Source organism: Salvelinus namaycush, chromosome 41 (genome assembly GCF_016432855.1).
Source record: "Salvelinus namaycush isolate Seneca chromosome 41, SaNama_1.0, whole genome shotgun sequence".
Taxonomy (NCBI): domain Eukaryota; kingdom Metazoa; phylum Chordata; class Actinopteri; order Salmoniformes; family Salmonidae; genus Salvelinus; species Salvelinus namaycush.
In genome coordinates, this window is record NC_052347.1 from 205125 (window position 1) to 480921 (window position 275797).

Sequence of the window (275797 nt, forward strand, 5' to 3'; positions counted from 1 at the left end):
TAAGATCAATTGGATAAAACAATTCATAAGAAGACCCACTTCTATGTGGTATTTTATTCCTCATGTTTTCTCTACTTTTTGTGGCCTTAACTTCATGTTGGTTTGCAATTATAATATTGACAAAGTTCCAGTGAAACTCTTCTTTTCATCGGGAGGTTTTCTTGTCATGGTCCTTAATTTATAAGCGTAATTTTTCTCCACACAGATATTATATATGGAATAATCAAGATATATTGTATAAAAATACCTCTTTTGTTTTTAGAATATTGGTTCCAAAATGTTATCCTATTGGTGAGCCAACTTGTAAATGCAGAGGTTTTTTTACTTAGTTATAAGGAATTCTTATCACTTTACAAGATCCCTGTAACACTTAAAGATTTTGCAGTTGTTTTAGATGCCATTCCCTCAGGTTTTGCTTTATTATTCAGGACTTGTCAAGACCTGACCCTCAGAACCTACCTTCCATTAACCTACTGAGTCATCAGTGGGATAGATTTGTTTCTCTTTTGGTCCATTCAACAGAGCGATATGAAATACACTGCTCAAAAAAATAATGGGAACACTTAAACAACACAATGTAACTCCAAGTCAATCACACTTCTGTGAAATCAAACTGTCCACAAGGGGTCTGAGGATCTCATCTCGGTACCTAATGGCAGTCAGGCTACCTCTGGCGAGCACATGGAGGGCTGTGCGGCCCCACAAAGAAATGCCACCCCACACCATGACTGACCCACCGCCAAACCGGTCATGCTGGAGGATGTTGCAGGCAGCAGAACGTTCTCCACGGCGTCTCCAGACTCTGTCACGTCTGTCACATGTGCTCAGTGTGAACCTGCTTTCATCAGTGAAGAGCACAGGGCGCCAGTGGCGAATTTGCCAATCTTGGTGTTCTCTGGCAAATGCCAAACGTCCTGCACGGTGTTGGGCTGTAAGCACAACCCCCACCTGTGGACGTCGGGCCCTCATACCACCCTCATGGAGTCTGTTTCTGACCGTTTGAGCAGACACATGCACATTTGTGGCCTGCTGGAGGTCATTTTGCAGGGCTCTGGCAGCGGTCCTGCTGCTGGGTTGTTGCCCTCCTACGGCCTCCTCCACGTCTCCTGATGTACTGGCCTGTCTCCTGGTAGCGCCTCCATGCTCTGGACACTACGCTGACAGACACAGCAAACCTTCTTGCCACAGCTCGCATTGATGTGCCATCCTGGATGAGCTGCACTACCTGAGCCACTTGTGTGGGTTGTAGACTCCGTCTCATGCTACCACTAGAGTGAAAGCACCGCCAGCATTCAAAAGTGACCAAAACATCAGCCAGGAAGCATAGGAACTGAGAAGTGGTCTGTGGTCACCACCTGCAGAACCACTCCTTTATTGGTGGTGTCTTGCTAATTGCCTATAATTTCCACCTTTTGTCTATTCCATTTTCACAACAGCATGTGAAATGTATTGTCAGTCAGTGTTGCTTCCTAAGTGGACAGTTTGATTTCACAGAAGTGTGATTGACTTGGAGTTACATTGTGTTGTTTAAGTGTTCCCTTTATTTTTTGAGCAGTGTACTTGTGTTCCCGCATGTACTATCTGTATTGATTTGTTGTTTTAATAAAAAAAGATATATATATATATATATTTTAAAAAGACTGGATGAATATAACATTTCAAAGATGCAGAAATCGCTCTGCCATTTCCTGGTTGCAAAACTTATAAAAGTTCGCCTAATTTCAGTTTGTGACAAAACAAGCAGTGTATAGAATCACTGTACCATCTAAACCTCTGTGAAATATATTTTCAATAACTAACATTTATTGTATAGGTTTTTGAAGCCGGTGTACAAAATCGAAAGTAAATGACGCAAACATGAACCTTAATGGGAAGCATAGAAATAGCGCACATAGAACAGATCTGGCGGTTTTTAGACTTGCTTTCAACGAGTGACAGATCTATAACTCACATTTCAATGTACATTTGGTCAGGCGCCCAAAAACGTACTTATTGCAGCTTTAATAACTCTGGCTGTAGGTGATGTCTTATTAGGAATTTGACTTGTGTATGGAAATTGTCTTTCTGGGCCGGGCGTCAGTTAATCTGCAGTACCGAAGCAAAACTGTAGGAGCAGTCAACCGTGCTTCTACACCGGAACCCTGGCCTCTTGGGGTGAAAAGGTACATTTACCTGTTGGAAGTGTTCCAAATATAAGTTACATTTGGGGTTATAGTGGAGGGAAACGTTGGATAAACTTTGTTCTAAAACAGCGATAAGCAACCAAATGTTTTATTATGGGCCTACACATGATTATTATTGGTTGTGTAACGACCCTGGGTTTATAAGCGCGGAAATCGACTCTGCCGCTTGAGCATGCTTTTGCGGCACAGTCGATAGCGCGCCGGACCTCGGGCTAGGAGGTCGAGGGTTCGAGACCTGCTCCATGCTGTTTCATTACATTGGTGTCGGAAGTGATCGGACCTCGCATCCACGACAGTGCGTGTGCTTGGCCGGTGAGCGCGTTCCTGTAAGACGTAAAGTCGCAAGCTAGCGCGAGGACGCGCTCTTTGAAAGGAGGGAGTAGTGTAACGACCCTGTGTTTATAAGCGCGGAAATCGACTCTGCCGCTCGAGCATGCTTTTGCGGCACAGTCGATAGCGCGCCGGACCTCGGGCTAGGAGGTCGAGGGTTCGAGACCTGCTCCCTGCTGTTTCATTACAGTTGTATAATGTGGGTTTCGCTAATTCAATTAAACTCACGTCAGGTCCACCGCTGATCAAATTGTGTGTAGTCAGATATGACTACACACAATATGACGTTTAATCCCTGTATTTATTCAGGAAAAGTCAGCACTTGTTTTGTCATGCCAGTTAAAACAACTAAAACAAAGATGAAACTTCTACTTTGACTAGGCTCATACCGTCAACCTTTCCGATTTTGTTCTAGTTCTACTGTACCTTCAGTCTTTTTTTACTGTACTTTGTACCTTTGTTTACACCTGATTTAACAATGTCACGTAGACCTTTTTTTGTTTGTTCAAGAAAATGTAAATTTGAACTATGAGGTTTGGTGTCTTGCACAATGCTCTAAATTTAATTTGAAAAACTGGATAGCTGTCAAATTGTTATTTTACAACAGTGCGCAGCGCGATCAGATAGTTGTTTGCTTATTAGCACACAAGATATTATAGTACAGTTCAGCAACTTAGTGTCAGAGCACTTCGTATTATTCTGTATGTAAATCTGAGTACTCCATTTTTAGTATGTTACATTTCTTATGGTATGAATTAATTTGTGGATGCCCATCACCCATTTCGTACGATTAGTTACAAATTACAATTCATATATGTTATGAATTTGGTAACGTACAATATGTTACGAATTTGCAAAACTCATGTTACAAATTCTAGGTAGGTGACTAGGTGGCTAACATTGGCTAGCTCGCTATTGTTAGCTAGGCTAGGGGTTAGGGTTATGGATAAGTTTTGGAGTTAGGGTAAATGTTAGGGTTAGAGGAAGGGTTAGCTAAAAGAGTTAAGGTTAGGGGGAGGGTTAGCTAACATAAGGTTACGGTTAGGTGAAGGGTTAGCTCTGTATAGGGGTTTTCAGTGGTTAGCTTTGCCCATGGCTGGGTCCGTGTGAACTACAATTACGACGCTATGTTTTAACGTTTAGAAACTTCCATAATCATCGCTTTCGAAATGGTTTTCAAAATATGTGGCCCTTAACTTTCAAATCAGCGTGAATTAATCTTTTAAATAAAAAAGATGCCTGTTACTGTAGAAGATTTGCACAGATCCATACAACGTGTGGTAATTTCCATGTAAAATATATATTTTTTTTTATTAAGGCATGTATACATTTTTCAACCATATTCCATTCAAAAATAAATAAAATAAGCAAAGGCTTTGATTTATTGTCAGATGGAAAAGGGGTCTTAGAAAACATTTACCAGAAAAAGTCTTAAAAGTTATTAGAAAGTTAACACATATTTAGTTCAGGATATTTTTTCTGCCTCCTGTAAGTTTTTGAAATACCATTAACAAAAACCCACATCTTTAAGACATTTTCTATGTTCTTTACCTCATGAGGGAGGATAATGAAAGTTCACAGAAGTAACAAGTAAAGGTAGACCTATCAATTAGTGTTACGGCTATCGTCATATTCTTCCTCGGACGAGGAGAGGCGAGACGGATCGGACCAATACGCAGAGTGGTTAGTGTTCATAATGATTTATTAAAACGAAACTGAATACTGAATTACAAAACAAATAAACGAAGTGCATAAACCGATACAGTACCGTGTGGTGCAACAAACACAGACACGGAAACAAACACCCCACAAACACACGTGAAACCCAGGCTGCCTAAGTATGATTCTCAATCAGGGACAACGATTGACAGCTGTCTCTGATTGAGAATCATACCCGGCCGAACACAAACGTCCCAACAGAAAATCAAACATAGACAAACCCACCCAACTCACGCCCTGACCAAATAAATAAATACAAGAAAAAGGAAAACAGGTCAGGAACGTGACAATTAGTTATAGTGTTTTTACAGATATTAATTATGTTCATTAATTATTACCAAATCGGTAATAGAAGTTCTGCAATTGAATTGGCAATAATATGAAATCATAGTAGTCACAAACCACAGTTGGGTAACTTGCTACTGTCCTCCTTTCCACTGGCATACTCTTATGTTCAGCTGATAACTGTTTTCTTTCTGTTGTCTTGTGGACAAAGCAAGAGTGAAAAGTCTGGACAAGCCCTTCCATCTCCCCACCCGCCTCTTTCGCTCTCGCTCGCTCTCTCCAATGGCAAAGGTGCATAAAGATGGCGGCCCCCATGTACTTACCAGAAACACCTAATTTGCTAAGTTCGCAGTATTGTACAATGCTCTCCATTACTAATTTTCTGTATCGGCATTAGCACAGTATACATGATTCCAATTCTAGCTGCAAGTAGATTGTGCTGATTTTATAGGCACATTTAAACCATGTCGCACGCTGAAGTTTAAAAACTCTGGGGATAGTGCTCAAACAATGCCTTCATATCTGAATTCCTCCATCGTTATGCACCTTCACCATTGTCACCTCTCTCTGCTCTTTCTGACACCTAGCCACGAGCCCGTTCTCTTTCCATTTACTGTAAACACCATCCTCACCCACTGATCACTGACCGACACTGGAAGTCCGGTTACTACATGATTCCATATGTATTATTTCATAGTTTTGATGTCTTCACTATTATTCTACAATGTAGAAAATAGTAAAAATAAAGAAAAACCCTTGAATGAGTCCAAACTTTTGACTGGTACTGTGCATACCTTTTGAAGTGTATGCAAATAGATTATACAAGTCGTTAGGCATTTTCAACACATTTTTCTTAAAAAGGCTAGAAGAGAAGTAGTCCATTTCTTCTCAACCATGAAAGACTATCATGCATGTTGTTGATGTTAGTTCTGTGTGTGCAGTTAAAGGCAAGGCGAGCTGCTTTATGTTATACGTTATTGTGTTATACGTTTATTTTTATTATGATTATGTAGCTGCACAGCAAGATGACCAACCGGCGTGTGGTGCTGCTGATCGTGTGTATCTGGGCAGGGGCTATCATCATGGGGCTGGTCCCCTCCATAGGGTGGAACTGTGAGTGCCAGTGTCAACGATTGTGTGCAGAGATGTAGCGGAGTCAGGTGCAGGACACAGGTTTTGAGCAACACAACGGAGTTTACTCAAAAATCAAGCAAAATTCCAAATAGGAATAATAAAAACACACTAGCACATACAACAACCACTAACGACACAAACAATCACGGACAGAACAGAAATGTATGTCAGTGGGTTAAATAGGGAACATGATAGGGGAATTGAAACCAGGTGTGTGTAATACAGACAAAACAAAACGAAACTGAAACATGGATCGGTGGTGACTAGAAAGCCGGTGACGTCGACCGCCGAACACCACCCGAACAAGGAGAAGGGCCGACTTCGGCGGAAGTCGTGACAGCCAGCTTAGCAACTGCTCAATCATCGCCCCGCTCTACAGCCACAGGTAATCAGCTAGGTCTAGGATTAGGTCCCCCTTGTCCATATAATGTTATTTATTAGGCAAAGCTGATCCTAAGTCAGCAGTCCTACTCTGAGATGCTTGATACATATGACCCCTGGTCAAGAGTGAGCAGGCAAATGGACTGGAGGGTTGTTGGCGTCCAAGTATCCTAGTTGCCATCTCTTGCCGTTGTGCCCTAGCCTAGATCAAGGCACTTATCTTGCCTAAATCTGCTCCAAGGGCGCTTCTGCACTGTGGCTGGCTGACCTTGGCTTTTAACGTGTCTGTGTCTCAGGATGTTGAGTTAAAATAAAAAGACAAATGATCATAATCTACAAAGAAAAAGGGCAAAATATTTTTTGCTCCAGGTATATGATCTTCTGGGCGTCTCTCAACCTGCTCACCTTTTCTGTCATGGTGGCTGTGTACGCATGCATCTATGTCTACGTGAGACGTCAGGGTAAACGGATGTCTCAGCACACCTCCCACCATCTGAGGCACAATGAGACTGTCGTCAATCTCATGAAGACTATCTCTATTGTACTGGGTGAGGGAGTGTGATCTGGAACTGGCCTGGAAGGTACACTTCCAAGAGGATGTGATGCTAATGAAACGAATACTGTTTAACACTCGTGCCATTTTATTTGACTGTTTCTATTCTCAAAAAATGTCCATTCCATGCACAAACCTACTTACAACTTACTCATTGCTGAAAGGTACCTAACCTTTTTCCAGAACTTTCCAATTCTCTAAAACAAACATACTATTTTAATGTAAGGTAGTGGTGAACATAATCGTTTGTTTTAGTTGACAAGTGAATGGCATGGTTATGGCATATCCTTTCATGTTTTCCTCCTTGGCTTCTCTCCTCTCCCTAGGAGTGTTTGTCATATGTTGGATGCCGGGCCTGATGACTCTGTTGCTAGATGGGATCATGGGTAAAGACAGCCATGCCGTGACCTATGAGAAGTACTGTCTGACCCTGGCTGAGTGTAACTCCCTGGTTAACCCTATTATCTACTCCTTCCTGGACGAGGAAATGAGAAGGACCTTTAAGTGTATCCTGTGCTGCCTGTGTAGGAGGAGCTCTGACCACCAGGGGGAGCAGTCACCTGTGGAGTTCAACACACTGCAACCAGAGGTAGGTTACCACAGAAAGATTAAGGGTCAGCTCTTTCAACCAAAACAATCCTGTATTTCCCAGCATCCTATCTCCCTACCTCCTTCTCAACTGTATTGAAGTAGTAGGTCCAAGGTACCTCTCTATGGACCTTCTTGTCTAATGGGTTTTGAGAACGAGGTGAAAGGGTGCAAGAATCAAGTAAAGATTGAGATAGAACCCCATTACGATGCTATGGGCTCTAACTTTTTACACAGTGTATGGGTTCTAATCATGCTTTTCAATTATGCTTTTTGTTGTGTTCTCCGACATCTAAAAATGTGTTATTCTTGCTTTTACTTCGCAATGGTTTAACATGACACGTTTTCTCTAATGTTTCTGTCCTTCAGTGTGTTTTAACCTAGATTTTAATTTCTTACAATGATTCAAAAGCTGGAGCTTTATTTTTGCAACAACAAAAAAACAATTGACGAGGGGTGACCAAGAATGTTTTTCTTTACCTGTTATGGGATTTTTATGAATAAATGACTAAAATATGTATACATTTGACTTAGAATTATAACTAAACAGAATACTACTATGTTACTGTATGGATGAATAAACCTATGAATCATAATGCTGAATATAATGTGTTCCTTGTTAGAAAGAATGGAGTTATCTTCAGACAGGCTGGAATGATGTGTTCTTACAGGAAATTCTGTCTCTACCCAGGGAGGGGTGAGACCTTGGGCTGGTTGCAGATTGTTTAACAGGTGGCAGACAAAATAAGAACGCTAACTGTACTGCCATTGTATCCGAGAGGAGGAAGGACATTTTAAAACCTACGACGTCAGTTTTATTATATAACCTGATGTAAATTGTACTATGATCAGTACTCTTGAGAATAAACACTATTGATTGATTGATTTTGAGACTGGTTTCTGTCCATTTTATGTTAATAAGTATCTTACAAATTCTTATGTATGGGCAGAGTGTTTTAATTGAATTGGTTGATAACATATAGGAATTAAATTCCTTTAACATTACCCCAAGCTGCTCTGGCTTGAACTTTGACTGACACTTATTCCAACTCCTTATTCCAATGGATTATTCGATGCTTGTAATCGCTCTCTCTGCTTGGTCCTCTTCTGTGACTTTATTTCCACAATCAACATTTGAATACCTTTCCTTTTCCTGAGGGAGAACAAACTTTAGACTGAGAGGCTACATACAGCAACACCATTGTGTAATATTTTCTCCAGAATGCGTTGGTTTGGGTTGTATAAGGGGCTCTGTTGTGGCAAAATAGATTTGTCTGCCATCATTACATGATTTCTGAAAGATGAGAGCTTTGTATTCCAAATGTTCGTTTTTTTTGGTATAGACTACCAATAATTTTAATATAAAGACGAAATGGTAACGCTATAGACTTTAACCGAGCACTTTCTGCTGTCACAGCGTGCCACTAACTTTGTGAACAATTACTATTTATGATATTGAGCAATATTGTGTGTCTGCCTCTACACAGAGATACAGTGCCTTCAGAAAGTATCAACAACAAAAATATGTACAGTATATATTTGATATATAAATTATTCATAGCCCTTGACTTATTACACATTTTGTTGTTAAAGTCTGAATTCAAAATGTATTAAATGTTTTTTCTCACCCATCTACACAGAATACCCCATAATGACAAAGTGAAAACATTTTTGTAGAAATGTATTGAAAATTAAAAACATAAATATTTTATTTACCAGTCAAAAGTTTGGACACACCTAGTCATTCCAGGGTTTTTCTTTATTTTTACTATTTTCTACATTGTAGAATAATAGTGAAGACATCAAAACTATGAAATAACTTGGGGTGAAACGGTTCACAAAACTCACGGTACGATACGTTAGTGGTGTCATGGTTTCGATACATCAACAAAATAAATGCCTGAGAAATATGTCATTTGTATTTAGATTTTCCATTTATCATAATAGTAAACATGGGCAGCTTGAATTCCCAGGAGCATATGGAAACAAAGGGACAACAAAAAACAGCAGTGCCTTCCTTATAACATTAAATAAGTCATTTCAAACAGAACTTCAACAAGAGTGCATAGTCCAGCAGCATATATCAGAATTAAGTCACATAGCAGTGCCTTAAACAAATAGGACCACTTGAGACTGGTTACTTGAAGAAAATAAAAACGTTTTTATCAGATTTTCAAGTTTTTCTTTCAGAAGATTAGTCTATTCACATGATCTGCAGTGAGCACAGATCGGCTTGCTGTGACAATGTCAGCCGCTGTGGAGAATACCCTCTTGCTAGGGACAGAGGTCCCAGGCACAGCCAGGTAGCGCCTTGCTAACATGGCAACATGATGGTTTATTAACTCTTTGGTCTTCCACCATGTAAGTGGATCAGCATCCAGGGGATACAGTCCACTTCCCTGTATGAAGTCACATCCTCCTCTATGACCTTGACCTTTGACTTGGTTCCCTGCTTCTGGGTCGTGAACAACTCCCCAAAAAGCTCAGCCATGGCAGACTTCTTTTCTGGAGGAGAACCCCTGTCGTCTGCCGTCTCTGGAGAGGGGTTGGCTCCTGTGGTATCTGTGGCTTGACCCTGCAGAATTAAATTAGATGAAAATTACTATCGCTGAAGTGGCTTTAAAAATATGATTTGTTGTTAGAAATATATATCAGACAGTATTATGACAATTACAATTATTACTTTATAATTCATTGTTAAATCACTAATTAATAAATGTCACATTTAACTAAATAAATACAATACCTGTTGTATATTGGTCACAATCTCTGTTGTGAGTTCATTGTAGACTCTCAGACGAGCAGCAGCATCCAGGTGCAGCAGGGACTTGAACCAGGGGTCCAAAGAGGTGCTCTTGTGTAAGAAGTCTTGGACACCAGGGTCAGCATATCTAGGCTCAGGGTTAACTCTGATAGCAGTCTTGACATCCCTTACTGCAGATTCATCTTCATCAGATGCCACCATTGATTTCAGGATCATTGTTTTCATAGGCAGGACCATGGAAACTGATGGAATGTTCGAAGTGCATTTCAGTGTTGTGACTGTTTTGAGAGGTTTGCACACTTTGATAACTTCCTCTGCTAGTTAAGACTGTCAAAGTCACAATATCTTTGACATTCTTCCTCACAGCTTGATCAGTCAGTGTAGAATACACCTCAACTTTCTGCTCAAGGTATCTCTCAACCATGTCATGGCTTAAATTCCATCTAGTAAGGACATCTTGGATTAGTTTGTGGTTTGGCAGCTCCAGCATCTCCTGTTTTGTCTTGAAAACATGTGCAGCAGTTGTGCTTTTATGAAAGAAGGATACCACCTTCCTGATCTTTGCTAGGAGGCGAGAGATTGGATTCAATGGCGTTGCTTTTTGAGATGCTAGATTAATAACGTGAGCAAAGCATCCTATCTGTGGCCCCAATCCAGCTAGTGCAACTGCATTTACAATATTTCTAGCGTTGTCAGTGGTCACAGGAATCGTTACGTTATCCCTCTCCAACTTCCACACTGCAACTACTTCCCTTAGCTCTTCCCCCAAGTTTACATTGGTGTGACCACTCTCAAGGGGACGTGTTAGAAGGACCTGACTTTTTATCTCCCACTCTGCCGTAAGGTAGCTCTAGACGTCCAACTGTCTGTTAGAGCAACAGACCGCATTTCTGAAAACTCGCTCTTAAATTGTTATTTTGTTTTTTTGTTGTATAAGGCAGGTATTAATGTCTGGGCAAAATGTGTACGGGAAGGAATAGTGAAGCGCGGCTCGACCACTTCAAACATGTTTCTGAACCCTGCATGCTTTTTATGAGTTTTGATGACTGCACAATTTGGCGGGTTATTGTGCAGATTATTGAATATTGTGCTTTTGCAGTAAAGCTTTTTGAAATCTGACACAGCGGTTGCATTAAGAACAAGTGTATCTTTAATTATATGTAAAACATGTATCTTTCATCAAAGTTTATGAGTATTTATCGTATTTGACGTGGCTCTCTGCAATTTCTCCGGATATTTTGGAGGCATTTCTGAACATGGCGCCAATGTAAACTGAGGTTTTTGGATATAAATATGAACTTAATCGAACAAAACATATGTATTGTGTAACATGAAGTCCTATGAGTGTCACCTGATGAAGATCATCAAAGGTTAGTGATTAATTTTATCTCTATTTCTGCTTTTTGTGACTCCTCTCTTTGGCTGGAAAAATAGCTGTGTTTTTCTGTGATTTTGCGGTGACCTAACATAATTGTTTGTAGTGCTTTCGCTGTAAAGCCTATTTGAAATCTGACACTTTGGTGGGATTATCAACAAGATTACCTTTAAAATGGTATAAGATACATGTATGTTTGAGGAATTTTAATTATGAGATTTCTGTTTGAATTTGGCGCCCTGCACTTTCACTGGCTGTTGTCATATCATCCCGTTAGCGGGATTGCAGCCATTAATGCAATATTTTTTTTTACGATAATATATACATTTATTTTTTTCCCCCTAGCTGTAATATATGATTAATATATTGTTCGGTTCGCAGTGCGTACCGAACCTGTGCACGGTGGACCCTGTACCGAACGGTTCAATACAAATACACGCACCGTTTCACCCCTAGAAATAACACATATGGAATCATGTAGTAACCAAAAAAGTGTTAAACAAAATATATTTTATATGAGATTCTTCAAAGTAGCCACCCTATGCCTTGATGACATCTTTGCACACTCTTGGTATTCTCTCAACCAGCTTCATGAGGTAGTCACCTGGAATGCATTTCAATTAACAGGTGTGCCTTGTTAAGTTAATTTGTGGATTTTCTTTCCTTGTTTAATGCGTTTGAGCCAATCAGTTGTGTTGTGACAAGGTAGGTATGCAGAAGATAGCCCTATTTGGTAAAAGACCAAGTCCATATTATGGCAAGAACAGCTCAAATATGCAAAGAGAAATGACAGTCCATCATTACTTTAAGACATGAAGGTCAGTCAATTCGGAAAATGTCAAGAACTTTCAAAGTTTCTTCAAGTGCAGTAGCAAAAACCATCAAGCGCTATAATGAAACTGGCTCTGAGGACCGCCACAGGAAAAAAAGACCCAGTGTTATCTCTGCTGCAGAGGATAAGTTTATTAGAGTTAACTGTACATCAGATTGCAACCGAAATAAATGCTTCACAGAGTTCAAGCAACAGACACATCTCAACATAAACTGTTCATAGGAGACTGCGTGAATCAGGACTACATGGTTGAATTGCTGCAAAGAAACCACTACTAAAGGACACCAATAAGAAGAAGAGACTTACTTGGGCCAAGAAACACGAGCAATGGACATTAGACGGGTGGAAATCTGTCCTGAGTCCAAATTTGAGATTTTTGGTTCCAATCGCCATGTCTTTGTGAGACGCAGAGTAGGTGAACGGATGATCTCCACATGTGTGGTTCCCACTGTGAAGCATGGAGGAGGTGGTGTGATGGTGTGGGGGTGCTTTGCTGGTGACACTGATTTATTTAGAATTCAAGGCACACTTAACCAGCATGGTTACCACAGCATTCTGCAGCAATACGCCATTCCATCTGTTTTGTGCTTAGTGGAACTATCATTTGTTTTTCAAAAGGACAATGACCCAGATCACACCTCCAGGCTGTGTAAGGGCTATTTGACCAAGAAGGAGAGTGATGGTGCTGCATCAGATGACCTGGCCTCCACAATCACCCGACCTCAACCTAATTGAGAAGGTTTGGGATGAGTTGAACCGCAGAGTGAAGGAATAGCAGCCAACAAGTGCTCAGCACGTATGGGAACTCCTTCAAGACCGTTGGAAAAGCATTCCTCATGAAGTTAGTTGAGAGAATGCTAAGAGTGTGCAAAGCAAGGGTGGCTACTTTGAAGAATCGGAAATATAAAATATATTTATTTGTTTAACACGTTTTTGGTTACTACATGATTCCATGTGTTATTTCATAGTTTTGATGTTTAAACGATTATTCTACAATGTAGAAAATAGTTTAAATCATTTTTTTTTTTTACTTGACTGAGTAGGTGTGTCAACTTTTGACTGGTACTGTAAGTATTCACGTCCCTTTGGCATGACAAATTGAGCTCAGGTGCATCCAATTTCCTTTGGTCCTCCTTGAGGTGCCACTACAACTTGATTGGAGTCCACCTATCGCCAATTCAATTGTTTAAACATGATTTAGAAAGAAACACACCTGTCTGTCTACAGTGCATTTGGAAAGTGTTAAGACCCCTTGACTTTTTCCACATTTTGTTTCTTTATAGCCTTATTCTAAAATGGATTAAATAGTTTCCCCCCCTCAATCTACACACAATACCCCATAATGACAAAGCAAAAACTCCAGAGTGCTGAATATTAATGTAAATGTAATCAGTTTTTTATTTGTAATAAATTTGCAAACATTTCTAAACTTTTTTGCTTTTTCATTATGGAGTATTGTGTGTAGATATTTGTTTTTTTTATTGAATCCATTTTAGAATAAGGCTGTAACGTAACAAAATGTGGAAAAAGTCAAGGGGTCTGAATACTTTCCAAATGCACTGAATGAGGTCCCACAGCTGACAGTGCATTTCAGAGCAGAAACTATACCATGATGTCCAAGGAACTCCATAGATCTCAAAGATATATTCCTCATCACATCCCAATTCTATCTGGGGAAGGGTATTAAACAAGTTTTAGTGTTGAAAGTTTCCAAGAGCACAGTGGTCTCCATCATTTGGGAAATGAAAAAAATATGGAACTACCCAGACTCTGCCTGGTCATCTGAGCAACCAGGCAAGTACAACCTTGGTTAGGGAGGTGACCATCAACCCAATGACCACTCTCTACAGCACTTCACCTATCTGGGATTTTTGGGAGAGTGGCCAGATGGAAGCCACTCCTGAGAACAAGGCACATAACAGCAAGCCTGGAGTTTGCACAAAAGGCACATGAATTACTGAGATGATGAGACAAATTGAACTCATTGGCCTGAATGCAAAGCGCATCACCCGTCTAACACCATCCCTACCGTGAAGCATGTTGGTGGCAGCATCATGCGATAGGGATGCTTTGCAGCTGTAGGGACTGGAAGACTGGTAAGACTGGAGGGTACAATGGAGCCAAATACAGGCAAATGCTTGATGAGAACCTGCTTCAGAAGTGCAAACGACCTTAGACTAGGTTGAAGATTTACATTCTTACAGGACTATGAACCCAAACATACAGCCAAAGCAACACTGGAATGGCTTCAGAACAAGAATGTGAAAGTCCTTTAAAAAACATTTTTTTCACTAGGCAAGTCAGTTAAGAACAAAGTCATATTTACAATGACGGCCTAGGAACAGTGGGTTAACTGCCTTGTTCAGGGGCAGAACGACACGTTTGTTAACTTGGCTTTCAAAGACCTTAGAAAGGCAGGGTAGGATAGATATAGGTCTGTAGCAGTTTGGGCCTAGAGTGTCTCCCCCTTTGAAGAGGGGGATGACTGTGGCAGCTTTCCAATCTTTGTGGATCTCAGATGATACGAAAGAGAGCTTGGGGTTGATTTTAGAAAGAGGGTCCAGATTTTCTAGCTAGGCTGATTTGTAGGGGTCCAGATTTTGCAGCTCTTTCAGAACATCAGCTATCTGGATTTGGGTGAAGGAGAAATGTGGGAAGCTTGGGCAAGTTGCTGTGGGGGGTGCAGGGCTGTTAACCGGGGTAGGGGTAGCCAGGTGGAAAGCATGGCCAGCCTTAGAGAAATGCTTATTGAAATTCTCAATTATCGTGGATTTATTGGTGGTGACAGTGTTTCCTAGCCTCAGTGCAGTGGGCAGCTGGGAGGAGGTGCTCTTATTCTCCATGGACTTTACAGTGTCCCAGAAATTTTTGGAGTTTGTGCTACAGGATGCAAATTTCTGTTTTGAAAAAGCTAGCTTTTGCTTTCCTAACTGCCTGTGTATATTGGATCCTAACTTCCCTGAAAAGTTGCATATCGCGGGGGTTATTCGATGCTAATGCAGTACGCCACAGGATGTTTTTGTGCTGGTTAAGGGCAGTCAGGTCTGGAGTGAACCAAGGGCTATATCTGTTCCTGGTTCTACATTTTTATTTAAAATGGTGAGGAAGGCACTTTTAAAGAATAACCAGGCATCCTTTACTGACGGAATGAGGTCAATATCCTTGCAGGATACCCGGGCCAGGTCGATTAGAAAGGCCTGCTCGCTGAAGTGTTTTAGGGAGCGTTTGATAGTGATGAGGGGTGGTCGTTTGACCGCAGACTCATTACGGACGCAGGCAATGAGGCAGTGATCGCTGAGATCCTGGTTGAAGACAGCAGAGGTGTATTTTGGAGGGCAGCTTGGTTAGGATGATATCTATGAGGGTGCCCGTGTTTACGGATTTGGGGTTGTACCTGGTAGGTTCATTGATAATTTGTGTGAGATTGAGGGCATCAAGCAAATATTGTACGATGGCCTAGGTGTTAAGCATGTCCCAGTTTAGGTCGCCTAACAGCACAAGCTCTGAAGATAAATGGGGGGCAATCAATTCACATATGGTGTACATGGGCACAGCTGGGGGCAGAAGGTGGTCTATAGCAAGCGGCAAAGGTGAGAGACTTGTTTCTGGAAAGGTTGATTTTTAAAAGTAGAAGCTCATTGTTTGGGCACAGACCTGGATAGTAAAGACAGAACTCTGCAGGCTATCTCTGCAGTAGATTGCAACTCCGCCCCCTTTGGCAGTTCTATCTTGTCGAAAAATGTTAGTTAGAGATGGAGATTTCAGGGTTTTTGGTGGTCTTCCTAAGCCAGGATTCAGACACGGCTAGGTCATCCGGGTTGGCAGAGTGTGCTAAAGCAGTGAATAAAACAAACTTTGGGAGGAGGCTTCTAATGTTAACATACATGAAACCAAGGCTTTTACGGTTACAGAAGTCAACAAATGAGAGCGCCTGGGGAATGGGAGTGGAGCTAGGCATTGCTGGGCCTGGATTAACCTCTACATCACCAGAGGAACAGAGGAGGAGTAGGATAAGGGTACGGGCTATAAGAACTGGTCTAGTACGTTCGGAACAGAGAGTTAAAGGAGCAGGTTTCTGGGCACGGTAGAATAGATTCAAGGCATAATGTACGATAGGATGTGAATACAGTGACGATGAGAGATATTGTCTCTAGAAACATCATTTAAACCAGGTGAGGTCACCGCATGTGTGGGAGGTGGAACTAAAGGGTTAACTAAGGCATATTGAGCAGGGCTAGAGGCTCTACAGTGAAATAAGACAATCACTAACCAAAACAGCAATGGACAAGGCATATTGACATTAGGGAGAGGCATGCGTAGCCGAGTGATCATAGGGGTCCAGTGAGTAGCTAGGCGAGCTGGAGTCACGGCAATTCAGACAGCTAGCGGGCCGGGGATAGCAAGCTAGCAGAGGGGCCTTAGAGGTACGTCGCGACGGAAGAAGTCTGTTGTCGCCCCCTCGTGCAGTTACGTCGCCAGACAAGTTGTGATGGATCAGCAGGGCTCCGTGTAGTAAAAAGGGTCCAGGCCAATTTGCAAAATAGGTATAGTGACCTAAGAAATTGGCCGATGGGCCTCTTCAGCTAACAGTCCGAAATGCTCTAGCCAGCTAGCGAGCCGCAGCTAGCAGGCTAGCAGATGGGCATTCAGGGGACGTCGCGACGGAGGAGCCTGTTGAAAAACCTCTTTGGGCAGATTACGTCGGTAGTCTAGTCCTGATAGAACAGCGGTGCTCTGAATCGGCAGTAAAAGGGGTCCAGGCCAATTGGCAAAATAGGTATTGTAGCCCAAGGAGTGGCTGATGGACATCTTCAGCTAGCCGGGAGATGGGCCTAGCATAGGCTAGCTCCAGGCTAATTGGTGCTTTCTTCAGGACAGAGGCATTAGCCAGGAGTGGCCACTCGGATAGCAGCTAGCTAGCTGGTTACTGGCCTAACGCTCTAACCAATAGGCTACCTGCCGCCTTTAGTGGCCCCGACTTGAAAACCATTAAATCTGTGCAAAGACTTGAAAATTGCTGTTCAGGGGGCCTCCCGGGTGGCGCGCACTAGCGACTCCTGTGGCGGGCCGGGCGCAGTGCACGCTGACCAGGTCACCAGGTGAACGGTGTTTCCTCCGACACATTGGTGCGGCTGGCTTCCGGGTTGGATGTGCGTTGTGTCAAGAAGCAGTGCGGCTAGGTTGGGTTTCGGAGGACGCATGGCTCTCGACCTTCGCCTCTCCCGAGTCCGTACGCGATGAGACAAGACTAACTACTACCAATTGGATACCACTAAATCGGGGAGAATTTTTATTTATTTATTTGCGTTTCATCGTCGCTCCACATCTACACTGAAGAAAAATATAAACCCACCATGTAAAGTGTTGGTCCAGTGTTTCATGAGCTGAAATAAAAGATCCCAGAAATGTTCCATACTCATAAAAAGCTTATTTCTTTCAAATGTTGTGCACACATTTGTTAACATCCCTGTTAGTGAGCATTTCTCTTTGCCAAGATAATCCCATCCACGTGGCATGTCAAGAAGCTGATTAAACAGCATGATCATGACACAGGTGCATCTTGTGCTGGGGACAATAAAAGGCCACTAAAATGTGCAATTTTGTCACACAACACAATGCCACAGATGTCTAATATTTTGAGGGAGCGTGCAATTGGCATGACTGCAGGAACGTCCACCAGAGCTGTTACCAGATAATTGAATGTTCATTTCTCTACCATGTCGTTTTAAGGATTTGGCAGACCGCGTGTGTGGTTTGCTGATGTCAAAGCTGTAAACAGTGCCCCATTGGTGGCGGTGGGGTTATGGTATGGGCAGGCAGGCAGGCCTAAGCTACGGACAACAAACACAATCGTATTTTATCGATGGCAATTTGAATGCACTGAGATAACATGAGATCCTGAGGCCCATTGTCGTGCCATTCATCCACTGTCATCAGCTCATGTTTCAGCATGATAAAGCACGGCCCCATGTCGCAAGGATCTGTACACAATTCCTGGAAGCTAAAAATGTCCCAGTTCTTCCATGGCCTGCATACTCAACAGACATGTCACCATAGAGCATGTTTGGGATGCTCTGGATCAACGTGTTTGACAGCATGTTCCAGTTCCCACAATATCCAGCAACTTCACACACCATTGAAGAGAAGTGGGACAACATTCCGCAGGCCACAATCAACAGCACGATCAACTCTATGTGAAGGAGATGTCGCGCTGCATAAGACAAATGGTGATCACACCAGATACTGACTGGTTTTCTGTGACCAAGAGATGAATATCTGTATTTCCTGTCATATGAAATCCATAGATTACAGCCTAATTTATTTATTTGGACTGATTTCGTTATATGAACTGTAACTCAGTAAAATCGTTGAAATTGTTGCATGTTGCATCTATAATTTTGTTCAAGAGCTTGAGAGAACCTGCAAGGAAGAATGAGAGAAAACCCCCAAATCCAGATGTGCAAAGCTGATAGACATACCCAAGTCGACTCAAAGCTGCAATTGCCGCCAAAGGTACTTCTACAAAGTATTGACTTGGGGGTGTGAATACTTATGTAAATGTGACTTCACTTTCAAAATAAAAATTCCAACCAGAGTTAAGCGCACGTAAATGGAACGTTATGCACTTTTCTCTCGTATTCTGACCTTGAATTTAAGCATGAGAATGGCGTGCTATTCGTTTTGGGTGGAGATCAAATAAATTGTGTGGCAGAGGTGCGTCTACAGATACGCCATATGCTGACCTTGACTTAATTCCACCACCTTTACTCATTTGGAAACTATGAATAAAGTTGAGTGAACCTACCGGTTTAAAGTAGAGAAAGCATCTACTTAATTTTTTCCCGATAGAAATAACACCATTATCCATGCACTGTAATTTATAACTTGGTGAGAGCTAGGTAAATTAGTATTATGCAGAATTTAAATTATGGCCTTTTAACTTGCAGGGATGGGTACTATCGAAAGTCTTGATTATAGACTTCCCAACTTTCGCTTTCCTATTTTTATATTGTTAAATATTAACCACTATCAGTAGGCCTAATAACACATTCAACTGCCAATTTACTGTTAGTTCCCTTCAGGTGGTCTAGATTACATTATCATTCCATTTAATTACAATGTTTCGATGTACACTAATCTTCCAACATTACCATAGGTTATAAACAACTTGTGTCAATTTTCAGAATGATTCAAACCACTTTTCTTGTGTGTGTAATGGCTCTCCAAACCTGTTTTTATGATTCTTGAATGATTTCCTTACCCTAAGTAATCTACAAGATCAGAGTATTTTGAAATTGACCAATTGGTGCGCAAACAAAGAAAAGTTTGTTGTACAACTGAAATGTGTCTTCTGCATTTAACCCAACCCCTCAGAGAGGTGCAGGGGGCTGCCTTAAATCGGACAAAATTCTAACTAGATTGGTACACCATGTTTAAGATAAATATATTGAAAACTCAGAAATGTTGGCCAGCAAGTGGGAGGGTTTTCAGCGGTTGAATTATTTATTCAGTGTGCGCAAGGGAACCGCACCTGCAAAGCCCATTACGCACCTTCATAAGGTATGTCTGAATACGAACAACTGAGAAGTGTATAGGAAAGGCGTGTGTAAGAAAGGCCTAATTTCCTAAATCGTAATCGGGCCATTTGTCATTATGGGTTAGTGTGTACTGTAGATGAGTGAAACAAAAAAAAAAGATTGAATTCAGGCTGTAACAACAAAATGTGAAGTCAGTCAAGGGGTATGAATACTTTCTGAACGCATAGGGTACTATACGATTGATGATATTGTGTGTCTGCTCCCACAGGTGGATAATGGTTGTGAAGTAAATCAGAGAAAGCCAACTTTACTGCCCTCCAGCTGATAAAGACAGAGTGGTGACAAGCCTCTTCACCCTGAAGAATCAGGAGTCCTATAGACTTTATGGACATGAGATCAACAGCCACTCATGAATTTACGGCTCTATTCAATGTCGCTAAAGCGTTAGACTGCACAATAGAAATTTAAAAGGTAATTTACGATTGACATACACGCAGCATTTACTGAGAATACAGGAACATTGCCTTTAAATTTATATCACACTGTTACGCTGAACTTCTACGATACAGATTGAATAAAGTCCTTAGTGGGGTTGAAACAGGAGGACAATGGACAAGCAATGGAAAATATGGTTATTTATGACACCATACTTTCATGTGTACATTTTGGGATGCTTCTTTGTACGCGTACAGTACGTTTTGTTTATCTAGATGTGTTACATTAACACTGGGATACTCAGAAACATCCAAACTGTCTAGGGAAAGACTACCTCCATGTGCCACAGTTCAATTCTGTGATACATTATAAAAAGAGCCATGAGATGCTTTAAAAATACTAGCATGGGGATATAGGGAAGCCTGGAATTTAAACTGAATATCACTGTTTCACCATTTACTTAAAAGGAAACTATAGTGAAACTGCGTGATATTCGATCACGCATGCATACATTTAGCGTACGGCTGGTCCCGTGAATCGAACCCACAATCCTGGCATTGCAAGTGCCATGCTCTACCTTTACCAATTTAGCTAGAGGACCACTTATCAGGTTCAAATCAAGTCCTCCTGCAGGCGTTTACAGGCTATTATAAACTGGGTGGTTCAAGCCCTGAATGCTGATTGGCTGACAGCCGTAGTATATCAGACCGTATACCACAGGTATGACAAAACATTTATTTTTACTTCTCTAATTACGTTGGTAAACAGTTTATAATAGCAATAAGGCACCTCGGGGGTTTGTGATGTGGCCAATGTACCACACATAAGGGCTGTGTCCAGGATTAATTATACTTTGTGCTTAATTTGAGTGTCGAATACACATTGCCAGAATACTGTGATTAGGTAAAATACCATTAAACGGTGTCCTTATTTTATTTGTTTAAAATGTCACAAGAGCATAGATGTAGTGATAAAAATAAAACTCAACCAACCCCAAATAATGAAAAGCACAAATATTTTATTTGTTTTTTTCTTCTAATAAGGAGCACTACAACTTGTCATTCTTAATACTCGTTCTAGAACAATTCTAAAGTTGAGGTATAAAAGGAGTTCATACAGACTCACAGGTCTTGAAACAGTGGGGTTTTATATACAAGAGAAACTGAGAGACAGAGGTAGAGAGAGACGAGGTGGTATTTAAAATACAGTGGGACGAAGAGGGAGAAATATACAAAGATACTAATAAAACAAATGACACATTACATTAAAACTTTTATCGTTTGATTTGGTACTGTGGAATTCTACGGCCCCAGGTAGAATCAAAGAATTAGAATGGTAGAATATTCTGTGGTAGAATCCTACAGTAGGTTGACTCAGTATTTGCTCAACCTGTGTAGCTCTATTTTTGCATTGAACTGTACCGTTACTACAAAATACTGGGAGAACTCAAATTCACCAATGATAGGTAACCATATCAAATTGGGTCAATCCTGACTGAATGGCTGAAATTAAATGTATAAGGGAAATCGAGGGATTTCTAAAATGTGTGTGAAGGACGTTTTTTCTCAAGTTCCAATTGGAATTTACACAGCACCAAACTACAAAACCCATAACCCCCACACTGCAACCAACTAACAAATTAAAATATGCAAATAATCATAAAAAATAAAATAACTTGACCCCAACCTCAGGAGAACATTAATGACCAAACAACCAGGCAATTCACCCAAAAGGAAAAGCAAAAATAAAGCATTGGGTTTATAAAAAGAGAAAAACAAACATTCCACAATCTGTACAGTGACATCCATTTATGACTGGTAGAAAAAGACAGGAAGAGAGGACTAATTTGGTGTAGTAGTGGTAGCATTATTTGTGAGATATAATAAGCCATATGAAATGTTTATAATATGACAGTAAACAAGGACACTAATTTGGGTAATACAATATAAGAGCTCTCTGTAACGATGTCTGTATTTAACAAAACCCCAATTTTACATTTAAAATGTCTGTATATATGTTTAATATATAGAGTTTCTCCTTTCTTTATCAAAATGCCCAGTACTCTTAACAGTTGATGTATGATTGTAAAAAAATAAATTTAAAAAAAGCTGAATAAAAACTACAAAAGGAAATGATAGATAAACTCTGATTTGACTCTAAAGACTACCTTGTTTATCATAAAACCAGTGCTGCCTTTTTGGTAAAAGTTATTAAGAACAGTAAAGCCCTTGCTGATTGGCCATATCATAGGGCTAACCAATAGGACCCATTTTTACCAGCGGATTCTGAGATGGAGTCAAGGGAGAAAACATGCCTTCCCATGGAACAGGTGCTCTCTACGGCAACGATGCTCTGTCTCCACAGCAACGATACAATCAATTCTTTAGCACTGGTGTGACGGACATAACAGCCCCCCCCATATAACCCCAAACTTAAACGCCATTAGGCCTGACAAAACCATTAAAAAAAAAATACAAATACAATTCCCTCTACCAAAACGGGAGACTTTTTATTCACCAACTTTTTGGTGTGAAATATAATCATCATAATTACATTATTGATAACTGGTATTTTTGGTACGATGCAAAGTTGTAGTGTGGCCTGTGAGCTAAACAGATTATTATGAGTAGATGCTAGTTTAAGCCCTGTCTGGACTGGGGACTTCCACCAGAGCTGTTCAGTAGGGCACAACGTAGCAAAACGGTTTGCAACCAAAAAAACGTGTCCCTATTGGCTAAGTTCAGGCAGTAGCATCTCCCCATATCACTTGGTTTTAAAAGGTTTTCGCCCTACTGAACAATACCCTGCTAGTGGGGAGGCCACAGTTGTTAAATACACCAAAGAACTGATAAAAAAAAGATGTAAAGGCTGAATCTACACTAGATGTACTCCATAACCGCTTTGTGACTTCACGCACTTCGGTGCACGTTGCACACCCCAGGAAAGTTCTGATCCAGAGACCGTTTGGTGGAGTATAAACCCAGGGTCCTATTCATTAGTGTACACCGTAAGCTAAATGTAGCAACGGCAAACGAAAACAAGCAATTCTTGTTGGACAAATTCAGGTAAGTCCCTCCCTGTTTCAGCCAGTTTTGTTCCTAATGAATACAGCCCACACTTACCCCATAAGGCTGGGCCGTATTTATTAAGCCCTCCCGACTGAGACATCTGAGAACTCTGTACATACAGCATAACGCATCTACTCCTTTTTGGTCTGTGTCTTTAAGAAAACAAACGTGAAGAAGCTAAATAACTTGAATATTTAAATGAGAACCATCACTGAACACCTAAAAAAGCCTACATGCATTGGAAGACTGTCACAAATATTTTAAAACATTTTCATGTCACATTTACCCCCCCCCCCCCCCAATGACATAGCTATCTCTGCCCCAAAACATATTTCATTCCATCCATTCCACCATCCCAACAAACTTTGTTTATTTGGTGGCTGGTGCATTTCTTTGTGAAACAGCGTTAGGAGAAAAAAAAAGGGCTACAATCAACTAAAAGTAGTTGACAGACAGAGGAAAGTAACGTCTACAAAGAGTCTACAGCTTTTGATGACTAAGCGAAGGGGGAAGCAATAGAAACGACCTCTGGAGGACTAAAGAGGATCGTTCATTTCCCCACTCCATCTTCAGTCCTGTCCTCAAGCCTACTGTATGCTCAACTCCCCAGAACTACTGTCACCAGGTAGAAGCACCTGGAAAAAGGTGCAAAAGTTTGTGCTTGACAGATCTGTGTCCATGTTCCATATGAGGGGTTGTAAAAAGGTGGGTGGTGTGTGCATATCTGACCTATAAAGCACTCACTTAAAAATCGTCCCCCCAAACTGAAAGCATCAGCAATACTAAAAGATCGAAGGTGTCTTTGTGTTACTAGTTGGTTCTCAGAGGAACAGAAGGAGGGTGACAACTATCAGGTTGGGGGAAGGAGAGAGGACATCACTTTGGTACAAGCAAGGTGAGCAGAGCTCGTCTTGTGATCCGTATCGCCACAGCGCCTGGCGTTAGAGTGTGTGACCACTATCACATGCATGAACACCAGAACCTCACAAGGGATAGGTAATGGACAGGCTGTGAACACTGTGTGGAGTTGACATGAACATATACACAGGTAATATACAGACATCAGTGATCATCACCTGCCCTACACAGCCAGGTTGGTTGGGTTAGTAGTTACCCAAAGGTCCTGGAAGCGGCGAGGGGTTATGATGTCATGATCAGGCGCCAGTCTGTCTTCATATCGAATTTTAGGAGAGGAGACTAAGGAGCCTCCAGAATTTCTGTAGGATGGAAGGAAGGTAAATGTCTTCTGTTCACTTGTCCATCTTAACGGTCCACAGAAGTGTGTACAGTGCCTGGCATGAGTTGCCCAGTCCGGACCGGTAGTGGAGAGGCGGGCAGGAAGGAGGATGGGGGGGGCGGGCGGTGGTAAGTGGGTAGTGGTCAGAGCAGACACCAAAAGAAAGCTGTCTCTGGGGTGGAAGAAAAGGTGTGTGTGTCTCAGTTGGAGGTGTCAGAGTGAACGCTGCCAGGGGGGCCTGGTGGAGAGGTGACGGAGGAGGGTTGGGTGTTGTCCTGCCAGCTGTTGCTAGGCTAGAAGTAAAGAACCAGGAGAAAAAAAAACAAAGGCAGTTTTGTTAAACTTTTTAATATAGGTGTGTTGTGACCCTAGTAAAATCCAACAAATACTTTGTTGATAGGCATGCATTTCTTTCGGTCTAAATAAAAGGGATACAAAAAGAAAGACAATAAGGGAGGTTTGACTCACGTCGAGGCGGTGTGGGGCGTAGAGGGAGCTAGTGGTCAGCTCCTCATAGCCTGCCGTCAGGTGTGTAGCACGGTGCAGGGTACCCACCTGGAGGGAGATGAGACAGGCGCCATCAGGCGAGATTCATGCACACACACACTTTCCTTGTGGGGAATTTTAGGTCCCCACAAGCGTAGAAGAACCCTCCCACACAAGACATGGGTTCAAAAATAATTTGTTTCCTTTCAAATACTTTGAGCTTGTTTGATTGAGCCTGCCTGTTTGGAGTGCCACATGGGCTTGGTTCCGTTGTGCCACGCAAGCTCAATCAAAGTGTTTGGAAGATAACATACCATTTGAACCCAGGTCTGGCACGCACACAAACGTACTTGCGCATCAATCAGGGGATAGTGTCACACAAACACAGGTGGTCATGAAAGGAACTTTAAAGCTTCCACAAACCTCTGCTGTATCTGTCAACGCAAAAGCAGCATGGCTCTTGGTTTGGACTTCTGGTTCCCTACTAGCTAACCTCTACTCACTTGTCTGTACAACCCTCACTTTGAGTTCATACACTCTCTGCAGTCACAGTTCTAACGTTAAAAGCCAATATCTTGTTCCTGCATTAATTCATTCCAAGATTGATCAGATGAAATTATTTCCATCTAAACTATCACACAATTTGTTGTATTCTCAGTCATCACTGATGGAATGCAGAAAATGCTGCCTACCGTCCGGTTAGCCAGGGAGAATCTCAAATTGCATGTGTCCTCTCTCCTCGCCTCCTTATCAAAACCTCTCTCTGGGATGAGAAAGCCAGCAGTCTCTCCCCTCTGACACTCTCCTCCAATGTGTTCTGAGAAGGATGCGAGGGGAGCGGACTCGACGACTCAAGGAAATGCAACTGAGGATTTTCCCTCAGCCTCTCTGACACTGATCGTCAGGCTGTTTACAGCAGAAATATGTGGCTCCTCTTCAACAACAGTGCACTTCCACAGGTTTACAAACAGCACAGTGACGAGGTGGAGGGTAACAACAATAGCAGAGTAATGAGGGAGTAGAGGGGGCCTTAGGCTTCCGTGGTGACAGGATGGAGAGAGATAGCCATGGGCTGCATGCGTCCAAAACGGCACCATCTCACTCAAAAGTCGTGCACTACATAGGGAATGCCATTTGGAGAAGCAAATGTGGACATAGAGCGATGAAATGGATGGATAAATAACTGGGGGAGAACAGTAAGGTAGGCACACCAAAGGCTTAACTGAAAAAAGGTTATGTGGAGGGGGCTGGAGAGAGAGGGGAGGAGGGTCAAAATGCACCACGAGGTGTGTTTCTCTACTAAGTGGAACAGGGACAGGTGCCACAGGGGGTCTTGGGTTGGGTGTTTAGGAATCAGGGGTGATGCTAGGGCAGGGGTGAGGAGAGGGAGGTTGGGGTCATCATAGCTAGTAGGTGCTAGGAGGAGCTGGTGTCCAGGAATTTTTGGGTCACTGGTTTTGGGGTGGCAAAGTCCTTGAAACCTCCCCAAAATGCCCTGTTTTTTCAGAAATCTTGTTTGAACAAATTCCAGGATTGCCTTCACTATTCACTCCTGATTCCAGAAATCCTCCAACCATGATTTCATGAAAACCAGGACATTTTGGGAACGTTACAGGAATTGTGCAACCCTATAGGGACTGGGTTGGAGGGGGTTGTGGTTGGGGCATTGAGGCAGGCTTTCCTAGAGGTCCTCAGTGCCTACCTGGGGCTGCAGAGAGGGGGCGATGTTGAGGACGGCCTCCCCAGCCCCGTTGACGTTCGAGGGGTGCAGGCCAAGGTAGGCAGCAGCTGCAGCGTCGCCTGCATGAGACAAGCTGTATGACCCCGACGACCCTGCAGGCAACACACGCTGTGTCAGCCAATCAGGCATCTCAGTGTGGCTCTGTCAGTCAGACACCTCTGTGCAGCCGTGTCAGCCAAATCAGGCACCGGAGTGTGCCAGGGGTCAGAGATCACAGTTCAACCAGGAAGTTAAAGGACACTGGCTTTTGAAAAGAGACAGTCATACCCATGCTCACAAACCGTTTGCTAGTGTTGAAAACATGAGGATCGTGGACCACAGTCAGAGTATTTAGAATGGGTTGAGCAGTGAATTAGTCCCTCGTGACACAGCCTTCTGGGTGCCAAGATGATCCAACACATGTACAGATGGATCCTCAATTTCCACCTTCCTCACATTGTTGTGAATGAAGTATGAGACGAGCGCAGGAGAATATGAAAATGGCCAAACTATAGGCCAACTGCAACTTTCTTGTTTGAAACGGACCAAAATCAAGACGACACAAATATGTCTTACTACATGAAAAAAACGCAGGTCAACGTTTTAGTTACACTGTAACAAGCGAGCATCATAAAGTGGAAGTCAGACATTTTTAGTTGGTAAGTCTTGAGTCCTAATACTCGACAGTCCACCAGCGAGCTGTAATCTTACTGCAGGAGATGCAGGAGGCAGACCATAGAAATAGAATCCAGATAATATAATAGATTCTATTTCCATGAGGCAGGCACACAGCACAGCTCACAATGACTGAATGGTACATCACCTACCTGCTCCTGTCTGCTTCCTGAGCAAATAGGGGTAGCTGGTACATGTGGGCGCGTGTGTGTGCTTACGTGTGTGTATACTGTACACTAGTGTGTGTGTATACTGTACACTAGTGTGTGTGTGTATACTGTACACTAATGTAAAGGTGTGCTGGCCGCTACATAAAGACAGTTTGCAGTAGTAGTAGGCTAAATAAATGATGACATCGAAAGAGGAAGTGGTGAAATTGAACAGAAACCATTCAGAAAAAAAAGAAGAAAATACATTGGTTAATGATTGGAATTGGATTTATGATCAGATGGGGGATGACGGTCATTTCCTACTATGAGTTATTGCTTAGGGCAAGATATAGAGTCAAGATATCTTTATACCTGAAAATGACCACTTTCTACAACAATAAAGCAACTTTTAACGAGGAGATTATCAATCTGGTTCAAAGTAAGATAGTCTAAATAATCTCTCCTCTATAGAAAACCTGTGAGTGCAATAACATCACAGCAAGGCATCAGACACCAAACAAGCAGAAGAACAGTAGAAAAGTCTGATGGAGAGCCAGACAGAGCGAGCCAGACAGAAAGAGTCCTCGTTCCATGTATGTGGTTCTATACTTCGGCCAGTGTGTGTGGTCTACACTTCTGCCAGTGTGTATAAACTACAGTGTGTGTGTGTAATAGCATGAACATCAGCTGATTGGTGTGAGGAGGCAGGGTGATTGAGATATGGATGGAGGGGTGGGGGTCAGGGGTGGTTGGAAGGGGCACACGGTACCTGAGTTGGGCGTCGCCGGAGAGTTAGCCTGGCTAGCCTGCGCCGACACGCTGGCAGCATCCACCGCTGTTTTAACTGCGTAGAGGTTCGCTTCCTCCTGGAACTTACCAATGTTCTTCTTGTACCGTATTCTCTTGTTGCCGAACCAATTAGAAACCTGAGGGGGAAAACGGATAGACCAGTGTATTAGTCGGTGTTTCCCTTAGATTTCTTTCCAAGTTTGTATTCATCAGTGCACGCCGTAGCAAATGGTTTCCCGACGGAAAACAAGCGTTCTTACTGGAAAACGTCAGGTAGTCCATCCCCGTTTCAGTACATTTTCAGTCACCTGACACTTTCAATTGAAACCAAACAAAGCCAAATTATTTTAGGCAGGGGAACCGGCCCCCCACCTATACATTAGAATGGGAAAAGCTGGTTTCAGTACTGATAAGTCCACTGGCAGCAGAAGCGTGTGGTGCGGTACAGTGGTGCGGTACCTGTGAGACTGTGATGGCACACTTCTTGGCCAGCTCTTCTTTGGCCTCCTCACTGGGGTAGGGATTGGACAGGTGGGAGTAGAAGTACTCGTTCAGCACCTCTGTAGCCTGCTTGTTGAAGTTACGCCTCTTACGCCTGACAGACATTGATACAACACACACAAAGTCAGACAATATTCATCATCTCGGAACAATTTTTAAAACGCGCTGCAGATTACAAATGAAATGAATGCTAAACTCTTGAAAAGCACACACGGACCTGGCGTCGAGGAATCTGGAGCGTAGAATCATGACGGCCTCGCAGGTGCTCTGTTTGAGCTGCATCTGGATGGAGCTGAACTTGCGGTGGATGATGGCCACCATGCGCTCGATCTCCTTGGGAGAGATGGGCCGCGTGCGACTCTGCTCCCTCAGCAGGTTCATCACATGGTTGGTGAACTCACTGCATGCCTGGGGTGTAGGGCGGAGGAAGAGAAGGAGGAGGAGGAGGAGGGAGAGATGGGACTTTCAAATAAAATTTGAAACTTAAATTCAGTTATACAAAATAATACAAATTCTCAGGAACACACTAATCTTTGAAGGAGAGAGAAATGTGTGTGTGCTGTTCCTATTTCACCAGCTTAGATTGGGAAATCTGTGTAAATGTGTCTCTCCTACCTGTTCATATTTCTCCAGCTCAGAGTGGTAGATCTGTCTGATCTGTGCCAGCTTGGCTCTGTAGTCTGAGTGTTCGATGCCGCCGTCGGCACCGGGCGACCCTCCTGCTGCTGCAGCGGCCGCAGCTGCTGCAGCCGAGCCCCCGCCCTTCTCCGGGCCAGACACGCCCTCGGCCAGCAGCATGTTGTCCAGACGCATGATCTGAGGGTCTGGGGGGTCCTCATCCTGAATGCCTCGGATACTCAGCACTTGAGGCGAAAAAAAAAGAGAAATTCAATATATCAAATCATTCAAGGCATTATGGGATAAGGGAACACCATGTCTCAACTGCAACGTCAGACTCATTCAGATTCAGCCCCTTATCCTACCCTAGACACTTAACGTGAAGTAGATCTGAGGAAGTTGGACAGGTATAGGCAATATGGTAGTAAAACTCAGAGAATTTGAATGTACTGAAAAAAGTTTCCAAATAGGCAAAACTGTATTTTCTCTACTGGAGAGGATTATTATTCAGGGTTCCAGCAGGTGCAAAGGGAAGGGAGGACAGCAGGACACTTTATCAATGCTAAAACCTCAAGGAGATGTGCCGAGTTGTCAAAAACAACCCTGCCAACTCTCGTCACTTGGCTATTGGTCCCAAATGGCACCCTAAAAATAGTGCACTATAAAAGGGGATATTGTCCTAAATTAGCAGTACCCTATTCTAACACCAGGTGGCAGTGTGGCGCCTCAGTCAGTGGCAGGCTGCCAGTACAGAGCAGAGAGGCAGGCAGGCAGCAGCAATGTGAGACATGGGCGGAGTAATGGGAGTGCATGTGCTGTCACTACAAGCTCGGCTGGCCATAAGTACAGCTTTCAGCCGCTCCGCTATTCCACTGTATTAAACCCAGGACCTCTGTCAGCCCCCAGCCATGCACTCATCTCTCTCTCTCCCTCTCTTACAGATACACACACAAGGAGGCACACAGTACACACTCAGACGCAAAACACAGGTGCAAAAACACACGCGCACACACTGCTCTCAATGCACACAGACTCCTATACAAAGACACACTTCTAACTCACAGCCTTTGTTTTAACACCATCATGCCATACTGTACATTGTCCTTTCAAACAACTATGGTAGATGTGCAACCTACCCAGGCTAGCACAGTACATCTTGGCTTGGTTTGGCTCAGTAGAGTGAAGGGGGTATAGGGGGCCTGTAGCGCTCCTGTATTAAAGCCAAGACCAGTTGCTCTCTGAGCCTGTTCTGTCCAACTTACTGCTCTGCTGCTAACAGTGCAGGAATATATACTGAACAAAAATATGTAAAGTGTTGACCTCATGTTTCATGAGCTGAAATTTGAGAGAAATAAGCTTTTTGTGCATATGGAACATTCCTGGATCTTTTGTGTGCACAAATGTCTTTACATCCCTGTTTGTGAGCATTCCTCCTTTGTCAAGATAAACCTGACAGGTGTGGCATATCAAGAAGTTGATTAAAGAACATGGTCAGTACACAGGTGCACCTTGTGCTGGGGACAATACAAGGCCACTAAAAATGTGCAGTTGTGTCACATAACACAGATGTCTCAAATTGAGGGAGCATGCTGACTGCAAGAATGTCCACCAGAGTTGCTGCCAGAAAACGTAATGTTCATTTCTCTACTATAAGCCGCCTCCGTTGTTTTAGAAAATTTGGCAGTACGCCCAACCGGCCTCACAACCGCAGACCACGTGAAACAACGCTAGCCCAGGGTCTCCACACGAGTCTTCTTCACCTGCAGGATCATCTGAGACCAGCCACCCGGACACCCTCTGCCCCCCCAGGCCCATCCATGTGAAATTCATAGATTACGGCCTAATGAATTCATTTCAATTGACTGATTTCCTTATATGAACTGTAAGTCCGTAAAATCGTTGAAATTGTTGCATGTAATATTCCTATTTTTGTTCAGTATATAATGTGTGTGTATGTCGAAGGGGTTGGGTAAAGCTAGAGACACATTTCCCTCTTGCATGGATTAATAAAGTATATTTGTTAAAGCCATTACTAGCAGCTGTAAATTCCCTGTTCTGTACAGCTTACAGTTCTGGAACAGAGGAAAAACAGGACAATTCTATTTCTACCAGCTTTGTTCTCTCTGGGTTACCACAGCCATGGGAGAGAGTTATGCTGAACAGTAAATGCATCTGGGATATGTCCTGCAGTTCAATGTTAATGATAGGCCTATCCATTGATTCTTGAAAATTACACACAACAAAGTGGCAGGGTTGCTGTTGGACTACAACACAAACTCTGGATTGTGGCTTTAACATGTAGTTACTGGACACTTGAGATATAAGGATGTTTGCACAATAAAGTCAGTATCCCTTCTTTTAGTGTACTACTTTAAAGTGCATCCTAACAATTCTGCCCACTCTCTCACCCATCAGTCTCCACATCCCCTAAACAATGCTCTCCTCTTAACTTCTATCCAACTTTCTCTCCTTTTCTATAAACTTTTTTCCTCCCCTGCCGTTGCCCTCTTTCGTTCCCTGTTTTCTCCATCTAGATCCGCTTTCTCTGTTCTCTCCGAGACACATTCCTTCTCTCTGTTGCTCCCCCTCTCATGGCTCAGGAATGTAGCAGACCCAGCAGACTGAACGAACGACCCCGATTGGCCCATCCCTCTCGCCCTCCTTTTCTCTCCCTCTCCACTAACAAAGCTGTACTTTAGTACTTATAGGCTAGTTAGAGAGAAAGTGCTTTTACGATGTGTATGCAAAACATGCACCTACTAGCTACGTTGTCTAAAGTTTGGGGAAGGGCTTGTGAGTAGATTGCTTTAATAGTGTTAGAGGATTAGCCTATCCTGCTATCCTGTGTATGTTGTGCATCTGAGCTCTCCAGTAAGTTTGTAGCTTCCAGAGTGTTTGTGTAGAAGTCAGTGTGAGCTGTCCGGTCCCAGACACGGTTCCAGACTAACCATTTCCCGATCCAGCAGAGGCAGCAGAGAGTGCAATACACTAGAAGCTCAGAATATTCAGACAATGGCTCGAAAAACTTGAAATATTTGTTACCTACCAAATACTTTAGCTGCGCATGACTGAGCTTGTGTAGACCAACAACGCCAATGGAATAGTCCCAAAAGGTACAAACCCCACCCATCTAGCACTCCAGGCAAAACACACTTAATCAAATAATTTTCTTTTGGTCAGTTAGTGTTATACATGGATGCAGTGGTCATAGAAGGAGTCTCTGCTGAGATACCCCCCCCAGTTCGGCATTATTATAGCCCCCAGCTGTAGCCCCTAATGACCTCAGATTCCGCTAATTACTACAATTATTAAGCTGTGATTTCTGACAATCACACACACACATCTATTAGGGCCGACGCACTCAGTAATGAGCAGTCGTAATGCATTTCCCAATAAAGCAATAAGGAGCTGGTGTTTGCAGCCACAATACAATTCTATAGTTAAAACCACACAATAGCACCCTAGGGTTAGGCAGATTGTGTGGCATTGAGAGACTGGCAGGGAGAAGAGAAGAGGCACAAGGCGAGAAATAGAGGAGAGCTACAGCCATACTATGAAATATTCAGGCTCTCCAGCTGGGGTTTCCACTGCATACATAATCCTGAAGCTCATTTCTGCCTCACAGCCAATATCGCTACGCTGTGTAGTAGACACATCTGGTTTCTGCACACAGGCTAGAACGCAAACTGTGCGTAGTAGGCCTAGTAGGTAGCGCAGGTAGGTAGGTACACACCCACTCGCTAGGCCCCTCAAACTCAACTCTGGACTTCAAAGCCAGTTCCACTGCATTTTTTACATGGTTTTTATTGTTATTATTATTTTATTTATTCAGGGAGTGATTTAGACCCGGGACACCAGGTGTGTAATTAATGATCAGGTAGAACAAAAAAGCAGCAGGCTCCGGACCTCGTTGGGTCAGAGTTGAGAAGCCCTGGCTCTCGGCCTACATGTGTGGCAGGGTGAGGTTGAAGGCCACCCTAACAGAGCAGCAGTGTCTTCAGTACATTAGGGGGAGAGGCATGTACCCCGAACACATTCAGGCCATCATCCATCCCTCAGCTCATGGCACACACACACTTTCTACCCCACGTCTGTCTTCTCCTGCTCTGTCCTGCATCCCCTTTTCACTCTGACCCCCCCCCACACACACACACACTCTTGTATCCCCCTTTCTCTCCCGACGCCTCCCTCCCTCTGTTCTCCATTTCAGTCGAGTTCTCCATGTGAGCTGCAATCCCTCATGCTGTCAGCCCCCACCTCTCCTCCTCCCTCCCGCAGTCCCCTCCTCTCCCTGTAGACAGACAGGATTAGCATTTTAATTGCATCAGCTCCCTTGGGTATTCTCAGCCTTTCACTGAGGGAGAAAACCAGGGAGAGAGGGAGGGGTAGAGGGAAAAAATAAAAAAAGGTAAGGATAGGGTAGCCTAGAAGGAGAACCAAGCAGAATTGGAAAAACAAGGGAGTCACAGGAGGAGACATAAAAGCAGAGAAAGGCAGAAAAAAAAAAAATGGCAAGAGGGAACAGCAGAATGATAATAATGGAAATGCTCCTACTACTATTCCATAACTGGCCATAAATAAATCCAGAAGAAAAGAATGGTTGAACAGAAAGAAGGTTAAAAGCTACATATAACCTTCACAAAAGAAAAAAATACATACGAGTCAAGGCTTGACATTCAGGCGAATTCGCTGCCAGTACCAAGTGAAAGTCACCCCCCCCCCCAAAAAAATGACTGTCTTAATGCCAATTCACAGAGAAGAGAAGGATGTGCAGTAAACTTTGTGAAATAAATTCACTATGAGCAAAGTTCCGTCTATGACGAGGTCGAAAATATGATAGAAAAATATCACATATATAAAACAAAATATCAAATATTTTCAACTTAGGTCTATGACACCCATAGAATTCTATAATGAGTACTCTGTCATTTGAAATTTGATGATGAAAGCAACCTAGTGAGCATTCTGTGGCATCAGGAAGGAAGGAGTGTAAAGTGACTCTGGGCCCCGGGAAGCAATTGAAGACTGTTACTGAACCCACAGGTTGAATTAGGATCCCTATGCTACAGCGGGAGTCATCCGAGTGCAGTCTGGAGTACTAGTCCTATTCCAGGGGTATCCTCTCCCATTTTCCCCTCCTCCTCCCTCTAACACAAATAATAACATAGCCCTGGTGTAACAGATGAGGTGAACCACGCTCAGATAACTAACCTTGCCTGAGACCTGAAGACTTCAAGGCTTTAGCTCAACAGGCTAACACAGTCTTGAGACCCTGGTTTGAAACCCAGTCGGTCACGTGCACTGGCAAATATACTGTACAAAAGGTGAGGCTAGCGGTTCATAAGTAAGTAGGGAGCTGAGGGCATCTAACATCTTTAGGTACACAAGGTGTCAATTTGGACTACATTCTCGGGCTCCCGAGTGGCGCAGCGGTCTAAGTGCTGGAGGCGCCAGTACAGACACCCTGGTTCGAATCTGTATCACAACCCGGCCGTGATTGCGAGTCCCATAGGGCGGCGCAGAATTGGCCCAGCGACTTCTGGGTTTGGCCGGAGTAGGTCGTCATTGTATATAAGAATGTGTTCTTAACTGACTTGCCTAGTTGAATAAAGATTAAATAAAACATTTAAATTATTCATTCCACTAAACGTTTTAGTTTTGAGGGGCAGTAGTGTGGAAGGATGTGTCAGGTCCTGCTTTAAGCAGCGTCTGTGGTTGCGTTGGTCCTCTTTACTGAACCCCTGTGGCACACACCCAGGTACACACATGAACACACACACACACACAAAAACAAACAAACGGTCAGTGTACTTCCTGAGTAAGGGAGTGGTGAGCAGTCAATGTCAACACAGTGTGATGAGGGGTGTGAATGGAAGATGTCCCACCCTGGGCAAACACACACACCGAACACCATTAAGCATTAAATCAACCCTTCATTAACTAGAGATGACAACTATGGAGACCAGAGCAAAATCAGGGACAAAAGGCTTCAATCAGATCTAGGCCTATATGGCTCAACACACACCATGTTCTCAGGTGCTCTATATGAGCCTATAGCATCCAACACATTCTCCATAATAAGCATCCACTAGACGAGTGGATGGTAGAGGAGCAGCAGGCATGAGATGAAGAGAGGGGTGAGCAGCAGGAGGGTATTTAGGATTATTATTTTTTTTTACCTTTATTTAACTAGGCAAGTCAGTGAAGAACAAATTCTTATTTACAATGACGGCCTACATCGGACGACGCTGGGCCAATTGTGCGCCGCCCTATGAGACTCCCAATCACGGCCGGTTGTGATACAGCCTGGAATCGAACCAGGGTCTGTAGTGACGCCTCTAACACTGAGATGCAGTGCCTTAGACCGCTGCGCCACTCGGGAGCCCTCAAAGAGTTTAGGCAGAGGGTAGATGTATCCCTTAAAGTGGCCGTTGTCCCTCTATTCCTCCTTAACTTTCCCAGTCTTCATTCCCTCTCCTAGTGTTGTCATGACACCAGAATTTTGACGATACCACACCCCCAAAAAAGCTTATTAGCCAAAATCACAGAATGGCACTTGATAAAGACAGAAACTTGGCTACTGCTCTGTTCAATCGTTGGGCATCATTTGAGTTAAATCTCATTACATTTTAAAAGTTGATGTCAATTTCAAACACAGCCAAGTACGTATTCATGAATCCATTATACAAATCATACAACTACTTTGACTAAGTTTTTATAAATCTAACTATATAAATGGTAACAATTTATTTGAATAGTAAATCTATTGATACACTGGGTAAATCAAGATGTAGGCTAGGAGGCCTATTCACAATACAGGTGAATGCATTGAGTTATTGAGCTTGTTTTACCTGATTTCATGTGGCTGTAGATGAAACAAATCGGTTTCCCTTCCATTTGGGACTTATTTTATTGTACTGATCAACAACATTTGCATAGACGTAGCAATCTCTTCTTTTATAAAAGTTTGTGCTGTCTCTTTAAACCCAGTAATGATGTCATTCATGACGAGGCACACGCCCACTCGTCAGTTGAGGTCTTGAAAAAAGAGACATGACAGGCGATGGGGGAAAGTAGTGTTGGACATGGAGAGACGATTAAGTGAATTAGTTTTTGGTGACAAATGCTTGTATTTTAGCACAAAAAGTAATAGGGTAGTGAATTGATGTTAGCTTCAGCAGTAAGCTAGAAAGGAAAGTTAGCCTACAAAGCTGGAAGCTACCGGTATCTTCTTGCATTGGAATGTGTTCTAGCCTATATGGACAGTTTTGCAAACAGTAATTAACAGTTAAGACATTTCTACATGCTGTGTCGCATTATTCAAGTGTGTTAACTTCTGTGCAGCATGAGTGGGGCGCTAACATGATGCACTCCAGACTCCAGCGAATGAGTAAGTGGAGCAGACAAGAAGCAGGAATGATGCGCTCGAGCTATAAGGAGACATCGGTCGCGCTGATAAGAGACTTGATCCTCTCAATCAGTATACAACGTGAGACACGTAGAAGTACCGAAAGTAACAAATTCTAGTACCGAACCGTTTTTCATGTTCTAGTATCAAAAAGGTATGACGAATTCAGTATACCGTACAACACTACAGCTCTCCCTTTCCCCCTCCGTCTCTATCCTTCCTTCTTCATGTCTTCCATCCTTCTCCCTCAAATAAAATGTTATGCCACATGAGCCTAACAGGTGTTACCGTGAAATGCTTACTTACAGGCCCTTAAAAATATATATATAATAACTGCGTTGTTGGTTAAGTAAGTAAAATATTTTAATATCATACAATAAAACAAGGCTATATAAAAGGAGTGTGGGGGGTGGGGTACAAGTTAGTCGAGGTGATATGTACATGTAGGCACCTCATCTTCCCTCTCTCCTGTCTCATCAGCCCAGCTGCCTGCTTTCCCGTGCTCGTTAAGAGTCGCCTCTGAAGGAGCTGCTAAAGACGTTGAAAAATGAACTCTCATTTGAGAGGTTGTTAATTTGCACCGTTATGCAAATGAGGTGCCAATTAAGCAATAGATCAGAGGAGCAGCGGCCATTTATAACAAACCAACGAGTACCATGACAGTTAGATGTTACCGGAGAGAGAGCTGGAGAGAGAGCTGGAGAGAGAGCTGGAGAGAGAGCTGGAGAGAGAGCTGGAGAGAGAGCTGGAGAGAGAGCTGGAGAGAGAGCTGGAGAGAGAGCTGGAGAAGCTAAGCCTGCATGGTGGTTGTCTGATTACACTAGCACTCACTCTAATCAAACACAGATTCAGTGGTTATATTAAAATAGTATTATAGCACAGATCTAGGGAACTGGTAAGTAGGTACTACAATGTACTCTAATTAGTTAAGCTACAAACATAGCCTGCTTGAAACAAATTATACAGCCTGTAGAGCAGGGTTCCCCAAGTGGTTTTATTTGGCCCTCCAAGTTGTGTGAGCAAAGAATTATTTGATGAATTGTTGGACAGAAGACTGTAAAACACCAGGAAATCAGCTCCAAGTGATTTTAATTTAGGAAATCTGTTCCAAAAGTACTCCCATGCATAAGAAAGAGACACGTGATTGTATACAAAATGTAAGCAAGGTTTGAAATTGTGTTTAGTCCAATTATATCGGTTTGGGCTTCTTGCGATGAATTTGCGGTCCACAAATAATTTGTAATTATGTTCCGGCCTCCCGACCATCCACCCGTGGCTGAATCTAGTTGATGATCCCTGCTGCCGAGCGAGTTTTGTTTATGTCTATTATTGTATGAGTGGTGTGTTTACACCTTTGTGGGAGACTGCCAGATTAGAGTAGATTAACCAACAGGCTGTATCCAATGCCTAAATCCAAGGTGTCACCAATCTAAACTCCCTCTCCGGAGAACAACACAGCAGCTCCACAGGTTAACCAGGAGAAGTCCTTAATACTGCAAATAACCCACTACCTAATCCTGGGCAGTCTCACACACACACAAGGAAGGTGCAAGCCACAACATATGCCAGTGTGTGGTCTATTAAAACAAGTTGCTATGAGTTAGAGAGAATTCTATCCAAGTGAGTGAAGGTCTTTTTCCTTTTTTTTTATGTCTAACGGGGCCTCAGATAAAAAGTAATGCATTTTAAAAGGCATGGGGTGTCATTTGAGACAGTCATGGTGTGCGTGTGTAAAATATACAAAAACATACTCTATGGGACTCCGGTTGGCGTGGAGGAGTCCTACAAGCGCTTAGTCTGGACCCTGATCTGTTTGTGTGTCATCTTGCCAGCTCTTATGATCATTGTCTGCAAGACAGCACCAACATATCTGGAACCAGGCTAGAAGGCTCCCTCCCATCAATTGTAATTAATCCTTCAATTAGTGGGGATTAGGGCACTGGGAGCTCTGACACTCCAACTGCCCGCCACTGCCACCATTAATGCAATCCAACAGAGGCCACATTTACATGTCTTTAATTAAGAGGACTGACAGTGACTGCCTTTACAACAAGCTTCCCACAGAGGGAGAGGAGAAACAAGCTGAGGGGTATTGGAGCACTGGATCACAGGCATGGCTCCCCATGTAGGATAGATCTGACCTCATACACTTTCATCCCTTGCATCTATGAATTTGAGAGTAGGTAGGCCTACATTTCTCCAGCGGTATCACTCAGCTTTATAGCAAACCAAGTGACGAGGCTGTCTCGTTTTAAATTGAGGACTTTTAAAGCATGAAACACAGAGAATCTCACTGCCAATAGGTACTCTTTTGTTTTTGCTAGAACAATAGCGGTATCTGCTGCATGCTGAACCAGTAGCGACAAACCTACTGATTCTACTTGCAGAAGCATAATGCTCAGCAGTGGCCAACAAGTTAACTTTGGGCCAATCCAAAAGCACAACCCCCCCCCCCCCCCCCCCCCAAAAAGTGGACATTTTCTCCATACATCCACAGACGTGCCAGTCACACTTCACATGCAATTAGGCTATGGGATGGTAGCTAGCTAAGTGCACATATGCAATGCACACAACACTAAATACTTCCTCCAAACTAGCTAACCAATGTAGCTAGTATTGACATAATTAAATGACAATGGATTAGCTAGTTTCCGTGTAACAGCTGCCTGTGTTAGCTGCCGAGTTAGTGCAGTATCCTTAGCTAGCTAGCTATCGAATATGCTAACTTTAGCTAGCTAGCTAAACATTTGGCTATGGGCTGGCACTGGCAGTATGGGATTATGGAGAGTGAATGTAATTGTTTCACCTTGCTCAGAGCCAGTCCTGACCTCTCTGGGGCCCTAAGCAAAATTCTGCTATGGGGTCCTCCTACCTGACCCGTGAGCCATGTAAACCATTTGCCATTGCCACAGTCACACCCCAGTGCTCCCACTACAATCCTCCCTCAAAAAAAGTTTGCTCCATCTGTCAGTCTAAGAATAAGTAGACCTATGCAGAACAGAACTGAATATTTTCTATAGAATCTTAAGATAATATTCACAAGAAATTGTAGAAAATATAAGATGTAAAAATATAACACTGAGCTTTGGCTCTGCTGCCTGGTAATTAGTCCAGTCCTCACAATATTATACAATTAGCTTTGGCTATACAATGTATATAGGCTATGGCTGCAGCTATAAGTCTTAAAATAGTCAAATAAAACCTATACAGCTATGTGATTAACTTAGGTTCCCTCTACAACCTAGGCATTTTCAGCATCAGCTGATGTAATAAGGGCTTTATAAATACATTTGATTGATAGACTGGTGCCCATGCTGATCAATCTGGACTGTCTGGAAGAAATTGAGAAAGTATGTCAGTTAAGCAGTCATTTACACAAACGCACTTCTTCCATAGTAACATTTTAAGATCGTAAGTGTGTAAACATTTGAATTAAAATCATACCATCAAAATATTCCTCTTCTGCACTTTCTTGAGGCAAAATCATCAATGTCGTCATCATAGGACAGGTTTCCCTATGTCATGATTTATACTCATGATGGCCAGACCACTCAAACGTTCCTGTGACATGGAAGACCTCCGGTAGATTTTGATGAGCTCACTGCCGATGCTACTGTTACTGGTAGGATGACTGCAACTCTTAGGGCTATCCAAAAGGTTAGGATAGAATTCCTCCAGGTTTTTCCCCACAGAGAAAGGAAAGCAGCACAAAAGGCAGTCATCTTATCTGAATCTTGTGTGCCAGATCCATTCCACTGATGTCACAGTCATCTCTGAATGCTAGAGTTTTAAATTTCCATGCAGAGAGCCTTTAAAGATTCACTGGACATCTGAGAGGCAGTGCTGAAGTTCAGCAACACTCCATATTTGGTTGAGTGTTTCAAATCTCTCATCCATGGATGTGACAGGAGAGTCGACTACAATGTTGACTTGAAGGTTTTTCAGTGCATCAGTCACTGGTTCATCAGGAGCCTCATAGCTGAAATGCCCCTTGCTGTTTCTCAGTCTCTTCTCTTTCAGAACAGCCTCCACATTCATTTCTTCACAAATGCTTTTTGTTGTCTGGGCCTCAGAGAATCCAGTTTCCCAGTATGTAGTGAGGGAGGCCTTTGCATTTGTGATGAAATTCACTGCGATATCAAACTGCATTTAGGCGGATTGGAGGAGCCTGTTCACCTTGTTTGTCATTGTCAGTATCTCACATCATACGACACAGGAAATCAAGAAGCAGTAGGACCCAACTTCCTCTGCAAGTGCTTGTGCCTCCACTTTGGCCACAGGATCGTTGATCGTCTGTCTGGCTTCCAGTAATGCCTCCCGAACCTCAGAAGCCTGATACCTGAATGCATGAACACTTTGGAGCCTACTCTCCCATCTTGTGTCACTCCATGTCTTCACAGTTGTGTTCACTTTTCTTGAAAACACTCCATCTTTGTGCACCATCTGAAAAGGTGAAGATTTTTTGGGCCATTTTGCAAATGCCCAAAAAACCTGTATGTGCTCCACATGGGACAAACACAGCTCTGGGAATTTTTTTTGAGTAGTCTGGCTTGTACTCCTTGGTGCTTGCCCTTCATGTTGGCTCCATTATCATAAGCTTGCCCTCTGCAGTCTTCAAATGGAATCTTCAGCTTGGTTCAGCTTATCTAAGATGACAGTGGACAGATTCAAGCCTGTTGTAACCTCAACATTCGCAAAGCTGAGGAAGTGCTCCTTGATCTCTGGCTTTCCCTTTAAAGCCACGCTTCTCAGAATAATGGACATTTGCTCCTGTGACTAATATCAGGTGTACAGTCCAAGATAAATGGCAAAGTACTTTGAGTCTCTTACTTGAGTCACTATTGCTTCCAGAATCTTGTCACTCAGAATCTGTATCAGCTCATTCTGTGTGCTTTTCAAGGTAATGAGCATGTGTCTCTCAATCTTTAATTTTGCTAAGATGTTCCATAATGGAGTCAAATTTTGCCAGTAATTCAACCTCTTTTAGGAAGTTACCATTATCTGGTTGAAAGAGTTTGATGAACCCCTGATTGCTAGATTTCTTTCAGCAAGAGACTGGGTGATTCTTATTAAAACGTGTAAGGACATCTCGCTTTCTTTCAGCCTCCAAAATTGTATCTGGTCAAGAGTCTGTCCCCAACTTAAGCGCAGATCAATTGACCAGTCATTCACGCATTCCTTTATTATTTTGTAGTCTTTTGTAGAAAAGAGCTTACAACAAAAAAAACAATACACAGCGTTGTTTTTGATTGAGTATGAAAGCCAGCACCTGGTAATATTTTCCCCATTTGACAGCAGTCTCTGTAATAAGCCTGAATGGAAACCTCTTCTAGACTTGTCTTTAGGGTAAGAAAAATCCAGTCCTGGTTTAAATGGACCTCTGCGCACTAACTCAGTCCTTATAAAGTCTGTTAAGACTGGGGGCCAATCTGCTGGGTCATTTGGTGGAGCAGCAACTGTTCTATTTGGGTCGGCGCTGCTTGTATCTGATGCTGGCTAGTACATGCTGACGCTGCCAGCACCGGGTCTGTGTTGGTACATGCTGACGCTGCCAGCACCGGGTCTGTGTTGGTACATGCTGACGCTGGCTGTACCGGGTCTGTGTTGGTACATGCTGAAGCTGGCTGTACCGGGTCTGTGTTGGTACTGGCTGAAGCTGGCTGTACTGGGTCTGTGTTGGTACTGGCTGAGGATCCAGCATCTCCTCTACTGACAAACTTAAGCACAGCACCTGTAAATTATAGATAATACTATTATTAATTTTAAAAATCGGCTGCATCAGGCCCATTCAACCTGGATCCCCCAGATTTCCTTTTATACATTTAAAAATATAAATTCCATTTATACTATGGCTTGGCTGAATACTTGGTTATTATTTACTGAGAGATGTGCATCCATATTGCTCAGTATGCCCAGCTAATCAACAATTCAATAAATAAATCAATAATATTAAGATTTCCATCTTGCATTAGTCCAGAGTTGTAACTAAACCTTGACTGCGAGACTAGATAATAATGGTCTTGCGTGGGTTTGTCAAGTGCTATAGGCTATGGCACTGCAGTAACCATTTTTTGGGGGGGGATGTGTGGACTTTTTCACACATTGCACGTTTTCATTGCTTGCTAGTAAATGAATAAAAGTAGTCTTTAAAAAGAAGGTTGGATGTGTCTGACTATTCATTAATTCAACAGCAGTTGACGTTGTTCTGGCTCTGAGGCCTATAATGTGTTAAAGGGACAACGCACTAATCCTCTCCGACCTGGTATAATTTAATAGTCTTTACTTAATTTAGACTGATCAACGCTGATCAGGCCAGGTCCTGGCCGATATGCGGCCCTAGGCGACACCCCCCAAAAAAGGTTGACTTGCCAGGTGAAAGCTATGATCCCTGATGTCACTTTTTAAATCTACTTCAGAGTAGATGAAGGAGAGGAGACAGGTAAATGGATTTTTAAGCCTCAAGACAATTGAGACAGATTGTGTGTCAGAGGGTGAATGGGCAACAAAAAATGTAAAGCTTCAATTACACAGACAGCGTCATTGCATTTTGGTACACCACAATTACATTCATTTCCAATGAAACGCTGTGTTTACTTTGAAGAGTTGCGTTGCAGAGGCAGTTGCAGTGCGTTCTGTGTGGTGCATACGTTGGATTGCATTTATCGAACGTATGCGTCAAACTGTATGCGTAGACGGCTTGACAGAAATGGTAGCAGAAGGTGAATGTTGAACTTGTGTTGCATACATATCCAGATGATGCTGCATACTATTTTGTGCAATGACGCTGTCGGTGTGCTCAAAGCGTAAGTGCCTTTGAACTGGGTATGGTAGTAGGTGCCAGGCGCACCAGTTTGGGTCAAGAACTGTAACGCTGCTGGGTTTTTCATGCTCAACAGTTTCCTGTGTGTATCAAGAATGGTCCACCACCCAAAGGACATCCAGCCAACTTGACAACTACAGGAAGCATTGGAGTCAACATGGGCCAGCATCCCTGTGGAACGCTACTGACACCTTGTAGATGTAGAGTCCATGCCCCGACGAATTGAGGCTGTACTGAGAGCTAAAGTGGGGGTTGCAACTCAATATTAAGGAGGTGTGCCTAACGTTTGGTACACTCAGTGTATATAAAAACACAGGAAATCCCGTTTTTGACTGCACTTTAACGAACGACAGCAGTAGGGTCCAATCCAAAGCCTTCACAAATCTGTTTCCCGTTTGATTTAATAGGCTGACTGTCTATGAAGCAGCTCCATGCTCATTGTAAAGCAACTGCAGTGACAAGTTGACTATATCCCAAATAGCGCCCCATTACCTATATAGTGCACTATTTTTGACCAGGGCCCATTTTGGAGACAGCCATTGTCTTTTGAGTCACAAGAGCATCGAGACGAGAGCCTTTAATTCCTGGAAGAATAAAACAAGGGGGTTCGGTAACCATGCCACAGACCAGTCAGCCCACCTACCATTAGGCCCAACCAAGCCTGGGGTTGATCTTCCCTCCCCAGTCAGGGGGCTTGTATTGGGGGCCGGGGGGGATATTGGGTGTCTGTCAGGTCCAGGGGTCTGTGTGATATTAGCCGTCTGCCAATCTGGCGTGGGGGAATGGACACAGTAATTACTACTGCTCTTACTGCCTCATCAATCTCTATATCGCTCCTTCTCTCCCCCACCCCTCTCCCCTTTTCATTCCGTGAAAGAACAAACAGATTGAGTGACAGAGACAAACAGAATGAAATCTAGTGTGTGTGTGAGCGACTATATACCAGCGTGAACGTAAATGCATCAATGCAATAAAATAAAAATGTCCTTAGTCAGTAGAGAGTATGAACAGTCAAGGAGCTGTGTATACGAGTATCTGACTGGGTTATCGCCATTTGTCTATGTAGTTGGTAGCATTGTCACTAGGGATGCACTATATATCAGTATCAGACGATATTAGCCAAAAATGCGGTATCGGCCGAAGTCTAGTTCAACTTCTTTGTGATAGGGGGCAGCATTTTCACTTTTGGATGAATTGCGTGCCCATAGTGAACTGCCTCCTACTCTGTCCCAGATGCTAATATATGCATATTATTATTACTGTTGGATATAAAACACTGAAGTTTCTAAAACTGTTTGAATGATGTCTGTGAGTATAACAGAACTCATATGGCAGGCAAAAACCTGAGAAAAATCCAAACAGGAAGTGAGAATTCTGAGGCTGGTCGATTTTCAACTCATCGCCTATTCAAATCCCAGTAAGATATGGATCCGTTTGCACTTCTTACGCCTTCCACTAGACGTCAACAGTCTGTAGAACGTTGAATGAAGCCTCTACTGTGATGTGGGGCCGGATGGGAGGTGTTTCAGTCAGTGGTCTGGCAGAGTGCCAGTTCTTGGTCACGCGGATTCCAAATGATATCGCCTTGCGTTCCATTATTTCTGTAGACACAAAGGAATTCTCCGGTTGGAACGTTATTTAATATTTATGACAACAACATCCTGAAGATTGATTCTCTACTTAGTTTGACAAGTTTATTCGACCTGTAATATAACTTCTTGAAGTTTTCATCCGACGTTCGCCTGGATCTGCGCGAGCGTTTGGACATGTGTACTAAACATGCTAGCAAAAGTAGCTACTTGGACATAAGTAAATGGACATTATTGAACAAAACGATTTGTGGAACCAGGATTCCTGGGAGTGCATTCTGATGAAGATCAAAGGTAAGGGAATATTTATGATGTAATTTCTTATTTCTGTTGACTCCAACATGGCGGAGAAATGTTGTTATATCTGAGCGCCGTCTCAGATTATTGCATGGTGTGCTTTTTCCATAAAGTTTTTTTTTTATTATTATTTTTTTTATAAATGTTTTAAAAAATTTTTGTCTGACACAGCTGTTGCATTTAGAACAAGTGTATCTTTAATTCTATGTAAAACATGTATCTTTCGTCAAAGTTTATGATGAGTATCTGTTATTTGACGTGGCTCTCTGCAATTCTTCTGGATATTTTGGAGGCATTTCTGAACATGGCGCCAATGTAAACCGAGATTTGTGGATATAAATATGAACTTTACCGAACAAAACATACATGTATTGTGTAACATGAAGTCCTATGAGTGTCATCTGATGAAGATCAAAGGTTAGTGATTAATTGTATCTCTTTCTGCTTTTTGTGACTCCTATCTTTGGCTGGGAAAATGGCTGTGTTTTTCTTTGGCTATGTACTGAGCTAAGCGTCACTGTTATAAGCTTCAAGACATACATACTATGGAACGCCGTTTGGGTCTTTGCATGTCAAAAAAGATACAGTAGCACTGTCAAAGCTGTACAAAAGAGTCTGCAAACAAACAAACACCGGCGACGAACGACGCGTTTACAGTAACGAGTTGGTAATAAATCATCATATGTTCGACCGCAACTTCTGGGGTAACTAGCTATCACCAATACAACCAGCCTGAAAACAATAACCAGTAGAAACTGCAGTCATTTTCATTATTCTTAGCAATGATTTAGGAATCCTTGTGAGTAAGTATTAGCTAGCTTGCCACTTGTTGTTCGCCTATTGAAATTGAACTTCACATGAAAATAAATAGCTAGCCAGCTACTTAACCCTGTTGGCCCAAAGCTAACGTTATAAGCAGCCAGCTAGCTTCATGTGGCTAGTGAGGCTCGACCGGACTTGGTTGTGTTGTGAAGCTAGCCACAATAAGAATTAGGCACAATAGTGGAATTTACGGTTTGCTTTTAAAATAAAAGTAATTGAAAGTGATGCAAATGAAAACAAATAGTAGAATGCCATACTTTTATTTTGAAGGCTAACCGCAAAGTCCGCTTGTGGCTAGCTTCACATAGATGGGTCCAACCACCATTAATCAAATATAAAACGGTCCTATAAATTAGGGTTATTTTAGCTAACTATAGCTACTGAAACAGATTGTTGTTTTACCATGTTTTTGGGGAAGAACATTGTTTGCATCCATGAGCTAGCTAGTGTTTTTTTATGACCAGCACTGAAGGTGCACGAGACAACTTGACCAGCATCATAGCATACGTCTCTATGAACCAGTGACAAAGTGTGTGATTGTGTAATAACTATGTAAAAAATGTATGAACGAGTTAACTTCTTTGGGATAGGGGGTGGTATTTTGACGTCCGGATGAAAAGCGTGTCCAAAGTAAACTGCCTGCTACTCAGGCCCAGAAGCTAGGATATGCATATAATTGGTAGATTTAGATAGAAAACACTAAAGTTTCTAAAACTGTTAAAATAATGTCTGAGTATAACAGAACTGAAATGGCAGGCGAAACCCAGAGGACAAACCATAAAAATAAAAATATTCAGCATACCACTGATTTCAATGGCTGGCACTTTTATAATAGGGCGAAATCATCCCCGATAGCAGTTCCTAGGGCTTCCACTAGATGTCAGTCTTTAGAGTTTCAGGCTGTTTTTTTTTTTTTTTTTTAATTAGGGAGAAGTTAGTTTTTCTAAGTGGCTCCCATTTTGGCTGTAGTGTTTCCAAGCGCATGGCCGAGAGCGCGTTCTTTTTGTTTATCTCCGGTAAAGAAAATAACGATTCTCCATCTTAAATATTGTTTATTTGCGTATTAGGGTACCTAATGTTATATTATAAATGTTGATTAAACTTATCCAAACAAGTTTAATTGGTAATGTTTGCGATTCATTTTGGAGGAGGGAAAACGAGTGGATTATTGACTGAAGCGTGCCAGCTAAACTGAGTTATGGATATAAAGAAGAACATTATCGAACAAAAGGACCATTTGTAATGTAACTGGGACCTTTTGGAGTGCCAACAGAAGAAGATCTTCAAAAAGGTAAGGCATATATTATATTGCTATTTCTGACTTTCGTGTCGCAACTCCCTGGTTGAAAATGATTTGTTATGCATGTGTGTGCTGGGCGCTGTCCTCAGATAATCGCACGGTTTGCTTTCGCCGTAAAGCCTTTTTGAAATCTGGCACCTTGGCTGGATTAACAACAAGTTACGCTTTATGTTGATGTATGCACTTGTGATTTCATGAAAGTTTAAATTACTATAAATATTCATTTGAATTTGGCGCTCTGCCATTTCACCGGACGTTAGCCAGGTGGGACGCTACCGTCCCACCTATCCCAAAGTTAAATTATTGTGACGTGCAGTCATAGTCAGGCCCTGATTGGTCAACAAGTTTATGACACATCAAATAGTGTTATCAACTGCTATTTGCTTACTTTTTGACGCGAAGACCCAAACGGCGTTCCATAGCAAAGACCCAAACGGCGTTCCATAGAAATCCTGGTTAAGAATGAAACGACTGAACAAATGAACAGAAATAAATAGGTTTTGATTATGTTTTACTGGTGATGGGGACATAGGTAAATGCCAACAAAATAATTTTTTGGTCAGTGTGGTGTGTAACATTTAATTAACTAGGCAAGTCAGTTAACAAATTCTTATTTACAATGACGGCCTACCACGGCAAAACCCGGACGACGCTGGGCCAATTGTGCGCCGCCCTATAGGACTCCCAATCACGGCAGTGTGATATACAGCCTGGATTCGAACCAGGGACTGTAGTGACGCCTCTTGCACTGAGATGCTGTGCCTTAAAAACACACATGGACGCAGCGGTCTAACTATTTAACTGTACGAGAATGCTTAAAAAGCCGCTAAAATTTGAAATATCGGCATTATTTTTTTTGGCAAAGAAAATATTGGATATCGTATCGGCCAAAAATGTAATATCGGTGCATCACTAATTGTCACGATAGCAGAATGTTGACTTCGATACCAGGTTTAATATCACGATACTCAATACCGAAAGGATACCATGGCAAAAAGAATGTGTATTAGCTTAAGTCACAGAATAACCACTGGGCTTTATTTTTCAAAACATTGAACAATATGTTGATAACTGGTAAAACAACAAATAGAATATCTTCTATATTACATTTATTTCAAAAAAAAAAAAAAAACGAGCATATTAAATAAACAGAAGAATATATTTAAATGTTCCTTCTGCAGAACCATACAAATAATTGTATTACATCTAAAACTGTTTTAACATTTTAATTTGATACATACATCGGGGTTAATTTGCTCATCTATGGCCATACTATTAGGTAAAATTACATTAGACCTGATTCATTACAGCTTATTATTGTATTAAATTAATAGTTTAGTTCCAAAACATAAAAACACTTTAGCTCGTTTCTTAAGCTTCTATATTGCAATAGTCTACACACCATAGAAATACAATGGATTTTACACAGCATGCTACGATTTCCAGAGCGCATTTCAACTCCCATGGATGCTGGCTGGCTAGTGGCTACTGCAAGCAAGCCCAGACAAAACGCAAAGTAGTCTTAATATATTGCTATTATAGCTAAGTTATGAGTGCATTTCACATTACTTTTGGGTTGTAATCATAGTATAATGCTCACATGAATGTCATGCTGAATACACTGTATGTTCATGTCACCAACTAGGTTTCCATCCAATTGGCAACAGATTTATGACAATATTCTAGAATCAGCATAAAGAAAATATGCATATTTTCCCACCAGCGGTGTTTCCACCAAACAGACTTGTGGATAAAAATCTGTGCTTGATGACATGCACACAAAAGGTATTATTTCGCTCGAGTTTTCATTTACCGAATAAAAAGCTAACATTCAATGTGTTTCCATTGCATTTCCAACTCCACCAATAGTTTTGTTACAAAAACTGTTGCGTTAAATAGCCCATTCTGGTCTGGGCACGTGTGCTCTAGCCAACAGCTTGCAGATACTGCGCAGGTAGGCTAGTCTACATGATGAGATTATTATGGATAAGAGCGAGAACGTTTATTATTTGACAAAACGGCAGTCAAACATTACATTTACATTTAAGTCATTTAGCAGACGCTCTTATCCAGAGCGACTTACAAGTACATACATTCATACTTTTTTTTGTACTGGCCCCCCGTGGGAAACGAACCCACAACCCTGGCGTTGCAAGCGCCATGCTCTACCAACTGAGCTACACGGGACTCATCAAATCATTATGTCACCAGAATAAGAGCCTGGATATTTATTGGAAAGGGCATCAAGATCACTGTGTACTTTCACCACTGAAGTTCATCTTGTAGCCTAATAAACTGCATGTTTCCCCAAGTCGACGTGGGAGGACAACACACCATATCACGTGATTCCAAGTTTACTTCGATATGGTTATTAGATCAATATTGGTGCATAAAAGGAGTTTCCACCACCCGCTCTCGCATAATTAATTGTACAGACAATTGTACAGCCCACCATGTCAAACAAACATGATCTGTTGACATTTATAAAAATTTACCGAAACTTCCTGTTACCATTAGAGCTGTTGATTCATTTTTTACGTTATGACCTTACTCGCATAAAAACTGTGGATGGAAACGTGGTCACTCACTCAAACCTTATTCAAATGTTGTTGCTCGTAGAATAACGTTACAATGCAAATGTCATGTGTAAAATTGTTTGTCGTTTTGCAACAAAACCTCCCTTGTCCTGTACTGCTTTGTAACTCCTTTCACATAGTTGTATTGATGGTCTGGCCCTCATCTGCTCTGAAAGCAAAGTATTCCCATAGTTCGCTTCTGGAGCTAGTTTTGTCAAGTTGCGGGCGTGGAGGTACAATGTTTGTTATAAGAAGCCATGCCGTCAGTATTTTCTCTCTCCTCTCGCTTCTCAAAAGTGGCTTGCGCTGTGTCAACTGCATGCGCAAGTGCAAGTAGCCTGGCTAGTTTACTACAGCCCCCTTGAGAAGAGTCGGGAAAATTACTAGACAGTCTCGATCCTCTCATTCCGTATATGACATGAGACACATTTGACAGAAGAACCAAAAGTACCAAATTCTAGTACCAAACCATATTTCATGTTCTAGTATAGAAAAAGTACAGAAGTTTCAGTATACCGTGCAGCACTAGTAGTTAGCCTGCTTAGGTTCAAGTTGTAAAGGGCTTCATTTACAAACCAAGTTGAGAACAATTCTGTTCTAAATTCAGTTAACCACCTTCAACCCAGTTGTCCTAATGTGTTGTAAATGGTATGTGTTTCTCTTTTGTCCCAAGTGGCATTCTGTACAAGGCCTTTATGAATTTCCCTTCACCCAAACCTTGGGCTCGGCCTGCTCTTCAGCCAACAGACGCCTAAAGCTTCAACCTCGTAAAAAACACATTCAAAGTCTGAGGTTTCTCCAACAACTCATTAAGTTTTACAGCTAGGTTCAAATTAAGCTCTTTGAAAAATAATAATAATAATAATAATTAAAAAAGGGCTTAATTAGTCCTGTGATTAACTGGACGGCAGGGCTGATGGCTCTAGTCTGGTCGGTACTAAAGCAGAGCCAAGACCAATGCTATAGGTCTACAGCTCTGCGTGTATGAAATTGTACACATTTTGACCTAGTGCACTACTTTTGACCAGGGCAGGTCAAAAGGGTGCCTTTTCGGACACAGCCATAGACGAGTGTTTCAACCTTTTTTGTACTTGACAGGGTAAGATAGGTGTTTTGCTACTTGGAGAACATTTTACAATAAATCTAGGCCTAAATTCTGAAAGCCGTCTAAATAAGTGTCAGAACTAATCTCAAGCAGCAATCAGCATCATCCCAGATAACAGTAGCAGTCCACAGACTGGAGGTTGACAAACACTGATCTAGAACAGTCAAGGATGTCTGCGGTTAGAGACATTCAATATTTAACTGTGTTGTCCTTTATGGTTCAGTTGGTAGGTCATGGCGCTTGCAATGCCAGGATTGTGGATTCAATTCCAGAGCCACCCATACGTAAAACGTTTGCACACATTAAGTCGCTTTATATAAAAATCAGCTGCTAAACGGCATACATTATATTATCGATTTTCATTGCCTAGTTTTTTCATAGATTTTCATTGCCTAGTTCTAGACAACAACTAGGCTCACTTCAGGAAAGAATTACAGCTTATTGCCTTTCTTTTCAATAAACAACGAATAAAAGAAAAACAGCTTCATCTGGAGGCTGAAAAACAACATGGCTGTTGCTTTTAAGTGGGTTGAAGTCGATTTCAAAAACCCTGGCTTGCACCTCGGCATAAATATTTCAATAAATAGGCGTGCTTGAGGTAGTCATGTTCCGCCATTCGTTTTTACGGCTTAGATCTTGAAAACATTCTACAACACTGGTTCAGTCAGACCTCTATGCTGGCTCATTCAGTAGAGCATGGCGCATGCAACTCCAAGGGACGTGGGTTTGTTTCCAGCTGACCCATACGTAAAAATTTACACATGCATGTATGTCGCTTTGGATGAAAGCCTCTGCTAAAATGGCAAATTATTAACCAGGAAAAACAGTGCAGAGAGGATGGAGGAATTAAAATGTGTAGTGTCATGTCGAGAGAGAACTTAGCTGCAGAAAAAGGCAGGAGAACACACAAGCAAACTAGGATTAAAAAGTAATAGCAGTGGCCTTTGACAAAACTTTCCCCATTGCACCAGCAGCCATTTTCACTGCCAATGCCCAAGAGAGAGAGAAGGAACAGTACAAGCCGTCAACCCAGAATGGAAGCAAAGGAATTGTCTCTTCAACTTTGATCAATTCCTGTCTCACTCTCCCTTCCCATGGCTTTTAATTTGTTTCAGAGTGAATCTTCAAAAGATTTTAACAAAATGAAATGGTCACACGTATGAAGGTAATGTTTAATGTGCGAGAAAGAGAAGAGGCAGGAAGAGAAAAATAAAAAAAGAGCAAGAGACTGATGGATAAGTGAAGGGGGAGAGGGGGGAGGGGGGGTCCTGGTATTTTGAGCAGAACATTTCCTTAACAATGAAAACAATCTACCCAACTGCAGCACTCAGAGGAATTCACCTCCCCTCCCCCATTATTACCATATCAAAGCCCTGGGTTCAGAGCAAGTCTTCTCTTTCAAGAATGGGAGTGAGGCGAAGCGAGAGAAGGAGGGGTAGAGGACAAGACCGAAGCAGCAGGAGTAGACCAGAGCACTGACTTAGCTTTTATCCCTGCTGTTCAGTGTGTGTGTGTGTGTGTGTGTGTGTGTGTGTGTGTGTGTGTGTGTGTGTGTGTGTGTGTGAAGACTGCAGAAAATCTAGTAGAGATACTAGAGGACTACTGATTGGGGCCTTCCATAGGCTGCAGGAGAGAGAGGCCTACGCCTTCACTATATTGAAACAAACAGTAAAAAAATATGCTAAGGAAAAAGAAACAGGTCAGAAATCAGCTCAATGTAATTTAGGCTTTGGTGGTATACCGTATACCGGGGTATTTGGAAATAGGGCTTACACTGCTTCAAAAGCCTTCTTTAAAAACTTTAGGGATAGCCCCCTTTTTTTTCCCTCTTCAATTTTTGCCTAAATGACGTACCCAAATCTAACTGCCTGTAGCTCAGGCCATAAAGCAAGGATATGCATATTCTTGGTACCATTTGAAAGGAAACACTTTGAAGTTGGTGGAAATGTGAATTGAATGTAGGAGAATATAACACAATAGAGCTGGTAGAAGAAAATACAAAAAAAACAACCGGTCTTTTTCTACCACCATCTTTGAAATGCAAGAGAAAGGTCATGATTCTAGCCATCACTCTGGTTGTAATGTCGATCGTTTCCACAAGATGGCAGCAGTGTATGTGCAAAGTTTCAGATAGATAACTTGAAGTATGAGTGAACTACAAGACTTTTATTGTAAAGTCCCCAGGTACATTTGGGCAAATCGTGAAGGAGACATTCGCATTCATATTCCATTTTTCTGCAAGAATATCATCAAATCTGTATACTTGGACTTTGATTTAGCTTTCCAAGTATTAGTAGCCATATTATAAGTTGAACATTTGCAAAACAACCAGTTTTCAAAACTCTGAATATCCTTATAATTTTTGTCCAAAATTAAAAGGCATGCTGTCGTACAAGGTTAGTAGTTGCATTTTATGACATATACATGGTTTCCTGTAAAGCTCAGCTCATTGGCTATCTAGCTAGCTTTGTTTGACCCCGATTGGTGCTCATTTGACAAAGATAGTCGTTCAAGTGATGGCCGCCCGCGTCATCGGCGTGCCATGAAGGCGTCACTCTCTGACCAAATATGATGTCCTATAGGATATACTACACCCCTAATGAAATAGTGAAGTCTTGTTACCTTCTAGGATCTCTGAGGAATAGATACGAACGTGATTTGACTTGTTGAAACAACGTTTAGGGTGAGATTTTCAGATTCCTTTCTTTGCAAATTGAACGAGTGGAAATACAAAATCAATCGTGCATGCTATATGGACCTTTTTAGGATATGAAAAAGGATTTTATCTAACAAAACGACACTATGTTCATGTTATGGGACCCTTTGGATGATAAATTAGAGACAGATTTCAGAATGTAAGTACACATTTCACCTTCATTAGGTGAATTTATCAAACCTATAGTGGTGGGGAAAAAAGTGTTTTGTTGTTAGCTCTCCTCAAACAATAGCATGGCATTTTTTAGCAATAATACCTACTGTAAATTGGACAGTGCAGTTATATTAACAAGAATTTAAGCTTTCAGCCGATATAAGACACTTATATGTACCGACATTTGTTGTTTCTCTAAAATCTGCGATCTTGACATAACGAGCTGCATGATTTACAACTGCCTTGTTGACGGAATGCCGATCCTTAAGTTAACCAGTTTCCTCTCCTTCATCTACCCTGATTGAAGGCTGAACAGCCTGATGATATTTTTTAATACCGTCAAAACTATTTACTTGACTTTTTTTCCCTAGCTACTCTAAGTAAATAACTGCAGTCAACTTGTGCTATACATTAGGAGATAAAGATTGTGTTCTTCATTACATACATTTTTCATTTTGTAACTTACTGGTAGTACCCAGTACAGCCCGCCCGCTCATAAAGTGGCCGCCAATGGTGGCAGATTGACGAGGGAGACATTTTCCGAGTTAAACTGACCAAGACGCACCTCCAACAACACATAAAACCTCACATAATTCTGCCCCAAAACAATCTCTCAACCAGCGGCATAAGGGCTTCTTAGGCGAGCGTTGCTGATACACAGGGGTGCAAAATATTTTGCTTGTCCATTCCCAGCGCACCTCTCCAGGGTGCTGTTGGAGAGACATCACTGCGCCGCTCCACCAACATTCCGTAAAACCCCAAAAATCTAAGGGCCTACTGAGTAGTGCAGCGGCCTACTGAGTAGTGCAGCGGTCTAAGGAACTGCATTGCAGTGCTTGAGGCGTCACTACAGATCTGGGTTCAATCCCGGGCTGTGTCGCAGCAGGCCGTGACCAGGAGACCCATTAGGCGGTGCACAATTGGCCCCGCGTCATCCGGTTAGGGGAGGATTTGGCCGGCTGGGAAGTCTGTCCCATCGCGCTCTAGCGACTCCTTGTGGCGGCCGGGCGCGTGCACGTCGACTTCGGTCAACAGCTGTACGGCGTTTGACTAATTACCAATTAAATATCACGAAATTTGGGAGAAAGTGGGGTAAGTTGATTAGCCATTTTTCCAGCCAAAGAGAGGAGTAACAAAAAGCAGAAATATAGATAAAATGAATCACTAACCTTTGATCTTCATCAGATGACACTCATAGGACTTCATGTTACACAATACATGCATGTTTTGTTCGGTAAAGTTCATATTTATATCCAAAAATCTGAGTTTACATCGGCGCCTTACGTTCAGAAGTTCCAAAACATCCTTTGATTTTGCAGAGAGCCACATCAATTTACAGGAATACTCATAATAAACATTGCTAAAAGATACAACTGCTATGCATGGAATTTTAGATGCACTTCTCCTTAATGCAACCGCGGTGTCAGATTTCAAAAAAGCTTTACGGAAAAAGCAAAAACTATGCAATAATCTGAGGTCGGCTCTCAGAGCCCAATCAAGACAATTATAGCCGCCATATTATGCAGTCAACAAAAGTCATAAAAGCATTATAAATCTTCACTTACCTTTGTTGATCTTCGTCGGAATGCACTCCCAGGACTCCCACAAGAAATGTTAATTTTGTTCGGTAATGTTCATCATTTATGTCCAAATAGTTACTTTTGTTAGCGCGTTTGGTAAACAAATCCAAAGTCACAAAGCGCGTTCACTAAAAGCAGACGAAATGTCAAAAAGTTCCTTAACAGTCAGTAGAAACATGTCAAACGATGTATTGAATCAATCTTTTTGATGTTAACATAATTCTTCAATAATGTTCCAACCGGAGAATTCAAATGGAACGGGAGCAAACTCATGTGAACGCACATGGTCAGCTCGTGGCTGCTGGCAGACCTCTGACTCATTCCTCTCTGCTTCGGCCCCAATTCACAGTAGAGGCATCAGACAAGGTTCTAAAGAGTGTTGACATCTAGTGGAAGCCTTAGGAAGTGCAACATTACCAATATCCCACTGTATCTTCAATAGGAGCAGAGTTGAAAATCGACCAACCTCAAATTTCCCACTTCCTGGTTGGATTTTTTCTCAGGTTTTTGCCTGCCATATGAGTTCTGTTATACTCACAGACATCATTCAAACAGTTTTAGACACTTCAGAGTGTTTTCTATCCAAATCTACTAATAATATGCATATTCTAGCATTTATGGCTTTGTAGCAGGCCGTTTACTCTGGGCATGCTTTTCAGAAAATACTGCCCACTACCCCAAAGAAGTTAAACAGCATAATTACAGGTGCAACCTTGTGCTGGGGACAATAAAAGGCCACTCTAAAATGTGCCCTTGTTGTCACTAGAGGTCAACTGATTAAAATCGGCATGGCCGATTAATTAGGGCCGATTTCAAGTTTTCATAACAATCGGTAATCTGCATTTTTGGATGCCGATTATGGCCGATTACATTGCACTCCACGAGGAGACTTCGTGGCAGGCTGACCACCTGTTACGGGAGTGCAGCAAGGAGTCAAGGTAAGTTGCTAGCTAGCATTAAACTTATAAAAAACAATTAACTACACATGGTTGATGATATTACTAGGTTAACTAGCTTGTCCTGCGTTGCAAAGCAATGCCTGTTAATTTATCATCGAATCACAGCCTACTTCGCCAAACGGGTGATGATTTAACATGCGCATTCGTGAAAAAAAAGCACTGTAGTTACACCAATGTCCCTAACCATAAACATCAATGCCTTAAAATCAATACACAAGTATATATATTTTTTTACTTCTTACGGATCATTTATCTTGGCCAGGTCGCAGTTGTAAATGAGAACTTCTCAACTTGCCTACCTGGTTAAACAAAGGTAAAATAAAAATAAAAAATTGGGACGCAACCGTCCCACCTGGCCAACATCCGGTGAAATTGCAGAGCCAAATTCAAATTACAGAAATCGTAATATTAAACATTCATGAAAATACAAGTGTCATACATCATTTAAAAGCTTAACTTCTTGTTAATCCAGCTGTGTTGACAAATTTCAAAAAGGCTTTACGGCGAAAGCACACCATGCGATTATCTGAGGACAGCGCCCCGCACACAAAAGCATTACATAAGTTTTCCAACCAAGCAGATGTGTCACGAAAGTCAGAAATAGCAATAAAATAAAATCACTTACCTTTGAAGATCTTCATCTGGTTGCAATCACAAGGGTCCCAGCTACATAACAAATTGTCCTTTTGTTCGATAAAGCCCTTCTTTATGTCCAAATAAAGTCCGTTTCAATGGTGCACTTGACTCCGTAATCCACCGGTTTCCCTCGTTCAAAATGCATTCAAATGAATCCCGTAAGTTACCAATAAACTTCTTCTAAACAAGTCAAACAACGTTCCTAATCAATCCTTAGGTACCCTATTATGTAAATAAACTATAAAATTTAAGACGGAGAATACCGGAGACCATTACCGGAGTTAAATAACGAAGTACGCGCACTTACCGGAACGCGCTACAAACATTACAGCAAAATGGGAGCTACTTAGAAAACTACAAATTCTAGCTCATTTTTCAAAAAACAAGCCTGAAACTCTTTGTAAAGACTGTTGACATCTAGTGGAAGCCCTAGGAACTGCAATCTGGGAGGACTTCCTTCTATATTCCCATTCCCAGCCATTGTAATCAGAGGTGACCTGAAAAAAAGACTGGATGGATTGTCTTTGGGGTTTTGCCTGCCATATCAGTTCTGTTATAAAATCAGACATTATTTTAACAGTTTTGGAAACTTGTGTTTTCTATCCAATACTACCAATTATATGCATATCCTAGGTTCTGGGCCTGAGTAACAGGCAGATTACTTTGGGCACCTCATTCATCCAAACTTCCGAATACTGCCACCTAGCCCGAAGAAGTTAACCTCTTGACGCTAGGGGTCAGATATTTTTTTTAAATAAATAACATTCAAGGTAAACGGACTATTTCTCAGGTCCATATCATAGAATATGCATATAATTTACATATTAGGATAGAAAACACTCCAAAGTTTCCAAAACTGTCAAAATATTGTCTGAGTATAACAAAACTGATTCTGCAGGCGAAAACCTGAGAAAATCTAACCCGAAAGTGATATTTTTAAATATTGTGTTTCCTGGCCCGTCTTTCTTCCATTTAAAGGGGCATCAACCAGATTCCTTTTCCAATGGCTTCCTCAGGCTGTGACCAGGCTTTAGACATAGTTTCAGGCTTTTATTTTGAAAAATGAGCAAGATTTTTCAAAACTAGTCAGGAGTCCTCTGATTAGTTCCTCCTCTCTTATTGAATAGGTTACGGTCGGATGAAATATTATCGATTATGATTGTTAAAAACAACCTGAGGATTGATTATAAAAAACATTTGACATGTTTCTACGAACATTACGGATACTTTTTGGAATTTGTCAAAACGGAACGAGGCTGTGGTTTTCTGAACATAACGCGCAACCCAAATGACGTTTTTTTGTTATAAAAGTAATATTTATCGAACAAAAATAACATTTGTTGTGTAACTGGGAGACTCGTGAGTGCAAACATCCGAAGATAAGGTAAGCGATTCATTTTATTGCTTTTCTGACTTTCGTGACCAAGCTAACCAAGCTAATAAGGCTAACTGTTCTAGCATTGATTGATACACTCACAAAAGGTTGGATTGCTTTCACTGCAAAGCATATTTTCAAAATCTCACACGATAGGTGGATTAACAACAAGCTAAGCTGTGTTTTGGTATATTTCACTTGTGATTGCATGATTATAAATATTGTTAGTAATATTTTGCGCCCTGCAATTCAGCGGTTGTTTAGGAAAATGATCCCGCTAAAGGGATCCGTAGCGCAGAGAAGTTAATTCTGTGAATAACACTTGCATCTTTTATCGATGTTTATCACGAGTATTTCTGGGATTTCTGTGACTATCTGCAAAAACACCGGATGTTTTGGAATCAAAACATTACTGCACGTAACGCGCCAATGTAAACAGATTTTTTTATATAAATATGCACATTATCGAACAAAACATACATGTATTGTGTAACATGATGTCCTATGAGTGTCATCTGATGATCAAAGGTTAGTGATTAATTTTATCTATATTTCTGCTTTTTGTGACTCCCACCTTTGTCTGGAAAAATGGCTGTGTGTCTTTTTGACTTGGCTCTGAACTAACATAATCATATGTTGTGCTGTCGCTGTAAAGCCTTTTGGAATCAGACACGATGGGTAGATTAACCTCTCTGGGGTAGGTGGGACGCAATCGTATATAGCCAATAGCCAGGGAAAATACAGAGCGCCATATTCAAATAAAATGATATAAAAATCTAACTTTCATTAAATCACACATGTAAGATACCAAATTAAAGCTACACTCGTTGTGAATCCAGCCAACATGTCAGATTTCGGCGAAAGCATAAGATTCTATTATCTGATGATAGCACAACAGCAAACAAAAAGAGTAGCATATTGCAACACTGCAGGCACGACACAAAAAATGCAGAAATAAAAATATAATTCATGCCTTACCTTTGACAAACTTCTTTTGTTGGCACTCCAATATGTCCCATAAACATCACAAATGGTCCTTTTGTTCGATTAATTCCGTCGATATATATCCAAAATGTCAATTTATTTGGCGCGTTTCATCCAGAAAAACACAGCTTCCAACTTGCGCAACGTCACTACAAAATATATCAAAAGTTACATGTAAACTTTACCAAAACATTTCAAACTACTTTTGTAATACAACGTTAGGTATTTTTAAACGTTAATAATCGATCAAATTGAAGACAGGATGATCTGTGTTCAATACAAAAAGAAAACAAACTGACGCAACTTTTCTGGTAATGTGCCTCTCTCAAACAATTTACTTCAAGTTACCCTCATTTAAGATGGCTGTACTTCTTCATTACAACAAAGGAAAAACCTCAACCAATTTCCAAAGACTGGTGACATCCAGTGGAAGCGGTAGGAACTGCAAACAAGTCCCTTAGAAATCTGGTGTCCCAATGAAAGCTCATTGAAAAGACAGTGACCTAAAAAAAATTAGAATTCGGAATAGTTTGTCCTCTGGGTTTTGCCTGCTACATAAGTTCTGTTATACTCACAGACATGATTCAAACCGTTTTAGAAACGTCAGAGTGTTTTCTATCCAAATATACTAATAATATGCATATCTTATATTCTGGGGATGAGTAGCAGGCAGTTGAATTTGGACATGCTATTTTTCCAAAAGTGAAAATGCTGCCCCCTACCCCGAAGAAGTTAACAAGAAGTTTCTTTAATTTGCTGTATTGGACTTGTTAATGTGTGAAAGTTACATATTTAAAATAAAAAAATAAAAAATGAATTGCCTTTGCGCGTTGCCTTTTCAGCGGAATGTTGTCGAGGGGTTCCGCTAGAAAGGTTAAAAGAAATTCATGTTAGCAGGCAATATTAAATAGGGATTTAATTCTCTTGCGTTCTATGCAAGCAGAGTCAGGGTATATGCAGCAGTTGGGCCGCCTGGCTCGTTGCGAACGTTGTGACCATTTCTTCCTAACAAAGACCGTAATTAATTTGCCAGAATTTTACATAAAATTGAAGGTTGTGCAATGTAACAGCAATATTTAGACTTATGGATGACACCCGTTTGATAAAATACAGAACGGTTCCATATTTCACTGAAAGAATAAACGTTTTGTTTTCGAAATGATAGTTTACGGATTTGACCATATTAATGACCCAAGGCTCGTATTTCTGTGTGTTTATTATAATTAAGTCTGATTTGATATTTGATAGAGCAGTCTGAGCGGTGGTAAGCAGCAGCAGGCTCGTAAGCATTCATTCAAACAGCACTTTCCTGCGTTCGCCAGCAGCTCTTAGCAATGCCTGAATACAGCGATGTTTATGACTTCAAGCCCATCGACTCCCGAGATTAGGCTGGCAATGCTATAGTGCCTATAAGACCATCCAATAGTCAAAGGTATATGAAATACAAAATGGTATAGAGCAAAATAGTCTATGATACATATAAACTACAACCTAAAACTTCTTACCTGGGAATATTGAACCACAAGCTTTCATATGTTCTCATGTACTGAGCAAGGAACTTATACGTTAGCTTTTTTTACATGGCACATATTGCACTTTTACTTTCTTCTCCAACACTGTTTTTGCATTATTTAAACCAAATTGAACATGTTTGATAATTTATTTGAGAGTAAATTTATTTTGATTTATGTATTAGTTAAAATAAGTGTTCATTCAGTATTGTTGTAATTATTATTATTATTATTAATATATATATTACACTGGCTTATTAACCTGTTATGGCTGCAAGGGGCAGTATTGAGTAGCCAGTTAAATCGTGCCCATTTCAAACGGCCTCGTACTCAATTCTTGCTCGTACAATATGCATATTATTATTACTATTGGATAGAAAACACTCTCTAGTTTCTAAAACCGTTTGAATTATTTCTCTGAGTGAAACAGAAGTCATTCTGCAGCACACTTCCTGACCAGGAAGTGGAATGTCAGAAATCGATGCTCTGTTCAACTTCCTGCCTATACATGGGCCTGATACGTAAGAGTCTACATACACTTCATACACCTTCCCCTGGTTGTCAAGAGGCGGTGAGAGAAAAAATTGTGTTTATCTTGGTCTGAGGTGGAATTAAAGCTCTTTGTTTGACGTGACCGTCCACTTCCTGTTTCTGGAGCGCGCGAAAGAGGACATGGATTTGCCTTCTGTTTTGCTCTCGTTATGGACGACTAACATCTCCGTCTTAGATTTTATTTGATACATGTCACCATATCATCGTAAAGTATGTTTTTTCAATATAGTTTAATCAGATTATTTAAATTTTTTCGGGAGTTTTGCCGTGTTCCGTTCTCTGACTTTGTTGACGTTGGAGAGATCCGTAGCACTTGGCAAGTGCCCATGCTAAATGAAGAGGGAAATTTGCCGTTCCAGATCCAAACAACGACTGTTCTGGACAAAGGACACCTTGTCCAACATTCTGACGGAAGATCACCAAAAGTAAGAAACATTTTATGATGCTATTTCTAATATCTGTCGTGCATGTGAACTGGTCGTCGGCGCCCAAGTGTTTCTGGCTATTGTGGCTATGCTAATATAACGCTACATTTTGTTTTCGCTGTAAAACATTTAATAAATCGGAAATATTGTCTGGAATCACAAGATGCCTGTCTTTCAATTGCTGTACACTATGTATTTTTCAGAAATGTTTTATGATGAGTAATTAGGTATTTGACGTTGGTGTCTGTAAATATTATGGCTGCTTTCGGTGCAATTTCTGATTGTAGCTGAAATGTAAACTATGGTTTATACATGAAATATGCAAATTTTTCTAACAAAACATATGCTATACAATAAATATGTTATCAGACTGTCATCTGATGAAGTTGTTTCTTGGTTAGTGGCTATTTATCTTTATTTGGTCGAATTTGTGATAGCTACTGATGGAGTAAAAAAACTGATGGAGTAAGAAAAGTGGTGTCTTTTGCTAACGTGGTTAGCTAATAGATTTACATATTTTGTCTTCCCTGTAAAACATTTTAAAAATCGGACATGTTGGCTTGATTCACAAGATGTGTACCTTTCATATGCTGTATTGGACTTGTTAATGTGTGAAAGTTAAATATTTAAAAAAATATATATATTTTGAATTTCGCGCCCTGCACTTGAGCTGGATGTTGTCATAAGTGTACCGGTGTCGGGCTGCACCCCAAACAAGTTAAAATTGGTATCGGCGTTGAAAAATCATAAAATCGGTCGACCTCTAGTCATCACGCAACGCCACAGATGAGGCCGCGTGCAATTGGCATGCTGACTGCAGGAATGTCCACCAGAGGTGTTGCCAGAGAATTTAGTGTTAATTTTTCTATCATAAGCCACCTCTTTCATTTTAGAGAATTTGGCAGTACGTCCAACCGGTCTCATAAGAGCAGACCACGTGTAAGCACACCAGCCAAAGACCTCCACATCTGGCTTCTTCACCTGAGGGATAGTCTAAGATGAGCCATCCAGACAGCTGATGAAACTGCGGGTTTGCACAACAAACTGTCAGAAATTGTCTCAGAGAAGCTCAATGCGTGCGTGTCGTCCACGCCAGGGTCTTGACCTGACTGCAGTTCTGCGTTGTAACCGACTTCAGTGGGCAAATGCTCACCGGCACACTGGATAAGTGTGCTCTTCAGGGATGAAGCCTGGTTGCAACTGTACCGGGCAGATGGCAGACAGCGCATAAGGCGTCGTGTGGGCGAGCGGTTTGCTGATGTCATAGTTGTGAACAGAGTGCCCCATGGTGGCGTTGGGGCTATGGTATGGGCAGGCGTAAGCTACGGACAATGAACAACTATATTTTATCGATGGCAATTTGAATGCACAAAAGATACTGTGACGAGATCCTAAGGCCAATTATTGTGCCATTCCTCCACCGCCACCTCATATTTTAGCATGATAATGCACTGCCCCATGTCGCAAGGATCTGTACACAATTCCTGGAAGCTAAAAATGTTCCAGTTCTTCCATTGCCTGCATACTCATCAGGCATGTCACCCATTGAGCATGTGGGATGCTCTGGATCGATGTGCGCGACAACACATTCCAGTTCCCGCCAATATACAGCAACTTCCCACAACCATTGAAGAGTGGGACAACATTCCACAATCAACAGCCTGATTAACTCTATTAGAAGGAGATGTGTTGCGCTGCATGAGGCAAATGGGTCACACCAGATACTGACTGGTTTTCTGATCCACACCCCTACTTTAAAAAAAAAGGTATCTGTGACCAATAGATGCTTATCTGTATTCCCAGTCATGGGAAATCAATGGATTAGGGCCAAATGAATTAATTTAATATTGACTGTTTTCCTTAAAATGAACTGTAACTCAGTAAAATCTTTGAAATTGTTGCATGTTGCGTTTATATATTTTGTTTAGTGTATTTCATGTAATAACCATGGCAAAGCTAAAGGTGACATTCAAACCAACTGATTTAACCTATAACCATTGGTGCTCTATGCCTCCATTCCATCCAGCCACACATTTTTCAGGCCTCTCTCCACCAGAAAGCTCATGTGGAAAATCAAAGGCATTAGGGTAAACAAGGCCGCTGGTTGCCTGGGCAAAAGGCTATCCTACCCCTTCCAGCCTACCCTTTCCTCATAGGACCAGAGTAGAGAGCAATAATGCACTACTGACAGGTTGCCATAACAGGCAGCAGTGCAGCAGCACTTTCAAACTGTATTACAAAAGAAGAGCGATAAAGGGGAGAGGAGAGAGGGCAAGAGTAGAGGAGGATGGGGAAGTAATTAAGGCAGGAAAAAGAGAGAATCCATGAAAAGGAGAGGTAAGACTGGAGAAAGAAGGAGGGCAGGTAGCTCTAAAGCCCAGCCTCTCTCCTCCCACGCTAGCCACCATAACCATCAATCTGCCATCCATCCATCCCTCCACTCCTGAGCCGGCCTCCTCCTTTGAACCATGCCAGAGAGAGCTAGCTGACTAGAATAGCTAATAAGATAGGAACTAAGAACTTTTTAAATGAGAGCCATGGCTGGTCTGGAAAAGCTGCACTACATGACCAAAAGTATGTGGACACCTGCTCGTCAAACATCTCATTCCAAAATCATGGGCATTAATATGGAGTTGGTCCCCTCCTTTGCTGCTTTAACAGCGTCTACTCTTCTGGGAAGGTATTCCACTAGATGTTTGAACATTCCTGCGGGGACTTGCTTCCATTCAGCCACAAGAGCAATAGGGAGGTCGGGCACTGATGTTGGGCGATTAGGCCTGGCTCGCAGTCAGAGTTCCAATTCATCTCAAAAGGTGTTCGATCGGGTTGAGGTCAGGGCTCTGTGCAAGCCAGTCAAGTTCTTCCACGCCGAACAAACCATTTCTGTATGGACCTCGCTTTGTGCACGGGGGCATTGTTATACTAAAACAGGAAAGGTCCTTCCCTGAACTGTTGCCATAAAGTTGGAAGCACAGAATCGTCAAAAATGTAATTGTATGCTGTAGCGTTAAGATTTCCCTTCACTGGAACTAAGGGGCCTAACCCGAACCCCCCCCCCAAAAAGCCCCAGACCATTATTTCTCCACCAAATTTTATCGTTGGCACTATGCATTGGGTAGTTAGCGTTTTTCTGGCATCTGCCAAACCCAGATTTGTCTGTCAGACTGCCAGATTGTGAAGCGAAATTCATCAATACATAGAACGCGTCTCCACTGCTCCAGAGTCCAATGGCAGTTACACCACTCCAGCCAACTCTTGGCATTGCGCATGGTGATCTTAGGCTTGTGTGCGACTGCTCGGACATGAAAACCCATTTCATGAACCTCCCAATGAACCGTTATTGTACTGACGTTGCTTCCAGAGGCAGTTTGGATCTCGCTAGTGAATGTTGCAACCAAGGACAAATTATTTTTACACACTATGCGCTTCAGTGGTCCCGTTCTGTGAGATTTGTGAGGCCTACCCCTCCGCGACTGAGCAGTTGTTGCTCCTAGACATTTCCACTTCACAATAACAGCACTTACAGTTGACCGGGACAGAAATTTGACGAACTGACTTGTTGGAAAGGTGGCATCCTATGACGGTGCCATGTTGAAAGTCACTAAGATCTTCAGAAAGGCCATTCTACTGACAAAGTGTGTCTATGGAGATTGCATGGCTGTGTGCTCAACTGTATACATGTGGCTGAAATAGCCGAATCCACTAATTCAAAGGGATTTCCACATACTTTTGTATATATAGCGTACTGTCGCAGATTCTTTCCCTGCCCTTTGAAATTGCTCACAGACACAGAAAATGTAGTTCAAATTGATGATATTAGCTCGATTGCTTCCAGCAGGTTAAGATCAGCTCAGCATAACAAAAACAACCACCTACTTTCCTTTCAAACCTTAGTTACCAAATCAACCAATATCCAGTCAATAGTGTTATCTGAGGTATCAACAGGTAATGAACCCGGTGCCAAGGTTGCCATTAACAAACCAATAGAAGCACCCATAAGGCCTATATGTCTGAAACAACCTGAAAATATTGGTGCAGAGTACTGGTCCGCAACCCAAATGGCACCTTCTTCCCTATATAGAGCACTTCTTTTGACCAGGGCCTATAGGACCCAGTGAACAAGTGCTCGTTCAAGTTCTGCACTTCCCTTCCTCGATTTAAAAAGGAAAGCACTGGTATAAGAGATATTGTGGAAACTCCCCAGCTCATGCTTACACCAATCCAATGCTTTGAAATGTGTGGGGAGGAATAAGGTAACTGACAATAAAATGTAATCTTTTCACAGAAATGTGGGTTTGCGTTATAAAACAATTCCTATTGAGTGCACATTTCAGTAGAAAGGTAGCGAACTGAGATTCAGGCAGACTGGGATGAGAGCTGAGAACAAAAAGTGGAGACTCACCGGTCTTCTCTTTGATCTCACAGAGAACGCTGAAGAGGGCAGGCTTCATTCTGTGACAGTTCAGGGCGTGTTTCCTGCCAGCAAGAAAGGAGAGAGAGAGGGAGAAGAAAGAGCGAGGAAGAGAGGGAGTTGGAGGTAAGATTAGAATATATGCCTGCTTGTCCTAGTCATTTCGTAGCATATGCCGCACTATGGAAAAGCGAGCTAAATTAGATTCGATGAGGTTCGTCCATCCAGCATTGATCTAATAGTGCAAGGTTCTGTATTAATGGATTTATAAAAGCTAATTTAAAAAAAAAAGTAGTTGTATTATCACACACTCAGTTTCACATTGAGCTTAATATCTTGGTCCCCCATAGCACCGTTAACAAGTTACCTCCAAAGCCATGTTACTTTTGTACACACAGCAATTTCGGGGTGAAAGCATACTCTGCTGAACACCCACTCAGCAACACTTGACTTTTAATTATATTATAAACTCTCAATTAGAAAATTAAATTATGCAAACACAAACTAATGGGCCAGGCGCCATCACTGGTAGCCCAGGGCCTTATTACTAACGAACACGCAGGGCATGCGCCCTGGGGCCCCGACCTCCATGGGTACCGAACCAAATTATTAATATTTCCGGCGGCAGGCCCCCAAACAAAACTTAGTTAGGTACCCAATACTGCTCAGATAGCATATGAACACGGCATAAGCCATGGCAAAATGTGTAGAATAGCAGGAAATTTGCTTTAAAACTGCTAAATTCTCTCTCAACCTCATGGCAAAATGTGTAGGATTGCAGGATTACCACTGGTAGTCATTGCAAAGATTGCCAGCTGCATGCGACTCTCAGGAATTTAAATGGCAGCTCGTGAAAATTCCATTTTAGTAGGGGGTCCTTGCCCACGGGCTCATAATATTTAGGAGGACTTGACATTAAAGTTTGAAAATCCCTGACACAACACACACACAGAAACATGACTCACATATTCCTCATTGCTCTGATCTGTGCAGCTTCAGTGAAGAGCTTAATATTGAGCCCTTCCAGAGTGTCATGATAACTCCCTAGAGCTGTGATCCTCAACTGAAGGGAACCTTTATGAATTTTTTTGCATCTATGCCTATTTATAAACCACAAAAGATCTCATTCAAACTCATGAAATACATTGGGGAATCGTGTGCTGAAACACGCAACAGCTAAAACATACAGTCATGGATTTGATGGATAAAATAAATTGACCAAACAATACAGGTAAAAATAATACTACCCAAAAGGGGAGCTTGACAAAGGTAAAAAGGTGTTCAACTGATAAGCTGTTTTGAAACATTCCCGACACAGGCATCAGAGAGAAAAGGAAACAACCATGATACAACATATGAATGAGTAGGCAACGCCTAACCTCAACACCAACTCCAGTTGTGTCCATGTAGGAGGCCTAACCTCGGCTACACCATATTGGGAAATGCGTGAGTATTTATATGCTGAGAAGAAGTGTATATTGATGTGTCTGCCGATAACGAGGATATCGCTCGTTACATTACTTGTTCGAGCGAGTGCATAATTGTGTCCACCTGTGTATCAGTCTTAATTATATATTTTTATTTAACCTTTAAAATTACACATGTTTGTCTCACTGAGCAACATTTTTTATTTTGCAAGTGAGAGGAGTTCAGGCAAAAAAATTTTTTTTAAATCACTGCTGGATTTGAGTGGGAGAGGGGCCATGGAGGGAGATGGGGGTCAGGGGGGGTATGAGCAGGAGCAGGTGTGGTACTCGTGCTCTCATGGGGCATGCGGTCGGTCCTGTGGGTCCTGTACACTACTGACCTGTGCTGGAAGTTGAGTGGCAGGCCACCCCCTGCCGTGCCCCCCCCAGCTCCCCCTCCCTCTGCGGGGTCATCTGATCCGCCCCAGTGCGCCGGCGACTCCTCTGGCCAGCATCTGGATATGGGGTAACAGGGTGAGAGGGTGAGGGGTGGGCAGGACAGGTTGGGTGGTAGTGCACTAGTAAGGCACTGTTGTTGTCGTCGACGTCTCCTCATTTGTTACCTCCGACGCCACCCCAGATAGTAAAACAGCCATCCTACCACACTGGGTCAGACCCGGTACATAGTGCACTAGCAGGGCACTGTGCTGTCCAGCCATCTCATCTGTTCTCTCCTGCTATCCAGCCCAGACAGTTATCCCCCCAAGTCAGTATAAGGGCTATGTATGTACGCATGCATGCAAGGGGCCCCACAGGTGACATGCATGGCCTACGCAGGCTACATTTGATGGCGTGTTCCTGTGTGTGCAGAGATATGCCAATAAAAGTGGAAGTCCCCTCTTTAACCCTCTCGTTTAAAGTTTGAGTGCAAATTCAAAGGCTAAATTCAAAGGCTAAAATGTAAATCCTAGAATTGAATAAGCCTTTATCAGACCATCTAAATCATGGACTAGGGCTAATCCATGATGGGCTATATCATGTCCAAGTCGAAAATCAATAGTCCATTGACTTTCTCCATCTTGCTGCTGTATTGAAATATGTAATTGACTTTCATCCCTGGCAAGTTTTCAAATGTATACTGTGTATATGTATTTTGTTAAACTTTCAAATAAATCAATCTAGCCTACCTCTGCTGAGAGAAACTACTAGTGAGTAATTTCACTGATCTAGAGCATCTCAGGTCTTCAGACCTGCATATACAACTAATTAGGGTTGTCACGATACTCAGAGGTATCGTGGCAAAATAACAAAACATGAAGCGGACTACATTTTCTAAAGAAAAGTCCTAATGCTGAAAACAAACAGCCTTACGTTGTCACCCAGAATCACGTTTATTTCCCAAGCTATAGCACACAATATTTTACATGCAGTAGATTTTTTTTTAAAGGACCCAAGAGTTCAGTCTGCTTTGTGTTTCCTTTTTGCCAAGGAAAATCTGGTATCGTTGCGTCGCGCTACTGGTATCGTGACAACCCTACACCTCAGAATAGGCTTTAGCTGCTGCTTAAGAGTTTCTGACTCCATCCTCAGATGAGAAGGCCAGACACATGTAAACAACAGGAGGAGTGGTGGTAGAACTCCTTTAGAAGTGCCAGAGACACATGCTCGGTCTATCCTGGGGCAAACATTAAGCGCCTTCTTGACAGACTCATTGAATCCCTTCTCAGAAAAATGTTGCCTACGTTTAATTGTTCCAAAAATGCTATCCAAGTTAGAGTAGTGGTGGTGCGGTGCAACTCTTTAATTAGTATCAGAGATGCCCTGATATGGATTGGCATGCTGTAGTCTGGTAGGGGGTGGGAATCATAAGTATCCTCGATGGACTAATCCAATCCCAGACTCAAAAAATATATGCTAGGCCTACCTAATCATGCGCTGAAAAATGCTAGGCAAGTAAAATATATATATATTTTTAAAGAATGAACTAACTGCTCAACTCTGAACATCTCTCAGACACGGAGTATAAATCTATAGCACAGCCATCTAAAAACTCAACCACATCATAGACATTGTAAATGAGAACTTGTTCTCAACTTGCCTACCTGGTTAAATAAAAGGTGAAATAAATTTTTAAAAACATTGAGAGAAAGAAAAAGAGGTCTTGAACATTGTAAACAAACATTATTTTGGACCCCCCCCCCAAAAAAATTGAACACGTATTCCAGTTAGTAACGTCTTTAAAGTTACGTCTTCAAAGTTATACCCTTAACAGTAAAGGCAATATCCTTGAGTTCATCAGAATCATCATAAGCTGTGAGTGTAGCGTCCAGCACCCCCCCCCCCATCTCATTAATAGAAACTAGATTTTCGGACAGCTGCACTCCCGTACACGTTTCAGGAGAATTGATTGCACCCCGTGCAAAATGAAAAGGATGCACACCACCAGGACAGGAGGGAGTGAATTAATTAAGAGAACCAGGTGGTCAAATGTGGGGTGGAAAATCACTAGCAAATCACATCACACACACTGGTCTCGTATTGGGGCAGCCGCATCTTTTGTTCACAATTCAGACCCCCCCCCCCGACTTCAGCTGACCTACAGCTCCTCAAAGCCACATGGCATGGGAGTATGGGCAATTTGCTTATTGTCATGCACACACACCAAGAGTAATGATATGCAAACATATATTATGCATGCATTAACATGTGAATATGAAAAACCTAAAATATTAATGATTGCTCTGTCAAAACAAGTGACTGATTAACATGTCCTATAACTACATCATGCTATTATATTTCCATAGCCATGTTGACGTGTCATATCAGATCTGGCGATGCAAATAACTTTTACAAGGCCACACAAGTGAAGTCCCTCCAACATTTTAACTAACGACCATTTGAATTTCAAAAGATCATCACCGACAGCGACGGCTCAATTAAAGGCGGCCTGATTATCTATGCTAATGACAATGTATGAGATTAATCAAGTGTATTTACGTGTCCAAACTTGCACCCTATATAGTGCACTTGTAAAAAAAATAATTGTGCACTATACAGGGAATACGGTGCCATTTGGGACACATCTTTAATGGTCCTTGCTATCTAGGTTCTTTGGGACATACTTACCCCCATGGAAGTTAAAATTTACAATGGCTAAGGTAAGAGTTAAGGTTCGGTAAGGGTTATGGGATCCCGGATAGCACTAACACACCATTTATCTAGCAGGGCTAACAATTTGGCAGGCCTGTGATGGGAACAAATGGTTTGATTGAGCTTGCATGTGTTCAGTGACGTAGACATAAAAATAATAATTACCAAAAAAAAATTAAAAAAAATAAATGAATGCTAATGTAATTGAAAGAGTAAAAGTGACATTACAAAGTTCATCCACTTTTTACTAAAAAAGACGGTGGTCTGACACAATGTGCCGAGATTAAATACTAACCCTTAGCAAAGTTAAACATGTGTCTTTAAAAGTGTAAACTGCAAATGTATTTATATTACATGAACTACTGTCACATGGCATGGTCATTTGACGACAGCCAAAAACTTGTTTAAACTTAACGTTGGGGAAAACTTCAGCTTTCATGTAGTTGTGCCCACTCTTCAAGAGATCGAGGTGAACCGACTAGGTATCATAGATCTGAATGTTACATTTTATATAACCCGGGTAACACTGTTTGCCCTGGCTTTCCAACAAACTAGGAGCAAAATCAGATGTGCTATTTGCATAGTTGAAGTCGGAAGTTTACATACACTTATGTTGGAGTCATTAAAACTCGTTTTTCAAACACTCCACAAATTTCTTGTTAACAAACTACAGTTTTGGCAAGTCGGTCAGAAAATCTACTGTGTGCATGACAAGTAATTTTTACAACAATTGTTTACATGACAATTCCAGTGAGTCAGAAGTTCACATACACTAAGTTGACTATGCCTTTAACCAGCTTGGAAAATTCCAGAAAATTATGCCATGGCTTTAGAAGCTTCTGATAGGCTAATTGACATCATTTGAGTCAATTGGAGGTGTACCTGTGGATGTATTTCAAGGCCTACCTTCAAACTCAGTGCCTCTTTCCTTGACATCATGGGAAAATCAAAAGAAATCAGCCAAGACCTCAGAAGAAAAAAAAAATTGTACCACGTTCATCTGTACAACAATAGAACGCAAGTATAAACACCATGGGACCACACAGCCGTCATACCGCTCAGAAAGGAGACGTGTTTTGGCTCCTAGAGATGATTGGTGCGAAAAGTGAAAATCAATCCCAGAACAACAACAAAGGACCTTGTGAAGATGCTGGAGGAAACAGGTACAAAAGTATCTATATCCACAGTAAAACAAGTCCTATATCGACATAACCTGAAAGGCCGCTCAGCAAGGAAGAAGCCACTGCTCCAAAACCGCCATAAAAAAGCCAGACTACGGTTTGCAACTGCACATGTGGACAAAGATCGTACTTTTTGGAGAAATGTCCTCTGGTCTGATGAAACAAAAATGGAACTGTTTGGCCATAATGACCATTGTTATGTTTGGAGGAAAAAGGGGGAGGCTTGCAAGCCAAAGAACACCATCCGAATTGTGAAGCACGGGGGTGGCAGCATCATGTTGTGGGGGTGTTTTGCTGCAGGAGGGACTATATTATATTGAAGCAACATCTCAAGACATCAGTCAGGAAGTTAAAGCTTGGTCGCAAATGGGTCTTCCAAATGGACAATGACCCCAAACATACTTCCAAAGTTGTGGCAAAATGACTTAAGGCCAACAAAGTCAAGGTATTGGAGTAGCCATCAAAGCCATGACTTCAATCCTATAGAAAATGTGTGGGCAGAACTGAAAAAGTGTGTGCGAGCAAGGAGGCCTAAAACCTGACTTAGTTACACAATCTCTGTCAGGAGAAATGGGCCAAAATTCCTCCAACTTATTGTGAGAAGCTCGTGGAAGGCTACCCGAAACATTTGACCCAAGTTAAACAATTTAAAGGCAATGCTACCAAATACTAATTGAGTGAAGGTAAACTTCTGAGCCACTGGGAATGTGAAGAAATAAAAGCTGAAATAAATCTCTACTATTATTCTGACATTTCACATTCTTAAATTAAAGTGGTGATCCTAATTGACCTAAAACAGGGATTATTTACTAGGATTAAATGTCAGGAATTGTGAAAAACTGGGTTTAAATGTATTTGGCTAAGGCATATGTAAACTTCCGACTTCAACTGTAACTGTACATCAAAACATGAAATCAGGCAAAGATGCCACGATGTGTGAAAACCACAATGCAATGAGATGTTCAAATCTTGAGCAGTAAAATAGGAGCCTAAAGTTAACTCTTTATAGTCCAAAAATCTTGGCTCTGCCAGCCAAAACAGCCAAATACTCCATCTAAACGTGAATATTCACAATTGCGGTACGGTTCTAGAAACAAAGCCGTCTTTCATATCACATCAAAACATTTTCACAAATGCTAAATTTACACTTACTGTACACTGCTTTAACAGGTTGTAACAGTTGCAGCCGAAAGTATTTTTCAGTGACAACGTTTGTGTGGCGTCAGTCTTCTGTTTACACACAGGTGTTTGGAGACGCTGATAGCCAATTAGCACAGGTAGTCAACTGTCTTCCGTAAAAACAAGTGCTTTAACTTGGAAATGTGGGAACCCTAAAGTACAGCAACAAAAAAAACGTGAGTGGTAATTTAACCTTTTGTTTTTTGAAAATGATTTCTTGCTGCTATAAAAGATACAATCATTATGTTTCCAAAACTGTACCACAAGCTATGCATGTTACCATTAAACATATGCGTGGGGCTCTTAACACAACTCCCCTGGCCAGAAGATACTATTGGCACTAGGTGTTAAAGGTGGTTAGCATCTATGAATGGGATAAGCCAGGGGTGTCAAACTAATTTTGTCCCAGGGCCGCATTCTGTCTTCAACGAGGTCCAGAGAGCTGCACTGAAAATGTGTTATATTTCCTTGCCTTCAAAATCGGCAAAAAAATCCATAATTTTTGGGATTTGATGCTCCCTGACTGTTTAGCTTTCATTTGTGATTTTTTGTGTGAGCTCGACAGTCAAGAAACTGTATGAATGTAGCTCCATTATCATTTATACAGTTAAGATTTTGTTTTAGTAATTTAAAGTATTTTGACTGTTTTCCTCCACACAAATAAAAATGATTTTACTCAAACCACCTGCATGATTGGACCCCTCGCGGGCCGGATATGGCACCTGGGCCGTATGTTTGGCACCAATGGGCTAGGCTATATACATATTCTGTGTGTATGTGTGAGGAGCCTGCTTCCTTTATTCGTGTAGCCCACCATTAAATTATTAGTCAGATAATGGAATCTTCTGTTGTTGACAAATCACAAGTGACTGAATAAAGCAGCGTCCATCACATCAAATATTCATAATTGTACTGTACCAGGCAACAAGAGAGTAACAGAACACAAGACGAAAGCATTAACAAAAACATATCGTCTCATCTTCGCTCCATATTTCCCTCGCAGCACCTTTCTTACCTGGCCTGCGCCTCGTCCAGGCTTTCGTCTGTGATGGCCATAATCTGTTGTAGAATATCCCCAATGTCTTGTTGAGGTTGACCGAGCTGTTTCCTAACCGAGTCTTGGTCGCCAACGTCGCCTTGTGATAACCCGCCGAGTCCGGCGAGACCCGCCAGCATTCGCGTCTGATCATCCATAGCTACTTTAAAAAAACCTAGGTCCTTTCCTCACAATCGAATTCACACAATTAGCCAGATAGCTAGCTAACAATGAAACCCCCAGCGCAAATCATACGCCACTGGCTGATAGTAATTAATTACAGCCAGCTAACGTTAGTTAACCTATAAAAAAAATTATTCCAAAGCAGTTCCACATGCATAAACGATTTGTGCTGCTCGCCGATGTTAATAACCACGGCAAGCTACTATAGCGAATAAATGCTGCTAGCTAAGCAACTGACAAGCTAACTGTGTAGCCCTAAGAAACATACAGAAAAAAAGCAACGGACACATGCACTAAGTAGGGAGCTGGCAGACAGCGCCTCACGCTAAAACAAGAAAATCGTTCTGTCCGGCGAATAAAATATGCATTCAAAATAATGCAAAAATAAAGACAAAACAAAATGTGGCAACACCTTGCTAGCTAGATACATACATCAATAATCACACTCGCGGTGGTTCAAAGGGGCTAATCAAAACAGAGTATTGTTTTCGCAGACTGGAAAAAGCTGCGCGAGGACCAGTGTGCGTCGTTCACATAACACCAGCTCGCGCTAGCTGGTGTAGCCAATTACCAAATTAGCTGGCTAAGTAGCCAGTTAGCTAGATACTTCAAGTGCAGAAAACAAACTCGTATGGCATCGGTAAAGAAAATAACTGAATGACTATAATTTCATAACACTAGCTATGCAAATGACAGGCAACATGTGGGTTAATTTAGATAACTATGCTGGCGCAAGTAAATAACGCTAGCTAAATTAATAAAATAAAAAAAGTGGCTAACGATGTTATCGAGGACCACAATGCTAAAGCTCAAAACATAGCTAGCTAATTGATGTGATAAAATAGAATCACATCATCAGCATCGCAACTGATTGATCAATTCCAAACAAAATGTAGCAAGTGGGCAATGCTAGTTAATAAGGCAACGACGCTGGCATACTAAATAGTTAGCTAACAAGATGATCACCCGTGTATTTTCACGGGTCCTCCGCTGGGACAGTCACTCTCTTCCCACATAAAAATCACGTTTGAGGAAAAAAATGTTTGCTGAAAGTTATAATGGCATTTTCCACCGGCCAGCCACGGCAAATTGAATTCCATTACACTCTCGGCTGCAGTAGAGTGTGTGTGTTTTCTCTGATCCTTTTATTTTTGCAGGACAAAGGTTGGCGTTTCCTCCCTTCTGCTCACGAAGCCACAACAAACTGACCATACAATATCGTGCATTCAATTCATAATGCTACTGCGTCATCGCCCCTAGGCTGTCAGATCGTATTGATGAGATATTTACCTTCCATTTTATTGAGATATTTTCCTGTTTCATATAAACTAATCCAGGGCCACATGAAAAACTTCAGTCGGCTTTTTTAGACTTTTGTTTTGAACCACTTCCCTGACATGCAGATGACCCATGTCATCTGTATGACCATGAACAGTGTTAGCCCACTGAGCTAAGGCTGGCAATTAAGCATTCAGGTTACAGGCATGGTTCCTATTTATGCAAAAAGATTTCACGGAAGCACTTCTGCTACAATAGTATACTGCCAAGAGGTCTTGACCTCAGTGGCACAGGTGGTACACTACATTCGCAGGGGGCAGATCAAGGGGTTGAGTTTAAATAAGGGGGTACTTATTGGACTTGGCTAAGTGTCAGTCTGACACAATTGTAATTAGTAGTGTAAGCTTTCTTTTCTGTCAAGATCACCTCAACCCTGAACTGTCAATCGATTGAATTACCACCACGCTCAACCCATTGACCAAATCAATGACTGAATCATACAGTAACTGGGACCAATATTGAAGCATCTCATAATTAATCTACAAAAAATGTTTCAAATTGGAACAAATCACACCATCAAATAGGCCACTATTAAACAGGATGTGTTCAGAAACATCCAATGAATGAAACTTCCTATGTCTTTTTAGTGTGAGAAATATGGACAGCACAGATTGAATACAAGTGTCTTCATTTTTTTTTCCGCAAACGTGGACAATTTTGCTGTCATTTATCACTCAGATGAGAGAGCAGCTCCACTAGATGAATTGGGAGACTGAACAGACATGGAGGAGAGAAGGCTGACTGCTGTGCTGGAATGATGGGTGTGCACACCACGAAAGGGAGTGCACAGGACAAAACTGTCTGTGGATTATGCTGACGCTCGGCACATCCCTCTTCTACAGTCTATGCCTAATCAATCTGAAGTTAGAGAAGGGAGAGGGGTTAGATTTTATAAAGACCTGGCCTAACAGGAAGAAAATAATTTTTACAGCACCAACAGGCATTTACACATCAGAAGTAGGCCCAGGCCTGTTATGGGTCACAAGAAACCATCACGTTTAACCCTGTTTATTTGAATACATTTTTGGTCCATTTGCAAACTCTATATTGTAAGAGTAATGTTAAGCAGTGACGTCAACAAATCTAAATAAACTATACATGATCAATAACTAATAAGCTAATCCATATTTTGTATCTAGTTCTGTATTTTCCTATTTATATCCTGTTTGTTCTGTGAATGTTGTTTTCTTCAGTGCCTGAATATGTGACTTGACTTCTTTCAATTTGTAAGCAGGAGAAGCCCTCTCTCTTTCTCATCCCACAAGCATCCAGCCTTATTTTAATCTAAATAAGAATCAATCTCTTGCCGTGCACCACCCTCCCTCCGTGATTCCCCAGCGCTCACGGTCACAACCTCACTTTTCTCCCACTCCTCCTCTGTCCTTTCTCTCATTCTTACCATGCACCCCCACCCCCCAATGCAAGATCAGCCCACAGAAAATGCATATGTTTGTAATACAGCAATAAATAAGATGAAATATCATGGTGATTTAAGTCAGTAGGTGCAGGGCACCTTTCCTATTTGGTGGTCAGAACTTGAGCCTATCTGATTCCTTTTACACAATTTCTTAAAAAACAGACATCACACTGTTCATGCAAGTGTAACCCTATTGACTGTTAAACTTCTCTAAGGAAATATTCCTCATCGGGGCCACATTGTTGTTCATCATGTTTTTCCTGGTAAGAGGAAGGCTCAAGGCTCAACCTTATAACATGAAAGATGGTGAGAGAAAACTTAAGATGTGATAGTGAGAGTGAATGAGATTGAAAAAGGAAGAAAGGGGGGTTATGAAACACTAGGCATAATGTCAGGCCTTCGTTCTGCGCCAGTGACCCGGTGAAAGGAGAGGGAGGGAGTCAAGATGAGGTGGGGGAGGGGCTTCCTTCCTGATGGACAGGAGAAGGGACAGAGGAAGACATAGCAGTGCTGGAGGAGAGAAAAGAGGACTGGACCTCTGGACAAAACAGAAAAGATTGAGGGATAAGAAAGGGACAAGGAGTAAAGTATTATACATATGATTACAAGGGTGTGTTGAGAGAACTAACAAGTTGTGTGTACAGAGAATTCTTCCCCTTGTTACACTGAAACCAAGAGAAGTTTCAAAGGAGTTGGGATGGAATAATGTTTCACATTTCCTTGTTTATGAAGGGTTAAAAACAAATACAGGATTGGACCTGGTTTTAAAACAACTGATTCAATGGTCAGAAAATACAAGACAAATTCAGATAATTACTGTTTAATAATAATATATATTTTTTGAAATCATACATTTTTTTTACAAGAAAAACAGACACGAATCTACAGGAAAATAAAGGAAAGCAAGTATCTTACAAATTAACCCCAAAATGCATCCACTGCAAGTGAATATTTTCTACATCTTTTACTGTAGGCAAATATTCATTAGCTATTTAAATAAAGGGTGAGATTGCCCTCTGGTGGCCAACAGCATACGTTTTGTAGGGAGACTGGCCTCCGTCCCAAATGGCACCCTATAACCTATACAGAGTAATAGTTTTGACCAGGACTCATAGCACGCTGGTCAAAAGTAGTGCACTATATAAGGAATGGGGTGCCATTTGGGAGGACCCAAATAGTATAGTGGTGGAATAGAATTAGAATAGATAGAAAGTTATAGCCGAAATAATCCACATTCATCCCATGAAGAAAGATACCATAGACTTATTTACAAACACAACCAAACAAGGCACCACAGAGAACAGCTAAGTTAGGGAGCCATGGGTACAGAGTTAAGACATGACATAAATACCGGAAATACAGAAAAAGCCAGACTGATCTTTCTCATAGGTCATTCATTGAGTGAACCTGGACGAGACCAAAGGTCACAATAGAGTATGTGCTATTAAAGGTGTGCTTTGTCCTGCTTGTACAAAGCAAGAATTCAGTTTGCTTAGTTCTCTTTTTTTGCCATGAAAAATCTAGTTTGGTTGTACCATGATACTGTATTGTGATAACCCTGAAACAGAGGTACTAGAATGATACGGTGGATGATGTGTTGGTTGATACAGAGGATATGGGTCCTGCCAGTAGATCCCTGACTGGGTCAGAGGAGAGATCCTGGAATCCCACATCAGCCGCTGATGGGAACGGATGTACACACTTAATACATGATCACAACAAATACATTTAATAAACACAACAAAGAGAATATACTCACTAGGCGGCAGGTAGCCTAGTGGTTAGAGCGTTGGACTAGTAACAGGAAGGTTGCTAGATCGAATCCCCAAGCTGACAAGGTAAAAACATCTGTTGTTCTGCCCCTGAACAAGGCAGTTAACCTACTGTTCCCCGGTAGACCATCACTGAAAATAAAAATTTGTTCTTAACTGACTAGCCTAGTTAAATAAAAACAGAAATCAACTCAAAACAATTCATGGGGCAGCGCAGTTAAAAATGTGATTTTCCAATTTTTTTATTCTTCCACACAGAGGTCGAAATAACACTGAAATTGTTAAAATTATGACAATGCCCTTTTTGTAAGAGCTGTTTGATTTAAAAAAATGCCTGGAATTTCAGCCCGTTCAGGTGGGATGGAACTTTTGGCCACATCATGACTTCACAAGGTGATCTGCTTAGAATAGACCAATGACTGTTCATCTGGGTAAGGGGGTAGGCTCTAGACCATCCTATCAGGGATGTGTATGCAAATATCTTCAAATTTGCTTCCTAACACCCACAAGATCAGAATGAACATTTCAACAGCCAAAGGAGGCTCAGGGAATAAAATGATCCAAATATATTAGTTATTTTTTATTAAATAAACAGTGATATATTAGACATGATGATTTAAAAATCAAAATAAAGACTGCACGAGGTCTTTAATAAGTCAAGAAGTGTTCAGCAGGGAGAAAACGTTTTGAAACAGAATGAAAGGGGAAGGTACTACCTAAATTGAAACAGATTTGAATTTTCTGTTGCAAAGGTTCTGCCCTACTGAACACGACCCTGAGAACCACTACACCCATCCATCCAGACATGCCCTTACCCAATCTGCTGCTTGTCTCCTTCACCAGTAGCTGAGACTGTTCCTGTATGGACAGCAGCTCCCTGACCATCTTACACTGGGTGTCCATCTATGGAGGAACATAGATGTTTTTTTAAATTACGTGTATAGCTAGCAAACCACGTTTTAAGAGGGTGATATAAGCTTTTCACAACTTGAACAGTAATAAACACCGGCCTTCGATATGCACCCATCGACAACAAAAGCCAGGGCAGCACCGTAGTTGAGGCAAATAAACGCTCGGGCTAGGCAATATGGCCAAAATATGTCAAAATACTTTATTGTATATATAAAAAAAAATGTATACAATTTCTAAATATGCTTTATGAGTAGTGCATGACTCTAGCGTGGCAACAGGTTGTGGTCCATCTTGGTTTAGTTGTAAAAATCTTTGGTATCAGGCTGTATTGCCAGCTAAGTAGCAATTAGCGGCTAACACAATTTGTTTGAGGCATAAATCTCTAAAAAAAGACAAACTGTTTGCAGACACTAAGATACAAACTAATAATGTAATTGTAGAATGTTTGTGGATTTACATAAAGCAAAGTGGAAAGCAGCATCGTTGTCAACAATATCTTGTTGCATCTGCAGCGTTGACCATGCAGACTGTCACTGCGAGTGAACGGCTAGTATTTTAACTTGTGACTCGTGGTAGAACAAAAACAGGTCTCCTTGAGTGACAATTGGCTGGGTGTGTGTGGAAGGAGAGAGAAGACTCAAATAGCAAACGGAGTAAACTATAAAAACTGACATTACACACGGAGGAGTGGAGTAACATTTAAACAAATCAAACATTAAAAATACTGGTATACAAAGATAAACTAAAGACCCAAACTCGTCTGACGTTTTATGTTAGATTCATTAACACACACAAGGGTGTGATAAAAATGGAGAAAAAATAATTGCTCTACCCTGAAGGCAAGTGTGGACACTGTTCAGACACATTAGCAGTCATTGGAGCTATAATGTGTGCACTGCAGCTACCATCTTTTATTTTCTGAGCATGGGACATGGAACACTGAGGGTGAAATCTAACTTCCACTTCAGTCAAATGTATAATTATTCGTAGTCTATCATTGTAGTCCTTCAACTTTAAGCATCAGCTGTCAGAGCAGCTTACCGATCATTGCACCTGTACACAGCCCATCTGTAAATAGCCCAACCAACTACCTCATCCCAATATAATTGCTTTGCTCCTTTGCACCCCATTATCTCTACTTGCACATTCATCTTCTGCACATCTATCACTCTGGTGTTTAATTGCTAAATTGTAATTATTTCGCCACTATGGCATATTTATTGCCTTACCTCCCTAATCTTACTACATTTGCAAACACTGTATATAGACTTTTCTATTGTGTTATTGACTGTACGTTTGTTTATCCCATGTGTAACTCTGTGTTGTTTGTGTCGCACTGGTTTGCTTTATCTTGGCCAGGTCGCAGTTGTAAATGAGAACTTGTTCTCATCTGGTCTACCTGTTTAAATAAAGTTGAAATAAAAAATGACATCAATGCATGACTAAGTGAAAATCTGACTTAAATGCAAGTTAAGATTTGCCCAATAGAACATTTAAATAAATAAAAAACTCCAAAAGGCTTTTTTCCTGGACACAAAGCCAAATACTGGACAACAAAACTATTGCGACAGAGATTCTCCATTGAGCTTGCTTTTAGTCTAGGACTAATCTGTGTCCAAGAAACCATCCCCAAGTGGTATAATACTAGTTTGTCCGTATTACCACCATGTCCATAGTGGACAGTACAGGCTGCTGTCTGCAGAGCAGGCTGTGGTAATCAGGTTTGTTCTGGATGAGCTGGCTCTGTGAGGACTGGGCCAGGCAGCTAGAGTCTAACGTCACCCCCTTCTCCTTGCACTGCTCCACTTGCCTGCAAAGGGAAAGAAGATGAGATATACCGACACATTTACACTAGGCAAAAACCATGGTCCTAAAATGGGCTGTAGCCAACTCTTGTATCGTTATCATGCCATTCTGAACAATGAACAATCATTGGGGGAAGATCAGCTTTAATATTACAGATAGATGGTAGCTTCCATCAATGTAATTGTCTGCATAACTTCCGATCCTCCATCCATATCTATTTTATATATATATATACACACAACCAGCCAAAAAGTTACCTACACATTCAAGGGTTTTCAATTTTTTACTATTTTCTACAAGACATCAAAACTATGAAATAACACATATGAAATCAAAATATATTTATATTCTTCAAAGTAGCCACCCTTTGCATTGACAGCTTTGCACTCTTGGCATTCTCTCAACCAGCTTCACCTGTAATGCTTTTCCAACAGTCTTGAAGGACTTTCCACACATGCTGAGCACTTGTTGGCTACTTATCCTTCACCCTGCGGTCTACTCATCCCAAATCATCTCAATTCTGTTAAGGTCGAGTGATTGTGGAGGCCATGTCATCTGATGCAGCACTCCATCACTCTCCTTCTTGGTCAAATAGCCCTTACCCAGCCTGGAGGTGTGCTGGGTCATTTTGTCCTGTTGAAAAACAAATGATAGTCCCACTAAGCACAAACCAGATGGGATGGCGTATTGCTGCAGAATGCTGTGGTAGCCATGCTGGTTAAGTGTGCCTTGAATTCTAAATAAAATCACTGACAGTGTCACCAACAAAGCACCCCCACACCACCTCCATGCTTCACGGTGGGAACCACACATGCAGAGATCATCCGTTCACCTACTCCGCGTCTCACAAAGACACGGCAGTTGGAAACAAAAATCTCAAATTTGGACAGCTTTCCACCTGTCTAATGTCCATTGCGCGTGTTTCTTGGTCCAATCAAGTCTCTTCTTCTTATTGGTGTCCTTTAGTAGTGGTTTCTTTGCAGCAATTCGACCATGAAGGCCTGATTCACGCAGTCTCCTCTGAACAGTTGATGTTGAGATGTGTCTGTTACTTGAACTCTGCAAAGCATTTATTTGGGCTGCAATTTCTGAGGCTGGTAACTCTAATGAACTTATCCTCTGCAGCAGAGGTAACTCTGGGTCTTCCTTTCCTGTAGCGGTCCTCATGAGAGCCAGCTTCATCATAGCGTTTGATGGTTTTTGCGACTGTACTTGAAGAAACTTGCAAACTTATTGAATTTTTCCCGGATTGACTGACTTTCATGTCTTAAAGTAATGGACTGTCGTTTCTCTTTGCTTATTTGAGCTGTTCTTGCCATAATATGGACATGGTCTTTTACCAAATAGGGCCATCTTCTGTATACCACCCTACCTTGTCACAACACAACTGATAATGCTCAAATGCATTAAGGAAAGAAATAACACAAATGAACATTTAACAAGGCACACCTGTTAATTGAAATGCATTCCAGGTTGAGAGAATGCCAAGAGTTTGCAAAGCTGTCATCAAGGCAAAGGGTGGTTACTTTGAAGAATCTCAAATATACTTAACAAACACTTTTTTGGTTACTAAATGATTACATATGTGTTATTTCATAGTTTTTAATTGGGATGCACAATATAAAAATCGGTGAACATAGCGGAATCGGAATCGATGTGTAGTTTAACGCCGATGTGCAAAACCAATGTCAAATCTGACGTGCATACCTATATAATGTAGGTACATGACATAATGACTGCACATAAAATGTAACGCTACACATGCAACACAGCATTCCTAACCTAGCCCACAATGTCTGTTGTGTGGATCGAGCAGTCAACAAGTCGAGCAGTCATTTGAAAGAGTAAGAACATTTCAGCGAGACAACTCAAAGGCGAAACCCATTAACACCAAGATAATGAAATTCATTGCCCATGACAAGAAAACGTTCCCTGTCGTGGGTGATGTTGGCTTTCATGACTGGTCGAGCACAGGTACACACTAACGTTACCAAGTGCGAAATGTTTCAGATGTCGCCCTACCGGAGTTACACAGTAATAGCGTGTCACTGCTATTAGCTTCACGACATAGTATGGAACGCCGTTTGGGTCTTTGCGTGTCAAAAAAGATACACATCAAATAACACTATTTGACGTGTTAAATAAGATTTTAATTTGACATGTCAAATAACACAGTTCTATTATATAATTTTGTGTGTTCTGAATTTGCACGTGCAAGCCAAGCGCCACCACTACTATCAGTAGCATTGTCAAAGCTGTACAAAAAAAAGTCTGCAAATAGGCCACGAACGATGTGTTCACAATACTTTATAACGTACGCGGTATTATTTGTTCGGCTAGCTTCATCTGGCTAGTGAGGCTGACCGGACCGGGTTATGTGGAATTTGTGGACTGCCTTCAAAATAAAAGTACATATTTGAAAGTGATGCAGAAGGTTACGATTGGTGGAATCATGCCATATTTAGACTAATGTTAAACAAGGTTGTGAAGCAATGAAATGGGGTATCAGTCTAATCGGTGACACCCACAGAACACAACTGTGAAGAGTTTACGCAAATATTAGCGTTGTAGGTCTTATCACGGGACTGTGACTGCGTGATATCACCTCCCCAGTCAACCTATTGTGTGTATTGACATTCCTATTGCACTGTACAGCTTTACCTAAGGATTGGGGATCAATGAAATGGGGTATCAGTCTACGCAATAACCAAGTTATTTTCCCCCAACATCTTCCTCAGAGTTATCAGACTCCAAAACATCCATGCAGTATTGTTTTTCCTCGGGAATAGTGTTCAATACACATAGGTTGACAATAAATGTCCCGCAATAAGAGCTACGACGCTAATGTTCTCTGGGTGTCACTGAGTAGACCGATAACCCGTCATTGATCCACAATCCATAGGTAAGGCTGTACAGTGAAATAAGTATGCCCCCAATGGAATTCTGAAGTATAATACATCCAGTGTGATTTCAACAGATGTCAAATTAACAAAATTATCTTTTGTTGATTTTATAGGAAACATTCCAACCTCGTTTAGCATGATGCATTCAATTATGGCATAATTATACCATTTGTATTAATTTGCATCACTGTCAATGACATACTTTTATTTTGAAGACTAACCGCAAAGTCCACTATTGTGGCAAATCCTTATTGTGGCTAGGTGGGTGCGACCACCATTAATCAAATAAGAACTGTCTTATGAATTAGGGTTATTTTAGATGACACCTCGCTATTTAAACAAATGTCGTTTGGTATGTTTTTGGGGAAGAACATTGTTTGCATCCATGAGCATGAGCTAGCTTTTTTTAATGACCAGCACCGTAGGTGCGCGAGACAACTTTACCAGCATCATAACATACGTATCGATGAATCGTTGTGATGTGTGAAATACCAGTGAGTGTAATCAATGTGTAATAACTACGTAAAAAAAATAAAAAATGAAATCGTTAAATTATTATGTGACGTGCAGTCATATTCAGGGCGTGATTGGTCAACAGGCTGATTTGACACGTCAAATAGTGTTAGTGGATTTTTTTTGACACGCAGAGACCCAAATGGCGTTCATTAGAAATCCTGATTGAGAATGAAACGACTGAACAAATGAAGAATGAAACAGCACAGCAAGTAAGTGGAAGAAATAGGTTTTGATTATGTTTTACTGGTAATGGGGACATACGTAAATGCCAACAAAATAACTTTTTGGTCAGTGTGGTGTCTGTAACCTTTTTATTTAAATAGGCAAGTCAGTTAAGAACAAATTCTTATTTATAATGACGGCCTACCCAGGCCAAACCCGGACAACGCTGGGCCAATTGTGCGCTGCCCTACGGGATTCCCAATCACGGCCGGATGTGATAGAGCCTGTATTCGAACCAGGGACTATAGTGATACCTCTTGCATTGAGATTAGAAGTCGACCAATTATGATTTTTCAACGCCGATACCGATTATTGGAGGACCAAAAAAAGCCGATACCGATTAAATCGGACGATTTATATTATATCTGTAATAATGACAATTACAACAATACTGAATGAACACTTATTTTAACTTAATATAATACATATATAAAAATCTATTTAGTCTCAAATAAATAATGAAACATGTTCAATTTGTTTAAATAATGCAAAAACAGTGTTGGAGAAGAAAGTAAAAGTGCAATATGTGCCATGTAAAAAAAGCTAACATTTAAATTCTTTGCTCAGAACATGAGAACATATGAAAGCTGGTGGTTCCTTTTAACATGAGTCTTCAATATTCCCATTTAAGTTTAGGTTGTAGTTATAGGACCATTTCTCTCTGTACCACTTGTATTTCATATACCTTTGACTATTGGATGTCCCTATAGGCACTATAGTATTGCCAGCCTAATCTCGGGAGTTGATAGGCTTGAAGTCATAAACATCGCTGTATTCAAGCATTGCGAAGGCTGCTGGCAAACGCAGGAAAGTGCTGTTTGAATGAACGCTTACGAGCCTGCTGCTGCCTACCACCACTCAGACTGCCCTATCAAATCATACTTAATTATAATATAACACACAAACGACCATTTCGAAAACAAAATGTTTATTCTTTCAGTGAAATACGGAACCGTTCTGTATTTTAATCTAACGGGTAGCATCCATAAAGTCTAAATATTGCTGTTACATTGCACAACCTTCAATGTTATATCATAATTATGTAAAATTCTGGCAAATTAATTACGGTCTTTGTTAGGAAGAAATGGTCTTCACACAGTTCGCAACGAGCCAGGTGGCCCAACTGCTGCATATACCCTGACTCTGCTTGCACAGAACGCAAGAGAAGTGACACAATTTCCCTAGTTAATATTGCCTGCTAACATTAATTTCTTTTAACTAAATATGCAGGTTTAAAAAATATATACTTGTGTATTGATTTTAATAAAGGCATTGATGTTTATGGTTATGTACATTGGTGCAACGACAGTGCTTTTTTCACGAATGCGCTTGTTAAATCACCCGTTTGGCGAAGTAGGCTGTGATTCGCTGATAAATTAACAGGCACCGCATTGATGATTTGCAACGCAGGACAAGCTAGTTAACCTAGTAATATCATCAACCATGTGTAGTTAACTAGTGATTATGTGAAGATTGTTTTTTAAGTTTAATGCTAGCTAGCAACTTACCTTGGCTCCTTGCTGCACTCGCGTAACAGGTGGTCAGCCTGCCACGCAGTCTCCTCGTGGAGTGCAATGTAATCGTCGTCCAAAAATGCCGATTACCGATTGTTATGAAAACTTGAAAATCGGCCCTAATTAAATCGGCCATGCCGATTAATCGTCCGACCTCTAATTGAGATGCAGTGCCTTAGACCACTGCGTCCATGTGTGTTAACTATTTAACACTGTACTAGAATGCTTAAAAGGCCGCATAAAAATAAAATAAAAATCGATTGGTTTTTTTTGGCAAGGAAAATATTGGATATCAGTATAGGCCAAAAATGTCATATCGGTGCATCACTAGTTGATGTCTTCACTATTATTCTACAATGTAGAAAATTGTTTTAAAAAAACAAAGAAACCGTGGAATGGAGTTGTGTCCAAACGTATGACTGGTACTGTATGCATGTATACACACACACAACATTTTAAAAATAGATTTTCCTTTATTATTTTCCACTAACCCTCCCTTAATTGGAGTAAACTAATGAACAGCACTTAGGCTTCTACTTCCAGCTTATACACACTTCACGGACACAATCTATTTTACAATAGTTACATTTTGTTCGTTTTTAGTCCCGGCCTTCCTCTACCCTCAACCTCTCCCAACTTCTATTTGCCATATATTTTTAACTGTGTTGTTTCACAAAAGTTCTGAAACTACCTATATACACTACCGTTCAAAAGTTTGGTGTCACTTAAACATTTACATGAAAACATACATGAAATTAATTGCAAAATGAATAGGAACAATACTCAAGACTTTGACAAGGTTATAAATAAATTATTTTTAATTGAAATAGTGTCCTTCAAACTCTGCTTTCGTCAAAGAACTATCCATTTACAGCAATTACAACCTTGGCATTCCAGTTATCAATTTGTTGAGGTAAACTGAAGAGATTTTACCCCATGCTTCCTGAAGCACCTCCCACAAGTTGGATTGGCTTGATGGGCACTTCTTACGTACCATACAGTCAAGCTGCTCCCACAACAGCTATATAGGGTTGAGATCTGGTGACAGTGCTAGCCACTCCATTATAGACAGAATACCAGCTTACTGCTTCTTTCCTAAATAGTTCTTGCATAGTTTGGAGCTGTGCTTTGGGTCATTGTCCTGTTGAAGGAGGACATTTGCTCCAATTATGCACCGTCCACAGGGTATGGCATGGCCTTGCAAAATGGAGTGATAGCCTTCCTTCTTCAAGATCCCTTTTACCCTGTACAAATTTCCCATTTTCCCACCACCAAAGCACCCCCAGACCATCACATTGCCTCCACCATGCTTGACAGATGGCGTCAAGCACTCCTCCAGCAGCTTAAATTTTTTCTGCATCTCACGAATGTTCTTTGTGATCCAAACACTTCAAACTTAGATCCGTCTGTCCATAACACTTTTTCCCAATCTTCCTCTGTCCAGTGTGTGTTCTTTTGTCCATCTTTTCTTTTTATTGGCCAGTCAGTTAGGGGTTTTTCTTTGCAACTCTGCCTAGAAGGCCAGCATCCCGGAGTCGCCTCTTCACTGTTGACGTTGAGACTGGTGTTTTGCGGGTACTATTTAATGAAGCTGCCAGTTAAAGACTTGAGGCGTCACTAATGTACTTGTCCTCAAGCTCAGTTGTGCCCCGGGGCCTCCCACTCTTTCTATTCGGGTTAGAGTCCGTTTGCGCTGTTCTGTGAAGGGAGTAGTTACAGCATTGTACGGGATCTTCAGTTTCTTGGCAATTTCTCACATGGAATAGCCATTTCTCAGGAACAAGAATAGACTGACGAGTTTCAGAAGAAAGTTCTTTGTTTTTGGCCATTTTGAGCCTGTAATCGAACCCACAAATTCTGATGCTCCAGATACTCAAACTCAGATACTAAAGGCCAGTTTTATTGCTTCTTTAATTGGGACAAGTTTTCAGCTGTGCTAACAATTGCAAAACGGTTAATGATCAATTAGCCTTTTAAAATGATAAACTTGGATTAGCTAACACAACGTGCCATTGGAACACAGGAGTGATGGTTGCTGATAACGGGCCTCTGTACGCCTCTGTAGATGTAACAGTATAACTTTAGTCCGTCCCCTCGCCCCGACGCGAACTAGGGACCCTCTGCACACATCAACAAGTCACCCACGAAGCATCGTTACCCATCGCTCCACAAAAGCCGCGGCTCTTGCAGAGCAAGGGGAGCCACTACTTCAAGGTCTCAGAGCAAGTGACGTCACCGATTGAAAGGCTATTAGCGCGCACCACCGCTAACTAGCTAGCCATTTCACATCCGTTACACTGATACTCCATTCAAAATCAGCCGTTTCCAGCAACAACAGTCATTGACAACATTAACAATGTTTAGACTGCATTTCTGAACAATTTGACGTTATTTTAAATGGATAAAAAAAAGGTGCTTTTCTTTCAAAAACAAGGACATTTAAGTGACCCCAAACTTTTGAACGGTAGTGTACATTTTACAGACAGTATATTTTAAATGTGTTATTAGTCCCACCCGTCTCCCATATTTTATATTTTCCCCCACTGTCCTGTGATGCTTCAAAAAAGTTCTGAACTATTCTATTATCAGTTTCTACAGATTGTAAATTAAAGATAATACATTTAGAAAAAAAATGTGTTTATTATATTATTGATCAACTGACTAAGACTTCAAAATCACCCAGGATCTGCAGCGTTAGCTCCAGGTAAATGTTGAAATTCTTCTGCCATTCCTGGACTGTGACCAAAAACAAGCTACATATGGACAGTACAAAAATAAATGATCTACTAACGGTCTCTTTGCAGCAAAATCGGCAAAGCTGGGAAGGTTGTATGCCCCATACACAGTTGAAGTCGGAAGTTCACATACACCTTAGCCAAATACATTTGGAATCAGTTTCACAATTCCTGACATTTAATCCGAGGAAAAATTCCCTGTTTTAGGTCAGTTTGGATCACCACTTTATTTGAAGAATGTGAAATGTCAGAATAACAGTAGAGAGAACGATTTGTTTCATCACAGTCCCAGTGGGTCAGAAGTTTACATACACTCAATTAGTATTTGGTAGCATTGCCTTTAAATTGTTTAACCTGTCTAGCCCCAGCGTTCCGCTAGCGGAACTCCTCCCACATTCCACTGAAAAGGCAGAGCGCGAAATTCAAAAAATATTTTTTAGAAATATTTAACTTTCACACATTAACAAGTCCAATACAGCAAATGAAAGATACACATCTTGTGAATCCAGTCAACATGTCCGATTTTTTAAATGTTTTACAGCGAAAATACCACATATATTTATGTTAGCTCACCACCAAATACAAAAAAGGACAGACATTTTTCACAGCACAGGTAGCATGCACAAAGCCAACCTAACTAACCAAGAACCAACCAAACTAACCAAGAAACAACTTCATCAGATGACAGTCTTATAACATGTTACACAATAAATCTATGTTTTGTTCGAAAAATGTGCATATTTGAGGTATAAATCAGTTTTACATTGCAGCTACCATCACAGCTACCGTCAAAAATAGCACCGAAGCAGCCAGAGTAATTATAGAGACCAACGTGGAATACCTAAATACTCATCATAAAACATTTCTGAAAAATGCATCGTGTACAGAAATGAAAGACAAGCATCTTGTGAATCCAGCCAATATTTCAGATTTTTTAAGTGTTTTACGGCGAAAACACAATATAGCATTATATTAGCTTACTACAATAGCCTACACACAACCGCATTCATTCATCAAGGCACGTTAGCGATAGCAATAGGCACGTTAGCGTTAGCGAATAAACCAGCAAAATATATCAATTTTCACTAACCTTCCTCAGATGACAGTCCTATAACATCAGGTTATACATACACTTATGTTTTGTTCGAAAATGTGCATATTTAGAGCTGAAATCAGTGGTTATCCATTATGCTAATGTAGCTTCTTTTTCCCAGAATGTGCGGATATTTCTATTAGACTCACCTATTCTGACCAAATAGCTATTCATAAACATTACAAAAAAATACATGTTGTATAGGAAATGATAGTAACACTAGTTCTTAATGCAATCGCAGTGTTAGAATTCTAAAAATATCTTCATTACGACATCCACCTTACGTTATAGCGAGAGAGTGCCCAAAATCTGGGCGCAAAACTACTAGTATACAGTTCGACAGATATATGAAATAGCATCACAAAATGGGTCCTACTTTTGGTGATCTTCCATCAGAATGTTGGACAAGGGGTCCTTTGTCCAGAACAGTCGTTGTTTGGATTTAGAACATCGTTTTCCCCTCCTGATTTAGCAAGCACACTAACCAAGTGGCTCGAAGCTCTCCTTTCTGAACAAAGGCACACAACGCAACACGCCTAACGTCCCGAATAAATTTCAAAAATCTAATAAAACTATATTGAAAAAACATACTTTACGATGATATGGTCACATGTATCAAATAAAATCAAAGCCGGAGATAGTAATCGCCTATAACGACAGCTATTCTGATGGCAAATCCAGGACCAACTTCGCGCCTTCCTGAAAACATAAAATGGGTGACACGTCATTCCAAGAGGACGTATTCCATCTCAGACCAAGATAATCACTCCATTTCTTCTCTCACTGCATCTTGACATCCTGGGGAAGGTGTATGACGTGCATGTATACTCATACGTGTCATGCCCATTTATAGGCAGGCCCTTGAACAGAGCATAATTTTCAGACTTTCCACTTCCTGGTCAGAAAGTGTGCTGCCAAATGAGTTCTGTTTTACTCACAGACAAAATTCAAACGGTTTTAGAAACTAGAGAGTGTTTTCTATCCAATAGTAATAATAATATGCATATTGTACGAGCAAGAATAGAGTACGAGGCCGTTTAAATTGGGCACGTTTTTCCCCCAAAGTGTAAATTACGCCCTCTATCCTCATCAGGTTAACTTGGGTCAAACGTTCCGGGTAGCCTTCCACAAGCTTCCCACAATAAGTTGGGTGAATTTTGGCCCATTCCTCCTGACAGAGCTGGTGTAACGGAGTCAGGTTTGTAGGCCTCCTTGCTCGCACACACCTTTTCAGTTCTGCCCACATATTTTCTATAGGATTGAGGTCAGGGCTTTGTGATTGTCACTCCAATACCTTGACTTTGTTGTCCTTAAGCCATTTTGCCACAACTTTGGAAGTATGCTTGGGGTCATTGTCCATTTGGAAGACCATTTGCAACCAAGCTTCAACTTCCTGACTGATGTCTTGAGATGTTGCTTCAATATATCCACAATTTCCTGCCTCATGATGCCATCTATGTTGTGAAGTGCACCAGTCCCTCCTGCAGCAAAGCATCTCCACAACATGATGCTGCCACCCCGTGCTTCACAGTTGGGATGGTGTTCTTCGGTTTGCAAGACTCCCCCCTTTTCCTCCAAACATGATGACGGTCATTATGGCCAGTTTTATTTCTGTTTCATCAGACCAGAGGACATTTCTCAAAAAAAGTACGATCTTTGTCCCCATGAGCAGTTGCAAACCGTAGTCTGGATTTTCTATGGCTGTTTTGGAGCAGTCGCTTCTTCCTTGCTGAGCGGCCTTTCAGGTTATGTCGATATAGGACTCGTTTTACTCTGGATATAGATACTTTTGTACCCGTTTCCACCAGCATCTTCACAAGGTCCTTTGCGGATGTTCTGGGATTGATTTGCACTTCTCGCACCAAAGTACGTTCATCTCTAGGAGACAGAACACGTCTCCTTCCTGAGGGTTATGACGGATGCGTGGTCCCATGGTGTTTATACTTGCATTACTATTGTTTGTACAGATGAACGTGTGACCTTCAGGCGTTTGGAAATTGCTCCCAAGGATGAACCAGACTTGAGGAGGTCTACAATTGTTTTTCTGAGGTCTTGGCGGATTTCTTTTGATTTTCCCATGATGTCAAGCAAAGAGGCACTGAGTTTGAAGGTAGGCCTTGAAATGCATCCACAGGTACACCTCCAATTGACTCAAATGATGTCAATTAGCCTATCAGAAGCTTCTAAAGCCATGGCATTTTATGGAATTTTCCAAGCTGTTTAAACGGCACAGTCAACCTAGTGTATGTAAACTTCTGACCCACTAGAATTGTAATACAGTGAGTTATATAAGTGAAATAATCTGTCTGTAAACAATTGTTGGGAAAAGTACTTGTGTCATGCACACAGTAGATGTCCTAACCGACTTGCCAAATCTATAGTTTGTTAACAAGAAATTTGTGGAGTGGTTGAAAAACGAGTTTTAATGACGCCAACCTAAGTGTATGTAAACTTCCGACTTCAACTGTATGTATGTATAACATTCTATTGGTTGTAAGAATTTTGTGTAAAATTTTAATTGAAAAATTCTAAGTTGTGTATCAGTTTTTAAACCTTGTGCCATGGAACCGATACATCGAAAATCTCTTCCCAAGTATTTAGCAACAGCTGTGAATTTTGGGGTCCTTAACTGAAACGGGTATATTTTTTTATTTATCACAACGTTCTTTAATGCAGGGCCGACAGACTAGTTCTATACTTATTCCCCCTTCCACTTGCCTCTTCCATTTTTGCAGAAATGCTGCAATTAGTTAGTTGTAATTTTGGGTAGAACAGACATTTCCATATATTTTTGTTAGCTGTATGTGTGACAACTCCACCAGTCCTATTTATTCTATAATCTTTGTAAATTTAATTTAAAACATTGAACCACAATATTTGTTGTATGATTTTGTCTTTTCTGGTGGATTTAACTGAAATTGCAACCAAATTTCGATGGCTTGTTTTAAAAATACAGATATTTTGGAGATTTCGTTTTTCACATAACCGAAATTGAGAGGTTGTAATCTGAATAAAGGGAAAAAGGCCATTCTTGAACATGGGGTGAGACTTTCTTACTAATTTGCTAGAGAACCATTTCAGACTTATGTATAACGTTTTAATTTTGTCTGGCTTGCCATTCCAAATAAAATGTAATATTTTTTGCCCATATAATTTAACAAAAAGCAGGTCGCTAGGTGTAGGCAAGACCATAAGCAAATAGGTAAACTGGGATATGACTGAAGAGTTAATCTGAGTGATTTTTCCAGAAATAGCCAGGTGTTATCCTTTCCATGGTAGCAAGATATTATCTATATTTTTGCTAACTTTCTATTAAAAAGCTATTGAGTGAGATCATTTTCTTTCTTTCAGGACATGTATACCGAGTATGTCCACATCCCTGTCAGACCATTTTATTGGTAAACTACACAGTAATGTAAAAGTTTCATTTTTTTGTGTGATCAATACGTAATATAGTACACTTATCATAATTTGGTTTTAATCCAGATATATACTTTTTCTTAACCTATATCCTCTATGAGGCTGTGGAGGGATCCAAATTGTGGATTTAAAAGGAAACATGACCTTTGTTTTCAAGCCCTGGATTACTAACCCCTTAATATTATTGTTGGATCTAAATTTTAACAGCTAACATTTCAATGGCAATAATAAATAGAAATGTTGATAGTGGACAACCTTGTTATACTCCTCTTGACAGTTTAAAACTTCCTGAGAAGTAGCCATTATTTATGATTTTACACATAGGGTTACTGTACATAACTTTAACCCATTTTATAAAAGAGATTCTCCAAAATTGAAATATTCCAGGCATTTATATATAAACTCCAGTCATACTTTATCAACGCCTTTTCAAAGTCAGCTATGAATACCAGGCCTGGTTATTGATAGCTGACTTTGGCTAATGCCCAAATTGGACTGAAGCACCAGGCACATGAGAAGAAAAATCACTTTGACAACCTGAAACTTGGAGCATGGTGAGTGCAGAACAAGAGTGAACAAGTGCATGTAATTTGTATGCGTGTGTGTGTGAGAATGTACTCACCTGGCCAATTCTTCAGCTTTACTCCGGTGCTTGTCTAACAGGGACTTCCAAGATGCACTCTCAGCCTGCAGCCTGGAATCACACAGATGGAATAAAAACAGACAATATTTATTCATTACAGGCACGCACACACACAGTGACGAGGAAGTCAGTTACCTGTGTATAGCCTTCCTGGTCTGCTCCATGGTGTTCTGCATTGCAGTGTCACTAGCGAGAAAGAGACAGTCAAAAGGGAGCCATAACAGATGACTGAATGAATACAGAAAGGGCTGAACTAGAAATAAAGGACAATACAGAAGAATGACAGCCCTTTTTCTCTTGGGCTGTGCCGATACCAGTATCGCAATATTTTTTCCATGCCAAAAACACAAAGCCTTCCTTTAAAAACCTGCTGTATGTAAAATATTGTGTTCTATAGCTTGGGGGGGGACGACGACTCTGGATGACATGACGCTGCTTGTTTCCAACATTAGGGTTGTTTTCCTAAAGAAGTTAAATCTGTTTCGTGTTTTGTTTCCTTGCCACGATACTGACTAGTATCGCGATACTCGGATCATCCTGGCCCCATGTCTCATGTTAAAGGATTAGAAAAAAAAAAAATCAGTGCTGGAATAATAAGCGTAAAATAGAATGCTCAGGAAAAAGGTAAGTATGTGGGCTAGGGGGCAGTATTTTCGTTTTTGGCAAAAAAAACGTACCCATTTGAAACTGCCTATTTCTCAGCCCCCGAAACTAGAATACGCATATAATGTCAGATTAGGATAGAACACACTCTAAAGTTTCCAAAACTGTCAAGATTTTGTCTGTGAGTTTAACAGAACTGATATTGCAGGCTAAAACCTGAGGAAAATCCAATCAGGAAGTGCCTCTGTTTTTGAAACCTCTCTGTTCTTATGCATCTCTATTACCCATTTAAAGGGATATCAACCAGATTTTTCTATGGCTTCCCTAAGGTGTCAACAGCCTTTAGACTTAGTTTCAGGCTTTTATTTCGAAAAATGAGCGAGAACGACCACATTGCGTAAGTAGATAGGTGGGGGCTCTCAGAGTGAGTTGTGCGCAACAGAGAAAGGCAGCCATTGTTACTCCCGGTCCTAGTGAAAAACCAACACTCCTGGTTGATATATTATCGAATAGATATTTGAAAAACAACCTGAGGATTGATTATAAAAAACGTTTGACATGTTTCTGTGGACATTATAGATATTATCTGAAATTTTTGTCTGCGTTGTCGTGAACGCTTTTTCCTGTGGATTTCTCAGCATAACGCGCGAAACGAACAGAGGTATTTGGATATAAAAATATCTTTATAGAACAAAAGGAACATTTGTTGTCTAACTGGGAGTCTCGTGAGTGAAAACATCCGAAGATCATCAAAGGTAAACGATTAATTTGATTGCTTTTCTGATTTGTGACCAAGTTACCCGATGCTAAGTGTACTTAATGTTTTGTCGAGCGATCGATAAACTTACACAAACGCTTGTATTGCTTTCGCTGTAAAGCATAATTTCCAAATCTGAGACTACAGGTGGATTAACAAAAGGCTAAACTGTGTTTTGCAATATTGCACTTGTGATTTCATGAATATGAATATTTTCTAGTAATATTATTTGACTGTGGCGCTATGCTATGCTATGCAGCGTTGCTGATGACAATTATCCCGGATCCGGGATGGGTTGTTCAGAAAGGTTAAGGACGTTAAGTCAGTGAACAAAATGAGGTTGAGGGCTGTGACTAGACAGCATTACCTGGCTGTGCTAGTGGGAGGTTGCTGACACTGCAGCTCACTGCGTAGATCTTTGGCCAGGCAACACCACCCCTTCTGTACAGCCTCCACTGAAACAGGGAAGAAAATGGTAGTAACGAATTATGTTAACATTATTAGACAAAGTGAATTCGGAAAGTATTCAGACCTTAACTTTATCAACATTTTCTTCTGTTACAGCCTTATTTGAAAATTAGATAAATTGTCCCCCCCCAATCAATCACACAAACAGAGCAAAAACACATTTGTAGAATTGTTTGCAATTTTTTAAAATCACATTAATATAAGTATTCAGACCCTTTGCTCAGTACTTTGTTGAAGCACCTTTGGCAGCGATTAGAGCCTAGAGTCTTCTTGGGTATGACGCTACAAGCTTGGCAGACCTGTATTTGGGGAGTTTCTCCCATTCTTCTCCACAGATCCTCTCAAGCTCCGTCAGGCTGGATGGTGAGTGTCGCTGCACAGCTATTTTCAGGTCTCTCTAGAGATGTGCTATTGGGTTCAAGTCTGGGCCACTCAAGGACATTCAGAGATTTGCCCAAAAGCCAGTGTCTTGGCTGTGTCCTTAGGGTCCTGTGGGAAGGTGAACCTTCACCCCAGTCGGAGGTCCTGAGCACTCTGGAGCAGGTTTTCATCAAGGATCTCTCTGTACTTTGCTCCATTCATTATCCCCTCGATCCTGACTAGTCTCCCAGTCCTTGCGGCTGAAAAACATCCCCACAGCATGATGCTGCCACCACGCTTCATAGGGATGGTGCCAGGTGGAATCCAGAAGTTAACACTTCGCATTCAGGCCAAATAGTTCAGTCTTGGTTTCATCGGACCAGAGAATCTTGTTTCTCATGCGCTGAGAGTCCTTAGGTGCCTTTTGGCAAACTCCAAGCGGGCTGTCATGGACCTTTTACTGATGAGTGGCTTCCGTCTGGCCACTCTACCATAAAGGCCTGATTGGTGGAGTGCTGCAGAGATGGTTGTCCTTCTGGAAGGTTCTCCCATCTCCACAAAGGAACTCTGGAGCTCTGTCAGTGACCATCGGGTTCTTGGTCACCTCCCTGACTAAGGCCCAATCTCCCCCAATTGCTCAGTTTGGCCGGCCGGCCAGCTCTAGGAAGAGTCCTGGTGGTTCCAAACTTCTTCCATTTATGGAGGCCACTGTTTTTGGGGACCTTCAATGTTGCAGACAATTTTTGGCACCCTTCCCCAGATCTTTGCCTCGACACAATCCTGTCTCAGAGCTCTACGGACAACTCCTTCAACCTCATGGCTTGGTTTTTGATCTGACATACACTGTCAACTGTGGGATCTTATATAAACAGGTGTGTGCCTTTCCAAATCATTTCCAATCAATTGAATTTACGACAGGTGGACTCCAATAAAGTTAAAAATTTTAAGGATGATCAATGGAAACAGGATGCACCTAAGCTCAATTTTGAGTCTCATAGCAAAGGGTCTGAATACTTATGTAAATAAGCGATATGTTTTTTTTTATAAATTTGCTAAAAACCTGGTTTCACTTTGTCATTATGGGGTATTGTGTGTAGACTGATGATTTAAAAAAATATTTAATACATTTTAGAATAAGGTTGTAACGTAACAAAATGTGGAAAAATGGAAGGGTCTGAATACTTTCCGAATGGACTGTATGCCTACTGCAAGGCACACAACTTTTAAGCTCCATTCAAAATACTGCACCGAACCAGTAGGGGGCAGAAGTAAACATTGGATGGTTTTTTTGCTGGATGTCACAATCCAAAACCACTACTTATTTGATAGACGTACAAGGATCCTACCAACCTTGTGTCTGAAGTGACTTTAAACTGCCGTTGGGTGTCGTGCTCAGTGAGTCTTGTAACTTCTTGACTGCCAGCTGGAGACAAAGAGGAGAGAGATGGGACACAAACTCAGATAAATTGTCAGCCAGGATCACATAGACATTGAAATAACCTCCAGGTTGAAGTTAGCCTGACTTTCAAAACACACACAGACACTAGCGAATTGCAATCACTTAAACATACCCTCATAGAAGCCTCCATCAGTTTCTCTAGCCTCTCCTCCTCTGGTAGGGATTGGCTGATTGACCTGCATATAGCTGGATAAGAGGCATTTAGACAGAAGCTTAGCATTTACAGGTTACAAGAGAGCATTTTGTAAATCACTTCGCCCCAATTGTGCCTCCTTCCCATACTGCCATTCATTGTTTTTAAGGGTTAACCTGGGATAGGTGGTTGACTCTAGCCATAGCTTGGAAAGAGTATATGTTTTACGGCTCTAGAAGACGTAAACAATACTCTCTATCCTACCAGACGCTCTGGCTAGTGTCACTCATCCCAGACACCACAACCAATGTTGTCGATATTGAAAAATACGGGTTTCGGGTCTCACTCTGGGAGGTGTTGGGGAGGGAAGGGAGAGAGCGTCGGTCCCTGGCCGACCTCCTCCAGGATTTCCTTTGCGTGCTGCTGGGGCTCAACGATCGACCCTCTGTTACAACACCCTCCTCAGGATCCCTTCCATGCCCCTCTTCTCCAGAACACGGCTTCATCTGTATGTCTGTTGTTTGTGACATCTGGATGTTGGTGGTGGTGGAGGCAGGAGTGTGTCTGCAGGGAGATTTGGGGTGAGGAGCTGCTGGGCTTGGACTCCCAGGGCAAACTCTTTTGAGTCCCTGCTGAGGCTTTTCTTCATCGTGGACCTTGATCAACAGACAAAGTGGGCTTTTAGATCATTCGTATGTTATCGTCAGTGCTATGCTAATTTCATCAGCTAGCTACCATTTTAGTAAGGTTATATTATGTATATTGGCTCTTATGTGCAACCAAAACCATATAGACCACAACACAATCAGCTGTTGATTGTCTTACCTTCTGGTGTTCAGCAGAGCTGTCGCAGCTGCTGATGACATCAATGAAAAAGAGAGGAAGATTAACATAACCACATGAGCATAGTTTATGTTGAAATGGCTAGTTAGCTGTCTATAGACGTGGCTCCCACTAGGACTACTTTAAAATAGGGGTTGTTGCCGGTGTTAGCTAGTAGCTAACGTTACCCGGGCAGTGAGGTCGGAAGTTAACGTTAGCAAGCTCCTCCTTTGATGTAAAACACAATACGACCCTCTGAGATAGCGCGCTAATTCCACCCAATTCTTCACAGCAAAGTGAATTTCAGGAAAACTTTCAGTATCATTATTAACTAAAAAAAATACAAACCTTTCTGATTGCTTTCCAGAATTAATATCCGCCATACTTATTTTTAAAAATCTACCCGCGCACAAACAAAATCGTCCCCTCCCATTTACAGATATGCATGTCGGGAAATGTAGTGTTGAACGACGTGGCCCACAAGGAGCACCTTTGCACTACTTAGGCTCTAGCTACCATATCTCTGCATGAACCGTCCCTTAATTAAGCAGTTTTTTGGGGGGGACGAGTTGCGTTCTACTCCTCTCAAGATAACAACCAAAGTGTTACCATAATTCAGCTTTTTAAACAACCCATAGTTTTTAGCACGGTTTGGCACCAAATGGAATCTGAGGTAGCCCCCTGTTATTATACTGAACAAAAAATATAAAGGCAACAAGATTTTACTAAGTTACGGTTCATATAAGGAAATCATTCAATTGAAATAAATTCATTAGGCACTAATTTATGGATTTCACATGATTGGGAATACAGATATGCATCTGTTGTTCACAAAACATGTTTTAAAGTAACATGGCACCAACAGACATGGAAGCTCTACTTCTAGCTCCTAAGCAACTTTGCAGACAAGCATTTCGCTACACCCGCAATAACATCTGCTAAATATGTGTATGCGACCAATAAAATGTGATTTGATACCTTTAAAATAAGATTGCCTCAGAATGGGCTTCAGGATCTCGTCACGGTATCTCTGTGCATTACAATTTCCAAAAATAAAATGCAACTGTGTTCATTGTCCATAGCTTATGCCTGTCCATACCATAACCCGACCGCCAACATGGGGCACTCTGTTCACAACGGTGACATCAGCAATCTGCTCGCCCACACGACGCCATACGTGGTCTGCGAGGCCAGTTGGACGTACTGCTAAATTCTCTAAAACGACGTTGGAGGCGGCTTATGGTGGAGAAATGAACATTCAATTATTTGGCAACAGCTCTGGTGGACATTCCTAGTCACCATGACAATTGCATACTCCCTCAAAACATGAGACATCTGTGGTATTGTGTTGTGTGACAAAACTGCACATTTTAGAGTGGCCTTGTATTGTTCCCAGCACAAGGTGCACCTGTGTAATGATCATACTGTTTAATGAGGTTCTTGCTATGCCACACCCGTCAGGTGGATGGATAATTTTGGCAAAGGAGAAATGCTCACTAACAGGGATGATTATCAAATGTGTGCACAACATTTTAGAGAAATAAGCTTTTTGTGCAACATTTCAGGGATCTTTTATTTCAGCTCATGAAACCAACACTTTACGATTATATTTTTGGTCTATGGGTGGCCCGTACCACAGTCATCATGACATCATCCCACCTCTGTTGTCAGTGTAGTAATCTCATCACCAAAATCAACTGCTAGATTTTAATCTGTCACAATAGATTGCCAGTGTAGCAAGCAAGAGCACACCAGACATTTTTACATTTTAGTCATTTAGCAGACGCTCTTATCCAGAGCGACTTACAGTAAGTAGTGAGTGCATACATTTTTCATACTGGTCCCTCACAGGAATCGAACCCACAAACCTGGCATTGCAAGTGCCATGCTCTATCAAGCGAGCCACACGGGACTTTTGGTCCTCTCAAACATAAAGCAAAAGGATCTGAAGGCTTTTCTTGTGGCCTCTCAACTTGACTTCCAGTTAAAATGTATGCAGCTCACTCATCACTTAAAAAATATATGTCCAACCCCTATGTAGGTATAGTAGGCAGTGCACTGCATAGGTAAATGGAACATGACAAAGTAGCACTTGACAAAAAAAGCACCACTTGTATTTTTTGGTATTTTATAAGTCTGTAAGTTTTATCTTTTTACAAAATGAAGAAGAAAAAACAAAATGGAAAAAAATCAAACACTTCGCAATTCTCTTGGAGAACGCCCTGTTGTGTGTGTGTGTGCGCGTTTCACATGGGCCGGCACACAATCTCAAACGCCACACAATACTGCTGTCTTCTTGGCCTTCAGTGATAGAGGGAGGGATGGAGAGGGGGAACGGGAAGGCAAGAGGAGGAGTCTAACTAGACCTGGGTATCCAATAGTATTTATTTTCTTTCAAAAACTTTAGCTGCACTTGTTTTAGCTTGCCTGGCGCAACGGAACAGTCCCAAAAGTGCAAACCCTGCTTATCTGGAGCTCTTGGCAGGATCAACCAAAACGCTCAAAGTATTCGAAAGAAAGCAAATACCATTTGAGCCCAAGATTTTCTCTAGCATAAAATAAATATAATTTTAAATACATTAGTGAAGAGGAGGAACAGAGGGACAAAGCAGGACAGTAGAGAGATGGGGTAACATTTAGGGGTGTGGTGCAGCAGTACTGCCTGACACGCCTAGTCCATCTCCTCAGCTGTCTTGTGCGTCACATCAGCCTTCAATCTTTTCCTCCCTCCACAAGTCTCCTCAATCCTCTCCCTTTACAGTTTGGTTGCTGAGGACAGTGGGTTGCTCAAGGCAGCTGTTGGCATTGCGATTCAGGAAGGCAGCCTCAGGGTTCCTTTGCCCAGCAGGAACTGCAGAATGCGGTCGACCAGCAGGGCAGCGACAAAGTCAACCACCAGGACGCGGGCAATGACTAGCTTGAACTGCAGGGGAGAAAACACATAGATTATAATAATTTATGCATCCTTTAGCGCCTGTATCCCAGACAGATTAAGCCTAGTCCTGGACTAAAAAGCAGTTAAACAGAGAACTTCCAAACATATTACTATAAACTTAGTTAATTCATTATAAAAAAGGTTCATACATGCTTATAAAGCAATACATCAAAGCAATCACACAAAATGTGTGTGAAAGTACAAATGTTGGATCTTAACTTCACCCGTTTCATTGCAGGAGGAAAATAATCAAGCAGGAGTTGAATGTTTGAAGAAATATTTAGAATCACAGCCAGGGGGCAGCTGGAAGCGGTGTTTATGTACAATGCAATAGCGTACCTACAATGTACCTTAGCCTGCAGGTCCACTGTGTGCCAGTTCAAATAGCCTATGCAGGCTCTATGCAGGCTACAGCGCATCTCGTGTGAATTCTTATGTGGATTATAAAACATTTACATATTTGTAGGGGGTATATTTATTTTTCCTTAGGGAAAATCCTTTTTTTTAGCAATTGTTTTATTATATGTTCAAGGCAAGCAATAGGCAGAATCAATTATTGGTGGCCTCAGTGCCTGTGTGGTCCAGCGTCTACAGCCGCTGACCCCGGGACATATATGCCTGTCCATCCCACTGCCTCCTCAATAAAAACAAAACAATTACGAAAGGAGTGGGATTGCCCCACTCTTTAAAAAATACCTTTAAGAAATAAAAAAATCTGACAAATAACAATTAGATTGTGAGCGCACATCCAACATAAAACATAATTATAAATAATACAAGGTATGCTAAATTGATTAAAAGAAAATGCACAGACCTAGCAAGCAACAATAGACTGTGAAACAAACAGTAGCCTATTATCGGTTTTCACACCTTTCATTATGTGACAATGGATAGGCTAATGGTTAGCCTACAGAATATGAACAAATACAGCTCCACTGGTCTGAAAAACTCGACTGCTCCCGCAAGGAGAAAGAGAACTGCTGCTTTTCAGTTAACATAACTACTATAAATCACGATGCTCATTTGAATTTCTTAATGAGCAGGACATTTTTGTGATCAAATTAAGATCCGACATCTGTATAATATATGCTGACCTCTGTTGGTATATCCACAAGAGCAAACTGCTCGTTGAATTCAGGCGAGGATCCTGAAAGAAGGCCCACGATTGCCAGACCTGAAAGGGCGATACTCCATAGCAGCGGTCTGTTCTCACTCAGAGACTCCATGAAAGGATGGCCCTAGAAAAACACACAGTATTAGTGGAATACATGTGTTATTCAATGATGGCTAGGATAAGTACTGCATAGTCTATCCATTGTATAGAAAATGGGCCACATTTTTTATTAGGTATCCCTTATGTAGGCTTAATGAAGCCTTCATAAGCCCTATATAGAATCCTCAAATATTTTATATGCAAAGAAAGGCCTTAAAAGGGATCATGAAGGCTACATTAAACCTAAGACATGGAGGAGGAAGAGCAGTACCTTGTAGTTAATGGCAAAGGTAGCCATCTGCATGGCCATAGACATTATGTACACTGTGCTGTTGATGAGACTGGGCTCAAACTCTTTGTACAGGTCCGCAAACCGCTCCGCCCTAAAAGATAAAGGACAACGGACAGAGGATTATGAGAGGGGATACTTGGACTGGTTGGAAACAAGACAATGTCAATAATTGTAAGGTGAACATGTACGGTTAGTACAGTGTGGGCGCAAATAACAGTATCAACAAGTCTGTAGGTATCTATAGTGTGTGTGTGTGTGATAGAGAATGTGTGTTTGCGCGCTTGCATGTGTGTATGCATGTATGTGTACCTTGGAGGACTTCTGGTCTGCGCTCCTTTGTACAGGTATACCAGACTACAGAAGTGAACAGCAAACTGCAGCAGTACTGTCAGAACAGTGTACAGGTTGAAGATGTTAGGTAAGGGCCGCTCTTTAGACAGAGTCTTCAGGGGCTGGACAGAACAAGAGAAAATAGGATGAAAACTTAAAAGGGCGCTTTTTCACATCTCCCCTGTATGATCCATTTCCTGGAGCGTTTGGTGCCCTGAGCCGCACTATAAAGCATGTGTGAAACACAAATTAATCCTGGCTAAAACGAATCCTGGACCTGCGTTTGTAGCGGGTCCAAGATGCAGGACCAGAGTATCAGGAGTCGCATGGAACTTTTTTGTAAACAAGCTAGCTCGCTAACGTCATGTAGAATGTGTGTCTTGCTAATCGCACCCTGAAATTGTTATTTTCAGGTCTTGTGAAAGCAAAACTTATTTTGTAGAATTCTCACACTCTCCAGGAAAACGGACCAGGGCACCGAATTTAATGTGAAAACCCCCTAAGTTGAGTTAAAGGCTTAACTTGAAACTACACTTGTTAGCACTAGGGCTACATAATATGGTTTCCTACCAATCACAACTACAGTACAAGCATTACATGGATGTCACAGGTTCTTTCTCAATACTCTTTCCTCGATTCCTTATGTCCTTTCCTCCTAAAAAATGTCTGTCGGGAACTGATGAAAGGATTCAAGGAAAATAAACGCTTCCCTCTGACGTTTTGAGGAGGCAGGGAAGGAGGCAGGGAGGAGAGGACACAAGAAACTGAAGGAGGAAAAACTATCAAGAGAAAGCACTAGTGTTTTTCCCTCCATGTGACCTTTCACCTTTGACCTGGAGATGAAGAGAAAGCAGCCGGCCAATAGCAGGCCCTGTAGGGTGGCCTGGAAGTCACTGAACTTGACCCCCTCCAGGTAGAGGACAGACTGGCTGTAGGCAAGCACCAGCGCGTTCAGCGCCAGGATCTTAAACATCTGTAGTGTGGTCACCAGCGTACAGCGGCCCTGCTTTATCACGTGGCAGACTAGGCAGGAGGAGATGATAAAGAGGGAGAGGGAGACAGTGTGTGAGTGAGAGAGACAGTGAGTGAGTGAGTGAGTGAGTGAGTGAGTGAGTGAGTGAGTGAGTGAGTGAGTGAGTGAGTGAGTGAGTGAGTGAGTGAGTGAGTGAGTGAGTGAGTGAGTGAGAGAGTGTTTGTATACAGTGTGGGTGTAAACAAAACACACATTTTTTTTTTTTTAAGTACTGATTATGTGTGTATGTTCCTCACTGCACTGTATGGAGGACAATTTGGAGGTGAAGGGGGCAGCAATGGAGGCATCTCCCAGTTTCACTACTTGTATCTGATCTTCTTCCAGCTCCTTTAAGACTTGACTAATCCTCTCCTACAACAGAATAAACACCAAATGGTTAACAACACACACAATCACCTCTCCCTCCCTCCTTCCCTACCCCAACACACACCACCTTCTGTGCGGCTAGCTGCTCCTCTCTCTGGGCCATGACCCTTTGCCTGGCTGCCCTGGAGGTCAGTTTGACCCCTGAGCTGGTGACCGGAGGTAGGGAGGGTCTGGAGTCGGCTGCTGGAGTCTCCTTCTCTCTGCCCCTCTTCCTCCTCTCAGGCATACGCTCTGGAGCGTTGGCCAACAGAGCCACACCTGATGGGGGGAAAGGAAGGAGAGAGGGTGGGGGGAGGGAGGGAGAGGGTGGAGAGAGAGAGAGAGAGAGAGAGAGAGAGAATGGTTACAAAATGACTCACATATAGCGACATTGTTTATAATAATAAGAGGATGGCATAAATTTCCCTACTGAGACAATAAAGGTTGAATTGAAGGTATCATGGTCTAAGACAGGTGTGTCGTCCGTTAACGTTGCTGAATATTGTGCACAGCTTTGAGTGACATGTCGAATGACCTCACCGATATGAGAGTGTTTGAGTGCTCCGACGTCATTGGTCCCGTCTCCACACATCAATGTTGTATAGCCCAATCCTTTAAGACTAGTGATTACAAACTCCTGTAACACAATAACAATACACACAGTTAGCACAAAACTAGCCTCAAAATGTACCGCCAGTTCTTGAGTGTGTTGGTTGTACACCGTGTACAAAACCCCCATTCTTGATACACACAGGAAACTGTTGAGCATGAAAAACCACAAACCAGTGCATCTGGCACCTACTAACATACCCCGTTCAAAGGCACTTAAATATTGTGTCATGCCCGTTCACCCTCTGAATGGCACACATACACAATCCATGTCTCAATTGTCTCAAGGCTGAAAAATCCTTATTTAACCTGTCTCCTCCCCTTCATCGACACTCCCCAATAAGGGATCATAGCTTTCAGCTGGATTCACCTTGTCAGTCTGTCATGAAAAGAGCATGCGTTCATAATGTTTTGTACACTCAAGAATATATGTAGTCTATTTTTTATTATCTAATAAATTCATTACATCAACAAAAATTGAGTAAAATAACAACAATTGGAATTGAAAGGTAATCAAATCGAACAAAGCTTTTTTGACACAAAAATAGAATTCAGTGGTAGTGTCCAAAATTGAACCCTATACTGTATAGTGCACTACTTTTGACTAGAGCCCTATGAGCATAGCTAATGTCTATATGGAGGCAAGAAGACTGACCTTCTGTTTAGGGCTGACCCGTGCGAACACCCGGACATGCGGCAGGAGGGCATGGAGCAACCGGGTGTCACTGGTCAGTCTGGTTAGCCCCTCCCCCGTCACACACAGATCATACTGATCGACCAACGAGGGGACGGATGGCGGGGGCAGCGGAACACACACACTGCCGTCTATAGACTCCCACTGCCACTCACCTGGAAGGAACAACGGCACAAGTTACCGTATTATAGTGCATTCTTAAAAAAGCGACACACTACACCTGGGTTAAAAACATACATATTATGTCAAATAGTCTCAAGTACTTAAGGTGCGCTTGATTTGGTTTGCATATTATTCCATTCTACTGGGGCGAAGTAGATCAAGTGCAGCTCAAGTATAATATATATGCATTTGACCCAGGTCTACAACACATGCACTGTCCACTATAGATCCCCTCATTACAACAATCATATGGTTATATCATCAGTGCATTAGTCTGTAGATTAGTCCAACCATGTTCGTGGAGAGCTACCGTCCTGTCTGTTTTCTGTCCAACCCCAGTTGTAACTAACCTGATTCAGCTTATCAACCCGCTATTAGAATCAGGTGCACTAGATTAGGGTTGGAGTGAAAACCGACAGGACGGTTTTCAGATCAAGCATAAATTGGCTCTTAGTGTGCCCTACCCTGGTTGGGTCTGGCCTGCAGTATTAGTGTGTGTTCCTTCTGGATGAAGTTGAGCTCTCTGGCCACATGGCACGCTGTTAGAGGGTTGTCGCCTGTTATCATCACCACCTGAGGGAGAGACGGAGGAGAGGAGGGTTATGTGTATGTGTGGTGTGTAGTGTGTGTGCGCGTGACTGAGTGACTGCGTGCATGGATGTGCCTGATATTATTGTAATAATTGTAATCTGTGTGAATGTGTGTGAGCGTGCGTGTGTATTTTGAGACAGCCTTCTCACATGATGCGATGCCTCCTGGATCTCTTTAATGACAGCCTTGCTGTCGGTCTTCAGGGGACACGAGACGACCATGAAGCCGGCAAACTGCAGGTCACACTCCAGAGCATCACGAGTCACCTCCCGCACCTGTACAGACAGCCACAAAGCACCCAGTCACACAAACAACCAACCCCTGCTGTAAAAGAGAGACACCCTCAACTAACCGCTTGGCTGAGTTTCACGAAAGCCTTGTAGCTAACATGGTACTTTATTTATCTCGAAGACCCAGAACTACCCCACCCTCTCTCTCAGCTGAGCAGCTGGGTTGAGAGTATTGAAATAGCGTGCTATGTTAACTATGAGGCTTTTGGGAAACTCATCCCCTCACACAGAGCAGGACAGGACCGATAGGTGAGTTAGACGGGACAAGTAGGTGAGATAGGTGAGTTAGAGAGGACAGGGCAAGACGGGTGAGTTAGACAGGACAGGGCAGTTTATTAGGTACACTCATCTAGTACCGAGTCAGACCCCCATTCGCATCCAGAACACCCCAAATTCTTCGGGGAATGGACATGTTGCTCAATTAGTATCAAGGGACCTAACGTGTGCCAGCAAAACATTCCCCACACCATTACACCACGCCACCAGCCTGTACCGTTGACACTAGGCAGAATGGGGCCATAGATTCATGCTGCTTACACCAAATCCTGACTCTGTCATCAGAATGACACAACAGGAACCGGGATTCGTCAGACCAGGCAATGTTTTTCCACTCCTCAATTGTCCAGTGTTGGTGATTGCGTACCCACTGGACCTGCTTCCTCTTGTTTTTAGCTGATAGAAGTGGTCATCTGGGTGGTCATCTGCTGCAAAAGCCCATCCGTGACAAGGATTAACGAGTTGTGCGTTCTGAGATGCCGTTCTACACACTACTGTTGCACTGCGCCGTTATTTGCCTGTTTGTGGCCCGCCTGATAGCTGGCACGATTATTGCCTTTCTCCTTCGACCTCTCATCAACGAGCTCTTTTCGACCACAGGACTGCCGCTAACTGGATGTTTGTTTGTCGCACCATTCTCGGTAAACCATATACACTGTCGTGGATGAAAAGGCCAGGAGGGCGGTCGTGTCTGAGATAATGGATCCAGCGCACTTGGCACCGCCGATCAGACCACGCTTAAAGTCGTTTAGGTCACTCGTTTTGCCCATTCTAACGTTCAATCGAACAGTAACTAAATGCCTCGAAGCCCGTCTACCTGCTTTATATAGCGATCTATTTCCGTGAACATATTACTAACAACAACAAAATGTAACAATTTTTGACCAAGGGATCCGTGGAATAAGTCTCTGCCACATGACAAAATGTGTAGAATTGCAGGAAATTTACTTGAAAACGAACGTTTTCTCTCCGATGCTAAGAGGCAGGTCTTCCAGGGCCCAAGATTTGGTTCGTCCAGCCATGCACTACCGAAGTCATAGTAAAACTCATTGTATGCTCTTTTTTATCTCACGTGAGTTGTGTTCTGATTATGAGGGGGTCTCTGATGAATTTGCTATCACAAAAGGGGTCCCCGGCCGCAAAAAGTTTGAGAAGCCCTGAGTTAGATAGGACAGGACAGGTAGAGTTACCTGTTGGTGGCTGAGGTGTCCGATCTCTCTGTATCCCAAGGCCAGAACCCTGGCCCCTTCTCGGGACATCTCCCTGTGCACCTGGTCATAGCTGGCTGGGCACTCTGAGAACTACAGAAACAAACAAATGGTTAGAACAATGATAATGACACAAAGAAAGTGTAATAAGCAGGTTGTAACTGCAGCAATGACGTATCTACTCAACACTGAGATGATGTACTTGTATGTGAAGTGTAGTACAGTAGATATGTATTATATTGACCATAAAGATACAGTTGAAGTCAGGAAATGTACATACACTTAGGTTGGAGTCATTAAAACTCATTTTTCAACCACTCCACAAATTCCTTGTTAACAAACTATAGTTTTGGAAAGTCGGTTGGGACATCCACTGTGTGCATGACACAAGTACTTTGTCCAACAATTGTTTACAGACAGATTATTTAACTTATAATTCACTGTATCACAATTCCAGTGGGTCAGAAGTTTACATACACTAAGTTGACTGTTCCTTTAAACAGCTTGGAAAATTCCAGAAAATTATGTCATGGCTTTAGAAGCTTCTGATAGGCTAATTGACATCATTTGAGTCAACTGGAGGTGTACCTGTGGATGTATTTCAAGGCCTACCTTCAAACTCAGTGCCTCTTTGCTTGACATCATGGGAAAATCTAAAGATTTTCAGCCAAGACCTCAGAAAAAAATTGTAGACCTCCACAAGTCTGGTTCATCCTTGGGAGCAATTTCCAAATGCCTGAAGGTACCACGTTCATTTGTACAAACAATAGTACGCAAATATAAACACCATGGGACCACGCAGCCGTCATACCGCTCAGGAAGGAGACGGGTTCTGTCTCCAAGAGATGAACGTACTTTGGTGCAAAAAGTACAAATCAATCGCAGAACAACAGCAAAGGACCTTGTGAAGATGCTGGAGGAAACAGGTACAAAAGTATATATATCCACAGTAAAACAAGTCCTATATCGACATAACCTGAAAGGCCATTCAGCAAGGAAGAAGACACTGCTCCAAAACCGCCATAAAAAAGCAACTGCACATGGGGACAAAGAAATGTCCTCTGGTCTAATGAAACAAAAATGGAACTGTTTGGCCATAATGATCATCTTTATGTTTGGAGGAAAAATGGGGAGACATTCAAGCCGAAGAACACCATCCCAACCGTGAAGCACAGGGGTGGCAGCATCATGTTGTGGGGATGCTTTGCTGCAGGAGGGACTGGTGCATTTCACAAAATAGATGGCATCATGAAGCAGGAAAATTATGTGGATATATTGAAGCAACATCTCATGACATCAGTCAGGAAGTTAAAGCTTGGTCACAAATGGGTCTTCCAAATGGACAATGACTCCAAGCATACTTCTAAAGTTGTGGCAAAATGGCTTAAGGACAACAAAGTCAAGGTATTGGAGTGGCATTCACAAAGCCCTGACCTCAATCCTATAGAACATTTGTGGGCAGAACTAAAAAAGCGTGTGCAAGCAAGGATGCCTACAAACCTGACTCAGTTACACCAGCTCTGTCAGGAGGAATGGGCCAAAATTCTCCCAACTTATTGTGGGAAGCTTGTGGAAGGCTACCCAAAACATTTGACCCAAGTTAAACAATGTAAAGGCAATGCTACTAAATACTAATTGATTGTATGTGAACTTCTGACCCACTGGGAATGTGATGAAATAAACCATTCTCTCTACTATTACTCTACTATTATTCTGATGATCCTAACTGACCTAAGACAGGGAATTTTTACTAGCATTAAATGTCAGGAATTGTGAAAGACTGAGTTTAAATGAATTTGGGTAAGGTGTATGTAAACTTCTGACTTCAACTGTATATTCAATTATACATTAAATGTTAGTATTCTATTTAAAACAATGATTTTTACCATGTCCCTGAGTGTCTCTGGAGCTCCTTTGACAGTGGAGACATAGCAGAGGTCAGTGGAGCCCAGTTTCTCATAGGAGGCGAGTACGGACATCCTCTTCAGAGCACTGGCAAAGTGGAACCGCTGGTGGATCTTCAGGCCTGGGGTCTTTATACCGCGAGCAAACACCTTTTCATCTACACCACAGAGAGAGGGACAGAAGGGTAGATATGATGCAAACATATGGAGACACACACAGACACTTTCACTTCTGGTATACGAAGAGGAGTAAAAATCCTGAGGTACACACACGCGTGCACACACACACACACACACACACACACACACACACACACACACACACACACACTACCTTTAGTGAGGGTCCAGTCAGCAGCAGTGAGCATGGCCTTCTCCAGAGGGTCGCCTACCAGCTGTCCGTCGTCAAGAGTAACTAGTGAGTGACAAGTAGCAACCACCCGATGCGTTTCCACTGGGATCTCTGACACAGGCATCACTTCTTTCCCTTCTCTGGAGGAGTTTAGAAAAGGTTTACAAACAAATGTAAAAACGTACTTCATATTCTTCCAAAGGTTTTAATACGATTAAATAATGCTAAAAACGTGTCAGTTGCTCTTTAAATGTCACTCCTCAATATGACAATACTCACAGTATGACACCAGCGCATAAGGGCATAGGTATACACTTTACTTAACCCAGACCGTTACAATGCATTATGATGCCATTATGAAGCCTTTAAAACGTCTTAATATCATCAGGTCCAGTCAGTCTTTGGAATAATTTGCAACAAAGAAATGTATCATACTGAAAAATCTAAAAAAGAGAGTGTACCGGAGCCCTGCGACCCCCCGCACAACCAGATGGTCGCTGGTCAAGGTGCCCGTCTTGTCAAAGCAGCACACCTCCACCTTGCCTGCAAACGGGATCCTGAAGGGCTCAGTGCAGAACACATCTATGAAAGGGAGAAGAAAGACAGGGGTGAGTCAAATAGCAGAACAGCGAGGTGGACTGGCATCATTAAGTACAACAAACATTACTATGCCAGTTTCAGAACCACTTTCACAACACATACATCCACACACCACCCCGCCCGCCACACACACACTGTTGACTCACAGAGCTTGGCCAGAGCGATGAGGGATGTGTTGACCGCCAGAGACAATTCTATAGGGAGCTCAGGTGGAACCACGGAGGTCAGGATGAGAGTACACTCCAGGAACAACTTATACCGGTTCCTGCTAGGGTCCTTAGTTCCTGCAGGGGAGAGCACACAGAGACAGTTACACAACTATACTCAGCAAAAAAAAGAAACGTCCTCTCAATGTCAACTGCGTTTATTTTCAGCAAACTTAACATGTGTAAATATTGTATGAACATAAGATTCAACAACTGAGACATAAACTGAACAAGTTCCACAGACATGTGACTAACAGAAATGGAATAATGTGTCCCTAAACAAAGGGGGGTTAAAAAACAAAAGCAACAGTCAGTATCTGTGGCCACCAGCTGCATTAAGTACTGCAGTGCATCTCCTCCTCATGGACTGCCCCAGATTTACCAGTTCTTGCTGTGAGATGTTACCCCACTCTTCCACCAAGGCACCTGCAAGCTCTCGGACATTTCTGGGGGGAATGGCCCTAGCCCTCACCCTCCGATCCAACAGGTCCCAGACGTGCTCAATGGGATTGAGATCAGGGCTCTACGCTGGCCATGGCAGAACACTGACATTCCTGTCTTGCAGGAAATCACGCACAGAATGAGCAGTATGGCATTGTCATGCTGGAGGGTCATGTCAGGATGAGCCTGCAGGAAGGGTACCACATGAGGGAGGAGGATGTCTTCCCTGTAACGCACAGCGTTGAGATTGCCTGCAATGACAACAAGCTCAGTACGATAATACTAAGACACAACGTCCCAGACCCATGACGGACCCTCCATCTCCAAATCGATCCCGCTCCAGAGTACAGGCCTCGATGTAACACTCATTCCTTCGACGATAAATGCGAATGCGACCATCACCCATGATGAGACAAAACAGCGACTCGTCAGTGAAGAGCACTTTTTGCCAGTCCTGTCTGGTCCAGTGACGGTGGGTTTGTGCCCATAGGCGACGTTGTTGCCGGTGATGTCTGGTGAGGACCTGCCTTACAACAGGCCTACAAGCCCGCAGTCCAGCCTCTCTCAGCCTATTGTGGACAGTCTGAGCACTGATGGAAGGATTGTGCGTTCCTGGTGTAACTCGGGCAGTTGTTGTTGACATCCTGTACCTGTCCCGCAGGTGTGATGTTCGGATGTACCGATCCTGTGCAGGTGTTGTTACACGTGGTCTGCCACTGCGAGGACGATCAGCTGTCCGTCCTGTCTCCCTGTAGCGCTGTCTTAGGCGTCTCACAGTACGGACATAGCAATTTATTGCCCTGGCCACATCTGCAGTCCTCATGCCTCCTTGCAGCATGCCTAAGACACGTTCACGCAGATGAGCAGGGACCCTGGGTATCTTTCTTTTGGTGTTTTTCAGAGTCAGTAGAAATGCCTCTTTAGTGTCCTAAGTTTTCATAACTGTGACCTTAATTGCCTACCGTCTGTAAACTGTTAGTGTTTTAACGACTGTTCCACAGGTGCATGTTCATTAATTGTTTATGGTTCATTGAACAAGCATGGGAAACAGTTGTTTAAACCCTTTACAATGAAGATCTGTGAAGAGAAAGCTATGCAGTATGTTTGCACACATGCCTGTAAGTTGCTTTGGATAAAAGCATCTGCTAAATGGCATATATTGTTATTATTAATAATAATAAAAAATACAGTTATACTGCATGTAGTCAGGAAAAACCTGCTGCTCTCTCCTGACCTCAGGGCCTATTTCAAAAACTTGTTTCATAACATTTTATAAAGGAGGAATTTGTGTTTAATAAGTCATGTTTTTTTAGAATGAATAGGGCCCTTCGGCAAGACTGTCAATGTTCAGTAAAAATGTTTAGTGAGTAAAATAATATCTCCTTAAATTGTCTCTTGGCTAATAAACTACCGCCAAGATATAAACAAACTGTATAATGGAGAAATGCTCTAAGTAGGACCACCTGTGATTCTGCCTCTGCATTGCTTGTTCCATGGGGTTTTAGAATGGGTATCTGTGAAGAACCTTTTGACAACTGCTGACGTAAAAAGAGCTTTATAAAACACATTTGATTGATTGATTGCGTTGTTCACTGCATCCCTCACCTTCCACCCACACATAGCCAGCAGCAGCGATGGCGAACACCAGGAGGAAGAGGATGAAGATGAATGTTTCCAAGTTGTTGGCTGTCACCCTCTTCACTCCAAACAAGATGGTCCTCAGCAGTTTACCCTGTAGACAGGCGTGGTTAACAACACCAGGGTTGTATTCATTACTGAACACCAGAGCAAAAACATTTTGCAACAGAAAATGAAAACAAGCGGTTCTTATTGGACAAGTTCGGTAGTCAAGGGCAGCAGCCCCTCACCTGAGAGGTATAGAATCCGGTTCTCAACACATAAGCCACACAGCCATTGTCCACAGCTACAGAAAAATAAAAAATAAGAAAAACAAACTATTATGATTTGATCTTAGTGAGACAAGATAGATACAAGGGCAGATTCAATCTATTCTGAGGCTGAGGGAGATGACAGTTGAAACATAATTGATCTAAAATATAGATTTGTTTTTATATTGATAAGTGATAACAAAATATAGATTTAAAGTGCTTTATATTTATAATTGTTAATCTCAAAGTGCAAATAATGCAGGACATTTCTGCCTTATAAGTGAATAATATACTGCACAGTAGGTAGGAACTGACGTTTGAGTCCTACAGTGGCACGGAGCGGGGGGCTGTGCTGCACCACCTTAGTCCCACCCGAGATAATGTGGAGGCGGGCATCACCCTGAAGGTCCAATACCCTCTTTGTATCCAGATCCTCCACCGGCTCCTAAACACACAACATGGTAGAACTTCAAATTAAAAACTACTTTTAAGGATTAATGGAGCCTATGATTTATAAGCATATGATTTTGCTAAATCATTTGTGGAGCATCTTTGATATTCTATGCTTATGAACTCTTTATGAATGATCTATAGTAACATTCCCATTGTTTTGACAATCTACAGTGATCATCCTTGAGAAGTTTCTACTTGATTGGAGTCCACCAAATTCAATTGATTGGACATGATTTGGAAAGGCACACACCTGTCTATACAAGGTCCCACAACTGACGGTGCATGTCAGAGCAAAAACCAAGCCATGAGGTCGAAGCAATTGTTCGTAGAGCTCTGAGACAGGATTGTGTCGAGGCACAGATCTGGGGAAGGGTACCAAAACATTTCTGCAGCATTGAAGGTCCCCAAGAACACAGTGGCCTCCATCATTCTTAAATAGAAGAAGTTTGGAACCACCAGGACTCTTCCAAGAGCTGACAGGCCAGCCAAACTGAGCAATAGGGGGAGAAGGGCGTTAGTCAGGGAGGTGACCAAGAACCGGATGGTCACTGACAGAGCTCTAAAGTTCCTCTGTGTAGATGGGAGAACCTTCCAGAAGGACAATCATCTCTGCAGCACTCCATCAATCAGGCCTTTATGGTAGAGTGGCCAAACAGAAGCCACTCCTCAGTAAAAGGCACAGGACAGCACGCTTGGAGTATGCTAAAAGACACCTTAAGACTCTCAGACAATGAGAAACAAGATTCTCTGGTCTGATGAAACCAAGATTGAACTCTTCGGCCTGAATGCCAAATGTCACGTCTGGAGGAAACCATGCACCATCCCTACGGTGAAGCATGGTGGTGGCAGCATCATGCTGTGGGGATGTTTTTCAGCAGCAGGGACTGGGAGACTAGTCAGGATCGAGGCAAAGATGAACAGTGCAAAGTACAGAGAGGTCCTTGACGAAGAGCGCTCTGGAGCGCTCAAGACCTCAGACTGGGGCGAAGGTTCACCATCCAACAGGACAACGACCCTAAGCACACTGCCAAGACAATTCAGGAGTGGCTTCGGGACAAGTCTCTGAATGTCGTTGAGTGGCCCAGCAAGAGCCCGGACTTGAACCCAATCGAACATCTCTGGAGAGACCTGAAAATAGCTGTGCAGCAACGCTGCCTATTCAACCTGACAGAGCTTGAGCGGATCAGTAAAGAAGAATGGGAAAAACTCCCCAAATACTGGTGTGCCAAGCTTGTAGCATCATACCCAAGAAGACTTGATGCTGAAATCGCTGCCAAAGGTGCTTCAAAGTACTGAGTAAAGGGTCTGAATACTTATGTAAATGTGATATTTCAGTTTTTGTATTTTTTTATAAATTTGCTAAAATTTCTAAAAGCCTGTTTTTGCATTGTCATTATGGGGTATTGTGTGTAGATTGATGAGGAAAAAACAATTTACATCAATTTTAGAATAAGGCTGTGTAACGCAACAAAATGTGGAAAAAGTCTGAATACTTTCCGACGGCACTGTATATTGTCCAGATAGACTATATTGTTTTACATGGTTGTTATCTAGTCTAGTATAGGACAGGCTTCCCATCTGTCTGACCTTCATCTGAGGAACTGACTCTCCCGTCAGCATGGCCTCGTCCACGATGCAGCGCCCTCTCAGCAGCAGCACGTCACATGGAACCAAGTTCTCCTGGGGAGAGCGGCCTGGGGGGGAAGAGAAAGACAGATATATACTGTGTCAAACCAACGTGAGAATACTGTTCATTGACTACAGCTCAGCATTCAGCACCATAGTATCCTCAAAGCTCATCACTAAGCTAAGGTCCCTGGGACTGAACACCTCCCTCTGCAACTGGATCCTGGACTTCCTGACGGGCCCCCGCCAGGTGGTGAGGGTAGGCGACAACACATCCGCCATGCTGACCCTCAACATAGGGGCCCCTCAGGGGTGCATGCTTTTACCCCTCATGTACTGACTGTTCACACATTAAGTTTTCCAGACGACACGACGGTGGTATGCCTGATCACAGACGACGATGAGACAGCCTATAGAGAGGAGGTCAGAGACCTGGCAGTGTGGTGCCAGGACAACAACCTCTCCCTCAAAGTCAGTAAGACAAAGGAGCTGAACGTGGACTACAGGAAACGGAGGACCAAGCACACACCCGTTCACATCGACAGGGCTGTAGTAGAGCGGGTCGAGAGTTCCTCGGTGTCCACATCACTAAGGATCTATCATGGTCCAAACACACCAACACAGTCGTGAAGAGGGCACAACAACGTCTCCTCCCCCTCAGGAGCTGAAAAGATTTGGCATGGGCCATCAGATCCTCAAAGAGTTATACAGCTAAACCATCGAGAGCATCTTGACTGGCTGCATCACTGCTTGGTATGGCAACTGCTTGGCATCAGACCGCAAGGCGCTAGAGGTAGTGCGTATGCCCCATTACATCACTGGGGCCGGGCTCCCTGCCATCCAAGACCTCTTTACCAGGCTGTGCCAGAGGAAGGCCCAAAACTGTCATAGAATCAAGCCATAGACTGTACGGTAGTAGAAAGAACAGTCTATAACCAACAGGGTCCTGAAAAGCTTGTACTTACTCTCAAACCATAAGACTTCTAAAAAAGACTGTTAAATAGCTAATCAAAATGGCTAGCCGGACTACCTAAATTGACCCTTTTTTACACTGACTATGCACATACACTGGACTCTACCCACACACTCACACATACTTACACCAACACAACATATGCCCAAACACACATTACACACACTTTCAAACTCACCACATACACTACCGGTCAAACGTTTTAGAACACTTACTCATTCAAGGGTTTTTCTTTATTTTGACTATTTTCTACATTGTAGAATAATAGTGAAGACGTCAAAACTATGAAATAACACATATGGAATCATGTAGTAACCAAAAAAGTGTTATATAAAATATATTTGATTTGTTTTTGAGATTCTTCAAATAGCCACCCTTTGCATTGATCACAGCTTTGCACACTCTTGGTATTCTCTCAACCAGCTTCACCTGGAATGCTTTTCTAACAGTCTTGGAGTTCCCACATATGCTGAGCACTTGTTGGCTGCTTTTTCTATTATCTATCTTGTTGCCTAGTCACTTTACCCCTACTTACAATGCATTCGGAAGGTATTCAGACCCCTTACCCTTTTCCACATTTTGTTACGTTAGACTTCTTCTAAATGTACTAAATAAATAAATATCCTCATCAATACCACTGACGAGTTCTGACTATAAACCTGAAATATTGTTAATTATCAGGTATCCTATTGAAATATTGAGCACCATAGTCTAGTTTCCACACCAGAAGTGAATGGTTATCTGTAAGCTTGGAATGTATTGAGTAAAGGAAGGGCAATCACGTGGCAGGCACTTATAAGGATGGAGAGATGTGGTTTAGTGGAAGGGGGCAGAGGTCAGATCAGGTCACATTAAGGGAGAAGGAACAGTTTATGGCCCGCATCACTTACTTTCCTGCCTAGCAATAACGATGTCATATTTCGAGAAAAGGACGACGTCACCCGAATTGGGGTATTAATACTACCACTGGTGGAACCATGTCTTTGTCTTATGCAGTTGAATGAACTTGGTTTAAGCTTTACTAATCATCCGTGAGTTGTACTAGGTTTACTACAGAAATAGCTTATTTACAATAGTATTCAGACCCTTTGCTATGAGACTCGAAATTGAGTTCAGGTCTGAATACTTTCCAAATGCACTGTATATGTACAGTACATGGCTACCTCAATTACCTAGTACCCCTGCACATCGACTGGATACTGATACTCCCTGTATATATACACATTTTATTTTCTACTCCCTATATATAGCCCTGTTATTTTTACTCGTTATTCGCTGTGTATTTCTTCCTCTTGTCACAATTTATATTTTACCATTTTGTATCTTATCTTTAACTCTGCATTGTTGGGGCCTCCCGAGTGGCGCAGTTGGCTAAGGCAATGCATCGCAGTGCTTGAGACGTCACTACAGACCCGGGTTCGATCACAGGCTTTGTCACAGCCGGCCGTGACCGGGAGACCCATGAGCTGGCACACAATTGGCCCAGGTCCGAGTTAGGGGGGAGTTTGGCCGGCCGGGATTTCCTTGTCCCATTGCGCAATAGAGACTCCTTGTGGTGGGCCGGGCACCTGCAAGCTGACTTCGGTCGCCAGCTGGATGGTGTTTCCTCCGACACATTGGTGCGGCTGGCTTCCGGGTTAAGCGAGCAGTGTGTCAAGAAGCAGTGCGGCTTGGCAGGGTCGTGTTTTTGGAGGACGCATGGCTCTCGATCTTCGCCTCTCCCGAGTCCGTAGGGCAGTTGCAGCGATGGGACAAGACTGTAACTACCAATCGGACATCACAAAATTGGGGACAAAAAGGGCTAAAAAAAAATATATATGTATAAAAATAATAAAAAAATATACACTACTGTTCAAAAGTTTGGGGTCACTTAGAAATGTCCTTGTTTTTAAAGAAAATCACATTTTTTGTCCATTAAAATAACACCAAATTGATCAGAAATACAGTGTAGACATTGTTAATGTTGTAAATGACTATTGTAGCTGGAAACGGCAGATTTTTTATGGAATATCTACATAGGCGTACAGAGACCATTATCAGCAACTGTCACTCCTGTGGTCCAATGGCACGTTGTGTTAGCTAATCCAAGTTTAATTTTAAAAGGCTAATTGATCATTAGAAAACCGTTCTGCAATTATGTTAGCACACTGAAAACTGTTGTTCTGATTAAAGAAGCAATAAAACTGGCCTTCTTTAGACTAGTTGAGTATCTGGAGCATCAGCATTTGTGGGTTCGTTTACAGGCTCAAAATGTCCAGAAACAAAGACCTTTATTCTGAAACTCGTCAGTCTGTTCTTGTTCTGAGAAATGAAGGCTATTCCAGAGGAGATACGGAACTAAATTGTCCTGGTGTGAGCGTCCTGGGGGGGGAAGACAAAGTCATACTCACACTGTGTCAAACTGGCTGGGGCTCGATCTCAATTAGTCTCTCCATGATTCCTCGCATCTCATCTCCTCACCTCCTTTTCAACAGTATTCGAGGACAAAGTCCAAGGTCCCTCCCCTTTTTCTCCAATGCATTTTTTAAAGGAGGCGAGGACATAAGATGTGTGAAATTAAGGAAAGATGATTTGAGATAGAGTCCGGTTCTAGTTTGAGAAAATACTCTGGAAGGGGAAGGGTTAACAGACTTTAAAAAAAAACATACACACACATATATACAGTATATACATATACTTAACCTTTAACTAGGCAAGTCAGTTAAGAACAAATTCTTATTTACAATGACGGCCTACCAAAAGGCCTCCTGCGGGGATGGGGGCTGGGAGTAAAAATAAAAATAAATTAAATACAGGACAAAACACACATCATGACAAGAGAGACAACCCTACATAAAGAGAGACCTAAGACAACAACATAGCATGGCAGCAGCACATGACAACACAACATGTTAGTAACACAAAATGACAACAACATGGTAGCAGCACAACATGGCAGCAGCACAAAACATGGTACAAACATTATTGGGCACAGACAACAGCACAAAGGGCGAGAAGGTAGAGACAACAATACATCACCCAAAGCAGCCGCAACTGTAATTAAGAGTGTCCATGATTGAGTCTTTGAATGAAGAGATGAAACTGTCCAGTTTGAGTGTTTGTTGCAGCTCATTCCAAATGCTAGCTGCAGCGAACTGAAAAGACGAGCGACCCAGGGATGTGTGTGCTTTGGGGACCTTTAACAGAATGTGACTGGCAGAATGGGTGTTGTATGTGGAGGATGAGGGCTGCAGTAGATATCTCAGATAGGAGGGAGTGAGGCCTAAGAGGATTTTATAAATAAGCCTCTACCAGTGGGTCTTGCGACAGGTATACAGAGATGCCCAGTTTACAGAGGAGTATAGAGCGCAGTGATGTGTCCTATAAGGAGCATTGGTAGCAAATCTGGTGGCTGAATGGTAAAGAACATCTAGCCGCTCGAGAGCAACCTTACCTGCCGATCTATAAATTACGTCTCCGTAATCTAGCATGGGTAGGACGGTCATCTGAATCAGGGTTAGTTTGGCAGCTGGGGTGAAAGAGGAGCGATTACGATAGAGGAAACCAAGTCTAGATTTAACTTTAGCCTGCAGCTTTGATATGAGCTGAGAGAAGAACAGTGTACCGTCTAGCCATACTCCCAAGTACTTGTATTAGGTGAATACCTCAAGCTCTAAACCCTCAGACGTAGTAATCACACCTGTAGAGAGAGGGGCATTCTTCTTACCAAACCATATGACCATTGTTTTGGAGGTGTTCAGAACAAGGTTAAGGGGAGAGAAAGTTTGATGTGGAGCGTTTAACACAAAATCCGGGGAGGGGCCAGCTGAATAGAAGACTGTATCATCTGCATATAAATGGATAAATCAAATCAAGTGTATTTTATATAGCCCTTCGTACATCAGCTAATATCTCGAAGTGCTGTACAGAAACCCAGCCTAAAACCCCAAACAGCAAGCAATGCAGGTGTAGAAGCACATAAGAGAACTTCCTACTGCCTGAGCTATTTTGTTGATGTAAATTGAGAAGAGCGTGGGGCCTAGAATCGAGCCTTGGGGTACATCCTTGGTGACAGGCAGTGGCTGAGACTGCAGATGTTCTGACATTGTACACTGCACTCTTTGAGCGAGGTAGTTAGCAAACCAGGCCAAAGACCACGCAGAGTAGGGCTGGGCAATATAGAGTTTTTTCGATATATTCGAGTTTATGTTTTAGCGGATATGGAAAATGCCTGTATCCAAGAATCAAGGTTCTGTTATAATGTTGTAATGTTTTACAAATGCAGCATCTCACTGTCTCTTCTCTGTCAGCCCAATGGCGAATTGCGTGACAACACGTGCACAGAGGATATCCATCAATCACAACCCAAGACAGCCTTTCACAAATTGCAACCACGCCGAAGAAGTGTAGCGGCGGTAAGCGTTCCACCAAAATGTAAAGTGAGGAAGTGAGCTTAGCCTCTCATGAGGATGAAATCGTCCCCAAAAAGGGCAGCAATGTTTTTTCAGTAATATAGAAGTGGTTCGGGTTCAAGAGGTCTGATGTTGAGCAAAACGAATGTCCTGTGCAAAATGTGTCGAAAGACAATTGCTACGAAAAGCAGCAGCACAACCAACCCCTTCCATCACCTGCAACTGAATCACCTCGGTGGAATGGAAGGAATGCGTGACTACGCAATACCGATTCCAGTCGCCCAATTCCCAAAACGTCTGCTAAAAGACAAACTACCATAGCCGCATCCTTTTCAAACGTAATCACGTATGACCAGAAAAGTTTGAGGTGGAAGGAGATCACGGATGCAGTGACGTATTAAATAGCGAAAGATATGGTTCCAATCTTTACAGTAGAAAAGCCAGGCTTTAAAAAGCTACTAGGTACAGTTGGCCACAAATATCTTCTGCCAAGACGCAAGTATTTCACGGAAGAAGCCCTGCCGCGACTATACACTGCTACCCGCGAAAGAGTCGCAGAGAAGCTGGCTAGAGTTTCTTATTTTTCCACCACAGCCGATCTATGATCAGACAGAACGCCAGAGCCAAAGCTAAGTTTGACAGTCCACTACATAAATGAAGACTGGAAATTGCACAATGTCTGCCTCCAGACGTCTTACTTCCCCGATGATCATACGGGTGAAGTCTCAAAGACTCTCTGGAAGATGAGCGAAGACCGGCACGTGTGCATGACAACTGACAGCCGGAGCAACATGATAAAAGCATTGCGATTGAGCAACTGGACCCGCCTGCAGTGCTTTGGGCACAGGCTTCACCTCGCCATCGGTAAGTGTGACATTGGATAATTAAAGTGCATTCAAAAAAGTTATGTTCAGGCCAGCTGTAGGCTAATGTGTTAGTAGTTGTGTCATTCTGCCAATCGAATAGGAGATAACCACAGGTTGTTTTAATTATAACAAATTAACTAAATTAATACATTTCAATCAAAATGATTATATAAATTACATATTCAAACAGCTAGTGGTCAAACATTCCTAAACAATAGAATAGAAGTGTGGGTGTGTGTTGTTCATTTGTGTTGTTCATTTGTTTTGCACAAATAGGCCTTGAGGCCTTGTATATTTTTTTATTTTAATAAAGAAAATTCAGTTAAGAATTATGTCTTGGCCTTTTTAAATTTGTTTAGAGAAAAACAAGAAATCGAGATATATATCGTATATCATCCACACCTCTAAAAAAATTTAGATATTACTTTAAGCCATATCACCCATCCCTACCTCAGAGACACAAATACTCCTTAGCTGGCCCACAAGAATGGAATGGTATACCGTATCAAAAGCTTTGGCCAAGTCAATAAAAAAAGCAGCACAACATTGCTTAGAATCAAGGGCAATGGTGACATCATTGAGGACCTTTAAGGTTGCAGTGACACATCTATAACCTGAGCAGAAACCAGATTGCATACCTGAGAGAATACTATAGAAATCAAGAAAGCCAGTCAGTTGATTATCGACGAGTTTTTCCAACACTTTTGATAAACAGGGCAAAATAGAAATAGGCCTATAACAATTAGGATCAGCTTGATCTCCCCCTTTAAATAAAGGACGAATCGTGGCTGCCTTCCAAGCAATGGAACCTTACCTATTGAGACGATGTCCCCGGGGACTAGTTCATCACTGGACACAGGCCTCCACTTCCTGTTGCGATAAACCTGTTGGGAAACATGGGCACAAACGTGTAAATATCAGGGGCCTGTTCAGTAGGGAGAAAATGTTTTGACACAGAGTAAAACAGGGAGGTACTAGCTACACTTGTTCAATAATAAGAACACACAAATACGTTCGTTTCCGTTCCAAAACATTTTACACGGTGTGCCCTACTGAACACGACACGGACAGATCTATATAAATCCAGATCAAATCGATAATTTGGTTAATGCAGCATTTCCCAAACTAGGGGTCGCAAAACTCCTACATGGGTGGCAGGTAGCCTGGCGGGTAGGAGCGTTGGGCCAATAACCGAAAGGCTGAAACTGAAAGGTTGCTGGATCGAATCCCAGAGCTGACAAGGTAAAAATCTGTCGTTCTACACCTGATCAAGGCAGTTAACCCACTGTTCCCCGACCGCCAATGACGTGGATGTCGATTTAGGCAGCCCCCCACACCTCTCTGATTCAGAGGGGTTGGGTTAAATACATTAGACACATTTCAGTTGAATGCATTCAGTTGTACAACTGACTAGGTATCCCCCTTTCCCCCAATTGTGGCTCTAACTTGTGAACGATATGAGCTATACACTATTATGACCCTATTCCTGCAAGCTAAGACTCTCAGGAACAAGTATGTGTCTTCTGTTTCCCTCTACCACGCACAAAAGCATGACTCGTTAGAACCGAGTGGACAGAACCAGCCACCAAATCAGACTGGGGGGGATATTCTGGGGGAAAAGATTATCATAATTGAAAGCAATGATGGTGTTCTTTTCTACACAGAAGATCATACACAATTATTGGCTGATGATTCTCTGATGCATTTCAATCACTTCAAACCATACTCCTCTCAGATTGAAGTACTGCCAGACTGATTTGCCATAGACCCAAATAAAAATAGTAAACATTGGCTGTTGATTACATCATTACATCACGCAAAAAAAGTTTACCAAAATGGGGTCTCAGCCCAAAAAAGCTTAGGAAGCCCTGGGTTAATGAGTCTGATGCTAGTATATAATGGAAGTCAGGGCCTTCGTTTTACAACTCAAGAATAACAAGGCTCTGGTGAGAACTTGTTGATCTGCACTTGAGCAAGAAGAACAGGCACCTGTGCATGTATCATATCATCAAATATCAAACGACATGATCATTTACGATAAAGATACAGTTGTTCACCTGGATCATGTAGGGTTTGTTCCCCATGCGTCGTATCTCAGACATGTTCCTCATTTGCTGTTGTACCAGAGAGGCTTCGAAGGCTACCAGCATGAAGAGAGTGAACACGCTGTAGTACCAGTACTCATCCAGACACCACAGACCAACACAGAACACCTGAGGAGAGAGAGAGCATCCATCTGTACACTTGTTGAGCGGTACTGCGCTGGCCTGGTTGACGCATCGGCATCCACCATAGTTGCTAGAACTGTACTGGAAAGGACCATGTGAAAAGAAAATATCTGAGCTCGTGCAGTACGGTTCAGGTTAGCACGATAGTACTGAAAGGGTATTATTATTGAGTCAATACTATCCCATATGCCCTTAAAGAGATCAATATAGAAAGTGAAAGAGAATTGAGAGTGATTTTACTACGTGTCATATTACTAGACAAAACAACAAACAAATATGCAAGCACGCGCACACACACACCTGGAAGACGAAGAAGGGAGCGGTGGCTCTCTCCCTGAAGAGTTCCAGGAAGTCCGGCACCACCATCTCAGCGCGGTTGGTCCCATAGCGCTTCTCGGCGGAATGCAGGTCTGTCTCCTCCTGGTAGCCTCGCCAGGCCTGGAAGAAGCCCATTGGCTGTCTGATGGGGAACGACACGGGGAGGAAACACTTCCTCTCCTTGCTGTCGAAGATGTAGCAGATCTTCTGGAACTCAAAGGAAAGGATTCCCTCACCGTTCTCATCCTGAGGAGAGAGCAGGAGAGAGAGATAGAGAAAGAGAGCAAGCGTGTACATGAGTTAAAACACACACACACAAAAATGTGCCATCCAAAAAGCAGTATAACTGACTAGCATAGAGATGTTAAGAGGACCATTCTGACGCCATGCATTGCCCACAAGTTTCAACCAGTGGACCTGGGTCATGTTCAGCACAGCACACCGTAGCAAAACGTTTTGCAACAGTTACAAACGTTGCATCCCCATTGAACACAACCATGGGTTAAGTAAACAGGGTGTAGGCCAGGGGAACAAGGCAAACTCACCCTGTCTCTCTGCAGTTGTACCAGCTCAGCAGAACCATTGTTGGGGGTGGGTATAACCTTAGCCAGGGTGGCCTTGTGTGGGTCTGGCTCCTGTTTATACACATCGATTCACAGCATGTGAGCAATTCACATACTCTGACAGACACAGCCTTATAATCAGGTCAAAACTTTCTGGACAAGGGCACTCTATTACTCTATTACACATAATTTCAAAATGTCCTTGTGTAGAGCATAAAATAATGCTAACTAGAGTGATCACCAGTTACGTTGGGCAGTGTTAGTTCAATCTCCAACACCTAATTCCAAAACAACTGCAGATGATCCATCCACTTTACCTTGGAGCAGGTGAGCCAACAGTGCGCGTGCACGGACCAATAACCGGAGAGCGCTGTGAGGACGTGCGCGATCCCGATGGCGGCGAGAGCTAGTAGGCCTGCTTCTGGGTACTCGGAAGTACCGTACACTCCGAGCCACACGTACAACCAGCCAGGGTACAGTACGGCTAAAAAAGGTAGAACCGTGCCGTGGAATAGCCGGGGCCTGCGCCGATACAGCGACACTGAGCTAACGTTCTCGTCGTCAGTCTCGGCGCTGTCATGCTGGCTGTTCATTGAGGGGGCCTTTTGCTGGTTCCCCGGCCCCTGATTCCCGTCCTCCGCAACCATATTCCTGTTTCTTAGTCGCGTTCGTTTTTGTCCCTCTCTCTCCGGGCCCCCTCTACCCTCCACCTCCCCCCTAGCTATTAGTGTCGGTGGTAAGGCAGTTTCACACAATCCAGTTGTTTTAGTCCGGTGTCAGGTCCGGTTTTCTGAATCGGCTCGTTCTCACACAGCTGCTTCCGTGTACGCAACCACGTAAGGAAACGTGTCCTTTTTGCTGTCGTGTGGTTACTTCCTGCCGATTTGAACACATTTGTTTGACATCAAATATCCTCAATCAAGTGCATATTAGAAGGAGCATTTTAAAAGCAGGGATTAACAAAATAAAGGTTAAAATATCACAGGACAATCGGTTGTTTCTCCTTTAAGAAATCGACGGTTTTGGACTCGAGCAGGAAATGTCAAATCTGTGATTGACAACAACCCAGGACCAATGGTATAGAACAATGGCAGTATGCAACGTGTTTCGACCAGTGGAAATAGAGAAGGGTGTATGCGGTAGACATGTGTATGGCTGTGAACACATATTTTATAACCTTGATTCTGTCTTTACTTTCTTTCTAAACAAGCCTTCAAATTACCTCCACCACAAACATGTAAGTGTCTTCAACGTTATGCATTTAATTAAATTTCATAGCTATCTATTTGAGTAAATAATCTACGTTGTAAACTGTACTCATTTACACCAATAAAATACAGTTGTGACTTGACCAGTATCTATGCGTTAGAGACATCTAACGTCCAGGTAGCTCAGATTCAAACTACAATTCAAGCGTTATAATATCAAAATACGTTCGTTGATGACCAAATATGGAGTTTCGCTGAGAAAATCTTAATTTACTACCATTACGGCCGGTATGTACTTCCCAAAAATGTCTAAATAAAAATTAACAAGCAACCTAAAAATAGCTCTTCTGCATGGTCATGGCTAGAATGGATCCATCCAGTTTTTGTCAAATTATCGTCAAATCTGACTTTTCGTAACAGGTTAGGAAAGAGGATCCAATTGAAGATTGCAAGAGAATATTTATTATTGCTCCTATCTGTCACACGCACTTGTGTTAGCTCTTTTAAAAGCTTTAAAACTGGTAACAAAGATGTTCAAAGTAGTCGCAACTAAAGAATAAATCAACAGACCACGTCAGCTACAATTATAACATTCTCAATAATGTTATAATTTTTTTGTTGTTGCTATGACTGTCATATGTTGATTTTTATCTACCTTTGTTGAATGCACTAAGTCGCTCTGTATAATAGCATCTGCTGAATGACCAAATTGTAAATGTAAAAACAAACACTTGCAAAGCATGCTGGGTATTAATTTAATGAGCTCCGCCCCCAAACAAGTACATATTTGGTCGGACCAGAACCAAATCTGAACCAATCATAGAAGTCTATGCTACGTTTCACAAGTTTGAACATCACAGTACGGTGGAGTACAGTATGGCACGGTACAGGCCAGTAGAGTTTTATTCAATATAGTACAGTAGAGCAGGGGTTTTCAAACTGGGGTTTGCGGAGGTGCTGCAGGGGGTCCGCATTAAAACAAAATGGGGAGGGCATTTTTTTCATGCGAAATAATTATTTTATGAGTATCGCTAGCTGCAACAGAATACCATCGTGGATACCATTTTTATGTCTCTGCGTCCAATGTGAAGGAAGTTAGAGGTCACGAGCCAATGCTAACTAGCTTTAGCGCAATGACTGGAAGTCTACAGGAATTGTTAGCATGCTAGCTGTTTTTGATCACATGACTGGGGAAGTAGATAAGTGGCTTCATTGCCAAAATGTCGAACTATCCCTTTAATATGGAGGAAAATACACTGCTCAAAAAAATAAAGGGAACACTTAAACAACACAATGTAACTCCAAGTCAATCACACTTCTGTGAAATCAAACTGTCCACTTAGGAAGCAACACTGATTGACAATAAATTTCACATGCTGTTGTGCAAATGGAATAGACAAAAGGTGGAAATTATAGGCAATTAGCAAGACACCCCCAATAAAGGAGTGGTTCTGCAGGTGGTGACCACAGACCACTTCTCAGTTCCTATGCTTCCTGGCTGATGTTTTGGTCACTTTTGAATGCTGGCGGTGCTTTCACTCTAGTGGTAGCATGAGACGGAGTCTACAACCCACACAAGTGGCTCAGGTAGTGCAGCTCATCCAGGATGGCACATCAATGCGAGCTGTGGCAAGAAGGTTTGCTGTGTCTGTCAGCGTAGTGTCCAGAGCATGGAGGCGCTACCAGGAGACAGGCCAGTACATCAGGAGACGTGGAGGAGGCCGTAGGAGGGCAACAACCCAGCAGCAGGACCGCTACCTCCGCCTTTGTGCAAGGAGGAGCACTGCCAGAGCCCTGCAATGTAAAAGCCTCTGGATGTAAAAGTGTTTTCAGTGTCAACTTAAATGACCAAACCAAGATAGAAAGCATGCAGAAAAAATATTGAACTATATATATATATATATATATATATATATATATATATATATATATATAAAATTGTTTTATATAATACCATCTTTGAAAACCAACAATCAAATAAAAGCTAGACAATCAGGAGGAATCCAAAAAAAACCAGGCATTCCCGGCACATGCCCATAGATTTTTTTATAATGTTTAAGCAGAGGGCTCCCGAGTGGCACTGTGGTCTAAGACACTGGGTTTGGCCAGGGTAGGCCGTCATTGTAAATAAGAATTTGTTCTTAACTGACTTGCCTAGTTAAATAAAGGTTAATAGAAAAAAAGAAAAGAGGAACACAGCATTAGCCATGGCATATAATTGCAGAAAATTAGCTTTACAACAGCAACATTTTCTCTTCACCGCCAAGATACCTTTCTAGCTAATAGACTATGTTAGAGTTTACACCTTCTCTTCCAATGAACTGTGGGGAGGTCAAAATAATGAAACTGCCTACCAAATCTATTAATTTTAAAATGTTGGTTACTTCTACTTGCCATTATCATTCACATTATAAAAAGACAAGACCCTGAATACGTTTTCTTTGCTAACATGATGGGGTTCTGACAGGGTGACCTGTCGTTTTTGCTTGCCCCTGTACATCGATACGGTCTGCATCTGGGTCTTTTCTGAAATGTAATAGTCTATAATTGGTTCAGATTTGGTCCATGATTGGGCCAAATATAGGCCGGTCTGGACCAGCCTTGGTTTCAACGTCCACAGACGTCCAGACCGGCCTATATTTGGCCCAATCATGGACCAAATCTGAACCAAACATAGGCATCTAAAACAAGGCCGGTCCGGACAATAAACAAAGGCTTAGTGGGCAATTTTGTTTTTCATTCCTTCCACAATTGTCATTGTTACAGAAGGGGACACACAGTCCATGATTGGACTTCACTGTAATTGTCTAAGCATATCACACAAACTGTTCTGCATGTCTGTGTCATCCTTCAGGCAGGTTGCCATGGATATCACCACCAAGTATTGCCATAAGGAGATGGAGAGCTATGGGCAGTGTGTGGCCGCTCACCCATCAACATGGCAACAGCACTGTCAAGACCTAAAGATGAAGGTGGCACAGTGTACCTCTTCACAGTAAGGAATAAGCCGTTGTCCCTGACTATCAGTTGCGCATGTATAACTGTCTTAACTAAATAGGTTATGGATTTTAGACTAACTTTCAACTCCTTGTACTCTGTGTCATTGTTTTGCATGTTAAGGAGTAGAATGATAGCAGCAACAGACTGGTAGTACCCAGGCTATAACTGACTGGCCGTGATGGTCATATGTAAACCCGATACAGAGCAGAGTGGGCCCCCTCTCTGAGTCTGGTTCCTCTCTAGGTTTACTCCTATTTTGACAGTTGGAAACGGGGGGAAAACAGGCAAGTAGGAGAACAGTAAGAAGGTGGACGTGAACCCTCGTCTCCAGTGGGGAACAGTGTATGTGACTAGCCAGGAGCGCTAACGCTAGACCACAGGCTTTGCACAGGTCCTCCTTCTAGGCCTAGGCCCTATTCCTTCCACTGTGCTGCTGCTTGTTCTTTGAGGGCCTAGGTTGGGTTACTGTAAAGAACTGTTGATGTGAAAATAATTCAGATGCAAGAAGTCAAACCATAAAGTACTGTACAGTGCCGATGTGAAGTGTAGGATTGTGTTTAAGTTTTCTTCAAGATCTTATTGATCAATGTTTCTGCAGCCCTGTGATCCAGAAGATCCGGACAGACTGTTCAAAAGAGTTCGCAGAGTTTGAACGCTGCTTACTAGAGAACCAGAACTCACCTACCTCCTGTTCAGCACACGTAGCACGCTTCCTCGGCTGTGCAGAGACAGTGGACCTTGCCGGAGTGGGTGAGTGTTCACTGATTGTAGATCAGTCTACGGCTCGTTCACAGCCCTCACTTGTCTTGTGATTGTACTAACTTTTGACTGATGCCCCTTGGCCTTGAGAGAGTGCTTTACATCAGTGTCTTTCATATTCGATCTTCAAGTACCCCCAAAAGTAAACATTAAAGAACTATCTTACTACGTGGTATAAACTGGGTCTTTCTGTCCTTTGTATTCATACCTGTCCAGTGTCCGTACGCCACAATGTATTTGTTAATCTCGGTTAACCCAAAACAAACATCTTGCGTCATTTTGTCATTTGTTTAGGTATTCTGTTTCTGAGAGATTACCTTTTTGAATACTTGGTGTAGTAGTTAAAGTGAATATGTCTTCTCTTTCAGCAGTGAACCCGGTTCCTCAGCCCTCTTAGGACCCAGCATGGACCATCATCCATCCCTCTCAGGGAAGATATCTCCTTCCTGCAATACTGACGCTGGACTGCTCTATCAATCATGGATAAATCAATGCCCATGTCATATTGATAACATAACATCCTGAATTTGTACATGAAGGGGAATCTTGTCCATGGCTACTTTAGGATTTGTCAAGAGAACTCGGAATATTAGACATTTACTGGGACTGATTTCTGCCTGAGACTGTCAAGATACATATTTATAGTAGTAACCTCGGGTAGTAACCTCGGGTAGTAACCTCGGGTAGCAGCATAAATGGTTATTTTTCTCTCCAATTTATATTGAGAATGAATGTGTGTAACGGGGTTAGCTTTGCAACCTCACTCCGCAGCATATCTGTGCACAACTGCGTGTTATCCAAGTATCCCTGGTTTGCGGTGTAGTGGTCTCTTGTCAATTTTATTTTGGGTGAAGTTTATCATTAAACTCCTATATTTCAGTCCTATTACTCATCCAGTTTGGATACATACTCTGATGTTAATGGTGCTACTCAAGGGTGCCGCTCCCACGCTCCTTTTCTTCAGGTTGGAATGAGTCATGGTAGAATATTCAACCGTGGAATGTATGATATCTCTCCCACACTACTCTCCTTGGCTACTCACTTGTTGAGGGAAAGGTGGCTGGAAAGTTTGAATTTGAAGGAGCTAAGGAAAGGTTGAAGGAAGGAGTAGGGGGGATGAAACAAGAGGCTTTCCACTGGCGGAGGGAACAGAGCCCAGGAAAATGGAGAAGGTGGAGGCTGTGGAGTTATAATCTGTGTGACCATAGAGAGACAGACGAGAGGGAGGATGTTGAGTTATGTGCCCTTTGACTACTAACCGGAACAGGCCACCTTTTCTGCTTCTGAGGTAGACGCAATCAAGTGGAGAGATTCTTCCTTAGAATTGTCAGTCTTCAAAAAGGTCAAAACTTTGACACAAACAACATGCAGAGGCTCTTTTCTACCATTACATTATAGCTCCCTATCATACCACTGAGTGACAAAACATTAAGAACACCTTCCTAATATTGAGTTGCACCTCCCCCTTTTGCCCTCAGAACAGCCTCAATTCGTCGGGGCATGGACTCTACAAGGTGTCGAAAGCGTTCCACAGAGATGCTGGCTCATGTTGACTCCAATGCTTCCCACAGTTGTCAAGTTGGCTGGATGTCCTTTGGGTGGTGGACCATTGTTGATACACATGGGAAACTTGAGCATGAAAAACCCAGCAGTTCTTGACACAAACCAGTGCATCTGGCACCTACTACCATACCCCGTTCAAAGGCATTTAAACCTTTTGTCTTGCCCATTCACCCTCTGAATGGCACACCTACACAATCCTTGTCTCAAGGCTTAAAAATCCTTCTTTAACCTGTCTCCTCCCCTTCATTTTAACAAGTGACATCAATAAGGGATCATAGTTCAACTGGATTCACCTCTTCAGTCTGTGTCATGGAAAGAGCCGGTGTTCATAATGTTTTGTACACTCAGTGTAGCAGAAGAAGCCTTGCATCATCAGCATCACACACATACTCAGAATAATGTAGGCATATTTAGTCTGACTCTGAATTGACAGGTTATATTGAAGAAATGCGACGTTACACTCAAAAAGCACATACACTGGAATTGGTCACAGAACAAAAACTTGGAACAATTTCTTTCAGACAATCTAAGAACAAGAATTTCTCATACTTTCCAGAGAAATGTATCCCACAATAAATTATATCCACGTAAATACTATACTGTAAAAAATATATATCATCAGTCAATTATGAGAAATCATATAGTAAGTGGACTCCACAAGATGGTCCCAGTGTGGGTATAAGCTATAGGAAAATACTGTCATTAGTGCTATGTTCATAGTAATACTTATTTACATTTTGAAAGTGTGGCACACAGCTCATGCTACAGCATAAATACTTAACCATAAGAGTACAAAATATTGAACAACGTCTATTGTAAGGTGTGTTTTAGATCAAAGATAAATAATTACAGTGATTATACCTATAGTAGTACTGTATTATTCATTGTAACAACAATAATATTAACACAATTATTTTACATTGGAACACATACTTGTTTATCGTAGCTAGGGCCAGTAGTATTCCTGACCACGTGACCTGACCAGGAAAGACTCCTGGTCCTAATCATACTGAAGTGTTACACACCAATTAGTATTCAACTTCTACATTTCAGTTAGGGCCTAGAGTTTTTCCAGCCCAGGACAAACTCCTGCACCTTTATTAGTGAATACTTCACAGTATCAAAGAAATAATTACACGAAAGCTAGCTCTGGTCCAGGGTGTTACGTATGGCTTGCTGATGCTGAGCATTCCCAAGCAAGCCCCACATAAACCCCTGAACCAGAGCTACATGAAAGTGTTACACTTTCCTTTACACAACCCTGTTTCCTTTATACGGTTCTCTGAATGACCCTGTTAGCCTACTCTATAGTGGTGTTTCTCAATCCTGGTCCTGGGGACCCAAAGGGGTGCACATTTTTGTTTTTTCCTTTCGCACCTGACAACGCACCATCTTGACCACACAGCAGCGCAGAGCTTTCAAGGCCTCCTTCGAGGTGTCCTCCAAACCATGCAGAAAGGTAAGCAGACCAGGCATAACATTGCTAATTTTTTCTTTCGCTCTCTTTTCAATGTGCACCCCTTTGGGTCCCCAGGACCAAGATTGAGAAGCACTGCTCTATAGGACCCTGTTAGCCTACTCTATAGGACCCTGATTGTATCTATGGTCTAAATATCTCCTTTCACTATGTTGACTAATGTGAACTAATCAGGGGTTAGAGTGATTTGTAAATCATTTCCTGTATAACATTGCTAAAAATTCTAACACACTAACCTGAGAGCAAACTCTAGACCTAAGTTACCTAACCCACATATTTCACTCATTCACATACAAATCGAGCATGCCACTCTGTATCCTTCAACTCATCTCAACCTATAATGAAATCTATCCCTCCAATGTTCCTCCAGATCCACCTGTACCTTTATTCCAGTCATTCATTTAGGCTTAACTTCCATTCACTTTCTGATTTGGCTGAATTGACCCCATCCGTGCTATGAACCAGTGGCCATCTCCAATACAACGGTTTTTGGGTTGAATCATGTTCTGGTGGCAGCTCTGCCCCTAGCCTGCTGTAACCTCTATGGTATGTGTCTTCACTCTGCTCCTAAACCCTGCTGCCAAGAAGACTCCCTAACCATGTGGACACCATAAGCAGGTCAGATCATGAGCTAAATGAATGAAACACTCCCCATTCATTTGCAACCTAATAAGTAACATAGGTTTCTGACTCACAAACACACAGACCTGGATTCAAATAGTATTTCTTTTCTTTGAAATACTTTAACTGCTCTTGATTTAAGCTTTCCTGGGCAATCCTCCCCTCCCCTTATATGAAACAAATGAGAGAGTATCAGATAAAGTATGTTGTCATAGGATTTCACATCTGTCTGCTACAGGTAGGACGTTGGGATCAAGCAAAAGAGTGGCCGTGTCCGAATACCCATACTTGCGTCCTAAATAGTAGGCCGTTTGAGTATGTGAAAAAAAGTTTTATAGTATGTGAAATCTTGAAGAGCTAGTATACTTTAAATGCCCAGATGTCATACTCATTTTGGCTTTCAATCTAGTAGAATTCGCTAGGCACTATTGAGGAAGATAATCGTCTTTTCACACACACGTGTTCGACAACAACTGATAATCAGATTAGGGGACAAAAGCGATTGCGCATTCGATGATGCCTTCTCAGTATGGATGAGTAGCATTTTGATATTTGTTGCTTATGTTTGTACTAAACAGAATGTTCTAAATAGTATGTAATATGATTAGTACACAGTATGCAGTTTAAGTAAGTAACGGGCAAGCCAGATTTCGAACAGGCCCTAAGTCATAGTTGAGACCTTAAATGGCTACCTGGGTCGTGTTTGGTATGGAAAAACGTGTTCTTAGTGGATAAGTCAAGGTATTACATTCCTGTTTCACTCCTAAGGTTTCCTCCCTACTGAACATGACCCAGGTGTTTCCTATTATGCTTTTACTTGGTAATGTACAATAAACCTGGTCAGACATGGATATGGACCCAGCTCAAGCATGGTTGATGTGATGACCTTGTGGGCCTAGTAGGATAACCGGCCATTAGCTGCTTCTCTGAGTGGTGATTGGTGGAGTGAGTCAGGGGTCAAGGGTAAGGGGTCAGGATGTGAAGTAGGAGTTCTGCATGGAGTAGAGGCGGTCGATGGGGTTTCCCACCCGCCCCGCCAGGAGCCCACCGTCCGCCACTGCCAGGAGACAGTCGCCGAGGTGACTGAGGCTCCCGTCGCTGTCCAGATCGTGGAACACAGTCTCTGAATCTAAAGGGAGAAATAGAGTTAGTATGTCTGTCTGTTTGGTCCGTCTGTCCATCTCTCTCTCTTTTTATATTTCTCTCTTTTTATATTTCTCTCCCTCTCTCTCACCGTAGGAGTGAAGATGTTCAGAGCCCAGCTGAGGGGGTGTGAGTCCATGGCGGAACGGCTCTCCTCCGTAGATGTTGGGGTCCAGAGCCAGTAGCTGCTGTCGTGGCAACGAAGGGTACGACAACAGACCGTCCAATCCGTGACCACTAGAACCGTCTGGGAAGAGAGAGACAGAACATGAATCAATCCCTGCATCTCTTCCTCTCGTCCTGCCCCTTTATCTCCAGAGACATGGACTTTGGCTACTTTGGCAAGCCACTCTTTTAATTGTTACTTTTGTAGCGAAAGACTAATCTTCCTGTGCATGAATGAACAAAAATGGTAAAATTAAGCACTTCTATATCTACCATTCCGCAAGTTAAGTGCCAGTTAGCGACAAGGCTTTTGAGAAACCCCTGCTCTGTTCTCCTCTCTCTTACCCTCACTGTCATCGTTGCTCTGTCTTCCCCCCCTGCTCGGCCCTCTCCTGGACCCTCCCAGCTGCTCCTGCTCCTGCTGCTGCTGCTGTTGCTGCTGCCTGCGAGCTATCTTCTTCATCTGCAACGCACAGGACCAACACACACTGGCACACTGATAATGGACCCAATGGCGCTATTGCTCTGTCGTTCGTTAAAAGGATAGTTCACCAAAATTGCATTGTTATTTGGGTGAACTATCCTTTTAACTGTGCTTTAGCCTTTAAAATAAATGTTAGCATGCGGTTTCAGAGCAATTGCGCTATTAGATTCATGATTAGTGTTATTGGTTATATTAGTGTCATGGGCGGGGGGGGAGTGGGGATTCAGGACAGGTCAAATATCTCACCTTTGCTCTCTGGTTTTGGAACCACACCTGCACGACTCGAACCGTCAACCCGGTCTCAGCTGCCAGTGTCTCTCTCACCTGAAGATAAGAGAAATTAAGCGAGGACACTAAATGGGACAGTGTGTGTATATGTCTGTGTGTGAAAGAAAAAAAGAGAGAAGGAACAAAATAAATAAACCGTGTTACGTCTGGTCTGCTTACCTTTCTGCAAGGTTTGGAGGACACCTCGAAGGAGGCCTTGAAAGCTCTGCGCTGCTGTGTGGTCAAGATGGTGCGTGGTCGCTTTGACCGTTTGTGGTCCTTCCCTTCGCCGCCCTTCCCCCCTACAGAACCGCCCCCACCATCCTCATCCTCACTCTTCACTGAGGGGTGTGGAGAGAGACAATAGGATCTTCAATTGACAGACAAACTGGTATCAAATGGTGCCTAGTAGTGAATCCCAATGAAAAAACAAGTCATTAGGTTATCTCCTGCACTTTCTGTACCATAACAAAGTGCCATCCAGTGATTTTATTGGTTGGTTGATTTGTTGGTTGCCCTGTCTTTTCCTGTTACCTGACTCAGTGGGTGTGGGGCTGATGGCAGCCAGCATCTCTCTCTCCTTCTCGTAGTCTCCCCTGCAGAGCAACTGTCCCTCCTTCAGGACAAACTCGTCTCCGCGCTGCAGCCGGCGCTCACACTCACAGCAGCTGAAACAGCCCAGGTGGTACACCTGCCCCAGCACACGCATGATCAGCTCTGAGCGCCCAATCACCTGCAGGCACGCACTGCACTTCCTGACAAACAGCCTATAGGGACAGAGGGGAGAAAGGGTGCGTTCCAGTGTGTAATAGATAAGTTGTCTTTATTGCAGTCGGGTGTGTTCCAGGTTGTCTTTTTTGCAGTCCTGAAGAAGTTTAACGTCTCTAGAATCACAGTAGGAATATGATCAAGTAATATTCTGAGATGTGCAGAAGACACCGTCTTGACCACACAGCAGCACAGAGCTTTTAAGGCCTCATTTGAGGTGTCCTTCCAAACCGTCTTTTTTTGTAGTTGGACTGCAGATGATCAGGTCTCACATCGCTTGCAGGAGTTGTTGTAATTTCTCACTAACATGATATTAGCAGTCCTCTGAGATGTGCCGAGTGACTGAATTAAAGACAACATGGAACGCACCCAAAGGCAGGGACAGATTGCCTGAAAGATTAGACCTCATTTGCACCTGTGAAGATTCTCAATCAAACCTGTGTACGGTATCTAATTAAAATGTCACATCAGCATTTCCCATAACTTAAAGCTTGAACATGTAACATAGCTAACATCTGTTTACTGCAATAACAGTACGTGGTAATACTTTAGAATGTCGTTCTTCACTGATGACACTTGGGGGCAGTAGTCAACTGATGTGTAGGGAGCCTGCACTGAAGTGTTGGTGGATTCTAGTTTTTTTACAAATTCTTTACATCAATCTATTGAACGAGCTGGTACAGCCCATCATTACCTACTATTCACAATTAGAAGGATTTGGAAGAGAACATGTGAAACATGTATCGTGCTCGGACAGCTTTTTTTTAACAGTTCACACACTCATTCACGGGGCTTCGTTGTCTACTTTCCTTTTGTCCATTCACCACTACTCTCGTGTGTCCCACCCCTTTCATTTTCTCCCACTCTTCATTCTCTTCTCATCAACATATCAATTCAATTTAAAGGCCCCAAAACTCCTGCTTTTAAATTCCTCTTGAATCCCAGTTGTTTTATCCCTCTATCCCCCCCTTCTTCTATCGCTCTCCAGTATTTTCTGACAGGATTCCCAATTCTCCCCCCTCCCTCCATTCTCCTTCGCTCCCTCCCTCCACAGTTCAGTGAAACTAATAAAGACAGGATTAATTAGATTGTTGTTTAAACAGTGCGATGCCCAGACAGACGCTGTAAACTCATAACCAGGGATTGGCCATAGCATGGGGTTAATCTCTCTCTCTCTCCTCTCTCTTTTACACACCAAAACACACACGCACGCACGCACACACACACACACACTCTTTCCTCTTTCTTTATCGGTCTCTCTAGCCTAACCCACAAACTCTCACATATATTTACAGGAAACCAAGGTTACTCATCAATATACGGTGAGTACTTCCATATACATTTCTACAATATTTATATGCATATTTAAAACACACACCTGCACACGCCTAATCATATGATGAGATATTAACACAGGAAATCCTGGGTCATTAAACAAGACTGCAAACAATAGGTCTGCTGTGCAGAGACTTAGCTCATAGAAAGAGAGAGACCATAGAGAGAAAAATATGTCTGTTGAGGAAGGGATGACTGGATGAGATGAGAAAGTGACAGGATGACTAGGGACAGAGAGATAGAGGGAGGAAGTTAGAGGGAAGGAGGGAAAGAAGGAGAGAAGTGTTAAGGCTCCCTGACTGGGTGAGAGGAAGGTGTTAGTACCCCAAATCTGAAGGGCGGAGAGGGGAAGAGGTGAGAAGAGGAAAGGAGGAGAGGAGAGTGAGCCAGGTCGGCACATTAGAGCTCCTAATCTGTGATCTTGTCCTGTCCGAACCACAGCTGCCACGGATAATCTCTCTCAATCCATCTGTCTGCCAAACTAGCTAACACTCCCGAAAATTACCCCAATCACAGCCCACCGCTGTCACACATACTTACTTAACCAAACACACTCACTTGCCAAACACACTTACACACACACACGCATACTCACACACACACACAGACGCACACGCCGATCGAGGAGTACCACTTCAACACTAATCCAGGCAACACCACCACCACGACTATCAATTCACCGAGCTGTCTGTCTACAACACACAGAAAGTTCTCTCAAGTGCCTCCTCTTAATTGCCTCATTGCCTACAGCAATTGTAAGTAAAATATCTCATCCAATAGCCCCAAAAATAGCAAACCAGAATTTTTCATTTTATAAGGGGAAATCTGCAATTTTTTTTACTTTAACATTCACAACATATACACATTAATTATTGAAGAATATAACTTATGCCTCATGAGCTTAGTTCAATTCTCATCCTTACGCAAAATATAAGATTGTTTTACTGCTTTGTTTGTAAACAAAGTAATTGTAAACAGACACTGGATAGCCTCAAAATATTGGTTAAAACTATACATTTGATCTCATGGATGGTCAGTCCTTGCATCAATAGCTCTGTATACATTTGAGAGTAGTTACATTTCTCCATCCCTCAGCTATTTACAAAATCAATGGCAGGGTGCCGGCTTTGTTATTTGAACTGCAGATTTCCCCTTTAAATCCCAGTTGGTTTTTTAATCCCATTTTATACTGCCAGAATTTACTCAACATAAAGGCGACATGGGACAACGGTCACCAGACCACAATTCCTCTGCAGTGTTTAAGTCCTGATTTTAGGTTATTAATCCCATTTCATAGTGCCACATATTGTAGAATTTAATAAACTTGGAAACTGAGGGCAATGGTCACTGAGGGAGGTCTCTAAGTAGATCAGTCTAATCCCCCTAATAGAAGTGTAATTCACAATAGACCCACCCACCTCTGTCCCGAATGGCACCATATTCCCTTTATAGTGCACTACTTTTGACCAAGGCCCAAAGGGGTCTGGTCAAAAGTAGTGCACTATATAAGGGATATGGTGCCATTTGGGACACATCCCCAATAACCCAGGGAGAGGAGAAATGGCTCATGGCTGCTATCAAGATGAATGGTCCCACTTTAGACGAAACATAACGAAGCCTTCATAAACCCTTTATAAAGCCTATATAGGTGTCTCCGAAATGATCACAAGCATTCGTAAGCAAACTGAGTTACATTTTACCCTGCTTGGCACTTTGACCTCCCCAATTCACGGCACCAATGAGATTGACTGGGTTCGAACCCCAGTGGGTTACGACTGTTAATCCACTGAGCTAAAGCAGAGACATTAGCTTGGGGAGCGAATGCAAGTCCTCAGATCTCAGCAAAGACTATGTTATGCATGTGTTAGTTGTATGTTGATGTGTATGTGGAGCTGCTTGCTCCTATGTGTGTAAGCATGCATGTTCGGTATGTGTCCATCCATGTGAATGGATTAGTGAAAATGTGTATTGGGTTTTGTATTGTCAGCTATCAGTGAATGTTTGTTTTAGCATATTGGAAATGTAAACTTGGGTGAGGTTGTGGGTATGGTATCTTTACAGTGAATCTGGATGTTACAATCTTAGTATAGCTTTAGTATAATTTTGGTGTGTGTGTGATTGTGTACGTGCGCATGCATGTGTGTGTGCACGTTCAAGTGTGTGTGAGCGGATATTGCACCGTGAAGCAGGATGGCTCAGAGCCAGGGTTCAGTAATCACATCATCTCCTTTTATTAAATCTCCCTGCACTGCTTCTGTGTTATTAAAATTTCCCAGCATTCCCCACGATAACGCTCCCACCGCCGCCACCACACACACACACACACACACACACACACACGCTTGTGACTCACACACACACTAAGATGCACGCATACAAAAACAGACACATACACAAAGAAAATGCTGGGTTGTTTGGTTGACCCAACTGCTGTGTTGCAGGCGTTTGGTCACTTGGTTGGGTTGTTTTCTTTAAAAACTGCTGGGTCTTTGGTGCTGGGTTATTGATCCAGCAGGTCAGATCATTAGACTGGAGGCCTAGTTTAGTAGGGTTGTTGCTTTCAGATAGTCATTTTTAGCCACCCATGAGAGTAAACGTCATTCCTGTTCATCTGTATAGTTATCACGTGTTTAGATCCATGAAGCTTACAGAAGTGTATGAGTTCCCCTAAAAGCTTAAGATAAATCCCACTGTTGCGATACAATAAGGTGGTATACCTTATTATATTTAAGCAATAAGGCCCGAGGTGGTGTGAGGTAAATGGCCAATATAACACAGCTAAGGGTTGTTCTTACACACGACGCAACGCAGAATGCCTGGACACAGCTCTTAGCCATGGTACAAAAGTGTGTGGACACCCCTTCAAATTAGTTTGGCTATTTCAGCCACACGCGTTGCTGACAGGTGTATAAAATCGAGCACACACGCCATGCAATCTCCATAGACAAACATTGGCAATAGAATGGCCTTACTGAAGAGCTCAGTGACTTTTAACATGGCCCCATCATAGGATGCCACCTTTCCAACAACTCAGTTCATCGAATTTCTGCCCTGCTAGAGCTGCCCCGGTCAACTGTAAGTGCTGTTATTGGAAAGTGTAAACGTGTAGGAGCAACAATGGCTCAGCCGCGACGTGGTAAGCCACACAAGCTCACAGAACGGACCGCCAAGTGCTGAAGCACATAGCGTGCAAAAATTGTCTATCCTCATTTGCAACACTCACTACCGAGTTCCAAACGGCCTCTGGAAGCAACGTCAGCACAAGAACTGTTCATCGGGAGCTTTATGAAATGGGTTTCCATGGCTGAGCAGCCTCACACAAGCCTAAGATCACCATGCGCAATGTCAAGAGTCGGCTGGAGTGGTGTAAAGCTTGCCGCTATTGGACTCAGGAGCAGTGGAAATGCATTCTCTGGAGTGATGAATCACACTTCACCATCTGGCAGTCCGACGAACAAATCTGGGTTTGGCCAGGAGAATGCTACCTGCCCGAATGCATAGTGCCAAGTGTAAAGTTTGGTGGAGGAGGAATAATGGTTTGAGGATGTTTTTCATGGTTCGTGCTAGGCCCCTTAGTTCCAGTGGAGGGAAATCGTAATGCTACAGCATACAATGACATTCTAGACAATTCTGTGCTTCCAACTTTGTGATAACAGTTTGGGGAAGGCCCTTTCCTGTTTCAGCATGACAATGCCCCCGTGCACAAAGCGAGGTCCATACAGAAATGGTTTATCAAGATCGGTGTGGAAGAACTTGATTAGCCTGCACAGAGCCCTGACCTCAACCCCATCTAATACCTTTGGGATGAATTGGAACGCCGACTGCGAGCCAGGCCTAATCGCCCAACATCAGTGCCCGACCTCACTAATGCTCTTGTGGCTGAATGGAACCAAGTCTCTGCAGCAGTGATCCAACATCTAGTGGAAAGCCTTCCCGAAGAGTGGAGGCTGTTATAGCAGCAAAGGAGGGGACCAACTCCATATTAATGCCCATGATTTTGGAATGAGCTTCTCGACGAGCAGGTGTCCACATACCTTTGGTCATATAGTGTATATTGGCCATATATCACAAACCCCCGAGCAGTGGTGGAAAAAGTACCCAATTATCATACTTGAGTAAAAGTAGAGATACCTTAATATAAAGTTACCCAAGTAAAAGTCACCCAGTAAAAGTATTTGGTTCTAAATATACTTAAGTATCAAAAGTACATGTTATTGCTAAAATATACTTAAGTATCAAAAGTAAAAAGTAAAAGTATAAATAATTTCAAATTCCTTATATTAAGCAAAGCAGATGGCACCATTTTCATGTTTTTAAAATTTACAGATAGTCAGGGGTACACTCCAATACTCAGACATAATTTAAAAACAATGCATTTATATTTAGTGAGTCTGCCAGATCAGAGGCAGTAGGGATGACCACGTGTTCTTTTGATAAGTGCGTGAATTGGACCATTTACCTGTCCTGCTAGGCATTCATCATGTAACAAGTACTTTTGGGTGTCAGGGAAAATGTATGGAGTACAAAGTACATACTTTTTTAAAGGAATGTAGTGAAGTAAAAGTTGTCAAAAATATAAATAGCAAAGTAAAGATACCCCAAAAAACTACTTAAGTAGTACTTTAAAGTACTTTTACTTAAGTACTTTACACCACTGCCCCCGAGGTACCTTAATGCTATTATAACCTGGTGACCAACGTACCTAGAGCAGTAAAAATAACTTCTGTCATACCCGTCGTACACAGTCTTTTATAAACTGGGTGGTTTGAGCCCTGGATGCTGATTGGCTGACAGCCCTTAGCCGTGGTATATTGGTCATATACCACACCGCCTTGGGCCTTATTTCTTAAACATACCACGGCTGTCAGCCAATCAGCACTCAGGGCTCAAACCACCCAGTTTATAATACAGCATGTAATAAATGATCTTCACATTATAGAAGAATGTGTCAAATGCAAAAACAAAATAACAGGTGGCCAATAAAATCTAGCTGAAAATAATTTAAGGATTACATTAAAACAGACCTAGCTGCTAGGTCAACTCAGCATGAGAGTAAAAACTACCCAATTGATGGTTAAATTAACCCATGTTTGGGTAGTCCCAACAACTCAACTTGTTGAGTTATTCACACAACCCAACTGTCTGGGTCAAAATAACCCAGCGTGTGTTCTGTCCAATATTTAGCTAGCGTTGGGTTACCAAATAATCCAAATTGGGTTGTTTTTAACACAGCATTCTTTTGAGTGTATGGGTCACAGACACGGTACATCACAGAACAGTGATATACAAACAGAAACAACTTGCAATCACACACACATATGCAGATGGAAGGCATTTCCTTCAAAGCCTATATGTACTTATAGACAACGTGCATCAGACAGTCTTATTTGATTTCCAAACATTTTGAGGTATACAGTATGAATGACTCTCTGATTAGTATAAAATACAATATCAAGGTCTATTACTAATGACTAGCAGACCAGTCTCTCCATAGACTCCTAGCTTTTCTCAGTGCAACTATTTACACTGTTCCTAATAATACTTTAGATATTCCATACTCTGATCTCGACTGAAAGACTACCCTTTAATGACAGTTCAGATATGGCATAACATGACCAAATGTAATATACCTGCAAAGAGTAACGTCTGAAAACTGCAGAACACTGTGCTTGATGCTTGGGAGAGTGTGAGAGGAATGTGATATGTGTGAGGACATGGATGAGTCTCTGTGTGTGTGTGTGTGTGTGTGTGTGTGTGTGTGTGTGTGTGTGTGTGTGTGTGTGTGTGTGTGTGTGTGTGTGTGTGTGTGTGTGTGTGTGTGTGTGTGTGTGTGTGTGGTGTGTGTGTGGTGTGTGTGTGTTTAGATAAAAGCTAATCCCCAGGCCACCAGAACGCAATATCCTGTCTGGCGGTTTCTCATTTCCTGTCTCTCTCTGGTGGAGCGGGATGCAAGGGGGAGGGTGGAGGAAGACTGGGGAGGGGACTCGTTGCCCCAGAAACAGGAGATACAGCCCCCCGATTTGAGAATGTTGACACCGCTCTCTCTCTCTGCCTCTGTCTCTCTCCCTCCCTCTCTCTTTATCTCCCTCCCTCTCTCAGGTCCACCCCCCATCTTTTCTTTTCTTTTTTTTTTCTCTCGCTCTTCTTCTTTTATTATCTCAGATTTAATAACGGCGAGGCGAGCAGCTTGTTCTTCCATGAAACATTTATTAGCTGTCTGTAATGAAATTGTTGTGGGGGAGGCCAGATGATGGGGACTCATCGGGCATTATGCAAAAACTGTGGCAATATTACTGGGGGGTGACACAGACACACCTCAGCTCACACCTCACCTTCCTCCTCTTCTGTCTTCTCCTCCCTGGCTTTCTTCTTCTCCTAAATCTCTCTCTTTTGCTTTTATCCCATTCTCACTCCCCATCTGCAATGTATCTTCTCTATCAACTTTCTCCAACTTCTTCTCGTTTTCAGTCACATCTCTGTTGTCTTTATGTCCTTTCACTCTGTATTGCTTTGGCACAACGTATGCCTTCATATCACTGTAAGGTTCTGATTCTCCATCTATATTCTCTTCCTACCTCTTCTCTCTTTCACACCTGTTTCATCACCTGTTGACCTGAGCTGCGAGGTGACGTAAGAACCCCTACTGTGTGTCTGGTGGAAGAGAAGGAGTGTGTCTGAAATAGCACAATTTTACTATATAGAGGCACTACTTTTGACCAGACTGGTAACCTATTCCCTATATGGTGCACTATAGTGAAATACTTTAATACCATTTAGTGTCATTTCAGATGGAGACAAGACATTGTGTTAAAATCCACAGTACTACTCCTCAGTCTGGATATGGAGTACTAAAATTGGCTGTGTCTGTCTGTCTGTCTGTCTGCCTGCCCATACCCCCTGTGGACGACCGTGTATGAGCCAAGACCAACAACATATCCCTAACGCACTCCTACACTCCCCCAGACTGAACTTTTGTGAGTGCAAACACATGGGATGAATTCCTAACAATTCTACAAAAAAGTGAGTATTCTTCAGAATGGATATCATTGGCTGCAATAGGCTATGCTTCAGTTCTGACTGTGTACTCCATTGTACAGTAGGCTTGCTGCAGTTATGTTGATCAATCAGCTTTGTGGGTTTTGGCATATATGTTTTAGCGGTATATGTTTTAGCAGTATATGTTTTAGCAGTATGGGGTAGAATGTCTTGATTTAACCCATTGTGCATACTAACTAATTATCCATCTCCTAGCACAGTTATACTGTATATTACAGTATATACAGAATATAACTATATACTGGTACTGTGCATATATAGTTATTCTCTTAGGCTTGCCATCACTGGAGTGGCTGAGTACATTTGGTAATTAGCGCTGTGCCCAATCAACCCCCTCCCTCCATCACACCCTCCCTCTCCTCCCGTCCTGAGACACAAAGAGGCGCTGAGCGGAGAGACGATTAAGAGAAAACGAGGGATAAACAGAGAGATAAACTGATTGGTGTCATCACTGCTATCAATCTCAACGAGAGGGAAATGAGGTTTGGAATCGAGAAACATTATTACAAACCAGACAGTGATGAACGAGGTAATGGAGAGAGGAGGAGCGAGAGAGGGAGGCGGGAGGAGGATAAGGGGGATGGGTGGGAGAGATACTGTATCTGTGTGGAAGACATGATTTCTCTGTTCTCAATCTCAGCATAGGACAACAGTGATTCCACATATAACCATGTAAGATGATAAGGTGGGCTTCTGGCCTGGCAGTTTGAGAGATTGCTTGGTCAGTGAACGTTGGTCTTGGCTGTGACTCTTGGGGTCTCCGCTCCCGTGTGACTGTGGGAGTCTCCCCTCTCCCCTGCTCCAGACAGGGTCTCCATGTCTCCCACCCCACATAGTGATCTATTAGAGCCAGCATTGAGGGGCCAGAGGGTTGTGTCTAGCAGTTACCTGCGCTACCACCTTGCGTGCAGATGCCCGAGTGAGTGTGGAATCGAATCCCAGTCCCGCCGTACTTTCCACACAAACCTCTAACTTTCGTTTCCTGTCTCTCTCCACTGTCTCTACTACTAAAAACGTCAATGGTGTTTTTACCAACAATACCACCACCTATCATGATACAGTGATATCCACGTTGTATTCTACATGTTGATATCCAACCCATATGTGTGTGCAGTAGGAGCAGGCTGTGTTGCCTGGTGAGCGGGGGGTGTAGGTAGGCCTCAGAGCCCCCCACTTTAGACTGATATTGAACCTGGGCTCCAGGCTCCTCCAGGCTCTAGTCACCCGCCGGGCCCCAGGGGCGCAGGGCCTTTATTGGTCTGAGACCTGGGTCAGCCCGGAGACTCTGCTCTCTGTTGCTCTGTGAGTGGAAATTGTGTGTAATAAAAACACACACACAACTCTCGCCTAAGAAAAAGGACTAATATGAAAATATTTGAAAATAATGGCTAGACGGAGATACTGTAGCGGGAGGAGGCAAACAGCAGGGCTCAGCAGAGTGGAACCATGCTCCTCACGTAATGAGTAACCCTAACCCTAGCTTCAACCACTACCCTTACCTCTAGCTTCAACCCCTACCCTTACCTCTAGCTTCAACCCCTACCCTTACCTCTAGCTTCAACCACTACCCTTACCTCTAGCTTCAACCACTACCCTTACCTCTAGCTTCAACCACTACCCTTACCTCTAGCTTCAACCACTACCCTTACCTCTAGCTTCAACCACTACCCTTACCTCTAGCTTCAACCACTACCCTTACCTCTAGCTTCAACCACTACCCTTACCTCTAGCTTCAACCACTACCCTTACCTCTAGCTTCAACCACTACCCTTACCTCTAGCTTCAAGCCCTACCCTTACCTCTAGCTTCAACCCCTACCCTTACCTCTAGCTTCAACCCCTACCCTTACCTCTAGCTTCAACCCCTACCCTTACCTCTAGCTTCAACCACTACCCTTACCTCTAGCTTCAAGCCCTACCCTTACCTCTAGCTTCAACCCCTACCCTTACCTCTAGCTTCAACCCCTACCCTTACCTCTAGCTTCAAGTCCACATCCCGGTTCAACAATAACCCTGTTGTTGAACTAGAACTAACACAGGAGATCTGGGTTCAGGAGACCCAGTCAGTCATTACAAGGTCACTATGAGAGTGCTATGGGAATGATACAGTAAGTACTTGATTCAATCAGATCCGCTTTAGCCCGCGATAACCGACAACTGCGTAGCAGTATTACTGTTTTATTTAGGCGATGTCGGAGGTGGAACTGCGTTGGAATTGTCAAATCGGCAAGCGGCTCCCCATGTTATACCTATCGCGGACATTGCCATTGGATGCACCCAGTCGCATTTGTATAAACTGATTGAATCTACACCTAAGCACACACACAACTCCAGACCGCAAAGGGTTACAGCAAAACAAAAAACCTCCCTCCAATATTAAGCTTTCCACTATTTCTAGTAAATTCTTATACACACAGACACTCACTCACTTCAAATTATCATACAGTGTGTGTGTGTGTGTGTGTGTGTGTGTGGTGCTGATGGAATGACTGCAGGGAACACAAGGAGACATTGTTACGGATCTTCTGAAGGTCATAAGTAAAGACGTGTGCCAAGTCTCTCACAGAGACAGACATACACTGTACACACACTATATAGAAAGAGAGACTCATCATATGTACACTATATAGAGAGAGAGATTCAACATGTACAGTTGAAGTCGGAAGTTTACATACACTTAGGTTGGAGTCATTAAAACTCGTTTTTCAACCACTCCACAAATTTTTTGTTAACAAACTATAGTTTTGGCAAGTCAGTGAGGACATCTAATTTGTGCATGACAAGTAATTTTTACAACAATTGTTTACAGACAGATTATTTCACTTATAATTCACTGTATTACAATTCCAGTGGGTTAGAAGTTTACATACACTAAATTGACTGTGCCTTTAAACAGCTTGGAAAATTCCAGAAAATTATGCCATGGCTTTAGAAGCTTCTGATAGGCTAATTGACATCATTTGAGTCAATTGGAGGTGTACCTGTGGATGCATTTCAAGGCCTACCTTCAAACTCAGTGCCTCTTTGCTTGACATCATGGGAAAATCAAAAGAAATCGGCCAAGACCTCAGAAAAACAATTGTAGACCTCCACAAGTCTGGTTCATCCTTGGGAACAATTTCCAAATGCCTGAAGGTCACACGTTCATCTGTACAAAAAATAATACGCAAATATAAACACCATGGGATCACACAGCCGTCATACCGCTCAGAAAGGAGACGTGTTCTGTCTCCTAGAAATGAACGTACTTTGGTGCGAAAAGTGCAAATCAATCCCAGAACAACAGCAAAGGACCTTGTGAAGATGCTGGAGGAAACAGGTACAAAAGTATCTATATCCACAGTAAAACAAGTCCTATATCGACATAACCTAAAAGGCCGCTCAGCAAGGAAGAAGCCACTGCTCCAAAACCGCCATAAAAAAGCCAGACTATGGTTTGCAACTGCAGATGAGGACAAAGATCGTACTTTTTGGAGAAATGTCCTCTGGTCTGATGAAACAAAAATGGAACTGTTTGGCCATAATGACCATCGTTATGTTTGGAGGAAAAATGGGGAGGCTTGCTAGCCGAAGAACACCATCCCAACCGTGATGCACGGGAGTGGCAGCATCATGTTGTGGGGGTGCTTTGCTGCAGGAGGGCCTGGTGCACTTCACAAAATAGATGGCATCATGAGGCAGGAAAATTATGTGGATGTATTGAAGCAACATCTCAAGACATCAGTCAGGAAGTTAAAGCTTGGTCGCAAATGGGTCTTCCAAATGGACAATGACCCCAAGCATACTTCCAAAGTTGTGGCAAAATGGCTTAAGGACAACAAAGTCAAGGTATTGGAGTGGCCATCACAAAGCCCTGACCTCAATCCTATAGAAAATTTGTGGGCAGAACTGAAAAAGCGTTTGCGAGCAAGGAGGCCTACAAACCTGACTCAGTTACACCAGCTCTGTCAGGAGGAATGGGCCAAAATTCACCCAACTTATTGTAGGAAGCTTGTGGAAGGCTACCCGAAACGTTTGACCCAAGTTAAACAATTTAAAGGCAATGTTACCAAATACTAATGGAGTGTATGTAAACTTCTGACCCACTGGGAATGTGATGAAAGAAATAAAAGCTGAAATAAATCATTCTCTCTACTATTATTCTGACATTTCACAGTCTTAAAATAAAGTGGTGATCTAACTGACCTAAGACAGGGAATTTTTACTAGGATTAAATGTCAGGAATTGGGAAAAACAGAGTTTATTTGGCTAAGGTGTATGTAAACTTCCAACTTCAAATGTACACACTATATAGAGAGAGACTCAACACATATACACACACACAAATCTATCTCTATATGAGAGACTCAAGATGGGGCACTCATTCTATAGCCTACTTACAACATGGGAGCAAGTCTACTCTGTATAGGTTAAGTCTTTGATCTAGGTTAGGCAATACAACATGGTCACTCATTCTATACTTTCAATAATTATATGGATGTACCAATATCGAATGCGATAAGCAAGATTTTCTTAAACACCTGAACTCATGGGTAACACCTAAACTGTATGTGTCAAAGTATTCTCACCCCTTGACATTTTGTTGTGTTACAGTCTGAATTTAAAATGGATTAAATTGAGATTTTATGTCCCTGGCCTACACACAATACTCCATAATGTCAAGGGGAATTATGTTTTTATACATTTGTACAAATTAATAAAAAATGAAAAGCTGAAATGTCTTTAGTCTAAGTATTCAACCCCTTTGTTATGACAAGCCTAAATAAGTTCAGGAGTAAAAATGTGCTGAACAAGTCACATAATAAGTTGCATGGACTCACTCTGTGTGCAATAATAGTATTTAACATGATTTTTGGATGTCTACCTCATCTCTGTACCACACACACAATTATCTGTAAAGTCCCTCAGCCAAGCAATGAATTTCAAACACTTCCGCATCAAATGATTCAACCACAAAGACCAGTGAGGTTTTCCAATGCCTCGCAAAGAAGGGCACCTATTGGTAGGTTTTTTTTTTTTTAAAGCAGACATTGAATATCCCTTTGAGCATGGTGAAGTTATTAACTACACTTTGAATAGTATACACCCAGTCACTACAAAGATACAGCGTCCTTCATAACTCAGTTGCCGGAGAGAAAGGAAACCGCTCAGGGATTTCACCATGAGGCTAATGGTAACTTTAAAACAGATACAGAGTATAATGGCTGTGGGATGGATGGCAAAAACTGTGGGATAGGGCAAAAACTGAGGACGGATCAACAATGTTGTAGTTACTCCACAATTCTAACCTAATTGACAGAGTCAAAAGAAGGAAGCTTGTACAGAATAAAAATATTCTAAAACATGCATCCTGTTTACAACAAGGTACTAAAGTAATACTACAAAAAATGTGGCAAAGAAATGTACTTCATGTCCTGAATACAAAGCGTTATGTTTGTGGAAAATACAACACAACACATCACTGAGTACCACTCTTCACGTTTTCAAGCATGGTGATGGCTGCATCATGTTATGGTATGCTCGTCATCGGCAAGGATTAGGGAGTTTTTTAGGATAAAAAGAAACGGAATAGAGCTAAGCAGAAGCAAAATCTTAGAGGAAAACCTGGTTCAGTCTGCTTTCTAACAGACACCAGGATATAAATGCACCTTTCAACACGGCAATAACCTAAAACACAATGCCAAATATACACTGGAGTTGCTTACCAAGACGACATTGAATGTTCCTGAGTGGCATAGTTACAATTTTTACTTAAAATTGGCTTGAAAATCTATGGCAACACTTGGCTGTCTAGCAATGATCAACAAACAATTTGACAGAGCTTGAAGAATTTCAAAAATTCTATATTGTACAATACAGGTGTGCAAAGAGACTTACCCAGAAAGACTCATTGCTGTAATCGCTGCCAAAGGTGATTCTAACATGTATTGACTCAGGGGGTTGAATACTTATGTAATCAAGATATATTAGTGTTTTTTTCATGAATGTTTTACAAATATTATAATTGTTCTTCCACTTTGACATTAGAGTATTTTGTGTAGATCGTTGACAATTAAATCAATTTTAATCCCACCTTGTAACACAACAAAATGTGGGGAAAGTAATGGAGTATGATTACTTATTGAAGGCACTGTAGTATCAGACACTTTTAGAGGGACTGAGACAGTGAACTCATTAACTCAATACCATTTCATATCTGTCGCACTCCAATTCCCCCTACTAACACCTCACCCAAATTACCCCGTAACGAAACACAGTCATCTTAGTTGTCTATTATTAACATGCTAAGAATTTCCAAAGAAGCAGTAACTGAAAACTTCTCTACTACTCTCTCTACTCTATATCCCCCTTCACCTATTTATCTGTCTCTCTCTCTCTCCCTCCTCTCTCCTTTCCTCCCTCTCTCATCCAGATGTATGCTACAGTGGGAGAGTCTGTGCGCCTGGACGTCGTCTGACACTTTTCACAACAATGATAACGACCTGCAGGCTACGTCCTTCAGCCATCCATCCCTGGGGATCTCACACACACCACCAACAAACAAACACACAAGTCGAATGCACACACGACCACACACATGCATACACACACGTTGAACGCATGCATGCACGCGCACACACACCCACACATAGACCGACCAACAGAACCCCAGACTGATAGAAACTCCACACCAAGTCACATTTATCAGAGAGGAAAGTGGAGCTAGCTTACTGCCTCACTAATAGCAATCAAGCGTGTCATGTATATACCCACCAAACATTCAGGGACTAGTGTCTGCAGGTTTTTGTTTTTTCCTTTCAATTTAGACCTAGACAACCAGGTGAGGGGAGTTCTTTACTAATGTGACCTTAATTCATCAATCAAGTTCAAGGGAGGAGCGGAAACTCGCAGACACTCGGCCCTCCATGGAATGAGTTTGACACGTTTTCCATATGTTCTGTCATATATTCCATAAATACCAGTTCCTATAAGCCCCTGAGCCATTTCACAAGTTTGTTCTATCCCGAAACCAGCACACCTGATTCAGGAGGGGCACAAGGACTAGGTGACAAAACAGATTGATTAAGACAACGCAAACTCTAACGTTTGTGTGTCTTTTGGGATTTTAGTAGTATTGACGTTCTCTTACTTTTCGTAGTCATGCTTGCAGTAGAGCAGACGGTCTCTGCAGTAGCATGTCCCATTAAGCGCGCTCAGACACACCGCACACTTGACGCAGGTCTCGTGCCACGAGCGCTCGTTGACACGCAGTAGGAAGCGATCCGCAATGGGCGACTCACACCCCGCGCACACCTCGCCCCCTCCGCCCATATGTTCTGAACCTGAGGGGAGAGGAGGGCAAAGGGGATACCTAGTCAGTTGCACAACTGAATGCATTCAACCGAAATATGTCTTCCGCATTGAACCCAAACCATCTGAATCAGAGAGATGCGGGGGCTGCCTTAATCGAAGTCCACGTCATCGGAGCTTATAGTGTGTGTGTGTGTGGTCAAATCTGTAAATGTCAAGCAGAACTTTATTTTTTTGGTTAATTCGATATTACTTCCCAGCAAGGTCCAGAATTATTTTATGACAAAAATAGTAATACAAATGTATCGCATATCAAATGTATTACATATTTATCATATATTTCTCACATTTATAACATATAAAGTTCAGAATTTAAAACGTTCTGTCACTATAACCTTTGAAATGTCAATGGATATTCATTTCATTATTGGACTATAATGTTAAAATCATTATGTGCCAGTCAGGCCCAAGATGTCAGTCCCATTTCACTCCTCACCGAATGGCGTGGAGGCTGGAGGCTGCTGAAGACATGATTGGGTCTCCTCTGTTTTCATCCCGTCCCTCCTTCCTTCGTCGTGTTCGCTGGACGAGAAGGAGAAGAGAGAAAAGGGACAGTTACCCTCTAAATACAAGCCTATAGTCAACAAGTGTGTAGAAAGAAAAAATTGAGGAGAGATTGTCGTCGCCGAAAAGTGAGAAAGAGGATATACTGCAAGGGGGAAATAAAACGCATCAAAAGTCAATGAAAGACACGTAGGCTAAGGCCTAAACATGACCGTGGATATTATATTTCGGTGTCCTCTTGAAAACGTATTTAATATCCAATGTATGAATTCATTACATAAACAGTCGACCTGCAATGTGCACATATTGCAAAAGAAATAACATCGTATAGAACTATTGCCGTGGATTGGATAAATGCATAGGATATAAAATAAATGTGCTAGGCTTAATAGGCTACTCAATTCGGTCTACTCAACAGAGTTTTAAACACCTGACACACTGAGATTTAACGTTGGAGCCGAAGGTGGTGTGTGGTCCTATTCATGTTTATTTATTTGCATATATGATACCCGATGTCAGATTGGGGGTCGAACCGGATATCTGGTTTTGCCCTAATATTGACCAAAAACAGGTCGGGTTTAAACCCCGTGACCTGCTGACGCCACACCGCTACACAAACCCATAAACGGCCCAAATCCATCCCAGTCCGTTGTTGGAGAGGGAAAATGCAATACCTGATATTTCAAATAAATAAAGATAATTTTGTCGAATAGGATTCATAGAAATGTATGAAATCAAAATTCCAAATAAAGCATGGGGATTCATTAATATACTTTGAATAATAATACCAATATGAATAATAATACGCTAATAACTGTTAATAGAATAATAATAATATGATAATACATTTACTAACGGTGTTAATGGTGTGGTAGGCTATAGAATTACTCCATCCCGATACTTAGTAATGGACTTCTCAGACCTATTCCATGAACACAAACGTAATCTACATAAATCGTGACATTTCAATAATGCACTATATTCAATAGGCCTATTGCAACATAGCGTGGACATGTTTATCTATTAATCGACAATATTCTAAATCAAAGTGACATTAAGTTTGGTTTTTATGAATATTTATAATTAAGAACGCCTAAATCTAATTCCAGCCGATACCCTACATTTCGAAAGGAACTAATTGTTCTGAATGACCGATTTAATTTAAATACATTATTTATTTTTTAAATTGATCTAGGCTTGAAATGATACATTCTCAATTATTGGGTTAAAAGATAACAATTCTTCATCGAATATGAAGCTTACATGTTTATGAATTGAACTGATAAAGACTTTCAAGACACATTTGCTCTCATTGGAGGAATGAGGGTGTCACGGCTTCGAATAAAAATAAAAGGAATAATAAAAAAATGAAACCTGAAAAATCATCAAGAAATGTGAATCATAATTGATTTAGGCTAATATGAATACATAGGCTAAAATTTAATTTACACCGTCATTACAAATCGAAATAATTATTAGGCCTCGTATAAAATAGCCTACTAAATCAAATAATTTAGGCCTATTAACGTGCATAGACTACAGAACTGTATCCACTAACTTCAAAAATATGTATTTCAATTGATTATTATTCCAAATGATCGCAACAGTGATTCCAACATAGGTTATAACATAATATTAGAAAACCACATAAACCAATAAAATCACTTGAAAAACAAATATGGAATATTTTTGTTTTCGACAAAACTGCTATAATGGACACTATATGTCATAGAATTTGAGCCTTGTTGTTGCCTTGCTTGCCAAAGCGCGCGCGTCTCTATTCGCCTATTTCTGAGAGCTCATAACTAATTGCAATTGCATGTCTATTATTCATAACTGTGTAAGGGTCATGCAGACTAATACCGTGGACCAGAACGGTATATCCTTAAACTACTATCATATAAGCTTTATGTTATACCAATACTATATTGGACAAAACTGAAGGGGCACCTGGTTTAGTCTCACCCCCCCCCCCCCCACCACCCCCTCTAAATAAAAAGCATAGGCCTATATAAATCTTTAGGCCCTGTGTGGTGATAGGGCTATCAAAGCTTTACACATTGGTTAACATTGAGAAACTTTATAGGTGAAGAACAATATGTTCTGTGAACACCAACGTCTGGGGAATGTGCTCGGAAGTTGTAGGTTAAGGTTAGGGTCAGGTAAGGGTTATGGTTAAGGTTAGGGTGAGGGTAGGGTTTAAGATGAGGGTTTAGGGTAGAGATGTTGTATGTACTTGTAAGTCGCTCTGGATAAGAGCGTCTGCTAAATGACTTAAATGTAAATGTAAATGATGTCCCATGGATCCCAGATAGCACTAACAATGAAAGATCGCCTATATGCACCGTATTTGCTGGTAATGCCGTCAATTTTCTTGGAGCTATGTTATTACTGCATCATTATCACACGTTCACAATAAGGCTAATCAACATTTGATATCATATTTTCCCTTACATTTCCCCCATTATATTCACATAACTAGGCTACCACTGCCCTTTTCAATTTGCGTCACCCTGTTGCCTATATTATCCACAACATGATATAAACTGTTCGACAAAATATTTTTGTTTGGGATAAATAGGCTATTTCTTTATGGGCTAATACCACCCCATATTTCTACAACTCATTGGAAAGACATGCATACATAGACCTTTCAGACCAAATAAAATCTAACTTTACAAGTGAACACCTTACCGTGAAATGCTTACTTACAAGCCCTTAACCAACAGTGCAGGTTAGTTGAGTTAATTTGTACATGTAGGTAGGGGTGAAGTGACTATGCATAGATAATAAACAGCGAGTAGCAGCAGTGTACAAACAAATGGAGGGGGGGTCAATGTAATAGTCCGGTGGCCATTTGATTAATTGTTCAGCAGTCTTATGGCTTGGGGGTAGAAGCTGTTAAGGAGCCTTTAGGTCCTAGACTTGGCGCTCCGGTACCGCTTGCCGTGCGGTAGCAGCGAAAACAGTCTATGACTATTGGCTACAGCCGAGGTTGTGGCTATTATCAAATGATATACTCTGTAACAAACTCGATGAGGAGCGAGACACCATCATCATCAATATCATACAGGTAGACATGAGATAGGCCAGTGCTTTTCATACCCATCAACGGGGACCCCCAGACGTTCCACAACGTCTGGAGGTCAGGTGAATCAGGTGTGCTAGCTCTTGCATAGTTGACATTTTGGAACGGGCTGGGGTCTCGGGGTTCCTGATGAGAGCTCTGAATACCCCTGAGATAGGCTATAATATTTTCAAAAAGATCGATAAGGACTAAAGGTTTACTATGGACCGCAAGCCTAAAATAAGACAGAACATGTATCGCGACAACCTTATTATTCAACAAAATATTGAAGTCAAATATGACAAACTATTTGGGTATTTAAAAGTATGCTATGTTAAAGTTGATAGGCCTACAAATATGAATTTAAGTAGGCTAGTCAAATAGCAGATTAGGCTACAGGCAATATGCAACACATAACCTACACTTGGATAAAAGTCAAACCTTTGTAGGAATTCCCATCAGCCTCTGAAATAATAACATCGAGAAACCGATGTAGGATCACTCCTATTTCCAAGGAAGAATAAGACACGTAAAGGGTTTGGCCTGGTTAAATGTGCTGAAAACTGGAACACTTTATATTTGCAACATATCTGCGAATTGAGGTTGGCAACGCACCGACAACCTGTCGACGCGTTCTGGATGTTGGCGGCAGACGCACATACCTTGAGGTGAAACACACTCCTTCCGAAACCTCTATCGGTAGCATTAAAATAGCATAAGACTAGTCGGTCCGTGAATGTGCACGCGTCGTATAGTCCTATTTCAAACTCCAGAAGGCGAATAGCAGCAAAATAGCATGTTATGTTTCAGGCAAACTATTCTATTGTGCTCTCTTTTCTCCCCGTCGCTCTAAAGCTGACTGTGCGCCCGGAGTTCGGTGGGCATAAAACGACTGAGAGGAGGAGGAGCAGGAGAAACGGCGACGGTTCTTAAGGTGAGGGGGGTGTCTTGACGTAGTGATAACGTGCTGTAATGGTAAAATGGATAATATGGAATCACCATCGGGTGATCAATGTTGTTCTTTTTGGATAATTGGATTGTTTTAACAAAACCACAAAGCATTAGCATTGACATTAACATTACTTTCAATAAAATTCAGTGTAGAAAAAATCATCCATTGACCATCAATGCGTAGTTTATAGATACTCTTTTGAAATAGTGCTGCTGCATTATAGGAGCAATTACAGTGAATTACTTTTATGAGATTTTGTTATTTCAAAACGTATTTTATGCTTGGCTATACCCATATTCTCAACTGTTGAGATGACATCGAAATATTTTGATAGTTAGGCCTATTGAGGTTAAAAAGGCCTATAAAGGTTAAATGTTTTTTGCCCTAGCACTACACAGCTAATTCAAATACTCAACTAATCTTCAAACTTTTTTTAAGGCAAAAAACAAAACGTGCACCCCTTGGGGTCCCGAGGACCGAGTTTGGGAAACGCTGGACTAGGCCCTATACATGGTGTGACCAACCTACATGTGTAAAGAGAAAGGGTTTGATGAGTTATGTGTGGATGAGACAAAACATACACCAAGCTAAACATTTATAAACAAATGTTTTCCTACGTGCTAGAAACAATAAGTATAAGGTTTATCGTTTGGCCCCTTTTGTAAAAAAAAAACTATTAAAAAAATGATTGCACTTTTCATGCAGTGAATTCTACTGCCACCGTGTGGCAAGAGAGGTGGAGGCGCGTTGCTTATAGCCATCCTACTGTTCTTACATGATGATAAAGTGAATCACCCCAGGAATTCTATGGAATGCTTTTGTACAAAGTCCATACAAGAATTAATCTGACTGGAATTCATATCAAATGGATCCAAATGTGGAAATAGTTGTTATTAGTTAATACGGAATATATTATAAAAGGGAAGCTCAATGTAAGTACATCTTTATATTTGTTTATTAATGGAAATATTACAGCATTCCAATGAGCTGCCTATAAAACATAGAAAAATCCCACATCTATCAACCGTTTGTGTACAGTAGAAGCCTGGCATTCACGTTTTTAAGGGAATAACAAACAGTGCACGAAACACATGTCAGAGCTGGAGGGGGATCAACTTTTTTCAGAATTCATCAAGAGGATGAAGTTATAGACAGAGATTTATTGTCCAGCCCTATGACCGTAAGAGGACAGACTATCTAGCCTATGTATTTGTGTGTGCTATGCTGCATAGAGCATACTTCTCCCCACAACTCTCACACTCTATTGAAATATTTTCCTTAGCAGTCCCGAGTTACAGTTACTAATATTTCAGAGCAGTCCAGATTATCTTTACAAAAAAAAAATGCACATATTTGTCTCGTCCAAGTTTTACTGAAGAGAGAGAGACTGTCAACAACCCCCCCCCCCTAAAAACCTTGAGAGAGTAGTCTGTCTGCAGTCTGTAACTATGCCAGGGTTGGACTCCAGAAAGAGAGAGAGTGCTTCCTCATTATCGGGATGAATGTGTCCCAAATGGAACCCTATTCCGAATCCTTACATAGGGCGCTGGTCAACAGTAATGTACTATTGGGAATAGAGTGCCATTTGGGGCGGAGACACATGGACTTCTCTTTAAAGGGGTTATTACAGTGATTCTCCTGCTATATTTAGGTTCTGGAGTCACTTCTTCACCAGAGCTGGCTGTTGGTTGCCGGCCCAATCCTGGCTTGTTAGAGATACAGTGTGTATTCATATGTGCACACCATAGCAAATCGTTTCACAATGAAAACAAGTTTCGGTATCACTTTGTAATAACTCCATGTAATAAAGCATTTATAATGGATCAGTAAAAAGTTTATTCATCACTTATTCATCATTACTCATTCATAAAATGTTTAATATAAAGTCAGCAAAAAAAGAAACGGCCCCTTTTCAGTACCTTGTCTTTCAAAGGTAATTCAAAAAAGTCCAAATAACTTCACAGATCTTCATTGTAAAGGGTTTAAACAACTGTTTCCCATGCTTGTTCAATGAAGCATAAACAATTAATGAACATGCACCTGTGGAACAGTCGTTAAGACACTAACAGCTTACAGACGGTAGGCAATTAAGGTCACAGTTATGAAAACTTAGGACACTAAAGAGGCCTTTCTACAGACTCTGAAAAACACCAAAAGAATAAAGACAGCGCTACAGGGAGACAGGACGGACAGCTGATCGTCCTCGCAGTGGCATACCACGTGTAACAACACCTGCACAGGATCAGTACATCCGAACATCACACCTGCGGGACAGGTACAGGATGGCAACAACAACTGCCCGAGTTACACCAGGGACGCACAATCTCTCCATTAGTGCTCAGACTATCTGCAAAAGGCTGAGAGAGGATGGACTGAGGGCTTGTAGGCCTGTTGTAAGGTAGGTCCTCACCAGACATCACCGGCAAAAACATCGCCTATGTGCACAAACCCACCGTCGCTGGACCAGACAGGACTGGCAAAAAGTGCTCTTCACTGACGAGTCGCGGTTTTGTCTCACCAGGGGTGATGGTCGGATTCGCGTTTATCGTTGAAGGAATGAGCGTTACACCGAAGCCTGTACTCTGGAGCTGGATCGATTTGGAGGTGGAGGGTCCGTCATGGTCTGGGGCGGTGTGTCACAGTATCATCGGACTGAGCTTGTTGTCATTGCAGGCAATCTCAACGCTGTGCGTTACAGGAAAGACATCCTCCTCCCTCATGTGGTACCCTTCCTGCAGGCTCATCCTGACATGACCCTCCAGCATGACAATGCCACCAGCCATACTGCTCGTTCTGTGCGTGATTTCCTACAAGACAGGAATGTCAGTGTTCTTCGCTGGTCAGTGCCATGGCCAGCGAAGAGCCCGGATATCAATCCCATTGAGCACGTCTGGGACCTGTTTGATCGGAGGGTGAGGGCTAGGGCCATTCCCCCCAGAAATGTCCGGGAACTTGCAGGTGGCTTGGTGGAAGAGTGGGGTAACATCTCACAGCAAGAACTGGCAAATCTGGTACAGTCTATGAGGAGATGCACTGCAGTATTTAATGCAGCTGGTGGCCACACCAGATACTGACTGTTGCTTTTGATTTTGACCCCCCCCCCCCTTTGTTCAGGGACACATTATTCAATTTCTGTTAGTCACATATCTGTGGAACTTGTTCAGTTTATGTCTCAGTTGTTGAATCTTGTTATGTTCATACAAATATTTACACATGTTAAGTTTGCTGAAAATGAACACAGTTGACAGTGAGAGGACGTTTCTTTTTTTGCTGAGTTTAGGTCTGTTTAAACCATTTTCTAATCATTAGTTAAGTATTTTTGCAAGGCCTGATCTAAAGTGTGGGCTATTTATACTTTAAAAATGCTTTGAGTGACCAGTGTAATTTCTCACAAAAAGATGGACATGTCATTCATTGGTAGACATTCTAGAAGTACCTCCTACGCCTGAAGGTTTCAAAATGCCCACTAGAACATACCAACAGTTAAACAATAAGCACACAATTCAGACGATGTTAAAATATCTTGAACATTTTATTCCAAAACAGTCACACTGTTGTAATAGTGTGATGTGTGACTTCAGACTCACTCTATGCTGAGTCATTTTTTTTTGAATTGTCTGAAAATGCTAACATTAGCGTTTCTTGACAGTGACATTTCTACCAAAACCAAAGTGTGGATTGCAGTCACTCGTTAGACTGCGTGCGAGGTAGGGAAACAAATATCTGAATTCATAACTTCGCTGAATTATCCCATTATGTTTAAAGAGTTACTACCTTTAAAGGCCCAGTAAAAGTGCCGCCAAACAAAGCCGTGTGAAAATAGTCTGTGGTTAAAAAAACTGAAGCACTGGAAGCATTTTAAAGTTATACATGTAACATTTATATCTGCAAATCATACATGGAACATATCTATCTCAATCACATAGGCCTATCGGTAGTAATGGAGGAATAGAGAGAACCACCGAGGTTGACAACATTAGCAAAACATTCACATTACAATAGAGGACTGCATTCCCGTGGGAGACAGGGTGGAGTGAGCTGCTTCACATAAGCCTAAAAGAACATTGCGGGACTGCAGTTGGGTTTGGGATCAGTTCTTGCAGTAGCAGGTGGGAGTCGGAGAGAAAGCCAGCAGTGAAAAGGTGCGGGTGAGGGCGGGAGCGGGTGCAGGCAGGAGCGGGATGAATAAATCAGTCTGGTGCAGACCTCTACATTACAACTTTTCCTCATGTCCTTGCAACAGTTGTTTTACAACAGTTTTCATGAATAAAATGTTTGATATATTTCCTTAAAGGCCCAGCGCAGTCAAACACTAGATTTTCCTGTGTTTTATATATATTTCCACAATATGAGGTTGGAATAATACTGTGAAATTGTGGAAATTATGATAATGCCCTTTTAGTGTAAGACCTTCTACTTTTTTGGTGTGATGAAGTTTTGGCCTGCCTGGCGGTAAATTAGTTAATAGACCATTAAGAAAGAGTTCCAAACCTCTCTGTCAATAACAGCTACTGTAGTTTTTTAGGTTTCCCCTCCCACCCAGACCACTCCCAGACAGTCCTAGCAAAATTCTTTCTTGAGAAATTTCTCTTTGCTAAAAAGCTATTTTTTGTTTCTTTTTGACCATTTTAAGGTTACCCAGAAATGATTTGATATTGAGATAAAAACGTCTGCATTGGACCTTTAAACATCCTGTGTTGTGTCCTTGTTCTTTTACCATTGATACTGTATATTCTAGGCTATTTTCAGACCTTAAGGAGCATCAGGTACAGCTGGACTGTCTACCAATGGCATGTCCATTTTTTTGTGAAAAATTACACTGGTCACTCAAAACATTTATAAAGTACCTATAAAGTGTAAATAGCACACACTTTAGATGAGGCCACGCAAAAATACTAACTAATGATTATTAAATGGTTTAAATTACCTATATTAAACATCTTATGAATGGAGTAATGATTAATAAATGATGAATAAACTATTTAGTAATCCATTACAAATTCTTTATTACGTGGAGTTATTATAAAGTCCTACAAGAGTTTCTATTGGACATACTCAGGTAGGTCCCTGCCCGCTTGGTTCAGTTAGGTTTCTGTTGAAGACAGTGTGCATGACTGGAATTTTCACGGAAGTCCTTCTGTTGATTATCATTACAGTACATGTTGATGCAAATTATACATACAGTATAGGCCTTAATCATGCAAAGTCAAGATTTGTCCCTGTATATAGACAGTGCGTATGGACAGTGTGCGAGTAGGCCCTTTGATGAGCGTTTCATTTATGTGTATGTGCATCACTGTGATGAGTTACAGTACCAGTCAAAAGTTTGGACACACCTACTCATTCAAGTTTTTTTTTTTTTTTTTTTTTTTTACTATTTTCTACATTGTAGAATAATAGTGTAGTCATCAAAGCTATGAAATGACACATATGGAATCATGTAGTAACCAAAAAAGTGTTAAACAAATCTAAATATATTTTATATCTTCAAAGTATCCACCCTTTGCCTTGATGACAGCTTTGCACACTCTTGGTATTCTCTCAACCAGCTTCATGAGGGATACTTTTCCAACAGTCGAAGGAGTTCCCACATATGCTGAGCACTTGTTGTCTGCTTTCCTTCACTCTATGATCCAACTCAACCCAACCCCCCCCCAAAAAATGATAGTACCACTAAGCGCGAACCAGATGGGATGGCGTATCGCTGCAGAATGCTGCTTGTGTGTGTTTAAAAAAAAAAGTGTGCCTTGAATTCCGCGTCCGGGAGACCCATGGGGCGGCGCACAATTGGCCCAGCCTCGTCCGGCTTAGGGGAGGGTTTGGCCGGCAGGGATGTCCTTGTCCCATCATGCAGTAGCGACTCCTGCGGTGGGCACGCTGACACGGTCGCCAGGTGCACAGTGTTTCCTCCGACACATTGGTGCGGCTAGCTTCCGGGTTAAGTGAGCATTGTGTCAAGAAGCAGTGTGGCTTGGTTGAGTTGTGTTTCGGAGGACGCACGGCTCTCGACCGTCGCCTCTCCCGAGTCCGTACGGGAGTTGCAGCGATGAGACAAGACTGTAACTACCAATTGGATACCACAAAATTAGGGAGAAAACGGGGTAAAAAAAAGTGTGCCTTGATTTTTAAATAAATCACTGACAGTGTCACCAGCAAAGCACCATCACACCTCCTCCTCCATGCTTCATGGTGGGAACCACACATGCAGAGATCATCCGTTCACCTACTCTGCTTCTTACAAAGACACGGCGGTTGGAACAAAATAATCAAAAATTTGGACTCATCAGACCAAAGGACAGATTTCCACTGGTCTAATGTCCATTACTCGTGTTTCTTGGCCCAAGCAAGTCTCTTCTTATTATTGGTGTCCTTTAGTAGTGGTTTCTTTGCAGCGATTCAACCATGAAGGCCTGATTCACACAGTCTCCTCTGAACAGTTGATGTTGAGATGTGTCTGTTACTTGAACTCTGTGAAGCATTTATTTGTGCTGCAGACGGAGGTGCAGTTAACTCTAATGAATTTATCCTCTGCAGCAGAGGTAACTCTGGGTCTTCCTTTCCTGTGTCGGTCCACATGGTTTATGTGACTGCACATGAAGAAACTTAAAAAATTCTTGACATTTTCCGGGTTGACTGACCTTCATGTCTTAAAGTAATGATGGACTGTTGTTTCTTTTTGCTTATTTGAGCTGTTTTTGCCATAATATGGACTTTGTCTTTTACCAAATAGGGCTATCTTCTGTATACCACCACTACCTTGTCACAACACGATTGGCTCAAACAAATTAAGAAGGAAAGAAATTCCACAAATTAACTTTTAACAAGGCACACCTGTTAATTGAAATGCATTCCAGGTCACTACCTCATGAAGCTGGTTGGGAGAATGCCAAGCGTGTGCAAAGCTGTCATCAAGGCAAAGGGTGGCTACTTTGAAAAATATCAAATATATTTTGTTCAACACATTTTTGGTTACTACATGGTTCCATATGTGTTATTTCATAGTTTTGATGTCTTCACTATTACTCTACAATGTTGAAAATAGTAAAAATAAAGAAAAACCCTTGAGTAGGTGTGTCCAAACTTTTGACTGGTACTGTATGTTAGTATGTTCTGTATTTATGAGTATTCTGGAATAATCATGAGCGGATGTAATTGTTCACTGTATTTGTAAAAAACATTTGAAGTTACATAGTACAATTCATCCCATCTATGGGTTTAACCATAGAAATAGAATCCTGCCAGTCACAAAATGTTGATTTGAATGAGGAATGTCCATTCTCGAATGTGATTCCAATTCTATGGTTTAAAGTTTCATCCTTCCTCAGACAAAGTGTTGCTGCAGTCCTGAGTGGCTGCATCTGAGCTTCAGTCCTGACAGGATCCTCTGGGCCGGGCCACTCAGACCCTCCTCTCTGCCCTGTCTCCGCCTCTCACCCACCCACCCCTGACTGTTATTGGACTGGTTCACGTTCAGCTGAGACAATGTGGCTAACCGACTTCTAAGCCACGCCTCCTGAGCACCGGTGCTCGGTGTCGGATTGGCTCCTGCCGCTACTGCTGTTTCAGCTATTGAGGGGTCTACTACCACTGTCCCCGCCCGCAGCCTGCCCTGTGGAACCTCATATGGGCGTGTCTTCTCTCTTTCTGTCTGGTTCTCTGGTGAGTGGCCTCCAGCCTGGCTGAGCAGGTGGTAGGCGGTGGTCTCGGGGGGGAGCTCCAATCGAAGGCTTCTCCTTCTCTGGTTACCAGGGTCAGGGGAGGGGCTACGACTGCTGTCTTCGCTCCTCGACTGGTTTCTCCTCCTCTCCTCCTCTTCATCCTCCTCTTCTTCATCCTCCTCTTCCCCGAGCTGCCCGGCCCTGGTAGTGCCCGCGGAGCGGCGGAGACCCGGGGTGGGCTGGCGCTGGTATTTGACAGGCTGCCTACTGAAGTGGCTCTGTGGCTGGGTCCCCACAGAGGGAGAGTCCCCTGGCTCTGGACCCCCCACCAGATCACCCAGAGCAGCAGCCTCTGCTGATGCCCCCCTCACAGCCACGACTGGGGAAGCAAAGGGGAGGAGAGAGGGGAGGAGAGGCGACAATAAGACAAACCAGAGAAACACAGATTAACCACTGTATTTCACTTTTAGCTTGGCAAAGTAAATACTCTGTCTCTTTCTATCATAACATGTGTGAGTTTAGCCTTGCTTTTGAGAGGCTGTTGAATTTTGGCAAAAGAAAGTAGAAAATGCCTACAGTCAAGTCAGCAGAGGGCGCTATAACATGACATAAACAGTGAGCAGCGAGCAGACAAAATATCTGATGGTAGCAGAGAAAGGTTATGTAAAGAAATGACAGATCAGATAAGAACAGCAAAGTCCTCTAGCCCACTTGTTTACCAACAAAACCCATTAATCCAATCATTCCTCTGATACTAAAGTACATCCCGCCTACCTGCTCTCTCATTGGCTTCAGGGCTGAGCTGGTCCACTGCCTCATTGGACGACGACTTGTCAGATATATAACCCTCACTCAAGTCTCTCTTGATTGTGCGAGTCTGTTGAAATGACAGAAACTCTAAGTTTTGGGGAATAGACACCAGATATTTGGGGTAGGAAGTGTGGGAATGGAATGCTGTAGCGAGATACATACTATAGCTCTAGGTCTAGAAAGTGACCCCCTGTGGATTAAAGAGATATTGGCAGGTAAATTGTGGATGTTGAGTAGCCTATACATTAAAAAGGGATTTTTATTCTTATTGGATAAAATCAAGTAAAAAATTCCTTGTGTTCCTAAACAACTCCAAAGTCACATGTAGAGGGCAGGGCACTAACCTTCTCTTCCACCCCCACACCCCCCAGTATTTACCAGTGGTCAGTGTTGTGTATTTAGTGGCCAAGAACACCAATGCTAGGGCTGTGTCTCAATAGCTTTAACTTGCTTCCTCTCCTCATGTCCTTTCCTACCCATGAAACCTACAGTTTCCACAGTACCCAGTCCTTTGGCCTATCAGTGGTAATGAAGCAGAGGAGAAAGGAAACAAAGTAATTGTACAATAGAGGAGGAAGAACAGGAAGAATTTGACAATCATTTGGCTATATTTCACAGAGGATGCCATTGAGCAGTATTGAAACCCAGCCAGGGTAGATCTGGTCAGGAAAGGGTCAGATCAGAGTCCAGTCAGAGGTAGCATACATACACACACATCCCAATGTTGCACTATGTTAAGCCTCACAAAAAAAGCATGTAATCCCTTCTGGGTTGGCAACAGCAGAGTCACAGCATGGCGAGCCAGGAGCATTAAAGGGGCAATCTGGGATTGGTACATCTGTTTTGGGACTTTTAATTTGAATAAATGATATAGCCATTGACTCTTGAAGAATATTAGTTATAAATGCCTTATTAGTTACATTTCTTCAGCCCCATCCCTCAGCTGTTTACCAAAAAAAGTGACTGGAGTGACCTCTTTCTTGTTGTTTGAATCACAGATTACCCCTTTGAGACAACAACAGGTAACAGAAGCAACAGGAAGGAAAGCAGCTCAAGGCAGCAGGCTGAGGCTGAACTCCATGAACCCTGGCTGTGAGGCAGACTTGGGTTCAAATACTATTTGAAATCTGTCAAATACTTTGAGTAGTTGCTCTAGCCTTCCTGGGTGGGCAGATGGGCTGTGGCTATTATATTGGTACTATTGCGGCAGGCAAGCTCAATGAAGCCTGGCGAAAGTATTTGAAATCATTTCTAATAGTATCTGAACCCAGGTCTGACTGTAGGGCATCATGAGCCGTCCCAATGTTACTTAGACTTCGAGGACCAATCACTGGCTGACAAACCTACAGCTGCCAGACGTGTGATCAAGAGGCCTCAGATTCAAAATTAAGTGTTTGATTGAGGTTAACATTGCCCTCCTATTCAAACCCTTGAAAAACATTGGAGAAAATCTGTATTTAAATGAACTTCAGTATAGTATATGAAAAGTATTTGAAAAGTATATATTTGTCTATCAGCCCAGGGTTAACCCATCTGTTAACCAGACCTGGGTTCAAATGTTATGGTTGAATTCAAATACTTAAGCTGCACTTGATTGAGCTTGTCTGACACAATGTAATCCACCCTCAGTGTGTCCCTTACCTCTAGAGAGCGGGGGCGTTCTCTGGACGAGGCTCCTCCAGCGGGGGGGTCCTGAGAGCCAGGGTCAGCCCCTGCAACAGTCTTCGGGGCCCCTCCTGAACACGTCGCCCGGGAAGGGGTGTCAGGGAGGGGGGTGGTGGGGACGGGAGGTGGAGCGTCGAAGATGTGTTGGTGGTGTGTGATGAGGAACTCCACCAGTAGGGCCTGGTAGGTAGTCTCCAGTAGGGCCACCATGGACACGTCTACAGACACCAGCGGGCGCAGCAAGGTCGGACCAAATACGATGCCCAGGTTACTGGGAGACATCTTGTTCTCCTCGTAATTCTCTGATACTCTGTGGAGAGGGAGAGAGAGAGAATGTGAAATGAGTGAAGAAAAGAGAGGATAGAGTATGGTCCAAAAAAAAACATCTGGAGGAGGGCCCAGCACCCCTCTTATGACCATGTGACCGACCGTTCTGCTGCACAGCCACAATAATCTGTTTTCCCAGTGAGCTGAAGCCGAGGAATTACTTTGGGGAGCTAATACAAGTCTATGAGCATGGTTCACTGAGCCATCTCGACAACAACCAGGTTTGCTAATTGTGTAGGTGACGCATCATGTGCTGCAGTGTGTAGTAGTATCTGTGTAGGTTGACGCATCATGTGCTGCAGTGTGTAGTAGTATCTGTGTAGGTGACGCATCATGTGCTGCAGTGCGTAGTAGTATCTGTGTAGGTTGACGCATCATGTGCTGCATTGTGCAGTAGTATCTGTGTAGGTGACGCATCATGTGCTGCAGTGTGTAGTAGTATCTGTGTAGGTTGACGCATCATGTGCTGCAGTGTGTAGTAGTATCTGTGTAGGTGACGCATCATGTGCTGCAGTGTGTAGTAGTATCTGTGTAGGTGACGCATCATGTGCTGCAGTGTGTAGTAGTATCTGTGTAGGTGACGCATCATGTGCTGCAGTGTGTAGTAGTATCTGTGTAGGTGACACATCATGTGCTGCAGTGTGTAGTAGTATCTGTGTAGGTGACGCATCATGTGCTGCAGTGTGTAGTAGTATCTGTGTAGGTGACCACATCATGTGCTGCAGTGTGTAGTAGTATCTGTGTAGGTGACCACATCATGTGCTGCAGTGTGTAGTAGTATCTGTGTAGGTGACGCATCATGTGCTGCAGTGTGTAGTAGTATCTGTGTAGGTGACGCATCATGTGCTGCAGTGCGTAGTAGTATCTGTGTAGGTTGACGCATCATGTGCTGCAGTGCGTAGTAGTATCTGTGTAGGTGACACATCATGTGCTGCAGTGCGTAGTAGTATCTGTGTAGGTTGACGCATCATGTGCTGCAGTGTGTAGTAGTATCTGTGTAGGTGACCACATCATGTGCTGCAGTGTGTAGTAGTATGTGTGTAGGTGACGCATCATGTGCTGCAGTGCGTAGTAGTATCTGTGTAGGTGACACATCATGTGCTGCAGTGTGTAGTAGTATCTGTGTAGGTGACCACATCATGTGCTGCAGTGTGTAGTAGTATCTGTGTAGGTTGACGCATCATGTGCTGCAGTGCGTAGTAGTATGTGTGTAGGTGACGCATCATGTGCTGCAGTGTGTAGTAGTATGTGTGTAGGTGACGCATCATGTGCTGCAGTGTGTAGTAGTATCTGTGTAGGTGACACATCATGTGCTGCAGTGCGTAGTAGTATCTGTGTAGGTGACGCATCATGTGCTGCAGTGCGTAGTAGTATCTGTGTAGGTGACGCATCATGTGCTGCAGTGCGTAGTAGTATCTGTGTAGATGACACATCATGTGCTGCAGTGTGTAGTAGTATCTGTGTAGGTGACGCATCATGTGCTGCAGTGCGTAGTAGTATCTGTGTAGGTGACACATCATGTGCTGCAGTGTGTAGTAGTATCTGTGTAGGTGACACATCATGTGCTGCAGTGCGTAGTAGTATCTGTGTAGGTTGACGCATCATGTGCTGCAGTGTGTAGTAGTATCTGTGTAGGTTGACGCATCATGTGCTGCAGTGTGTAGTAGTATCTGTGTAGGTGACCACATCATGTGCTGCAGTGTGTAGTAGTATCTGTGTAGGTTGACGCATCATGTGCTGCAGTGTGTAGTAGTATCTGTGTAGGTGACCACATCATGTGCTGCAGTGTGTAGTAGTATCTGTGTAGGTTGACGCATCATGTGCTGCAGTGCGTAGTAGTATCTGTGTAGGTGACGCATCATGTGCTGCAGTGTGTAGTAGTATCTGTGTAGGTGACCACATCATGTGCTGCAGTGTGTAGTAGTATCTGTGTAGGTTGACGCATCATGTGCTGCAGTGCGTAGTAGTATCTGTGTAGGTGACCACATCATGTGCTGCAGTGTGTAGTAGTATCTGTGTAGGTGACCACATCATGTGCTGCAGTGTGTAGTAGTATCTGTGTAGGTGACACATCATGTGCTGCAGTGTGTAGTAGTATCTGTGTAGGTGACGCATCATGTGCTGCAGTGCGTAGTAGTATCTGTGTAGGTGACACATCATGTGCTGCAGTGTGTAGTAGTATCTGTGTAGGTGACGCATCATGTGCTGCAGTGTGTAGTAGTATCTGTGTAGGTGACCACATCATGTGCTGCAGTGTGTAGTAGTATGTGTGTAGGTGACACATGTGCTGCAGTGTGTAGTAGTATCTGTGTAGGTGACGCATCATGTGCTGCAGTGCGTAGTAGTATCTGTGTAGGTTGACGCATCATGTGCTGCAGTGCGTAGTAGTATCTGTGTAGGTGACACATCATGTGCTGCAGTGTGTAGTAGTATGTGTGTAGGTTGACGCATCATGTGCTGCAGTGCGTAGTAGTATCTGTGTAGGTGACGCATCATGTGCTGCAGTGCGTAGTAGTATCTGTGTAGATGACACATCATGTGCTGCAGTGTGTAGTAGTATCTGTGTAGGTGACGCATCATGTGCTGCAGTGCGTAGTAGTATCTGTGTAGGTGACACATCATGTGCTGCAGTGTGTAGTAGTATCTGTGTAGGTGACCACATCATGTGCTGCAGTGCGTAGTAGTGTCTGTGTAGGTGACACATCATGTGCTGCAGTGCGTAGTAGTATCTGTGTAGGTTGACGCATCATGTGCTGCAGTGCGTAGTAGTATCTGTGTAGGTTGACGCATCATGTGCTGCAGTGTGTAGTAGTATCTGTGTAGGTTGACGCATCATGTGCTGCAGTGCGTAGTAGTATCTGTGTAGGTGACGCATCATGTGCTGCAGTGCGTAGTAGTATCTGTGTAGGTTGACGCATCATGTGCTGCAGTGCGTAGTAGTATCTGTGTAGGTGACGCACCAGGTGCTGCAGTGTGTAGTGGTATCTGTGTAGGTGACCGCATCATGTGCTGCAGTGTGTAGTAGTATCTGTGTAGGTGACACATCATGTGCTGCAGTGTGTAGTAGTATCTGTGTAGGTGACACATCATGTGCTGCAGTGTGTAGTTGACGCATCATCTGCTGCAGTGTGTAGGTGACGTGAAGGTGACGCATCATATGCTGCACTGTGTAGTAGTGTAGTACCTGTGAAGGTGACGCACCATATGCTGCACTGTGTAGTAGTGTAGTACCTGTGAAGGTGACGCATCATATGCTGCACTGTGTAGTAGTGTAGTACCTGTGAAGGTGACGCATCATATGCTGCACTGTGTAGTAGTGTAGTACCTGTGGAGGTGACACATCATATGCTGCACTGTGTAGTAGTGTAGTACCTGTGAAGGTGACGCACCATATGCTGCACTGTGTAGTAGTGTAGTACCTGTGAAGGTGACGCATCATATGCTGCACTGTGTAGTAGTGTAGTACCTGTGAAGGTGACGCATCATATGCTGCAGTGTGTAGTAGTGTAGTACCTGTGGAGGTGACGCATCATATGCTGCACTGTGTAGTAGTGTAGTACCTGTGAAGGTGACGCACCATATGCTGCACTGTGTAGTAGTGTAGTACCTGTGAAGGTGACGCATCATATGCTGTAGTGTGTAGTAGCGGTATGGGGGCAGTCTCCCCAGCAGGTCTCTCAGGCTATATGTGAGGTCCTCCACTATCTCAGCTGTCGCCTCCCTCCCACTGAGACGCTGGATCTCCTTGCCCACCGAGATGAAGTCATTGTACAGGTCAAAGGTCAACAGCGGCTCTGGAAGCTGAGGATGAAGATGGTTTCATTTCTAATAAATAATAACAATAGATTGTTATTAACACATAATAATAATAAATACTTATTAGCTTCGATGCATCGACTGACAAGTGTACCACATGATGTTCACTAAAAGGGAAATCCTGAGTTAAGATATGTCCATATTACTCATATGTTGGCATAATCATGAAGGGGAGCTTTGTGTGAGAGTTTAAATAACAGTGTATGTCCATTCGACTCTTAATTGTCTTTATTAACTGTGTCGTTGGCTCTACAGTATATTGTCTGTATTAACTGTATCATTGGCTCTACAGTATACTGTCTGTATTAACTATATTGTTGGCTCTACAGTATATTGTCTGTATTAACTATATTGTTGGCTCTACAGTATACTGTCTGTATTAACTATATTGTTGGCTCTACAGTATACTGTCTGTATTAACTATATTGTTGGCTCTACAGTATACTGTCTGTATTAACTATATTGTTGGCTCTACAGTATATTGTCTGTATTAACTATATTGTTGGCTCTACAGTATACTGTCTCTATTAACTATATTGTTGGCTCTACAGTATACTGTCTGTATTAACTAATTAACTATATTGTTGGCTCTACAGTATACTGTCTGTATTAACTATATTGTTGGCTCTACAGTATATTGTCTGTATTAACTATATTGTTGGCTCTACAGTATACTGTCTGTATTAACTATATTGTTGGCTCTACAGTATACTGTCTGTATTAACTAATTAACTATATTGTTGGCTCTACAGTATACTGTCTGTATTAACTATATTGTTGGCTCTACAGCATACTGTCTGTATTAACTATATTGTCTGTATTAACTTTATCATTGGCTCTACAGTATACTGTCTGTAACTATATTGTTGGCTCTACAGTATACTGTCTGTATTAACTATATTGTTGGCTCTACAGTATATTGTCTGTATTAACTGTATCATTGGCTCTACAGTATACTGTCTGTATTAACTATATTGTTGGCTCTACAGTATACTGTCTATATTAACTATATTGTTGGCCCTACAGTATATTGTCTGTATTAACTGTATCGTTGGCTCTACAGTATATTGTCTGTAATATCAGTGTTCTTTGTTGTCTGTGAAGTACCTCCTTGAAGAAGTGTTTGAGGACTGAGGTGACGTCATGAGGTGAAAGGTCAGAGAGGTCGACCTGGTCCTTCTGGGTCTCGAAGACCTGACACAGCTTCTGGATGCGAGGCTTCGACCCACTGATACGATACACCCCCTGGGTGGGAGGGATGGATGGAGGGGGGAGGGAGGGAAAGAGAAAACAAGAAGGATTGAGATAAGGGCACTGTACTGTCGCCTCTGCAAAACAGTTTTACTGTTTGCTTCAGTACTTACTCTAAGCCATATTACATCCAGGTTAATACAGTACCTGTAGAGTGAGGGCCCTGCTCTCTATCTCGGCCGTGCAGCGCTGGACCACAAAGGGCACCTCGTCAGGCCGGTCCCGGGGCAACAGGGAGAAACCCACCCCAAACAGAACGCCCTTCCTGTTCTCACACTCATGCTGTAACACCTCCAGACACTTCCTATGAACCGCCACGCCACACTACAGAGACGGCAGGCGGGACAGAGGACATGGATTAGCAAACCACAGGGTGAGCTCAAATCACACCCTATATACCTGGTTCAACCTGAGCCATACTGTGCTGGTGCCACTATGGAGGATAGCGAACCAAACCAGCCCAGTACAGCTCAGTTCAGCTTGGCATCGGTCAGGCTCTATGGTGTGACTGTGAATCAGGCAATAATGTTATACTTTAGTCATTAAAGAGGCTGCCACATAAATGTCTGTCAGTTGTTCCTCTCTCCTTCTATTCCTCCTCTTTCTCACCTCCTCACACTCGATGCCGTTGACAACGATGTAATTGTCACACTGTTTGCACTTCACCATCTTGCTCTTCATCTTCCTGAGTCGGTGTGTCAGTGCGGCTCGGGACGTAGTCCGTACCTTCCCCGCCGTACCGTTCCCCTCTGGAGTGGAGTCCACACAATCTACGAGGAACCACAGGACAGGACTCAGTCATACTCAGTCACGGTGGGAAACACTACCCACCAAATTTACCCCTAGTTTCAAACAAACCCTACTCCCTAGCAACTCCTGTAGACCTGAGAGGATTGGACAAGTGGAAGAATATGGAAACATTTCCACCTAGCCAATCAGTAGACAAGAAGCAATTGTCACAATGATTATATCTATTTAATCTCTCTCAGATCTACAGGAGTGGCTAGGGTGTAGGGGTTAGGGCAGCGTTCCCCAAACTCGGTCCTGGGGACCCCAAGGTGTGTACGTTTCTTTTTGTCCTAGCACTACACAGCTGATTAAAATAATCAAAGCTTGATGATGAGTTGGTTGGTTATCTGAATCAGCTGTGTAGTTCTAGGGCAAAAACCAAAATATGCACCCCTTCGGGGTGCCGAGGACCGAGTTTGGGGAACACTGGGTTAAGGGTAGATTCGGGATTCAGCAGGAGAATTTACGTATAGAGAGCCATTAGTTGGTGTCTGTTGTGTGAGCTAGGTGATGACGGTGACGTTCACCTCCTTCCAGGACGGTGCCTATGTCCCTCTCATCCAGGTCGTCTGATGACATTGTCCCTGTGGAGGGGGCTTTAGGAAGCCTCCTGTTGCCATGGGCTACAGGGTTCAGGGTTCAATGTGGGTAAGACACACAAAGAAGGAGGAGAGACCAGACAAACAGGACAAGGTGAGTTTCCCGTAAGCTTCCTAACAAACACATTATTTCTCTCCACTACCAATTATGACATCGATGTTTGATGATTGGTCAATCTTCTGAGCATGATTAAATGAAATGTGTCAAATGAAGCACACAGGCTTACCTGGGCTGGACAGAGACTCCAGACTGCCTCCAATGCTCTCACTGTCACTGTAGCCCTTACGATTAACCAGACTTTCTTCAGGCAGGGAGAAGGAGTCCTGTAGAGAGCTGGGGTTGCTGGTCTTACGACGGCCACTTGGTGGTGCCACACACAGATTCGGACACACGCATGCACGCACGCACACACACACACACACACACACGCAGGCAAGCACACACACACGCAGGCAAGCACACACACACGCAGGCAAGCACACACACACACACACACACACACACACACACACACACACACACACACACACACACACACACACACACACACACACACACACACACACACACACACACACACACACACACACACACAATTAACATTTACAAATAAAATCTTGACAGCAACTCTAAATATAAGACAATAGGCACTAATGGGACAAACAGCATCATCCATTAGAGCCGTAGCCTATCAAGAACAGGACAAATCATCCATCCGTCCGTACCTCTTGTTCTGAGGGACAAACTCCTGGAAGGTGAAGGTTTGTAGGGGCTGTTCTTGGCTTCTCTTCCTAAAGATATACAGCAGGTAGGGCTCCCCGGGTTCACACGGCCTGCAGGTCAACTCCAGGTTGTGGTAGCCCAGGGGAACCGGCTCCGTCTGCTGACGCTGGAAGTAGAACATGTTCACTGTGGCCTAGGGGTGGTAGAGGTACATGATAAAATGAATTATTAGAAAATGATTCATCCCATTGAGCTCAAGATACCTCTGTAGCTCAGTTGGTAGAGCATGGCAACGCCAGCATATTCGGTTAAATTCCAGTACCACCTGTATGTAAAATGTATGCACGCATGACTAAGTTGCTTTGGATAAAATGATCTGCTATATGGGATTTATTATATTAATTAGAAAAGGAGACGTGGACCATATTTGAATATGTTTTTTGTTGTTGTATGGGCGATTGTTTAAATCAAAAGCATTGACAGTCTTAAAAGACTAATTGAAACGGCTGCTGACTGCTTGCCTTGAGTCTATTTACTCTTATGCCCACCCTTATGCTATCACTATCCCTATTATGCACTCCACTTGTTGCATCCAGCACAGGGAATATCTCTATCTCCAATAGGCTTTGACACCCACCTCCTTGAGCACAGTGTCCCCCTGGCAGATGAGTTTACGGGTGTGAACTATGATTTTCTCCTTCAAGCTCTCCAGCTTGTCCTGGTGGTCCTGGGCCTCACACACACACTGTCTGTACTGCATCTCTGCCTCCATCACCTGGTTGTAGGGGTGGGGGGGGGTGAATGAGAGAGGGAGAGAGAGAAAGAGGGAGATAGGCACAGTGAGTCACATGATGACAAAAAATATAACAATCCTAATTTTCCACAAAATAAAAATGTAAACCTAAAAAGTGGGATATGTTTCCGTGAACCCCATATGGCGGTTGGACCCGCTGTACCACACCTTTGATTGTGCGTCATCACGTGACTTCCTCCTCTTGTCCAGGGTCTTGTGTCCCGCTGTGAGCTCGTCCCCGGCCTTGGCCGTCACAGCCTTGGTCTTCTCCAGGTCCTCGCTGCGCTGCAGGTACTGCTGACGAGCCTTTTTCAGAGCCGCCACCGCCTCATTCTGACCAGTGAGAGAAGCTGTTACCACATTGTTCTGACCAATTAGAGAAGCGGTTACCGCATTGTTCTGACCAATGGGAGAAGCTGTTACCACATTGTTCTGACCAATGAGAGACGTTGTTAGTTAACGCAATGTTCTGATCAATGGGAGAAGCTGTTAAAACACACACGCACGTGAGTGCACATACACAGTAGCGTCTAAAAAAAAACAGCACGTACCATCCTCCTCTGTTCTCTGGACCACTGCTCCTTGAACTCCCTGCGCCACTTATCAATCTCATTCTTCTTGCATGCCAGGGCCTTCAGGATTAAGATGTAGGATTAACCACATCATACTAAAAACTTTACATATTATTCCACATTTTCTTGCATACAGGAATGTTTGACACATTGAATAGGCTTGCTAATTGTGTCTGTCTGTCAGTGTACCTGGCAGCAGTTCTCCTGCCGGTCGGTCGGTCGGTCGGTCAGTCGGTCGGTCGGTTGGTCGGTCTCTGTCTGTCTGTCTGTCGGTCTGTCTGTCGGTCTGTCGGTCTGTCTGTCGGTCGGTCGGTCGTACCTGGTAGCAGCGTTGCTGCAGCAGTTCTGATGTCTGTTTAGTAGACTGGCTGGTCTTCACATCGTGCTCCAGGGCCATGGTGTAGATGTACTGCAGAGGCATCATGTCCTGTAACAACAGCACAGCAAGAACCAGGTCATAGATATAATTTCAAAACGTTATTTATAGATATATTTCAGTTATATTAGAGATATTAGATATACAGTATTTCAGAGAATATGTAGAGAGAGTGGGGAAATTAAGGAAATAATATGTTTCTATGCAATACTGTACATGTGCCTTCAGAAAGTATTCATACCCCTTGACCTATTCAACATTTTGTTGTGTTGCCTGAAAACAAGTTTGTAGATTTTTTTGATTTTTGGGGGAAAATGAAATACAGAAATATCTCATTTACATAAGTATTCACACCCCTGAGTCAATACTTTGTAGAAGCACCTTACAGCTGTGAGTCTTTCTGGGATCTTTCCACACCTGTATTATTATTTTTTTAATTCTTCAAGCTCTGTCAAATTGGTTGTTGATCATTGCTAGACAACCATTTTCAGGTCTTGCTATAGATTTTCAAGTAGATTTAAGTCAAAACTGTTATTCGGCCACTCAGGAACATTTACTGTCTTCTTGGAAAGCAACTCCAGTGTAGATTTGGCCTTGTGTTTTAGATTATTATCCTGCTGAAAGGTAAATTCATCTTCCAGTGTCTGGTGGAAAGCAGACTGAACCAGGTTTTCCTCTAGGATTTTGCCTGTGCTTAGCTCCATTCTGTTTCTATTTTATCCTGGAAAACTCCCCAGTCCTGAACGATTATAAGCATACCCATAAAATGATGCAGCTTCCACTTTGCTCGAAAATATGGAGAGTTGTACTCAGTAATGTGTTGTATTGGATTTGCCCCAAACATAACAATTTGTATTCATGTACAAAAAGTGAATTGCTTTGCCACATTTTTTGCAGTATTACTTTAGTGCCTAGTTGCATACAGGATGCATGTCTTGTAATATTTGTATTCTGTACAAGCTTCCTTCTTGTCACTCTGTCAATTAGGTTAGAATTGTTGAGTAACTACAATGATGTTGATCCATCCTCAGTTTTCTCCTATCACAGCCATTACACTCTAACTGTTTTAATGGTGAAATCCCTGAGTGGTTTCCTTCCTCTCCGGCAACTTTATCTTTGTAGTACACCATCCAAAGTGTAATTAATGACTTCACCATGCTCAAAGGGATATTCAATGTCTGTTTGTTTTTTTACCCATCTACCAATAGGTGCCCTTCTTTGCGAGGCATTGGAAAACCTCCCTGGTCTTTCTGGTTGAATCTTGGTTGAAATTCACTGCTCGAATGAGGGACCTTACAGATAATTGTGTGGGGTACAGAGATGAGGTAGTCATTCAAAAATCATGTTAAACACTATTGTTGCACACAGAGTGAGTCTATGCAACTTATTATGTGACTTGTTGAGCACATTTTTACTCCTGAACTTATTTACGCTTTACTCAAAACATTCCAGCTTTTCATTTTAAATAAATTATTTCTAAAAACATAATTCCACTTTGACATTATGGGATATTGTGTGTAGGCCAGAGACATTTAATCAATTTTAAATTCAGGCTGTAACACAACAAAATGTGCAAAAAGTCAAGGCACTGCAAAACATTTTATATTGGTAATTTAGCAGATGCTTTTATGCACAGCGACTTTCAGTGCATTCCAGTAAGGTAGCTAATAATAAGCCTAAAAAGTAATCTGATATGGACTTAATACGTTTCTATGCAATATTGTACACATCATCACATGTACAACCTATACAGCCCCATACACACGAGAGACAACAAAAGCATCCATACCTGCTGAGCCACACAGGACTTAGCCGTTTCTGCTGCCTTTATGATGTTCTTGGCAAACTCTTGCTCTGCAAACAGACCAGAATAAATCAGTATGATGGATTATGTGATTGATTTTAGTAAAAAGGATGTATTAGCATTACAATATTGTCAGGCAGTCTTATCAAAAGCTTTTATCCAGCCAAATATCAGTATGACTTTTGGAGCTGTTGCATGTTCAATTTAGGTCTTTCAATGGTGATATAACAACCAATATGTAACATATCAGATCCCATATCAGGCCATCAGACCTCATAGAGGGGAGAGGTCAGTTCAGATTGTTAGCTTACATCACCAAATATCAAAATCAATGCTCTGCTTTGGCTGCCTAAGTGCTGCCCTACTTCAAGTACACTAATCTGCTGATCCATACTGATGCTGTGGTGTCAGCGTTGCAACCATTCAACCAGTGGAGACTGGTGGAAGGAGCTATAGGAGGATTAGCTCATTGTAATGGCTGGAATGGAATAAATGGAACTGTCACGGCCGTTAAAAGAAGAGGACCAAGGTACAGCGTGGTCAGCGTACATTTTCCTTTTATTGATAAAAATGACGCCGAACAAAACAATAAACACTACAAAAACAAACCGTAAAGCTAAAGGCTATGTGCCCTAAACAAAGTCAACTTCCCACAAAGACAGGTGGAAAAAAGGGCTATCTAAGTATGGTTCTCAATCAGAGACAAAGATAGACAGCTGTCCCTGATTGAGAACCCTACCCGGCCAAAACATAGAAATACAAATAATAGAATATAGAATACTCACCCCAACTCACACCCTGACCAAACCAAAATAGAGACATAAACAGGATCTCTAAGGTCAGGGTGTGACAGGAACAGAATCAAACATGTGGTTTCTATAGGTTTGGTGTGTGATACCTGCCCATTTATCCCATTCCAGCCCAATGAGCCCGTCCTCCTATAGCTCCTTCCACCAGCCTACACTGCATTCAACTGTCCACAGTGGCTCAGAGCTCTGACCACTGGCTCAGACCTTTCCCTCTATGTTGACCACTACCCCTACATTGTCACTCTGACCTCTCTCCATTTCCTATAAACAGCTCTCCAAACACAGGTCTGCTTGGCAGCGCCTTGGTGAGCTGATCCCTTTGCCCTCCTACAGTACAGAACAGTGCAGTAACGGTATAGCAGAGTACATTACAGTACAGAAGGCTGCAGAACAGTAGGCTGTCCATCCTCCTGCTGTGGCCTGGTTAATCTGCCCCGTAGTCTCTGTGGGGTTCCCCTGAGGGGAGTGGCTGGCCCACTCCATGTTATCCTCATTGGCTACCGACCCTACAGATCTACTTTGTTGTTGTTGTTGTTGTTATCATCTCAGGGTGGGTTATACCGCTCCGTAATACCCTAACAGTGTTTCTCAGGGTAGGTTATACCGCTCCGTAATACCCTAACAGTGTTTCTCAGGGTAGGTTATACCGTTCCGTAATACCCTAACAGTGTTTCTCAGGGTAGGTTATACCGCTCCGTAATACCCTAACAGTGTTTCTCAGGGTAGGTTATACCGCTCCGTAATACCCTAACAGTGTTTCTCAGGGTGGGTTATACCGCTCCGTAATACCCTAACAGTGTTTCTCAGGGTAGGTTATACCGCTCCGTAATACCCTAACAGTGTTTCTCAGGGTGGGTTATATCGCTCCGTAATACCCTAACAGTGTTTCTCAGGGTAGGTTATACCGCTCCGTAATTCCCTAACAGTGTTTCTCAGGATGGGTTATATCGCTCCGTAATACCCTAACAGTGTTTCTCAGGGTGGGTTATATCGCTCCGTAATTCCCTAACAGTGTTTCTCAGGGTGGGTTATATCGCTCCGTAATACCCTAACAGTGTTTCTCAGGGTAGGTTATATCGCTCCGTAATACCCTAACAGTGTTTCTCAGGGTGGGTTATATCGCTCCGTAATACCCTAACAGTGTTTCTCAGCGTGGGTTATATCGCTCCGTAATACCCTAACAGTGTTTCTCAGGGTAGGTTATACCGCTCCGTAATACCCTAACAGTGTTTCTCAGTGTAGGTTATACCGCTCCGTAATTCCCTAACAGTGTTTCTCAGGGTGGGTTATATCGCTCCGTAATACCCTAACAGTGTTTCTCAGGGTAGGTTATACCGCTCCGTAATACCCTAACAGTGTTTCTCAGGGTGGGTTATATCGCTCCGTAATACCCTAACAGTGTTTCTCAGTGTAGGTTATACCGCTCCGTAATTCCCTAACAGTGTTTCTCAGGGTGGGTTATATCGCTCCGTAATACCCTAACAGTGTTTCTCAGGGTAGGTTATACCGCTCCGTAATACCCTAACAGTGTTTCTCAGGGTGGGTTATATCGCTCCGTAATACCCTAACAGTGTTTCTCAGTGTAGGTTATATCGCTCCGTAATACCCTAACAGTGTTTCTCAGGGTAGTTTATACCGCTCCGTAATACCCTAAAAGTGTTTCTCAGGGTAGGTTATACCGCTCCGTAATTCCCTAACAGTGTATCTCAGGGTAGGTTATATCGCTCCGTAATACCCTAACAGTGTTTCTCAGGGCGGGTTATACCGCTCCGTAATACCCTAACAGTGTTTCTCTGGCTAGGTTAAACCGCTCCGTAATACCCTAACAGTGTTGCTCAGGGTGGGTTATATCGCTCCGTAATACCCTAACAGTGTTTCTCAGGGTAGGTTATACCGCTCCGTAATTCCCTAACAGTGTTTCTCAGGGTAGGTTATATCGCTCCGTAATACCCTAACAGTGTTTCTCATGGTGGGTTATATCGCTCCGTAATACTCTAACAGTGTTTCTCAGTGCGGGTTATATCGCTCCGTAATAACCTAACAGTGTTTCTCAGGGTAGGTTATACCGCTCCGTAATACCCTAACAGTGTTTCTCAGGGCAGGTTATATCGCTCCGTAATACCCTAACAGTGTTTCTCAGGGTAGGTTATATCGCTCCGTAATACCCTAACAGTGTTTCTCAGGGTGGGTTATATCGCTCCGTAATACCCTAACAGTGTTTCTCAGGGTGGGTTATATCGCTCCGTAATACCCTAACAGTGTTTCTCAGGGTAGGTTATATCGCTCCGTAATACCCTAACAGTGTTTCTCAGGGTAGGTTATATCGCTCCGTAATTCCCTAACAGTGTTTCTCAGGGTGGGTTATATCGCTCCGTAATACCCTAACAGTGTTTCTCAGGGTAGGTTATACCGCTCCGTAATACCCTAAAAGTGTTTCTCAGGGTAGATTATACCGCTCCGTAATTCCCTAACAGTGTTTCTCAGGGTGGGTTATATCGCTCCGTAATACCCTAACAGTGTTTCTCAGGGTAGGTTATATCGCTCCGTAATACCCTAACAGTGTTTCTCAGGATAGGTTATACCGCTCCGTAATTCCCTAACAGTGTATCTCAGGGTAGGTTATACCGCTCCGTAATACCCTAAAAGTGTTTCTCAGGGTAGGTTATACCGCTCCGTAATTCCCTAACAGTGTTTCTCAGGGTGGGTTATATCGCGCCGTAATACCCTAACAGTGTTTCTCAGGGTAGGTTATACCGCTCCGTAATACCCTAACAGTGTTTCTCAGGGTGGGTTATATCGCTCCGTAATACCCTAACAGTGTTTCTCAGTGTAGGTTATATCGCTCCGTAATACCCTAACAGTGTTTCTCAGGGTAGGTTATACCGCTCCGTAATACCCTAAAAGTGTTTCTCAGGGTAGGTTATACCGCTCCGTAATTCCCTAACAGTGTTTCTCAGGTTGGGTTATATCGCTCCGTAATACCCTAACAGTGTTTCTCAGTGTAGGTTATATCGCTCCGTAATACCCTAACAGTGTTTCTCAGGGTAGGTTATACCGCTCCGTAATACCCTAACAGTGTTTCTCAGGGTAGGTTATACCGCTCCGTAATTCCCTAACAGTGTATCTCAGGGTAGGTTATATCGCTCCGTAATACCCTAACAGTGTTTCTCAGGGTGGGTTATATCGCTCCGTAATACCCTAACAGTGTTTCTCAGGGTGGGTTATATCGCGCCGTAATACCCTAACAGTGTTTCTCAGGGTAGGTTATACCGATCCGTAATACCCTAACAGTGTTTCTCAGGGTAGGTTATACCGCTCCGTAATTCCCTAACAGTGTTGCTCAGGGTAGGTTATATCGCTCCGTAATACCCTAACAGTGTTTCTCAGGGTAGGTTATACCGCTCCGTAATACCCTAACAGTGTTTCTCAGGGTGGGTTATATCGCTCCGTAATACCCTAACAGTGTTTCTCAGGGTAGGTTATACCGCTCCGTAATACCCTAACAGTGTTTCTCAGGGTAGGTTATACCGCTCCGTAATACCCTAACAGTGTATCTTAACCTAAGGGATCATGGAACCAGTCCGTGATATCTTACTGTCCCTGAAATGGTTTACTGACAATTATTTTCTCTGATATCTTTTCAACCAGTTTTGCTCACCCAGAATGTAAACGGTCCCTATAACAGTCCTTGTAATACCTAAGTTCTACCACCAGTGGGTACTGTGGAGGATACTGTTCATCCTTTCACACAGGGTTCAACCACAAGGTCTATTATCCTATTACAGGTGAGGAATAAACACACATTGTCTAATGGCAGGGTAGGCCTACTTTAGACTTGGCTGTCTTTTCCAGGAATAGAGTGACTGACTCCTAGTCTTTCTTAGGAGAAGAGCTTTGGTTGCTGTAGTTACTGCAGTTCCATACCAGAAAAACAACTTTTTACAGAGGGGTAAGAGAGCCTTTCGTGTTGTCATTAAATTATTCTTGTTTATCTTATGTCTTGAGAAGGCTACCTGTCTATGAATGCCAGAAAGATGGTATATACTTCACATTTGGTATGTGAACTATTTCATTTGTGGTCCAGTGTGGCTCAGTTGGTAGAGCATGGCGCTTGCAACACCAGGGTTGTGGGTTCATTCCCCACGGGGGGACCAGGATGAATATGTATGAACTTTCCAATTTGTAAGTCGCTCTGGATAAGAGCGTCTGCTAAATGACTTAAATGTACATGTAAAGCACATAGTTAACATACAAGACCATATTCACAAATATATGTGTTTGTGAATATGTTATACTTGTGTAGTTGAATGAGTCTGTACCGCATTGCAGTGACACACTATGGGCCATGCCCTCATTTGAGATAGGTGCACTTAGCTTTAATTAAATAATGTGTTTGTGTCAATGTAAGATTTGCAAATATGAATGAGAGACAGACTGACTAGCAGGCAGACAGACACAGAAACACCCACACCCATGTCTCTACTCACCCAGACTGATTCTCTTTTCCATCCAGGCCAGCAGGTCCTTGGCGTAGCGGCACCACATCTTGGCATACTGCAGGGCCAGCTCCACGCCTCCCTCACAGCGACACAGGGCCAGGTCTGCTTCCTGGGCTGAGAGTGAGTACATCAGCATCACTGCATATCTTCTCTACCTCACCCTGATAGCCCAGTCAGGAGGTTTTTAACCCCAAAACACACACAACTGGGCAGTCTGGACCCCCACAGGGCATCCAAGACCCCTCTCCCCCCTGATTCCCAAGGAAAAAGCTGGGCTCACAGGTATGCTTTGTGTTCCATACTACCAATAATGTGTAATCCAAATAATTTGTCATCCAAGAAACGACCACAAAGGAATAAAAGAGAACAGACAAAAAAGGGTCTCTCAGTCAGAAGTGAAGAAAGGAAAAGAGAGAGAAAAGGATTGCCTGAGAGTCCCAAACAGGCTTTTTAGGTATAGCTCCTCTCCCCGCTCTACCTCTCTCCTCTCCCTGGCTCCTCCCCCCCTCCTCCCTCCAGCACCTGTTCTACCGCTCCCCTCCTCAGTCAGAGAGAGAGAGAGAGAGCAACAATCCTGCAACGCATGTCACGTGCTTCCTTCCTTCCTTCCTCCCTCACTCACTCTCCTTTTTAATCTCTCTTTCCCCCGGTCTCTGTCCTCTTTTTCCCCTCACTCGTTCTCTTGCAACGTCCCTATCAGCACCGCTGTCCTTTCACTTCTTTGACCTGTCCACAGTCGACCTGCATGCAAAGATTTAGATCATTGGATCTAGCAATACTGCAGTCTTCTTACAAGTCTAATTCCTGTTTCAATTCTTCTTCTCCAACACAGATGTATAGTCCTACACTCCAATTCTGAGCTCAAGTCCTCTCTGTGTGTTGTCACAGACGTCCCTCTCAGTTCAAAAAGTGAGAGCAGAGAAAATATGTTCCTACAGAGCATAGAACAGGCTTCTCTCTTGAAACAAGTAAGCTGGGCTCACAGGTATGCTTTGTGTTCCATACTACCAATAATGTGTAATCCAAATAATTTGTCATCCAAGAAACGACCACAAAGGAATAAAAGAGAACAGACAAAAAAGGGTCTCTCCTATTTCTCAAATACGTGAGTTCACCAGAAACATAGCTCTGTTTCCACAACAGGTTTGTGGTTTAGCCAAACAAACTCCATGGAAAAGAGAGACTGAAAACGATTGGTCATCAGGGCTAGTCCTCAGAGTCCTCAAGGTCCAAGTGCTGCTGTTGTCCACAGGGTCTCTGTCTCAGCACAAGTGGTCACTACTACACCAACACCGGTGGAGGTCTGGTCATCTCAAAGCATGCATAGCAAGAGGTCATCACGTGGGAAATCTAAATGTCCCAAGGAAATTCTCCTGTCCAGTCTAGATTAGCCCTGGAAGCAGCTGAACAGACAGTACTTTAGCAGTCAGAAGTGAAGAAAGGAAAAGAGAGAGAAAAGGATTGCCTGAGAGTCCCAAACAGGCTTTTTAGGTATACCTCCTCTCCCCGCTCTACCTCTCTCCTCTCCCTGGCTCCTCCCCCCCTCCTCCCTCCAGCACCTGTTCTACCGCTCCCCTCCTCAGTCAGAGAGAGAGAGAGAGAGAAAATGTGACGGTCTGAGAAGATTACCGTGGCAACTCCTTGGTGCCAGAGTGCTGTAATCGACGTGACAACATCAGAGCGGGTGTGTTGTGGTTGTTATGGAAGTCAGGGTGTTGGTGTGACTGACAGCAGTCTGAAGTCAGTCAGCTGCTCTCTCTCTCTCTCTCTCTCTCTCTCTCTCTCTCTCTCTCTGTTGTCTTCTTCTCTGACTCACAGTGACAGCGGATGGCGATGTGCAACAATCCTGCAACGCATGTCACGTGCTTCCTTCCTTCCTTCCTCCCTCACTCACTCTCCTTTTTAATCTCTCTTTCCCCCGGTCTCTGTCCTCTTTTTCCCCTCACTCGTTCTCTTGCAACGTCCCTATCAGCACCGCTGTCCTTTCACTTCTTTGACCTGTCCACAGTCGACCTGCATGCAAAGATTTAGATCATTGGATCTAGCAATACTGCAGTCTTCTTACAAGTCTAATTCCTGTTTCAATTCTTCTTCTCCAACACAGATGTATAGTCCTACACTCCAATTCTGAGCTCAAGTCCTCTCTGTGTGTTGTCACAGACGTCCCTCTCAGTTCAAAAAGTGAGAGCAGAGAAAATATGTTCCTACAGAGCATAGAACAGGCTTCTCTCTTGAAACAAGTAACTCCATGTCTGAGAAAAATCCACAAAAACGGTTATGACTTTCTGTCTGAGTGTTGTTATGCGTTGACCTCTCTCTCGCTCTCTCTCTTGCTCCCCGTCTCGCTCTCTTGTGGGCACACCTTCATACTTCGGCAAAGAGTGTCCCTGTGCCACCTGTGTGTGTGTGTGTGTGTGTGTGTGTGTGTGTGTGTGTGTGTGTGTGTGTGTGTGTGTGTGTGTGCGCGCGTCCACCTTCCCTCCGCTCTCCCGTTGCTGGCTTCTAGGACTATGGATTATCCAGAGAGGGCAGGTCCAGATTGTGGAGTGACAGGCTTTAGATCACAACCAGGTTTAACCTCCTGGTGTGTGTGTGTGTGTGTGTGCGCGACTGACAGACCCTGTCAGGAGGACTATGAGGGTGGATGGGGTGAGGAACTGGTTAGAGCTCAGTACAAACTGTTTATTGGTGCTCCTTCTTACAGCGTTTTTTCTGTACATGATCTCTCCCCCATCTCTCTCTTTCTCACCCTCTCCCAATCTCTCTCTCTCCCTTTCTGTCTCTCTGTCTCAGTTGAGAGAACGTCACAGCTGTAGGTTTGTGGAGTTACAGTGTATCAGGAATATTGATATGACTGTCAGAATGTCAACTTGTGTTACACAAGTGCCAAAACTAGTTAGTTATTTGCCCTTGACACCCATTAACACAGATAAACAACACAGTTGACACGCGCACATATACAGTGCAAGGATCAATCAATGTCAACCCGACGGGACTGACAACAGGCATTACAGAAAGCATGCCACGGCATGGACCACTCAACTCATCAGCCCTACCACCCTACCCCCACCGCTCGCTCCTATCCGCAGCCCCACCCCTCGCCCCTCCATTTGGCTTATTACAGATAATCTCCAAACTGGTGGGGGGTAGCTGGGAGAATTTGGGATTGGGAAGAGTGGATTGGGTTAGGGCAGAAAACTACATTAGATGTAACTGAATGAAGAGAGAGGAGGAGGGCACTCAGAGGGAAGGTATAGCTATATGCTTTGTAACATGATAAATAAGAGGTGCTCCGGGGTGAAGTTTCTCCAAGCTGCAGATCTAGGATCAGCTTCCCCTCCCCCAATCCTAGCCGTAATCATTTGTGGGGAAAATGTCAAACTGATCAAAATATAGTATTTGATAGTTTCAAATACATGCAACTTTAAAGTTACCTATTACGATTTGACATCTTTTGGACATCAGAGCAACCTTTAGGGAATCTTATTTGAGTCAGAAAAGGATGTTCATAAACTCAGCAAAAAAATAAACTTCACCTCACTGTCAACATGCGTTTATTTTCAGAAAACGTAACATTTGTAAATATGTGAATGAACAAGATTCAACAACTGAGACATAAACTGAACAAGTTCCACAGACGAATGTTCCATGTGACGAACAGAAATTGAATAATGTGTTCCTGAACAAAGGGGGGGGGGTCAAAATCAGAAGTAACAGTCAGTATCTGGTGTGGCAACCAGCTGCATTAAGTATGGCAGTGCATCTCCTCCTCGTGGACTGCACCAGATTTGCCAGTTCTTGCTGTGAGATGTTACCCCACTCTTCCACCAAGGCACCTGCAAGTTCCCGGACATTTCTGGGGGGAATGGCCCTAGCCCTCACCCTCCGAGCCAACAGGTCCCAGATGTGCTCAATGGGATTGAGATCCGGGCTCTTCGCTGGCCATGGCAGAACACTGACACTCCTGTCTTGCAGGAAATCACACACAGAACGAGCAGTATGGCTGGTGGCATTGTCATGTTGGAGGGTCATGTCAGTATGAGCCTGCAGTACCACATGAGGGAGGAGGGCGTCTTCCCTGTAACACACAGCGTTGAGATTGCCTGCAATGACAACAATCTCAGTCCGATGATGCTGTGACACACCGCCTCAGACCATGATGGACCCTCCACCTCCAAGTCGATCCCGCTCCAGAGTACAGGCCTTGGTGTAATGCTCATTCCATCGACGATAAACGCGAATCCGACCATCACCCCTGGTGAGACAAAACCGCGACTCGTCAGTGAAGAGCACTTTTTGCCATTCCTGTCTGGTCTAGCGACAGTGGGTTTGTGCCCATAGGCGACGTTGTTGCCGGTGATGTCTGGCGAGAACCTGCCTTACAACAGGCCTACAAGCCCTCAGTCCAGCCTTTCTCAGCCTATTGCGGACAGTCTGAGCACTGATGGAGGGCTTGTGCGTTCCTGGTGTAACTCGGGGAGTTGTTGTTGCCATCCTGTACCTGTCCCGCAGGTGTGATGTTCGGATGTACCGATCCTGTGCAGGTGTTACACGTGGTCTGCCACTGCGAGGACGATCAGCTGTCCGTCCTGTCTCCCTGTAGCGCTGTCTTAGGCGTCTCACAGTGTGGACATCGCAATTTATTGCCCTGGCCACATCTGCAGTCCTCATGCCTCCTTGCAGCATCCCTAAGGCATGTTCACGCAGTTGAGCAGGGACCTGGGCATCTTTCTTTTGGTGTTTTTCAGAGTCAGTAGAAAGGCCTCTTTAGTGTCCTAAGTTTTCATAACTGTGACCTTAATTGCCTACCGTCTGTAAGCTGTTAGTGTCTTAACGACCGTTCAACAGGTGCATGTTCATTAATTGTTCATGGTTCATTGAAAAAGCATGGGAAACATGTTTAAACCCTTTACCATGAAGATCTGTGAAGTTATTCGGATTTTTACGAATTATCTTTGAAAGACAGGGTACTGAAAAAGGGACGTTTCTTTTTTTGCGGAGTTTACAAAACCTTGTAGAGAGCATACCCAGCTGACAATCTCTTAGAAAAAACTATAAACTATTACTATAAAAATTATTTATTATTAAAATATCGAAAGTGTATGGGCTAGAAAATGATGAAGTTTCAGGCCATGTGGCGGAAAGTGATGCGAGCGCTGGAGATTGGGGTGTGTGCTAGTGGGTCTGGGTAGGTGTGATGTAGTTGGTGTTTGTATGAGGTTGCCGTTTGTATATGTATATTTTGTATTGTTTATAAAAGATCAAATAAAATCTTACAAAAAATAAAAAAAGATCAGCATCTAGGGGCAACTTCACCCTACACCAAGAAGAGGTGCCTGTCTGGTACACTGGAGTAGGTGACGTGAGGCCTTCCGTGTCGTGCAGCACAGTGACTAGGCACGGCTCCAGGATGTTTCCATTCTAGTCTTATTTAAACACTGCTCTACGTGGTCCTGTAATCCTTAATCTCCATTGGGCGACGTATGTCTGTGCCCATGGAATTGGGGTTTAATGGGGTCAAAGGACATCCCTACATACATACACAGTTCCTGGAGAAACAAGTGGGCTGTGTTCAGTAGAGGGAAAAAGTTTCAAAGCGTTGTGAATTAAAAAAAACTGTTTTTCAGTTTCCATTGCAAAATGTTTTGCTACGTTGTGTCCTACTGAACACAACCCTGGTCTAACATGTCCCCCTCTCATCCCTATTTCCCCATTATCTCACTAGTCTTCCTTTCTGTCTCCTTTGTAGTTTTTTTGTCTCTCAGGCTGAACAATGCTCTTTTCAATCCTCACTCTGTGCTCACTCTTCCCTTCTGTCTGTTTCTCTCTTTCCCCTCCCATCCCTTTACGGAAAAACCACATGATTTCACATGTGGAAAATCACATGATGTTTGCACATGTAAAATTACATTTCACATGTGAAATGTCACATGTAAAACCATGTGGCTTTGGAACACTTCACGTGATGATATTTCACATGATCACATAACCTTTCACATGTGGATTAACATTTCCACATGATGCCCTGCAGACAAAAATGAATTGTTAGGATGTCGCCGGAACATCACCAAATAGCTGCAGTGTTTTCATCTTACACACTTTGACATACATGATTACATTGTGTATGTTTATTTATACAGTAATAATTATTCAACATGTCCTCATGTGGGATTTGAACTCACAACCTCTTGGTTCACAGCATTCCAATCTTCCTGCTACGCCACCACACCTGTGTCATTGACAGGTTTCACCTGTATTCTTATACTTTGGATTTCAAAGTAAATCTCAGCTTTGTATAATACACGCAATAAAAACGAATATATTTATCATAGTGATTCAGTAGTAACATTAAAACAGAATAATACGCTTCACCAACATTAGACAACTATACAGAAAACCCTCAAATTGCAGAATTAAGTAAATTAAATCAATGATGAGAGAACAGTCAGATTAACTGATATAACAAAAGCAGTGCAGATGGCACTCTCTTGTTAAATGCAGAGACGTATTATAGGTAATTCATGTGTAGGGAACTTCTGAGCGCAGCAGAAAGTGCAGCAGAAAGCGGACTTCAAACCCCAGGTGGTGTCATATTGAGAAGTCAGAACTAAGTGACATTGCTTCTCCTAATATTTATATATTTCTTAATTCCATTCTTTGACTTTAAGATTTGTGTGTATTGTTGTGAATTGTTAGATACAACTGCAGTGTTGGCGCTAGGAACACACGCATTTAGTTACACCCGCAATAACATCTGCTAAATATGTGTACGTGACCAATAAAATTTGATTTGATGTCAAATGTAATCATATTATCGTCGATTTTTTTTTAACTATACTATTTTAGCTGATCAGCGTATCAGTTAACTTAAAACCCCTATACCATTTCATTACTTCCCTTAACTGTTTTCACATGTTGAGCTGAAATTTTCATGTGTGAAAACAAAAAAGACACATACGAGGTCAGTTGTTCACACGTGAAACTATATGTTCACACGTGTTCACCACCTTTTCATGAGGAAGAAAACATGTTCTCACCTCACATGTGGAATTTGCAGTTTCACATGAGTGAAAATCAAACGTGCACTTTCACGTGAAAAACTTGTTGTCACGTGTATTTTCATGGTATCACATGTTGAAATTTTGCATCCCCATGTTGTCACATTTACTCCACGAGATCACGTTCTCACTTGTGCTTAAATGTTTTGATGTGTAGTTACATGTTATCACATGTTTCTTTAACATGTTATCATGTTAACTTCACATAAGATCACGTGAAATTAATGTCGTTTTTCCATAAGGGATCTCTCCCCCTCTCTTTTTCCCATCCCTCTCTACCTCCCCTATCCCTCCCTTTTTCCCTCACTCCCACATTTCTCCCTTCCTCTATCTCCTTCTCTCTCATCCCTTCCTTCCCCACTTCCTCCCTCCCTCCCTCTCCTGTTTGATGGATAGGGGTAAACTAGAGAGCATCTGTCCGCAGCTCTAATCCTCTCTCTCCCCCCACCCTCTCCAGTCTTCTCCTAATCTCGTTAACACAGAGGCAATTAGCGCCACCGGCTAATTACACCTCAACAAGAGAGGTTGAATAGGTGGAGATTAACCACCGTGACTGGCTGTCACCCCACTAGTCCCGCCCACACCACTCATCACATCCCACCTGGATTGGCTGTCTATTAGTGTCAGTCACCGGGCAGTGTTTCCAGAAGAGAATGGCTTGGACTCTTGCATCCCTTTCACATAAAGACCAAAACTCCACTAATTTACCATGCCTGCATTTTTATACCAGCTTTTTTGTATATCTGAAAAGCATAGGGGGTAGAAAAACATGGAAAAATAAAAGCCACCTAAAGACCTAGTCATGATTCCTGCATTTTCACAGACCCTGTAACCAAAATACAGGCATCGGGTCTGTGTGAATGGTTCTCTGATTATTTGCAGGTAAATTCATTAACACTTCCATTGTTTAACACATCCCTAATTTGAAATGCAAACTGCCCCCATGGTTTAACAACACACCTCAACCCCCCGAATTTGTCAGTTACCCACTGATATGTATAAAATGGGTATACCTGCAAACAAGTGGTAAATAAGGGTCTGTTTGAAATAAACATTGCCTAAATGTTTTTCTATCGTTATTGAGGGAAGTAATTACCTCGATAAATACTGATATTGATTTATCGGCCAGCCCTACTCTTAGCCCACTGAGCTATAGCCTAAGTAAGTTTTAGCTGTGGGAGCTAATGCAAGTCTTCATGTCTCTGGCAAGGTTACTCAAACCACATCCGTTACTCACACCAGGGTTGGGGTCAATTCGAGTCAGTCAAATCCAACTGATTAGATTTTTTGTTGTTGTTGAAAAACACATGCATACAACACACCACGTTCTGTATAAGCACTTAGTGACATCTGCTGATGTAAAAAAAAAGGCTTTATAAATGAATTTGATTTCATTACAAACATACCTGATAGACCTCCATCTTTGTCATCGTCATCTGGGGGGTAGACATCCTCACACTGCAGGGCAGAATACAGACCATTACACAGAGAAATGGATTTGGAGACAAGACGATACACACTGTACTTCATATCAGTAGAATATGAGCAGAACCTAAGTTCAAATGATTCCCCTGTTGGCTAGTACAAACGGTACCAAAAGTATCAACACAATGGAGCACCAGGCTAGAATTTTTTTTTGATTGATTGACAGAGAGAACATAGTAAAGATTGATTGATTGTTTGTTTTTAGGCTGGGTATCTGTAAAGCACTTTGTGACAACTCTGCTGGTGTAAAAATGGCTTTCCAAAATAATTTTGATTAGTTGCTTGATTGACTGATAGTACTGCTCCCCTACCGTCACATGATCCAGCTCAGTGTTGTCTGTGGTTTCCGTAGAGACGGTCTCAGCAATCGACTGGGAGTCAGGGTCTGGAAACATCTCCTCTACAGTGCTGATGGATCAGAGGGCCGATACATGTTATAATGGCCTTATGAAGCCTTCGTAAACCCTTCATAATGCCTAGATGCTTCACTCATTATTTATGTGCAAATTCATACTATACTTAACAAAAATATAAATGCAACATGCCACAATTTCAACGATTTTACTGAGTTGCAGTTCATATAAGGAACTCAGTCAATTGAAGTAAATTCATTAGGCCCTAATCTATGGATTTCACATGACTGGGCAGGGGTGCAGCCATGAGTGGGCCTGGGAGGGCATCGGCCCACCCATTTGGGAGCTAGGCCTGACCACTGGGGAGCCAGGCCCAGCCATCAGAATTCGTTTTTCCCCACAAAATGGCTTTATTACAGACAGGTATTACTTTCAGATCCTGCATCTGGTGCATTGCCAAATGCTAGGGTTTTTATTTATTGTTACTATTTTCTACATTGTAGAATAATAGTGAAGACATCAAAACTATGAAGTAACGCATATGGAATCATGTAGTAACCAAAGAAAGTGTTATATCTGGAGTATTTCTCCTGTCTTATCCGGTGTCCTGTGTGAATGTAAGTATGCTCTCTCTAATTCTTTCTTTCTTTCTCTCTATGGAACCCTGACCTGTTCACCGGACGTGCTACCTGTCCCAGACCTGCTGTTTTCAACTCTCTAGAGACAGCAGGAGCGGTAGAGATACTCTCAATGATCAGCTATGAAAAGCCAACTGACATTTACTCCTGAGGTGCTGACCTGTTGCACCCTCGACAACTACTGTGATTATTATTATTTGACCATGCTGGTCATTTATGAACATTTGAACATCTTGGCCATGTTCTGTTATAATCTCCACTTGGCACAGCCAGAAGAGGACTGGCCACCCCTCATCCCTGGTTCCTCTCTAGGTTTCTTCCTAGGTTTTGGCCTTTCTAGGGAGTTTTTCCTAGCCACCGTGCTTCTACACCTGCATTGCTTGCTGTTTGGGGTTTTAGGCTGGGTTTCTGTACAGTACTTTGAGATATCAGCTGATGTAAGAAGGGCTATATAAATACATTTGATATGATTGGATTTGAACAAATCAAAATATATTTTATATTTGATATTGTTCAAAGTAGCCACCCTTTGCATTGATGACAGCTTTGCACACTCTTGTCATTCTCTCAACCAGCTTCACCTGGAATGCTTTTCCAACAGTCTTGAAGGAGTTTCCACATATGCTGAGCACTTGTTGGCTGCTTTTCCTTCCCTCCGCGGTCCAACTCATCCCAAACCATCTCAATTGGGTTGAGGTCGGGTGATTGTGGAGGCCAGGTCATCTGATGCAGCACTCCATCACTCTCCTTCTTGGTCAAATAGACCTTACACAGCCTGGATGTGTGTTGGGTCATTGTCTTGTTGAAAAACAAATGATAGTCCCACTACGCACAAACCAGATGGGATGGTGTATCACTGCAGAATGCTGTGGTAGCCATGCTGGTTAAGTGTGCCTTGAATTCTAAATAAATCACTGTCAGTGTCACCAGCAAAGAACCCCCACACCTCCATGCTTCATGGTGGGAACCACACTTGCGGAGATCATCTGTTCACCTACTCTGTCTCAAAAAGTCACGGCTTTTGGAACCAAAACTCTCAAATCTGGACTCATCAGACCAAAGGACAGTTTTCCACCGGTCTAATGTCCATTGTTCGTGTTTCTTGGCCCAAGCAAGTCTCTTCTTCTTATTGGTGTCCTTTAGTCGTGGTTACTTTTACAGAAATTCGACCATGAAGACCTGATTCACTCAGTCTCCTCTGAATAGTTGATGTTAAGATGTGTCTGTTACTTGATCTCTGTGAAGCATTTATATGGGCTGCAATTTCTGAGGCCGGTAACTCTAATGAACTTATCCTCTGCAGCAGAGGTAACTCTGGGTCTTCCTTTCCTGTGGCGGTCCTCATGAGAGCCAGTTTCATCATAGCGCTTGATGGTTTTTGCGACTGCACTTGAAGAAACATTCAATGTTCTTAAAATGTTCCGCATTGACTGACCTTCATGTCTTAAAGTAATGATGGACTGTCATTTCTCTTTGCTTATTTGAGCTGTTCTTGCCATAATATGGACTTCGTATTTTACCAAATAGGGCTATCTTCTGTATACCACCCCTACCTTGTCACAACACAACTGATTCACAACTGGCTCAAACGCATTAAGGAAAGAAATTCCACAAATTAACTTTTAACAAGAGTGTGCAAAGCTATCTTCAAGGCAAAGGGTGGCTATTTTGAAGAATCTAAAATCTAAAATATATTTTGATTTGTTTAACACTTTTTGGTTACTACATCATTCCATGTGTTATTTCATAGTTTTGATGTCTTCACTATTATTCTACAATTTAGAAAATAGTAAAAAATAAAATAAAATAAAAACTTGAATGAGTAGGTGGGTCCAAACTTTTGACTGGTACTGCATGTACACAGATGTAAGCGGAAGAATATACTTGGTTTACAATCTCACGTAGGTGTACACTTCCTCTCTGGCAACTAGTAGCAGACAACCCACCCCCAACAATGAAAAAATATGTACTTTTCTTGCACTAACAGTCACACTTGTCTTTTCTTACTAGCACTGACTTGGCTGATAATTGCTGAATTGAGGAAAGGTTTTACTTACTATGACTGTGATAGTGCATTCATCTTTAAGTAGCTAGGTGAGACTAACTGTAAGTCACTCTGCATGAGAGAGTCTGCTAAATAACTCAAATGTAAAACATGTCAAGGTGTTCTGAATGATGGACTGATTATAATGTGGAGGGCGATAATGGTAATACATGTACATGATGAGTGAATCTAAAAGTCAGACTTACGAGTTGACCAAAGAGAGTTCAAAATTATCGAAGTCCCGGAAGATCTCGCTGTAGCGCTTCGTCTTTGATTTGTTGGGGACCTTCATATCTGGGGTAAAAGATGGATGACAAACATGTGAGCAAGAGAGGCCAAATGATCACTCTTTCTTTTTCATAAAATAAATATTACACACAAAACACACAAGTTGAAATTGCTTTTTGCAGCTCCCAAAAAGTGATCTGTAAAAAAAAAAAACGTGCAAAATATCTTCTATTTTTAGAATAACAAATAAAGGGGTAAACCAACAGCCAACACCCAGTCGTAAAACAATGTGCGAGGAAATAAAGACGTTTGTGGATTTGAAGGCTGCTGCTGGTGGTGGTGGTGGTGGTGGTGGTTGAGGCCTCAGATGTGTGATTGTATGTTTGTGTATAAGGCATTTGTTGTAACACTGTTGTCTTTCAATTCTCCAGCCTCTGGTGAAAAACATATATCACTGTTGGTCACCCATTAAAACACACTGAGTACTGCTGAGATGGCTCAGAATGGTTGTAAAAACCTTTGTGTGAATGACAGATAAGCATATTTACTTTTTATATAACATCTAATATGGGAAGGACTGCAACTAAACTGAGAAAAAGAGAAATGCAACTCCAACAAAGGGGTTCTATTCATTTCCTAGCCTGGTTAGGCCAGACTGAATGCTGTGCTCAGTACTGAGTGCAGCATTCAGTCTGGTTTAACCAGGCTTTGCATTTACAGTACACGACTAGGCTGGGGAAAATACAGGTTGATGACACCCAAAACAGAATGATGGTACATTAACCCTGAGTGAACTACAACCTAATGCTGTAGTCTCTCTCAACATACTTTTGTGGGCTAGCATCGTGTGCTGAGACTGCATATGAGGCTAAAAACCTATAGGAATCTGTTACAGTTGAAGCTGACTGTGTTTCACTTTAAGGGCAGTTAATATGCAAAAATACTCTACTCCCAGTGTTAACAGATGAAAAAAATATACATCTCTCCTCCCTCTCTTTCGCTCTCTGTCTCCATTTAGGTCAACCACATCCTGCTTGTCATGTGTGTTATGTTTTGCTCAGAAGACACAAAGTCCTTGTTTTTCACCTTAGCAGAGTTCTGTTCATATGGCAGTCGAAGACAGGAACGAGATAGTAGAACTGTACACAACCAAGCTCTGCCGAAGTTCAGCTCTATAGCGCAAATTACATTTTAAAAGCAATGTTCCTGCGTTTCCACGGAGACTGCATTCACAGTAAACGCTGCATATGTCAGCTCAATCAGAAATGAACTTCAAATGTTAAGCGAGCTATAGTGCTGTACTTTGTGATATGGATTGAATCAAGCCCTTAGTCTAACAGAAAGCAGGGCCCTATAGCCTACTGTGCGTGTCAGAGTTCTAGAGGGAGCTCGAGAGTGGGTTCAAATAGTATTTGTTTTCCTTCTAACCATTTTCTCTTACATCATGAGGACTGATGTCCCTGATTTGATGGTTTCAAGAGCTTAATAAAAAAAAAAGAGGATGAGTTCAGGAGGTTCACTGATCCTGCACTGACTGGGAGGATGTAGCATGCAACCACACACGCACGCTCACACGTTTGTTTTATTATCCTTGTGGGGACCAAACAATTGATTCCCATTCAAAATCCTATTTTCCCTAACCCCTAACCTAACCCTAACCCCCTATCTCTAACTTCTAACCCTAAACCTAACCCCTAAGCCTAAAATAGCATTTTTCCTTGTGAGGACCGGCAAAACTTGTTCGAAGTATCCTTGTGAGAACTTCTGGTCCCCACAAGGACAGTATAACCAAAAACACACACACATACACACAGCTTCCCTGAAACATTTTCTCACCTCCTTTTCTACCTAAATGGATGGTTTCCCAGACCCAGATGGAGAATATTCTCCATTGAGCATGCTTTAGTCCAGGAGTAGGCTTAATCTGAGCACTGGAAACTGGCCCAAATGATAACAATCTTCTGTTTCCTCTTGTTGTTACTCACCTGGGGTTTTGGAGTGCTCCTTCTCTTTAACTTGGGGTTCTTCTTCGCTCTCCATCTCTATTTGAGACTAAATATCACAAGTACACCTAGCCCCAAACCAGCATCTACCACAGCAACCCCATCAATCTTCCCCGCTCCACCAGCAACGTTCCATCAACCTTCTATCAATCAATCTATCAATTCCGTCAACGTTAGCAATGCCTACTCGTACACAAGACAAACAGCAGCTACAGAGCAGGAAATTAACTCGATTTCCTCTAGTTGCACTCAAATCACACTAACGTTTGACTAGAACACTGCTGCTGTCTGGTAAAGTGCTTGGGTTTGACCCTTCTCTTCAAGCTCTCTCAGAGTTATCTTCCTCCAGTGCAGAGAGAGGTTGGCCAATACGGTTTCACCATCATGATAAGAGGAAGTGTGATTCTGTACAATCTAGGTCACACCTACGTTGTCACACTGAACGTAGCTAGATATGTGTGAGAGTGTGCGGGAGGAAAAAGAGAGAGTAAAAGTGATTCTGCGTTTGCAGAAAGTGTTAGTGCACTTGCTATACTGTTTGTGTTGTGCAGATGTTCAGAGATCAAACTTTTGACTTCTAAAATGATCTCTCTCATGGGTGTTGAAAGCTGAATGATATTATGCACATCTCTGCAATTCAAACTCAACAGCAACCTCTTGAGATTGCAATCTCATAGTCCTCACCAGTGTCGTAGTAGGCAGTAAACATTTTGAAACTGAGTGAAATGGGAATACTAATTGTACCTTTACTAACTGTAACTATATACAATAACAACATAGGTTTCCTTTTTCTGTTGCAAATGTTTTGCTACAGTGTGACCTTACACAACCCATGATATTGAGGTAAAAATGTCCAGGAGATGGATTCTAGGGTGCTGAGACTGACTGACCTGTGATGGAGCGACACAGTATGGTGGGCGTGGCTGACTGGAGGTTGACCCATGGATGGGTAGCATTCCGCCAGGGGCTGGAGAGACTGCTGTAGGGCCTGGAGCCCCATGGACACATTCAGCTGGTTAGGACCACCCATCTCTGGGAGAGAAGGTGGGAGGGAAAGAGAGAAAGATAAAATATTTAGATTGAGAGATTACGCACTGTAAAAAAAAGAAAAAAGAAAAGTTGTCTGTGTGTGTGTGTGTGTGTAGTAATTTGTAAACTAAAACACTATATACGTTTCTATAGTCAATTGGCACAGTGGTGACCCGTCATTCAGGGCAGGTGGGGCAGAGCAGCAATTGCAGCCTCGAGTCTTCTTGGGTATGACTCTACAAGCCTGGCACACCTGTATTTGGGGAGTTTCTCCCATTCTTCTCTGCAGATCCTCTCAAGTGCTGTCAGGTTGGATGGGGAGCGTCGCTGCACAGCTATTTTCAGGACTCTCCAGAGATGTTCGATCAGGTTCAAGTCCGGGCTCTGGCTGGGCCAATCAAGGACATTCAGAGACTTGTTCAGAAGCCACTCCTGTGTTGTCTCGGCTGTGTGCTTAGGGTTGTTGTCTTGTTGAAAGGTGAACCTTCGCCCTAGGCTGAGGTCCTGAGTGCTCTGGAGCAGGTTGTCATCAAGGATCTCCCTGTACTTTGCTCCATTCATCTCTGCCTCGATCGTGACTAGTCTCCCAGTCCCTGCCGCTGAAAAACACCATGTACCTCTCTCTAATGTATATGGCTCTATCAGGATTCGCTTTTGACCATTTGACATCTTTTATTTACTGTTGTTTAGGCTGGTTGAATGAGTTGCCTATGAAAGCTACATCTGCAAGAAAACAGGCGGCTGCACCAGTGACTGTAAGTTATGTGATTTCCTCATATGAAATTAAAAGTATGTTTGTAGCCTACGCAGTTACAAAATGGCTGTTGAAACTGTGGCACATATTTCTCTGTAACATTAAATACATGTAGGAAAGATGGGCAGACTCTCGTACTGTAGGTCTAGGCTACCTACAAACTATTTTAAGGTTAGGTCGACGTCAGACATTCAATAGTCAGAGTAGGTTTGAGCTATGATCACTTATCATGCTGACAAACCTGATGGTCTCTGTCAACTGATCTGAACAGGTTTAGGCTGGTCATCTATGATATGTAGGCTATAGCCGAGGTATAGACCTTGATCTGCATATCACTAACAAACTGCTATTATACATTATAACCTAGCCTACTTTACATAATATAACATCTACATATCACTAACAACCCACTATTATACATTATAACCTAGTCTACTTTACATAATATAACATCTACATATCACTAACAAACTGTTATTATACATTATAACCTAGTCTACTTTACATAATATAACATCTACATATCACTAACAACCCACTACTATACATTATAACCTAGTCTGCTTTACATAATATAACACCTACATATCACTAACAACCCACTACTATACATTATAACCTAGTTTGCTTTACATAATATAACACCTACATATCACTAACAACCCACTACTATACATTATAACCTAGCCTACATTACATAATATAACATCTACATATCACTAACAAACCACTACTATACCTAGTCTACTTTACATAATATAACATCTACATATCACTAACAACTCACTATTATACATTATAACCTAGCCTACTTTACATAATATAACATCTCTTACTTGTTGCAAATAAACTTTCTGAATGGATCAATGATTTCCCCCTCAGATCATTCATGCCCGTTTTAGCCCTTCTGTCTGTATTCTCAGATACATTTAGAAAATAACAGATCGAAAGACAATAATTAGCCTGCTTTTAATTAATACAAATAATTGTGAGACATGGCCATGTGTTGCTGTACTGTTTATAACTACCTTAACAAACAGTGACTTATTATTATTATTAATATTTTGACAGATACCATGGAGATGTCATTTCACAACTACATATTCATGTGATTGCATTAAATCACCTGACTGTTTCGATATGTCTGTTAGTAAATGTTTCATAAGAGATAATTAATAAATGATAACAATTGACATTAAAGAATTACTGTGTTAACCACAACCAACATGTTGGATCTCTGTTTAGGGGTCAGTGCTCTAAAATGAGTCTCTCTGGGGAGATAGAGGAGGGACCTGCCTCTAAAATGAGTCTCTCTGGGGAAAGAGAGGAAGGGGGACCTGCCTCTAAAAGGCGTCTCTCTGGGCAACATGACACCAAAGCTAAGAGGTGAGATGACAATTTTATTATTTTATTTTTGAAATAATTATTAAGAGTTTATTTCCAAAATGCATCACATTTGTTTTTTTAATCAGAAATGGTTGCTTATGGTTACCTTCAATATTACTGTTCTCAGATTTACAGTTAATCGATTTTAGATGGGTATATCTTTATTAAATTACTATTATTATTATTAAAGCATGTCCTCTTTTTCAAGATGTGGCCGATTTAAACAGCCAGTATACATTTTCTAATTAAGATTATTTTTATTTTTCACAATTTGTTTTTTCTGAATTTTTCTGAATTTTTCTGGGTAATTTGATATGCATCGAAATCTTCATTCGTAGGCATCGAATTGAGCGAATGCTGCACAGGTTCACTGAGTTACAAACCAAGTGGACAGGTCTAGCTCATTGATTTGTAGATCTGACACAGCTGCTACCTCAGATTATGAGCCTAGCAGGTGTCGTGAATAAGTTATGTAGTACCCACAGAAGGCCACAGGGAGGAGCAAGAGAGCTATAAACCCATACTAAACCTAACAATCAATCAAATGTATTTATAAAGCCCTTTTTACATCAGCAGAAGTCACAAAGTGCAATACAGAAACTCAAACCCTACCTTTTACCTATTTTAGCCCTAACCCTAATTCTAGGGTAGGGTAGGGTAGCCTAGAACACTTTTAGAAACTATTTTAGTAATCATATTATGTTAGTAAATACAATTATAGTACTAAATAGCATTTTGATTATTTTGTTAATCAAAACCTGTCTAAGCATTTTGCTTTTATTGTTTTGTTATTTTATTATATGTATTATTGCAAGGCGGAACACTTGATAAACAAGACACATTAGTTTTATTTTTCAAATGTGGTTTGAACTGGGTGACCTGGTAACCTCTATGTGAAAGTCCAGCAATTGGCGTGGGATAGATGTGGCAGGTTTGAGACTGATCTAAGGAATTATCAAGAAAATACACTTTATTCTCAGCTGCCTCACCAATGTCTGTACATGAATTAATTACTTTTAATTGCTAAATATGTCCAATAGATGGCAGCATAAGACCATGAAGCATCAGTTATAGGCTACAAGCAGCAATATGACTGACGTAAAATAGCATGCAACCAAAGACTATATGTCCCATGATTTTCTAAAATGGTCACTCATTACTTTAGTCAGCTATATATCTCGTATTGGGGCTGTGTTGCTTTTGGGAGAGCAAAAAATAGTGACTATAGCAGGTATTGAACCCCGGGTAAATTATCACTAGTCAGAACCTCAACCTTAGTATACATGCATTATAAAAAATGATGTTAATATCTGATATTGCGAGTAAACAACCTTGGAATAGAAAAGACAAGAGTGCGTCTTCCAGCCCACCAATAAATTACATCATGCAAGCCTCGCTGTTAGCAAATTTACCTCAACATGCCCCTCGAGAAGGCAGAGTGACGACACAAGCTTTTTAGCTGAGATGACTACTAGCGGCTCGATGCTGGTTGATGTATTTGACAATGAATCTATTGGGAAAATATGTTTTTCTCAAACAGAGGTGACTGAATTTATGTTCAGGTTTATTGATAATCGTTCTGTCTTACTATCCAGGTCTGTACCCAAACAATTTGAGCTTCTACTTCTGAAAATTAACCTGTCCAGAAACAAGTCTCTCACCGTTGCCGCTTGCTATAGACCACCCTCTGCCCCCAGCTGTGCCCTCAACACCATATGTGATTTGATTGCCCCCCATCTATCTTCTGAGCTCGTGCTGCTAGGTGAGCTAAACTGGGACACCCCGGCCAACCTACAATCTAAGCTTGATGCACCCAATCTCACACAATTTATCAATGAACCTACCAGATATAACCCCAAATCCGTAGACACGGGCACCCTCATAGATATCATCCTAACTAACTCACCCTCCAAATACACCTCTGCTGTTTTCAACCAAGATCTCAGCGATCCCTGCCTTATTGCCTGCATCCGTAATGGGTCTGCGAGCAAACGACCACCCCTTATCACTGTCAAACGCTCCCTAAAACGCTTCTGCGAGCAGGCCTTTCTAATCGACCTGGCCGGGGTATCCTGGAATGACATTGACCTCATCCCGACAGTAGAGGATGCCTGGTTATTCTTTAAAAGTGCATTCCTCACCATCTTAAATAGGCATGCCCCATTCAAAAAATGTAGAGCCAGGAATAGCTATAGCCCTTGGTTCACTCCAGACCTGTCTGCCCTTGACCAGCACAAAAACATCCTGTGGCGTTCTGTATTAGCATCGAATAGCCCCCGTGATATGCAACTTTTCAGGGAAGTTAGGAACCAATATACACAGTCAGTTAGGAAAGCTAAGGATAGCTTTTTCAAACAGAAATTTGCATCCTGCAGTACTAACTCAAAAAAGTTCTGGGACACTGTAAAGTCCATGGAGAATAAGAGCACCTCCTCCCAGCTACCCACTGCTCTGAGGCTAGGAAACACTGTTACAACCGACAAATCCACTATAATTGAGAATTTCAATAAGCATTTCTCTACGGCTGGCCATGCTTTCCACCTGGCTACCCCTACCCCGGTCAACTGCCCGGCACCCTCCACAGCAACCCGCCCAAGCCCCCACCATTTCTCCTTCACCCAAATCCAGATAGCTGATGTTCTGAAAGAGCTGCAAAATCTGGACCCCTACAAATCAGCCGGGCTAGACAATCTGGACCCTCTCTTTCTAAAATTATCTGCCAAAATTGTTTCAACCCCTATTACCAGCTTGTTCAACCTCTCTTTCGTATCGTCTGAGATTCCCAAAGATTGGATCGCTGCCGCGGTCATCCCCCTCTTCAAAGGGGGAGACACTCTAGACCCAAACTGCTACAGACCTATATCTATCCTACCCTGCATCTCTAAGGTCTTTGAAAGCCAAGTTAACAAACAGATTCAAAAAGAAAGGAGGACCAAGGCACTCTTCATATAATTGATTAAAATGCCTTTATTAGTATGGCATGTTCAATAGAAACAAAGTTTTTAAAAAACAGACGCGTTTCGGCTGCATGGCCTTCGTCAGGGAGTACAAAAAAAGAGGAATACAAGGTCCTCTTTTAAACAGCTTATCAATTAGCCCTAATTGGAAGAGGGAGTGGTTACACAATTGATTGGACACACCTAGTAAGCAATACTATACACATTGAAATAGTGTAGCTATGTTATCATAAAAATACAACTCCAAACTAGAAGTATCAGAACACTAAAAGGTAGTTCTAATGTTAAATATGACTGGGAGAAGTGTCAAGAATAAGATAGCTAAATATACCATAGTACACTAGAACACAGCAAAACATGAACAACAACAGTCTAACCATAGCTGAGGGCAATAGAGCAAAATGGCCACTAGATGACAGCAAATGGACCCATCACGACCCTACAGGAAGGGTGAGAAATCCATATCTTCATTTAAACCAGGGTATTTAGTGGCCTGTAGTTTGTAAATCCAAAAACTTTCCCTTTGGTTTAACTGTTTAAGACGGTCCCCTTTTCTAATAGAGGCCGGAATATGATCAATACCCATAGCTTGTAGGGAGGCAGGGTTGCCATGGTGTAAGGACTTGTAGTGCCTTGCCATGGGGTAGTCTTCATTACCTACCCGTGTGGCGTACTTGTGTTCCGCTAAGCGGTCTTGAAGGCGTCTCTTTGTCCTTCCAATGTAGAACACCTTGCACTGTGGACATTCCAATCTATAGATGACATGAGTGGTTTTGCAGTTAATGAAATGCTTGACGTAATACTCCATTTTGGAAGCTGTGTCAACAAAATACTTTTTCTGTACAATATTACTGCAATGGTTGCAATGGTTACATTTAAAAGAGCCCTTGGGTTTGTGGTCAAGCCAAGTTTTTTGAGAGTCACCCGGAAGATAACTGTGGACTAATTTGTCATTTAGGGTAGGACATCTCTTAAAGCTTATGACTGGTGGCTCAGGAAAGACTTGGCGTAGTAGCGTATCACTTTGGATGATTCCCCAATTGTTTTTAATGATTCTTTAATGATTTTTTAATGATTCTTTTAATGCTCTCTGCTTCAGTGCTGTATCTTGTAACAAAATACACTCTCTCCGATGTATCACGAGGCACTCCCCTTCGCAATAAGTTCTCTCTGTCAAGTAATCCAGCCCTTATACCGGCATCTTTCAGGACCTGAACGCTATAGCCCCGATTCAAGAAGCGATTCTCCAATTCAGCAGTTTTGACACTGTAGTCTGTTTCCTGATCGCAAATTCTGCGGACTCTTTGGAATTGGCCATATGGAATGTTTTCTTTTAGCCTTTTAGGGTGAAAGCTGTCTGCCCTCAGAATGGTATTCCCATCTGTAGGCTTCCTAAAGATAGATGTGTGCAAACAACCTTTGTAATTTTTACTAATGTCGAGTTCCAAAAAATGAATGTTATCCTTGCTGTTCTCCATAGTTAGTTTGACGTTAGGGTTAATGCTGTTAAGGTATTGGTGGAAGGAAATAAGTTCATCTTCTGAGCCGGACAAAAACAGGCCAACATCAATATAGCGTCCCCACCATATAATCCGGTCAAAGAAATGGTTATTAGAAGGATCCAAAATGAAGTCATTTTCCCATTTACCCAAGTACAAACCAGCATAGGAAGGGCTGTAGCAAGCTCCCATGGCACATCCTTTGACCTGTTTAAAAATACAGTCCCGAAAGATAAAGATGTTATGATTAAGAGTCCATTCAGTCAGTGAGACAATGAATTCTGTAGGAGGTATCTCAGTTTCAGGTTGGGTACTCAAGAAATGGTGCATAGCTGCCAAACCTTGTTCATGCTCAACGGTGGTGTATAGAGACTCCACATCCATGGTGACTAAAAAGGAAGCTGTACCTATATTGTTCAATTCCTTAATTTTGTTCAACACATCTGTAGTATCTTGAAGATAGGCTGGGAGTGACGGCAGAAATGGCTTAATAAAGTAATCAATGTACTTAGAGATGGGTTCTGTCAGACTTTCACTTTCTTTTACCACTAATGACTGGTCTGCCTGGGGGATTTTCAAGATTTTTGTGGACCTTTGGAAGAAGGTAAAAAGAAGCCATACGCGGACTGTCATTGAAAAGAAATTTGAACTCTGTCTGAAATGTAACCATTCTCCTTAGCTTCTTAGGATCCCTTTCAATTCTGTTTTTAGGTCCTCTGTAGGGTTGAAGGTAAGAGATTGGTAGAATTCATCATTGTCTAATTGACGGTAGGCTTCTGTCACATATTTGTTTTTACTCCACACTACTGTAGCGTCACCTTTGTCTGCTGTTTTAACCACAATCCGTTCATTTTTGGACAATGATTCAACTGCTTCCCGCTCTGTCTTAGAAAGATTACATTGTGTTTGGTTGGAGTCAATTTTACCCTTAAACAGATTCTCCACATCAAAATTCACTTTCTTAGCAAATGTATTTAGTGTGGCATTCTGGACGATGGGACAAAAAGTGGACTTGGGCTTATCAAACAGATTACTGACCATTTTGAATCGCATCGTACCTTCTCCGCTATGCAATCTGGTTTCCGAGCTGGTCACGGGTGCACCTCAGCCACGCTCAAGGTCCTTAACGATATCATAACCGCCATCGATAAGAGACATTACTGTGCAGCTGTATTCATCGACCTGGCCAAGGCTTTCGACTCTGTCAATCACCACATTCTTATTGGCAGACTCAACAGCCTTGGTTTCTCAAATGATTGCCTCGCCTGGTTCACCAACTACTTCTCTGATAGAGTTCAGTGTGTCAAATCGGAGGGCCTGTTGTCCGGACCTCTGGCCACCTATGGGGGTGCCACTAATATAATCAGTCACACTAGTCTGTAATGCATTTTGAAAACATTTACACATTTGCACAGACAGTTAAGAGAATAAATGATTATAATTGAAACGTTATAACAGTCCTTCAATACTGTAGGCATTAAAACAGACATAATATTAATATCCTCTGTGTTATTTCTAGATTCAGATGATCCTGCTGTGATTTGCCAACGTGAACTCAAATCTAATCTAAAGAAGAAGTTTCAATGTGTATTTGAGGGGATCGCTAAACAAGGAAACCCAACACTTCTCAATAAGATCTACACAGAGCTCTACATCACAGAGGGTGGAACAGGAGAGGTCAATAATGAACATGAGCTGAGACAGATTAAGACAACAACCAGGAAACAAGCAAGACCAGAGACTGCAATCAAATGTAACGACATCTTCAAACCCATAACTGGACAAGACAAACTTATCAGAACTGTGGTGACAAAGGGAGTCGCTGGCATTGGAAAAACAGTCTCTGTGCAGAAGTTCACTCTGGACTGGGCTGAAGGAAAAGCAAATCAGGATGTTCAATTTGTATTTTCATTCCCTTTTCGGGAGCTGAATTTGATGAAAGAGGACAAACACACTTTCATTGAACTTCTTAATCACTTTTCAATGGAAACCAAACAATCAAGAATCTCCAATTACGACAAGTACAAAGTTCTGTTCATCTTTGATGGTCTGGATGAGTGCCGACTGCCCCTAGACTTCCAGAAGAACAAGATGTGTTGGGACGTCACAGAGTCAACCTCAGTGGATGTTCTGCTGACAAATCTCATCAAGGGAAATCTGCTTCCCTCTGCTCTCCTCTGGATAACTACCCGACCTGCAGCAGCCAATAAGATCCCTTCAGGGTGTGTTGACCAGGTGACAGAGGTACGAGGGTTCAATGACCCACAGAAGGAGGAGTACTTCAGGAAGAGATTCAGTGATGAGGACCTGTCCAACAGAATCATCTCACACATAAAGACATCAAGGAGCCTCCACATCATGTGCCACATTCCAGTCTTCTGTTGGATTTCTGCAACAGTCCTTGAACACATGCTGAAACATAAGAGAGAAGAGATGCCCAAGACTCTGACTGAGATGTACACACACCTTGTGGTGTTTCATACCAAACAGAAGAATGAAAAGTATCTTGGGAGAGAAGAGACAGGTCCACACTGGAATAAAGAGAGCATTCTGTCACTGGGAAAACTGGCTTTTCAGCAGCTTGTGAATGGCAATCTGATTTTCTATGAAGAAGACCTGAAAGAGGCTGGCATTGATGTCAATGAAGCCTCAGTGTACTCGGGATTGTGCACACAGCTCTTTAAAGAGGAATGTGGGCTGTACCAGGACAAGGTGTACTGCTTTGTTCATCTGAGCATTCAGGAGTTTCTGGCTGCTGTATATGTGTTCCTCTCATTCATCAACAACAATGAGAATCTAATGGATGAACCTCAATCAATGTTCATCTACTTGAATGAATTGCAAACAAACGACGAGCCTGAAGTTACTTTCTACAAGAGTGCTGTGGATAAAGCCTTACAAAGTGAGACAGGAAACCTGGACCTGTTCCTTCGCTTCCTTCTGGGCCTCTCACTGGAGTCCAATCAGAAGCACTTACGAGGTCTAATGACAAAGTCAAGAAGCAGCTCACAGAGCCATGAAGAAACAGTCAAGTACATCAAGGAGAAGATCAGGGAGAATCCCTCTCCAGAGAGGTGCATCAATCTGTTCCACTGTCTGAATGAACTGAATGACCATTCTCTAGTGGAGGAGATCCAAAGCTACCTGAGATCAGGAATTCTCTCCAGAGCCAACCTGTCACCTGCACAGTGGTCAGCTCTGGTCTTTGTGTTGCTGACTTCAGAAAAGGAGCTGGATGTGTTTGACCTGAAGAAATACTCCAGATCAGAGGAAGGTCTTCTGAGGCTGCTGCCAGTGGTCAAAGCATCCAGAGCTGTTTTGTGAGTACATCAAATTACATATAAGAACTAATCATCAGGAAGAAATATTCAGTTTAGAGAAAAATATGTATTATAATATGTATATGATATTGTATTGAATAACATATTGAATCAATGCATTGATGTTCACATTAGTATAACAATATGACCATACAATTCTAGGAGACGGAAGATTATGTTGTTTGGGAGAATAAACCAAATTCATCTGCCATTGTCCTTCTACATTACTCGTTAAATTAACAGTGTGTTTGTGAAGTCATGATGATCTCTTTGTCAGGCTGTCAGGCTGTGGAGTCACAGAGGAAGGCTGTGCTTCTCTGGTCTCAGCTCTGAAGTCAAACCCCTCACACCTGAGAGAGCTGGATCTGTGTAACAATGACCTGAAGGATTCAGGAGTGAAGCTGCTCTCTGCTGGACTGGGGAATCCCCACTGTAAACTGGAGACTCTGAGGTCAGTATTCCTGTAGTTGGTCAACAAGTGATAACTGTTCACCAGATCCACATGTGTTTACCAGGCACACATAGTCCTCACCATATGTGTTTGGACAGTGAAGCTTACAGTTTTAAATTTGGTGCTATGCTCCAGCATTTTGGATTTGAGATAGAATGTTAATTGTTAGGTGACAGTACAGAATGTCACCTTTTATTTGAGGGTATTTTCATACATATATATTTTACCGTTTAGAATTGACAGCACTTTATGTATGTAGTTCTCCCATTTGAAAAAGTCTATATTATTTTGGACAAATTCATTTATATTGTATGAAAGTAGTCGTATGTTTAGTATTTGGTCCCATATTCCATGCCTGCAGTGATTCCATCAAGCGTGTGATTCTACAAACTTGTTGAATACATTTGCAGTTAGTCTTGGTTGTGTTTTGGATGATGTTTTTCCTAATAGAAACTGAATGGCGAATAATGTCCTGTCATTTTGGAGTCACTTCACTTGTATTGTCAGTAAGAATAGAAGATGTTTCTGAACACTTCTACATTCATGTGGATGCTACCATGATTATGAATAATTATGAATTAATTGTCAATAATGACGAATAACAAAGTTACAGAGGCACAAAGATCAGAAAAAAGACTAACCTCTCCTGTTATTGGTAATGGTGAGAGGTTAGCATGTTTTGTTGTAGTCTCTGTTATTAGTAATGGTGAGAGGTTAGCATGTTTTGTTGTAGTCTCTGTTATTGGTAATGGTGAGAGGTTAGCATGTTTAGTTGTAGCCTCTGTTATTGGTAATGGTGAGAGGTTAGCATGTTTTGTTGTAGTCTCTGTTATTGGTAATGGTGAGAGGTTAGCATGTTTTGTTGTAGTCTCTGTTATAGGTAATGGTGAAAGGTTAGCATGTTTTGTTGTATCCTCTGTTATTGGTAATGGTGAGAGGTTAGTATGTTTTGTTGTAGCCTCTGTTATTGGTAATGGTGAGAGGTTAGCATGTTTTGTTGTAGTCTCTGTTATTGGTAATGGTGAGAGGTTAGCATGTTTTGTTGTAGCCTCTGTTATTGGTAATGGTGAGAGGTTAGCATGTTTTGTTGTAGCCTCTGTAACTTTCTCACTCATTATTTTTCACGATTCATTCATGATCTTTCTAATCATGGCATCATCAGGATTAATTTATTATTGTTTAGAAACATGTTATCTACTCACTTAGAAAGAAAATGTATCCAATCTTCATCCACCATTCAGTTACTATCGGGCAAAAAACCTTACCCAAAACACAACCAAAACAAACTGCAAATGCAACCAACGAGTTTACAACCAAATACTACACTTTTTACCACTTTAATACACTATAAGTGAATTTGTCAGAATACTTATGACTTCTTCAAATGGGGTGACTAGATACATAAAGTGCTTTTATTTCTAAATGGTGAAACAGAAATGTATTAAAATATCCTCAAATAAAAGGTAACATTATATACTGTCACCTCATATGAAACATTTGATCTGAAATCCAAAATATTGGAGTATAGAGACACATTTAAAATGTTAGCTTCACTGTCAAAATAGATATGGTGTGGACTGTATACTCAATACAATCTAAATCTGATACCTCACTGTCTGTCTTTTGACTGATACTGCTTTTTAAACTGGTCTGGTCAGTCAACTCAAATATTTTTACTTTACATGTTTCTATCTAAAAACAATACTTTGATCATTTGTAATTTCTAATAATGATAAATTAATGTATGAATAGATATGGCAGTTTTCAGCACACTGATGTATCTGAAAATTTTGAAAAAATATCCTGCCACTATTTTCACCACCAAAGAAAAGGAGTGTGATTTTAATATGATTTGACTCTTTGCAGGCTGTCAGGCTGTCTAGTCACAGAGGAAGGCTGTGCTTCTCTGGTCTCAGCTCTGAGGTCAAACCCCTCACACCTGAGAGAGCTGGACCTGAGCTACAATCACCCAGGAGACTCAGGAGTCAGACTGCTCTCTGCTGGACTGGAGGATCCACACTGCAGACTGGAGATACTCAAGTATGTAGAGGGTTTATGTCAATGTTCATATCATACATGTTTGACTTATCAGGCTAGTACTTGGACAAAATGTGTGTGTGTGTCCTGTATGTTCAGTGTATGTGTGTGTGTCCTGTGTGTTGGACACACATACGCTGGACACACACACACTGGACACATACACACACACACACACACACACACACACACACACACTTGACTCACACACACTGGACACACAAACTGGACACACACACACACATACTGGGCACACACACACACTGGACACACACAGAGACACACACTGAACATTCTTACCAACGCTTGACTATGTGTGTGTGTGTGTGTGTGTGTGTGTGTGTGTGTGTGTGTGTGTGTGTGTGTGTGTGTGTGTGTGTGTGTGTGTGTGTGTGTGTGAGTTCTGTTGTATCACTCAATGACTGTCTGTTCTTTCTACTTACCGCTACAGTGTGGAACATGGTGGAGAGTACACAATGAAACCTGGGCTTAGAAAATGTGAGTGTTGACTGCTGTAAGAATAAGTCTTAATTCATGTTAAGTCAAAGTCAAAGACCACCATCATTACTTACTTGGTCAAAGAGTTGCTTTGACAATGTGTGTGTCTGTGTGTGTGTGGCATGTTCGTGTTACTGAAGAAATGTGTGTTTGTGTTCATGCATGCATACAGGTTTGTGTCTGTGTGTGTGTGTGTGTGTAATTAATGGGAATAAGTGCGTTTTATATTACCATACAGTATAACATATGATCATTCATTGTAAGTTCAAATCCCAGAGCTGACAAGGTACAAATCTGTCGTTCTGCCCCTGAACAGGCAGTTAATCCACTGTTCCTAGGCCGTCATTGAAAATAAGAATTTGTTCTTAACTGACTTGCCTAGTTAAATAAAGGTAAAATAAAAATAAATAAAAAATTCAACAATTCTCAAGTTACCTTAACTTCTCCTTTTGATACCTAGAAACATCTACATTAAATTAATTAGTGAAAAGTGAGTTAACATTCTAATGTGAATTATGATGATTTCTAATATTGTGTCTGGTTTCATCCATCAGATGTCTGTGATCTCACACTGGACCTAAACACAGTAGACAGACTCCTCTCTCTGTCTGAGGAGAACAGAAAGGTCACATGGAGGACAGAGGAGCAGCCGTATCCTGATCACCCAGAGAGATTTGAGGGCTGTAGACAGGTGCTGTGTAGAGAGGGTCTGACTGGGCGCTGTTACTGGGAGGTAGAGTGGAGTGGTGAAGGGGCTGTTATAGGAGTGGCATATAAAGGAATCAGCAGGAGAGGAGGGTTTAATGACTGTTGTCTTGGTCACAATGACAAGTCCTGGAGTCTGTTCTGCTCTGACAACAGTTACACTGCCTGGAACAGGAATAAACTCACTACCATAGACGTCCCCCCCTCCAGCTCCCAAAGAGTAGGAGTGTATCTGGACTGGCCAGCCGGCACTCTGTCCTTCTATAGAGCCTCCTCTGACAAACTGACCCACCTGAACACATTCACCTCCAAATTCACTGAGCCCCTCTATCCAGGGTTTTGGGTTTATGATGTTGACGCCTCAGTGTCCCTGTAAATAATAACCTGACACACACACACTGGATACACACACACTGACACACACACACACACTGGACACACACAGGACAAACACACACACACACACACACACACACACACACACACACACACACACACACACACACACACACACACACACACACACACACACACACACACACACAAACACACACACACTGGTGTTGTGTCCAAGTCGTGTGGTCGAGCAGTTTGCTGATGTCAACGTTGTGAACCGAGTTCCCCATAGTGGTGGTGATGTTATGGTATGGGCAGGCATAAGCTACGGACAACGAACACAAGTGCATTTTATCAATTGTCAATTTGAATACCGTGATGAGATTCCATTGTCGTGCCATTCACCTGCCGCCATCACCTCATGTTTTAGCATGATAATGCACGGCCCAATGTCACAGGGATCTGTACACAATTCCTGGAAGCTGAAAAAAATGGTTATTCCATGGCCTTAGTACTCACCAGACATGTCATCCATTGAGCATGTTTGGGATGCTCTGGATAGACGTGTACGACAGCGTGTTCAAATTCCCACGAATATCCAGCAACTTTGCTCGGCCATTGAAGAGGAGTGGGACAACATTCCACAGGCTACAATCAACAGCCTGATCAACTCTATGTGAAGGTGATGTGTCGTGCTGCATGAGGCAAATGGTGGTCACACCAGATACTGACTAGTTTTCTCATCCACACTCCTACTTTTTATCAAGGTATCTGACAAACAGATGTATATCTGTATTCCCAGTCATGTGAAATCCGTAGATTAGGGCCTAATGAATGTATTTCAACTGACTGATGTTCTTATATGAACTGTGACTCAGTAAGATCTTGTTGGGTTTATTTTATTGTTCAGTGTTAATAAAAAGAGCAGTTGTAAATGTTTTATGTTTGATATGATGTTAGCAACACTCTGAAGTCATTCCATCCTTTCACTAAATGGTAGTAACAATAAGTCATTCCATCCTTTCACTAAATGTTAGTAACACTCTGAAGTCATTCCATCCTTTCACTAAATGGTAGTAACACGCTGAAGTCATTCCATCCTTTCACTAAATGGTAGTAACAATAAGTCATTCCATCCTTTCACAAAATGTTAGTATCTCTGAAGTCATTCCATCCTTTCACTAAATGGTAGTAACACTAAGTCATTCCATCCTTTCACTAAATGTTAGTAACACTCTGAAGTCATTCCATCCTTTCACTAAATGGTAGTAACACTCTGATGTCATTCAATCCTTTCACTAAATGGTAGTAACACTCTGAAGTCATTCCATCCTTTCACTAAATGGTAGTAACACTCTGATGTCATTCAATCCTTTCACTAAATGCTAGTAACACTCTGAAGTCATTCCATCCTTTCACTAAATGTTAGTAACACTAAGTCATTCCATCCTTTCACTAAATGGTAGTAACACTAAGTCATTCCATCCTTTCACTAAATGGCAGTAACACTCTGATGTCATTCAATCCTTTCACTAAATGGTAGTAACACTCTGAAATCATTCCATCCTTTCACTAAATGGTAGTAACACTAAGTCATTCCATCCTTTCACTAAATGGTAGTAACACTCTGAAGTCATTCAATCCTTTCACTAAATGGTAGTAACACTAAGTCATTCCATCCTTTCACTAAATGGTAGTAACACTAAGTCATTCCATCCTTTCACTAAATGGTAGTAACACTAAGTCATTCCATCCTTTCACTAAATGGTAGTATCACTCTGAAGTCATTCCATCCTTTCACTAAATGGTAGTAACACTAAGTCATTCCATCCTTTCACTAAATGGTAGTAACACTCTGAAGTCATTCCATCCTTTCACTAAATGGTAGTAACACTCTGAAGTCATTCCATCCTTTCACTAAATGGTAGTAACACTAAGTCATTCCATCCTTTCACTAAAGCTCTAAAGTAACTTTTTATTGACAGATGCCTCATGTAAATGTTTTGGATGTTGATGAAAGGAAATCCCATATAGCCTACTGGCCAGGACTTTGTTATGGCATCTTCTGATTGGGTGTCTCAGATCAGGACTTTGTTATGCCATCTTCTGATTGGGTGTCTCAGGTCAGGACTTTGTTATGGCATCTTCTGATTGGGTGTCTCAGGTCAGGACTTTGTTATGACATCTTCTGATTGGGTGTCTCAGGTCAGGACTTTGTTTTGACATCTTCTGATTGGGTGTCTCAGGTCAGGACTTTGTTATGACATCTTCTGATTGGGTGTCTCAGGTCAGGACTTTGTTATGACATCTTCTGATTGGGTGTCTCAGGTCAGGACTTTGTTATGACATCTTCTGATTGGGTGTCTCAGGTCAGGTCTGAGCCATGATCAGAATGTGTCTCTGTCTATTTCCAGCCCTGCCATTTCTACCTGTCCTGATCTAGTGTTTCACCCCTGACCTCCTCTCACCGTGTTATGCAGATGAATGAGGACCCAAAAGCGACTTAACAAAAACAGAGTCTTTATTCCAAACTTAAACAAAACGGTACTCCTGGATATATCTTAGATGACACCTGCTCACACGCAGCATCTGATGAAGGCAAAAAACACGACAGGGCGGAACCAGGACGCCTGCTCACACGCAGCATCTGATGAAGGCAAAAACACGACAGGGCGGAACCAGGACACGGAACAGCAAACATCAAACAAAGATCCGACAAGGACAGAAGCGGAAAACAGAGGGAGAAATAGGAACTCTAATCAGAGGGCAAAATAGGGGACAGGTGTGAAAGATTAAATGAGGTAGTTAGGAGAATGAGGAACAGCTGGGAGCAGGAACGGAACGATAGAGAGAGAGCGAGAGAGGAAGAGAGGGAGGGGAAGAGAGAGGGAAAGAACCTACTAAGACCAGCAGAGGGAGACAAATGGAAGGGAAGCACAGGGACAAGACATGATAATCAAAAGACAAAACATGACAGTACCCCCCCACTCACCGAGCGCCTCCTGGCGCACTCGAGGAGGAACCCTGGCGGCAACGGAGGAAATCATTAATCAACGAACGGTCCAGCACGTCCCGAGATGGAACCCAACTCCTCTCCTCAGGACCGTAACCCTCCCAATCCACTAAGTACTGGTGACCACGTCCCCGAGAACGCATGTCCATGATCTTCCGTACCTTGTAAATAGGTGCGCCCTCGACAAGGACGGGAGGGGGGGAGGGAAGACGAACGGGAGCGCGAAGAAAAGGCTTGACACAAGAGACATGGAAGACAGGGTGGACGCGACGAAGATGTCGCGGAAGAAGCAGTCGCACAGCGACAGGATTGACGACCTGAGAGACACGGAACGGACCAATGAACCGCGGAGTCAACTTGCGAGAAGCTGTCGTAAGGGGAAGGTTACGAGTGGAAAGCCACACTCTCTGACCGCGACAATACCTAGGACTCTTAATCCTACGTTTATTGGCGGCTCTCACAGTCTGCGCCCTGTAACGGCAAAGTGCAGACCTGACCCTCCTCCAAGTGCGCTCACAACGTTGGACAAAAGCCTGAGCGGAGGGAACGCTGGACTCGGCGAGCTGGGACGAGAACAGAGGAGGCTGGTAACCAAGACTACTCTGAAACGGAGATAGCCCTGTAGCAGACGAAGGAAGCGAGTTGTGAGCGTACTCAGCCCAGGGGAGCTGTTCTGCCCAAGACGCAGGGTTTCGAAACGAAAGGCTGCGTAAAATGCGACCAATCGACTGATTGGCCCTTTCTGCTTGACCGTTAGACTGGGGATGAAACCCGGAAGAGAGACTGACGGAAGCACCGATCAAACGACAGAACTCCCTCCAAAACTGTGACGTGAATTGCGGACCTCTGTCTGAAACGGCGTCTAACGGGAGGCCATGAATTCTGAACACATTCTCAATGATGATTTGTGCCGTCTCCTTAGCGGAAGGAAGCTTAGCGAGGGGAATGAAATGTGCCGCCTTAGAGAACCTATCGATAACCGTAAGAATCACAGTCTTCCCCGCAGACGAAGGCAGACCGGTAATAAAGTCTAAGGCGATGTGAGACCATGGTCGAGAAGGAATGGGAAGCGGTCTGAGACGACCGGCAGGAGGAGAGTTACCTGACTTAGTCTGCGCGCAGTCCGAACAAGCACCCACGAAACGGCGCGTGTCCCGCTCCTGAGTAGGCCACCAAAACCGCTGGCGAATAGAAGCAAGCGTACCCCGAACACCGGGGTGGCCAGCTAACTTGGCAGAATGAGCCCACTGAAGAACAGCCAGACGAGTAGGGACAGGAACAAACAGAAGGTTACTAGGACAAGCGCGCGGCGACGCAGTGTGAGTGAGCGCTTGCTTTACCTGTCTCTCAATTCCCCAGACAGTCAACCCGACAACACGCCCTTCAGGGAGAATCCCCTCGGGGTCGGTAGAAACCACAGAAGAACTAAAGAGACGGGATAAGGCATCAGGCTTGGTGTTCTTATTCCCCGGGCGATAGGAAATCACGAACTCGAAACGAGCGAAAAACAACGCCCAACGAGCTTGACGTGCATTAAGTCGTTTGGCAGAACGGATGTACTCAAGGTTCTTATGGTCAGTCCAAACGACAAAAGGAACGGTCGCCCCCTCCAACCACTGTCGCCATTCGCCTATGGCTAAGCGGATAGCGAGCAGTTCGCGGTTACCCACATCATAGTTGCGTTCCGATGGCGACAGGCGATGAGAAAAGTAAGCGCAAGGATGAACCTTATCGTCAGACTGGAAGCGCTGGGACAGAATGGCTCCCACGCCCACCTCTGAAGCGTCAACCTCGACAATAAATTGTTTAGTGACGTCAGGAGTAACAAGGATAGGAGCGGATGTAAAACGCTTCTTGAGGAGATCAAAAGCTCCCTGGGCGGAACCGGACCACTTAAAGCAAGTCTTGACAGAAGTCAGAGCTGTGAGAGGGGCAGCCACTTGACCGAAATTACGAATGAAACGCCGATAGAAATTAGCGAAACCGAGAAAGCGCTGCAACTCGACACGTGACTTAGGGACGGGCCAATCGCTGACAGCCTGGACCTTAGCGGGATCCATCTGAATGCCTTCAGCGGAAATAACAGAACCAAGAAAAGTGACAGAGGAGACATGAAAGGCGCACTTCTCAGCCTTCACGTAGAGACAATTCTCTAAAAGGCGCTGGAGTACACGTCGAACGTGCTGAACATGAATCTCGAGTGACGGTGAAAAAATCAGGATATCGTCAAGGTAAACGAAAACAAAGATGTTCAGCATGTCTCTCAGTACATCATTGACTAATGCCTGAAAGACCGCTGGAGCATTAGAGAGACCGAACGGCAGAACCCGGTATTCAAAATGCCCTAACGGAGTGTTAAACGCCGTTTTCCACTCGTCCCCCTCTCTGATGCGTACGAGATGGTAAGCGTTACGAAGGTCCAACTTAGTAAAGAACCTGGCTCCCTGCAGCATCTCGAAGGCTGACGACATAAGGGGAAGCGGATAACGATTCTTAACCGTTATGTCATTCAGCCCTCGATAATCCACACAGGGGCGCAGAGTACCGTCCTTCTTCTTAACAAAGAAAAACCCCGCTCCGGCGGGAGAGGAAGAAGGCACCACGGTACCGGCGTTGAGAGAAACAGACAGATAATCCTCGAGAGCCTTACGTTCGGGAGCCGACAGAGAGTAAAGTCTACCCCGAGGGGGAGTGGTCCCCGGAAGGAGATCAATACAACAATCATACGACCGGTGAGGAGGAAGGGAGCTGGCTCTGGACCGACTGAAGACCGTGCGCAGATCATGATATTCCTCCGGCACTCCTGTCAAGTCACCAGGTTCCTCCTGAGTAGAGGGGACAGAAGACACAGGAGGGATAGCAGACATTAAACACTTCACATGACAAGAAACGTTCCAGGATAGGATAGAATTACTAGACCAATTAATAGAAGGATTATGACATACTAGCCAGGGATGACCCAAAACAACAGGTGTAAAAGGTGAACGAAAAATCAAAAAGGAAATGGTCTCACTGTGGTTACCAGATACTGTGAGGGTTAAAGGTAGTGTCTCACATCTGATACTGGGGAGAAGACTACCATCTAAGGCGAACATGGGCGTGGGCTTCCCTAACTGTCTGAGAGGAATGTCATGTTTCCGAGCCCATGCTTCGTCCATAAAACAACCCTCAGCCCCAGAGTCTATCAAGGCACTGCAGGAAGCAGCCGAACCGGTCCAGCGTAGATGGACCGACAAGGTAGTACAGGATCTTGATGGAGAGACCTGAGTAGTAGCGCTCACCAGTAGCCCTCCGCTTACTGATGAGCTCTGGCCTTTTACTGGACATGACATGACAAAATGTCCAGCAGAACCGCAATAGAGACAAAGGCGGTTGGTGATTCTCCGTTCCCTCTCCTTAGTCGAGATGCGAATACCTCCCAGCTGCATGGGCTCAGTCTCTGAGCTGATGGGAGAAGATGGTTGAGATGCGGAGAGGGGAAACACCGTTAACGCGAGCTCTCTTCCACGAGCTCGGTGACGAAGATCTACCCGTCGTTCTATGCGGATGGCGAGTGCAATCAAAGAGTCCACGCTGGAAGGAACCTCCCGGGAGAGAATCTCATCCTTAACCTCAGCGTGAAGTCCCTCCAGAAAACGAGCGAGCAACGCCGGCTCGTTCCAGTCACTGGATGCAGCAAGAGTGCGAAACTCTATAGAGTAATCCGTTATGGATCGATCACCTTGACATAGGGAAGCCAGGACCCTGGAAGCCTCCTTCCCAAAAACTGAACGATCAAAAACCCGTATCATCTCCTCTTTAAAGCTCTGATAATCGTTAGTACACTCAGCCCTTGCCTCCCAGATAGCTGTGCCCCACTCCCGAGCCCGACCAGTAAGGAGTGATATGACGTAGGCGATCCGAGCTCTCTCTCGTGAGTATGTGTTGGGCTGGAGAGAAAACACAATATCACACTGGGTCAGAAAGGAGCGGCACTCAGTGGGTTGCCCAGAGTAACATGGTGGGTTATTAACCCTAGGTTCCGAAGACTCGGAAGACCAGGAAGTAACAGGTGGCACGAGACGAAGACTCTGAAACTGTCCTGAGAGGTTGGAAACCTGAGCGGCCAGGGTCTCAACGGCATGACGAGCAGCAGACAATTCCTGCTCGTGTCTGCCGAGCATTGCTCCCTGGATCTCGATGGCAGTGTTGCGAGAATCCGTAGTCGCTGGGTCCATACTGGTCGGATCTTTCTGTTATGCAGATGAATGAGGACCCAAAAGCGACTTAACAAAAACAGAGTCTTTATTCCAAACTTAAACAAAACGGTACTCCTGGATATATCTTAGATGACACCTGCTCACACGCAGCATCTGATGAAGGCAAAAAACACGACAGGGCGGAACCAGGACGCCTGCTCACACGCAGCATCTGATGAAGGCAAAAACACGACAGGGCGGAACCAGGACACGGAACAGCAAACATCAAACAAAGATCCGACAAGGACAGAAGCGGAAAACAGAGGGAGAAATAGGAACTCTAATCAGAGGGCAAAATAGGGGACAGGTGTGAAAGATTAAATGAGGTAGTTAGGAGAATGAGGAACAGCTGGGAGCAGGAACGGAACGATAGAGAGAGAGCGAGAGAGGAAGAGAGGGAGGGGAAGAGAGAGGGAAAGAACCTACTAAGACCAGCAGAGGGAGACAAATGGAAGGGAAGCACAGGGACAAGACATGATAATCAAAAGACAAAACATGACACACCGTCTCACTGTCCATGTCTGCTTATAGCTCCCACCTCTACTTCACTGTGTTATAATGGACCTTATGCTTGTTATGTCACCTCTGTAACCAGCTATCAAACATACTGACCTTTCTGACCCTATCCCATGGCCCTACTTTCCAGAAATAAACATTTAAAGTCCTCTGAGTTTTGCTTACTGTCCATTTACTTATGTATTATGTAATTGCTGTATATTGGAATTGTGCCTCAGAGCATCATGGGGGTTTGTATGTGTTGAGATGATCACGTTCCAGATAAATGGTTGAACTGATTCCTGTCTCCCGTCTCATCATTACTGAATTGTTATACAGGCGTGATTATGAAACCTACAAAACATAACAAAAGATTGGCGATGAGTAAGTCTGAATCTACAGGAACTATTCTGTCTGGAAGAAGTTGGTTTTTACAACTGTTTAAAACGGTTATTTGCTGTGGTACAGTCTAGGCTAATGTTAGAGCACAGTGTATTGCTAGCAGAGGCAAGTGCAGAGTTGAGCTAGCTAAGAGAGAGAGAGAGTTAGCATTGTCATGGATGGCAGAAAAGGACTCGAGACGGATGTCGGAGCAGGGAAACATCTTGATTAAAAAGGTGGGAATATACATTGATTAAAGGAAAGGACATTTATTCAACTGTGAAGACAAACTTTGGAATTAAAAACTGCTAAATGAGCGAAGTGAATGAAGATCACGTGACTGAGGAAACTATTGCTGTGGTTGAGGACAATACTGAAGTGAATGAAGATCACGTGACTGAGGAACATATTGCTGTGGTTGAGGACAATACTGAAGTGAATGAAGATCACGTGACTGAGGAACATATTGCTGTGGTTGAGGACAATACTGAAGTGAATGAAGATCACGTGACTGAGGAACATATTGCTGTGGTTGAGCAATGAAAAATGTCTGGAATTGTTGGAACCATTGGACAGTTTGATAAAAATATTGAGCAGTGGAGCTCATATACAGGACGGTTTGAATATTTTGTTCTTGCAAGTTACATTGATGAGGACAACATTGTGCTTACAGTATTTAGTGTAATGGGGCCAAAGACATTTAATTTACTAGTCAGCCTGCTACAGCCAGACAGAACAGGTAATAAGACGTATGGGGATATTGTGGAGATACTTAAAGGACATTTTTCACCGACTAGTTAACGCTGAAAGGTTCAGGCTCCACAGGAGACATCAGGAAGAGGGAAGTTCAGTACCAATGTTTGCTGCTGCATTAAAACCTCTTATGGCTGCAGTCCCGATATCGGGACCAATATGACAACAGCCAGTCCAAGTGCAGGGCGCCAAATTCAAAAACCAGAAATCTCATAATTAAAATTCCTCAAACATACATGTGTCTTATATCATTTTAAAGGTAATCTTGTTGTTAATCCCACCAAAGTGTCCGATTTCAAATAGGTTTTTCGGCGAAAGCACTACAAACGATTATGTTAGGTCACCACAAAACCAAAAATAATCACAGCCATTTTTCCCAGCTAATGATAGCTTCACAAAAACCAGAATAGAGATAAAATGAATCACTAACCTTCGATTATTTTCATCAGATGACACTCATAGGACTTCATATTACACAATACATGCGTGTTTTGTTTGATTAAATTCATATTTATATCAAAAAATCTGAGTTTACATTGAGGCTACAAGATGCACTAAATGCAAAAACATCAAGTGACTTTGCATAGCCCATCGTTTCAACATGAATACTCATCATAAATATAGATGATAATACAAGTTATACACATTGAATTATAGATATACCTCTCCTTAATGCAACCGCTATGTCAGATTTCAAAAAAACTTTACGGAAAAATAATTGCACGCTATAATCTGAGACGGCGCTCAAACTAGCATACCACAGCTGCAAAGATAGCGTCACTATAAACAATAAAATATATGATAAATATTTCATTACCTTTGTTGGTCTCGATCAGAAAGCACAGCAGGAATCCCAGGTCCACAATAAATGTTTGTTTTGTTCGAAAAAATCCGTTATTTATGTCCAATTGTTAGCGCGTTTGGTAAACATGTCCAAACGCTAATTCTGGTCAGCTTCATATCGGACAAAAACTTCAAAATGTGATATTACCGGTCGAAGAAACATTTCAAACTAAGTACTGAATCAATCATTAGGATGTTTTTAACACATAGCTTCAATAAAGTTCCAACCGGAGTATTCCTTCTTGTCTACGTGATCAATGGAACGTCAGTGGCTTGCATGAGGAAAAGGCATGATCAGCGCATGGCTGCTTGATGGACACCTGACTGATTCTGCTCTCATTCTCTCCCACAACATCATAGAAGTCTCATTGGAATTTCTATTGATTGCTGACATCTAGTGCAACCTCTGTCATAACACAATTGGATTTCTTAAAGGAAATCCATAAACTTTACATAAAAATACTTGTTGTATGGCAAATGAAAGATACACTGGTTCTTAATGCAACCGCTGTGTTAGATTTTTAAAAATAACTTTACCATAACGTACAGCTTGCGTTATTGTGAGACAGCACTCACCAAAACGGCGGAGAATAGGACTCAAGAATTTACACAGAAATACGAAATAACATCATAAATGTTTTCTTACTTTTGTTGAGCTTCCATCAGAATGTTGTACAAGGAGTCCTTGGTCCAGAATAAATCGTTGTTTGGTTTTAGAATGTCCATTTCTTCTGTCGAATTAGCAACCTTAGCTAGCCATGTGGCGCGAACATGCCCATCTTCACTTGGCGCAAAGAACGGAAAATTCCAAAAGTCCCAATAAACGTTGAATAAACTGATAAAACTCGGTTGAAAAAACCTACTTTATGATGTTATTATCACATGTATCAAATAAAATCAGAGCCGGAGATATTCGCCGTGTATACCGAACGCTTATCAGAAGACAATGTCGAGGTACTTCGCGCGCCTTGGTAGACAAAGAAAATTCCTGACCTGCCACTCCAAAAGCTCTTGTTCGGCCTCAGATCAAGCTAGCCACCCCATTCCACCTTCCACTGCCTGTTGACATCTAGTGGAAGGCGTATGAAGTGCATGCATACCGATAAATATAAGGCAATTGAATAGGCAGGCCCTGAAACAGAGCCTCGTTTTCAGATTTTTCACTTCCTGCATGGAAGTTTTCTGCAAAATGAGTTCTGTTTTACTCACAGACATAATTCAAACAGTTTTAGAAACCTCTGAGTGTTTTCTATCCAATAGTAATAATAATATGCATATTGTATGATCCAGAAAAGAGTACGAGGCCGTTTCATTTGGGCACGATTTTTTCCAAAGTGAAAACAGCGCCCCCCTATTGACAAGAAGTTTTTAACACTAGAACCACCTGGTCTTTCAGCCTATCAGAACACCCATCTACCAGTCCTTAACACTATAACCACCTGGTCTTTCAGCATATAAATCCCCGCTAGAGAAAGTTGCCAGGCGTCCACTTTATAATATGCATCAGATGCATATCAACCAGCAAGGTGCAAAAATAAACACTTGATAAATAGTGTATAAACTATTGTGAAGGATTATTTACAAGAAGAAATAATAGGGGAAATATATCAATAAATTAACAACAATTGTTAATTCTACAAAGTAGAAAATAAATCGTCCTACAGCAGGACCTGCTGCCTGCTTGGAGCTGTGGTGCTTGGGGAAGAGGGAGAGCAGGACCTGCTGCCTGCTTGGAGCTGTGGTGCTTGGGGCAGAGGGAGAGCAGGACCTGCTGCCTGCTTGGAGCTGTGGTGCTTGGGGAAGAGGGAGAGCAGGACCTGCTGCCTGCTTGGAGCTGTGGTGCTTGGGGCAGAGGGAGAGCAGGACCTGCTGCCTGCTTGGAGCTGTGGTGCTTGGGGAAGAGGGAGAGCAGGACCTGCTGCCTGCTTGGAGCTGTGGTGCTTGGGGAAGAGGGAGAGCAGGACCTGCTGCCTGCTTGGAGCTGTGGTGCTTGGGGAAGAGGGAGAGCAGGACCTGCTGCCTGCTTGGAGCTGTGGTGCTGGGGAAGAGGGAGAGCAGGACCTGCTGCCTGCTTGGAGCTGTGGTGCTTGGGGAAGAGGGAGAGCAGGACCTGCTGCCTGCTTGGAGCTGTGGTGCTTGGGGAAGAGGGAGAGCAGGACCTGCTGCAGGCTTGGAGCTGTGGTGCTTGGGGAAGAGGGAGAGCAGGACCTGCTACCTGCTTGGTGCTGTGGTGCTTGGGGAAGAGGGAGAGCAGGACCTACTGCCTGCTTGGAGCTGTGTTGCTTGGGGAAGAGGGAGAGCAGGACCTGCTGCCTGCTTGGAGCTGTGGTGCTTGGGGAAGAGGGAGAGCAGGACCTGCTGCCTGCTGCCTGCATGGAGCTGTGGTGCATGAGGAAGATGGAGAGAAGGACCTGCTGCCTGCTTGGTGACTGTAGCTTCTTTCTCTGCGTTCATGTGGTTCCTACAAACCTGCCAGATCCATCATGAAATCTCTCCTGCTGACTGTCTTGTCAAGGCATTGCTTGTACAACACGTGTTGATAGCAGCCATGTCGAGCACATTGTAGAACACCGCAACAGGCCAGAGGCAAGTACCTCATTTTACATAGTCTAATATGACATCTAATATGAATATAATATAATAAAAGGGGATACTAGTTGGTGTCTGGCAGATGGAAGGCTGTTTGTATATGGTAGAGATACTGTATATACTGTAATGACCTGGCTAGATCATAAAGGGGATACTAGTTGGTGTCTGTATATGGTAGAGATACTGTATATACTGTAATGACCTGGTTAGATCATAAAGGGGATACTAGGTGGTGTCTGTATATGGTAGAGATACTGTATATACTGTAATGACCTGGCTAGATCATAAAGGGGATACTAGTTGGTGTCTGTATATGGTAGAGATACTGTATATACTGTAATGACCTGGCTAGATAATAAAGGGGATACTAGTTGGTGTCTGTATATGGTAGAGATACTGTAATGACCTGGCTAGATCATAAAGGGGATACTAGTTGGTGTCTGTATATGGTAGAGATACTGTATATACTGTAATGACCTGGCTAGATCATAAAGGGGATACTAGTTGGTGTCTGTATATGGTAGAGATACTGTATATACTGTAATGACCTGGCTAGATCATAAAGGGGATACTAGTTGGTGTCTGTATATGGTAGAGATACTGTATATACTGTAATGACCTGGCTAGATCATAAAGGGGATACTAGTTGGTGTCTGTATATGGTAGAGATACTGTATATACTGTAATGACCTGGCTAGATCATAAAGGGGATACTAGTTGGTGTCTGTATATGGTAGAGATACTGTAATGACCTGGCTAGATCATAAAGGGGATACTAGTTGGTGTCTGTATATGGTAGAGATACTGTATATACTGTAATGACCTGGCTAGATCATAAAGGGGATACTAGTTGGTGTCTGTATATGCTAGAGATACTGTATATACTGTAATGACCTGGCTAGATCATAAAGGGGATACTAGTTGGTGTCTGTATATGGTAGAGATACTGTATATACTGTAATGACCTGGTTAGATCATAAAGGGATACTAGTTGGTGTCTGTATATGCTAGAGATACTGTATATACTGTAATGACCTGGCTAGATCATAAAGGGGATACTAGTTGGTGTCTGTATATGGTAGAGATACTGTATATACTGTAATGACCTGGCTAGATCATAAAGGGGATACTAGTTGGTGTCTGTATATGGTAGAGATACTGTATATACTGTAATGACCTGGCTAGATCATAAAGGGGATACTAGTTGGTGTCTGTATATGGTAGAGATACTGTATATACTGTAATGACCTGGTTAGATCATAAAGGGATACTAGTTGGTGTCTGTATATGGTAGAGATACTGTATATACTGTAATAACCTGGTTAGATCATAAAGGGGATACTAGTTGGTTTCTGTATATGGTAGAGATACTGTAATGACCTGGCTAGATCATAAAGGGGATACTAGTTGGTGTCTGTATATGGTAGAGATACTGTATATACTGTAATGACCTGGTTAGATCATAAAGGGGATACTAGTTGGTGTCTGTATATGCTAGAGATACTGTATATACTGTAATGACCTGGCTAGATCATAAAGGGGATACTAGTTGGTGTCTGTATATGGTAGAGATACTGTATATACTGTAATGACCTGGCTAGATCATAAAGGGGATACTAGTTGGTGTCTGTATATGGTAGAGATACTGTATATACTGTAATGACCTGGCTAGATCATAAAGGGGATACTAGTTGGTGTCTGTATATGGTAGAGATACTGTATATACTGTAATGACCTGGCTAGATCATAAAGGGGATACTAGTTGGTGTCTGTATATGGTAGAGATACTGTAATGACCTGGCTAGATCATAAAGGGGATACTAGTTGGTGTCTGTATATGGTAGAGATACTGTAATGACCTGGCTAGATCATAAAGGGGATACTAGTTGGTGTCTGTATATGGTAGAGATACTGTATATACTGTAATGACCTGGTTAGATCATAAAGGGGATACTAGTTGGTGTCTGTATATGGTAGAGATACTGTATATACTGTAATGACCTGGTTAGATCATAAAGGGGATACTAGTTGGTGTCTGTATATGGTAGAGATACTGTATATACTGTAATGACCTGGTTAGATCATAAAGGGGATACTAGGTGGTGTCTGTATATGGTAGAGATACTGTAATGACCTGGCTAGATCATAAAGGGGATACTAGTTGGTGTCTGTATATGGTAGAGATACTGTATATACTGTAATGACCTGGTTAGATCATAAAGGGGATACTAGTTGGTTTCTGTATATGGTAGAGATACTGTATATACTGTAATGACCTGGCTAGATCATAAAGGGGATACTAGTTGGTGTCTGTATATGGTAGAGATACTGTATATACTGTAATGACCTGGTTAGATCATAAAGGGGATACTAGTTGGTGTCTGTATATGGTAGAGATACTGTATATACTGTAATGACCTGGCTAGATCATAAAGGGGATACTAGTTGGTGTCTGTATATGGTAGAGATACTGTATATACTGTAATGACCTGGTTAGATCATAAAGGGATACTAGTTGGTGTCTGTATATGGTAGAGTTACTGTATATACTGTAATGACCTGGCTAGATCATAAAGGGGATACTAGTTGGTGTCTGTATATGGTAGAGATACTGTATATACTGTAATGACCTGGCTAGATCATAAAGGGGATACTAGGTGGTGTCTGTATATTGTAGAGATACTGTATATACTGTAATGACCTGGCTAGATCATAAAGGGGATACTAGTTGGTGTCTGTATATGGTAGAGATACTGTTTAAACCTTTGTGTGATTGTAGTCTGTCACTGTCTCTGGTTTCTTCTTCTGGTCACTGCCTGTGGCAACAGTGGGGTGCATGGTGCTGAGGAAGCAAAGACTTATTTATTTTACATTTGTACACCGTTGCTTTACCACTCTCCGCAGATATGTTGTTTTGCTCTTCCGCCTTTGTGTGTTCACTGTTCCTAGCAGGCTAGTCTTCTCAGTGTGTTCACTGTTCCTAGCAGGCTAGTCTTCTTTGTTTGTTCACTGTTCCTAGCAGGCTAGTCTTCTTTGTTTGTTCACTGTTCATAGCAGGCTAGTCTTCTTTGTTTATTTCACTGTTCATAGCAGGCTAGTCTTCTTTGTTTGTTCACTGTTCATAGCAGGCTAGTCTTCTTTGTTTGTTCACTGTTCCTAGCAGGCTAGTCTTCTTTGTTTGTTCACTGTTCCTAGCAGGCTAGTCTTCTTTGTGTGTTCACTGTTCCTAGCAGGCTAGTCTTCTTTGTGTGTTCACTGTTCCTAGCAGGCTAGTCTTCTTTGTGTGTTCACTGTTCATAGCAGGCTAGTCTTCTTTGTTTATTCACTGTTCCTAGCAGGCTAGTCTTCTTTGCTTGTTCACTGTTCATAGCAGGCTAGTCTTCTTTGCAATCAACTTGTCTGACAGGGAAATTGATGTGAAGAAGCTGTCCATGGTCACATTTCTGCCTTTGCCCATGTAAGACTCCACATGACTCAAAACCACAGTCCCAGACAGTCACCCGCTGGCCTGGTTTCATCTTTCCCCAGACATGGAAAGACATTGAGCAAGTTGGTATCGACATCTAACCAAAACTGAAGTCACATGCACCTATTATCAGTTTCTATCTGGTTTCTATTGTCCGTTCATCCATTGATGACAGAATAGCAGATTTTAATTTGATTGTTGTTACTAGTTGTTGCTTAGTTGCCAGATCAATGCTGCTGCTGGAGTGGTCCTGTGATAAATACATGGACAACACGGATAGAGATGCTCCTTTCTCTGCATCTGTCAATTACAAGATGCTCCCATCACTTCATGTACAATATGACAACTGATAGACCTAATATTGTCACTCATCAGATTATTGTAAATGTAATCTTGTCTACAGGCTAACTCTCGTTCATCAACTTGGACAGAGTCAAGGACATGTTTTACATCATTCTAAAGGCCTACTGCAACTCATAGTATGTTTTCATTTCCCTTTACAATACTTTGTATTAGTATTAGAGTTATAGTCAATAGAACAGTCCCATAACAGTTTATTTGTAGAAAGTTAAACATAAAAGAGAATAGTATCAACCCACAAGGCGTGTGGTCAAATGATTTACTGCTGATAAACAGGCATAACACAACCTCATCATCACACTATTGTTCTACATTAAATCAACCTCTTCACCTTCCTTATCATTCAGTTAGGCCTAATTTAAATTAAATTGTGAAGCAAGGTGCACAATTATTGCCCGTTCATCTATTTGTAATTTATTCAGTGAGAAAAGAGAGACTCATTAGTGGCTGGCTGGACATCAACGTCCTACAGCACATTGTCTTGGTGGGTTATTATAGTAGTTAATAGGTAACATTGTCTTGGTGGGTTATAGTAGTTAATAGGTAACATTGTCTTGGTGGGTTATTATAGTAGTTAATAGGTAACATTGTCTTGGTGGGTTATAGTAGTTAATAGGTAACATTGTCTTGGTGGGTTATAGTAGTTAATAGGTAACATTGTCTTGGTGGGTTATAGTAGTTAATAGGTAACATTGTCTTGGTGGGTTATAGTTAATAGGTAACATTGTCTTGGTGGGTTATAGTTAATAGGTAACATTGTCTTGGTGGGTTATAGTAGTTAATAGGTAACATTGTCTTGGTGGGTTATAGTTAATAGGTAACATTGTCTTGGTGGGTTATAGTTAATAGGTAACATTGTCTTGGTGGGTTATAGTAGTTAATAGGTAACATTGTCTTGGTGGGTTATAGTAGTTAATAGGTAACATTGTCTTGGTGGGTTATAGTAGTTAATAGGTAACATTGTCTTGGTGGGTTATAGTTAATAGGTAACATTGTCTTGGAGGGTTATAGTAGTTAAAAGGTAATATTGTAATGGTGTGTTATAGTTAATAGGTAACATTATCATGGTGTGTTATAGTTAATAGGGAACATTGTCATGATGGGTTATAGTTAATAGGTAACATTGTCTTGGTGGGTTATAGTAGTTAATAGGTAACATTGTCTTGGTGGGTTATAGTAGTTAATAGGTAACATTGTCTTGGTGGGTTATAGTTAATAGGTAACATTGTCTTGGTGGGTTAAAAGTCAGGGAACAGGACTGATTTTAGGGTTAAAAGTCAGGGAGCAGGACTGATTCTAGTGTTAAAAGTCAGGGAGCAGGACTGATTCTAGTGTTAAAAGTCAGGGAGCAGGACTAATTCTAGGGTTAAAAGTCAGGGAGCAGGACTGATTCTAGGGTTAAAAGTTAGGGAGCAGGACTGATTCTAGGGTTAAAAGTCAGGGAGCAGGACTGATTCTAGGGTTAAAAGTCAGGGGGCAGGACTGATTCTAGTCTTAAAAGTCAGGGAGCAGGACTGATTCTAGGGTTAAAAGTCAGGGAGCAGGACTGATTCTAGGGTTAAAAGTCAGGGGGCAGGACTGATTCTAGTGTTAAAAGGTAATTCCTCCACTTTTCAACCTCGTATTCATCCTCTCCAGAACCAAAATAGAATCTATACTTGTGGAAACAGGACGTTTCTATGATCTGTAGTTAAAAAGATAAGAAGAAAAGTCTTTAAAAATTGTTCTCTGTGACATAAAAGTAAAAAACTGTGATTTTCAAAACCTGCACTAGGTTTCTGGCCCCATGGAGGGTATTTTATTGCTCCCAACACCACTGACAATCTAATTGTGTTTGAAAACCACTGCTTTTAAAATGTTTAAACTTTTGAAGATGTCATCGGGTAGAACTTTGTAACTTTATACTTTTTTCTACAAAACTTAGAAATGCACCATTTTCACATTTTATTTAATTACGTTTTTACGGCTGAATTGGACATTTAAAGGTAATTTTTTTTATATAATTTTTCCTCCACAGCAACATGAACACCTGAATACTTTCACATACACACCAGAGGAGGCTGGTGGAGGAGCTATAGGAGGACAGGCTCAGTGTAAAGACTGGAATGGAATAAATGGAACGGGATCAAACACTTAATTTATTTATTCAATTTCAGCCATAAAAATGAACCCGTCTTCCTATAACTCTTCCCACCAGCCTTTCCTCAGAAATTTCTCCGTTCTGTTAAAAGGGAAGTTGAGAACACCACATGTTGTTTCTGTTGTATTGACATGGATCTACATTAAACCACAGGTTCTGTTCTTGAGACTGATGAGGAAGAGTGGGGTGGTAAGGATTTTGCAACACGATTAAGTTAACTTCCTGTTTGCAATACTTGGGGGGAATTCAATGTTATCTTTCAGCCTTCCCAAAACCAAAGACAATCTCTGTACAGGATCTGAATGTATAACCTTTTGCATTAGAACTTTTCTGCAATGTAGAGAATTTAAAACTTGTAGTGTATTTGAGATTAATATGAAAAGGTTTTTGAAGTTTGTAATATAGACTACTTCCTCTGCAATAGCGTCAGAAAATATGGTATTTCCTCATATGAAATTGTAAATAAGTTTGTAGCCTACGCAGTTACAAAATGGCTGTAGAAACTGTGGCACAGATTTCTCTGTACAATTAGAAGATAAATGTGTTAATTTGAAGGAAAGACTGGCAGACTCTGGTAAGTCTAGGCTAATTATTATGAAGTTAGTTCGTCAGACATTCAATAGACAGAGTAGGCTGGAGATATGATCCTTTATACTGATGAACAACCTGATGGTCTCTTTAGGAAATGTTTTTAAATATCCTTTATATTGATAAACAACCTGATGGTCTCTGTAGGAAATGTATTTAAATATCCTTTATATTGATGAACAACCTGATGGTCTCTGTAGGAAATGTTTTTAAATATCCTTTATATTGATGAACAACCTGATGGTCTCCGTAGGAAATGTATTTAAATATCCTTTATACTGCTGAACAACCTGATGGTCTCTGTAGGAAATGTTTTTAAATATCCTTTATATTGATGAACAACGTGATGGTCTCCGTAGGAAATGTTTTTAAATATCCTTTATATTGCTGAACGACCTGATGGTCTCCGTAGGAAATGTTTTTAAATATCCTTTATTTTGATGAACGACCTGATGGTCTCTGTAGGAAATGTTTTTAAATATCCTTATTGTTGCTGAACGACATCATGGTCTCTGTAGGAAATGTTTTTAAATATCCTTTATATTGATGAACGACCTGATGGTCTCCGTAGGAAATGTTTTTAAATATCCTTTATATTGATGAACAACCTGATGGTCTCTGTAGGAAATGTTTTTAAATATCCTTTATATTGATGAACAACCTGATGGTCTCTGTAGGAAATGTTTTTAAATATCCTTTATATTGATGAACGACCTGATGGTCTCTGTAGGAAATGTTTAGGAAATATCGCTACATGCTCAGTTATTTAGAATGAAACTGATTTGAAGGTGATGAGTCCTGCTACTGGTAGTCTATCTTTACTCTGTCAGGACCACTTGTGGATCGCGGCAGGGGTCCAGGTGGGTCGGGGGATGACATTGCCCCCCAAAAAATCTGTATAAAATTAAACGACTAAAACTAAATAGAAAGTATGTATAAAAGATTATGGAAAATGTTCAATCAACTAAATAAAAGCTAGACAATTAGGCCCCCACTGATTTTGTTATAATGTTTGAGCATAAGAAAACAGGATTAGCCAGGATTATGTCAGCAACAACAACAAAATTGTTCACCGTTCATCCCAACTCAAAAAACACCTCAGTTGGTGGGTCACAAAGCACGTTTGGGAACCCCTGCCTTAACAAACAGTGACAAATATAACAAACAAACAGTGTTATTATTATTGTTATTATTATTGACACTAAACATGGAGATGAGGTGACAAATATCAGTCACAACTACATGTTCATGTGATGCATTAAATCCCCCGACTGTTTGGATGTGTCTGTTAGTAAATGTTTTATTTCTAAGAGATAATGAATAAATAAGAACAATTGACATTCAATAATTAGTTGTCACTGTGTTAACCACAACCAACATGTTGGATCTCTGTTTAGTTGTCACTGTGTTAACCACAACCAACATGCTGGATCTCTGTTTAGTTGTCACTGTGTTAACCACAACCAACATGTTGGATCTCTGTTTAGGGGTCAGTGCTCAAATGAGTCTCTCTGGGGAGAGAGGAGGGGGACCTGCCTCTAAAATGAGTCTCTCTGGGAAGAGAGAGGAGGGGGGCCCTGCCTCTAAGACGAGTCTCTCTGGGGAACATGACTCTAAAACTAAGAGGTGAGATGACAATTTTGTTGAATAATTATTATGTTTATTTCCAAAAATCACATTTGTTTTTTCATCAGATTGCTTATGTGTGTACACCTTCAATATTAATTACATTTACATTTTAGTCATTTAGCAGACGCTCTTATCCAGAGCGACTTACAGTAGAGTGCATACATTTTATTACATTTTACATACTGAGACAAGGATACCCCTACCGGCCAAACCCTCCCTAACCCGGACGACGCTATGCCAATTGTGCGTCGCCCCACGGACCTTAATGTTATCAGATTGTTTATTAATAGATTTGAGATGTGTATAAAACTGTTATTTCTTAGCAAAACTCAATATATCCATTGTTTATCAGGAATGGATTGTTGGTATCCTGTATATTTGACTGTGATATGTGGTTGTCTCACCTAGATATCTATATATCCATTGTTTATCAGGAATGGAATGTTGGTATCCTGTATATTTGACTGTGATATGTGGTTGTCTCACCTAGATATCTATATATCCATTGTTTATCAGGAATGGAATGTTGGTATCCTGTATATTTGACTGTGATATGTGGTTGTCTCACCTAGATATCTAAAGATGAACGCACTTACAGATGCCATAAATTTATTAATTTGACTCAGTTTCTCACAGCAAGAAAAGAATCCTGCAGCAACAGGAAATATGAATTATTATGTGGATTATAATTGTCACAGGCCGGCTCATAGCCTGTGACAAAAATGAGAGGACACGAACAACAGGTATAGGCCAATTAAAAAGGTTCTTTATAATAAACCAAAAACTATTAACTTTAAACAAAGAAAAAGGAATGAGGTGTGAAAGTATCATAATGTAAGGTGTATGTAAAGTGCAGGGATGTGTGAATCTGTGTGTGTGAATATGACTGAGTGAAAACTATGCAAAACTACAAACAAACAAACAAAATAGGATCATACCTGGAGGAGCAGAGAGAGAGAGAAAAGTGATTAGTGAAGCAGTTTAAATACCCTGAGCCCAGGTGGCTCCATTCACTAACGACCCTCCTCTGCCTGCAGGAGGAACCGCCCCTGCAATGCAGAGGGGCCGTGACATAATTAATTAAATGTTTTTTTTTAGGGCAAATCAAGTTTGACATTTTTAAAGTGGAAATTCCAAACTATGTATAGAACCATTTTAAAGGCTGAAATACACTACAATACAGCATTTGTATTGTAAGTCACTCTGGTGCCTGGTTTCCTCGATAGCGATGGAATTTAGGTTTACAAGTGTTTTAAGTGTATCTTTCCTACAACAGCTGAAGATGTAACATGCATTTCCCATGCACCACGCAGAGAGAATGGTCACTATGACGACTGAAAACACAACCGTGGGACGAACGAGTGACACATTTCTGGGCATGGGCGGTCCATTTAAAATGTATTCATTTGCCTTGCACGTGTAACTCATCATATGTCATGAAACGTCATCAGAAGTGTCCACCTAATTTGAGGGCTGAGGGGAGAGGGTGTCTTTAAGTCTTTGAAACGCAGCCATGGATAGTTTCTAAGTAACATTACCACGTGATCAATGACGTCCAAAGCTTTGTCTGATCTCATGCTTTTCTGACCCATTGTTGTTTAAATTGTTGTTTAAATAATGTGTGTTATTTAGTGTAGCCTACAATAATATTCTGTATTTGGTATTCTAAATAATACCACAGATGCATAGATTCTGAAAACAGTGAACCTGGAGGCTAAAAGAGAACCCCACATTCTAACTAAATGTTGTTTATTAGTACTCAAATCCTTCAATGGCATTTTCGGTACAATTTGGTGAAATCCCCAAAAAGTTCAGAAATCCTCGGTTTCCCATCACCACGTGATATGTCTTTTAGTAAATGTTTTTTTTTCTAGGAGGGACTAGAGACTTCATGCATAGCTTTAATTTATACTCATGAGTGTAAATGTCTTTATTCTCAGCACTTATACGACCAGTTTTCTACTCTGAGACGCTTTGTGGATATGGGCCCAGATCTCAACATATTGTTATAAAAAACGTAGAATGTTTGTTTAACATAATAATAAAACATGAATATTACTAATGTAACCCACTGTAAAGACTGGGTTTAGTTGATTGTGTTGCACTGCTCATGTCCACGTACAGAACTGTCCACGTCCCCGTACAGAACTGTCCGTGTCCCCGTACAGAACTGTCCGTGTCCACGTACGGTGTGGCGCCAAGCATATTGTCCAGTTACACGCAGAGTTGGCTGAGGTGATCTTGGGGAATAACGATGGAGTTTGTTACAGTGTTGAGACACCGAAGTTAAGTGTTCAATTATTTTAATCGAATAGAATCTACAGATTGCGTGTTGAAGATAAATACTTTTACTAAGACTATTAGTATATTAGTAATTGACTGACCCGGTTTCTCCAGATCTCCCAACAGTACTATTTCTAGGGTCAATTTTAGATCAATGCTATGCATTTTCAGCCATTCCTGAACCTGAGACCAGAAACAGGCTACCTGAGGGCAATACCAAAATAAATGGTCTATTGATTCTGTATCCTCACAACAAAATCTGCAGAGCTTCGATGATTTTATGCCCCAAATATTCAACATTTTGTTGTTGGCAAGAATTCTATATAATAATTTTAGCCTAAAAGCACGAAGTCTTGAATCTTGCTTTGTTTTATATATTAACTCATACACCCTTTACCATGGAATCGGTACATCAAAAATCTCTTCCCAACTATTTTGCAATCTGTATGGCACAGTTGTCAACATCCTGGTCCTCAAATGAAACTAGTATACTTTCCTATTTATGACATTGTTATTCCTCTGCCAGTTTTGATCCTTTATATTTGGCAGACAGACCAGTTCGATACCTCCTCCATTTTTGGGGTAATGCTGTAATCAATTGGTTGTACTCTTGGATTGAACAGACCTTCCCGTACAATTCTGATAACTCCATGAAGAACATAACTCTACCATTACAATTTACAATATCATTTAAGAACAAAATACTCTTTTCAAACATCTTTCCCATAAATACAGGTATTTTATCAACCAGCACATTTGAGTTCAGCCATAATATTTGTTGTAATATTTGTTCTATCTTTTCAGGGGGGTGAAATTAAAATTGTAGCCAGCTCTGGAATGCTGGTTTTAAAAAGAAAGATACTTTGAAAAAAGTATAATTCTCAATTAATCTAAAATGAGACATGGAAATCTGCACAAAGGCACAAAGGCCATTTTTAAACAATGGATGAGCTTTTCTTATTAATCTACTGGAGAACCATTTAGGGTTCAAGTAAAACTGTTGAATCGGTGAAGCTTTTAGAGAGAGGTTTAGGGCTGTTATATTTAATAACCTCAACCCACCCAATTCATATTCATTATACAGATAGTCACTCTTTATTTTGTCTGGTTTAGCGTCCCAGATAAAGCGAGATATTTGTTGCTCATATGATTTGAAAAACAAGTCATCAGGAGCAGCAGCATCATAAACTGAGAGAAGATTAAGGGGTTAATCAGGGCAGTTTTCCATAAATAGACAGGTATTTACCTCTCCACAGATCAGGGCAGTTTTCCATAAATAGACAGGTATTTACCTCTCCGCAGTTGCAGGATCTTATCCATTTTTTTGTACTTGTTTCTGGTCATGTGACATTGCCCTTGTTTATCATATCAAATCAAATCACATTTTATTGGTCACATACACATGGTTAGCAGATGTTAATGCGAGTGTAGCGAAATGCTTGTGCTTCTAGTTCCGACCGTGCAGTAATATTGTCACACTCTGGCCTTTGTTATATTGATTTTCTTTATTAGTTTAGTTAGGTCAGGGTGTGACATGGGATGTTTGTGTGTTTTTGTCTAGTTTAGGGTGTGTGTATTGTTTAGGGGGTTTTGTAGTATGTATGGGGTTGTGTTCAGTGTAGGTGTTTAGGAAAGTCTATGGTGGCCTGATTTGGTTCTCAATCAGAGACAGCTGTTTATTGTTGTCTTTGATTGGGAGCCATATTTAAGGCAGCCATAACCTTTAGGTGTTTGTGGGTAATTGTCTATGTTGAACGTTTGTAGCTTGTGTGTGCACTAACGTTTGTAGCTTCACGGTTGTTTTGTTTTGTTAAAGTGTTCGTTTTGTGTTTCGTCATCTCTAATAAAAGAAGATGTTCTCATATCCCGCTGCGCCTTGGTCCGCTTATTATGACGATCGTGACAAATATCTAACAAGTAATCTAACAATTTCACAACAACTACCTTATACACACAAGTGTAAGGGAATGATTAAAAATATGTACATAAAAATATATAGATGAGCGATGGCCGAACGGCATAGGCAAGATGCAGTAGATGGTATAGAGTACACTATATACATATGAGATGAGTAATGTAGGGTATGTAAACATTATATAAAGTGGCATTGTTTAAGTGACTAGTGATACATTTATTACATCCAATTATTAATTATTAAAGTGGCTAGAGATTGAGTCTGTATGTTGCCAGCAGCCACTCAATGTTAATAATGGCTGTTTAGTCTGATGGCCTTGAGATAGAAGCTGCTTTTCAGTCTCTCGGTCCCTGCTTTGATGCACCTGTACTGACCTCGCCTTCTGGATGATAGCGGGGTGAACAGGCAGTGGCTCGGGTGGTTGTTGTCCATGATGATCTTTTTGGCCTTCCTGTGACATCGGGTGGTGTAGGTGTCCTGGAGGGCAGGAGGGCAGGAACTCAGTCTGCCTCCTCAAATTGCACTCTATAGTGCATTACTATTGGCTCTGGTCAAGTAGTGCACTATATAGGGAATATGGTGCCACTTGGGACAGAGTCTCAGACTTGAATCACTGGTCCTGGAGACGGCTAGTTGTTCATACGGTATTGTTTTTAATGATTAACCTTGAAATGCAGTGGACTGAATCAGGGTCACACAGTGTTTGTTGGAAGTCTTAAACAAATCTACTTTGAGACAAAGGTATACACCTCACACACATGGTTATGGGCTTAAAAACAAGAAGACACCTGTACCATGTCAGATATGGAGTTGAAATGGATTCCATATTGTTTTTTCATCCCAATATGACACTTTATATACATCACAGTTGACTGAACTATAACAAAACCATTTGGAATAGAAACACCGGCTTTTCGGCCTACATTTTTTTTATTATGTTAATTAATTATGAAATTATTAAAATGATGAATAACATTCCACCTATGAGGTCACTAGGTAATCTGACTGCAGGAAAGGACTCCAGGTAATAATGATAAAATATGAATAACATTCCACCTATGAGGTCACTAGGTAATCTGACTGCAGGAAAGGACTCCAGGTAATAATGATAAAATATGAATAACATTCCACCTATGAGGTCACTAGGTAATCTGACTGCAGGAAAGGACTCCAGGTAATAATGATAAAATATGAATAACATTCCACCATGAGGTCACTAGGTAATCTGACTGCAGGAAAGGACTCCAGGTAATAATGATAAAATATGAATAACATTCCACCATGACGTCACTAGGTAATCTGACTGCAGGAAAGGACTCCAGGTAATAATGATAAAATATGAATAACATTCCACCATGAGGTCACTAGGTAATCTGACTGCAGGAAAGGACTCCAGGTAATAATGATAAAATATGAATAACATTCCACCATGAGGTCACTAGGTAATCTGACTGCAGGAAAGGACTGTAGTGGCTGAATCAGAATTAGTTAGGTAACATAGATAGATAAGATGTTATTTTCATCATATGCTTGTGAGATACCTGTCATTGGAATGGTTCCCTTTGGACTATAGGGTTGGCAGTTGCATTTTTCCCTTCTCAGCTGGGGCTCAGTCACTTGGGGCGAGAGGTCAGGCTTGTCTTCATATGTCAATGTATCTGTTAAACCATGTGATGCTATGAAGAATATCAGAAGGGGAGGAGGAGGCTTGGAAATGTGTCTGTAACTATTGTATGTCCCCTATGAGGTTGCCCTTATCTTGACCTAGTATATGACCTAAGAGGCTCACTGTCTTTTCTGAGCTTATCCAGGAGGATGTGTATTTTAGATGGGAGTATCTAGAATTGACAATTGATATATGCCATTGGATGAGGTAATGTTTTGGTACCAAGCACGAGATTGAAACCTCGTTTTAGGAGACCAAACTGAACGATAATTTATAGCTAATGCTATCTAGCTATGGGATACTCCTCTTTCAAGTAAAAGGTTCTTTGTGAACTGTTAGTAAGAACTGTGGTTCGTCATGTAAGTTAGGAGGGGGTGTATCTTGGCTATAAATGATACTAAGAATTGTTTTGTAGATGCTCTCAGAAAATTCATTTATAAACACTGAATTGATCTGAGAGTCAATAAAAGGGCTATGGTGAAGCTCATATATAATTAAAGATGGACTTTATAATATAACTCTGACTTGTGTGTGGTTGGCTCTCATTATTGAGTAATACAGGAAATTACCACGACACTACTTCACAGGCCTCCGATAACTCTATCGGCTTTGGAAAATTGGTTGTATAATTCGAACTCTGATTATTACGATATATATGTGCAGACGATTTACTGGGGAGAGTCAGGTAGAAGCCGCTGTGTTCCATGATGCACTCCTGTGTACACGCGAATTATGTGGTATTTATCATGCATGAGGGTTTAAGTTAACCCCCGTTGCCTCCACCACATCGTGCTCTAATACCCAACTGTTGAACTTTTGGGGCCAGTTTTTCCAGTGGACCAGCACCCATTTTTTTCCCTTTTCTCTCTTTTGATCTAGAATCTCCTTCACGTGAAAGACCTTGTCTTTACCCAACTGTACCTTCTGTAATTCCTTCTCATAAAAAGATCCCTCTATAAACTCCCCGTCATAATCTTTTAACTTGTAGACAAGGGGTATGCGCGGGAGACATTCGGAAACGGTGAACACCTCATCGCTGTAACCTTGCTCATATTTTTTGTCGAAAACACCCCTCAACTTGGATATACGCACCAGGTCCCCCGCTATGATTTTTTTTTTTCTTACGGCAAAGGGGGAACAAACCATACAGATTTTTAAAGACTTGAAAAGAGTTTTCAGAAGAGACCTCGGAGGGCTTCATCTGTATACTCTTATGGTAGCTGTTGTTGTACCCCTTTACTAAATCTTGAACTATATCGATATATCTATGCGTGTTGTGAGCTGTAAAATATCTCCACATCCGCTCCTTCAGAGTTCTGTTAAAGCGTTCAACAACTGAAGCTTTCAAATCCGAGCCTGTAGCAAAATGTACTATATTGTGCTTCTTCATGAGTTTCTGAAAAGTATTATTAAAAAATTATTTTCCGCCATCAGTCTGCACTTTCTTGGGGGCTCCTCCTTCCTTCAAGATAGAGTCAAAGGCCCGGGTCACCTCTGCCCCGCTCTTTTTTTTAAGCCCCTTACAAATGCTATTTTCGAGAAAATATCTATAACCGTTAGCATGTAGCAATTTCCATCATTTTTATCGGCAAGGGCCTGCATGTCACATAGATCCGCCTGAAATTGGGACAAGGGATGCGTAGAAAAACCTATATTTCTTGGAAATTGCTTTCTTACAGGTTTATGGAGAGTATATGCATCCTGCTCTGATAACCACTCATTCACTTTAGCATCGCTTAACAGGCTACCTGTTTCTTCGACTATAGCTCTCTGGAAACGCTCTTTACCCCCATAAGACCCGGGGTTAGAGGGATTATAATAAATGTTTTTCAACAGCTGCTCCGCCATCCTTCTTGCCTCGCTGAGGTACAATAACGTTAATGAGCCACTTTCAAATAACGACAACATTTCATTTTCATTTTTAGAATTTTTATTTTATGAATGCACCAAGTATTACGTATACAGACAATTCAGGATTCGTTGCAAGATACATGTCCCAGTTTTCTCGACGATCACAGCATGCAACACCCTATATATTTGGTTAAGATTTACAGGCTTGTGTCGCTGAATTTTTAAAACACACACGTCAGATATATAAGCATATAAACAACAAATATGATACACGTTAACATTAAATGGTGTTTCAAACAAATAAAGTAAAATCTTAGACAAAGTTGTTTCTAGTTCTTCAGAATCATCCACAAGACGGGATACCAGTTGTGTCCATTGTAGACTCTCGCCCGTATGTCGTACATGATTCATGATTTGTTCCATTTTCAGCACACGCTCTACATTAACCCAAGCATTGTGTGTCGTGTAGAACGATACATTGTTCACTTTATTTTCAATAATTTGATGCATAACATTTGTAAGTTCTCTCAAAAGAAAAAATGTATTTATTCTCTCTAACATCGTAGACACATAGTTGCCCATTGCTTTACATCTAAATAACAAAATGTCACTCGGTCTCTTGGGGTTTATTGAGCCAGAAAGTCATCACATCAGCCACCACAGCTTCCCGGTATTTATTGTCGTCCACCAGGGTGTGTCGGATTTCTTTGAGTTTCTCGTGGATGTAGATTGCCTCCTTCAGTTCATGTAGGAAAGCCTCGGTTACCCCGTAAACTCTGGGAATAGACGGCACAAGACCCATAGACTCCAGGGCTCTGACCAGCGATGATATAAACCTGCAGGACCACAGTCTTTTCACCAGCTCCTCAAAATGGTTGAAGAAGTAGTATCTTGGCGGGTCGTATAGGCACGGATGACGGCGCTGGCTGGGATAATTGATCTCACAGCCGATGCATTTTTCTCTTATATATTCTCCAATCACCACGCCTAAAAGTGTCGCTACAGAGGCCTTGATGGTGTCCACAAAAATAGTACTGACTACCCCATCAAACACATCCTCAGGCTGTGTAAATGTAGGGGGTGTCGTGGGTCTTGCCAGGGGGGATTAGAATGTCGGGCTGCGAGGCATAGAGTCCTTAGGGTCTGACCCTAAGTATGGTATGAATGGTATGAATATCCATGGTATATGATGAAATGAAAAACTGGAGGCTTTTTTTATTTTATTGTTGAACCAGGCCTTTGGGTATCAGGGCGTGGTATCAGGGGTGGTATCAGGGCGTGGTATCAGGGGCGGTATCAGGGCATGGTATCAGGGCATGGTATCAGGGCGTGGTATCAGGGGTGGTATCAGGGGTGGTATCAGGGGTGGTATCAGGGCATGGTATCAGGGCGTGGTATCAGGGCGTGGTTTCAGGTCGTGGTTAACACAGCCGTGTACTTAGTTTTCTTCAGAGGCTGTCGCTTCTGACAATGTACCTTCTTGGGGCTCCTTTGAATCGTAATCTTTAGGATTCGTATATATTATGCACTTCTTTACATGAACAATGCTCTGCCGCTGTTGGCTCTGTACAAAGAGAGCGTCCAACAGCTGCAACATGTTCAATTCCATTAGATCCCAACTTTTAAAAGGAATAAGCATGCGCAGCCTAAAATCCTCAGTCAGGACACCATCACGAAGGTTTTGGTTGCGGGTTTCCTCGTTGCAGATATAGAACTCCACGCAGCCGCATGGAAGTCCGTTCTTTCTTTGTATTTTCACCCTGTGAAATATTCTTCCTGAGGAGTCAGGGGCACCTTCCCAACGGGTCTCGTAGTCCGTGAACACGCTATACCCCTTGGTGATAAGTCTCAGTTCAGGACACACAACCTTGCGAAAAACTGTCCAGTCTTCAACCCCGTAGTCCACTCCTAAAGTCTGGTCTGTATATTCTTCTCCTTCAGCTACCGTATAGAGGTTCACTCTACAGGCCAGGTAATCAAACCGATACCCCCATTGCTGTCCATTAGACATCATCACTTGATCTTTCAGTGCAGTTGCAGGCCATATTTGGGTTCTATACACATTTAGAAACCGCTTTTTTTGGCGCATTGTATATTGTGGCTTTATACTTTATACCCCCCCCCCCCCCGGACATTCCTGTTTCATAGACCACAACCCTAAGGGCAATAAAATAGGTGGGGTGTGGGGCCATCCTCTTTGAAATGTTCAAACACATCCCCCCCCCAGTTCAACCAGGTCCCTACACATCAATCATCATGACAACTTCAGAGGAATAGATGCACTATAGATATAAAATAACACACCCTCTAACACGTGACAACAGGAACAGGATGCACTTATATGGCCATAACCACGTGACACCTTCCCGCAAGGATACTATTTATATACTATTTTTATTTACTAACACTATTTATACTGATACTAGGTAAACACTATTTATACTGATACTGGGTTAAGCCTATTTATACTGATACTGGGTTAACCCTATTTATACTGATACTGGGTTAACCTGATACTGATACTGGGTTAACACTATTGAAACTGATACTGGGTTAACCCTATTTATACTGATACTGGGTTAACCCTATTTATAATGATACTGGGTTAACCCTATTGAAACTGATACTGGGTTAATCCTGTTTATACTGATACTGGGTTAACCCTACTTATACAGATACTGGGTTAACCCTGTTTATACTGATACTGGGTTAACGCTATTGCTGCAATGCATAGTTGTCTTCTGGGTTCAGCCTTGTAGCTGCCTTTATCAACTGGGTGAAATGTAACAAATGACATGGCCTCAGAGTTGGGAGATAACCAGGCCCAGTTTAAATCACCTTGAGAACCATTTCATTATTTCTCCAGAGCAGCAAGGGAACCTAGAGACTCAACCTTTGTAGAATCACAATAACCTATATTCTCCAAGTACATTTTCACATACATACAGTTGAAGCGGAAGTTTACATACGCTTAGGTTGGAGTCATTAAAACTCGTTTTTCAACCACTCCACAAATTTCTTGTTATCAAACTATAGTTTTGGCAAGTCGGTTAGGACATCTACTTTGTGCATGACACAAGTCATTTTTCCAACAATTGTTTTCAGACAGATTATTTAACTTATAATTCACTGTATCACAATTCCAGTGGGTCAGAAAGTTATATACACTAAGTTGACTGTGCCTTTAAACAGCTTGGAAAATTCCAGAAAATTATGTCATGGCTTTACAAGCTTCTGATAGGCTAATTGACATAATTTGAGTCAATTGGAGGTGTAGCTGTGGATGTATTTCAAGGCCTACCTTCAAACTCAGTGCCTCTTTGCTTGACATCATGGGGAAATCAAAAGTAATCAGCCAAGACCTCAGGAAAAAAATTGTAGACCTCCACAATTTCCAAAAGCCTGAAGGTACCACGTTCATCTGTACAAACAATAGTACGCAAGTATAAACACCATCGGACCATGCAGCTGACATACCGCTTCAGGAAGGAGACATGTTCTGTCTCCTAGAGATGAATGTACTTTGGTGCGAAAAGTGCAAATCAATCCCAGAACAACAGCAAAGGACCTTGTGAAGATGCTGGAGGAAACAGGTACAAATGTATCGATGTCCACAGTAAAACGAGTCCTATATCGACATGACCTGAAAGGCTGCTCGGCAAGGAAGAAGCCACTGCTCCAAAACCGGCGTAAACAAGCCAGACTACGGTTTACAACTGCACATGGGGACAAAGATCGTACTTTTTGAAGAAATGTCCTCTGATCTGATGGTCTGAAAAATAGAACTGTTTGGCCACAATGACCATCGTTATGTTTGGAAGAAAAAGGGGGAGGCTTGCAAGCCTAAGAACACCATCCCAACTGTGAAGCACGGGGGCTGCAGCATCATGTTGTGGGGGTGCTTTGCTGCAGGAGGGACTGGTGCACTTCACAAAATAGATGGCTTCATGAGGGAGGAAAATTATGTGGATATATTGAAGCAACATCTCAAGACATCAGTCAGGAAGTTAAAGCTTGGTTGCAAGTGGGTCTTCCAGATGAACAATGACTCCAAGCATACTTCAAAAGTTGTGGCAAAATGGCTTAAGGACAACAAAGTCAAGGTATTGGAGTGGCCATCACAAAGCCCTGGCCTCAATCCTATAGAAAACTTGTGGGCAGAACTGAAAAAGCGTGTGTGAGCAAGGACACCTACAAACCTGACTCAGTTACACCAGCCCTGTCAGGAGGAATGGGCCAAAATTCACCCACCTTATTTTGGGAAGCTTGTGGAAGGCTACCTGAGACGTTTGACCCAAGTTAAACAATTTAAAGGCAATGTTACCAAATACTAATTGAGTGTATATGAACTTCTGACCCACTGGGAATGTGATGAAAGAAATCTACTACTACTCTACTATTATTCTGACATTTCACATTCTTAAAATAAAGTTGTGATCCGAACTGACCTGAGACTGAATTTTTACCAGGATTAAATGTCAGGAATTGTGAAAAACTGAGTTTAAATGTATTTGGCTAAGGTGTATGCAAACTTCCGACTTCAACTGAAGGTAGGATCTTAATTTGAGTCAGTTTACTACAGCAGGAAAATATTCCTGCAGCAACAGGAAATGTGAATTATGTGAATTATAATGGACTTTGTTGTAGTGGTTGATACATTTTTTGTAAATAAAACTCATGTCTGAAATCTTTAAGTTACAAACTTCAGAAGCCTTTTTAACCCTCAAATACACTACAAGTTGATATGTTGCTGCTAGTGATAGACAACATTTAGAGACAGAATACAGACAGAAGAGTTTACACAAAGTTTCCCTACAACATTATACACAACTAGGTAGAGTGAGCATAGAGCTATAAGAGAATGAACAGTGGATATACACATATACAGTACAGTTGTTAAACAGTTGATATAAAGTACAGTGGATATACAGTGGATATACAGTACAGTGACTATACAGTTTATATACAGTACAGTGGCTATATAGTTGATATACAGTACAGTGGCTATACAGTTGATATACAGTACAGTGGCTATACAGTTGATAAACAGTACAGTGGCTATACAGTTATTATACTATAGCACAAAAACATCCAGTGGCGTACTGCATTAGCATCGAATTGCCCCCACGATATGCAACTTTTCAGGGAAGTTAGGAACTGATATACACAGGCAGTTAGGAAAGCTAAGGCTAGCTTTTTCAAACAGAAATCTGCATCCTGTAGCACAAACTCCAAAAAGTTCTGGGACACTGTAAAGTCCATTGAGAATAAGAGCACCTCCTCCCAGCTGCCCACTGCACTGAGGCTAGGAAACACTGTCACCACCGATAAATCCACTATAATTGATAATTTCAATTAGCATTTTTCTATGGCTGGCCATACTTTTCACCTGGCTACCGCTACCCCGGTCAATAGCCCTGCAACCCCCACAGCAACTTGCCCAAGCCTCCCCCATTTCTCCTTCACCCAAATCCAGATAGCTGATGTTCTTAAAGAACTGCAAAACCTGGACCCCTACAAATCAGCTGGGCTAGACAGTCTGGACCCTCTCTTTCTAAAATTATCTGACACAATTGTTGCAACCCCTATCACTAGCTTGTTCCACCTCTCTTTCGTATCGTCTGAGATCCCCAAAGATTGGAAAACTGACGCGGTCATCCCGCTCTTCAAAGGGGGAGACACTCTAGACCCAAACTGTTACAGACCTATATCTATCCTACCCTGCCATTCTACAGTCTTCGAAAGTCAAGTTAACAAACAGATCCCCGACCATTTCGAATACCACCGTACCTTCTCCACTATGCAATATGGTTTCAGAGCTGGTCATGGGTGCACCTCAGCCACGCTCGATATCATAACCGCCATCAATAAAAGACAATACTGTGCAGCAGTATTCATCGACCTGGCCAAGGCTTTCGACTCGGTCAATCACCACATTCTTATTGGCAGACTTAACAGCCTTGGATTTTCAAATGACTGCCTCACCTGGTCACCAACTACTTTTTAGACAGAGTTCAGTGTGTCAAATTGGAAGAGCCTGTTGTCCGGACCTCTGGCAGTCTCTATGGGGATGTCACAGGGTTAAATTCTCGGGCCGACTCTTTTCTCTGTATACATCAATGATGTCACTCTTGCTGCTGGTGATTCTCTGATCCACCTCTATGCAGACAACACCATTCTGTATACTTCTGGCCCTTCATTGTACACTGTGTTAACTAACCTCCAGACAAGCTTCAATGCCATACAACTCTCCTTCAGGGGCCTCCAACTGCTCTTTAAATGCAAGTAAAACTAAATGCATGCTCTTCAACCGATATCTGCCGCACCTGCCCGGCCGTCTAGCATCACTACTCTGGAGGGTTCTGAAAATGTAGACAACTACAAATACCTAGGTGTCTGGTTAGACTGTAAACTCTCCTTCCAGACTCACATTAAGCATCTCCAATCCAAAATTAAATCGATTATCTATTTCGCAACAAAGCATCCTTCACTCATGCTGCCAAACATACCCTCGTAAAACTGACTCTCCTACCGATCCTTGACTTCGGCGATGTCATTTACAAAATAGCCTCCAACACTCTACTCAGCAAATTGGATGCAGTCTATCACAGTGCAATCCGTTTTGTCACCAAAGCCCCATATACTACCCACCACTGCGACCTGTACGCTCTTGTTGGTTGGCCCTCGCTTCATACTCATCGCCAAACCCACTGGCTCTAGGGCCTCTATAAGTCTTTGCTAGGTAAAGCCCCACCTTATCTCAGCTCACTGGTCACCATAGCAGCACCCACCCGTAGCACGTGCTCCAGCAGGTATATTTCACTGGTCACCCCCAAAGCCAATTCCTCCTTTGGCCGCCATTCCTTTCAGTTCTCTGCTGCCAATGACTGGAACGAATTGTGAAAATCACTGAAGCTGGAGACTCATATCTCCCTCACTAACATTAAGCATCAGCTGTCAGAGCAGCTTACAGATCATTGCACATGTACATAGCCCATCTATAAATAGCCCACCCAACTACCTCATCCCCATATTGTTATTTATTGTTTTGCTCCTTTGCACCCCAGTATCTCTACTTGCACATTCATCTTCAGCACATCCATCACTCCAGTGATATTTGCTAAATTGTAATTACTTTGCCACTTCGGCCTATGTATTGCCTTACCTCCCTAATCTTACCTAATTTGCACACACTATATATACATTTTTTCTATTGTGTTATTGACTGTATGTTTGTTAATTCCATGTGTAACTCTGTGTTGTTATTTGTGTCACACTGCTTTGCTTTATCTTGGCCAGGTCGCAGTTGTAAATGAGAACTTGTTCTCAACTAGCCTAAATAAAGGTTAAATAAAGGTGAAATAAGGTCTCACCAACCTCCTATGGTACAAACACAAACAGCAAAATATATAATAAAAATGCAGTGGTAAGATCAGAAAATAAAATAAAAAAGTTCAGTCATGTTCTAATAGTCTGATGAAAACAGTTTAGGTTGATAATTTAACAGGCAGATAGAACTGGGATAGAAGCTGTTCTAGAACCTGTGGTCCAGAAACTGATGTAACAGGCAGATAGAACTGGGATAGAAGCTGTTCTAGAACCTGTGGTCCAGAAACTGATTTAACAGGCAGATAGAACTGGGATAGAAGCTGTTCTAGAACCTGTGGTCCAGAAACTGATGTAACAGGCAGATAGAACTGGGATAGAAGCTGTTCTAGAACCTGTGGTCCAGAAACTGATGTAACAGGCAGATAGAACTGGGATAGAAGCTGTTCTAGAACCTGTGGTCCAGAAACTGATTTAACAGGCAGATAGAACTGGGATAGAAGATGTTCTAGAACCTGTGGTCCAGAAACTGCCTAGCAACAACTGGTCCTCACTAGACTGGTGCCCTGCATTTTTCAGGTTTTGTTTTCTGTGTTTGTGGGACCACTTAGTTCTGGAATGAGGTGTTTGTTTGTTCTCAATTCCATCAGAAATCTTGGTCCTCATTTGAAGGTCCTGTGTCAAGGTCTTATCAATTATAGGAAGATGTATATGTGTGAGTGAGTGTCCAGTGTGTGTTTGTGTGTGTGTGTGTGTGTGTGTGTGTGTGTGTGTGTGTGTGTGTGTGTGTGTGTGTGTGTGTGTGTGTGTGTGTGTGTGTGTGTGTGTGTGTGCGTTAGGTTAGTGTGTGTGTGTGTTCTGTGTGTGTGTTTTCCTGCGTGTGTGTGTCCAGTGTGTGTGTCCAGTGTATGTGTGTGCCATGTGTGTCCTCTGTGTGTGTCAAGTGTGTTTGTGTGTGTGTCCAGTGTGTGTGTGTTTGTGAGTGTCTGTGTCCAGTGTGTGTGTTTGTCCAGTGTGTCTGTGTCTGTGTGTGTGTGTGTGTGTGTGTGTGTGTGTGTGTGTGTGTGTGTGTGTGTGTGTGTGTGTGTGTGTGTGTGTGTGTGTGTGTGTGTGTGTGTGTGTGTGTGTGTGTGTGTGTGTGTGTGTGTGTGTGAGAGTGTCTGTGTGTCCAGTGTGTGTGTGTCCAATGTGTGTGTGTGTGTGTGTGTGTGTCCAGTGTGTGTGTGGGGTGTATCTGAACTGTTCTCTCAGGGTTCAGGATCACAGAAAGAGACAGACAGAGTTACCATGGTTATTATTTCCAGGAATAAACTGGCCCATGACACAGGGACACCGAGTCATAAACCATAAACCCTGGATAGAGGGGCTCAGTGAATGTGGAGGTGAATGTGTCCAGTATGTGTGTGTGTGTCAGTGTCTCTGACACAGGGACACTGAGGAGTCATAAACCATAAACCCTGGATAGAGGGGCTCAGTGAATGTGGAGGTGAATGTGTACAGGTGGGTCAGTGTGTCAGAGGAGACTCTGTAGAAGGACAGAGTGCCGGCTGGCCAGTCCAGGTACACTCCTACTCTGTGAGAGCTGGAGGAGGGGACGTCTATGGTAGTGGGTTTATTATTGTGCTTGGCAAAGTAACTGTTGTCAGGGCAGTTCAGACTCCAGGACTTGTCATTGTATCCAAGACCACAGTCATTACCCCCTCCTTCTTTCCTGTTGATTCCTTTATATGTCATTCCTATACCAACCTGTCTCCCACTCCACTCTACCTCCCAGTAACAGCGCCCAGTCAGACCCTCTCTACACAGCACCTGTGGCCAGTCCTCAAATCTCTCTGGGTGATCAGGATACGGCTGCTCCTCTGTCCTACGTGTCACCTTTCTGTTCTCCTCAGACAGAGAGAGGAGTCTGTTTACTGTGTTTGGGTCCAGTGTGAGATCACAGACATCTGATGGATGAAACCAGACACAATATTTGAAATCATCATCATTCACATTAGAATGTTAACTCACTTTTCACTAATTCATTTAATGTAGATGTTTCTAGGTATCAAAATGAGAAGTTAAGGTAACTTGAGACTTGTTGAATGATCATATGTTATACTGTATGGTAATATAAAACACACTGATTCCCATTAATTACACACACACACACACACTCACACACACACACACACACACACACACACACACACACACACACACACACACACACACACACACACACACACACACACACACACACACACCTGTGTGCATCATGAACACAAACACACATTTCTTATGTAACATGAACGCGCCACACACACACACACATTGTCAAATCAACTCTTTGTAAACGTTGGTGTCCCTGATTTCTGCTTCTGTAGAACTACAGCTGATATTTAATATGACCAAGTAAGTAATGATGGTGGTCTTTGACTTTGACTTAACTTGAATTAAGACTTATTCTTAATCATATTCTTCACAGCAATCAACACTCACATTTTCTAAGCCCAGGTTTCATTGTGTACTCTCCACCATGTTCCACACTGTAGCGGTAAGCAGAAGAACAGACAGTCATTGAGGGATACACATGAACTCAAACACACACACACACACACACACACACACACACACACACACACACACACACACACACACACACACACACACACACACACACACACACACACACACACACACACACACACACACACACACACACACACACACACACACAGTCAGCATATACCTTTGTCCAAGTGTTGGTATGAATGTTTGTCTTAACTAGCCTGATAAGTCAAACATGTCTGATATGAACATGGACATAAACCCTCTACATACTTGAGTTTCTCCAGTCTGCAGTGTGGATCCTCCAGTCCAGCAGAGAGCAGTCTGACTCCTGAGTCTCCTGGGTGATTGTAGCTCAGGTCCAGCTCTCTCAGGTGTGAGGGGTTTGACCTCAGAACTGAGACCAGAGAAGCACAGCCTTCCTCTGTGACTAGACAGCGTGACAACCTGCAAACAGTATGTAATGTCACCTTTAATTTGAGGGTATTTTAATACATATCTGTTTCAAGTTTTGAAATGAAAGCACTTGATGTATCTAGTCCCCCTATTTGAAGAATTCATAAGTATTCTGACCAATTAACTTAAAGTGTATTGAAGTAGTCAAAAGTATAGTATTTGGTCTCATATTCTTTGAACACAATGACAACATCAAGCCTGTGACTGCCATGATTGAGAAAGATCATGAATGAATCTGGGATCCTCCTCAATTTTCACCTAAAATGACAGACCCAAATCTAACTGCCTGTAACTCAGGCCCTGAAGCAAGGATATGCATATTATTGATACCATTTGAAAGGAAACAATTTGTAGTTTGTGGAAATGTGAAAGGAATGTAGGAGAGAATATAACTCAATAGATCTGGTAAAAGATAATACAAAGAAAAGCCAACCAATCTTTTTTGTACCGTCTTTGAAATGCAAGAGAAATGCCATAATGTATTATTCCAGCCCAGCTGCAATTTAGATATTGGCCACTAGATGGCAGCAGTGTATGTTCAAAGTTTAAGACTGATCCAATGAACCATTGCATTCCTGTTCCAAATGTTGTATCAAGACTGCCCAAATGTACCTAATTTGCTTGTTCATGTTCAAAACTGTGCACTCTCCTCAAACAAAAGCATGGTATTCTTTCACTGTAATAGCTACTGTAAATTGGACAATGCAGTCAGATTAACAAGATTTTAAGCTTTCTGCCAATATCAGATACGTCTATGTCCTGGGAAATGTTCTTGTTACTTAATAAAACCTCATGCTAATCTCATTAGCCTATGTTAGCTCAACCATACTGTGATCCCAAAGCAGTTAAATGAGTGAGAGAGTTACAGAATCTACAAGAAAACATACCAACCTCTCAAAATTAACCTCAAATAAAAGGTGACATTCTGTACTGTCACCTAATAAGAAACATTCTATCTCAAATCTAAAACGCTGGAGCATAGCACCAAATTTAAAACCGTAAGCTTCACTGTCCAAGCACATATGGTGTGGACTATGTGTGCCTGGTAAACACATGTGGATCTGGTGAACAGTTATCACTTGTTGACAACCTACAGGAATACTGACCTCAGAGTCTCCAGTTTACAGTGGGGATTCCCCAGTCCAGCAGAGAGCAGCTTCACTCCTGTATCCTTCAGGTCATTGTTACTCAGATCCAGCTCTCTCAGGTGTGAGGGGTTTGACTTCAGAGCTGAGACCAGAGAAGCACAGCCTTCCTCTGTGACTCCACAGCCTGACAGCCTGACAAAGAGATCATCATGATTTCACAAACACACTGTTAATTTAATGTTATTTCAACACCTGTAGTGTAGAAGGACAATTTAACGAGTGGCAGATGGCAGATGCATTTAGTTTATTCTCCCAAACAACATATAGAATCATTTTCCGATATTTTAATACATATCTGTTTCACATTTTGAAATGAAAGCACTTTATGTATCTAGTTCCCCCATTTGAAGAAGTCATAAGTATTCTGACCAATTCACTCATAGTGTATTAAAGTAGTCAAAAGTTGAGTATTTGGTCCGATATTCCTTGAACACAATGACTACATCAAGCTTGTGACTCAAACTCGTTGGTTGCATTTGCAGTTTGTTTTTGGTTAAGTTTTGCAAAATATTAAATTGATGGATGATATCTGGAGTATTTTTCTTTGTAAGTGAGTAGATAACATGTTTCTAATTACTACTAAATTAATCCTGATGATGCCATGATTAAGAAAAATCCTAAATCAATCATGAAAAATTATGAGTGAGAAAGTGGTCCCGTGTGGCTCAGTTGGTAGAGCATGGCGCTTTCAACGCCAGGGTTGTGGGTTCAATTCCCACGGGGGGACCAGGGTTCAATTCCCACGGGGGGACCAGGATGAATATGTATGAACTTTCCAATTTGTAAGTCGCTCTGGATAAGAGCGTCTGCTAAATGACTTAAATGTAAAGTTACAGAGGCTACAACAAAACATGCTAACCTCTCACCGTTACCAATAACAGAGGCTACAACAAAACATGCTAACCTCTCACCATTACCAATAACAGAGGATACAACAAAACATGCTAACCTCTCACCAATAACAGAGGATACAACAAAACATGCTAACCTCTCACCATTACCAATAACAGAGGCTACAACAAAACATGCGAACCTCTCACCATTACCATAACAGAAGGGGTATGATCTTTGTGCCTCTGTAACTTTCTCATTCATCATTATTCACGATTAATTAGTAGCATCCACATGAATGTAGAAGTGTTCAGAAACATCTTCTGTTCTTACTGACAATACAAGTGAAGTGACTCCAAAATGACAGGACATTATTCACCATTCAGTTTTAATTAGGAAAAACATCCAAAACGGAACCAAGACAAACTGCAAATGAATTCAACAAGTTTGTAGAATCACAAGATTGATGTAATCACTGCAGGCATGGAATTTGGGACAAAATACTAAACTTATAACTACTTAAATACAATATAAGTGAATATGTCCAAATAATGAAGACTTCTTAAAATGGTAGAACTACAGTGCCTTGCAGAGGTATTCATCCCCCTTGGTGTTGTTCCTATTTTGTTGCATTACAACCTGTAATTTAAATTAATTTTAATTTGGATTTCATGTAATGGACATACACACAATAGTAATATTGTTGAAGTGAATTGAAAAAAAATTATTGTTTCAAAAAAAGTATAAAAAACTCAAAAGGTAAAAGTAGTGAGTGCATATGTATTCACCCACTTTGCTATGAACACTTAGTGTATTAAAGTAGTTCAGAAACATATTATATTCTTACATATACATAAATACATAGATAAATAAAGTACTTTCATATCTAAACGGTAAAATATATATGTATGAATACCTTTAAATAAAAGGTGACATTCTGTACTGTCACCTAATATGAAACATTCTATCTGAAATCCAAAATGCTGGAGCATAGCACCACATTTAAAAATGTAAGCTTCACTGTCCAAACACGTATGGTGTTGACTATGTGTGCCTGGTAAACACATGTGGATCTGGTGAACAGTTATCACTTGTTGACCAACTACAGGAATACTGACCTCAGAGTCTCCAGTTTACAGTGGGGATTCCCCAGTCCAGCAGAGAGCAGCTTCACTCCTGAATCCTTCAGGTCATTGTTACTCAGATCCAGCTCTCTCAGGTGTGAGGGGTTTGACTTCAGAGCTGAGACCAGAGAAGCACAGCCTTCCTCTTTGACTAGACAGCTTGACAACCTGCAAATAGTACAATTATTTTAAAATCACACTGCTACTCTTTGGTGTTGAAAAAATATATTTTTTAAACGTGCCATATATATTCATAAATGGATGTATCATTATTAGAAATGACAAAATATCAAAGTACTTTTTGTAGAGAGAGAAATGTTTAGTACAAATATTTGAGTAGACTGACCAGACCAGTATAAAAAGCAGTATCAGTCAAAAGACAGATAGTGAGGTATCAGATTTAGATTGTATTGAGTATACAGTCCACACCATATCCATTTTGACAGTGAAGCTATCATTTTAAATGTGGCTCTGTACTCCAACATGTTGGATTTCAGATCAAATGTTTCATATGAGGTGACAGTATATAATGTCACCTTTTATTTGAGGGTATTTTAATACATATCTGTTTCACAATTAGAAATAAAAGCACTTTATGTATCTAGTCCCCCCATTTGAAGAAGTCATAAGTATTCTGACCAATTCACTTATAGTGTATTAAAGTAGTCAAAAGTTTAGTATTTGGTTGTAAACTCGTTGGTTGCATTTGCAGTTTGTTTTGGTTGTGTTTTGGGTTATGTTTTGCCCAATATTAAAATTCTGGATGATGACTGGAGTAATTTTCTTTATAAGTGAGTAGATACCATGTTTCTAGACACTACTACTACCAATAACAGAGGCTACAACAAAACATACTAAACTCTCACCATTACCAATAACAGAGGCTACAACAAAACATGCTAACCTCTCACCATTACAAATAACAGAGGCTAAAACAAAACATGCTAATCTCTCACCATTACCAATAACAGAGACTACAACAAAACATGCTAACCTCTCACCATTACCAATAACAGAGGCTACAACAAAACATGCTAACCTCTCACCCTTACCAATAACAGAGGCTACAAAAAACATGTTACCCTCTCACCATTACCAATAACAGAGGCTACAACAAAACATGCTAACCCCTCACCATTAGCAATAACAGAGACTACAACAAAACATACTAACCTCTCACCATTACCAATAACAGAGACTACAACAAAACATGCTAACCTCTCAGCATTACCAATAACAGAGGCTACAACAAAACATGCTAACCTCTCACCATTACCAATAACAGAGGCTACAACAAAACATGCTAACCTCTCACCATTACCAATAACAGAGACTACAACAAAACATGCTAACCTTTCACCCTTACCAATAATAGAGACTACAACAAAACATGGTAACCTCTCACCATTACCAATAACAGAGGCTACAACAAAACATGCTAACCTCTCACCCTTACCAATAACAGAGACTACAACAAAACATGCTAACCCCTCACCATTACCAATAACAGAGGCTACAACAAAACATGCTAACCTCTCACCATTACCAATAACAGAGGCTACAACAAAACATGCTAACCTCTCACCATTACCAATAACAGAGGGGGTATGATCTTTGTGCCTCTGTAACTTTCTCATTCATCATCATTTACGATTCATTCATGATTATTCATAATCATGGTAGCATCCACATGAATGTAGAAGTGTTCAGAAACATCTTCTATTCTTACTGACAATACAAGTGAAGTGACTCCAAAATGACAGGACATTATTCACCATTCAGTTTCTATTAGGAAAAACATCATCCAAAATACAACCAAGAAAAAACTGCAAATGAATTCAACAAGTTTGTAGAATTATAAGCTTGATGTAATGACTGCAGGCAAATAATATGGGACCAAACACTAAACATTTGACTACTTTAATACAAAATAAGTGAATTTGTCCAAATAATTACGACTTTTTTAAATGGGAGAACAAGATACATGACGTGCTTTAATATCTAAAATATAAAACAGATATGTATGAATACCCTCAAATAAAAGGTGACATTCTGTACTGTCGCCTAATATGAAACATTACATCTGAAATCCAAAATGCTGGAGCATAGGACCAAATTTAAAACTGTAAGCTTCACTGTCCAAACACATATGTTGTGGACTGTGTGTTCCTGGTAAACACATGTGGATCTGGTGAACAGTTATCACTTGTTGACCAACTACAGGAATACTGACCTCAGAGTCTCCAGTTTACAGTGGGGATTCCCCAGTCCAGCAGAGAGCAGCTTCACTCCTGTATCCTTCAGGTCATTGTTACTCAGGTCCAGCTCTCTCAGGTGTGAGGGGTTTGACTTCAGAGCTGAGACCAGAGAAGCACAGCCTTCCTCTGTGACTCCACAGCCTGACAGCCTGACAAAGAGATCATCATGACTTCAAACACGTTGTTAATTTAACATCAAGAGTGTGGAAGGACAATGGCAGATGCATTTGGTTTATTCTCTCAAACAACATATAGATTAATCTTCCGTCTCCTAGAACTGTATGGTCATATTGTTATACTAATGTGAATATCAATGCATTTATTCAATATGTTTTTCAATATAATATTATATACATATTATAATACACATTTTTCTCTAAACTGGATATTGCTTCCTGATGATTAGTTCTTATATGTCATTTGATGTACTCACAGAACAGCTCTGGAAGCTTTGACCACTGGCAGCAGCCTCAGAAGACCTTCCTCTGATCTGGAGTATTTCTTCAGGTCAAACACATCCAGCTCCTTTTCTGAAGTCAGCAACACAAAGACCAGAGCTGACCACTGTGCAGGTGACAGTTTGTCTCTAGAGAGACTTCCTGATCTCAGGAAGCTTTGGATCTCCTCCACTAGAGAATGGTCATTCAGTTCATTCAGACAGTGGAACAGATTGATGCACCTCTCTGGAGAGGGATTCTCCTTGATATTCTTCTTGATGTACTTGACTGTTTCTTCATGGCTCTGTGAGCTGCTTCTTGAATTTGTCAGTAGACCTTGTAAGTGCTTCTGATTGGACTCCAGTGAGAGGCCCAGAAGGAAGCGGAGGAAAAGGTCCAAGTTTCCCGTCTCACTTTGTAAGGCTTTATCCACAGCACTCTTGTAGAAAGTAACTTCAGGCTCATCTTTTGTTTGCGGTTCGGCCATTAGATTCTCATTGTTGTTGATGAATGAGAGGAACACATATACAGCAGCCAGAAACTCCTGAATGCTCAGATGAACAAAGCAGTACACCTTGTCCTGGTACAGCACACATTCCTCTTTAAAGAGCTGTGTGCACAATCCTGAGTACACTGAGGCTTCATTGACATCAATACCAGCCTCTTTCAGGTCTTCTTCATAGAAAATCAAATTGCCATTCACCAGCTGTTGAAAAGCCAGTTTTCCCAGTGACAGAATGCTCTCTTTATTCCGGTGTGGACCTGTCTCTTCATTGTCAAGATACTTTTCATTCTTCTGTTTGGTATGAAACACCACAAGGTGTGTGTACATCTCAGTCAGAGTCTTGGGCATCTCTTCTCTCTTCTGTTTCAGCATGGGTTCAAGGACTGTTGCAGAAATCCAACAGAAGACTGGAATGTGGCACATGATGTGGAGGCTCCTTGATGTCTTTATGTGTGAGATGATTCTGCTGGCCAGGTCCTCATCACTGAATCTCTTCCTGAAGTACTCCTCCTTCTGTGGGTCACTGAACCCTCGTACCTCTGTCACCTGGTCAACACACCCTGAAGGGATCTTATTGGCTGCTGCAGGTCGGGTAGTTATCCAGAGGAGAGCAGAGGGAAGCAGATTTCCCTTGATGAGATTTGTCAGCAGGACATCCACTGAGGTTGACTCTGTGACGTCACAACAGATCTTGTTCTTCTGGAAGTCTAGGGGCAGTCGGCACTCATCCAGACCATCAAAGATGAACAGAACTTTGTACTTGTCGTAGTTGGAGATTCTTGATTGTTTGGTTTCCATTGAGAAGTGATTAAGAAGTTCAATCAAAGTGTGTTCATCCCCTTTCATCAAATTCAGCTCCCGGAAAGGGAATGAAAATACAAATTGGACATCCTGATTTGCTTTTCCTTCAGCCCAGTCCAGAATGAACTTCTGCACAGAGACTGTTTTTCCAATGCCAGCGACTCCCTTTGTCAGCACAGTTCTGATAAGTTTGTCTTGTCCAGTTAAGGTTTTGAAGATGTCGTTACATTTGATTGCAGTCTCTGGTCTTGCTTGTTTCCTGGTTGTTGTCTCAATCTGTCTCAGCTCATGTTCATTATTGACCTCTCCTGTTCCACCCTCTGTGATGTAGAGCTCTGTGTAGATGTTATTGAGAAGTGTTGGGTTTCCTTGTTTAGCGATCCCCTCAAATACACATTGAAACTTCTTCATTAGATTAGATTTGAGTTCACGTTGGCAAATCACAGCAGGATCATCTGAATCTAGAAATTACACAGAGGATATTAATATTACATCTGTTTTAATGCCTACAGTATTGTAAGACTGTTATAAAGTTTAAATTCTAATAATTTATTCTCTTAACTGACTGTATAAATGTGTAAATGTTTTCATAATGCATTGCAGACTGGTGTGACTGATTACATTATTATTGGTATTATTGATGGTATTATTAATGTTGTCTCTCTCTCTAAATTAATCACCACAACACATCCCTGCTGCTACTTGATGAGGTCACTAGGTGTTGTGTTAAGGCTGCTACATTATCATTGAGTTACACAGCTACTTTAGCTGTACTTTAGCTACAGCTCTAAAATGTTATAAAACAGCATTCAACATGAGGCAGACAGCTCTTACATTTCTCCAGTGTGTCAGCAAGCTCCTTCTGGTTCATTTTCCTCAGGAAGTGCAGTGCGATCTTCAGAGCCCCCTCTCTGGCACTGCTCTCCTGCTTCTCATCTTCAGTATCCACCACTTCCTTATCCTGCTTCTGACTCTCAAAGCCTTCTGGGAGTTCTGGACTAAGAATCCTCTTGAACATCTTTAGCTCGTTCTTTACAAATGTCATAATATTCTCTTCAAGCAACTGAAATAAATCAAGTAAATAAGTTAAACAAGAGATTAAATGCTTTCTCATCAACACATTAATGAATGATTGACAGATCAACTTGACTTGAGGTAAACAAAAACAAATGTACATAACAGGACCACGTACACTGAATATGGAGGCCAGGTCTGTTTGATGACTCTGGGAAGACTGACCACTGAGAATCTCTGACTCTGATCTCTCCTGTTGGTTTCTGTGGACAAAACATGAGATTACATCTCCTCATCCAGGGAGTACACACACACACACACACACACACACACACACACACACACACACACACACACACACACACACACACACACACACGGTATGTTGTGTTTGTTTAATATTGTTTTAGGACTATGAAAATGGACAAAAGGATTAGCCTATGGATTATGAAAACAGCAAAAATAAATGGGAAAATGGGAGAGGAGAAATGACTAGAGACAGTGTTGTTTAACTCACTGACCATGACCCATGAGTTCTTCTTACCTTTGTTCAGTAGAAAAGTCTCCGTCTCTAAACTGTATAGGTAGATTCATAGACTTGTCACTCTTCATGGACACACAGCTGGGTACAGGGGAGGCTGGTCTCTCCTGCTTGATTGGGCTTCAACACAACAGAGACAAACATTACATCTCTCATCTACTCTGAGCTCAGATGGGAAACATAACAAGAGTTTCATTCCAAAACGCTATGTATCCATTTTCATAAATGTTCATAAATGAGCTGTTATGGTTTAGTGAAATTATGAAAGAGATTGGTGTGTTTTTTCACTATCTAATCATGGCATGGGGTTGTTCAATGACAGAAATGTATTTGTTTAAAATCAATCACTTGATGGTTTCGTTTCAGAAATTGCCTCACTCTCATAGATATAAAATCTGGACTGGACAAATAACTACATGTTAATACATATACAGTACCAGTCAACTGGAATAAATAACTACATGTTATTACATATACAGTACCAGTAAAATGGAACAAATAACTACATGTTAATACATATACAGTACCAGTCAACTGGAATAAATAACTACATGTTATTACATATACAGTACCAGTCAAATGGAATAAATAACTACATGTTAATACATATACAGTACCAGTAAAATGGAACAAATAACTACATGTTAATACATATACAGTACCAGTCAACTGGAATAAATAACTACATGTTATTACATATACAGTACCAGTCAAATGGAATAAATAACTACATGTTAATAAATATACAGTACCAGTCAAATGGAATAAATAACTACATGTTAATACATATACAGTACCAGTAAAATGGAACAAATACCTACATGTTTAATACATATACAGTACCAGTCAAATGGAACAAATAACTACATGTTAATACACATACAGTACAGTACCAGTCAAATGGAACAAATAACTACATGTTAATACATATACAGTACCAGTCAACTGGAATAAATAACTACATGTTAATACATATACAGTACCAGTCAAATGGAACAAATAACTACATGTTAATACATATACAGTACCAGTAAAATGGAACAAATAGCTACATGTTTAATACATATACAGTACCAGTCAACTGGAACAAATAACTACATGTTAATACATATACAGTACCAGTCAAATGGAACAAATAACTACATGTTAATACATATACAGTACCAGTAAAATGGAACAAATAGCTACATGTTTAATACATATACAGTACCAGTCAAATGGAACTACATGTTAATACATATACAGTACCAGTCAAATGGAACAAATAACTACATGTTATTACATATACAGTACCAGTCAAATGGAACAAATAACTACATGTTAATACACATACAGTACAGTACCAGTCAAATGGAATAAATAACTACATGTTAATACATATACAGTACCAGTCAAATGGAACAAATAACTACATGTTATTACATATACAGTACCAGTCAAATGGCACAAATAACTACATGTTATTACATATACAGTACCAGTCAACTGGAATAAATAACTACATGTTATTACATATACAGTACCTGTCAAATGGAACAAATAACTACATGTTATTACATATACAGTACCAGTCAAATGGAACAAATAACTACATGTTAATACATATACAGTACCAGTCAACTGGAACAAATAACTACATGTTAATACATATACAGTACCTGTCAAATGGAACAAATAACTACATGTTATTACATATACAGTACCAGTCAAATGGAACAAATAACTACATGTTAATACATATACAGTACCAGTCAACTGGAACAAATAACTACATGTTAATACATATACAGTACCTGTCAAATGGAACAAATAACTACATGTTATTACATATACAGTACCAGTCAAAAATTTGGACACACTTACTCATTCTCTGGAATGGGTCCACACTTTTGATTGGTCTGTATGTGACATACATTTTTTTTTTTATATATATTTTAGAAAACATTTATATTTGACATTTTAGTAATGTAGCAGATGGTCTTTTTCTTTTTTAACCCTAAATTCCATCGCTACGGGAAACCTGGCCCAGAGTTACTTAAAATACGTTTGCCCTATTGTAGTATATTCAAGCCTTAAAAAGGCTTCTATAGTTTGTAATTTCCACATAAAACATTTCAAACTTGATTTGCCCTGATGAAAAATGTGCCAACCCCTACAATTATTTTTTATGAATTATAATACAAGAAATAATTCACATTTCCTGTTGCTTCAGGATTATTTTCCTGCTGTAGCAAACTGGGTCAAATTAAGATATGGTATCTTAAAATAGCCAGGTGAGACAACCACATATCACAGTCAAATATACAGGATACCAACATTCCATTCCTGCTAAACAATGGATATATAGATATCTAGGTGAGACAACCACACATCACAGTCAGATATACAGGATACCAACATTCCATTCCTGTTAAACAATGGATATATAGATATCTAGGTGAGACAACCACATATCACAGTCAAATATACAGGATACTAACATTCTATTCCAGCTAAACAATGGATATATAGATATCTAGATGAGACAACCACATATCACAGTCAAATATACAGGATACCAACATTCCATTCCTGCTAAACAATGGATATACTGTATAGAGTTTTGCTAAACAAAAAATGCACATCTAAAATATATTCTTTAAAAATTGGAGAACAGTAATATAGAAAGGTACCCAATAAGCAATCATTTCTGATGAAGAAAACAAATGTGAAAAAATTGTGGATATAGCTTTTTGGAAATAAACTCTTAATAATTCTTAAACAAAGTTGTCGTCTCACCTCTTAGATTTGGTGTCATGTTCCCCAGAGCGACTCCTTTTAGAGGCAGGGCCCCCCTCCTCTCTCTCCCCAGAGAGACTCCTTTTAGAGGCAGGGCCCCCCTCCTCTCTCTCCCCAGAGAGACTCATTTTAGAGCACCGACCCCTAAACAGAGATCCAACATGTTGGTTGTGGTTAACAGAGGGACAACTAATTATTGATTGTCAATTGTTCTCCTTTATTCATTATCTCTTTGAGAAATAAAACATTTACTAACAGACATATCGAAACAGTCAGGTGATTTAATGCAATCACATGAACATGTAGTTGTGACATTTTATCTCCATGGTAACCGTCAATAATAAAAAATAAGTCACTTTGTTAAGGTAGTTATAGACAGTACAACAACAATAATAATAATAATAATAATAATAACAAACAGTGACTTATTATTATTATTATTATTAAGTCACTGTTTGTTAAGGTAGTTCTAGACAGTGCAGCAACACAAGGCCATGTCTCACAATTATTTGTATTCACTAACAGTAGGCTATTTATTGTCTTTCAATCTGTTCTTTTCTAAACGTATCTGAGAATGTAGACAGATGTGCTCAAACGGGCATGATTGATCTGAGGGGGAAATCATTGATCCATTCAGAAAGGTTTTTTGCATCAAGTAAGAGATTTTATATTATGTAAAGTAGGCTAGGTTATAATGTATAGTAGAGTTTTGTTAGTGATATGCAGATCAAGGTCTATACCTCGGCTATAGCCTACATATCCTAGATGACCAGCCTAAACCTGTTCAGATCAGTTCACATAATGTTATAGGCCTACCAGTAGCAGGACAGAGCATGTACACTATATATACAAAAGTATGTGGACACCCCTTCAAATGAGTGGATTCGGCTATTTCAAATCAAATCAAATCAAATTTTATTTGTCACATACACATGGTTAGCAGATGTTAATGCGAGTGTAGCGAAATGCTTGTGCTTCTAGTTCCGACAATGCAGTAATAACCAACAAGTAATCTAACCTAACAATTCCACAACTACTACCTTATACACACACAAGTGTAAAGGGATAAAGAATATGTACATAAAGATATATGAATGAGTGATGGTACAGAACGGCATAGGCAAGATGCAGTAGATGGTATAGAGTACAGTATATACATATGAGATGAGTAATGTAGGGTATATAAACATAAAGTGGCATAGTTTAAAGTGGCTAGTGATACATGTATTACATAAAGATGGCAAGATGCAGTAGATAGAGTACAGTATATACATATGAGATGAGTAATGTAGGGTATGTAAACATTATATTAAGTGGCATTGGCCCCGTGTGGCTCAGTTGGTAGAGCATGGCGCTTGCAACGCCAGGGTTGTGGGTTCGTTTCCCACGGGGGGCCAGTACAAAAAAAAAAAAAGTATGAATGTATGTACTTGTAAGTCGCTCTGGATAAGAGTGTCTGCTAAATGACTTAAATGTAAATGTTTAAAGTGGCTAGTGATACATTTTTACATAATTTCCATCAATTCCCATTATTAAAGTGGCTGGAGTTGAGTCAGTATGTTGGCAGCGGCCACTAAATGTTAGTGGTGGCTGTTTAACAGTCTGATGGCCTTGAGATAGAAGCTGTTTTTCAGTCTCTCGGTCCCTGCTTTGATGCACCTGTACTGACCTCGCCTTCTGGATGATAGCAGGGTGAACAGGCAGTGGCTCGGGTGGTTGTTGTCCTTGATGATCTTTATGGCCTTCCTGTGACACCGGGTGGTGTAGGTGTCCTGGAGGGCAGGTAGTTTGCCCCCGGTGATGCGTTGTGCAGACCTCACTACCCTCTGGAGAGCCTTACGGTTGTGGGCGGAGCAGTTGCCGTACCAGGCGGTGATACAGCCCGACAGGATGCTCTTGATTGTGCATCTGTAGAAGTTTGTGAGTGCTTTTGGTGACAAGCCGAATTTCTTCAGCCTCCTGAGGTTGAAGAGGCGCTGCTGCGCCTTCTTCACAACGCTGTCTGTGTGGGTGGACCAATTCAGTTTGTCCGTGATGTGTACACCGAGGAACTTAAAACTTTCCACCTTCTCCACTACTGTCCCGTTGATGTGGATAGGGGGGTGCTCCCTCTGCTGTTTCCTGAAGTCCACAATCATCTCCTTTGTTTTGTTGACGTTGAGTGTGAGGTTATTTTCCTGACACCACACTCCGAGGGCCCTCACCTCCTCCCTGTAGGCAGTCTCGTCGTTGTTGATAATCAAGCCTACCACTGTAGTGTCGTCCGCAAACTTGATGATTGAGTTGGAGGCGTGCATGGCCACGCAGTCGTGGGTGAACAGGGAGTACAGGAGAGGACTCAGAACGCACCCTTGTGGGGCCCCAGTGTTGAGGATCAGCGGGGTGGAGATGTTGTTACCTACCCTCACCACCTGGGGGCGGCCCGTCAGGAAGTCCAGGACCCAGTTGCACAGGGCGACCCAGGGTCTCGAGCTTGATGACGAGTTTGGAGGGTACTATGGTGTTAAATGCTGAGCTGTAGTCGATGAACAGCATTCTCACATAGGTATTCCTCTTGTCCAGATGGGTTAGGGCAGTGTGCAGTGTGGTTGCGATTGCGTCGTCTGTGGACCTATTGGGTCGGTAAGCAAATTGGAGTGGGTCTAGGGTGTCAGGTAGGGTGGAGGTGATATGGTCCTTGACTAGTCTCTCAAAGCACTTCATGATGACGGAAGTGAGTGCTACGGGGCGGTAGTCGTTTAGCTCAGTTACCTTAGCTTTCTTGGGAACAGGAACAATGGTGGCCCTCTTGAAGCATGTGGGAACAGCAGACTGGGATAAGGATTGATTGAATATGTCCTTAAACACACCAGCCAGCTGGTCTGCGCATGCTCTGAGGACGCGGCTGGGAATGCCGTCTGGGCCTGCAGCCTTGCGAGGGTTAACACGTTTAAATGTTTTACTCACCTCGGCTGCAGTGAAGGAGAGCCCGCATGTTTTGGTAGCGGGCCGTGTCAGTGGCACTGTATTGTCCTCAAAGCGAGCAAAAAAGTTATTTAGTCTGTCTGGGAGCAAGACATCCTGGTCCGCGACGCGGCTGGTTTTCTTTTTGTAATCCGTGATTGACTGTAGACCCTGCCACATACCTCTTGTGTCTGAGCTGTTGAATTGCGACTCTACTTTGTCTCTATACTGGCACTTAGCTTGTTTGATAGCCTTGCGGAGGGAATAGCTACACTGTTTGTATTCGGTCATGTTTCCGGTCACCTTGCCCTGGTTAAAAGCAGTGGTTTCACGCGAATGCTGCCATCAATCCACGGTTTCTGGTTTTGGAATGTTTTAATCGTTGCTGTGGGTACGACATCGTCAATGCACTTTCTAATGAACTCGCTCACCGAATCAGCGTATTCGTCAATGTTGTTGTTGGACGCAATGCGGAACATATCCCAATCCACGTGATCGAAGCAGTCTTGAAGCGTGGAGTCAGATTGGTCGGACCAGCGTTGAACAGACCTGAGCGCGGGAGCTTGCTGTTTTAGTTTCTGTTTGTAGGCTGGAAGCAACAAAATGGAGTCGTGGTCAGCTTTTCCGAAAGGAGGGCGGGGGGGGGCCTTATATGCGTCGCGGAAGTTAGTATAACAATGATCCAAGATTTTACCAGCCCTGGTAGCACAATCGATATGCTGATAGAATTTAGGGAGTTTAGTTTTCAGATTAGCCTTGTTAAAATCCCCAGCTACGATGAATGCAGCCTCAGGGTGTGTGGTTTCCAGTTTACATAAAGTCAGATAAAGTTTGTTCAGGGCCATCGATGTGTCTGCTTGGGGGGGAATATATACGGCTGTGATTATAATCGAAGAGAATTTCCTTGGTAGATAATGCGGTCGACATTTGATTGTGAGGAATTCTAAATCAGGTGAACAGAATGACTTGAGTTCCTGTATGTTGTTATGATCACACCACGTCTCGTTAATCATAAGGCATACACCCCCGCCCCTCTTCTTACCAGAAAGATGTTTGTTTCTGTCGGCGCGATGCGTGAAGAAACCAGCTGGCGGCACCGACTCCGTTAGCGTCTCTCGAGTGATCCATGTTTCCGTGAAGCAAAGAACGTTACAATCTCTGATGTCTCTCTGGAATGTTACCCTTGCTCGGATTTCATCAACCTTGTTGTCAAGAGACTGGACATTGGCGAGTAGTATGCTAGGGAGTGGAGCGCGATGTGCCCGTCTCCGAAGCCTGACCAGAAGACCGCTTCGTTTGCCCCTTTTACGGCGTCGTTGTTTAGGGTCGCCGGCGGGGATCAGATCCATTGTACTGGGTGGAAGGCAAAACACAGGATCTGCTTCAGGAGTGTCATATTCCTGGTTGTAACGATGGTGAGTTGACGTTGCTCTTATATTCAGTAGTTCCTCCCGACTGTATGTAATGAAACCTAAGATTACCTGGGGTACCAATGTAAGGAATAACATATAAAAAACAAAATACTGCATAGTTTCCTAGGAACGCGAAGCGAGGCCGCCATCTCTGTCGGCGCCGGAAGTAGTATTTCAGCCTCACCCGTTGCTGAGAGGTGTATAAAGTTGGGCAGACAGCCATGCAATCTCCATAGACAAACATTGGCAGTAGAATGACCAGTACTGAAGAGCTCAGTGACTTTCAACGTGGCACCGTCATAGGATGCCACCTTTCCAACAAAGTCAGTTCATCAAATTCCTGTCCTGCTAGAGCTGCTCCGGTCAACTGTAAGTGCTGTTATTGTGACGTGGAAACGTCTAGGAGCAACAACGGCTCAACCGTGAAGTGGTAGGCCACACAAGCTAACAGAAAGGGCCCGCCAAGCGCGGAAGAACATAAAAATGGTCTCTGCTCGGTTGCAACACTCACTACCGAGTTCCAAACTGCAACATCAGCAAAATAAGTGTTCGTCGGGAGCCTCATGAAATTAGTTTCCATGGCCAAGCAGCCGGACACAGATCACCATGTGCAATGCCAAGCATCGGCTTGAGTGGTGTAAAGCTCGCCGCCATTGGACTCTGGAGCAGTGGAGACGCGTTCTTTGGAGTTAAGAATCACGCTTCACCATCTGGCAGTGCCAACTGTAAAGTTTGGTGGAGGAATAATGGTCTGAGGCTGTTTTTCATGGTTCGGGCCCCTTAGTGAATGGAAATCTTAACGCTACAGCATACAATGACATTCTAGACTATTCTGTGCTTCTAACTTTGTGGCAACAGTTTGGGGAAGGCCCTTTCCTGTTGCAGCATGACACTGTCCTAGTGCACAAAGCGAGGTCCATACAGAAATGGCTTGTTGAGATCGGTGTGGAAGAACATGACTGGCCTTCACAGAGCCCTGACCTCAACCCCATCCAACACCTTTGGGATGAATTGGAACGCTGACTGCGAGCCAGGCCTAATCGCCCAACATCAGTGCCCGACCTCACTAATGCTCTTGTGGCTGAATGGAAGCAAGTCCCCGCAGCAATGTTCCAACATCTAGTGGAAAGCCTTCCCAGAAGAGTGGAGGCTGTTATAACAGCAAAGGGGGGTAACAACTCCATATCAATGGCTATGATTTTGGAATGAGATGTTCAACTAGCAGGTGTCCACATACCTTTGGTCATGTAGTGTATATAGCCTAATCAAAATAAAATAAAATAAAATGTTATTGGTCACAATGTCTGAGCGGCATAGACTAAGATACAGTAGAATAGTATAGAATACAGTATATACATATGAGATGAGTAATGCATAGACTAAGATACAGTAGAATAGTACAGAATACAGTATATACATATGAGATGAGTAATGCAAGATATTTATAGCCTAGGCCAGATACTTTTAAAATTAAAATAACAAGAAAAATGTGCCGTCTGGTTTGCTTAAAATAAGGAATTTAAAATTATTACTACTTTACATTTACTTTTGAAACTTAATTATATTAAAACCAAATACTTTTAGACTTTTACTGAAGTAGTATTTTACTGGGTGACTTTCACTTTTACTTGAGTCATGTTCTATGAAGGAATCTTTACTTTTACTCCAGTTTGAGAACTGAGTTCTGTTTCCACCGCTGTTCTAACGTTCCATATGAGACACAGTTTCAACAGACATTCTGGAACTGCGTCAGATACAAAGTTACTTTCAATTTCATATAAGGAAATAAAGTAATGGTCACTAGGTGAATTCGTTTTGCATTGCCCGGCTCCCCGGGTTGCAGAGTTTGCGCATGTTAGACAATTTCATTGGTCCTTAAAATAAATGTCCACTCACCTGTAGCACCGGGCCATGCAAAACGAACTTCCCACTGTCGCAGGGCACTGAGACACAGAGTTCTAAACCCAGACGCGTTTCTTCAAGACATCTCTCTTACATTATTTTTGAAAAACATATAATTTACTAGAAACCAAGTTAAGCTGTGTTTTTTTCCTCCAAAATGTGAGTTACTGTAGGCCTTTAATAATTGTAAGCAGTCCAACTAACCCAAAAGGTTTTAATTTGAGAATGTTCATTTGTATGCCTCAAATATTAAACTGTCTTAAAATATTTGATGATTAGTTGAATCAGGTGTGTAAGTGCTGGTAAGAACAAAAGGATTGAGAAACCCTGAGATAAACATAAAACCATATAATTGAAAAGCTCCTCCACCATCTTTACCAGACGTTTTACTGATAACATGTAGGCCTACTGATTAGTTTCCACTTTGAAAACTGCTGTCTGTCAGCAACTCAGCTCAAGTAGCAGTTCTACTAACTAGTAATATCTCATTCCAGATATTCATTCTCTTACTCGGTCCAATAGATAAAATTATTTTTCAGAAATACTTACTTTATTTTTCAATAATCTCCATGTAGTGTTTTCTGCTCCGTCGTCTCAAAATAGACCATGAACAAAATAACAACTTTACTTTCTGTTTCAATCAGCTGTCTCCCCACCTGATAATAAAGTGTTTTATTGGTGTCTTCCACTAGATGGCAGTAAACACCTGCTGTAACTAGACATTACAACTATGTGTTCTGATTCATACAGGCAAGCAGTGTCCCAGAAGAGGAGTGCTGATCTAGGATCAGGTCCACCTTCTCCATGTAATCTGATTCATTATGATCTAGGATCAGGTCCCCCTCTCCATGTAATCTGATTCATTATGATCTAGGATCAGGTCCCACTCTCCATGTAATCTGATTCATTATGATCTAGGATCAGGTCCCCCTCTCCATGTAATCTGATTCATTATGATCTAGGATCAGGTCCCACTCTCCATGTAATCTGATTCATTATGATCTAGGATCAGGTCCCCCTCTCCATGTAATCTGATTCATTATGATCTAGGATCAGGTCTCCCTCTCCATTTAATCTGATTCATTATGATCTAGGATCAGGTCCCCCTCTCCATGTAATCTGATTCATTATGATATAGGATCAGGTCCTCCTCTCCATGTAATCTGACTCATTATGATATAGGATCAGGTCCCCCCTCTCCATGTAATCTGATTCATTATGATCTAGGATCAGGTCCCTCCTCTCCATGTAATCTGATTCATTATGATCTAGGATCAGGTCCCACTCTCCATGTAATCTGATTCATTATGATCTAGGATCAGGTCTACCCGTAATCTGATTCATTATGATCTAGGATCAGGTCTCCCTCTCCATGTAATCTGATTCATTATGATCTAGGATCAGGTCCCCCTCTCCATGTAATCTGATTTATTATGATCTAGGATCAGGTCTCCCCGTAATCTGATTCATTATGATCTAGGATCAGGTCCCCCCTCTCCATGTAATCTGATTCATTATGATCTAGGATCAGTTCCCCCTCTCCATGTAATCTGATTCATTATGATTGTTTTGTCTCATGTCTCTTTATAGCCTAGGGGTATTGCTTATTGTATTGCTTACATCTCAATATACTGACTTTTATATCAACCCTCTATCCCAGAAACACCCAGCTATGTTCAGGATACTGATGAATGAAGGGTTTATTATTATTGTAGTACTGACTTTTATATCAACCCTCTATCCCAGAAACACCCAGCTATGTTCAGGATACTGATGAATGAAGGGTTTATTACTATTGTAGTACTGACTTTTACATCAACCCTCTATCCCAGAAACACCCAGCTATGTTCAGGATACTGATGAATGAGGGGTTTATTACTATTGTAGTACTCTTTATATTTAACCTTGATTTAACCAGGTAGGCTAGTTGAGAACAAGTTATCATTTGCAACTGCGACCAGGCCAAGATAAAGCAAAGCAGTTCGACACATACAACAACACAGAGTTACACATGGAATAAACAAACATACAGTCAATAATACAGTAGGAGAAGTCTATATACAGTATGTGCAAATGAGGTAGGATAAGGGAGGTAAGGCAATAAATAGGCCATGGTGGCGAAGTAATTACTATATAGCAATTAACAGGTAGAAGAAACAACCGGGGAGCTCCATCAGTCCACAAGAAATGCAGGCAGCCGGTGATGATTTTGTGGTAGCTAGGGTAACTACGATGCTGCTGGTATAGTAGCTAGCTAGCTTGCCTAACTGTACCGGCTAGCTAGCAGGTCGTTCGTCTGTACGTCATCTCGAGGATAATGACGAATCCGGTAAACCACAAATTGAAACAAGGATAGTGTTAGGATTTATGTTTATGCACTATAGGCTGTTAGCATATTGGTTGAAGGTGAATGATGTTTTGTTGCACACACACACACAATACAGAGGGGGTGTGTGTGTAGGTGTGTAAGGACTGACCACCACAGGCCATAAAAGCTGTGGACAGTCTGGAGAGGGGAGGGGTGCATCTCTCTAGACCAACCAGGAGTTTAGAATACTGGACAATACCATATTAGGAACTGTTTCAGTGTAGAATCGACAGACACAAGACGGATCTAATCTACCCAACAACCAGATGTGGACAAAAGGAACGCGCCAAGGGGCTTGGACAAGTTCGGGGGCCCACAAAGGAGGAGCAAGAGTATTAACCATGCTAAACCTCTACTATGATAGGCCAAATGGACAAGTTGAGAATAAAATTGTCATAGTATAAAACTACTATTTTGAGTACATTCCACAGTTCTCTGATCTACCCTGCGCGGAGATCCAGTGAACCCGTATATACGAAAATTGCATTTACCATTTATCGTTTGAGTTTAATTAAAATACATTTACATTTACATTTAAGTCATTTAGCAGACGCTCTTATCCAGAGCGACTTACAAGTACATACATTCATACTTTTTTTTTTTTTTGTACTGGTCCTTATATACTTAAAATATATTCGGTGACTATGAATCACATTTTGTCCTGATGCCAGATTTGAACTGACGCAAATCTCTTTCAATAGCGAGTGAAAAGGATCTGGCTACACTCAAACTGTCCCTGACCGTAAAGCAAAAAGCAAATTGAACAATAAACTTTGGCGTTTCAACACTAACAAACTCCGCCGTTATTCTCCAAGTACGCCTCAGCCTAGTGATGGGTCGTTCGCCAATGAGTCGGCTCTAAGAGACGTTTTGAGCCGGCTTGCATATCAGAAGAGCCAAATCTATTTATATATATAAAAAATAAAATAAGATATGAATAACCAAAAGATTTAAATGAATAGAATTAACTAATTCAAAGAACGAAAAAAAAATAAAAACAATATAGGCCTAAATGCTCAAGCGCACAGTCACGCACTTATCAGCCGAGGAGAGAAAGGAAGGACAGCTGTGAAAACAACAGCTGGAAAATGATACGGAAGCACAGAAGAATTTGGATGCATTTTAATAATGTAGACAATGTTAGATCACAGTGTAGAATTTGCCAAAACAAAATATCATATTAAGCCGGTTCTATGCACAACCTACACCGGCATATGCAAACTGTGCACCCAACTGTGAAGCTATCTGTAGCGGAGCTTCGAGAAACTAGCGGGCCTGCTAGTGATAGTGGTGGAGCCAGCACCTCCACGCGTGGGTATGTATCCACTCAGTCAAGTAGGCCTACTCCACGACCTGATGTAGACAATGAAGCCATAGGCAGAACTTTACCGCAATCATGACTAGGTCGGTTGGCGGGAAATAAAAGTACAGGCTTTTTAACTTTTATTTTATCAGGAAGTCAAGGTCTCTTTTACAGATGAGCCCTGATTTACATAAATTACTGAAAATACACATCAATATAAATACAAAATGCAAGCAGAAAGAAAAAGCCATAAAAAACAACACATTCATCAGCAATAAGGTCCTCCAACCGCTTTCTGAATTGCCCTAAATTTATTTCACATTTTGAAGATTGTTCCACAAATAAGGTGCAAGAAAACGAAGTTGATTTAGGCTACCTAGAAGAGAACAAGTTAATTTCCAGAGTTAGCCATCCCTGAGACTGGGTGTGGTAACTCGTATGTCTTACGTTTGTATGATGTCAGGTACTTTTTGTAAAAGGGCTTTATATATGAACATCTAGCAATTTATCAACCCTCGTGACATCAAATAGGGCCAACCAACTTCTCTGGTAAAAAAAAGTTGGAAAGATGCGAAAGTTGTCGGGAAAACGTATTGGTTAGCAATCCACAGATCATTGGGCAAGACTGCGAGAAGATGACGTACGGTGTACTGAAACACGTCACGATGTGTAGCCAACAGGGCATTATGCCGCGTTCAGGTGCTAGTTGGAACAAGGAAACTGACATTTCGGACTTGCTAGTTGAACGCGGGATGTGTATAACTACAACAAGTTAGCAAGTCTGACATTTCCGAGTTTCCTAGTTTCGACTAGGACATGAACAAAGCTTAGTGTCAGACTCACAGCGCGCATGAACGTCTCCCAGACAGTCCTTTTGTTTGTCCAAGCACGAATTTGGCTGTGTGGTATGCCTTGGCAGACGCGAAAATCTTCAGATAACATGACAGAACTGCATAGTCATAGGCCTATTCGTCTTGTCTGTAAATAATTAGACATACAAAAGAAAACCATGTGTGTGAAAGTCGTAAATATGTTCCATTGACTTACCGCAACAGTCCTCAAAAAGCAGTCTTAGTTGTCTCAGACATTCCGCCACTGTGCGGAGTCTTGACACTGTCCATGTTATATCGTAGTATTTAATCCTACGAATACCACTACCGTTTTGACACGGGATAAGTGTGGTGTTCATTCCCGGTAAATGAGAATAATTCTCTCCCTGTTCAGTAGGCGTATGTTTTACACCACGCCGCTGGCGCAGGTGTATATTCAACTCCAACAAAGACATTTCTAGCTGTCTGATTCCATGTAGGCACGCAACACAAAACAATTAGGCTAACACGCATTCAAATAGCCTAGCACAAAATGTGGTAGACTATACATTTCATGCAATGTAGAACAAAAAACATTCAAAAAAATGATCAATTTCCCACAGAGGTGTGTAATTGTCAGTTTGAATAGGTAGTGTCCTTTGCGCATCACTGTAGCCTAGCCCAGAGTCTCATATCCTCCGACTGATTTCCTCAATCTCTTTGAGAAGTAAAACTGTGTCATAGAACAATCTTTTCAGGTCTATCAACTAGGGTTTTCCGTCCCTACTTACAGTCTTGTTCCGCTAAGCATCTTGTCCGACCGCATTCCTATGTCGCAACATTATTGGCGTCAACTGCGTCAACTCAACCATGGCTATAATTGTTTTTCTGAGGGATATAAATAACAGCAGGCGGCGTGACCGTTACGCAAGGGCATTTTTTTTAAAATCTTCAAATGTTTGATATATAAACCACTTGAAAATTACAGTTTTGGGGCACAATGCCTATCAAGGTTAAATTTTAGCGGGCCATCACACTGGGAGCAAAAGAGCTGGTTTATAAAGCACACATGAAACAGAGTAGGCCTAGCCTAGGTCTTATTCCCATTTTGCAGAATTTCCTGACTGTAGTAACTTTTAGTAACTGGTTGGTAAGTAGAAAGCATGGAGATCCCATAGTTATTTTTTAATTCTGTGTTAGAGTTTGTTCACTGAGGAGTTATGGCACATGTAAAAAGGAACTCTGCAATTTGACACCCAACAACCCTATAATCACAGACAGACATAACTTTGATAAGGTTTCAGTGGTGCAACATCTAGCCAATTTGGTCATGACATATCAATCTCAAAGTAAAATGGAGACATCTCTAATTTGACAATCTGGAGGAAAAGTGACCATAATTATCATTTTTTTAACAAAATATTTAATTATTTGGTATGAAGTTACAAAAACGCTGTTATGACAGACAATGTAATCCCTTAGACTACTATGAGTGAATCTCAACTGAATCTTAATATCTCCCACCTAACAGCTAGAACCAATGCCTTGGAAGGCAGGGCTACAGCTAGAACCAACACCTTGGGAGACACCCCTCAGACCAGGGGTGTCAAACTCATTCCAGGGCCTAGTGTCTGCAGTTTTTTTTTCTCCTTTCAATTAAGACCTAGACAACCAGGTGAGGGGAGTTCCTTACTA

The 275797-nt window shown here is 42.0% G+C and overlaps 7 protein-coding genes and 1 non-coding gene across 13 annotated transcripts; 3 read left to right on the forward strand and 5 right to left on the reverse strand.

Annotated features, from left to right (window-relative positions):
- The first annotated feature begins 5424 nt into the window (after window positions 1-5424).
- On the forward strand, window positions 5425-8029 carry LOC120033932 (lysophosphatidic acid receptor 1-A-like). Its single transcript, XM_038980336.1, has 6 exons — window positions 5425-5439; window positions 5531-5640; window positions 5992-6036; window positions 6402-6580; window positions 6912-7174; window positions 7865-8029. The coding sequence occupies exons 1-6, from the start codon at window positions 5425-5427 to the stop codon at window positions 7919-7921; spliced, it is 669 nt and encodes a 222-aa protein (XP_038836264.1). The 3' UTR covers window positions 7922-8029.
- Window positions 8030-23500: 15471 nt separating this feature from the next.
- On the reverse strand, window positions 23501-75853 carry LOC120034321 (pre-B-cell leukemia transcription factor 1-like). The gene is made up of 8 exons (XM_038980832.1): window positions 74511-75853; window positions 66571-66644; window positions 29358-29605; window positions 28960-29150; window positions 28701-28836; window positions 28222-28378; window positions 24891-24977; window positions 23501-24715 (listed from the first exon to the last, which is right to left on the reverse strand). The coding sequence occupies exons 1-7, from the start codon at window positions 74687-74689 to the stop codon at window positions 24934-24936; spliced, it is 1029 nt and encodes a 342-aa protein (XP_038836760.1). The 5' UTR covers window positions 74690-75853; the 3' UTR covers window positions 23501-24715; window positions 24891-24933.
- Window positions 75854-78273: 2420 nt separating this feature from the next.
- Window positions 78274-100019, reverse strand: LOC120034518. Its single transcript, XM_038981109.1, has 11 exons — window positions 99956-100019; window positions 99611-99641; window positions 99132-99441; window positions 98765-98838; window positions 98544-98616; window positions 96733-96820; window positions 95141-95191; window positions 94985-95056; window positions 81816-81963; window positions 80057-80144; window positions 78274-79148 (listed from the first exon to the last, which is right to left on the reverse strand). The coding sequence occupies exons 1-11, from the start codon at window positions 99988-99990 to the stop codon at window positions 79042-79044; spliced, it is 1077 nt and encodes a 358-aa protein (XP_038837037.1). The 5' UTR covers window positions 99991-100019; the 3' UTR covers window positions 78274-79041.
- A 1701-nt stretch (window positions 100020-101720) lies between these two features.
- LOC120033884 (manganese-transporting ATPase 13A1-like) lies at window positions 101721-127427 on the reverse strand. 6 transcript variants are annotated; one of them, XM_038980247.1, is made up of 25 exons: window positions 126713-127425; window positions 126378-126467; window positions 125815-126078; window positions 125344-125499; window positions 124101-124170; window positions 117018-117124; window positions 115293-115422; window positions 114957-115012; window positions 114694-114820; window positions 112588-112725; window positions 112303-112423; window positions 111824-111981; window positions 111472-111647; window positions 109568-109678; window positions 107961-108086; window positions 107685-107793; window positions 107020-107213; window positions 106296-106392; window positions 105841-106034; window positions 105623-105761; window positions 105204-105400; window positions 104357-104499; window positions 104027-104138; window positions 103637-103780; window positions 101721-102530 (listed from the first exon to the last, which is right to left on the reverse strand). In XM_038980247.1, exons 1-25 carry the CDS (start codon window positions 127040-127042, stop codon window positions 102420-102422), a joined length of 3600 nt encoding a protein of 1199 aa, XP_038836175.1. In that variant the 5' UTR covers window positions 127043-127425; the 3' UTR covers window positions 101721-102419. The 6 variants fall into 6 exon arrangements, with proteins under 6 accessions (XP_038836175.1, XP_038836176.1, XP_038836177.1 ...); XM_038980248.1 differs by having other exon boundaries at window positions 105844-106034; window positions 126713-127424; XM_038980249.1 differs by having other exon boundaries at window positions 105647-105761; window positions 126713-127424.
- A 74-nt stretch (window positions 127428-127501) lies between these two features.
- LOC120033886 (coiled-coil-helix-coiled-coil-helix domain-containing protein 5) lies at window positions 127502-132247 on the forward strand. The gene is made up of 4 exons (XM_038980254.1): window positions 127502-127632; window positions 130458-130598; window positions 131202-131353; window positions 131731-132247. Coding segments are annotated over exons 1-4 (324 nt in total). The 5' UTR covers window positions 127502-127630; the 3' UTR covers window positions 131760-132247.
- A 3747-nt stretch (window positions 132248-135994) lies between these two features.
- LOC120033933 (LIM homeobox transcription factor 1-alpha-like) lies at window positions 135995-154084 on the reverse strand. The gene is made up of 8 exons (XM_038980337.1): window positions 154027-154084; window positions 153370-153562; window positions 137617-137849; window positions 137263-137423; window positions 137062-137139; window positions 136730-136794; window positions 136258-136403; window positions 135995-136152 (listed from the first exon to the last, which is right to left on the reverse strand). The coding sequence occupies exons 1-8, from the start codon at window positions 154082-154084 to the stop codon at window positions 135995-135997; spliced, it is 1092 nt and encodes a 363-aa protein (XP_038836265.1).
- Window positions 154085-165434: 11350 nt separating this feature from the next.
- Window positions 165435-198451, reverse strand: LOC120033934 (GEM-interacting protein-like). The gene is made up of 21 exons (XM_038980338.1): window positions 198397-198451; window positions 196390-196477; window positions 193460-193556; window positions 193070-193121; window positions 184594-184719; window positions 179283-179347; window positions 177437-177544; window positions 177097-177177; window positions 176714-176878; window positions 176390-176527; window positions 175755-175945; window positions 175256-175389; window positions 174957-175052; window positions 174250-174410; window positions 173788-173964; window positions 173497-173634; window positions 172181-172374; window positions 168223-168556; window positions 166546-166648; window positions 165972-166150; window positions 165435-165851 (listed from the first exon to the last, which is right to left on the reverse strand). The coding sequence occupies exons 1-21, from the start codon at window positions 198449-198451 to the stop codon at window positions 165435-165437; spliced, it is 3099 nt and encodes a 1032-aa protein (XP_038836266.1).
- Window positions 198452-253728: 55277 nt separating this feature from the next.
- Window positions 253729-253805, forward strand: trnae-uuc. The gene has a single exon. It is a non-coding gene; the product is annotated as a tRNA-Glu (tRNA).
- Window positions 253806-275797: the final 21992 nt, after the last annotated feature.

Bases quoted from the DNA above. Each gene is read 5' to 3' on its own strand.
- LOC120033934 (XM_038980338.1), bottom strand. From the start codon at position 198,451: ATGGAGAGCGAAGAAGAACCCCAAGTTAAAGAGAAGGAGCACTCCAAA. The intron at 179,348-184,593 runs GTGAGTAGAGAC...GTCTGTTTGCAG, and splicing joins GGAAAAGAGAATCAGTCTGG to AGCAAGAGTTTGCCAAGAAC. The intron at 173,965-174,249 runs GTGAGAAAGAGG...CCGTCTCTGTAG, and splicing joins ACGGCATCGAGTGTGAGGAG to TGTGGCGTGGCGGTTCATAG.
- LOC120033933 (XM_038980337.1), bottom strand. From the start codon at position 154,084: ATGAAAACAGAGGAGACCCAATCATGTCTTCAGCAGCCTCCAGCCTCC. The intron at 137,140-137,262 runs GTAAGCAGACCA...TCTTATCTTCAG, and splicing joins CCTCCAAACCTTGCAGAAAG to GTGAGAGAGACACTGGCAGC. The intron at 136,404-136,729 runs GTCCAGGAGAGG...AGACGGTTCTAG, and splicing joins GAGCAGGAGCAGCTGGGAGG to TGGTCACGGATTGGACGGTC.
- LOC120033932 (XM_038980336.1), top strand. The intron at 5,641-5,991 runs GTGTCAACGATT...AAGTCGTGACAG, and splicing joins GGGTGGAACTGTGAGTGCCA to CCAGCTTAGCAACTGCTCAA. The intron at 6,581-6,911 runs GTGAGGGAGTGT...TCCTCTCCCTAG, and splicing joins GACTATCTCTATTGTACTGG to GAGTGTTTGTCATATGTTGG.
- LOC120034321 (XM_038980832.1), bottom strand. From the start codon at position 74,689: ATGGATGATCAGACGCGAATGCTGGCGGGTCTCGCCGGACTCGGCGGG. The intron at 29,606-66,570 runs GTGAGTCTCCAC...TTTCGCCTCAAG, and splicing joins TGAGATCAAAGAGAAGACCG to TGCTGAGTATCCGAGGCATT. The intron at 28,379-28,700 runs GTACCGCACCAC...TTTCCCCCTCAG, and splicing joins GTGCCATCACAGTCTCACAG to GTTTCTAATTGGTTCGGCAA.
- LOC120034518 (XM_038981109.1), bottom strand. From the start codon at position 99,990: ATGGCGGATATTAATTCTGGAAAGCAATCAGAAAG. The intron at 96,821-98,543 runs GTTGGTAGGATC...TCCCTGTTTCAG, and splicing joins AAAGTCACTTCAGACACAAG to TGGAGGCTGTACAGAAGGGG. The intron at 95,057-95,140 runs GTAACTGACTTC...GTGTGATTCCAG, and splicing joins ACCAGGAAGGCTATACACAG to GCTGCAGGCTGAGAGTGCAT.
- LOC120033884 (XM_038980247.1), bottom strand. From the start codon at position 127,042: ATGGTTGCGGAGGACGGGAATCAGGGGCCGGGGAACCAGCAAAAGGCC. The intron at 126,468-126,712 runs GTAAAGTGGATG...GTGTATAAACAG, and splicing joins GTTGGCTCACCTGCTCCAAG to GAGCCAGACCCACACAAGGC. The intron at 111,982-112,302 runs GTACACTCTCTT...AAACTCCTCCAG, and splicing joins CGGGGGGTCGCAGGGCTCCG to AGAAGGGAAAGAAGTGATGC.
- LOC120033886 (XM_038980254.1), top strand. The intron at 130,599-131,201 runs GTAAGGAATAAG...ATGTTTCTGCAG, and splicing joins GCACAGTGTACCTCTTCACA to CCCTGTGATCCAGAAGATCC. The intron at 131,354-131,730 runs GTGAGTGTTCAC...CTTCTCTTTCAG, and splicing joins AGTGGACCTTGCCGGAGTGG to CAGTGAACCCGGTTCCTCAG.